At 36.8% G+C, this 213,437-nt stretch overlaps 1 protein-coding gene and 1 long non-coding RNA gene across 3 annotated transcripts; one reads left to right on the forward strand and one right to left on the reverse strand.

The window, feature by feature from the left end:
• Window positions 1-514: 514 nt before the first annotated feature.
• UNC13C (unc-13 homolog C) lies at window positions 515-121,956 on the forward strand. 2 transcript variants are annotated; one of them, XM_059482281.1, is made up of 32 exons: window positions 515-3,488; window positions 16,144-16,166; window positions 16,693-16,757; window positions 20,252-20,324; window positions 21,569-21,574; window positions 27,494-27,565; window positions 32,142-32,361; window positions 34,901-35,128; window positions 37,037-37,178; window positions 43,919-44,088; window positions 44,925-45,040; window positions 46,436-46,599; window positions 52,395-52,545; window positions 54,903-54,971; window positions 56,247-56,336; window positions 57,128-57,256; window positions 66,006-66,139; window positions 72,266-72,351; window positions 86,417-86,543; window positions 87,433-87,529; window positions 87,968-88,111; window positions 89,087-89,164; window positions 92,575-92,652; window positions 99,366-99,454; window positions 101,654-101,803; window positions 103,062-103,185; window positions 105,652-105,708; window positions 106,775-106,855; window positions 110,386-110,533; window positions 118,656-118,748; window positions 119,469-119,628; window positions 120,511-121,956. In XM_059482281.1, exons 1-32 carry the CDS (start codon window positions 518-520, stop codon window positions 120,794-120,796), a joined length of 6,621 nt encoding a protein of 2,206 aa, XP_059338264.1. In that variant the 5' UTR covers window positions 515-517; the 3' UTR covers window positions 120,797-121,956. The 2 variants fall into 2 exon arrangements, with proteins under 2 accessions (XP_059338264.1, XP_059338262.1); XM_059482279.1 differs by lacking the exon at window positions 21,569-21,574 and having other exon boundaries at window positions 518-3,488.
• Window positions 121,957-144,877: 22,921 nt separating this feature from the next.
• Window positions 144,878-163,009, reverse strand: LOC132079310 (uncharacterized). Its single transcript, XR_009419386.1, has 4 exons — window positions 162,855-163,009; window positions 161,813-161,899; window positions 146,551-146,642; window positions 144,878-145,036 (listed from the first exon to the last, which is right to left on the reverse strand). It is a non-coding gene; the product is annotated as an uncharacterized LOC132079310 (long non-coding RNA).
• Window positions 163,010-213,437: the final 50,428 nt, after the last annotated feature.

Below are 213,437 nucleotides of genomic sequence, written 5' to 3' on the forward strand. Positions count from 1 at the left end.
AAAGAAGGCAGAGAGCATTTTAAACTGAATATCTCTGTTAAAGTCAGAGAATTAAACTGGGTGAAGAAGCCTGGAAATAAGTATAGCTTATTAATTGTTGTTAACAATATTGCCTGTTTTCAGCTTCAATTATTCATGAAAAAATCTATTCAGACAATTATGGGGAATCATCTGTGTTTTCATTGTAACCTAGTTAAAACATCATCAGTATTATTGAATGATAAGTTTGCTTGACAGCCATTGTAATGCCATTCCCTCCTTTTTAGACACTTCAAGAAGCCATGTGCAACACAGTGAGATTTTGCAAGACATACAAAACCTCTTCAGGATTTTATTTTGAACAAGCAGATGTGTGATTCTTTTTTTAATTTTTCTGTCACATTCTTCCAGAGCATCAGTAGTTTTTATGGCTATAGTGTCCATTGAAACATTTGCCAATGATCCTCTTGGAGATACAAATACTTCTCTGGATCAAAAAATGTGTTTTATGGAAACATCTTAATGTAAATTGCGCTCCATGGTTTCTGCTCTCTTCAAGGGCCTGATCTCATCTTACATATATAAGATTTGCAAAGGAATGTTTACAAAGAAATCGGGAAATAGTACAAAAAGGAAAGAGAGTTGTCAGAGCAAAAAGGAACAAGACTTAAGTCAGATTGGACAAACAAAAAATCCAAAATTTTCCAATACTTTAAAAAGCACCGTTAAAAAGATTGCCAAGTGCCCATCTGCCCGCAACTTATCAACTGAAGAAGAGGAAAGCAATAGAGAATTTTCACTTTCTCCAACATTCAGTTACAGAGTTGCTATTGCCAATGGACTGCAAAGGCATATTTTTGTAGCAAACACTAATAATGAAGATATAGTTCAAGACCTGTCTTCAAATGATAGCTCTTGTTCTGAGTCATTAAGTGAAATAAAATCCAATAGCAAGAAAAGCGAATACTTATCCCACACAATGCCTGTGCGACGCAACAGGAAAAGCTTGAGCAGCCTTGCAGCCTCTGATGGAAGTTCGGATGGAGAGCGCACTTTACACACACTGAAGCTGGGAGCCTTACGAAAACTAAGGAAATGGAAGAAGAGCCAAGAATGTGTCTCATCAGACTCAGAGCTAAGTTCCTGGAAGAAAACATGGGGGTTAAGAAGTAAATCTCTGGACAGAACTGGCCGTCACCAGAAATCAAACACTCTTGAACCTGGCTTTAGTTCAACAGGTTGTATTAGCCAAACCCACGATGTTATGGAAATGATCTTTAAAGAGCTTCAGGGAATAAGTCAAATTGAAACAGAACTCTCTGAATTAAGAGGGCATGTTAATGCTCTGAAACAATCAATTGATGAAATTTCTAGTAGTGTAGAAGTTGTGCAAAATGAAATTGAACAATTGCGAACTGGATTCGTACAGTCCAGAAGAGAAACTCGGGACATACATGACTACATTAAGCAGATAGGCCACCCAGGAAACAAAGCAAGTCTTAGGTTTCTAAATGTGCCTGAAGAGCGGCTTGAAAAAGCTGAAAGCATAGTTTACAAAATATTAATAGAAAAAATGGGATTCTCAGAGGCACAAAGCACCATTAAAATTGAGTTTGCCCAAAGGCTTGGGCAGCAAAGAGACTGTCCAAATGCAAAGCCAAGACCCATTCTTGTTTACTTTGAGTCATCGCAACAGAGAGATTTGATTTTGAAAAAGTCTTATAAACTTAAGGGAACTGGCATTGGAATTTCTACAGATATATTTTCCCATGAAATAAAAGATAAGAAAGAAAGAGGACTTCCTTCCTCTCAGACATATGAAAGCATGGATATGAAACATTTAACCGTGGAGACAAAATCTAAAATGCATGACTGGGAGTCACCTGACAGTGATAAAGACTTGGAATCAGATATAAATAAGAACAGTTATGCAAAAATATCTAAATCAGCAATTCACATAAAAACAAGCACTACAAAGGGGACTACTGAGTCCCCAAACACTAAAGACCTTGACAGAACTGCTGACAATAGCACCTTTTCACACAGAAGTTATGACAATCAGTCACCAGAATTTGACACTATGGAAAAACAATCAAAGGCCTATTATTCAGATGTGACTCCTTTATGGCATTTACAGAATGACTTTGCAACACCAAAGCTTAGCCGTTCAGAATCAGATTTCTCAAAATTGTGTCAGTCTTACTCTGAGGATTTTTCAGAAAATCAGTATTTTAGCAGAACAAATGGCAGTTCATTGTTGTCTTCCTCTGATCGAGAACTTTGGCAGCGAAGGCAAGATGATTCTCTGAACTGGTATGGCAGTTCCCAGGAACAGACTTTTGCCCAAGACATGCAGCAGTATCCAGAGCAAAATGAAACAGGGAACGTAGAAACTGTTGATAGTGGAGTAAGCAATGGAATAATCCATGTATCTGGAGATATAAACCATTATGATGATAGTCAGCTTTCTTTACAGGACGATCTTTCCCCATGGCAAAACTGGAATCAGTTGGAACAAGGGGCAGATTTGGGCCTAGACTCATCCACGCAGGAGGTTTTTGTGTATGATATGAGCAGCCCTTCAGACCAACAGACAGATTTTGGAAAGGGCCAAAGTTCTGACCTCCAGTATGATACTGAAAGCTATGATTTCACTCTGGATGGTACTTCTCCATCTTGTCCGGGCCTTGACAGCGAAACACAGAGTCAGTGGACTGGTCAATACGATGATTATCAGGAAACAAATTCTATCTCCTCTTATCAGAATCAAAACAAATTGCCTATGATGTATCGAAGTCAAAGTGAACTACCAAGTGACGACTCAGAGGAAACTGCCCCTAAATCATGGCACAGCCGATTAAGCATAGATCTTTCTGATAAGACTTTCAGCTTTCCTAAATTTGGATCTACGCTTCAGCGTGCTAAGTCAGCTTTAGAAGTAGTCTGGAATAAAAGTACACAAAGCTTAAGTGGGTATGAAGACAGTGGATCATCTTTTATGGGAAGGTTTAGAACACTGTCTCAGTCTACTGCAAATGAATCAAGTACAACGCTCGATTCTGATGTTTATGCTGAGCCTTATTGCTACAAAGCAGAGTATGAGGAAGAATTGATTGAACCATCTGGTGAGAATGAAACGGACTATGTAGAAGTAATGGAACAAGTCCTTGCTAAACTAGAAAATAGAACTAATAGTAGTGAAACTAGTGAGCAGGTCCAAGAGTATGAACTGGACCAGTCTTTGTATGAAACTCCATATGCAATGCTACCAGAGGAACAATATGACACACAGTTTGACAGTGTGATCAGTGAAGAGATATTAGAAGTTGAAAGTGACGTGGTTCCTGAAGTAGAAATAAGGGAGGATGAAAATCAGAATGTCCCAGAGGTGATTACTGAAGTCACTGAAATTCCAAAGAAAAAAAGAATACGACCATCATTTAAAGAAGCTGCTTTAAAAGCATATAAGAAACAAATGAATGACTTGGAGGAGAAGATCCTTGCTGGAGGTAACAGTGTTTTAATACTGTCTTTTAAGTAAAACATTGTTCTCATTAGAATTGGACATTGATTTTTGTATGGTACCTTTTCATGCTCCCATTGAATTCAGCAGAAAAAAAATCTGCTTATGTCTGGTTTTGTTTAGAGGGTAAAATAGTTCCATAGAAATCAAAAGATTAAATTTCCAACATCTTTCTGAATATGTTTAGTCAGACATGTTTGTAAGTTACTATATTTCTTTGAATTTCAGTAACTTTAAAATTAAATTTCACAAGGTTTAAGTCTTAAAAAGAACTAAATAGTATACTGTTCTTGGTTTCCTCATAGTTTTATAAATGTGTTTATAGGAGTAATACAGAGCGTTCAGATGCTACACTCTTGCTTTCTTCTATAGTTTTCAAGGCATCGTTGGTTCTGTATTCATCCTGATGGGCAGTGTTCTCTATCCAATATGCAACCCATAACTGGTTACATACTTACAAGAGTAAAAGTTTAAACTGATTCTATGTCTGTTCTTACTTTGATTCTGTCCTTATTTGTACTCCCAACAAGCTCTCAAGAGTAGTCAGTCCCCAAAATGAGGTAAGAAGAGTGTGGAAGAAAGACAAGAGTGTAAATAGTAGCACCCGTGTATGAAGAAGTTACTTTAGGAAGGAACTAAATTCACAGGAGGGTTTCACACTGATTTTTTCATTATTTCTATCTTCCATAATATCAGACTTCAAAGCAGACAGTCATATATGTTACTTTAATAATATACAAAGTAATTATTAGTAATAGACAAAGTAATATACTAATAATATACAAATATGGTGATATTCAATGTAAACATTGACTGTAACTCTAATAACATTTCAGTATAATATTGCATGTGCATTTAATTGGGAGCATCACAATGACTGTAGCTAGCCAGATGGTAATTGTCACCTTGACTGAATCTTTCCTTTATCTGCCTGGGAAAAAGATGAAAAACTGTGCCTTTAGCCAAAGATTGTATTTAGTAGTAATGAACTTGAGCTACTATGGTGTTTCTTTTTGTACATGAACTACTTTTACAATAAATCTATAGTCAACTTGGAAGTCAATTACAAATGCATATAAATTTTGATAGTAGTAGAGATTACTTTAAAGTCTATTTTACATTTAAATAATGACACTCAATTTTATACTTGTGTTTTGCGGCCGTTTTTCTACAGTACTCTGTTAGATACTAGGTGGTGTGTATATGAATGAACAGCTATCAATAACTAGGATTTTCATTACTTTTTCCTGATTTTGTGAGGCAGGGAGAAGGGAACAACATTCATTTTACCCAGTCACAGTACTATAGGAATATACTGGTCTCAGGACTTAATTACAGGAACCACACAAGGAAGACCCCAAATTCTGACACTCAAATTGGTTCTACTATTTAAAGTCTGTATGTTTGTGTGTATTGGTAGATAATAGTTGTTAAAAAATGAGAACTAACTTTGATACATCCCATGCTATCCTTTCTAGGAATTAAATGTATGTTCCTCTTTTAACCCAGCAAAACGCCTTCAATTTCTGTTTATTACTTGAATGGCACAGTCTAGGAAAAGACATTTTATAAATAAGTTCTTAAAGGACTTCTTCAAAACTCCCAAAGCATATTTTTTAACTCCTCATTTTTGACAACCTGCCTTGTCTTCTTTATGTATGTAATTAGGCATGTCCAGAGAATACTTAGTTTGTCATTTAAGCAAATAGTTGTTTGAGGTATTCAATCTTCATTTTAATATTTGCTGGAGCAATAACAACTTTTTTTAAAAGTGACTAATAGCTGTTCTAGGGTTTACATTACTTTTACTTGGGTCTTATTACTCTCTTACCCCTGTAACTGATTCACAGTCAGCTTCAGATTTCTTACTTTTAGATGGAAAAGCACTAGAAAGAGAAAAAATTCCTTGAATTAATCTTCATTATATAACCAAACACAACCTATTCTTCAATGAATTGTTTCATCCCTCCATGTAAGCAAGAGTTGTTAGACAACAATCTGTCCAAGCAGAGGTAGAACTGTATAATATTGTAGTTTTAGTTCTCCAATTTAATACAAAAGAAAGTTTTAGAATTATATGATTTTCATTCTAGTAATGCATAAGGTAAGGTAAATAAATCTTTGGTACATAAATAATTTGTTAGTGTACAAGAACCCCATAAGATATTCCTACTCTCTGTCACTGTCTGGAGGAAAAACACACTCTGGGCTGATTGCTTATGTATTATTTATTTAAAAATGTTTTTGGAGTCATACTGGGATGACTAGGTTATACGAATGAGAAGACACATGAGCAGTACATGAGCAATCCTCAGATTTAAAGTTCTGTAAGGATATAGAGACATTGCTTGGATGGATGTGTATCAGTGGAGGGATCGGTGGCTTGAAAAAATTAAAGAAATGCTATCTAGTTGTTTGTTTCTTTGTACACTGTAACTGAGAATGACTAACACTTTTATTCATTGTTCTAGTCCTCGTATTTTATTTTCTAGCTTTCTTTTTCCCTAATGGTTTCTTCCATTCTGTCCCTGTCTTATCTTTTACAGTCCTTTTTAATCAGTTTGCTTTTGTTACCGTGAAAGTACAGTTTTTCATGTTTTGGGAATTCTTTGAAATCTAAGCACATTCTGTTCTCATTACACCTTATTTCTTCAAGTATTTTGTTGCTAAAAATTGAATATAAATTTTATAAAATAAATAAAAATTCAATCTAAACTGTCTTGAACTAATGCAGCTTTCAGTTGATACTGTATGGACTTACTTTATACCATTGAGGTGTGTGCTAATGTAAACCCAGAATCCCCTAAAGAGGCTTGAAGCTGAGTTATGGCCACAGTCTAAGTTGCCTGGAAGTTTAGCCTCACCTTGTTCAAAGTAATGAATGAAACACTATTTTATGTGATCTTTTTGAGAAGCTTTTCCTGCACTCAGCCCAGTGGCATTTTGCATCTTTCTAATGTCAGGCACAGTCTGAGGGGGGGAAAAAGTGATGGAACAAACGCAATTGATCTTTGCTTCATTGGGAAAGAATAGTCCAGACAGAAACACTGAGAGTTAATAAAAAGTAGCAGCAGTATCAAGCCTCAAGATTTTTTATTTTGCTTCAAAACATTGGAGCCACAGTATTTATTCATACAAGGTTTTGTTTGATTTCCCACATCTTGTTTATTTATGATTTGTTTGGGGTTTTTTTCATGAGAGTGATAAATTACTTCATTAATATAAGGACTGATTGTGCATTCCATGTGGCTGATGTAGTTCATCTGCATTGTTTAAGGAAAATTAATATATATTCACCTAATGTATCATCTGTAAAGAGATGGATTTGGGGACAGAATACTTTTCAACAGAAGGTTATTTAATCTATTGCTCTTCTCTTCATGTGTAAATAATGTAAAAAGGCAGAGAGTTTTCATCTGTGTAACTTCCCTTCTCTGTTTACATCAGAAGATGGTCACAATAGAACAAATGTATTGTGTAAGCAGGCTGGAGGAGAAATGGTTACTCTTACCATACATTTTAATAGATGTGTACTGAGGAAACAAGATTACTGCAAGTTAAGGAATCTATTTTGGTGCTGTACTGGGAATGATAATGAACCACAGAAATGTAATAATCCAGTTTTTTCAACTGTTTTGGTTTTCTTTTTCAACACCATGTTTGTGTCTGTCTTTTCGTCAGGTAAACAAAATGATGTATGTCTTTAACCCTTTTTTGGGGGGGAGGGGGAGGTGGTGCAATAAGAAGCTGTAGTTGTGCAGGATGGGAGGACACAAGATACATTTTCAGATTATGTGGGTAGAAACTGATAAATACAATATTCATGCACCCAGACTGGTTAGCCACATTTCCTTTTTCACATGTGTATGTGTGCACTCTGAAAATCCTCTACTAATATTACAGGAGGTAAAATAGTGTTCTAAAGACTTATTAACCACTCCATTAATTCAATCAGGATGGTGCTGATGAACCAAGGTAGATTGATTTGACTCAGTTTCCTGTGCTTGTTTTGTTCACAGGAAAGTGAATGCATTATTTTCTTGCTACTGGTTTCACTGGAGTCAGGCATAAGTCTTTATACCCTTCCCTTCCTATTTCTCTACTGTCCTTTGATGGAGAAAAGAGATATCAGAGACTTAAAACAGAAAATGGCAGTCTGTCCAGCTTGAGATTAATAGATCTGTAGAAAGGTTGCTTTTGAAAAATTATGGCAGGAAATATAATCATTTAGTCATGAAGATGATACATCCATCTTTTTGTCTGTGAAGAAAAAGCAAGTAGTTACATTCACCAGCAAATCTAAAGTTGGTGCTTCATGAAAGGATGCTCTGCATCAGTTGCTTGCTACACAGTCTGTACTTTTTCCCCACTAGTTAAGTGAGTGAAAGGATTAAAAAACCTGTTTAATATCTCTTCCAGGAGACATAATAGTGTTCTTCTGGCTTATTGTGTTTTAATTCTGGGGTTACAGCATTTGTTCTTATCAGGAAAACTTAGATTATAATACTGGGTCTCTTTGTAAACAGGATAGTAACCAAATAGATTGAAGAGCAACAGTTTAATTTAGCATAGTAACTCCTGCTAAATCAGTGTGCACTACATCAGGGAAATGTATGTCACAACAACGTTTGTGTAACAGTCTCAGATTCAAAAAATTCTGCTGTTACCAGATCCCTTTTCCTAGAATAGCTCCACCTATTTTTTAAGCATAAAAAACAAATAAACCAACCGGGTAAACAAACCCAGACAACACCCCAAACAAAGTCAAAAAACCCAACCAAACAACAACAAACCCAAAAAAACCACAACAAACCACACCCCTCCCCCCACTCCCCACCTCCCCAACATCCTTAATCAGTAATGTTTGGCAGAAATCCGTATTTTAGCTGTTTAATAAAAGCAAGTAGACAAACCAAAAAAAAAAAAAACCCAACAAAGCAGAGCACCCCAAGCCTCTTCTGTTTGAGAATGACTTCTGTTTTTAAGTAAAGTGATTTGCTAAAACTGCTGGTCTCCTCCATAAATGAAGAAAGTCTCTGCTACTCTCCTCCTGATGAAAACAGGAGGCCATTTAACACTATTTTAACTGACTTTGGAATTCATGTCGATTGATAAATATTCATGCACTTTGTGTGCTCTTTTTGAGCTTAAACAGATTTAAAGCTGCTAGAGCTGAGAGGAAAGCTGACCATGAATGTCAGTTCCAAGGAGTTTTTATACTGGTTTTGCTGGGAAAATGAACACAATATTGCATCATCAAGAATGAAAAATATTTTTATTTCCAAAATATTTAAGCATTTTCTTTAGATTGTTGTGCTTTAGAAGTGGAAATAACACTGCATAATTTTTGAATGCAGCTTTGGGATAAAGGAATCTTGTTAAAGCATCAGGCTGAAAAAATATCTAGACATGCATTTAAAAAATGTAATGACTTGGAAAATGTGAATTTACAAATAGGCTCAAGTCTTCCTCTCATGTATTAGTGAAGTAGAGTATTACAACTGAGTGTATAAGAGATTCTCTGTTTTGCTGTCAAAGGGAAATTCTGATTACTCCCATAGGACAGGTACCAGGTTTTTTTCTTTGTGCACATTTTCTAGGTGATCAGTGGAACACCTGCACAGTTGTCTCTCAGGAACTCAAAATAGAAGGAAATATCCAAAACCTCTCTAGTTAATGCTGATGCAAAATTATTGTTGATACTGACAGAATTTTGCTAATCATGAGGATTGTTTCCTTGAGGACCTGGGAGTATTCTTCAGATGGCTTGCAAGATAAGTTTTAGTAAATCTGAAAATCAAGACCTATGGTTGTGTTGATGACAGAGCCATTTAAAAATGTCTTGGATGCTATGATAAAGAATATGGTGTGCAACAGATACAAGGATACAAGTTAGCTAGAAAAAATACCACAGAAAATACCACTGTAATCTCTTTTTGCTAAATTAGTAGTGGCAAAGAGCAATCTGCTGACTGACACTCAAGTAGCTTCTCTGGAGTAGATTATTGGAGCAGCAGCAAGTGATTTGTCAATGCTGTCACAGGCCCATAAACTATGGATAGCTCTGGATATCACCAGCGCAGCTGCAGCATCACCAAAGGAATTCTTGTTCTTCAGCTGCATATATACTAAGATGGAATAAGGAAAGTCAGATGTGATGGATGTACTATTATTGAATGTAAAAATGAACTAGGAGAGACGAATATTTATAAAATGCACTTTTAAATCTTATCCTGTAGCTCTTCCTGTTTCATTTTGTAAAAACAGAGTGGAGCTGGTGCTCCTCTGAATACATAAGGCAAGGAGGGTACTGCAAACATAAAGTAGGGGAATTTTCCTTAGGAACTGTTAAAGGCAGGTTGGGTGAAATTTTCTTTTTCTAAAAAACCGTGAAAGTAAAGGACAAGGAAACATGTCTTTTTCTATTAACTATAAAAAGGGATTGAGGATTTCAGAAGGATTTATGAGTGTCCTATCAAGCAAAGTCATCCTTTCAATTCCAGTGTACCAGTCTAGAGTTCCTAATATCTGTGTCTCTCTTTGGTGTTTAGGCATAATTATTTCAACTTGTTATTTCAAGCAGAGCCAAAACTGTAATTTGATTTTGAGTTTACCTATAACATAAAAGATGACAGTAAATAACCATTTTTAAGGGTTCAATGCTAATCATATTATTTCAAATATTGTTCTTTTCTTGTATCTGTTAAGATAGTTTCTTATCAACAGAAGAAAATCTGATAACTTTGTCTTATCTTAGTAGTGTTATTAGCTTGATGTCATCTTTTTATTTTGTATGTGATTATACTTTGACTCATTTTTTTTTCATTGCTGTAAGTCTTGAAATTAGCTTAGCTAATCTAAATTTTTTAGCCTTCTACTTTGGGGGTTCTGAATATTATAATGTTTAAACGTGTTTGAGATTGTTTTAAATAGTTCCTAAACCTATCTCGGAAGTGGAAACAACTCCACAGAAGAAACAACTTCATGCCAACAGCAGCTATGAATATTATATCCTGTGAAATATATGTCTGTTTCTCAGACACTGCATTCTGATCCTAGCTGTACGTGTTATTCTTGCTCTTTAAGAGTACTATATTTATATGACTTATGAGTGTGTCTCCATTATCATTTTATTTTACAACAGGGATATACTTTTGAAGCAAATCTTTGTCTTCCCAATTCGCCACATTTGCTTTGATCGCTGGAATGGCTGAGTGGGATCTATGTGTTTTACTGATGCAACCAAGCCAGATGTTGCTCTTCAAGATCACATCTGATGTGCTCAGCAGCTCAGCAGCTAATGGGCTTTCAGTCATTAGGGCCAAAAATAGAAGCAGTATGAAGTAAATGCCCCAAAACATTTTTGCTGTGAGCACTTGTGTCTTTGTCACCAACTGCTTTGACCTTCCGCTCTTATGGCACTCAGCCCTTTGCTACTGCCCTCGTGTTCTCTGTGGCCCAGGGTGGACAGCAGCTCACCCCTCTGTCCCAGGCTGCCACTGAACATCCCAACCCTGCTGTCACTTGTGTCTGTGCTGTCAGGATAAACTAGATTGCATGTCTCAGTGCAATCCTCGTGTTCAATGCAAGAAGAACCGAGGAACATGGTTTTTGTTTGTTAGAGTCCAGAGGAACTGCTCTCACATTTGTTGTCCAACCAAGGGACTGTTTGCTTGGATTTCTTTGGAAGTATTCCAATTGGACTTCAGCTTGCAGCTGAGACCATGATATAGTGATTCATTTGTGGCATTGTTAACTTTGTGATGCAGAAAGTTTTGCAATAATCAATTATCTATTTGTTTTCACAGCAAATAATTAATTACTTGGTTGCATATACTGTTACCACATGTATTGAGGGGGATAAAATATGCCTTTTCATCCCTTTTGAATAATCTATGTCTTATCATTTTAATGCTTTCTGGTGTGAGAAGAGAGTGCTTAAAATGCCTGCTGACTTTTACTTCCTACCATCACTCTAACAAGCCAGAGATTGTCAAGAGAGCCCTTTCTTTAAGAGAATGGTAGATTTTTGAGCTCACCGCATTCTGTAATAAAACAGTTCTCACAACAGTCTTTAACTTACTGTTTTAGAGATAAGTTCTAGAATTTGGTAGAAGTGTCTACTAGCTGTTGAAAAACAATGGAAAACAAAGCCATTAGAAGTCTACTAGGACTCAATTTCTAAACACCAGCAATGTTTTTAAAGCATGTCCTTTTGTTTCAGATTTGCAGACCACTTTATTATTAGAGACACAAATGCAGTTTTCATCTTCACCAAACTGACCTCCTGTTTTGACTCTCCATGTATCCGCTAGTAATTTTTCTACATCACTGCTAGTAAAGTGCTAGCAGCAATTCTTGTATTTCTCCTGTCAACCAAGCTTTATTCAAGTTTGACCTTCTCTTTGTCAGACAAGCATCACTCATCTCTTATGATGTGCTAGCTTTAATATTATCTTTCAAGCGTTATACGCAATCTCCATAGAATAAGCTTCAGCAATACAACATCCTCTGGGCTTACACAGTGTAATGTTCTGTTCTCTAGTGGCAACAATAGCTTCTGGGTGCAGCATTTATTATTTTAGCATGACTTAATTTGTGTCATTGTTTTGGCCAATCTACTTCTTTAATTTATTCAAACCTGGTTTTCATCTTTTATTTCCCTTTCTTGGCAATAGATGCTAATTTAAATTGTCCATCTCAGACTTAAAACTACTTCTGACTGTGGGTACTTTACACATGTTATTTTCATGGAACAGCTGTATTGTTATCTAATTCCAGCAAGTATTTTGTCTGAAGGCTTTGCTTCCAGGAACAACGTAATTATCAGTCAGTTTGACGTTCTTGCAGCCATTTTTCAGAATTAAATATTGAAATGGTACTTTGAGAGAATAATGAACTTTAATTATTTTTCCTATTTGGTGTTGTGCAATAATGCACTCTTACAAGAGTGGAAAATCAATGTTTTGATTAATTTTGATCCTAGGATTTCCTAACAGTTTAGATTTTTAGAACCTTGTTACAGTTCTTGTGCTATGGTGCGGAGTGGAGAACTGAATATTTGCAGTCATTAAAGAAAGGGGAGTGTATTGGGACATTGTTCTGCTGCTCAGAAAAGTGCAGAAGTGAAACAATGACACGAGACTTCTGAAGGAAGGTTATGACTGGGGAGCAGAATCACCTGAACCTCTTTGATGGAAATACCTCTGCTGACTGATAGAGCCAGTTGTATTTCTGATGGTGTCACAAGCTACGAAAGCAAAGTCTGTCCTGACTTCCATATCTTCATTACTAATGTACCTTTCATGCTCAGAAACTCTGGCTTTTCAACATCCTTTATAGATTTGTTTTTTCCTCAGAAAATTGGGTATAGAAACTGGTTGTCTTGCATGATTAATTTCTATTTTGTTTAAGAAGTTATAGGTGACAACATTGCTAATAGAATGAATAAACTGGACTATGACTGTTGATAAAAATGTAAAGTTAAACTTTTCTCAGGTCTGTTAATTTTAATTCCAAGATTGAATAGCAATTATGCAGTATTAATAAACACTTGTTGGAAATTTCACTTAGCCTACATTTAAACTGGTAGGTGGATAGAAAATAACCAGGGGGCTTATTTGAGGGTACTGAAAAAATGACAAGCCCCTCTCACTTCATTCCCCAGCCATACACATGTGCAAACTATTTTCAACAGAAGGCAAGATTTAGGGGCTATGCTGAGAATTATACAGCTTTTTAATAATTGGAACTTATTAAAGGAAACTTAAAGACTAATTTTATCTAATTTCCTGCTTAGTTATCTAATTAAATGTAATTGACTGCCTTAAAAAATAAAAAGGGCTTGTGCGCACTTTCCTTTTGCCTTCAATATTTGACATTAGTAAAAATAATTTTCAGTAGTATGTAGATAGATGACCACCCTGCACTTCATCATTCTGCTACACAGGTTTGTAAATATCAATGGGGACTGCACTGAGCTGAAATAGCAACAATTAAGGAGCAAAAGGATTTTTCCTATAATCCTAGTAAAAAATACCTTTCTCTTATCTACACTGGCCTTTGGTATAAAGGCACAATCTGAAGGCTATTACTGGTATTTCATAATGTAATGGATTTTCAATTAAAATGTAAGGAGAAACAACTAATTAAAGTAAGAAGGGTTAGCTATAGGAACTGGTGTTTCCATTGCTCCTAGGTGCACTCATTACCTTTTTAGGTTACTGTTTTGACTGTGTGGATGACAGAAGTGAGTTACATGAAGATAAGCTCTTTTAAGTAAATCATTGTCATTCAGCAGTATAATCTGAGATGTCTAGCCTTGAGTCCCTGATTTGAAAATACATTCAGTGGTCTCTTACATAATCACAGTTCATTTCTTATCTACATCAAGGAATGTTGCTGTCTGTTCTGGTAGCCTAACGACTACTAAAGTGAATTGCTTGGTGACTCTGTACGCTTCCCAATTTGGTGCTCTCATACATGCAAAGAACACTTCCACAGTTCAGATTATTTCACTCATGGTGAGTTCAGAAGAAGCAGTAAACAATGAAGTTTTCAAACTAATTTTGTCTCTGAAGATGCATTCATTTGTTACAAAGAAGAGATGTTCTTAAGATCTCTTTTTTGGGAAATTTGCGTTACTTGTCCACTTTATGCAATTTCTATTGAGAAAAGAGACCATTAGATGGGTGCATTTTTCTTTGTATGTAGTCACTACCAAGAAAAGCAAGGTCAACCAAAAACATACTTTTCCTCCTTCCTAATTTTGATTGTCACTCTCCTCACTAAATTTAGGTAAAATTAGGTTCCAGTAAAGGAAATGTAGTGAAATTAGATTAAGTTGGCTGAAACCAAGACAGGTAAAAAAAATTTTATATATCTATCTATCTCTCATGCTCTGAAAAAAAAAATCCATTTTATGTAGAAGACAAGTCTCAACAATTTTTAATATAATTTTTTAAAGTGAATTAAACATATAATTCGTGTGATTCTTTAGGCATCTGATATCAAAGTATCTGCCAACTTTTTAAGAATTGCATTCCACATAAATAATACTGAGATTTGTTCTGTGCCTTTGTATGTCAGTATTACCAATTTTGCTATGATGAGGTAGTCTAAAAGAAGGTGCAGGTTGCATGAAAATACTGTGGTGAGGCTTCTTAAATTGCAAGTAGTGCTTTGCTTAAAACTTCCCCCAGTCCCCAGATTTTTCTTTGCCTTTCGGATTCTTCCTTTTTTACAAGTTGGAGAATGGATGCCTCTGTCTCTCCTACCCTAAATGCTAAGTGCTGTCATGACTTTCCTCTCATTGATGTCCAGATGCTGCTCCAGCCCTCTGGGTTTAACTCCTCTTTAGGTCTCAGAAAAGCACACCCCACCCTATTGCCATGGCCAGCCCAGTTTACAGTCACCTATTTCCTCCTGGTTTTGCTTTCACCCTGCTTATGAAGTGCTATAATAATTTTGGGGTGGGGAGGTTAGATCTTATGGTTGTCCAAATATTCTTTATATGCTTGAAAGAGAAGCCAGTACTATCTGATATTGTGAAACAAATCCATTTCACAAATAATTATTTTAAAAAATAGAATATTTAAAGAGTAAGCTCATTTTCATAAATCCAGTCAGTCAAATGCTTTGATCCTGTAAACTGCCTCTAAAATTAGTGGCAGAATAGAGCATTTTAGTTCCCTGATTGTCACTACTCTTCACTATGCAATTTACAGTTGCCAGTATATTTTGCATTTATGTGTTTGAATGTCATTTTTCCTGTATATAAACTGGTTTAAAAATTAAATGTGGCACATGTTTAAGGTGTAAATTGTTATTCTGTGATGTACATAACCTGAGATATCTCTGAACATCTCGAGAATATCCACACGATTTAAAGGGTCCTTGAGCACTCCCTTTGGGGAGGTGGGAAGATCAGTAAGGTGACAATTAAAATAATGTTGTTTCATGTATGCACTGTACTCTAAATTACAAATGTGACAAGACAATCAAATGAGGGTAGTTTTTTCTGTCAGCAAATATTTTCTGTCTGATTGTAAATTTTCACAATGTGCTCTTGCATTAAGCAATTTATAATTATATATATATATATATATATATATATATATATGAAATAACTTATACTTTCACAATTGTAGTTCTCTTAGTATCTTGGGAGTAATTTCTGTCATTTTATGAGTAGCTGTGATAGAATAGTTACAGTCCAGGAGTTGAGCTGGGAGGTGTGGTCTTTATATCCTTAGAAACACTTGCCTTTTCCTTGAAAATAGAGCATTATTTGTTTGAACACTGAAAATATATTAAATATATATTAATTATTATTTAAAATACATTTATTAAAAAGCAATAAAATTAAAAATCCCATGGAGATGGGGTATAGTAGGTGAAATGTGTACTGTCCACACTGTCTTTCATAAGTGGCAGGTCTTCTTATCTACCAAGAACATCTTTTTGTTTGTTTAAAATGTAGTGACAGTGATCTCACCCCAATTGTATGGCTAAGCACAGGTGTTATTTGGATTCTGGTCTACATTAACAGATTAAAACACGGACAGATTTTATAGCATGAGATTTTTTTCATAGACTGGTTTTTCTAACCTATATTCCCCTTCTTCCCAATTCTCTTTCAGATAGCGGTTCTGTGGATGAAAAGGTTTAAAATCACCTATTTGCTATAGGGATCATGTATTTTGTTGATGTTTGTTTGTGACTTATTTGACCTGTTTTGTTCCGTCATTTTAGTTGTGAAATCTGCATGGTTTTTCCCAGCTTTCCACTCTTTTGTTCTCCTTTGATTGTATTGCAAATGTGTTGCATTTATATACAGGGTAAACCTCACTGTTGTGCTTACCATAACTGCCAACACAGGGGTCTGCTTCTGTCAAACATGATTCTGATTTTTGCCTCTAATTATCACCTACCCTGCATTCTCTATAGGATTTAAAGGGCAAGGGTGTTTGGGAAGCAATACCTTACCTTCCCATGGGTTCTTCCACTGTGTGTCACTAAATGCTGAATGCTATCAAAATGTTTCCCAAAGGAACAGTTAGTCTAGCTTTGGCCTGGAGCTGACCCTGCTAAACATTTTCATATGTCTTACATGTTTGATGCAGTTAAATTGTGTCCAAAACCTACTAAAAGCAACCAAGTAACCGTACTTTTTTTGATCTCTGTTAAAGGCTCGGTTGGTAAGTGCAGGTTCCTTGGATGCTTCCAAGCTTTATGCAGTCCAGGCATTTGCTGGGTAAGTAAAAGTATAATTGATAATTTTTTTATTTGTATCTGCAAATTATTCTTACAGCATTATAGCATTTTTCCTAAGCTTTCTGTTTTAAGAAATTGTATTATTTTAAAAGGAAGATAGTTTTATTATGTCATCCCCTTTTAATTTTTTTAAATTCGTTATTTTCTGAGAAATTAATACAGCAGTTCCAATGGTGAGGTCAGTTAGGTAACAGATTTTACCTCTTTGCAAATGAAATAAGTATCCTTTAAAGCTGTAGCCCAATTTTGTCTTTGTTCTGGTAAATGTACAGTACTGCAATTCTAGCAATATAATATCTCTCTAGTACTTGAAATTAAAAAGTCAAGGGAAAAGATCTTGCAGTGGCTGAGAGTGTATATGGAAGAAACCTGTACATTTTTTTTTGTCTCCAAATGAAGTTATTGTGCATCCAGTTCAAGGGATTCCTTCCTATTCTGAATACTTTCTTATTATTTAATCTGGAAAGGTAAAGAAATAAAAGCCTTTGGTAAAATTTATCAGTTTTATTAGTTGCCTAATTAAAAGGGGTATTATCCTCTTGCTGGTGCACTCTGTAAGTACTTTTTTTACTGTAATTACAATTTATTACAACGACAAGGTGATGAGATTAAATTAATCATTCATCTTCAGCTTTTATATCTGAAATTCTATCCAGTTGACACTGTGAAGTTTTTCCTGTTTAGATTCCTATTTTGAGCAGAGGTGGGTGTCACTAAAAGGTAGTTATGGCATTAATTTGCTTAATATTATGCACTACGTCATATGGCTGGCAGCAGCTCAATATTAGCTCATGTTTTTAGATGAAACCTTGCTTATTTTGCTGACAAAGTTTAGACCTGTCCTTGCCTTGCTTTGCTGTCCACAGTATCTTTAGTCAAGCCTCTGTTTTACTAGGCCTCCTTAAAAACAGTTATGCAATTTTCATTTCACTTCTCATTCAGGCAAAGAATGCTATCATTCCAAAGACATTTGTAGCTCTGTTTTAATCACACTTCCCACTCTACTCCTTCGTGCAAAAACTAATGCTAATTTCTAGGATCCCTCAGTCTTTTTACTGCCAGCACAACTGAGTGCAGTTAGCTCTGACTCCTTCTCCCTCTTAGTCTCTCCAAAAGGTTTTTCTATTTGAAGTGAGGGAGGAGATTTCTTCCCTCATAACCATTGTTACCACGCTTTATCTATGCAAAAATACCCCAGCTGACTCTGTTCTGTCTCACTCTTCCCACTCTGCCCTAGCGCAATGCTGGGACCCCACCTCATGCACCAGCACCCCCAAGTCCATGGCAGGGACTGCAGCTCTCCATTGTCTGCAATGAGCTTCACTTCGTTGCATGAAATGAGAGAACAGCCCATGACAAGAAAATAAAGGCAAAGACCAAAGACAGAATTTCTGGGGCTTCTCATGCAACTTCTCTGTTAAAAGGCAGAAACACCACTTTAACTGGTTTTTTCATAGCAGTATCACGTAATAACATCTTCATTTTATTTTTCTTCACTTAAAGATGAGGCACTTTAGAGCTCATTATTTCCATATTTTTATAAAGTGAAAGTAGGTCAGCTGGAGTTCTCATCATGTATATGGATCCTGGGTAGTACTGTTTTACTTTTTCCAGAGACTTGCTCTTGTATTCATTTACTGCTTCCTAATGAGTAGTCAGAGACTGATAATTTTACCACATGGCCTAATCCATTCTGAAATTCACTAACGATACACAGATGGTGCTGCATGCAGATGATTACTCCTTTCCTTCAGTGGCATTTTCTCTATGGTAATCAAATTTATTTTTCTTGAATTCTCTGACAAATTCAAATAGATGACTGTTGGGCAGAATATTTCCAGAAGCACCAAAAAACAGTTAATATGACAGGGATTTTTTCTGTGCCTTTAATGATAACTTTTATCAAATTATTATCATTACACTTCATCATCTTCTGTGTCAAGTTATTGTTGAGTTATAATTGGAAGTAGGGAGGAGAGTAGACAATTCAATGTATAACCTACATTAACATGAAAATTTTTCCCTTGCTATGTTATTTCTTAATGATGACTAAAAGGAGTTTAGTAAGAACTTCTCTTTTAGTCATACTTTTATGTTATAGAGCAGAATAATAGATGGAAATCCTTTTACAGATATTGCCTCTATGTGAGCACAAGAATGCCTTGTACACTATAAGTTTTATTTGCTGCTGATGGAACTGCTCCTGAGTAGCAAAAAGCCCTGAGTTTATTTCTTGGTCTCTGTACATTTACTTTTCACAACCTCAGAAATATTATTTTATTTCTATCACACTTTTGCTGGGTTTGTAAGTATGTCTGGAAGCTGCAGTTTGGGTCTACTTTGATCTTTATGTTATTGAAAAGTATTGTAGTATCACAACCCGGCACGGAAAAATGGTTGTGGGAAAATATAAAGGAATTGCATAAACAGACTATGAATTCTTTCCTTTTGTTAGAGAATGGTGTGAGTGGATCAGAAGGAACTGAAAAATTCTTCACTAATTTTAGTTATATCTCTTTTCACATAATAATTGTAACAGGTGTAAATAAACTTAGGGCTTTCAGATGAAAAACTCTTTGTAGTGAACTCAGTTTTTATATACACAGAGACAGAAATATAAGAACTGAAAAAGTATCTGAGGCAGTGCCAACAAAGGACCTTGCAGAGGAATATGTTAAGTCTTGAAAAGTCCAATATCCCAGCTTCTCTGAGAATTTCCAAGTGTCTGTAAATTAGAACTGACAAGGTAGATGGAGATCTTCCAAACCTTCTGTGGAAAAAGTTCAGGGAGATACCTGTGTTAATTGTTTGGAATAGTCAGAGAGAATGAAGCTAATTTTTTATCCAGATCAATATGTATTCTTTTAAATTCTGTTGGTGTGTCAGCCTTTTATTCTTTGAAGTGACTCCAAGTTGTTCTTTATTGTTGTTTCCAGGTTCTGTGTGAGATCTAACTGGGGTTTAATTCTGTGCTCAGTTAAAAAGCTCAAACCAGGCAAGAGTAAAATAATGATGGTCACCATGGAATTATTTTAAAATGTGACAAGTTCTGTTTTCCACAGTTGCATGGAGTTGAGATGTGATTATGTATTTAGCTAGATATTTTAAACTTTGTATCAAATTTAATACAACAATATTCATTGACATCAATGATGTTCAATATGTAATGTTGTGCTGCAGCTACCAGATATACAAGACCTTATGATGGAAAGCTTTTCTCATAATTTCTAACTCAATGGTAAAAAAGTTTTAGGAGATGTTAAGCAACCTTTTAGCTACTCTGCTTTGGGTGAATGCCAGAAGAAAAAGCACCAAGAACACTCGCACTGGTTTTTCAATTGGAGCACATGCCTTTGGCTGAGAACTGCTAATTTTGATTTTTAACTGTAAATAGAAATACTATAAGCAGTTCTTAAGGATGTAGTCTTATAAGCTCCATGTTTTTATCTTCTTCTTTGCCTTTTTATTTTTCAGTCGTGGACTGTATGGAATTGACAGCATGCCAGACCTACGAAGGAAGAAATCTTTTCCCATTGTTCGAGATGTGGTGAGTAACTTCTGAAACTGTTGATTCATTTGCCAGTTGTGCAGGTCTTTCTTGTAATTACTATTGTGCATCAGAATGACAGTTTGCAACAATTGTTTTATGGAAAAAGAAGTCTTGAGAGAATAGATTGAGGGCAGTAAAAGTCAATGAGGCAGTTGTTATAATGTACTAGATAAGTCTGAATATCTCACTGGATATTTAGGTATTACTGGTGTAATCAAATAATGCGCATTTCATTCAATAAAAAGCCACTCATTTTCACAAAGATGTTGTTTGGGATATTGTTTCACTTGATATATTTTGATACTGAAAGAGAGAGGAAGTTCCTTTTAAAAAGCAGCCCTTTTCACTATTAATATTTTAAAGATTTATGCATACTTAAGGTACAAGGTGAGGTAATCAGGATTTCTAAGAGTCATTGTAAACAAGAATAATTTAAGAAAAGAAATTTCAGTGGAAAAGAATGGCAGTTCCTTTGGGATTTACTCTGACTTCCAGTCTAAACAAGATTAAGAAGAGTCTCTCTGCCTCGAAGAATTTCAAGTGTTATTCACATTTCTCTTTTTCGGTAGTATAGAATTCATAATTCAATAAAATACATATTTAGTCTCCGATGATGATGAGCTCCCAAACCAATCTCTCACTACAAAGAAGTGATTGGGTGTTAGGTTAAGTAAATGATTGCTATTATTGTCATTAAAAGATCAGCTTTTGTCTATTATTGCTCAATGTTTTCTCAGTTTCTGTATTCAGTTACTCTGTGGTGATCTGCCACACTGCCTGAGCAGTCAAAAAGAAAAAGCACAGCAACCATTTTAGAGTAGAATTCCTTCTGAAATTGGTGAAAAATTACACTGCACAGCATAGTAGAGCCTGCATTCATTTAAACCATCTTTTTGACAGCAGCTTCTTTGCTATTAGTTGTGTTAAAGAGTATAGTCTATTGTCCTGCTATGATTCTTTAATGCATGTTAAATGGCACTCTGCTTTGTTCTTAATTGTTGGAAGTGCTTACAGAAAGGTATAGCTCAGAATACATTAAGACATCAAAATAAATGTAAATGATCCTTTCTTATGCTTACTTATGACTGTTTCAGAAAACCAGAAATAATATTGTTAGAAAGGAGTGCTAGACTCTTTTGATGCTGACTAAAATAAATATTATTTATTTTCCTTTTTGTGCAATGAATCTGACAAATTAATACTCTCTATAATTTCTTTCCTATCTTGTCTGGATTTTTAAGGCTATGGTAAGTACTTCTTTCTATATTTATAAGTGCTCTGAAATGATCATAGTAACTGTTACAGATTCCATTAATGTGTTTTATTATGACCTTCTATTGGAAAGTTAAAATTATTTTACAACCAAGAATTTAATCATAAGGAAAGTGATGCTTTATGTGAATGTGTTCTCCTCTGCATCATGTATACCAAAATGGATGGAAGAAGTTTATGTTAAAAAGTTTTCAGTATATTCCAAATATCTTTCCTGATGATACAAGCACAAAGTTTAGGTCTCAAGCATGAAGCTTCCCCTGTGGTATTGGAAAGTCTTAGGCACCTAGAGAAAGAGAAGTTCAAAGTGTTCCCTACTTTTAAGTTCTCTTGTATTAATCAGTTTTAGTTTTTCTTATTTTCCTAGTCCCTCTGCACTTCCAGTTTCACTCCATTATTTTCATGCTTTCAGCATTGTATCTCAATACAATGTTTACCAAAATTCTGTATGTTTTCTTGAGATAATATCTCTAACTCCCATTTGTTTTCATGAATTCACATTTTAAAAAATCCAATTTTCAACACGCAATATGTTGAGGTGAAAAAGACCCACAAGGATTATCAGGCCCAACTCCTGGCCCTGCGCAGGATCATCAGGCTGACACTGTGACCACTGCCCTGGGAACCCAACCACCCTCTGGAGGAAGAACCTTTCCCTGATCCCCAACCTAAACCACCCCTCTGACACAGCTTCAGGCCATTCCTTTGTGTCCTGTCACTGTCACCAGGGATCAGAGATCAGTGCCTGCCCCTCCTCTTCGCCTCACTGTACCTGCAGTGGGCTCTGCCTTCAATCTCCTCCAGTCTGAACAGACCCAGGGCCCTCAGCTGCTCCTCACAGGGCTTCACCTCCAGACCCCTCACCACCTTCACCTCCAGACCCCTCACCACCTTCACCTCCAGACCCCTCACCACCTTCACCTCCAGACCCCTCATCACCTTCACCTCCAGACCCCTCACCACCTTCACCTCCAGATCCCTCACCACCTTCACCTCCAGATCCCTCACCACCTTCACTGCCCTCCTTTGGATGCTCTCCACTTCCTAAACCACTGAAAAGTTTTTGTATGCAATTGCATTGTCAGTCTCTGCTTATTTTAGATACAGTCATTAGAGAGGATAAGGCAGTGAAAATCCACCTGCAGGAGCAGTTCTGTTTGCTGCAGTTGTGGGTCATTATTAGACTTCTGGTAGAGCATATCTGGTACAGGAGAGAGAGAGAGTGCAAGGAGAAGTGATGGTTCAAGTGCAGTAACAATACAGAGAGCTAGGAAAAAGAGTCCAGGGCACTTGCTGATGGAATTGCTGTAACTTCTGCTTTAAAAAAAATATATTATCTTTTGGATTCTTTAGAGCTTGAGTTGAGGTGAGAATCAGGGAGAGAAATAATGATTATAGTGGAGCTTAGAAGTTTATATCTCAGTGGCCAAATAGGTGTGATGATCTGCCCAGCCACAGCCAAAGGTAGATCTATTTTACTGCCTTTGCTTCTGTTAATGAAGATTCTATAAAATTCCTGTATTCAATTTAAATGTGATTTTATACTGTATAATCACTGTAATCAGGCCAGTTTCTTCTTTTGATCAATCTAGACTGTATTGCTCCCTAGCTTTATTATTTGATTATAAGAACATAAAAATAATTTGTGAATCTTTGCTGCTGTTGTAAAGCAGTCTGTCAAAGTGAACACACCAGATGAAGCAACTGCTTGTTTCAGCTAAAATGATAATGCACTGAATTTTTTTTCTGTAAGTGTCTCCTGAATAAAAACATTTATAGAGGCTGGAATTCAAATATGGTAATTTAAGATTCATATAAAGAAGATATTCATTTAAATTGCATATGCCATATTCTCTAGTTTTGTATGTTGTCAGCTAAATACCTGGACTATTATACATTAATTCTGCTATGAGTAGTCCATTAATTCTGCTATCAGTAGTCTTAACTCCTTTAATCATTGATAGGCAAGTTCAGTTACATTCCTAAAAAAATATTCATACATAAAATAGATAAACCATAGCATAATAAGTATTTGTATATTTGTGAGGGCTTTTTTAAGTCTACTAAATGGAAATCATAACAATATAATTATCTTTGAGGCTGGACAGATCATGCTTTTTTGTCTGTGCTACAGATATGAAGAAAAAGCAGATGATGACAGTTATGTCCAGTAATGATTGTGTAGTGGAGCTGAATTGTTGTTTTTTCTAAATCTTCTTTCTGGGCTCAATGCTGCAGTTCTGTTGAACATTTCTGTTGAATATGCTCCTCTGTGCTGTTTCAGCTGTGCAAGACACAGTTTGCCTATTTCATTGTGATAGAAGACCTCTTTTTTTTTCCCCTCAACACAATTGATCATTTAACATGTAATTGTAGCTTGAATCCAATTTGCTTTTACTTACAGTTACCATTTTTCAATGTTTTTGCTACAACGACTTCTAATTATATTAATTAATTTATTTAAACTGCTAAGGCAAATTTGAAGTTAATAAATTAGACAGTGTAGATACAAGTTATTAGGTAGTCTAGAAGGCCTTGGGCATAAAGGAGACTAATTTATTTTAAATCCTGTATTAGAGAGTTTCAAAAAAAATTTAAAATTAAATAGACAATGGTCTGCTTTATAATCTCTTATTGTTTGGGGGTTTTGCTATGATTTTGGTTGTGACAATTTTTTTCATATATTCATAATTCAACAACACTTAAAGTCCTTATGCTCTACAGGTCAAATTTTTACCTAAGGAAAGACATGAGGTACTATCTGGACATCAGTTTGAGAGGGTACACAAGTATAAACTGCTGACAAGTTCTGTGTCCTGTTAAGGGAGAGGTGTGAAACACTGCAGGATCCTGTTGCTCTCCATGTTCTTTTGATGTTCTGATGTTTTGGACTTGCTGGAAGCTCCAGCTGATGAGCTGCACTTCCCTTTCTTTCTTGCTGCTGCTTGAAAAAAGACAGGCAATAGGGGAAGAAGTTTTCTTGTTATGTTCATAACCTGTCACCTTGTTTCCCATAGATAAATCTGCCAGCTTTTTCCCCTTTCTTTTTCCAAATTGCTCACTCCTCCTTGTTCTATTCCATACTTAAGAAGTGATGCTGCCATGTGTTCAGTGCTTCATGCTGTTGAATTATCACCAACTTCATTGTTTTAAAATAGAAGCATTGTATGGGCTTTCTCTTGTAGATGTAGTTTGTTCTGACAGTGATACATAAATGGAAATAATCCTTGTGAGGTTTTTTTTCACTAAAATCCCTGTAAATTTAATCCATATGACTTTTAAATTTACTGGTTTGTCACAAATCCTTCTAGATATCACTGTCTTCCAACATGACAAACACTTTATTGAGAACAGCCTAATTATCTGTTTCCTATTAGGTTTTGTTATTTTATATAGGGCACTGTGCTATAATTTTAGACACATTTCTGATTAAGAAGAAAATAGTAAAGCTTCATGATGCCAAGGGCACCCCTTGGGAGAACTGGGCTTGAAGGACACATGACGGTCAAAATTGCTTCCCCATTTATTTTCTCACAGGAAATAGTATCTGTTTATTGACTTACAGGGATAGCATGAAACTGCAGTTCTGCTGGCTCATGTTCTTTGGTATTGCTGGAGGACAGAACACAGCAGCAGTCATTGCCCTATATTTGAGGTTAATGTTCTTATGCCCTTTGTGCTCCTGTCCTGACAAGTCGTTCACATTGCTCTATTGCTTGGAATGGCTAGGATTATGCTACTGAGACCTAGAAGGGTCAAATCCCTTCCTAAGTGTAGAGGACATGGAAACTATAAACTGGCATAGTGCAGGCAAGTAAATCTACATGGCTACTTGTCAAGACTTTGAGCAAAAACCTGTGCTTCAAGAGGGATCAAAAAGTTGATGCTCTTACAGTACATTGTTTTTAAAACCCAGAACTCTACTGATAATGAAAATTGTTTCTTTTCCTCCTAATGATCCAAAAGCATTTTCACTTGCCATTTTTAACTTTGATATGTGGGTCTTGTAGCGTTGTGTTTCATACAAAAAATGTGAAAAAACAAAGCATGAACACTAATCTTTCCTTGGGCTGTCAATCTCACTGGCACATACCCATAGCATTTCCCACATTAATAGAATTAAAGGACGGTCACAGAGAAGTAAACAGAATTATTTACTTAATAATAACAGATTGGAGAATCTGATAGCAAATTAATGGCATAGAGTTGGTAAATTGCTGAGTTTAAAAGAGAAAAAAAAAGGGAAGGTTCTTTGTAATAGGAGATGAATCAAATACTACTAAGCCAAGGATGATTTCTTACCCTATAATTGGTTTCACAAGATTAATAATTCTGTGTCAGTCTGCAAGTTTAATTATCATCAAGAGAAATGTATTGAAATTTGAATTAGGGAAAGTGAACATTTAATATTAAAATTGAACAATCTTATAAATAAATAAATAGAAATCCATTTCAAATATACCAGTGTTTAAAATTATATAATTGGAAAAAATTGGAATTGTCTCTTCATCCAGAGACTAATGATGCAGTTCCTTTGCTGATGTAAGCCTAAATTGCTTCTGGCCCAGTATGCATTTCACAAAAATAAGAATGTCACATACAAAGTATCATTTGAATTTTTGCTGTGATAGTTCTGTAATATGGACTACAGAGACCCACTTCACAGTTAGTTGAAAATCTGTATCCTCACAACAAAGGCAACAACAGACTTGTGGTTAGTGGGTGGTATAATTGATCCACACGCTGCTAGACTGTGAGGGCAGCAAAGCATGACAAAGCAGATAGTGGATGACAGAAGAACAGAGATAAGGCACAAGTGTACAAACACACTTGGAATGATTTAGAATAAGAGAAAGGATGAATGATAACAAAACTCCAGGTGCAGTCCAGTAATATAACAGTGTTATGGTTGATATTGTGCACAGTGAAATAAATCTTATCTGTCAGGTCAAAAGGATTATTGATAGCAGAAGTGATGTTCAGATTTGAAATATTATTTGTAAAACACACAGAACTCATTCCCCCAGGGTCCTGTCTGGTCATTACACTCACTAGTTAATTCTCTAGGACCCATTTAAATTTCTGGAGTATTGCAATAAAGAATATAAAATTTCTTTGTTTATTGTATATTAAAATTACTTCTTTTTCAGTCCCTTTGTATGTACCATGCTAGCTCAAAGGAGTTCATCTCTACAACCAAGTAAATTGTCTTCAGAAGCAGAAGTTTTCCATATACCAGTAACATCATGTGGCCAAATGAGGACAGATTGACACAGAGTTCTGGTCTCTTTTCCTGTCTCAAATAACCAAAGTATTTCTCTGTATAGCTATCCATAGCACTGAATTAATATTTTCTTTAAGGAAAATAACACTTTAAGATTTCTTGAGGTCTTTTTATTTAAGTAGCATTTTATATACATACACACCATTTAAAAATGCTCAGTGAGTTACAAAAAATTATCCAGACTGACAACTTGAACCATAAGACTACTGCAAAATGATCTCCCATGTTGCTGCAGGCACAGTCAGCTTCCAAATTAGGGCAGGATGCCTATCCTTGTACCACATTAATTTGGTTGGCAAAGCAGAAAAACAGTGACAGCCTGTGGTTTAAAAAAACTGAGTCACAAACCTCTGAATTACAGGTTTTGTATTAGAAATGGCAATTCAGCTGGGCACTGCTGAAAGAAACAGTAATGATGATGGGAAGTGTACCTCCATTATGTACTGAAACCCTAAAAATTGTGAGCTGCAAACATTAACTGAAAGGTTTTGTATCTTCTACAGTTTTGTTTACATCCAGTAGTATAATCAAGTAGTATTTGCCTTCCATTAGATTCAACAGCTGCTGTTACTTGTATAATTGGTGACTCTTTTGCATTTGCCTTAAACAGACCCTTGCAGCTCGGAAATCTGGTATTTCCATGGCCATGCTCATCCGGACCTCCATAAACACTGAAGAAATGGTAAGTGTTTTCACTGACAAGTTTGAGATATTTAGGTAACAGAGAAATTTTTGTTCACAGATCTCTAAAAATTATTTCAGCGTTACACACTCCAAACTGGATGAAATTGAATGTATTCCATTTATTGTATAGGAACTTTCAGGGAACTTGAGCAGAATTTGCTGCCTGATCCACAGTAGCAAGACCAGGTTTGCTTCTGCTGACTCACATCCATGATGGTCAGAGGGGACTAACCAAGAAAACCTTTGATTTACAAAACAGCTATCTGGGGAAGCCTTTTGCTTTAAATTGTCCAATTGTACCATGTTTACCTGCAGTCTTCCATCATCTTTCTATCTTCATCACACTGTGAATGCAATTAGAATGACAGGGCTCTGCAAGATGAATTTTTATGATCATTTTTCCCAGTCCTTGGGATAATACTTGATTAAAAAAAAAATAACTCATGCTAATAATATATGTGATTCTAGAAGAAATATTTAATTCATACAAGAAGTAACCACAAGAGTCTTTCGAAAAAACATGGTGTCATATCTAGTAAAATGCATGAGCTGTGGTTTTCCATTACTGATTTCACTTAGATTTGACAAAAGACATTTTTTTTAACAAAAATGCCCATTTTGTGTTCCTCAAATTGCTAGTGCATACGTAGCTTTCTAAAATACATCCTATTCTGAAGAAAAATGAAGAGTTGGATTTTTCTTACATTGTTGTCAAGGTGCATAGCAGAAGAATGGGAGAACAGAAAATACTGACAGGTGTTCTGGGAACTGGAACATGCAGTACAAATATTGATATCCATCATTCTTACCTGGTTTATTGTGAACTTTCTGTGCTTATATGGTAATAATGAAGTTATGATTTGGTGGTGCTCAGGGATAGATTGCTGAGGTGGAAAACAGATGGTGTTTGAAATGTTCTTCCAGTAGGGGCAGTAGTTATTTTATTTTGCTATCTCAAAATAGCAGCAAAGGTTGATAAAATGGAGAACTATGGGATCTTAACTACTGAATTATGATTCAGGAGAAATGGAAAAGGAAAATTCATTTGAATGTATTTTTATACCTCTGTATTCTTTGTCCTCCATTTGAACCATGTCATTTGAAAAACTGTGTACCAGAAATAGTTGTTTCTTAAGCAATCTTGAAATAAAAATTTAAGTCCGAATGCAGACAGCAAATGTAATTTAGACACATGAAAGTTCATTTGATGAGAAAATATAAAAAGTTAATTCAGAGTAGAGGTGAACAAAAGAAGCCAGTCCTATGCCACCCTCATTACACATACCAAGGGCCGGGGAGTGCTCTTTCCCAGGCAAATCTAAGGGTACAGCCCATAGAGCCTCTTGCAAGATATTTAAAACAAGGGAAAGGCATTACTTTTCTACTTCTCTAAGTAGCCAGCCAAACTTAATAACCTAGGGCATCATTACAGTGGGTAGAGTAAGATTTGAAAACAAAAAGGACATTTTCAGGCATAAAAGAATTCTCCAGATACTCTCCACAAAATGAAGATGTGAAATGCATATCAAGAAATGGAGTCACCAATGAAATTCAAGGAAAAAACTTCCCCTTTGGGCAAGTTATTCCTCTGATTAGGGCTTTTCTAGTTTTTATCTTCCCCCAAGTTTTTTTCTGGAGGGAATATTAATGATTCTGGTGGGTGTGGGTTATTTGGCTGATTAAATTCAGTATGAAAATTCTTTGAACTAATGCCTTTATTAAAACTCAAGCTCCACCTACTCAAAAAATTACACCCTGAGGTTAAGGCTTTGAGCTTTGCCACCTGTCATTGCTATCCTTTTGGTACAACACACTCATGACACACTGAGTTTGTGTGTTCTCAAGCACAGAGCCAAAGACATTTTAAACAGTGTAATACTTAGACATATGCTTTCAGTGGAGCACCCATTTAATTGCTTTGTTGAACAAAGAGCTGCCCAATTTTGAAAATTATACATCAATGACATCATCAAGTAATTCAGGTAGAATATGACAGAAGTAAATTTCCCTTTAGAGGATCAGCAGATAACTAAATAATCCTCCTATATATTAGTAGTGCTAAATGTTACCAAACCAGTTATTAGTTATATAGTTATATTGGAAGTTATTAGTGCCATGTTGTTATGCTCTATAATTCACATAACAAAAACATTTAAACAGAGAAGAGTAATAGGAATGAAAGCCTCTAGACAGTAAGAGAAATAAAATTCTTCTTTGCAATTTGCTTTATTAACAACAGGGGAAAGAACACGTTCAGCAGCAAAACCAATCTACAAATTGTGTCTTTCAGCTGAAAACTTCATTTACCCTCAAAGGTTTATTTTAAGGCCTGTTGAGGGTATATTTCATTACTTACTGACATTTCAGAAAAATGTAAAAGTTACTGGAAAAGTTCTGAAAGTATTTATAATGTGAAAAATACTGAAGCTGAACAGGGTGAAAGGGCAGTATTTGTACTGAGGCTACATGAGCTCAGGAGTGGGAGAGTGTAATCAGTGGTTTCTGAGAAACACTATTCACTCAGCAAGCTGTATAAATCCACTTTAGGTGGTTTCAAAGTTTCCTTTCTGGTCTCTGTAACATGGAAGGCAAAAGTGGAGTAATATACAAAAAATTAGTTCTCCAGAGTTAGGTGGTCATTACTATCACAGTTCTTAGGTTCTGCCAAATCAAACTGGTGCACACCTTTGCTTGCTTTCAGGGAAGTTATTAGGATAGGCTGAGAATTACCCTGGAGGGCAATTCAGTATTTTTTTTTAGTCTTTTCTGCTGTATCAGGTTTTTTTCTTACTTCAGTTCTTCAGGGTTCTCAGTTGTGCTTAGAACAGATATCCATGAAATGTCTCACCATATATCTTTGGCCAGGCTCCACAGGATGGATATTGTTTTCAGCAGTAACTACTAGCTTCAGTAAGTGCTGTTGCAGCCTAAGCTACCTAATATTTGGTTTTATTATTTTTAGTGCTTGATCCTATTAATCAATGGCTACCCTATGGCTACAAGGTACTGGTTTTCCTGTGGTAGCAAAAGTCCTTTGATTGATGACTTTGTGCAAGATTGTGCAGATATGCACACAAAAAGAATATTTGACTTTTATCAGACAATCTATTATTAGCAGAATATCTCACAGTTTGAGTAGAGATGCAGGTACATGAAACCAAGAATATGTCAGCATATTTTTAGACAGGTTAATATCTTCCATTTGGCATACAATTACCACAGCTGAATATGAAAGATAAGGGAGTGCTAACAAATGTTTAACTGAATAAGTTTGCCTTTCTTCCTATATTTTCAGAGCTGTGGCAGTGATGTTAAAAAAAATTAGAAAAACCACACAAATTCCAAAATCTTATTCCCTTGCCACAGCTTTATAGCCAGCATTAGAGCTACCTTGCTTAACATCTACACCAGAGGAGGGCAAGGTAGGACAGGCAGACTTTCAGAAATATCCCACTGTGATATGTTTTATAATAGGGTTTCTTCTTTCTAAAATAAGAATATCATTATATTCTGATGATAGGATTATTATTTTATTGTAAAAAGTTAATATGGTGATATTTTTTGTAATACAATTTCTTCTTTCTAAACGAAACAATTATTCCTTTCTACGGGAATCTAGAACTTCTAATACATTCATGGCAGTCGCATGTGCATTTAGTGAACACCCACCCCCTAAAAAAGGCACAAACAACCTAAGCTTGGTGCCAAGTGCTGCATACAAGCTGCTGAGCTCTTCTTATTCCCAATAAATTGCCTGGACCTAGAAGATCAGGGTGCCTGAAAAAAAGCTCAAATAAACAAACCAGAGCATTGTGCCCATATAAACCAAGGTCTTGTGTGCAAAACTACAGGGATTGCTTTGTTTTCATCTTATTAAGCACTAAGGAGCTGAGATTGAAGTTGTTACAATACTAATCAGTAAATAACCAATAACTGTTCTTGTAGTACAGCTAGTCATGGGTTTTAAGCCAAAACAGTCCAAGAAATGGGTTTGGGTTTTTGGAGAGTATGGATCATTCTTGTCTATAGTAAAAAGCAAGCTGATGCTTAAAAATGAAACAGTAAGTATGCTATTATAGGAGTACAGATAAAATGGAACCCTAAAATTGGCTTGCTTTTATTTGATGAGGTTATATAGACACTTGGTATTAGAGGATAGTGTTGTATATAATCAAAAGGCATTTTGTGCAATATGTCTAAGTCCCTATAGGAAGTATTTAAATTTTCAGAATTAATGTTCGGTCGCTACTTAATATGCCCCAATGAATGTAATGCTGCCTTTTTTTTTTAATTTCTGCCTCAAAATATAAAAATATATTTATATAAGACTTTGTATTAATTGAATAACTTTATTCCAACTTAACACTGCTGTTTGTGTAATCAGACAAAACAGTCAAGCAGAGTTCTTTTCAAATTGTAAAGCAAAATGAGTAAATCAGTATTTTACAAATTATTTTATACTTCTATGTATATTCTGATATTTTCTAACATTTTAGGTGTAAATAGCATATAGTTTGAAACAGTTCACTTGTGATACACAATACAGCTGAAATATTTCTTTTCTTACCCAACAGAAAATCCATGTCTTCAAGAAGACCCTGCAAGCTTTGATCTATCCAATATCATCAACTACACCTCATAACTTTGAAATCTGGACAGCTACAACTCCCACATACTGTTATGAATGTGAAGGCCTTCTTTGGGGCATAGCCAGACAAGGCATGAGATGCACAGAATGTGGTGTCAAATGCCATGAGAAGTGCCAAGACCTCCTAAATGCTGACTGCTTGCAGAGTGAGTATTTCATTATAGCTGAAGTGTTGTATTAATTCACACCTTTTGATTTTGTGTGTATGCTCAACAATACCTTGAAATGAGGGACCAGCTCACCCAAAATCAGTGAAGGTGTGTTGATGCTCCTCAGTTGAGAAGTTAGCCAGAAGCTTAAGAGAAAACCTACTGTCAGAAAACCTACTGTTAGAAAACCTACTCATTTTGCTTTTGTCCTTGAAGTCTGTCAAATGTTGCTGGGCTTTTACAAAGTAATGCTTGCTAACATCAGTGAATTATTTACTTTCCACTGTCTATGGCAATACCTGGAGCAATTTATTACTTGACATAAACCCTCTTTGTTTTAGGTAACTCAAAACACAAAAAATGTCAAAGGAAATATTTTTAAATTATTCCTGCTACTTACTGTAGTCATATTGATGTGCTATAAAGTAGTCAAAAATATGAAACACTAAGTAGGATCTTCAAAATACTAAATACTGTATGTGTAAGGGAAAAAAATTTAGTCAGTAAGCCATTTGGCACTAGAATTAAAGCAAAGCAAGCAAAAAGCTCTGCTTGGTTCCAGCCACCGCACATTGTTCTGTGAAAATATATCAGGTGTATTGAAACGATTTTTAAATTACAACACAATTATTATACAAGATTCTAAGCAATAGAAAATTAAGACCTGGAAGTTTTCTGATTTGGAGTGAAATGGACTTCCATACTCTGGAGTTATTCAACACTGTTTACTGTTGATATGTTCCAGAGCTTCTACATGTAGGAAAAGTACAGAGATATTTCACTCAGTTCTTCCTTCTTTTCACTGTATTCTCTGTGTGAGGAGCTGTCATGCAGGATGGATCCTCAAGGTTTGCACTGCTCAGGAATCAATTAAAATTTCCCAGAGCAACTGACCCCATGGACAATAAATCAGTGATCAATGTCTAAATCAAACTTCCTAACTGTGCTTAATTGTGATTCTGTGCTGTGGTTGAAACTGGACTGCTGTCCCTTGGCCCATATCACCAGCCAAAACAACTGAGTCTTAAAAGAACAAAACCTCTAGAGGGCAAATTGCAGGTAAAATATTTAACAAGCCTAAGGGATCCCACTCTTCTCATTAGTATGCAAATGTTTCTGAGCATCCTGTCATATTTTTTGCAACAGATTAATTGTTCAGCGTTCATAGTATACTACTTTGAAAATTTCATGTTCTTTGTTTTCCATTGAAAAAGTGAATTGACCAATTGGTTAAATCTCTATTTCTGAGAAAGCTGATGCTAGCAGTGTCATAAAGTGAAATGTAGTTATTTTTATCATAGTCATTCTTTTGCCCACCTTGTAATCAGTAGGATGTATTCACCTTCAAACTTCTGTGATTTATTTTTTTAATATATAATCATTGCAGGTGTAGAAATGAATTCACATCTCAAGATCTTTGAGGTCAATATATAAACTTGTTCTCAATTAGATTTAGAAAAAAGCCACTAGCACTTTCATTAGCTCTCTCATCTTCAATAAGATATCCTTTCTAGTACTAGGTGCAATATTAAATTAGAATTGATTTCAATCATGTTGAGTTTGTATCAGTCCCTAGGGTGAAAGGAGCTTGTTAACTTTCTGTACAATGTAAGTTACACTGTTGTTTTAATTAGTTTGATCAATACTGCATGAAAAGAGTTGTTGATAGACAGCAGTGGAGGTTGTTAGCAATAGGGGACGTAAAACTAGTTGCAATAAATGAGTATAAAGAGAAAGATATTTACTCAAAGGAAGTTGTATTTTAACACATATTTCAGTTTTATCTGTACTCTCTCAAAAATCAACAAGGTTTCTCACAGGAATATGTTATTGCCATTCAGATTGTGCCCAGGGTTTATCATTCAGTTGTGTTGTTGCATTTCTACTTTTTAAGGAAGGGCAGAAAATAAGAGAAAATTTTAAAAGTTCCCTCCTGCATCTTCTAAGAATGACCTGTCATGTTTTCCAGACAGCTCAGCAATCATCTCTTTTATAATAAAATCACTAGATAATTTTTTAACTGGTGTTTTGTTTTATTGTAGCACATAATTCTGTTTCTACTAATTCCTAATTTTTCAGTCTCGATAATCTTTAATCACTAGAATTTTGGTCTTTCGTATTCAAAAATATTAGGTACTCTGACCAGGAGATTTCAAGATTTCTCAAGATTTAGTAGCCACAGAAAACTCCTTGAAGAAGCCATGTAATTCAGCCTTTTGGCAGTCTGAGATCACTTGTATCTGGTATTTCAACCCACACTTTTTCCACAGTAGTGATTGGCACTGAATAGTATTGGTTTAATAAATAATTTTATGTATGACACATAACACTGATGGAAGATGACTATTAACCCCTCATGTTAAAATAAATCAACTGATAATTTTAGATATCACAAAGAATATATATGAGGTATTATTCAGGTGACAGGAAGATCTCCTTCAGGTACTGCTGTACCAAGAGTTAACTGGAAACCTTAGAGAGGAAAAATAACAAAGTTAATTTTCAGTAACAATGGTGACCTTTTCTTTCATTTCAGGAGCAGCTGAGAAAAGTTCCAAACATGGTGCAGAAGACAAAACACAGAATATTATTAGTGCTATGAAGGAAAGAATGAAGATTAGAGAGAAAAATAGACCAGAGGTGTTTGAAGTGATCCAGGAAATGTTTAATATTTCTAAAGAAGATTTTGCACAATATACAAAAGCAGCAAAACAAAGTGTTTTGGATGGAACATCCAAATGGTCAGCAAAAATAACTATCACAGGTAATTTTCTTCTGTTCTAAGAGCTCTTTCTTTCCTACTGTCCTAATTCAGGAGCAAGATTTTTTTTATAAGTAGAGCCAGACTGTGTTCAATTGCATACTTGGTGCATATAAAAACATTGGAATTTGTAGGATGCCAACTGCAAGAGTTGAGTTTTAAGTTGCCAAAACCACTTTATATTCTACTGCTATAGGAAGGAAGACAAGGAAAAATAATGTATCTCCTCCACCTCCTACCAATATCTTCTGTGATAAGGATGAGATTTTTGCCACCAACTGCAAGAGTTTAAGTTCACAAAAAAAAAAAGGCTTTGAGTGATTAAGAAAACCTTTGAGCTTGCAATTCCAGATCCCATTGGTTTTGAAACTTATTATCCCTTCACATTGCTTGACTAAGGGTGTGTTCCATTTTAGAGATGCTGATGTTGAATAATTCTGCTCACTCCAAACATATTCCAGATGGCTTCCAATTGCATTAGCCTGGCTGATCATGAAGATTTCCAGGTCCTCTGACTTTGACATTTCAGTTTTTGAACTAAAACCTCAGCATAAATGGAGGTGGTGCATGAAACTCAAAAGAATAATTGTGGAATTTTGGGACTGTCACCAAGCACTAGGGACATATTTAATTCATATGTTTATTTTTAGTTCTACCTCTAAAGGATATTGAAGGCTGTCTAGTGTTCAGGACACTATGCACATACAATTTAATCCTTGAAGACTTTTACTAGGCTGTCCCTTCATTCTAGTACATAAATAGAAGAGTGATACTTCCTTGCCTTCTAAAACTTTCCCTGTGAATTTAGAGTGAATGAGGAGGACAAAATATGCTATTTTATTCCTAAGAGTGTTTTCAGAAATTGGATGTGTTAAAGAATAGCAGAATTTTACTTCTTTCACTAAAGTCAGCACATATGACTGAACCCACACCAAGCTCTGATCTGCTGAGCAAGGTGCCATTTTTAGGTAATCATTTTCTGAGCACGCCAAGGGAGCTTCATTATCCAAGATGATTGACATTAGAGAACGTTAACTCAATGTTACCACTGAGATGACTTAAAAAATGTGTGCAAAATAACAAAGTCGACTGCTGCTGAATGGTAAGAGCCAGAGCAAGTGTTTTAGCTGCAGTTCTCTGGTTTGGTAGGCTGCTCTTTGAGAGTTCTGCTTTCTCCTGAGATTTCCACTTTTATGAATTATGATGGAAAATCAAATTGTATGTATTTATTTTTGCCACTAAATTCATATCTATTAACTATACACCCACACTAACTGTCAGAAAGGATACCAAATACATAAACAGTTGATGATAATTTTTCAGAACTGTCACCCTCTCTGTGATAGCATAGAAAGTATTCTAAAAGTAATGGTTCATCTCTTAAAAGAGCAAATGGCGACCATGTCCCTCATGTTTAGTTCCATAAGCCACAGGGAACTGTGGAATATATATTTTTTATATTATTAGAGGTTTTACTTTGGAAATGTTAGTTTGGCTCTTTGGAGAAATTTTGGAATTTTTTATTTATTTATTTACTGGGGGCAGGGAACTTTAGGGAACTATCAGACTCAAGACAAGTTTTGCAACATTATATTCCTTGCCATTTTGACCAAACCAAAGTTTGATAAAAGTATTTGAATTATGTGTGAAAAGTATTTGTTTGGTGCTCAGTAGTGAATCTTTATATTTATTACTCTATTAAACCATACTTTTAAATATGATACAGTCCAGAAGGGTAATTTAGACAAACCTTGTCAGTCTCCAGAGTTACAGACATTGGGAAATCCAGAAACCTTTTCTTCAGGATCCATCACAGTGAGGCCTTTGTTTCCTGTTGCTGGTGTCATTCTCATTTACTTCTTGGCAATAAAGGCTATGAGGGCTAAAGCACATTTCTCTCCTTTGTTGCAGTTCTTTGTGCTCAGGGCTTGCAGGCTAAGGACAAAACTGGCTCAAGTGACCCATATGTTACTGTGCAAGTTGGCAAAAACAAGCGAAGAACAAAAACTATTTTTGGGAATTTGAATCCAGTATGGGATGAAAAATTCTACTTGTAAGTAGAGAAGATGCTGTTGATATTGCTTTTTTTAGTCTATATTTAGATCATATAACTCTACCAAGTGAAATGTTGGCTTAATATGAAAACATGTTTTGTCTGCACTATACATAGCATTATGAAATTAGCAAGTTCTGAATGGAGAGAGCATCAAAATTTACTGTGTCTTTATCTTATAGTGATCATGCAGCTTATAATTAAGTCTTTTTTGGGATCTGTTGGTGGTGTCTAATTATTCTAGTCTTTAAGGGAACTTAAATAAGTTTTCATACTTCAACCTTACATACCAAGTATTGTCATTAGAAATGCTTTCCTATATGCCAGATACCGACCATGCAAGGTGGATGTGTTTTTATTTGACACTGTGATTCTCTGAGGTGTAACTGGGGAATTTGGCAGTAACTGTTGTGCTCCAGGCTCAGGGTTGGTGTGTTTGTAATGTCCATACTTTTAGAGAGTGTTGTCTGAGTCAAATATGGAGACTACCATATGATGGCATTGTTTAGTTTATTGTAATATTTCTTTCCTCCTATAAAGAGGGAAGGAGTTTTCACTATTCCTATCTACATAAACAGCGCAGGCAGTTTCTGTGAGGGTTCAGGCATTTGAAATAGAGCCGTGCTTTCTTTGAGAAGGTGCAATGTCAAAACATGACAGGTTAACTTCTTACAGTCTGGTACTTCCCTGGTTTTTGGCCAAAATCTGCTACTTTGTTGAGAAGGAGGTTATTGTTTCAGTAGAGTGTGAAAGAGTTTTGGTCCAAGATGCTGCTTCTATTTGTCTGGAAAAGGAACTAAAGAATGCCAGCTGAATTAAACAATGTATGCCATTCCTTTGACAGATTCAAACATTTGTTTAGAAATTAATAGGTACTTCAGAAAAAAGAGACACCCAGAAACTCTTTACAAGCTTCTACTATCCAGAAAGCATTTTCTTTTTGAGTTAACTGTGTTACAGTGGTAACAGTTGAAGTGTCATACCTCACTGAATGGCTTTGAGTGTGCAAAAGCAGGTCATAATTGCGGTCTGGCATTTTAATTGTAGGAATTGCGTAATGTCAAAACTTGGATGAGCAATTCAGAAAATTTTGTGGAAAGTTTGTTGAATGTAGTTTATCAAAGATGTGACTCAAGCTACAATAAAAGCCCTTGAAACTTGCAAATATTTAATTTTTTTCCCTAGCACTATTATTATCATCTGCTGCCCTAGGAATAGTATTTATTACCCCCCCCCGAAACCTTACTATAGCATGTACCTCCTGAGCAACTGCTTTTCACCAAATACATTTTCCAACATTTTTATAGCATATGTGTTTTCTGAAATAATCTCCTTGACTTATTCAATGCGTTAGATTTCAGCTGAAAGTACATGAGAATTTCTAAATTGCATTAAAAAAACTATAAACATTTAACCAGAAGATTAAATCTAAAGTAAATCAATATAACTATTTAATTGACTCAGGAAGTGTTACTTAAATTAGGCTCTATCAGTGGCAATTGATATTTAAATCCTGTTGAAAATCCAACATTAACCATCACTATAACTTTTAAATTATAAAATTTAGAAATAAGATGTCTCAAAAATCTTACAATCTAATGCATACTTACCATACCAAAACATGTTTTCAAGTCCTCCCATCTGTTCCAAAATGAAGACTTGGAAAAAACATTGGCTCCCCACTGTGCATTTGCTCTGTCATAGCACATGGAGTGAGGGCAGTGTTCCTGTTCTTAGAACCACACGTGACCCAGATATGATTGCATGGTAACAGTGAGAGAATGTTTCTGACAAAATGCAGTCTGACCCCCTGCTAAATGACCATGGGACACTGGCATAGGTTTGAACAGGAGACCTCATAAAGGATAACTAAAATAGAGCTTTGTGGTGCACAAGGTAGAGAAGTAAATAGGCCAGCAGATGTTCATTTAATGAATGTAACATAGGTGCTAAGGGCTTTTATCCTTTCTCCTGGCATTATTAGAAATGCGATAACAGAGAAGTTTGGGGGCTTTTTCAATGAAACATCAGTGATAGGAGAGTTTCTTTCGATGCCAGAGCAGAGTCCTGCAGCTGTCACCTTCTCTTTGTGGTTGAGTGTGGCATCTGATACAGGAAAAGAGACTACATTTTCTTTTTTTTTTTTTTTTAATTACAGGAAGATATATTTGGCTGTATAGTTTTCAGCTTTGTAGAAACCTTTTTATTGATACACTATAATAAAAGTCTACTCTCATTCTTTTCTTGACTATTTTTAACAGTTGGTTACTGACATACAGAAATCAGTTTTTTTCTGACAGTGTTGTCTAGGGTAGCACACATCTCCGAATTGCCCTGCTGACTTTGCAGGTACCACATTTCTTCTGAACATTCATAAATACCTCAGATACAATTGTATAATGTAGACATCTTCCAAATAACTGGATGATAATTTACATTCTTTATTTTTCCTATTTTGGCTGTCACTAAGACAGCATAAGGGTTCTAATAAATATCTTCATTGGATTTATATTGCTACCTTCAGTGGATGAAAACATTTGCTCAAACTGATTTCAGTCATCCAGCTGTAGATGTTCTTTCTTTAGAGTTACTTTAAAGCATGGCCCTCACACAATATTGAATCTTAAATAAATTATTAGTGGATTCATTTTAAGCAATATTTACTGTCAGTGGCCAAGAGGACTTCACCAAAGTCCCTTTCAACTGTTATTTTGTGCATTCTTGAGCAGCTGGACTGACTTTTAAAAAATATTATCTTCACTGTACCTGAAGATAACATGGTTTGTTAACTGCCTAAATGATGCTTCAGTTTCCAGTGCTATTTAAGCAGAGTTTTGTGAGAATTGTTGAAATAGCTCAAGGATTGCCTCCTAGGCATGAGTGTATAACAAAGACTTGTATTACATAAAACTATTTGAGTAATAAAACCTACACATTAGTTTACTATACTCATCCATTCCAAAAGTTCTTCAATAATCAGTCTGAGACATTCTGCTAATTAAAATAACTGTATCTCACAGCCTCAGCCCAAATCAAGATAGCAGAACACCTCTAAGAAGCAATTCCAATGATAAATTGTTTGTTCAGTGATGATATTTTTCAGGTTTAGAGTACAGGATGCATGGTCTGAGTCTTCTTTTCAAACTGCCGTCAATCCAGATTAATTATACAACTCTCTTTTTGTTATGACAGAGTAAAATAATGCAAGAAAAAGCATAATTAGTCTCATTCTACTTTATCAGAAAGCATTGCCCGTGACAACACTGCTAAAGAATTGGGACTGTCCAGACTAGAGAAGAGACAAGTAGTGGAGGTAAGGATGTCTTTAAACACATCCTTTCTCCTGCAAAGAGGAAAGGAATAATCTATTTTCCATGCTTACTGTTACAGTAGAACAAGAATAATAGAACAAGTAATAGTATGGTAGAACAAGTAATAGCCACAAATAACACTTAGAGAGTTTTAAATCAGACTTCAGAAAAATTTTGCCAACAGTTGGGCTAATGAAATTCTGGGAGACATATCCTGAGGGACCATGGAACTGTCTCCGAACACCTAAGAACAAAGTGGACATAGCAATGGTGTGGATCTGGTCCTGGATTGCAGTAATGGCAATAATACTACTAATAAAGATGAGGGTAATAATAGCAATAAGTGGCTCCCTGAACTTACTGAGGGTGGCACACTATCACTTAGTTGTCATTTTAACACTGGATGCCGATCTCTCAGGAGGTATGTACAATAACATCATGCCAGTGCAACTAATATTAAATTTACATTGGGGTACTGTTGTAAAGATACTTTTTTATTCCGGTTTTATTACTCTAACCATTAGAATAAGCAGAATTCTATGAGGATTATTTCATGTCTGTGTGGCATTCTGGAAATGCAGAAGTAATGTAGTGTCACCAGATTGTTATTAAATAATTAAAACTGTCTCTTCTGTCTTGCATCTCTGAATAGACTGCAAATTCTCTAGTTTTCAGAAGCATCAGTACCCTCAATTTCTGTGTGCTAGAGAACAATGCATTTTTCATCTTCCTCTATCACACTTCTGTGAATGCTTTTACTGAGCACATAAAGCAGAGTGGTTAGAAGAGGAACACTGAAACTAGCATATGTTGTCTAGCCTTTAATTCCCTGGGCTGATTTTCCTGGAGTAAACAGAAGTAGGAATTCCACGCAGAGCTTCTGGACAGATGTTAGCAGTGACTAAAGCAGAACCTGCATGTCATTCCAGAGGGCTGTTTCTGAGTCTGGGCAGGTGAGCAGGATCATTCAGCTCTGGAACTTTAGCAGTCACTCCCTGCAGTCACACTGCCAGGGGCAGGCCAGGAGGAAATATTTGCTCAGCTACTCTTCAGTTTTTTAACACAAATCCATGCTAATTTTGTGGTCCTGTACAGGAACATTACGAAGGTAGCAGAGCTGACTCTGTTCTGATGCTTTGACACAAAGAAGAGCATGAGTTAACACATTGGTTGGGTCTGGTCTCACTGCGTTTCACTAACCTAAGATTAAAGGAGAAAAGGATGCTGAGGACAACTGAGGTGATCAGGGAATCCTGACCATCTGAATAAATATTTCTTTATCAACTAAGTGTATATCAGAGGGAAATTTATGTTGTCTCAGAAGAATAGAAATATGATGTTTGTGCTGAAATACACAGTGACTTTTTATATGCAGCATCTGTCAGAGAATCAAAGCAGGAATACGATTCTGTGAAAAGCACAGGTATGGTGATGAGGGTCACATAAATACTTCACCAGTGACAGATCTCCCTATGTCACTATAGAAATCCCCTGTCAATTATTTCTGTTGGGTGCACAGCTAAATGCGATGCTGGAACTTTAGCAATGTTAAGTAGTAACTTAGAGCTGCATTTTAGGAGAATTAAATAGCCTAGTTTCTTAAGGCCACAATGCTTATTTGGTTCACCTCTATTTTCCTATATTTTGTATGTTCTTGCCAATAGCCTTTGAATTTTGTGATCAGTCAGAGAAATTCCCCATATTGCCAAATAGTGTGTCTGTAATGTTCTATGAAAATATGTGGTTAGAGAGAGATGAGATACTTACTGTCCTCAGTATGACCTCATCCTATAACAGATACCAGGAGTTCACATAAAGGGGTAATTTATGAAAACCCCAGCTATGGGAGAAGATTCAGCAGGTGATTGTAGTTGGTTGGATATCAGGGAAGCCAGTAATAAGACAAAAGGAAACTGCACTCTATTAGTTTTGCTAATCACAGAACAATGCGCATTTTAATTACCAGAATTATCTGCGAAGTTAAAATCTGGAATATAGACAGACACAAGGATTTCTGTGATACTGAATGATGTCACAGTGTGGCAGAGTAAAAGCTGTGCATGCCATTTTTAGTGTCTGATTGGCCTTGACAATAATAATACCATTTACAGCACTTTATACTTCCAAAGCCCATTACCACCACTAATTAATTCTTAGAATACCCCTGAGGGGTTCTGCTTGGAAGATAAGTTGGAGTATTACTGTTTTAACACTGGAAACAGAGACAGATCACTAAGTAATGATAGTGCTGGGAATGGAATTTGAGTACAGACTCTTAATCAACTGTGAAAGTAATGCCCTGCTGAAGATGAAAATTTGCAGCTATGCTTCAAAATCATATTTAAAGATAAACAGAGGTATGTAATACAAAAAAATATTTCTGTAGCACTAGTGAATGAATATTAAAAGCAATACTTCATATGGATGCATGAGTATGGTATGATTTAACTGATGCCAGCTCTGTACTAGTCAAACTTCAGCAGAAAGTTTTTCACTAACCCAAACCTCTGCAGTCAGTGTTGGGATATTCCAATCAAGTCATCAAAAGCCATCACCAACAAATAGTAAATAGTCCTCACTGTGCCTTGTAGGAATAGCAGCAATAGAGTTTATTTTACATTTCTGTGCAAATAAATGCCAGGTGCAGCTGGGAGTAAAATTTTTTTCCACTGTGTACTCTGTAGATTAAAAGTGATGCCACTTCATTTCCTCATACATCCAGCACTTTCTCAAATCCACTCAACCCAGAAGGGGTTAGTAAGCCACTTAAATTTACAAGAATTTTTTTAGAGCATGGCATGGTCCCTACTTTTTCTCTATACCAGGGAATCAGAGGTCTTGAAGAACATTAATATCTCTTTTTTAAAAAACAGGTACTTATATTCCTGGTTTTTTCTGATTTCCTTTCTTTCCTTGATGAGATGTTTGTGCATACTTTTTGGTTTTTAACAAAAGCTACCTGACACACACTGGAAATATTCTTTAATTTTTTTATTACTTTTTGTATTACTCCAGAGTACTATTATGGTAGTTTACTGTATGTACTACATGGCATTCCTAAACAAATAAACCTGACATAACTGTATCTTTCCTAAGATATTTTTTACATAATAGCATAAAAAGTATGAATTTCAAATAAAAAATTTTAATGAGCAGTTATTGACATTCCTAAATACTATCTTTATGTATATATAATTCAATCCATTTATTCTCTTTATATGTAATAATTCTCATATACAGAGAAAGTTTTTTGTCTCTGGCAGTCTGGGTTGGCCTTTTTTTCCTCTGGATATTGCAGATTGTTTGTGCTTTGACATTTGGTGCAGTTAAGCAAGTGTGTGGAGATTGAGTTTAATGAATTAGACAGCAGTGCAGAGTAATATAGTTTATATACCACTCACATTTTGTGTTTTGTTTTTGTTTTTCCAGTGAATGTCATAACTCTACAGATAGAATAAAAGTAAGAGTATGGGATGAAGATGATGATATCAAATCTAGAGTAAAACAGCATTTCAAAAAGGAATCCGATGATTTCCTTGGGCAAACAATCATTGAAGTAAGAACACTGAGTGGAGAAATGGATGTATGGTATAATTTAGGTATGATTCTTACTGATTTTTTTAAAACAAATTTAGGTAGATTATTACTGTCTTTAACTTTGTGACTTCAAAATTTGTAGCTTTGGTACCAATGTATGACTTTTAAAATATTAAATATAACAGGTTGATTTGAAAATGAGAGATAGAATCCACACTGCTCCATCCCACTGTGCCACTGGCAGGGAGGGGGTAGAGAAAATTAGGAGTCAAGTAAACCTGTGAAGAAGGGATAGGTGAAGGGAAGGTGTGTTTTAAGATCTGGGTTTATTTTTCATTATCCTCCTCTGATTTCACTGGTAACAAATTGATTTTCCCCCAAGTCAAGTCTGGTTTTGGCCATGGAAGTAGTTGGTGAGTGATCTGTTCCCCATCCTTCTCTCGACCCATGGGGCTTTCATTAGATTTTCTATGCCCTGGCCAGCAGAGGAAGGGAGGTGATAGAGCAGCCTTGGTGGGCACCTATCAGAATCAACCCATCACACTCAGAGTAGTCCAGCTTGTTGGTAAAGTCTTCATAATTAAAGGAAAATAATAATAATTGGTACAGATGTCAGGTAGAAAAGTACAGTAATTTCAGTTGAGAAGGGGAAAGTAGTAAATAAATAGCTGTGTAGCCTTGCTTGAATGTGGGAGATAAAATAAGAGATTCTTTACTTCATAGTTAGTTATTCCATTTTGTGGCCTGAACCATGTGTGAGGTATTAAAAGACATTCTTATTTTCAACAGCAGGACTCCCTATCTTTCAAAGATTAAACTAGAATGATTTATGAAAGCTTTTCATATGACATACATGTGTTCTTGGTAGTTACTAATGTATTATTTTTCCACTCTTCAGAAAAGCGAACAGATAAATCGGCTGTCTCTGGGGCCATTAGACTGAAAATCAATGTTGAAATTGAAGGAGAGGAGAAAGTTGCTCCTTATCATGTGCAGTACACCTGTCTACATGAGGTATGTTGGAGAGTTTATAGTATACAGTATAGAAATCACTGTTCAGTTGTTGCATGGATAAAGAAATAAGGCTACAGAATATTAGAGCACTGAAACAAATAGCTGCTGCTGTACTTGAGGACAAGTTTGTTTTATATTTCCCATTCTGTATTGCTCAGGAAGTATCAGGTTCAGAGGCAAGGGTAGAAAACGTAAGACCACCAAACAGATCATTCCTGCCAGGAGGTGTTAGGAAAAGAGGTTGAGTCAGACAGATAAATTCTACCTGTAGTTTTATTTTTATTTAGCCCTTTGATACCTGATTGTTATCATCGGGAATACACAAACATTCTATATATTACAGATGTATACTGTAAAGTATTTCTTTTGTTTTACAGTAACACATATTTTGGAGAGTGAGAAAAAGGAGAAACACAAACTCTATAAAATCTAATTTTCCTTTCATCTAGTTTGCTTTTGTCAACATTGAAAAAAATAATCACTGATAAATAGGTGTGTCTTCTGAAAGATTTTCTTTGTAATTGATTATTCTTCCTTCAAATGGTCGTCCATGTAGAAGTTCTATTCTGGAAATACAAGTAGTTTCTGAAAGCTGATAGCTAATACATGGCAGAAGGTTCACCACTAGCATGTAGCCACAAAATCCCATTGCTCACCATTTGTAAAATCAGATATTTAGGGCATTTGTCCTGATCAATTTTGACCTGAAATTGCAAATGTTGGACTTACGAAGTAAATTACAATATTCAAATGCTTTAAGAGAGTCCAAGAGACAGTTATGGGCTAATTAGCAAAACTGAAAGTATTTCGATGTTTTAGGTTTTTTTTTCCAATCACTGAAAATAGGAAATAAAATCTGTTGGATTTTGTGGATACCTATGAAGTTGTAAAATTTGTGAATGCATATGGAGCTAGGCAATCTGAGAAGAATTCTATGCCATGAATGTCAAATCCTAGCTTTGCTCCCAAGGGTACTAAACCTAAGTTTTGTTGCACACCTTGCACAACGAGAGAGGCACCCGCAGTATTTCTGTTAGCTCCCTGTAACTGAAGGGCTTAAATAATGAATTTGAAATTTATTGGTCACAGATACAATTGAAATTGAAACACTCTGTAATAAGTATTATAACATCATTATTTCATTCATTAACAAGGGCATATAAAAGAGAAGTTTCTTCACTATTTTATGTTGCATTCTGTGCCAATTAACAGGAATGACTTTATATCAAGAAGATACAATGTGCTGAATCACAAGCTTGCTGACTAGTTTGAGCCAGTCTTTGGAAAAACGATTCAAAAATTGACTAGCAACATATTGAAGACTATATGTAGGATATATTTCAGAATGCTTCTTAAAAGACAAACTTTCATTTTTGAAACATTTCTTACTTTTAGAATCTGTTCCATTACCTGACGGAAGTGAAGTCGAATGGTGTGGTGAAAATCCCCGAGGTGAAAGGTGATGAGGCCTGGAAGGTTTACTTTGATGATGCTGCACAGGAAATTGTGGATGAATTTGCAATGCGCTATGGAATTGAATACATTTATCAAGCTATGACGTAAGTATCATCATGGCTGGCTTTCTGCTTTGCTGTGAACAATGTGTTTGAGGGAAGTAACGAGTCTCAAGCCTTTGTGAATTCATTCACTGTTTCTCTTGCATTCCTGACTTTAAATTCTTATCACTTCATCCATCTGATTCTCATTAAAGTGCTTCTCATCTGCAGTGGCTTTAAGATATAAGCATTTTATAAGCTGTTACTGGTATTGCTGCTAATGCATTCCTTAATCCTTATGACACTGATACATAGCACAGTTCAGAAAGACTTCCAGTGTTCCAGATGCAGCTGGAACAGGGTTTCAGAAGCTCTGTACTCTTTTCTACTACTATAGAAGCTCACTAGTGGCTACAGTGAGCTTCCATAATATATGTAAATAATTTGTGCAAACCATTTTTAACAGTACTGAGCCCTATTACTGCATTCTAAAGTAGCTGTCTGAACACCTTAGAACACAGCACCATAGAGCCCAGACATGTGAGATCCATCATGTGTTCTCAGTTTATCCAGCAAAAAGTTTTCTGGTGAAAAGGACTATATTCTGCTAGAGCTGTAGAAAAACAGGAGATTGAAGTGATTCCTATAAATAAAATTACAGGCTTTTCTCTCACAGAAACCTGGTAATGTGGGATTTTTAATCAGAACATCTCTCATTTTTTGCATCTCTTTACCTCCTAAAAAGAAGAGTCTTATAATAAGTAAGAAGGTACCTAAAAATCTCAAGTTTTCTTTCATTTGCAGAATATATTGACACCACCTACTATTGCAATGAGCTTGTCAGTGAATTCTTGTATTGTTCATCTAATAGAAGTTCAGGGAATATATTTTGTAATATACATATTTATAATGATCTTCCTTCAAGGAACTTACTCAGCATTGCAAAGAATAATTAATGATTGTATGTTTAATAATAATTAATTCTAACCAAGCCATTTTAAGTTAATTGACCTATTTTGCCTTGTCCTCTCTTTGTTCTTGCTTTCTTCTGTACCTTTTCCCCCAAATTTCCTTGATGTTGTTGATTGCAAACCAGGTATTTGAGGGCAGATGTAATGAGAAAGTGAATTTAATATTAGATGGTCACAAGAAATAAAAGCTAAGATTTCATTGTCCCCATACCCACATCCTTTTATATTTTAAAATGTTTCATGTCAATAATGAGCACTGCCTTTTTGAGGGAATGGCCCCAGCCTGTTTAAGTTGGGAATAAAATCAGTGATGCATGTAATCTCATGTAATACTTGGAGAAAAATATATATTCATATACGTTGTTTTGCTGAATCATCTGCAGACACATCTCAGAGCATTCAGACTTCAGGAAGAAGAGTAGTGAAGACACTAAGTCTATTTGTCATGAGGAATTTTCTTTTGAACTATTATCTCCTGGTTTTATTCTTTTTATGAGATTACCTTTTTCTTCTGGAACAATTTTAGTGGCTGGAAGAAAATGTGCAGCTTCTTGATTTGGAAAATAGAATTATCAGATTGCATTTTGTAACAAAGATCTTCTACTAAAACAAAAGCAATTTTCCAGTATACAACACAAAGAGAATTTGAATATAATCACTTTGCCCAGAGGAATATTGTGTAAGAATTTTTTGCTTGAGAATCTAGTTGCAGAATACTTCTACTGCATGTCTCATGGTAACATTGGAAATTAAAATGTTTGTATTTGTAAATGCAAAACTGATTAAGCTTTAATACCCTGGGATCCAGACCCCAGAGAGCATCTGCATTTTATCAGGCTACATGAGTTTTGGGATGCTGTATTCATATCTGTTTTAAAGTTAGCTATTATAAAAAGTTCCAGGGCTACTAAATGATAGTCAGTCTTGACCCTTTTAAGTATAGATAGATGCCACATGCTGGAGTAGGAGCATATGCCTTTCTGCATTTCTACACAACATAAACCTGATTAAGTTTCTCTGAAGTACCCCTGTCTAAAGTGATTTGGCATCCTGTTCCACTACAGCAGTAAACAATACCATTTGTCTATTATTTCTGGTTCATTATAGTGGCTTTGTCATCTATGATCTCTTAATAAAATCTGAAGATTTCCTTCTGGCCCTCAACAGTTATTTCTATCTTCTCCTTTAGAGCACAGAAATAATATTTCAAAAATTTAGTCTTGATTTTCTAAACACAGTGAATATATTCATACTGAAATGTGGGAATCAGACCAGGAGATACCACACAGGTTACCTGTCTGCTCTAATCATTGTCCCTACTTAGACCTTTCTCACCAAACTTAGAAAGATAATGAATTCAGGTGTGATTGCACCTCTTGCTGGGGATAGGAGCATCTCCACATTTTTATGAGATAAATGTAGACACTTTTTCTCTAAAGATGCTGACTTAGAAGGGGAGTTTTACTCTCAAGATACAGATTACCACTGTACAGTTCCTGAGCAAGGAAATCTGCTTTAAGGTACAAATGTGTAATTCATGTGAACAGAAAAACAGCCGTTGACCCAAAGTAAAATACAGCAAAAAGACTGATTCTGTTGCAGTAATTGCAGCTCTTTGAAGTCTTGACTGTATAGGTTACATAATCCACTCTTCTTTCTTATGACTATTTTATACTGCCATTCCTCATGGAGTCTGTACTAGAAGAAAAGCGAGACCATTACAGCCATTCTTACATAGTTCAGCAGATGAGAAATTTTTTTTGCTTTTTGATGGGTAACAGGCAGACAGACACTGTTAGCCACACAACTGGTATGTGTAACTCCCAGAAGTACAAGCAGGGATGTGTGTGACAGTAGGGAGGAAAATAAGTATCACAAAAAGCAGGAAGAAAAAGTAGAAAAACAGCACAGTGATCCAGCTGCCCTTTATTTTGATGACTTTTGGGGACTGATGGCAGTTTATGCTGTAAATTCAATGTCTAGAAGGAATCAAACTGAAATTTTATTTACCTACATATATTAAGCCTACATATATTTACCTACATATATTAACACTCTGCAGTGAAGAAAAATAACTTTTTTCCTGTCATTCATCTTTCAATTTAATATACTTCTCTTTAGAAGGCAAAAATCTGAGCACATATTGCAACAGTGTTTGACTAGACGCTGAAATTACACACAATATCAGCAGCCTGAATCTACTGTGTAATAGAGTCAAGTGCAATAAAAGCTCTATTAAGGTCTTTACTTCTTACTGGCAAGAGTCACCACAGGTAGAACCTAATGATTCTCAATCAGCAACATAGCTCTCATTCCAGCAGGTTAATGGGCACTAACTATGTCATCTTGTTCTCCTGCTAGTTTTCAATTAATGTGGCAGCATTACAGAAAGCACACAAATCGCCCATTAAACTAATTTTTTATTGATAGCATTTGCTTACTGATGAGTACAGCACATCAATTAGACTCCTTTCTTCGCTAATTCATGCTAACAGAAATATTGGAAGAATCCCAGGCACTGTCTATTGGTCAGAAAATTGCATAGTAAGAAAGTTGGAGCAAGCAGGCCTGGCTTCAGCTTATGCAGTGCAGCCTTGCTCTAAAATGTGTGAGACTTAGAAATGGTTGCTATGACATCATGTGCCCACTAGAAATTGTTAATAACTCATGCAACTGGCTGCTGTTTTCAAAGACCTGCAAAAACAAGGATAGGTGTTTACTTTGATTTATTCATTTTAGCAAGCAGAAGGAATCCAGGTATCTTGAAGGTAGCTGATAACCTGAGTTATCAGCACTCTGAGTCATGACCTATATTGTGTACTTAATAGGTCCTGTGAACATTAGAGATTTTAATTAAATGATGGAGAGAAACAAAAATCTGTCACACATGCTTTATCATAATTTTCACTAAGCACATTACAGGTGAAACAGTGCAGTGATACAATAAGGACATAAATTACAGCAATTGCTTTAAATTTTCCTTGTGAAAAATTGGTACAATTAGGGTCTAGTCTAAATATAAGAATTCAGTACAGGTAGCTCATTGTGAAATGCTTAGAGTAACCTTTAGAAGACGCCTTAAAATGTTGACCCAAACGATATTTCCATGGTCTGTCATGTTCCCTGAAGGCAATTGAGACAATCTCAGTGATTTCTTTGCTGCTGACAGCTCCTTTTGCCTCCCTTCTCCCTCAGAGGAGCATGTGTTACAGGTATGGCTCTAAGGCCAGTGGGGTTATTAGTGCCTTTTTGTCTCCAAACTGATGTTACTCATGCACTAAGGACCTTTAAGTCCACTAAAAGACTTTTGGAAATTAAAGGTCAACAGTATTAAAAGTATTAATTATTTTGTCAATTTTTTGATAATTCACTCTGATGATCCCTACATATATTTCCCAAACTTACTCAGAGATAAGGAAATATTTCTATTAGCTTTAAAGGTTACCTTTATTGGTGAGAACCACCTGACATCACCATTGTATTTTATTACAAAGGAAAGTATTATTCTTCTGCTTGACAGAAAACATGTGACATATGTTTTGAAAGATTTTTCTGAGGGGTAGAAAACTGTGTTTTTCTTTTGTTGAATTCACATTTCAGTCTTCAGAAGCACTTCTTGAAATTACTGGCTATGAATTAAAGTTTTGCAAACACTATTCCATGAGTACATAGCTGGGAATGCTGGGCTCTAGTCCTGGTTGGTTTCCGAGTACTTTTGAGCTGTTTCTCTCAGTTATGTAAAATGCAGATAATAGTGCTTAATAATTGCCCCCACAGGAAAACAATGTTGAATAATGCCTTAAAAGATGCTTTGGGCAGTCACAACAGTTTAAGGGTATTTGGCTTAAGTTCAGCAGGAAAGTTAATTTTTTTCTTGGAAGGGCATTAGTGCCCAGGTGGTTCAGGCCCAGCACACTGCTCTGCCTTATGCTCCTGAGGAGGAACAGGAGAGAGGAGCCGGAGACTCCAGCTAAGAGGAGCATGTGGCCGAATCAGGACCTTCAGTCATACAGAGCCTGATTGGAATTTCTTAATCCTCTTCTGTTTTTACACCCATTTTTACCACCATCTTTTCCCAGTCTCCTTCATTCTCTTTCCTATTTGTGTACATTTATTCTTTATCCCTCTCTCTCTCCCAGTCCTGCCTAATTATTGATCTTGAAATTAGGAATTTATGTTTAAAATTATAATGTTCACTCTCCTTGTGTGTCAGATCTTTCATTCATTTGTACCTCTCAGGTTTGTTGTGTTATAAGCCTTTTGTATGCTTCCAGCAGGCATCTCTTGTTTCATTAAACAAGTAAAGAGTGCTGCTACATTGCACCTCTGGTTTTGGGTGCTTTGGGTTTAACAGACTTGTTACCTAAATTTTGCTGGCCTGGATCAAAGTAGAAGAGTTTCAGTTATGGCCTAATTCAAATCAAGCTGGACCCAGAAGCTGCTTGAAGCACCTTTCATTAATAATGGAGGGTAAAATAAAAGCCACACTAAAATGCTAGTTTGAGTCTTTTAGTTGACAACAATTAAATCTTTTTCTACTATAGATCTCTGTGACTTTCCATGATGACGAGTTAGAGTTTGCTTTTTAGGTTTTCTTTAATAATTAATGTTTTGTTTAATAGCAATTAAGATAGTTAAGCCATGTTTTTGTATTTGGGATTTACAGAGTGAGAACTGAATGTGAATCTAATGTGGCTAGTTTGAAAATATCGGTGTGCAACAAGTGGCAACTGTGTCAAACATGTCTGGATTTTCCTCATATGCATCTGTACAATTTTCAACGAGGTAGCCTGAAAGTTACATCATTAGAGTTAGAAAGAAATTATAATGGGAGAAGAAGAAGATTCCGTGCCATCTTTAATAACTGTTGGTTTGTTTGAATTTCAGGCACTTTTCCTGTCTCTCTTCTAAATACATGTGCCCTGGTGTTCCAGCAGTTATGAGTACATTGTTGGCCAATATAAATGCTTTCTATGCTCACACAACAGCAGCAACAAATGTTTCTGCCTCAGATCGCTTTGCAGCTACTAACTTTGGGGTAAGTAGATTTTCTTTTTTAATAGAGTTCTAGTCATTTTCTTTTTTTCCCTAGTATATTCCATATTAAGTTCTACACTGATTTTTTTTTAATTGCTGATTTTAAAAAGTGAGGGCTGTTGTTAGCTTTTGAAAATTTTACCCTGACTCTTTAAAATTAATCATCACAAAAATCAGAAGAGATGCTGCTCAGCTCCTTGTGAGGCGTAGAGGCTAGAAAGCACTGGCACACGTTCACAGCGCTAAAATCTCCAACAAAGAGGTTTTTGTTTTATTGCAGTGAGCCTTGCAAACTGCTAACTGCAGTAGACTAAGTATTGGATGCAATTCCTTTCTTGGGCTGTGTCATCAGTGAACTCATGTTAACCTAATGGATGTGGCCATAAATGCTGCTCTTCTCACAATGATCCATAGTAATGGACTCTCTATGTTTTTTGCTGAAATTTTTGCTGGTAAATTGTCCAAGTCCTGGTTTCAGGAATTTTAGGAGAAATAGTAGCATTTCAGGGATGTGGTAATATTTTTATTATTGCTAAATTTTCTTCTGTGGATAAGTATCTCACAGCGTGGACTTCCTAGTCTTTGAACATGATAATAAATAAAGATTATTCACTCCTTATTCTGATTTCTTCACCTACTCTCAGAGGAATTGAGAGCAGTAAGGCAGAGCAATAATTCAAAGAGGTTGCCGTCATAGCTCTGGTATTGCGCATGATACAGAGGGTATAAACACAATCTTATGCTGAAAAATGCGTTTATTCTTTCCTTTTTTATTTTTTTAGTAAGGTTTTTATTTGCAGGGTTGATATCAAAGATAAATTTGATGTAACAGTTTTCATACAATATTATTTATTGACCTGAAATAAAATATTAATTGTAATTAAAATTTATTAAATACACATTAAAATTTCAAATTTAAAATTTTATTTGAAGTAGCTTTAGAGGTACTAGAACTCTTCTCCAGTATTAGAATAATAGAGGAATTATGAATTTCAGATTTTCAAGATAAAATTATGAAATTATACATTTGGATGTGTAAACCAAGAATTACTGACTTGTTGAAACAAGTCTTCTCTTTCAATGTTCAAGCTTTATTAGATCTCTGACTTTGATGCCATTTGTGAAATTTAGAATAGTTTTGCTGGATTTTTATCCTTTTTTCCCATTTTTCTAATGATCAGAACTACATTTGTCCTCAGACTGGGCAGAGATTAGGTCCTTTCTCTGATGGTAATGCCAGTTTGCCTCTGACGCAATTCCAATCCAATTCATAGTTCAACAGATGGATGGGAGAAGAGTAGTAGGAATCACTAAAAGAGATTTGGAGCTCTTTTTCAAACAATTGACTTATAGGCAAAATATGAGATTATTCTTCTCTCCTGGTCAAAAGGCATTTGTTAGTGAATAGCTGCACATCATTCATCAAAAAGAACATCTCAAATTCAAGTCCTCAGGCTACAGCTGGGAATGATTTGGCTGACTGAATATTTCAGTAGGGCTTTATAACATGACAAAAAAGTTCTCTTTTGATTGATCCCTTAAGGGAACTGTGCCAAATTAGTGGGGTTTGGTGTAGGTTAGAACTCCACTGATGAGAGACCATGCACAGACTCTATTTTCAAATTCCTGATCATCACATTTGTATTGTACAGATACAATCAGTGCACTCTGAGAGCTGTCAGCTCCTGCTTCTTCCAGAAGTCTGCTGCTTTCACACAGGGTGAGATTTCAGAGTTTTGTGCAGTAGACTATGGAATATGTTCTAACATGGTAATTAGAAACTCATTAGTATTACTTGAGAATGGCACAACTCAGCTGGAAATCTCACAGCAAAATAATTTCACTGCTCCTTCATCTATCAAGATAACAAGTTAATCTCCATATTAGAAAGGAAAAAATATAATTTCATTGTATTAGTATTACTTACCTTATTCCTACAAAAGCCACTGTTTCAGAAGTATAATTTTCAATCATATTTTTACACCAAATTCTGTAGTAAATGAGCATCATTTCTTACTTATTAAAGGAAGGGAGAGGTGCTTTCTTCAAGAGTTTAATCAGTTGCAAGGCAAGTATAAGACAGGAAAATGTTGCATTGTAAAAATCTTTGTGACCTCCCTAATGTATTGCACAGCTGCACAGTGTTTAATGCATACCAGGTATACAACATAGAAAGGGAAATAAAGTGAATCACTTGGCCTTGAAACACAGGTGTTTCAAACCATCACTTGTATATGAAATAATGGAAAACAAGTTTCTTTTTAAATAAGTTAAAAGTGGAAAGAAGCTTTCTAAAACCCCAACAATTACAGGAACCTGCAAATTCTAGTGCAACATATTTTTCTTTTCTTTTTACAGAGAGAAAAATTCATAAAGCTGCTGGATCAATTGCACAATTCTCTGAGGATTGATTTATCTAAATACAGGGTATGTACAACATATTCTATTTGAGTCAACATGAGACCCCCCCGAACCCTTTGCAACAAAAATTTAGAGAATTTAAGCTGTTTAACACCAATATTATTCCAATTTGACAAAAAGAAAAAACTTGGTATTTTCTTTCCAAAAGCTAGGAATGGGTCAAGAGGTTGTCACATATTCAAGAAAGAGTAGTATTCAACAATTTTGATTAAATTGATCTATAACTAGTCTTAAGTTGATTAAGTTAATTCATCTGGGAATTACCTTTACTGACTCAGGTAGTTCAAAGTGCAGTTACTGCTGTATTTTTTCTGGGAGCCTGACATCTTTGCTACAACTTGCATGCTAAGATCCTGGAAATGTTGAAAAAGTCTTGTCTCCTTGTTTTTCTATTTGGTAGGAATTAGTTTCATTTCTGCCTCATGGAATCTCCTTCCACTGAGCTGTGCTCCAAAGCCAGCCTTTCAGGAGAGCAGACCCTGGGTACCTGCCAGCTACCATTTGGTTCTGAACTCCCTCTCCTTCTCCAGTCCACTGGATTATGAAACTTTTGGACAATACCTAAGTTAGGGCTTCATCACATGTGGCTCTCCTTTCAGCTTCTAGGAGTGGCAGCCTCCAGGTCAAGGATTTGTCTGTTCATGTGGCCTGCTCTCCAAAACTGGAGGAGAAGGGGAATATTTAAAAGAACCCCAAGGCATTAGAGAGAATGGAAATTGTACATAGTTTTTAAGACTATATCCTTACTGAAGGAGATATGTTCGTGCTAAGATCTTTTCATTTTGAAGAATGCTGTCCAGACAGTATTGTAGCATGAGGCTGATATTTCAATAGTAGGAAGTTATTTAAATAATACTGCTTCACATCACTCTGTTAACCCAGAGATCATAGCAAAACTTGAATATATTATTTCTACATTAAGCTTACTACTGCATTTAAGCCTACAAATTATATATGTGCCATGTAAAACCCATAAATTATTTTCATTAGCAGCAGTTTCCAGACATCTTATAACATTTTTTATTCCATCCATGTTTTGGAAATATCACAATATTTTGAATTATTCATGTTACAAGTGCAGGAGCATTATCAAAGGTGTTCCTACTCATGTCCAAGGGATGCTCATCATTAACTACCTCACAGGCAGAATTTGGGTAATATGAACATCTCTAATCCTTCCAAGCAGCACTGTATGTTTTCTTTGAGGGTTTTTAACTGATTGTTCAAGGATTTTACCTGCAACTCAAATTTTGCATGATTCCTCTTTCCCTGATTCACCAGGATAATTTTCCTGCCAGCAATTCCGAAAGACTCCAAGACCTGAAATCAACTGTGGATCTGCTTACCAGCATTACTTTTTTTCGGATGAAGGTATTGTCCTTTACTTGCACAAATAAATTTCCTGACAGAAACAAAAAATTTACCTTTTTAATTAGTTTAAAGTCAAGTCACATAAAACATTCTTAGATGAACTCATTAGAAATAATATATAAAAAGGGGTTTGTACTGATATAATAAAATCACAAGTCAAACAGTAAAATAGATCTGATAACTATTTGCCTTAGTCTCTCTTAAGAATGAGATCTAAGTGGTCAAGCATGGAAATATTTTTGGAATGGAATGGTACACATTAATATTATTGAATGAAAAAAGAAAAACACAAAGCAACCTTTAGCATGTGATTCAATTGCCTTAGGCAACTACATAAACAGAATTAAAATAATCCACTAAGTTAAAGTTTGAATTAATGTATCCTGAAATGGAGTAAAAATATGAAGTCTTTGCTTTAAATAAATAACTGCTATTTGGCTTGATATTCTAATTCAAAGGAAAGCACATATTATACACTTTAGTTATTTCTTAAATAATAAAAAAAACTGATAAAATGTAAAACCTAAGATTTAAAGATGTAAACTATTGAGCACACATGCCTTTTTCATCATATAAGTACTTAATTTAAATAAAACTTAGTGATAAAGTCTAATTGCATGTGTTCTAATGTATCTTTGAGCTAAATCAACCTTAATTCAACACAATTTTAATTGTTTTTATCATTGTTTTATTTGAACACTTTTCATCCTGTATAACAGCTCCATTCAACACTTGGATATTTGTGTTCAATCTAATTCTGACTTTCTCCCATTTATGAAACATTTAATTAGGTCCTGGAATTGCAGAGCCCCCCTCGAGCCAGTACTGTGGTGAAGGACTGTGTAAAAGCCTGCCTGGATTCAACTTACAAATACATTTTTGACAACTGCTATGATCTCTACTCTCAGTTAGTGGATCAGGTAAGGTCAGAATGAACTTGTTCTGTGCTTTTGCTCAATCATTATTGTTAGTTTGCCTTTAATAAACAGAAAGTCTTCTGGTGTTCCTTCATATCAAAGCACTCAGGTTTTCACTTTATTTATGCATGGAGGAGCAACATACCATAAATACACCCACAGACAGCTATGAACTCTAAAATGTTTAACATGAGTTTCAAAATGGACACATTACCTCATAATGTAGTCATCAAGTTGGACATGACTGTGAAATTGTCCAGGAGTTTTGGGGAAGATGGCATCTGATTGATTACTGTTAATTTAAGATCTGTAACAGGAAAATAGTTATTTAAAATCTAACATTTCACTTCCATAACTTTTGAAAACAATTTTTAATTTGCTGCAAATGGTATAGTCTTTCCAGCCTTATATTTTAGTACCCATGATGCATACTTGGATCCAAGCTTTAGTAACTGCTTTAAGAAAGCACAGGATTTCTTAATATTAGTCTGTCAGGTTGAGCTATCAATGCAAAATAATTATAGCACTTGTTGTGTTCCAGATGTCATGCAAAATCCTTGAGAATACTCCTTATTTTTAATATAATATGGCTATTCTATAAGTAATGTTAGAATTAATTACTGTCTTAAAGGAGCATCACTTCTTTATCATATTATCACCTGTACCTTATATTTGCTTTCTGGATGGTACACTGGAAAAATGGTAGTTCTGTGAGTATTCCAGCCTTGAACAGAATTAACTAAGCTCTTTGGCAAATGCACTTTTTTTTGTGTGTGTATAATTAATAAGAACACTCATACTAATGATATAAGACTTCAAATGAAAATTATTTGAATTTATTTATTTATTTCAGTGAAAGATATATCTCTTAAATCCAGAATATGAATTCCTGTGTTTTAGGAATGGTGATATTTGCTGTTCAACATTTCTGAAATGAGAATTTATTTTCTAATGTTGGATTCCTTTTCCTGAGGAAACTTAACTGTAGCTTTGAATATAAGAATTTCTCACCAGCACCAGTAAGCACTCCACACTTAGTGCTGATGTGTTTATCCGACAACAGATCACATTGTAAGCTGAGTAGGAGTATAAATTAGTGGAAGGAGCAGCTTCAGGCATCAGATCTGTTTACGTCATGAACTGTTCTGTTTTCTCACTAACATTTACTCTGCAGCAATTTGATCTTGTCTGGTAAATATAATATGAAGTGCTGCTAGACTGGGTATTACATAAGCCTGCAGTTTATCAGTAGATTCTAGTACTCAGTAAACAGCTAAAAGTGATGAAGTCTTACCTCTGCAAACCATAGTGCCAACTGCAAAAGATTCTCTGTACTCAGAAAATTCACAACTTTTTTATGTGAATCCATACAGTCATTTAGCCTGTCTATTTTAAAATATGGTTTTAAAGTGCAGAGATATTACAGCTTTTCTGCTTGGTAGAGATTGTAAAACTTGCTTAAGTAAAGGTTCTCTCCCTCAAATTATATTTGAGGCAAAACAGGCAATGTTATTATATATTTCTCTCACACAACTCTACTTAATGGTAGAGAAATAAGAAATCTTGAAATAAATTTTAAAAATCCACAAGTGTTCACTCTGTTGGAAAACTGAGTTGACTGCATCTCACTGTATTTCTGCACCTCTTGAGTTCTCGTTCACAAGATTTCCAGCAGGGCCAGTTTTATGTGGAAACTTTAGCAGACAATTTTCTGTACAGTTACAATCACAAAGCAGTGCAAGAAACTTTAGTGAAGAAGTGTAAAATGCAAAATGTAAAATAACTAGATCGCATTCAAAATAATTTATTTCTAACAGCAAATCACATTAAAAAAATTCAGGCAACAGTCACATATAATCTTAATGTCAGACAGTAAAACTTTCTTTCCCAGAAGATGAGAGACAATTCTGAGAAATATAACTGGTCTAACTTTAATAGAGAGATAAGTAAAATTAATTCAAAAGACTACCTGAATTCTGCATCAGCTCTTGAGTTGTACAAGGAGACTTTGTTCAACATGGTCCTCTTACAGTTTCCTATCAGTATATCCAAAAGTGCATTTTGTTTCAGGAACACTCGAATTTGCAGTTTGTTTGAACCTATAGCTCTTGAGGCTTTCCAGTGAGTCCAGGTGACTGGTTTGTGGTACCACTTTTATAATAATGAAGCAGTAACCAATATTGTAATTAACATTTCATTAGCTTTGTTTCCAAGCCCCTTAGATTAGACCAGATTCCACCATTAAGCCTTCCTCAGTACCTTCCCTTATCTCTGCTGTCTCCCCATCAGGTGGGGTCCCCTCCCCTCAGAGGGAGGGAGCTCATCCTAGCCTGGTTCTGCACACAGGAGGTTCATGTTTTAGCTGCACAGCTGAGCTCTGGGCTGTGAGACTGAGAACTGAGCCCCAAAGCAACAAGGAATGGTTCTTATGTAGGTCAGCACCTGCTCTCACTCAGGGGAAGGACTGGCAGATGTTGTCCTGCTGAGGCCTCTGCACGCTCAGGGTGTATCTGTGTCTAACTCAGGGTAACCACCTTCCGCAATTGCTTTTGGCTGCAACCTATAACTCTCAGAGATGCCTGCCACAGTATTTTGAGAAAATATGCTTCAGGTCTGATTGTGTGGGATTGTTTAATTTTGGGGTGAAAATTGAGCAGTGACTGTTAAAATTGAGGGGCTTGAACTGAAGTTTTTGGATATTTGCCACTGTGAACACAAAAATTAAATCACAAAATATGCTCAGCAGTCTCCAATTCCTCTTTTTATTACTCTCTACCTTTCTGTCAGACAGGCAATCACCGTTATAAAGCTAATGTCTTGCAGCAAAATATCACCCCTGAGGATATTTCCTGGGGTGAAGCATTGCAAATGCTAACAGCATGCAAAAATGTCATACTACAGTTCCACACCAGAATACAAAGAACAGCTGATGGCAAAAAACCAATGACTACCAGAGGCAGTAAAACATGATAGCTTGACAGTCTCACTGCCATGTATATTGCTATCCTCATTATTGGAGACAAAGCCCTCTGATGAAGGACTGTCTAGCTCCTTATGCAGCAAATGCAGTATTTTCTCTTTTGAATTAATAGTTATCTGAGTGAAGTGCTTAGCTACCCTATGTTAAAAAGACATATCCTGGAGAAGTAGTTTAGGAAGCACTTTGATAGCTTTCTGACTCAGTTTACAGATATGTCACTCTTTCTGTTTTCTTGAGAAAACAAGTTTTGAAATCCTGGCTGGTGCTCACTGAGACTGAAGTCCCTTCAATAATTCTTTTTGCAGTCTTCTCCATTGAGTGACACCAATGAAATGCAGACCATACCCTTTCATGTTATCTGAAGAGCTCTTGATCAGTACAAATAATTTCATGACTGATAGCACCAATATACTGGAATAAAACACTGGAGTACTTTATATTTGACAGCAGCTCATCAGAACAGGCCTGATATTCTAGCTGATGTTAGGGACCTTTACTTGGGTCTTATCTCAGCTCTGCATGTTGTCGCAGCACAGCTTGGTGCAGACAGGATGTAGGAAAGAGCAATTGACTCCTTCAGGAGCCAGGGGCGGTACAGCTGCAGCAGCACACTACTCTGCCCTTGCCATTCATCTTTCACAGGGGTACAGCACCTTGGGCTGGGTTGATAATGAGCAAAAAACATCCCAGATCTGGAAACTGGAGCTGTGGATGAGCACGTGGGTGGACCTATGCTTTGGGAGCTGGCTCAGTTTTGCTTTACTCAGATGGGAGTCCCTGGTCTTTGGGATTTGGGAATGCAAGCCTCATAGTTGTTTTTGAGCATGTACTTTTTTCTCTTTAGTATAAATGACAAAAAAAAAGGTTAGATTATTAATTTCTTACAGAAATACTGCAAGAATAGAAGCATGACTATGATCTGTAGTTTTCAAACACATTCAGAACTATGAAGTGGGAAATAAAGGGCAGTAGCAAAAGCTGTTTACTACAGAGAGTTCTATTTTTCAGGCATGGAAATTTCAGTGTCAAGTAATAATTCTTGTGAAGCCCTTTGTTATATTTATATATTGCTTTAGATTCACTGAAAAGGTTCTGGCATGCAGAGGGTACTTAGAGATCTCTCTTTGTGTTGCAGCATTGTGTTTGATGGGCAACATGTTAACAACAGTAATAGAAAAACATTTGGTAAATTACCTCAGAACAGAAGGATGCATTTTTGCTATGGCATTTCCAACTCCATTCTGAGAATTCTCTGTCAGAAGAAGACCAGATCTTACAGATATAATTTCTTCTTAGCAGCTTGTCTGACAACACTGGTTAGGAAGTCAAAGAGCTTGCAATAAGTGAGGGGCTCACTTTGATCTTCCTCCACCTACTCCCTGCAGTAGCAGAACTTTTCTGGGTGGGTGGGTCAGGTCAAAACCACAGTATCACTTGGCTGGCCACTGCAGAGAGCTATTCATGTTCACTGCCCTAAACAGATAGACCAGTTAAACCAGCTCCTTTCACCTGCCAGTCCTTGAAGGAAAAGGCTGACAATTCTTGATGAGAATTAATCCAAAAGAATTCTGTTCCACTTCAGATGGAATACATAAAGTTGCTTGGAGAAGGTGTGGGTACCCCATTCCTGGAAGTGTTCAAGGCCAGTTTGAATGGGACTCTGAGCAATGTGGTTTAGTGGAAGGTGTCCCCTGCCCAGAGCAAGAGGAATGAAAAATACAATCTTTGACATCACTTCCAACCCAAACCATTCTGTGATTCTATGGTGATTCTTTAAATAGGGTTTCAGTTTCCAGGAAGTTAACAGTTTAGGAGTTAGTTACAGTGTGACAGCGCTGCGCAGGGAAATCCCTCAGAGGTTTTGAATGCATGTCTGCAAGTGGTTTCTGGCTTTAGGCTCTGTTGAGTAAATTCTGTAAGGCCGAATTTTCAGTTTTTTAGATATTAAAAATATCTTTTAAAATTATATAAAATCCTAAAAATTGGTAGATGTTATATGTGAATGTCTACATATGTGTATATTTTATATATATATATTTTTATATATAGTGCATATTGTACATTTGCTGGTGGTTCTACATCAAGTAATATTATATGTAATGTAAGTAATAAATATGCAGTTTAAAATATGGAAGAATTGTTAAAATTAATATTTCATTGTCCAAGACTGATCTATAAAACTGCCCTCTGCAGCCTTGTGCTGATCAAGGCCACTGTGTTAGTTTCCATTGAATTTCCACTGTATCATTATTTATATAGAAAATTTTGTATTCTGAAACCTAGCTTGGGGCTTGCAGGAAACAGCAATACATGACTTTCTGATATCATAGGATTCAATTTATCAAAGTCACACAGATAATAATGGATATTGATTGCACAGAACATAACAAAATAAAAGCAAAGAAAATTAAACCAGACATTCATCCTACGATCTGGTAAAATCAGTGATGGGAGAAGTTGAAAGCCCTATGTTTCTTAGGCTAGGCTTTACAGATTTGTCTCAGGGTAATAGAGATGTAGATTTTAATCTTGCTTCACACTGGGTCTGAGATTGCTTTCTCCAGTCTCAGCCACTTTTCTAGAGTACAAAATGTTTGTTTGTCAACAGTTTAGCCTTTTTTTTTTCATTAAACTCAGAAAACTCCCTCTACATTTTATTTTTCTCTTTAAGAGAGTATCAAAACACCAGTAATGATTTTGGAGGCTCTGTACTGCATAATCCATTGCTTGAATATGAATTTGGTGACTAGGAAATTGACATTAAAAGGGAATTGAGAAAAACATGATTCCATGCAAATAATTTATTTCAATTCATATCCTATGAAAAACTGTTCTTACACAGTTCCTCTTTCTGATTTTGATGTCTTCTGTCGCAAAAAACAAAGAGTTATCACCTAGTTTGGATGTTGCATTAAAAAACCCACAGAGAATCTCCAGTACTTAGTGTATTCGTGAATCTTAAGTGACTAATATGACTTTTATTGTAAGTTGTTTGCTGCCACTGTAGGGTGATCCTAAAGACAAGAAGCACCCAAGTCAATTAATATGAGAGTATAAAACCTGTCTTTTCTGCTCTTATTGCTTGTTTGATCTGCCAGCAGAAGCCCCTTAGGAATATCATTGTTGTGCCTTTGGCCAGTCACTCATTGAGCTTTTAAGCAAAGAATATCTTGTGGCATTTCGTGGTTCTGTGCATGTGGGCAGCATTACCATCCAAAGTGATGCTACAGGAGGTCAAGGTATTTTAAATAACCTTTCCTATGTGAAAAAGCTCATGGAAAAGAAAGTGATTCTGCTAATTGGCAAACTTTCATTCATATCAGTATTTGGAAAGGTCTCTTGGTTACTGGATGAGCAGTCGGTGATTTGAACTTATTCAGTGCTGTATCAAACAAAAACAGAAGACAGGAAACTTCAGCAACTCATTTATTTTAAAATTAGAGCCATTAATAGCATCAGTTTAATTAATGATTTTGTCATCTTGCTATTTTAAGAATTTATGTTACTCTTGAAATTTTTAGTTGTATTTTTTAAAAATTCTCATTGTTATCATCCTCTACAATAATAAGCAGTATTTAGAATCTCTTGTAACTTTTCACTGTATTTGTTCCAGTGTGGCACTAATTAGGTATATCAGCTATTTAGTTGATGCTTTTACACTGACAGTTTCTTCCAAATGGGTGCAATGAGAGTGAAAAAAAAATCTAAATTGCAATCAAATTTCCACCATTGTTTTACCTCATTCTAATAGCACTGCACCAAGCCAGAGCTGGGGTAGCACTGTCAAACACACAGTGTGGTTTTGGGCATTGCCCTGTGCAGGAATCCAAGGGTTGGACTCTGGTCCTTGTGGGCCCTTTCCAACTCAGAGTATTCCATAATTCTATAATGCTTCTACAAAGGCATCTGCTGTACATAAAGCAAATAATAGTGCTGACAATAATGAGGTAAAAAGAGCTTGAATGATTATGAGCATGTCTAACACACTAAGTAGATTTTAGGATAAAGAATGGAAATAACAACTAGGGATGGGCAGAGTATGCACTTTCTCTTCAGGACATAAAACTACATCTGTAATGTGAGACTATTTTAAAAATACCTTCTCTGGGACTTTTATAAAGGTCATACAGATTTTAAAGAGATTTCTTTTCCAGAGAATTATGGTAGAAAGGACCTCCTTGTGCAACTATTACATTGTAAATGTAATACTTTTTGCTATCTCTGTTAAAGAACTGAATTTTGCATTCTGTGATTCACTTTCACAGCCATGAAAAGCTGTCTCAGCTACATGTCACTTGCTGTGAAATACAGTTCTTGGATAAGATGCTGAGCTACATATGAGGTGGCTTTGTCGTCTACAGCTGCCTTTCAGTTGGTTTGATTTAACAAGCTTCTGAGAAAAAAAAAGGTCTATTAGACCTACATCTTTGATGTAGAAACGAGGCCTTTTTATTAAAAATCTAATGTATACCAGGAAATGCTCTTATGAGTGACATTAATGCTCTAATGTTCATTTCTGTTTTGCAAAGCTCTCTCATTTGCATGCACAGTTGTTAATTGTTGATGACACCAGACCCACCATCCTTTGACCTCCTTCTGAGCTTTATTTCTGTTGCTTTATACACTGAGGTGGTACCCTTTGTAGATCATCTGAGTATGCAGCAGTGTGATTAATGATACATGTCTAAAATATTCCACAGTGGCCACAAAAACAGTTTCAAATAGGTGTTGTTGAAATTCCCTTTCTGCCATTCTAAATGCTATTCATACATAAAAGTCAATTGGGGTTAAATTAACATTTAATTAATTCGCTGTGACACGTATATAGTGTTAGGCATATTCAAAAAGATACCAGGTCCATTGAAGTGGTCATAGTTGGACTAGGAATGAGAAGTACAGGGAATATGTGTTTAAACTTGCAGGAGCACAGGCAGGTTTATTTTCTGACTTACTAGCTGAGACCCCTTTCAATCTCACACAGCAGTAGAAGAGCATGTGTAGATCGAGCATGTGCAGACATAGCTCTGTGTGGCAGAAATTATTCATGTATGTGGCCATACAGAATTAAAATATTTCTTTTCATATTTGGGTCCCTACAATGAAGTTATTTATTGGACATTGATGAGGAATCTGATCCTTCTGCCAAGCAAAGGAATGCAAAATACTTTTTTAGTATTTTAGGACTAAAATTTTAGGAAATTTTAGGTTAAGTATTAATAAATAAAAATTGTAGAGACAAAGTCTGTCTGTAAATGCATATTGTTGTAAAATTAAAAATATAAAATTCTCAATAACATTAAGAGAAATTCAACTGCTTCTTCATTTAGAACATACATCAGAAGCAGCTGCTAGGCTGAATACCTTCAGCATATAATTCAAAACAAAACATTAAATACTCCTCAGCATTGATTTTTTTTGAGTCTTTATTGTGTTGGTTATAAAAGTTCTGCCTCAACAGGCAATTCTACCTGTGCTGAGTCTCAGCACAGCGAAGAATTTAATAATGTATCTAATTACAGCGTGAGCATGCAGTAAAAACCAAGTCTCTATTGATCTCCTTTGTTGACATGACAATCTTTGCACTATGGTTCCTAATATTTGTGCACAGCCAAGTACAGTTTTTCATATGTTCTGCTCTGTTAGTTAGCCAGTCTTGGTCCAAAATTTCTAAAGATTCTTAATATGTCACTCTTCACAACCAAGGAATGATCTATAGGTGGGACTCCCATAGTATTTTCTCTAATAAAAATATATTCAATCTTGTTTTAACAGAGTAAGAAACAAGAAGTTCCTAAAGAAGAACAGGGACCAACAACAAAGAATTTGGATTTCTGGGCACAGCTGATTACTCTGATGGTCACCATTATAGATGAAGATAAAACAGCATATACACCAATCTTGAACCAGTAAGTAATTACTTTCCCAAAAAAATTAAGAATCATGGATTTATTAAAATAAGTATAAGAAATACACCTGAATTAGAAGTTATATTTTAAATAGATTCTAGGTAGAGATTTTTATACAGAATATTGTATTGACATAGATTGATAAAAACTTAGTGCTCTGATAATGGAAAGAAAATCTTTTGGTTTAGGAACATTAAGGACTGGTGATATATGAGTCATCTCAAAACTTTAGGTAGCAAACTATGCTACATGAGATATAAATGGATAGAAGGGAAATGTCAGTGACATTTCAGTGCAAGGCATTTTCAGTATGATGATATTGATGGTATGGGAGCATCATGGCACACATGGTGTTCAAATATTGCTGAAACTCATTTAGGTATGGTTTCTAGGCATGTAATTGTAAAAAAAAAAAAAAATTAACTTCACAGAAAGACCCTATCTGAATTTATAATTGGCTGGCCAGACTGACTTGAAAATGTATGAAGTGGAGAGCAGTATCCCAGAAATGGAATTTCACTCCTCAGAATTGAAGATGTAGCAGATGAGAGAGGTACAATCAATAAGCAAGACAAATTAAATAATTTAAGGTTGATACATGAGTAGAAAACAGAGAAACAATTAATAAACACAGGAAAAGAAGGCAGTGCTGGGCTTTGAACATGAAATATTTAGAAAGAGTGCAAAGGAACATGTTTCACATATTACAGCTGGAGAAATGGGCCTTGCACCAATTGAAATGTGACGTGATGAAGCCCTGGGGAAATTTTTTAGGTCTTTGGAGCCATTTTACAGAGAGATTGCAGAAAATCTGGGCATAGTCTGGCTGTGATGACTTCTGCAAAAGTTAACATTGAAACCTACATCTGTATTATGACTAAACAATTAATAGAGGTTTCTGCAATTGCATTTAATTGAATGCTCTGAAGGGGAGCAGGAACAATCTGTTTTTTTCAGCCAAAAAAGTTAGATACTAAAAGGCACTCTATACATTGATATGTGCTTGTCTGTTGATAAAAGGTACTATTCTATTTATGGTCCCACAGGAAAAGTGACAAAGAAACCTCCTGGTGATAACCAGAAGCTGAAAGACTTTGAAAGTCATTGACTTCTGACTCCTTCCTTTACTTGAAATAAATAGAGTATCACTTCAGTACCGGATCATAAACATTTCTTTGTTAATTATTTGTTGCACTGACCCTATTAAGGAATAAGCTCTTACCCTATAGAGGAAAGAAAACACTTCCTGTTTACTCCATTTTTATGTCATAGTGCCAAGTTTCTCCATAATGAAAGCTCAACCTTTTGTCAGACAGGCTATACAAATAATACAGTAAAATATATAATTGAGACAAAAACATGTATGTGACTCATTTCAGTCTCTTCATTGAAATTATACAAGTGTAATTGGGGGTTAAGTATCCTAAACATTTTTCTAGCTCTATTTTTATACAAATTTGAGGGAGAAAGTAAAGGCATAAAGAACAGAGTTCCTCTAAGGGGATTAGTAGGTTCCCTGAAGTACAGATGAATGATTGTGTAAGATGTGAAGAGAGAATCAGGAGTGGACGGAATTGGGACAGATTAAGGGAGAGAGCTTGTGTCTCTGACTTCTCCCTGGTTTTTGCTGTTGCTTTGTAAGTGAAAGAGTGAACATAGGGAATAACATTTCTTTTAGAAGTAGCGACATCAGAAGTAAAAGATGAAGAGGCTCTAGGTGGAAAAAACTTGAAAAACTGTTCAGAGTTGCTTTGGATATATTTTTATTTAAAGAAAAGCTTCTCCTAACACAAAAGCAGCATGTAAAAACTGTTGAGACAGTAAGGCAGCCTCTTTCCCCCCATTTACCTCAGAAAAGGAAATGGGTTAAAATAGATGAATGGGAAATATAACTTGAATAAACAAGAATCCTGCAAAAATATTACTCCTTATTAGAAATATATGGCCATGCAGTGTCTCAGTGGAGTATTCAGGCCTGCATCCATTTGAATTCTATTTTAGAAATGAGGTAACTGAAGATTCCCAGGAGAGCATTCTGATAAAAGTTTTCACAATTGTATAATATTGCTCAGAATTCTATTCCTCAGCCAGTTTTGGAAACCCTATTTTTATATCCACCTTAGAGGCAAAAATTACACTGTGATGGAGTAGTTTGAACTGTATCAGGTTATGAATCCAGATGAAACATGACATGATGGCCTCAGCAACACTGCAGTCACTGACAGAACACACCAGACCAGCCAGTGGGAGTGTGGGGGCAACATGCAGTTCTTACATGACATGAGAAACTTGACAAGTTTGAGGGAAAAACATGGTCTGGTATTTATTTAAGTTATAAAATCTTCATTCTAATAGTTAAACAATGTAAATTGTGTTAGAAACCTGAATCACAGGCAAATCCAGGGCTTCCTGGCACTTCTAAACATCCAGTGAGGCAGGAGAAATTTCTATCAAAAAAAAATATCTATTCTAATAAAAGGAACATCAAATCAAGGACAAAACCTTCAAGTTAAATATGCTTCTGTGTTTTGAAAGCAAGATCTAAACTTTGAGCCCCTGCCTTTTTTTTTTTGCACATAGAAAAGTCCAGTTGTCATTGTAGTATAAGTTTAAGAAACAAGACAGTTCTAATGGGACTTCTAAATTTTTTCTTTACTGCTCCTCAGATCTTTGCAGTGTTAGGATCTGTTTTCTCTGTGATCACATTGTGTTCCACACAGTATGGAAAGGACTAACACATGAAATCTGCAGGAGCAGATCTCCTCATGCTTCTGGAGCTAGGATGTTTAATACCTCTGAGAAGTTGGAGATAGTAACTTATATTGTAGAAACAGCATAATTGTAACCTGCATGTCAGTGAGTTATGAAATGTAGGCCAGTGGAAAAAAATTATGGAAGTGAAAAAATCAGAGTACATTCTATCATGAATTGGGCTACATCAGGCCAACTTTAGAATGTTTCTTTCATGATAGAAAGTGTATCTGATGTGGTTGTGTCTTGATGCAGTGATATTCCTCATTACGAATTACACTTTATTCTGTGGTAGCATGTGAATATCACTGATTTCATTGAATTTGTGAACATTATCCTGTGAACAAAGCTGTTCTCATTCTTTCCCCATACCCACTGCAGCTTCTCATGTAACAATGCAACACTGACAGACCAGGTTAGTTATATGGACTATATACAGCACCTGTCTTGCCCATTATTTTTCATTCAGGGAAAGGAGTGTTAAAAATAAAGCTTTGGATAGATGGAGGATAAAGCACAAAATGTAAGAATAAATGACCTATTTGCTCACATTTAAACGGAATACATCTTTTCCAAAATCAAATAAAACTTTTGTCTCTAAGAGTTAGTGAAGCAGAGGCCATGGCCAGCCCTCCACAGATGGTGTGATCTATCTTCCTGCTGCGTGCACAGCACAAAACTGAATGTATTCTCCCCCTAGGACTGGTGAGATTTAGCACCTGGAAGAGACTTAGCCATCAAGTATGGAATATGAGCTTTTCTGGGAAAGTGCATCTGAGGTTCAGAGGCCTTGATATTCTCAAGATGTAGCAGACTGGAGATTTGGCAGCACAAATTATGAAAAAGCATTTTTAATTGTCATGATAGAATTTTCTGGCGTTAGGGTTGAACTACAGACATGCAGTACTGTCTGGGATAAATGCTTTGGGGGTTATATATGTTTCACTTATACATTGATTATTTTCATTTTTTTTTAAGCTGAGTTCAATTTCATTCCATTGATCTGTGGTTTTATATATTGCCCTTCATTAGAACTAGGCAATGAGAACTGTTTTCACTAAATTTTTGCTTAATTAAAATCAATAGAGTGAAGATATATGTGGCTGTCTTGTATATGCAATTTAGTATTTTTGGAAATACATAGATATGGTAATGTACAGGCAACATAACTCTTCTGGATAAACTGAGATTTTATATAGTTCCAAGAATGACATAGAAATTGGGAAAACTATGGCCTGTGGGGCAGTTATAACTGTAGCAAGAGCTAAATGACTGACACAACCAGAACTCTGCTGGTTGTCCTTTTGCTTCACTGAAAAATGTGAAAATACATGGTTTTTACAAAGATTAGAAAATGTAATGTGTAGAGACTTGCATGAGAAATTTCTCTGATATTTTGCTCCTTTTGGATCAAACTTTGAAGTAGTTTGAAAAAGTTTTCTTAACTAAAAATAAGGTGATAAAATACAAATAATACAAAATACCATACTTATATAGATGCTTTAGTATTTGACCTTTGATTATCCCTTCCCTTTAATAAGACAGCTGCTTCTGTTACCATTTATCTTTAGCATATGGAATGTCCTGTGTGGTTCTGTTGTGCTTTGGCTTTGTCACTTCTCACATACAGTAAACTGCAAGGACACCCCTGGTAGTTCCCCTGTGCCCATGACTGGCAGCTGTGCAATGCCCACCAGTCTGTTAGAGGCATAAAAACTGGCACCAATTTTAGACCTCACCTAACTGAAGCCAGGTGGGATGTGTTGAACTAATTTAATCAACATTGATAATTGCAGTTTGTGTGTGTGTGTGTGTGTGTGTGCTTTCACAAGTTAAAATGCATGGACAAATCTATTCATCACTAATCAAACAAGTGCATTTTTATCAGGCCCAGCCTTGCCTTATGGCCAGCCTTGCAATATGCTCAAAAGACAGTGTCAATATTAAATCAGCTGTTAAATATTTCCTCAGAGCCACACCATCAAAGTTATGTCTGGTGCTAAGAAAGAACTCAGAGTGGATTGGAGGTAAAGAAGTTAAGACAGTTGAAATTTTTGAACAGAAATTAATTTTGTGGTAATAGAATTAATATGAAGTTCTTTAATTGAGCAGTCATTAGCATAAAGAGGGCTCAGTGAACTGAGCTAGCAACTGCTTCCTATTAAAGTGGCAGAGCTAATGAGCTGTTTAAGTACTTTTTCTTTGCAGATATGATCAGGGTCAAATAGGTCTCTAAAATGAATACATTACTTATATCCTACTGCTACCACTTTAAAGTTGCACATAATTCTCATTCTTTCTATGTCAACAAGACCTTTAAAATTCTTACATTTTTACAGAAATTATTATGGAATATTTTCTGAATTTGATTAGTGCTTTACAAAAAGGTCAAAATACTTTGTATCCAATTCTCTGCTAGTATATAGTGTAATAACCTCCACACAAAAGCCACACAGCTCTGTGTATTTCCTCATTAATACATTCCCTTATTTTATGTTTCCTGGTGAACTGTGGGTGATTTGTGTGGCTCTCACTGCACCCCTGTGCCATAAACAACTGCTTTACCCCAGTGGGAGATTCTGTTTTCTACTTTCTGCTCTTCATCTGCCTGACCTGCCTGGCTCTGCCTCTGTGTCCTGAGAATGGCTCTTATTAATATCAGTTCCACACCTGCATTGGACAGCCCTTTTTTTAAAACCAAAAATGTGACAAAAACACAGTGTTGATCACTAAAATGCCAGCTTTTGCTAGTTGCTAACAGTGAAAATGGTAACTCAAAGATCAAGGCGTTTCTTTTGCACTGAATAAGAAGCAGCTGGGATCTATGAAAAATTTGTGTAAAAGTACTTAACTGATAACAGCAGAAAGTATCTAAAAAGGATTTCCCAAAGATGACATGAAGCATGAGACCAAATCTAAAATTTTGAATCTAAATCTGCATTTCACTACTTGTTATAGTCTTTGTTATTTTATCCGTACATCAAGGTGGAAGTCTTGAGTGAATTGGATTCTGTGAGTATATAAACCAATATAGCTTCACAGACAGCTTCACTCTTTTCCACTGTCAAAAGAGAATTAAGGAAAACCTGTGGCTGCTAAACATCTGAGCCAACTGTTTCATGTTCTTCCTAAGCCATCTGATTTAACTAAAGTTGAGGAATCATCTGCAAGATAGATGAATGTTTCTTGATTTAAAATGTCATATGAAGGAAGTTTTTATTTGAAGGTTGGATGGTTTATATAATTGTTACAGAACATAAGATACAGTAAGTCCATAGTAGGGGAATTATTTTGTGGAAATATTTGCCTTTTTGTTGTGCAGCTGTAACATCATTCCTAGCAGCAGGTGAACTGATGTAATGTGATTGATTGCAGGTTCCCTCAAGAGCTGAACATGGGAAAAATCAGTGCTGAAATCATGTGGACTCTGTTTGCCCAGGACATGAAATATGCTCTGGAAGGTAATTAGAACAAACTATTAATTTCACTAGTGAGTTCAGCAAGACTGATTTCCACTGTAAGTGATACCAGTCATGAGATTTCTTTGTGTGATTAGAGCTTTCTGGTGTACTTGTTTAAGATGTTTGTGAGTTAGTGAAAAAGAAGGGTTATAAGGAATCAAATCATTTCACTGTGAATATATGAAGTTATCTGTGAAAGAAGAACACAAAAGAATTGTGATTTGAAATGCTGCTTCTTAGATCTGATAAAAACCTTCATGTCCAAAGAGACCCACATGTGTTTGCTAGAGAGCACTGTAGATATTCCGATTTTTCTCACTAGCTGAAATTTCCTTACTTGCCCATAAGGAACATTTGTGGAATGAAATTATGGAGGAAGCACACACTTATAATTAAATCTTTTTGTGTTCAAAAGGCAGGATGTATTCATTCTAGTTCCAGCAGAATCAAATACAGTTTCATTTTATCTCTTAAGATATTGTGGTTAACCATTGTTAAAATATATGGGGTTTTGCTATATAGCAGATTGTCTCCAACTAATGGCTTCAAACACACAATAAAATATAGTTATTGCAGCAAACCAAGTAAAAATACCTGCATGAAACTGGCATTGTCTTTAGTCAAGTCTGCTACTAACTACAGAGTAAGTCTAAAAATGGTAAGAAAAAACACATGAGGTTGAATTTTAAAAACAATGCAATTCAGCAGGCATAAAGGATTAAAAAACCCAAATATTTGAAGATACACTTCTATATTATTCTCTCCAGAATGTCTAATGGGATAATATCAGTGCAGTGGTGCTTTTGATAGCATGGCAGATTTTCATGATGATAATTGAAGTGAAAAGATGAGTGGCTAGAATGGCTATTGGTGGAAGAACTGTTTTGTTCCTCTGCTGGTGTGTTACTTTATTTTGTTAATTGTGTTATATGAATGTGGAACTTCCTTACTAAGCAGAGCAGAAAGGAAGGAAGGTAATGAAAATATGTACAAAAACAACAGAAGACATGAGACATCTTAGATGTGGGTAGGAGAAGAGATGTTCAAACTATTGTTTCAAAGTGCTGTTCTGTAGTCATGTCAGAGTGAATCAGAAATGCAAGTTTGAGAAGGGATGTCAGGCAGATCATCCTTTAAGAGTGATCAGTGAAAGCAAAAGCTTCCAAGAGCTGAGAAATGTGAAGACCATGTGAAAGCCACTGGTTTCACTTAAAGCATAATCCTGGTGTCATCAGGGAATCTTCTCTCTGGAGAGGCTGTCAGTCAGGAGCAGCTATCAGAAAACTGCTGTTCAGTAACTCAGTGTTGTGATTCCCTTACAGATAGCACAGATTACTGAGGATTTCTAATAGTCACCAACTGCCACGACTTCATGACCTTGGGTGTGTAGTTCTACTCTGCACATGGACATCCATCCACATGAGCACCCAGGGCTTTAGCCATTGAACTATAAACATTCTACACTGCCAAAGAAATAATCCACAAAACATCACTCACTCTATTTGTTCATTAGAGCACACTGATCACTCAAAAGGCAGCTTCAGAACAAGTCGTGGCTTGTTTATTGGTTGTAAAGAATAGAACAAGAAGCTCATAAGAAAGACTTAATTGTACAATATATAAAATGTGGATGTTAGGACTGAATCAGGATTTTAAAATAAATTTTAATGTTAATATTAATCCTTATTCTGCAGAGAGAAATGTAGAAGGCATTTGACTTTTATGTTCCAGACCAGGCCCTGAATGTGGTCTCATTTCTGTGTTGCTGTGGATACTGACTTTCTGAGGAGAGTAAATGCCATTGTTGTCATTAGGAATTCTAAACTGCTCCCAGAATCATTAGTGAAACAGTTCCTGCGTATAAATAATAATTAAAGGAAAATGAAATTAGTATAAGTTATTATTTTGAAATTAGTATAAATTATTATAAATATACAGAATTTCACCTTCTATGATTTCATTCCTAAGCAGGAACCTCAGTAAATCTAGTAAAAAAATATAGATCAGTATACTGATCCTCTACCCAGCTTTGCTGGGATTTGAATTGTGAATTCTTTCATTAGATATTCTGCAAACGGGGTTTAACTCAGTTGTTGAGGGCAATAATATTTTTTTCTTTAGATTCTATAAGATTAGAAGCAAGCTCTTAAATATGTTCACAGTTGGTCCTCATGGTTTTAATGGAGTTCATTAAAATGCATTGCATTCTGCTATGCCACTCTCGCCTTCCAAGTTATTAACATAGGCTACCATCTGTTCATACCTAGTGTCCAGGGCTGTGATTGAAATCTTTCCCTACTCTAATTTAGTATTAATCTCCTGAAGCAGCATCTTTTGTGCTACGAAGTTGATTCCTTTCTGAATCCAATCAAGAAGCAATGATCTGGTTCAGCATTGTTTGCAAAAGGATTCCTCATGTGATAAAAAAGATTGGATTAGCTCATCCAACATCCTGTTTCTGGTTTTACCCACTTTTTTGTATTCACAAATATATCCAGCCACACACATTAGTTTAAATTCAGGAACAAGCAAGACAGCAAAAATTGGAGCATCCACTTTCCATTGTTTTTCCCTTTTTCCTGAGCATGGTTCAAAATGGCTGTTCAGGCTCTCTCCTCTCCCTGTACAGCTGAATCCCTCCTGGATCTGCTCAGGGGGCGTGCACTGCAGGGCTGCTGCTCTCCAGCAGTGCCCTCTGCCCACATCCTCTTGTAGAACAGCTCAGCAGCCCAGTGAGAGGCACCAGCTGGTACCACACACCCTCTGCCTTCTCTCCTCCCTTGCTCCTTGGAGGACACTCCAGCAAGGAGGCTGCTGCTGTGGCAGGGAGAAGTCGGGGGAGAGCAGCTGCCATGGCAGAGGCCTTTGGCTAGGGACGAGCAAAGCCACATCTCTGAGAGTACCAGGGCACTAAATTGGCACTGGGGGAACTGCTCAGCGTTTTGGTGAGGGATGAAAGGCCATCCCAAAGCACAGTTCAGTCTGCACAGCTGCCAAGATCAGGGCTACGCTGTGCCAAGCTGACATGCCTTGGAAACAAAACTATACTAAAATCTGGTATTGAGTTCATAATTTCATTCTAGATTTTCTTCCAATTGCAGTTAATTAAAATGTTTGGCCTTTGGATAGTGTTAAAAGTTTTATGCAAACTTTAACAAATTGAGTTCACACTAGTTATATTCCTTTTTTCTGGTTTAATGGATTATTTTCATGTGTAGATTTTGCATGAAAAAGGTATCACATGCTTCTGTTTCAGTGTTGTCTTCATTAGATTTTGGACTCTTTGAAGTTTTTTGTCCTTCTTTGCAGGCTGTCCGTGAAGCATCAGTGGTTTGCATGATACATTATAGATTGTTGTTTGGCATTTAGTTTACACAAACATCTGATCTTATAGGAAGGTAATATTTTTGTACTCTCTGATCCCCCAATTATTTCATATTTATGCTGCAAAAAAATGAGAACAGAGAATTTTACCAACAGTGCATATGATGTGTTACTGATTTCATATGGTAAGAAATCTTTTTCTTTACAAGTATGAAGATACAAAGGTTAAAAGATGATGAGAGAGTAGTAAGCTGAAATTAGACATGCAATTGCAAAGTATATTTTTTAATTTTTTGTCCTCAGAAATTTCTTTTCTCATATCTTTCAGATCTCTAACTTTTGAATAGGTCAGATCAAATGTCTGAAACTATCCAGTCTTTTAGAAAGAGAACATCCTAATTGCTGTTATTATGATAATCTAATTCTGGTAGTGGCCAGAAGTCAAGACCAGAATTAGGTGAGAAATTAGATGGCTGCTCTGTAAATAACAGCAACAGACAGTCTCCATCCTGCACAGCTAAGATGCTAAAGGCCTTATAAAAATTGGAAAAGGAGACTGTCATTCCACCATTTTATGCATTTAATGTAAGTTTGCTTTTCAAGTTTGCTGTTGTCTTCAGTGCTTAAGGAAATATTATTTTCCTGATTCTCTGACAGATACTTCATCCATGACAGAAACTGATGAAGTGATTTGAAAGAGAAGAGGCAGGTCCAGGAGTTGATGCTGAGCACAGAGACAACATAGAAAAATCCAAAAAAGGCTAATGCTGCCCAGAGAAAGGTCACGCCATTTGGTGGCACATTTCAAGTCTATTTTCACTCTAAATTTACAATTTACAAAGTTCTCCTTAAGATGGAATATAGTGTTGGTTTAGAGGGAGGCTGCAGAGGTGAGGGAAGGTGAGACTAAGGTTTTGTAAAGGACAAGAAGGCAGCATCCACAAGAATGCAGGATGTCATCACTATCAAAATATAAAACCTTTTTATTTTATTCAGTCTCATTTCTGCATTGGCACTTTTCAACAAATGTATTCCATGCTTATCTTTTCAGACACCTGAGGAATTAAGAGTCCTCTATGACGACTCAGAGAGTCTGTGAAGGCAAAGTCAAGGAGATTACAGCTGGAGTTAAACCTTCCTTTGGCAGATAAGATAGCATGTTGCTGTGATTAGAGGAAGAGGGGAGTTAGAAATGTTCTTTACTCACCATAACAGACAGGGATGTTGTTAACAGCAGGTACACTCTGTACATCCTGAGGGGCTGAGCTTCCTAAGTATGAGAATCCACCTGTCGAGGGCAAAGCAGAGCTCTCCAGGCTTGCCCAAAAAGCACCACAGCCATGCCAAATGACAATATTTTTCTGGCATTTATTAGACCCAGTAATGAAGACAGATGAAATGGACAAAACTGCTCCCAGGGGCTGAGTTAATACTTCTTCATATTGTGCTGTAGCACTGTATCATCTTGCTTGGAACTACCTCAGAGATCTCTGATATGGCACAACCTTGCAGTTGAGACTGTTATATCTATAATTTCCTTGTTCTCTAACCCATTTTCTTGGATTTTACACATTGAACCACCATCAGAACAATGAGTAGTACCACAGTACAAGTCTACAGTAATCTTAGTAAGTTCAAGTTTCTCTGTCTCTGACTGTAGGTGTATTCATGGTGCCAGATTTGCTAGAAAAAACTTATTGCATCAGGGAATGCCTGTCTTCATTGTTCAGTCTTAAACTTGTTGCTCAATACTAGTAGTGTATATTGTCCTATATATTTAATAATGATAGATGTGTCCTTATTTATTCTTTTTCTAACCAATGACTATTACTCTTGTTCTTAAACACTGTTATTAGCTCTTACCCAGGTAATCATTTACTGTAAAAAAAAAATGTATATAAACTTTTCCTGAATATTGCCTAATTGTAACAAAGGCAATTTTTTGTTAGTCAGCTTATACTGGCACCACCATGTTGGATAGGTTATGACTGATTAATAATTACAGGTTATTTATAGCTCACATGGCCCTGCCCTTTCCACAAATGAGTGAGCTGCAGGGAGAAGTGTTTTGGTCAGCTGAATGGGCTGTGTACGACCTGTAGCAGCAGGGGCAGGCAAGACCTCCTCCAGAGTTTGTAGATATCTCAACCCAGAAGAATATGTTGCTGCTTCTTTCTTATTGTCTTTGATTACAATTCATTATCACCAAGATGATACCACTTTATTCCATCTCATGTTTTTACAAAAGCTAGACTTATATCTTTTGTCTTAACTAATTTTATGGCTGGGGAAGAAAAACAAAAACCCCAAACAAGCAAAACCTCTAAGCAAAAATGTGACTTTTTCCTCTCAGACAGTCCCTTAAAGGACAAGCATTGTTTAGTGCTGTGCTGCATCTGCTGGTAGGGGAAAGCTTTTATCCTTTTCTCGAGGGGTTTCTTCCCCTTATCTCTGTCAGAGTGAAGCTGCATAATTCTCACACTGCAGCGGTGGAATGTAGGTGCTGCACCTCTTCCTGCATTCTGTGAGCTAATCACACAATGAATCCCCTTGTATTTTGGACTTTCTTCATTGAGAAACAGTGACTAATAACAGCTTTTTGGAAAAGAAATACCTTTCTTTATCAACTAGAATACAATATTTGAGTTAAAGAAAATCAAAAATAACAAGCAACCTCTGCTATCTTTAATCATGCCGATTTTTACTAAGACACTGCTTTAAAGTTTTCCTCACACAGCAGCTGTTCTTCTCCTAGTTTCTATTTTCTTATATTGAAGACTCAGTATTTTACTTTCAGGACTGTTCCATAGAGTTTTACTTGTGTCTTTTTCTCCTCTAGAATCTGAGGTCAATTTCCTCTTATGGGGAAGTGCATTAGTTCCAAACTAAACATTTGATACTGCTTCACCCCCAGGAGAATAGGATAAATCTGTTAAAACTGCTTGTTTCCACATTATCTTTTAATAAGCCTTAAGTGCAGTTTGCTGGGTGAGAATTAGAAAACACCTCTCTGGTTTTCCCTTTGCAGGCAGAGCCAGATTGAACACAGGTAATTATTTAAGTGCAGCCTGGCATTTATCTTCCTGCTGGATTCTTCCTGGTTTGTACTTCATTTTACTAATTGCCTGTAAAATGCAAGCATGCCTGTTTGATAAGGTTTTATGCTCACTTTGCCTACTAGTGATGAGGCAAAGAGCACAGAATCAGATCTTTATGGAAAAACACATTTTTTTAAAAATTAAGCAATAAGTAGATGGAAGAAACCTATCACAAAAATTACATTGAAGATGCGAAGCTGAGTATTCAATAGTTAAGTTCCAATGCTATTGAAGTGCTCTTTGTTACCTTTATTCAGTTTTCCATCCCAGATTCAAGCATTATGCTATCAAATCATAAAAACATGGAATGGTTTGGGTTCAAGGGGACCTTAAAGATCATCCACTTCCAACCCCCATGCCATGGGCAGGGATGCCACCCACTAGACCAGGTTGCTCAGGGCCCAGTCCAACCTGGCTTGAGCACTTCCAAGGATGGGGCATATATTCTCTGTTTTGCAATTTTTATTCATATTAGAGTTTTATGAGAGCTTAATCAATATAAATTGGATTCCTATATTAGTATTACTTTTCTTCTTTTATTACTTCATTATTTTTGTTACTTTTATTACTTTCTTTTTTTATTACTTTGAATAGATGTTGAAATATCAGTACAAAGTATTTGAAATTTCAATCATATTCTTCAGAACTACCACTTTAATTATCATCATATCAGATAGGATGGACTATTTCTTCTGCTTCATTTATAGCTTCCATTTCCTTATGCATTCCATGGTCAATAAATATACAAAGCAAGAATTCCATCAGCTGTAAAAATCACAGTTCAGATTATTCCACTCACTGGAAGTAAGTGCTTATTTCTTTTTGTATTCAATACAGAATTTTGTCTCCAAATGTTTATTCTTTGAATATTTTCTATTTAGTATCATGGTATGTAAATTTCAATCTGATAGAATATTGAAGGGTGAAATTTATACTGAGGTTCATCTTATTCATTTACTTGTATTCCTGGCATTTTTCTTTTCTTGTCAGCAAGCAAAACAGAGAAAGTTTATGCATTATCAAGCTGCACATCTTGCATTACCCTTTTGGTGATAACCCATCCACTTTTCTGGAACTTTTGTGGAAGTATTTGGCTTTGGAAGTAGTAATTAATTGATGAGACTAATAGAAGTAATAAGGACTAAAAAGAAGCAGTAAAAAATCAACTTATTAATGTTAATAAAATATCAAAGTTAATTTGCCTAAGTAATCTGAAACACTTAGGCAGTATAACACAGTAGGTTAAAAATGTCAAATGCAACATTTAGAGTAGAAGATAGGGTAGTTTGTAGCAGGTTCATACATCGTTCGTGATATTACGTGTTGCATCTCTTAAGTAGTATATGACATTGGTGTTTGATGCCCTTGAAGTTCCCATGAGACATTTATCTCTCCCAAGGAACCATGTACATCTCTGCCTTTTCTGACACCGAGCTCTGCTGCACCTGCTGTGAAATGTCAGGCAAAGCAGAGCACTGAGCACACGGCCTCCTGCGTGGAGAGCTTCTCCTTGAATGTAAAGGGCAATGTCACATCAGCTTTTACAGTGCACTGCAGCAACGCAGGGATTGATTAGCAGCTTCCACTGCAGGCAAAAAGACAAAAAAGGAACAGTGAGCATTCTTCCTCACCTTTCAGAATATGACAGCCTGTCTTCTTTCCCTGATCTCTGTCACAGAATCACAGAATTTCCAGGGTTGGCCAGCATCTGTGGAGATCATCCAGTCTAACCCCTCTGTCAAGGCAGGGTCACCTGGAGCAGGAATGTTTCCAGGAGGGTTTGGAATGTCTCCAGAGAGGGAGACTCCATGACCTGCCTGGGAGCTGTTCCAGTGCTCTGCTGCCCTTAATGGAAAGTTCTTCCTCACACTGAGATGGAACTTCTTGTGTTTTATTGCCATTGCTTCTTGTCCTGTTGCTGGGCACCACCACAAAGAGTCTAGCACCCTTCTCTTGGTGCCCTCATTGAGACATTTATATGCATTAATGAGATCCCCCCTGAGTCCTTCCTTCTCCAGACTAAACAGGCCCAGCTCCTGTCCTAAATCTCTCTTCATAAGAGAGATGTTCCAGACCTCTCATCATCTTTGTGGCCTCCACTGGACCCTCTCCAGTAGCTCCTCTGTCCAGGGAGGAAATATGACTCCATAGTAAGAAATCTTTGAAGAAGATCTACAATGCCTTTCTTGATTTATGCATCTTGCCTTAATAAGTGTACTTGGTCTCTTTTTCTTCATTTTCCCAGTTGCACAGCTTCATTACCCCCCAGATAAGTTCCAGGTACAGTCCATTATGTTTGTGAACTGTCCAAAGAAATTTTGATAAAAATTTTCAAGTAAATACAGAGAAAAGATTGTCTGTTGTGAAAGATACAATATATTTTTTAAAGGAGCATTAGAGGGGGGTTAGAGATAAATGTAATCGAAAAAGGAGGGAATGAAAGAAGTTTTTCAAGTTTTGGTTTATTATATTCAACTTGACACAAAGAGCCCTTTCAGAAAGGTCAGTAGTATTTCACATTATAAAAATTAATGTAAATTATACATTATTATCAATTAGTGTTCTACTGTGTATTTCAGTTAATACCCAGTGACTTCCATTGCCTTTAGCAAAGTACAAGAATCCTAGGATGAGATTCTAGTGGAATGTAATGTTTTCTTCTAAATCGGTGACAAACTATGAGTTAAATTTTTTCTTCATTTGTGGCCTGCATGCTGTTGCATTCATACAACCAGAGGCTTCAGGTTTCTTTCAGCAGTATAGAGATTAAATCTAGAGCACTATAAGCATAAAAGAGGCTGTGGCATAGCAACTGCTCCTGTATTGTGGGGAAATGGCACTGGGATCAGGTGCATTGAACATTAACTTCTGATTTTATCCAAAACAGAGGTGCATCATTCGGTGTAACATTTCCACAGTGATTCAGAGGGAGGAATGCCAATGCATACCCCATCCATATCATTCCTTACTGGAGCTTTGCTTCCTCTAGCTGTACTCAGTTTTATGTTCCCAATTACCCTTCCCAATTATATGACTGCAAGTTTGGAAATAGGAGGTTTTCTGAAACAGCAGTTCTGGAAGAAATAGATAGCAGCTGGCAGTCTCTAGAAAGATTGGTAGGTAATTATTGCAAATAATATGGAATTATGTCACAATGCTTGAGAATAACAGCTGAGTTTTGATGGGAAAATTTGCAGCTAATCCAAACACAAATCCCATATACTCAGTCTCAACCATTTCTGTTTAATAAACTTTAGAGCAGTAGAATGCATGTCAGTTAAACAAGCTGGTTGTGATGAAATTAATTTACTACACCTAGATATTCTTTATAGTAGTTATTAATCCCTGAAACATTATTTATAAAGCCTGAAAATTGTACACGTTTGTTTTTTTTAGAAAAATCTATTTATGTGTATGTAGTCAATTTGTTAAATTTTACAGATTAATTTCCTTGAAGTTATTGTTCATAAAGATTTGAAATATACTTTAAAACCATATTATTAGAATCTTTCAGGCATCTTAACTATGTTTTTACAAAAATATTGGCTTAGAAACTGCTGTAGAAAAAAAATTGCTCTGAGTTTTTGTACCCAAATAAGGAAAATCAGAGTTGAACAAAATATCAATTTGATTATCTGAATATTTAACATGTTCATCTTTTATGAAGGTTTTTAGATTACTCTTTTTTCCTTTTTTAGCAACTAATACATATCAAAAATTACGTGGAAACTCAGAGTGATGTTATTACCTCAAGGTTAAAAAGAAAAAAGGATTCTGCAGTGAACAAGATTCTATTCCAGTTTGTTAAATGATAATGTCCTTAGTGTCATGTAGATATTTCTGCTTAGTGAGTCATCATTATGACTTTTATTTGTTGTTTTAAGAAAATCTTCCCAGCTTCCTTCAGCAATTGCTGGAAAAATGAACAAAAACCCAAGCATGATTCCAAAGTACTGTTGTTTGGTTAGGCCTGTGAGGAAAGTACCTTGGATTATAATCCTTCCTATTATGTTTCTTTATAAATTTTTCTCTAAAAGAACTGCTGCCTGCAATTAAATTACATGCCTGATACAGCATCACCAGGGCTGTGCTGATTGCATCACACACCAAGTTCTTTTCCATATATTAATGCACTCCCTGTAATAGCTTTTAAAAACAATCTCTGTTCATTCTTGAGAATACAAATAACATTGGAGCAGATTTTATCTCTTTTCCTTCAGTGCTGTTGCTTACTGGAGGTCTCCTGAAGGGGATTCCCATCTCTGTGATTGGTAGCAGTGAGATGGAACAATTCCATTCAGTTTTCAGTGTGGTTGCAGTGACAGTTCCTGTTGTAAAAGCACATGTGCATTACAGCATCACCCCTAAGGAGATATTCCCCCCCTTCCCCAAGTGGCATCAACAATGTAAAAAAGTTACACTTGCTGGATCTGCAATTCCCAAAAGTAGCTGAAGTGCCCCATACACACAACTAAATTTACAGATGTTACAGTTTACAAGAATCTTATCAATATTTTCTCATTGATGCATGACACAGTGATATGCATATGCCAGCATGGGAACTGAACATGACCTCTTTATGAAACTTATTAGATGAGTAGATGCTATTAAAAATATGCTGCACTATAAGGAATGTGTCAGAAAAGGAGCAGCACAAAATAAAAAACATTATCAGCATTAGGTTTGCTATACTGGAGATTTCCTTACCTAGAATCAGTTATGAGAATGGTCAGGTATTTCTGTTATCATCTCTCCTGAGAGCACATTTGCACACAACTGGCAGGTTTAGTGCCAGACTGACTCTGTAGGATAATAATTTTGCAAAACAAGAGTAGAGTTTTTCAAAAAAAGTTATATTGTGCAGCTACTACATCTGTCTTCCAGAAAGCTCAAAATGGATATGTCTGTATAGGGAAAAATGGCACTAGCTTTCTCTCCAGGAAAATAGACACAGATTTCCAAAATGCATCCAGCTATCCTGTGCTCACATTTATATCAGCTTGTGCAAGATGTTCAGAAATTAAGGAAGCAATCTATTGGTCCTGATCTAAATTCAGAACACCTACAGTGATGTTGCTGCACTTTGCAACCAAAATCCATGGTTGCCATGGATAAACCCATCTATTATCCAGTTAAAACTGTCACTGCTGACTCATCTGGGCACCTGTTTGCTCCCTCCTTTGGTTTATATGAACTGAAGAGGTAAAATGCATGGATACACAGGACCTCATATGTCCTGTGAAGTCTTTGCTGATTATGGAAAATAGATTTGTAGAAAATTTTCAAAACTTGACAGAAGGCTCACATACTATATATTTGTGCGTAAATTTTGAGATACATCTGTTCTCTTTCAACAATGTCTGACCTATATGGTAGTATTTCTAAGAAATGTTGACTTAGAAATACTACCATATAGGTCAGACATTGTTGAAAGAGAACAGATGATGTTCTCATACATTCATGTCAGGGATTCTGGATGTATTTTTCACTTATATGTATTCTCCAAGTAATATCCTTGAAGACTTCAAATATTCTCTACAAGGCATAAAAGCCTGCAGAAAAAAGTTCAGTTATTCCTGCATCACTTTTGTGCTCATTTTTAATGTATTATAAATCTTAACCTTAAAAAGAAAATATTAGTGATTGGTATGTGTAAGTTGCACCCTCCTGGACAAGCTTGCCAATTAGTGGCAGTAGCTCATTTCTAAAATTGAAATAAGCATTTCTTTGGTTTGTGATACTATAACAAACATTCTCAAGTTACATTGTATGATTTAGCAACCCATTTATTGAAAGCTTGAATGAAAAAAAGTGCTATTCATTTCAGAAATTCCATTCTTTTGGGATGCAATCTAGGACAGATTTATAACAATGACTTAAGCAGCAGATGTGCAGTGGATTTCATACAAATAACATCGTTTTTGTCAGTGAAAGGCTGGTCTACCTTGTAAGAATACCTTTTATAGAGCAAATGTCTAGCTTTCTGTACTAGTTTATGAAAAACCTTCTACCTAAAAAAAATGATTCCTCAGAACCATGATAGAAGGCAACATCTTTCTCTCTGTGGTCCTGTTTAATGCTAGTAACAGTGATACTGTTCTGGGGAGAGTTTGTAGTACTCTCAAGTAGCATGAACATGAATAAATGCAATATTTAGACAGAAACTGATTTAGTGATTTTTCTTGAGTGTGATGGAAAGGCAGTGAAGGTGAAAATGCTACTGCAATGCTAAAAAGGCAATAAAAGCCCACAGGGGCACTTTATAAGTCGATTTGCACAAAACTTAGTAACTCACTGAATAATAAAATACATCTGAAACACTTGTTGGATGGCATGGTGTGCTACTGGAGTGCTGATTTGGCATAATAATAAAACTAAACATTTCCTTCTAATGTAACTGGCTAGATCTGAAAACACAGAATGTGTCATTCACGGTGCATTTTCACTGACAGACAATCCAATGCTACATTCAAGTGTATGACAGAGGATGAGATGCTCCTGCTGTTACAGAAAATTAGGTTCCCATCCAAATATATGAGATTTGTACAATGCTGTGTTGCAAAGCAAGCAGAAGTAAGGAGCAAAAAGGAGGTTTGAAACTGGTAACTTCTTAATACCCAATATTTACACAAGAGCATAATTCCTGCTGAGTGCCTGTATTAGGCCATTTTTTAAGGGAACTGGGAAAAGAAATTACTCTTTTGCTTAGGGAAGGAAGAATGTGCAAGTGACATGACATCTCAGACAGATGAGATCTGTGGAGATTTTAGGAAGCTGTGAGCAGTAAACAAAGGTATGATTATTCTGCCCAAAACTTGTGGATCCCTGGTTTCATGCTGAGGGAGAAGGAAATGAAAGATTTGAGCAAGGATAAAGAGAGAAGGAATGGAGCTGTCCAAGTCTGCGGTGGCTGGGTGAAGAATGCAGAGCATAGGGTACAAGCTAAAACAAGATCAAAATCCTGGAAGAAAGATGGACATTTGTTCAAAAAAATTAAATCAGACTTTAAAAATGCAGAAAGTGGTTACAGGTGGCTGCATGATTTCTGCCACCCACCTCCATCTGCATATTCAGTATGTGGAAAACACAAGGACACTGAGAAGGTGAAGTCCATTTGAAAAATTTCAAAAACGCTGTTAAACCATCTTCTCAACTTGTGCCATAAATCAGATGCCTGTAAATCTGTGGAGTTTTCTCCTCTTTCTTTTTCTTAACTCTGGTAAATGCAGCTTTCACAGATTCCTGTAGGACTGGCATTTATAGCTGTTACTTCCTCTGGCTACTACGCAGCTATGGTTGTCTTTTCTAGCTTGACACACAAAAGCTTCCTAACCATTTTGTAACAGCCTAAGAAGGATCTAAAGAAGGGGAAGTCATCAAATTTGTGGGGTTTTTCTCACTGCAGTGAAGAGATGGGAGAAGCTTCATTTGTGGACTGGTCTTTAGTTTGTTTTGTTTTTCCTAAGGGTACTCAGATCCTGAAAATTGAAATGCTGGGTCTTACTATATCGACAAAAATCAAACCAATTATGCTTTAAAATGCGAGTCCTGTGTTATTGTGTCAGCAGTGCACTGAGGCTCAAGAATGTTATTTACTGTTAGAATGCAATTAAGTGCTTTTATTTCCACTCCTTCTATTACAGAACATGAAAAGCAGCGATTATGCAAAAGCACAGATTATATGAATTTGCACTTCAAAGTGAAATGGTTTTATAATGAATATGTGCGAGAGCTCTCTGCTTTCAAGGATGCAGTGCCTGAATACTCTCTGTAAGTGCTGTTTTGGGGAGGCTTCTATGAGGCTGGGCTTCATGCAGGGTTTATTTTGGTCAAATATTTATGCTCAGGTTTGTGCAAGATCTCAGGGCTTCATGCAGCGTTTATTTTGGTCAAATATTTATGCTCAGGTTTGTGCAAGATACGTTTTGCACTTCCTTCTCTTTAATTCTTCATTCTATCAAGTGAAAGGGTCCAGGTGTTAAATGTGCAATTAGCTATTTCATAGGTTTCTACAGTTGTTGTAACTCCAGGTCTTTAGAGATGACAAAAAGACAAAATGCTTTGGTGGGAAAATGTCTGAGGAAAGTGATTTTGCATTTGTTTTATAACCAAATTTGGATAAAGCTGTAATGCTAACAGGATACTCTACTGAAGTAATTCTTAATGGGTCAGGTTATACTCAGCTACTGGTTTTGTTTTCACCTGTCTCCCTGCAATAAATATATTCAGTCCTGTCCTTGTATCCGAGCTATCCTTAATCTTCTGCAAGTCTGCTGGTTTACTGAGATGGTTTAAATACCTGACTTTTACTAAAACAAAGTTATATACAAGTTATTTTATATGCAAATAAAAATAAATGTTACCAAAGAGCCAATATTGATAGAAGGTGCATACCTACCATGCTTCACTGGTAGAGAATTGGCTACTCCTAATTTTATATCACCAGGGTACACCAGTGAGAGTATTGTGAAACTTAAGCCTGAAAAGCCTTTTGGTAGCTGCAACATTTTGGTGACAAAAATTTTTCCAGAGTTGTTGAAGTCTTTAGCAATTACAGCATACCTGAAAACACAAGGTGCTGAACTGCTGGGTATTATAAGATTTCTCCTCTTTATGAAATCTACCTACTTTACTTTACAAAATTGCTTTTAATTTTCAGGTGGTTTGAACCATTTGTCATACAGTGGCTGGATGAAAATGAGGATGTCTCAATGGAATTTCTCCATGGAGCACTAGAAAGAGACAAAAAGGATGGGGTGAGCCCTTACTTTTTAAAGAAATGAATAAATAAAATATCAATACATATATTATTACAAAACCAGAAGTACATTTGGTCCCACAACATTTTTCTTAGACTTCAAGAGATAACAACTTTTGGAAGATCCCTTGTAGAGAAATTCCTGTTCTAGTTCCCTCTAATTCCCTCTGCCTAAATCCCTACAGAATTCATTCCATGGTATCATTTCATTAACCTATGATGTGATAATGATGTCATGAAAGAAAATTCTCGTTTTATTTTTAAAAGATTCAAAAGTATCAGAAAAGAAAAAAAAACACATTTCTTAGTATCACCAGGGAGACTTCTTTTTTCCTTTATTACTTTTTATGACTCTAGGATGAATTTCAAGTATAAGAATCAATGAATGCATTTTTGATCTCTGAACAAATATTAACATTTGAATGTTCCTCTCTAGTTTCAGCAAACATCAGATCATGCCCTTTTCTCCTGCTCTGTGGTTGATGTCTTCACACAACTCAATCAAAGCTTTGAGATTATTAGGAAATTGGAGTGTCCTAATCCAGAAGCACTATCTCATTTAATGAGAAGATTTGCAAAGGTACATTAAAGTCAATGCATCTCAACTAAGCTTCAGAGAGAATGACACTGAGTTGCCATGTACCTAAAAGCTAAGGGATTCCAATGCTTTTTAGAATCAGTGTTTTCTGCCTGATTGGGATCCTAAGAAAGACATGCTGTCTGTGGCTTAAGGTTGGGTTTTGTCTACTTTGTCAAAATGGTTTACCAGTTTGAGAAGTTCTATCCTCTCTGAGATTTCACGTTTATGTATTTTATACACATACGTATGCATTGTTATCTTGCTAAGAACCAATTGCAGTTCCATTCAGTGAAATGCAATTAGCTAATTATGCAGTGCAAGTGAAGGAAAAAGTCAAGGTATGGCAATAAAATATTTTTGTTTGAAGTCTTGATGTGGTAGTTATTCACCTGCCGCTTGATAAACTCAACTCTGCCAGCTTTCTATTTGGATAGTTACATTTCCTCACAAGCTCTGAATTTCCATTATAGTCCTGCTGGCTTCAGAAAAGTTCACATTTACATTTAATTCTGTTCTTTCATTGCAGCAATTCTCCATTTGCAGGGTTCTTATTTACATGATTATTGTAAGGTAACTCATATTGCCAGGCTTTGAACAGTGCTCCTTTTGTCTTACATTTCCATTATATTTCTAGTCTACGTATTGTCACCCTGGAGGAGTTTTTGATCTTGCTACTGTTCCATTAATTATGTAGTACATTGCAAGGAGAGGAGTTCTCAGTGCTTCTCAAAAACAGTAGTGCTAAAATTAAACTATCTCTGCTATTGAAGATTGCTTTACAATTAGATCTACGCACCATCTGCTGTGCAGGGATTGAAAATGTGCTCACAGGATTGTTTATATTATATCTAAAAAATATAATACACTATGTGTGCAAGCACCTGTAAAACCTATCATTTCTACAAACCTTTTTTTTTATTATTTTCGGTTTACATTATGAAATTCACGATTTAAAAGACTCTTCTCCTCTTCTAGACTATCAACAAAGTACTTGTTCAGTATGCTGCAATTATTTCAAGTTACTTCAGCTCCTATTGTGATAAAGAAAATGTGGTGAGTAAGAAGCTGTGGCTTTTTTCTGCCTCAGAAATTGCCTTTAAATGACTTACTGTACTTTTTGAAAATTAAGTCACTTCTTTATATGAAAAAACATGAATGGAGGGAGGTCAGCATGTTTTCCTAGCTGCTTACTGTGAGGTGTAAAAAGCTGCAATAAGTGAAATTAGTTAAGAATCCTAGTTAATAATTTCAGTATTAAAGTTATAAAACAACTACAACGTGGCTACAGACGTGCAGTGGATAACACCCTAATACTGTGGTGAACATGGTGAATGTATCTTCATCTTGTTTCTCAGATAGAAGTCAAGGTCTTTGTTTAGGGTTTTCACTTGGCATTGCCTCTCTGTATCAGTTTGTGCACAGGAGAATTTCTAAGCTCCCTATTCCCTGTGTGCAGGGGTTTCTGCTGCTGCTGCTGCTCACTGTACATTAGCCCTGCAGAGGGGAGGAGAAAATTTGTGCTGTTTGTTGCCTCACTGCTTACAAGGGAGTCCCTAATGAAGGACCAGATTGCCATGGACTCAGAAATAAATGAGAAATGGACACTAAAGATGTAGTTGAGCAAATGGAAACATTTTCAATACTTTAACAAAACCAAGGAAAAGTATTCTTGGGAACTGGCTTTTCAATGTTATTGATATTCAATCAAAGCTAGTTCTCCCATGGCAGGCAGCTTTTAGCAGTATGTCTGTTGTATTTGGTAGTGTTTTGTTCAGCTGTACCAATCTGCAGCTGGATCAATAAGTGCAGCCCCATCCTCACACTGTTCACCTCCAATGGTACAGCCCTCAGCCCGTCTCAGATCTCCTGGTCCTTGTGTCACATCCTGGCCATGACATCTGCCAGTGCTCTGTATAGTTAGGGCCAGTGTCATGGTCTACAGGTCACCAACATACACACAATAATAGGATTTAGAAAGACATCTACTGCAGCTAAATATCAAATATTGAGAGTTCCTATGAATTTAATGGTAATATTAAGTAAAGCTCATTGCTTTCATGAAGAAATGAGTTCGAATAAAGCACTGAATAGTCAAGTCTGTTTGAGCAGTCTTTTGGCCTACCTAGTGGGAGGTTTTAATTATTAGAGTGAATAATTTCTGAAGTCATTCTCAAATACCTATCTTTATTAAGGCTTTAGATGAAATTAATCTCATTATGAATTAAATAGTGTCTTGGGTTGGAAGGGACCTTAAAGATCATCTCCTTCCACCCCTCTATTGTGAGCAGAGACACTTTCCACTAGAACAGGTATAAAGTATTGTATCAAAGGCCTTTGATGGACATAACTTTTTTTAACAGAATTTGCCTTACATACTTTTATCTTAATAAAAATCCATTTGTTCTAGTAATTCCAGCTACAATAAATGTTCCTCTGCAATAAAGTTAATAGAAGAGATTAAAATGAATACTTTTTATTATTCAAATTAGATTTGGCATTCTTTTTCAAGTTAATACTTGTAGTAATCTAACTAAACACTACAAAATGTGCATATAAACTGTTCAAATAAAAGCATATCAAAGATGCTTTTCATAAAGGTATTTATCTAATGTATAAACAGCCTCTTATCTTCCACCTCCTGTCAGCATTTACAAACAAATATGGGTTATGCTATTGTACCTGCCATCCTTTTTTTCCTGTTGTTGCATCTGTCCGATTCCTGTAAACTGCTGCACAGGCTATTCTGAAGGGTAGGAGATAATGAAATACAATGAGAATGTTTTTAAGTAATGTTCTTTACCTGACAACAATAGCAAATTTTTCACTGAGCCAAGGTAGGATTAGGCTCTGAAAGAGCCACCTGAGCCAGCCTCAAAGCAAACTTTGAAACTGCTTTTCTGTCAAGTGTTTCTCTCATAGCTCCAGTGTATTGCCAAAGGTAGTTGCATTTGTTTGGAACAAAAGGAACAAGATGTTATATTCAGCTACTTATACCCCCATCACAAATCATATTTCTCATAATTACTGATTTGTGATATTGCAGATAATTTCCAAAATAATTCCTTTGTTAGAAGTCAGGAGATAGTACAGGAAAGGAGGATACAATCTTAGTGATTGTAAATTAATGGAAGGTAGACAAACAAGTAGAACGGGGGTTTGTGGATTTTTCAAGAGCTGAGCAAAGAGGTGACATTTCAGCTACACAAAGCCAGCTGCATTCTGTAGGAGGAGGAGCAGCACGCTTCACTGGGAAGGAATAATCTAAGTAGTAAGAAGTTAGACCAAATCTCTTTTTTTCTTTTTCTTCTTCAGTTGAGAAGGACTCTGACACCAAATTCCTATGACAGTAATGTATTAATAATTAAAGCTAAATCATGTTATTGAGCCCATCATGCTTCAGCTCTACATTGGAACATGCTATTAACTAGAAAGGTACAAATGAGTATCAATCATTGTAATAATTCCATCACCATCTTGTTGACTGAAAAAAAAGTATACATGTCTTATTGAAATGCATTTCCTTAGTGTCTAAATTAGTCCAGTCACACACTAGAACACATTGGCCTTGGCCAGCTACAATTCTTTTGGTAAGTATTGTCTGATTGCTTCATCTGCACCATAGCAAACCATCATATAAAGTTATGTAAGTACACAAGAGTCTAGTAATAGATTCTTTCTTCCATTATTTTTATAACTAGCTCCTTATTTTTACTGATGTCTTACTTTTAACCTTATATGAACACAGAAATTGCTGTCTTTTGCACAGTGGCCATCTTGCACAGTGTTCTGCCTTCAAAAATTTAGCTTAAACAGCAACACTTCTAGACTAAAATAATATGATTACAGAGTTCTATTACCTAGTTTATTCATCAGCTTTTCAAGTAATGCAAAAATGCAGATTTCTAAAATATCATTCTGTTATTAACAGAACTGCCTCTTGATTTATTCAAATACTTAAGCATCAGCCATTAGCTGGGTTACAGTGTTGTCACAGTTTTCTGCAGAGACTGGGGCTAGCAAGCAGTGTGGCAACGCCTTTCCTGCAGTCCCTGCCAAAGCACTTAGATCGTTGTTGCCTCTGCTCTCCATGGGATGATGATGTTCTACTTGCATTAATCCATCAGATGTAACTGTACTAGGTATGACTAGAAATTACCTGGGATTGTGCAGGATGTGAAATTCTGGGATCTGGAACCTGTCCAGGTGACAGGGAGATGGAATCCAGTTCCCTGTGGGGCAGCAGTGCCCTTAGTGGGCAGTGACAGGCTGAGCAGGCAAAGAGAAGGGTCAGTGAAAGGGGAAGGAGAGGCAGCAGTGGACAGAAGTTCCTCTGAAAAACACAGCTGTATCAGTGAAAGTGGGCTTAGAAATCTTTTCCAACCTTAATGTTTCTATAATTCTATGAACGTAGGGCTGCTGAAGAATTGGTTGTGCACAGTCTCACATTTGATCTCTCTCTGTAGGCCTGTATCTTGATGAACAACATTCAGCAATTAAGAGTCCAGCTTGAGAAAATGTTTGAGTCCATGGGAGGGAAGGAGGTGAGTCATACCTGTTTCCTGGTTCTTTCAAAGCTCCTAAGAGATCATTAGCACCATGTTTGCAACCCAGTCAAAGCTTTCACTTCTACTTGCAAAGAAAATCAAAATGCTTTAAAAAAAGTCTACAAGACCTATTTACTGTCCTGACAATACTGGAATGACATAACTATTTCACAGACACATGCTAATGATCCGTAATGTTTTATCAGCACTGGGTGTTTTGTGTTGCAATCTGTAGTGCCAGCTTTATTTCAATGTTTGTATTGGACTATACTTTGCTTTTTATGTTTTGGTACGTTTTGTCTGTAATGTGTCATTGTCTTTGTCTAATGCCTTTGACTTGCAATCCACTGAGCAGAAGAAAGAAGGAGAGAGATTCTCTTATGAGGTTTGTGATAGTAAGCATCTTTTATTATTCCTGACCATATTTTCTAAGGCTAACAACAGTCACATTTTCTACTTATTTCCATTGATGCATCTGTGTAATTCCCTATGATCTAAAATCAAAAAGAGCTATGCTTGGGCATTTAGTTGACACTAAACTGAAGTTTTACTATGCAGCCACTTTCAGAGTTTTAAAAAATCTATAAAACATTTTAAGTGCACTTTTCAGTACCTGAGGGCCTGCTTGTATTCAAGATACCATTTCACCAAAATCTGTTACTCAACAGTTCAAAACATCCACAGCTTTACCCCCTTTTTCATTTCAGAAGATTTAAAAGAGCCTGAAGTCCTTTTCCAACAGCAAAAGGACATAGACAGTGCTTCAGTACCTTCCAGGCTGTAGTCTTTTGCTGTTCTGAAACATGATGAAGAAATTAACATATCTTCATAGGCATAGAAAAAGTCCTGTCTACTTGTTGAGAAGCATTGTTTAGAACATGAATATCCTACCCATTTTATCAGTAGCTGACTTTAAAAAATAAGTTATGCATATATCATCCTTTTTCTTCTTGAGGCTGTAGCTTGATAGATTCCCAAAACTTTGATCTAACGTGGCCACACTATATGGAGAAAACTGGAAAACACAGCATTTCATATTTCCACATCCACAGTGGGACCCTGCAGAGGTGAGATGGGTCCCCTATGCCACACAAGGAACTGAAGTCTCCAGATGCACCCACAGAGTCATTCCAGGCTGTGGAGGGTCTGCTGAGCCAGGACCAGCTCCTTGAAGCTGCTCCAGATAACAGGGAAGAAACTTCTGCAGCCTTGTCAGTGCAAATTTCCTACCAAACTTTGAAAAGAGATATTCATCATCCAGAAGTGGCTGTTTTTGTGATTCCTATTATACCCTTTTCCCTCTCTGAATATTACAAGTAATCATGTCCTCCAAGCTTTTATATTCTGTGCAAAGTACTTTTGTATTAGGTCTTGGATCCAAACTTAATTTTTAATGTCATGATTCATGAAAACACGTAAATGACTATAAATCAGGATAATGACAAGGGCAGAGGAAAGCTGAGTCACATTTTATATCTATTTCTATAAAATTATTTTCAACCAGAATATTTGCTTGAAATATTCCCATTTTCCCCAAGAAATGTCCCATTTTCCCCAAGAAAATATTAGTTTTTCATTTGCTCCTAATGCCTTATATAATAATATTTTTAAAAATAGGAATTTTTCATAGCAACTTTCTTTCAAAAGTTCTTATGACTTCTCATCCTTTTTGGTTTCCTTTTGATGTTAATGAGGATGAATTATTAAGGTTGTTACAGTATCAAAGCAGAATTTCCTACAAATATGGTGCGACATGCAACCCACGGAGACAATTTGGATATATTTTCTATAATCCTTTCACTAGGTGTCTTAAGTGCATCTCTGATTCACAATCTAAGACAAAAGATCTTAAAAATACATTCAGACTTCTAAGGCAATTTCTTGAAGAAAGCACATTCATATTCAATTTTTTTTCATCCATATCAAGATGCCACTAAAATGTTTGTCCTCCAGTTTGAATACTTATTCCCCTCACTATTCCAAAGGCACAACTGCTAATGGCCAATTTGGCTTATTGAACTGGTACTTAAAGAAACAAAGCCAGCAGTAAAATCTGTAAGCAGTTTCCTTGAAGGGAAAAAACAGTTTAATATTTCACTTGTGGAGGGCATAAAAGTCGGATGATTTTCAGCAAAATAATGAGACCTATTTCAGTAGAAGCAAAACTAATTCTAAGAAAAATTAAATGCTGTTAATCTCCTCAGTGTCACACTGTGAGCAGTATGTCTTTCAAACTGCGCAGTCAAAATAACCACAATCAAGCAACAGTCCCTCTGTTCAGAGAAGGCTTATTGCACATTGCAGGCAGGGAACTCTATAAATAGAGAAAAAACTGGTTTCTCAGATCCCCCATCATTAAAATAAAATAGTCTGAACAAGATGAGCTTCTTTATTAACTGTCCTTCTCTGCTGCAGCAAAGCAGGAGGGTACTTACAAATCATATCAATGAGAACAGTCTGCCATAAGAAAGAGTAGTGAAGCGCATCCAATCCACTGTTTGTTTGGTTTTTTGTAAATCAGGTCCAAAAACAGGGTAACAGATCATCATCATAGAATTTTGGTTTAGCTCCTCTTTGTTTCATCCAAAAGAAATGCATATATTTGCACTAAATATTTTTTCATGTCTGACAAGCTGGAAGCTGATAAAAGAGAAAGAAGAGAAGCCAATGCTTGTGTTGCTTTACACCAGATGACAGAACATGGCAGAAATGAGTTACAGTAATTAGGATCAAAAAAAAATGGTGTAAAGCAAAAGGAGGTTGTTTATGTATGACAGTATTATATTAACTGTAGATAAATCATATTCCCACTCCCAGTAAATTCAGTTCCAGCTTTACATATAAACCTTAGGAATCCCTGTGGGAATCTATATGTGGCCTTAAAGACTCTGATGGGGTGGCAGAGGACCAGACTTCAGCAGAATTGTTCTGAAGTGTCCACCTTTACATCTTGTACAGAGGCCCAAGTGCTCTCCAGTGCACTCAGAGCAGTGGCAGCCAAACATCTCACATCTCACTGTCCCTAGGCTGTGGGAATGTCTGTCAGAGACAGAAAGAAGACCTAAAGTGATGGAGCTGTTAAATACCTTTGCTGTATCTTCACCAGATATACAGAAATATGTAAAACTATTTTCTGAACAGAAGTAACCAGGTGGTCCCATTAGGAAACTATAAGTCATTAGACATGTGAATTTGCAGATAAATGGGATTCAGATTAGAGAGATTCCATTTAACTCATGCAAAAGTAATTTACATCTCTGTAGTTTGCTGCAGAAACACCACCAAATTTGCAGTTAACAAGATTATGTCCATCATAGCACACATTAAATTACAGCAGGAAATACCTCAATCTAACACATTGAAAGCAGCCAAATTCATCAGATTTTTAACTGTTTTCCAAGGCTTGTCTGTATAAAGAATTTCACAGTTTTAGACAGGCAGAATTTGGAAATCATGATGTTCAACTATTTCTTCTTGTTTCAGCTGTTCAGCAAATGTGTTGTCAGTTTTTGTGTAGCATTCAGAAAAAGTCAAATTTCTAATTATCTCTTGATAATGCATAATCAACAGATGTGCCAACAAAATAATGAGTATATTTCCTTGTGGGTAAAACTTAATTCTGCTATTTAAGAACATGTTAAAATAACAGAAATATGAGCCTCAAAAAGCCAAGAATATTAAGAATTTATTAAAAAGAATGATTTACACATTATTAATTAAATAAGCATGCTCCTTTAAAAAATCCAATTTTGAAACCTGACCAACCTACCCCAACGTATTTTAAAGCTACTCCACACATGCTGGGAACTGTAAATGGAATCCAGAATACAATTGTCCAAGGGATAAATGTGTTGTCTTTTCTCTTTTGTTTTTAAATTGGATATGGTACACTAATGACACTCATAGCTGAGATTTACTGTTGGTTTGTTGTTTTTTCTTCCACAAATAATCAGGCTCAAGTAAAGCCTTTTCTTTTTATTTTCCTGAAATGCGTTCAGGGAAGTTTGTTAGATTTCATTCCTTCTTCACCAAACTCTGTGAAGTAAATGAGACCTGAAGAGAAAAAGAGATGTCACCAATACCATAAATACTTCATTTTCATGTCTGTATCTCCCTCTCAGACATCATCTCAGATGCTGATCAGCATTGCCTCTCACTTCCATGCTTCCATCTTAGCTCTGCCATATCAGGAAACAGAAGAGGTCATGCTCTGGCACATTTGGATGATGCCTGAGGACAATCATTAGCACACAGAAGGCACATGATTAAGAAAATGAAAAGTGCACATTTTAGTTCTGGTGAGACACCCAAATCACCGTATTTTCCAGTACCTAGAGAGAAGCAGCAATTCAAACTCTTGCTGGCATCTTGTCAGTGATGCCAGCATGGCCAGGTGTGGCACACCTGCCCGGGCAGCCCGCATACCTCTTTGTGTCACAACACTCCTCCCCGTGCCACCTCATCCACGGGCATGAGCATGTGGGCACACAGGCCTGGGGGCCTGCCAGATGCCTCCAGCTGTGCACACACAAACTTGTTCATGCAATTTGTGAGCACAAAGCCTCTAAAATCTTTAACAGTTGCATGCACCCTTCTATAATGTGTGTAATAACCACAATCTGGCATTAGCATTCAGTCCAATTTTGGCTGGACTAAGTTCAATTCCAGGTGAATTTAGCAGATACATTGTGTTTTCTGGTTATGACCACAACCTCTGATAGAAAGTAACTACATTGACCTCTATAGGCCTGGTAACAAGGTGATTCTCTGGTTTGTGCATGATCTGCTAAGAAATTTTGAGTCTTCTGCTTGCCTGGTATTTTGTTTTCCTTGACATGTATCATGTTTAATGTGAATGCTTGTATGTTCAGTGTTTGTTAAATGTCTATATTCTAGTGGTCTTAAATTTGGGGTTTGTGTGTATACCTCCAAAGCAAACAGTATGATTCCCTAGTGAAATCCATTTCCTGGAAAAATTGTTGCCTTTGATAGCAAAGTCTTAATTTGTTTACTGGTATAGACATTGCAGTAAAATTAGCTTTTTAATTCCTGCTCTTCATATGAAGGAAAGCAATCATTTAAGTGTATGAATTGTCAAAGTGTATCTGCCAGGGACTCTACTAAGATACACAGAAGCTACAGAAGTTCTCTCAATGCAAAGTAATTCAAAACTAAATCAGTAAGTAGTCGCAGTAAGTACTTACAGTAACAAGTAAAGTATGAGCTTCTCAGATTAGAAGAGAACTACATGACACCAACTATCTTCTAAAGGATGTGTGGTAATTCCCCCTTGCCACCTATTTCAGGTTCTTGTCAAAACCTGTAGTGAAAATCTCAGATTTTCTTTTATTTTAACCCACACATAACCTCTGAGGAGATAAAGGATGGTCTGAGATTAAAATGCCATAGATCATTGGATCTATTTCTGTTTGGTTTGCTGTAGAATTCCTGTGTAGTCTCAAGTAAATTACCCAGTGTGCTGCAACAACTTCCCCTTTTCTCTGAAGTGTGATTGGAAGAACTGACCTGCTGTACCACAGTACTCTGAAGCACCAGAGGAAAAATAAGCACCAAACACTACTCATGCAGTTGAAAGACAGAAAATAGAATCAGCCCTGATTATGTATTCTAAATGTGCAATGTCCTTTGAAATTGCAAGAAGGTCTGTACCTGACCTTGCTGCAGAACAGAGTCCACAAATTAAGGGATATCATTGGAAATCATTCCTGAACACTGTGATGTATGCAGCTGAAAGACCTGGAACATCAGCTATTAATTCAAATTCAGCTGTTGATCCTGATGATCATCTATCATATCCCAGAATGGGCTGTAATTATTTTTTTCTGAGTGCTAAAGATCAGGGAGATAAAAAAAATATTATTTCTTACTTGAAAAAGAATCCATAGCAAATAAAAAAGTTTGCTGATCAATATCAATAGGGTACCTTTTTGATTAAATATCTATGCATGTATTCTCATCCCTGTAAATGTAAAAATATATTTCTCCCCTGCATTAACTTCTTCCCTATGTTTAGAAACCCTGTATCAGAGTATCAGAATGTGTTGCTCTGTGCTTGAATTTTGTTTGCCCTAATGGCTTTTAGAAACAGCAGTACTGAAATTTGGTAGAGTCCCTTCTCACATCCTCTGTCAGTAGAATTGGCATGGATATTCTTCAAGCCATCTTTTTCAGTGCTGGCAGTTCTAATTTTACACTGCATTATGGAAACATATGAAATATGGAAACAACTTCAATGCAAATCACCAGACAAAATACCAACAATAGTGAAATGTACAAAAATAATAAAAATATGAAGGCATCTGCATTACTATTAACACAAGCACTGTCTTTTCCTGCATCCTTCTCTCGGTATGCCTTGTTGAATACCACTGGCCAGGAAATGGTAGTTCTCTTCTATGTGACTGCCAACACAGTTTCCACAGTCCCACAGAAAGTCCTTTTTCAGTGGCACAGTTTTGATTTCTAATATAAATATTCCCTGCTGTAATCAAAGGTTTTTTTCATTTTTTTAATGGCAATTGTATTTCAAAATTATTACTAAAGCAATTCAGTGTCACAACAGCTGTTTCCACATTTGGTTTTCTGTAGTGCGGTGTATTTTTGCACATAATTCCTAATTCATGGATTGTAATGGAAACCCCAGAAACCTAGTGTATAAATGAAATATAATGTTATTTATCTCTTTGCAGCTGGATCCTGAAGCTAGTGTTGTTCTCAAAGAACTTCAGGTGAAACTTAGCAATGTATTGGATGAACTCAGTGTAACGTATGCTGCAAGGTAACAAACCCATTTTACTGCAAACCTTAGAGGAATAGTCCTGCTCAAAAATCTCTCTCGTTGATGAAGTCTGGGTGGTTATTTGAATGTCCTGAGGCATGGCCTGCTTCTGCCCTGATGGAGTGGTGTGAATTTGTGTGTGTATGTGTTTCGACTCTGAAACAAATAAAAGCAACCTCACTGTAAAGACAACTGAACATCATCTGTGAGCATGAATGTGTTACAGAGGTGAGGCGGAAGGCTTTTGTTCTGCTTTTTGGGAAGCAAAGTCACTGGGGTTTTTTGCCTGATGCTATGTTAAACTTTCCTCTCTGACCATGTTAATGTTACTTCCTGAGACTGACAACTTTTTCCAAGTGGCCTGCTTCAACCGGGGATGTCTGCCTGTGTTTAGCCTGCTTCAAGTGGTCATTGTGTATGGCCTTCTTGGGTCATTTGCTTGCCTGTGGCTTTTCAAAAATTGTCTACTGAGCCTTACTCTCAAAACCTTTCATTAATCAGAGTGCACACTGCAGTCCTGAATGTGTATGGTGCTGTGCCAGCAGTGCTTGTGGTATAAGAAGTAGCAAGTAACTTTTGCTTCAAATTAGAAAGAAATCTAAGAAAGAGGGATTAGGGCTGTAGTGGTGCTCATAAAGGAAAGTCTGTAGTTGCTTATTTAATCCATTGATGGGCAGTCTGGGTGGACAGTCAGCTTTTTTTCTGTGTGCTTACTTTGCTGTATTGTTTTGCTGTACTTTTGCTCCCAGGCTCTGCTTCTCGGATCATTGACAGTGCATGAATATTATTTCTTTCCAGGGCTTCTTTCTGAATGAGCCAACTAGATTTCTGCAACAGCAAACCCAGAATAGCTCAGTGTAGGATATGCTCCAGATAGCTAGAACATTCCTCATGGGTCAATTTACTGCTTGGGTCTGTGAGGTTAACAATGTTGGAAAGATGTCTAATGTCAAGAAAGGCAATGCATTATTTTGGCTTTTGTTGGAAGGACTGGTCCCAAGAATTTCCATGAGCAGTTCCTCTAGCTGCCTGGGGTTGATTTTATCTAGGGCTTTAAAGTAGGTAAGTGTACTTCAAATGCATTTGGAAAAGTTTCTGATTTTTCCAGTGATTTCACATGGAGGTTTGTGTTCTCTTTTTACAGTTAGCTATGTCACTGAACAACCAATTGTTTCTTTTCTCTCACAGTAAATTCTCTTCCACTTTCCTCAGGTTAATCTTTGCCATTTATCTTTTCAGCTTAACAGGCCCATATATTTTTGGCCTCTGCTTTGCATTTCTGTTCATAAACTAATCCTAAACCATTTCAATCTGTCACAAATCAACCCATAAACCAAATTACTGTGTGTGCAGAGACTCTTCCTGCCTCTGAGCTGGTGACTGATTAAGTGCTGTTCTGCTTTCTGTCAATATGTTGTCCAAAGATTATCACATCAAGAGCACTTTAAGACTGTCAGACACTCAACCAGATCAGTTAGGAAACAACAGTTTTCAGAAAAGCTGAGCAGATACAAACTTGAGGAGGAAGAATGTGTTCACAGTCACCTTGAAGTGAAAAAGATTCCTCCCAGGAGGAAGAGTCTGAGTGCTTCAAAGCAAGGGGGTTCTTTGCAAAAGGATATTTTAAACAGTCAAAGTGTTTTAATGCTGTGTAGTTGCAAAGAAGTAACAATCCTTCTGAAGGCACTGACTGTGTGAAATCTGGAAAAAGTCAAATTGAGCCAAATAGGGCAGAATCAGTAGGAGTTTTTGATTTTACCTCAAGAAGATTATCCAAGCTTGGTTGCTATTAACCATCAAGAGAAAAATTACTTATCATCACCTGTTTGTATCATCCTTTCACACCAAAGTTAAAATCTTGAGAAGTTGTTCCTAGCTGGCAGTCAATTACATCTAACCTATAGATTCTGATACATCTGTTGCTTTCAGAAAATAAATATTTGGCACATCTACAAGGCTATGAAAATTGTGGCTGAATTGAAGGCAGGGAAAAGATCAAAACATGGCATGAATTATTTATATGAGCTATGATCCTCAATAGAACTTATTTTCTGATGGTAACACAACAGTATCTTCAATTTTGAACATTGCATCATTGCAGAAAATATTTAAGTCTTGTTGAGGAACCTGATGCAAAATCATCATTATTGTTTTCTTTCCCAGAATTCTTTCATTCTCCTTTTTATTCTCATCCTGTAGTTTCCAATTTGTTATTGAAGATTGTGTAAGACAAATGAGCAATGAACTGAATCAAATGAGAGGAAATGGGAATGCAGCAGCCAATAAGAACAGTGCAGCCATTGATGCTGAGATTGTGCTTCGGCCTCTCATGGATTCCCTGGACACAACGTGAGTGTGCCATTGTGTGGCAGGTTGGGAACTGGATGCTGCAGTCAGGCACATTTGGTATTACTCTGAAACACTGTTGGTACCTGGAAGCACTCTGTAGTATTTTTAATATTTCTAGTATTCACTGTGTGCAGAATCCCATGCCTAACCTGTTTACTTACACTGAGCAATTTTTACATAAGCTCCAGGCTTGTCTTTCCACATCTTGTCATGTTTTGAGTCATTGAAAATGAGACAATGCACGGTCTCTCCTCCACAGGCTGTGTTATGAAGACTGTGCTGAAAAAAAGAACAAAAGTAATTCCTACCCTGAATTGTCTGGCATTTGATTTAGACTTGTGCCCAGTGTCACACTGCTTATTGATATGCACTTCTGTGTCACCAAAACCAGGTCATCATCTAAACAGCAACTTGATTTTTTTTTCATTTGGTAAAATGCTAAGTTTTGAGAGGATCCTGCAAACTCATTCTTGCTTCTGTAAGTAAGCATAACTTATGCTGTCATCATTCAGCAATGACACATTCTGAAAGGCCATGTGCAGCACAGGCACATCTGTAAGCACATTGGTGTCCTTGGTGCTTGTCAAACACCAGTGGCCTTTTGATGGAAGTGGCTGTGAGGACAAGCAGCCTGGAACTGACCCTGTACTCAAGGTCTCCAGTCACAAGTTACACACCCCTTTGTTTCCTTAGGCAGGTTTTCCCCAGCCAGAAATTTTCAAAGTAAAGATGCAAAAGGTGCCCTAAAAATTTAATTTTACTGTAAGTAATAGATAGCAAGATTGCTCAGACATGTCGGTATATAGAAATAAATGTTTCCAAACAGTAGCTGCAAATTTGCATTAGCTGTCAGCAACCAGTTCTACATCCCAGTAGAAATGCAAAGTAAGAGAGACAGTTGCTCTTTATTTTTAAGACATAAACAAATTATATACTAAAACTTTAATTTAGGGGCGTGGGAGTGCTAAATTGTATCATCCATCAAACTTTTAACTCATCATGATTTTGCATTTTCAATAAATACGCATCAGTGATATACTAAGCATTAAATTAGAGAAGATTTATTTAAGTTTGTAATCTGCAAGTCTTTTTGCCAAAAATATTTACTGATGAAATAGAAAAATAATTTAGCTACTAAGAAATTTTTATTACTAGAGAAAATATAAACCTTAATGGCTATTAATCTTAGCATGATAGAACACCTCTGAAGCCATAATGCTGGTTTTGGTGACTGTTTTGTGGTTCTGTTTTATTCCAGTTTAAGTGTCTCTGCAAAAATCTGTGAGAAGACTGTTCTGAAACGGGTTTTGAAAGAGCTCTGGAAGTTAGTCTTAAACAAAATAGAGAAACAGATTGTGCTTCCACCACTGACAGACCAAACCGTAAGTGTTCCAGAGCAATTCTCAGTTGATACAAAGGACTGTAATAATGTGCCTGAGCAGGTGGTGCCAAGGGTCTGACACTGTCCTGGTCTGTACCCTGTCCACAGGGAGTAGCACCCGCACTGCAGGCAGTGTTCCTCTCTGGTGTCTCAGTCATGCAGCCAGCTTGCTCTAAGCTGGTGAGGAAGACTTCACTCCTTCATTTACTGCCTCATCCAAATCAGAGCAGTTTTTATGAATGCAGTCATGTGCTCTCATAAAGGGGTTTGATTTAAATCTGATTTTTCTCTTGGCTTCACTATGCACAGGAACATGAAGGGTGTTCCTTGCCCTTCCTAGTCACATCACAAATTCAATCACTTCCATTTTTGTAGGTTTGAGAAAGCCAGGGATGCCCCATCCCATCCTCCAGCCCTGCCTGCTGTGCCATTCCTCATCTTGAGGCAGCACTTAATTAACATCAGGAAGCTTCAGCCAAATATAGCACTAAAGATGTGGGGGATTTTAATAACAGCCTTGACAGGAGGTCCTCTTTGGGCAGAGCTGCATTTCCAGCCTGCTGAGAAGAGGGAAGGGAGCTGTCCTCACAGAAAGCGGTGCTGCACAGGAGCCTCTTGTGGGGCATGGCCTGATGTGAAATCACGTCAGGGCAACAGTGAAATCCTCCTGGCAAAGGATCACCAAAGAGGGCCTGGCTTGGGGGCCTTTTCATAATTGCTTTTTTTTATTTGAGAGAGATTGGGATAACATAACTGTTAATTCTTCTTTTATTCAATCTTGTTTAAAATAAATTGACTATCTTATGACAAGCTAATTGTGATGTTGCCACAGTGTGCCTTTGGCAACTTCGCTGTTGCACATCCTATGGTACCACTTCAGCTGCTAAAAACCTGTTGGTCAGCATCCATAAGTTAAAGGCATACCATTAAATCTTACTATAATATATTGAAGATGCATGAAACAATATTGCTGGACAGACAGGAAAAAGCTCTAATAGAAAATGTATAAATGGTGCAGAGATAAAAATGAAATTACCTGAACTATTAAAAATGCTAGAGTAGAGCTGATCATGGCCAGGACTCCAGTCACTGAATTTGTTCATATGTACTGTACTTGTTAACTATGCATAATTAAAAACAACCTCTCTTTCAATAAGTTTCAAATTTACATTTGTGACATCTTTCATTTGCTTTTCAGATTTTTTGTTGCAAATATCTGTCAATATGTGGGTTGCATTTCAGTTGGGTAACTGCATTTTCCATCATGTGTTAGGAGCATTTATTAGCTTTATGCAGGATCAATTATTCATAGCACAATACGTTCAGAGGGGACTTTCCTTAGTGGTACCCTCTATATAGAGTGTTTCTGGTAGGCATTGTGAACTATTCAATTTATTTTGATACTTTTGTTTACTACTAAATACATAATTAAAGAAAATCACTGAAAAGTAGGATACTGTGAGAGATTTTCTAGCTCTGAATATTTCCTTCTGTTTGAGGTTGAGAGGAACAGGCATTCAGAAACAGGGTTTAATTTTTCACAAATGTATATATATATATATATATATATACACACGTATTTATCTTACCTTTCTTGCTACTAAAAAATAATGAAGATTTAAACTGTAGTTCTATATTACATTTTCTTCAATTGAAGCATATAGAAAGCAAAATTATTTTTGGAAAATGAAACTCTTTGGAACAGAAAGTCTAACGAAAAATTAGTCCAGGGTAAGTTGGATGAACCTGTTTTTATGAAATCCACATCATCAGAACTATGGCTTCCTGAGCTGCTATGTAACTGCACTGGTACTTATGTTGCCTGGAGTAATTGTGATAAAGGATGTGAGCATGGAATTAAAGTAGGATTCTGTTTCTCTGAGACAAATATGTAGGCATTGGCCTTTGGTGTCATGCCAGGATTTGGCTATTGTAAAATATTGCTGTAAGTTAATAACTTTTCAATATCTTTTCTTTAAAAAAGGGCTCTGGCTCACAGTACACCATTGTGCTGTGGTTTACTCAGCTGAGGATTCCCCCTACACAGGCTTTTGCAGGTTCCTCAGGGCTGCTCACTTCCCAGCATGATTGTTGATGTTAGCCCAGCACCTGAGAGCTGCAGTTATGGACAAATATCTCACTGACACACACTGAGAACAATCACAGCCTTAGCTTTCAGTATTAAACACAAAATGAGACAGCAGAAAGGAGAACACAAAACCACTCTCAGCAGAAAGTGCAATATTTGTATCAGCTATAGAATACTAGAGGGAATCTTGCTGCAGGCACTCAAGCACTTGGCCTTATGAACTGAATGAAAATGTGTCTCCTGTGCAACTGAAACTTTTATTTAGCTTTGCAAAACGATGACTTTGGCCAATGTCCTAGCAGAAAATAAGATTGTGTTGACATAAAAACCAAACATGCTGTCGTGAGCCTGTTTCCTTAATTTTCAATGTGATTACAGGGGCCCCAGATGATATTCAGTGCAGCCAAAGATCTTGGACAACTGTCAAAACTCAAGGTAATGGAGCCAGATGAAGTTGTGACTGGCTTGCACTAACAGAAAAAGGAGGAAATATTGATGACTGTGAGGCCAAACCTCATGCTCCTTCTTGTTCTTATGTAGTATAATGAGATTAAATATGACAGTAACTACTCAGAGGTGAATAATTATTGTACAGTTTCATCAAAACCAAGTTATGATTAGAAGACTCTATGCTTATATGGTAAGTGATCACTACATGTGTCAAGAAGCCATCAGTCCCATATTGCACAACCAAGACTTACAAGCATTGCACATTAAAAAAAAAAAAAAAAAAAAAAAAAAAGAGGGGTACCTTTGTTTCTGTAACCAGTTCTGGAAAAGCCCTTAAGGTGAGAATACCAGCAATTTTCTTTCTGTGGACTATTTACGTGCATTGAAACATAGTATGTACCTCTGCAGTAAAGTCTTCAGCACTGGAGTCCACTTGATGGACAGCAGAGGTGTTTGAGAGTGATGTCAGTTGTTTGCCAGTCAGTTCTGAATTAGGATTTCAGATTTATACAGAAATGTGATATTTGGCGTCTCTATGAATGATTGCTCAGTTTGCTAGAGGACTTAAAATATTACCTAAATAAATCACTCACTGCTTATTTAGGCAGATTTAACAGGAGTGTAGTCACTCTACATCTAACATGTTGTAATAGGAATTCTTCTTTTTTTTAAACATAGGGCATTGACAAACATCCGTTTGTTAATAAACCGTCATGTTTATTATTAAAATTAATTACTTCTATATCATCTGATTTCATTATTTTAAGTTAAATTTTAACCTTTCCCTCATCCCCCAAAACAGAGAAATAATGCATCCTAGTAAAAGAAGTAATGCTCAGTATTAACCAGTGAATCTGGTTCTCTGCAGTCTATGATTTCAGGAAACAACACAATTGCTCTAGGTTATAATTTGTTGCAAAAGGATTCTGAATTAATCCCTGTTAATCATAGTCCTTGGGGGGCATTTGGTGGATGTTTGTTTGTTTTGCAAAGAACAGATACTCACAATATTGTCTCTCTAAAACCAAGTGCACTCTTGTCTCGCTGGCAGGACCACGTGATCCGCGAGGAAGCCAAAAGCCTGACCCTGAGGCAGTGTGCAATAATGGACGTGGCCCTCGTTACCATCAAGGTACAGCTTCAGGTCTTTCCTGCTCTGTGCTGCAATGCCCAGCAATCACTGATTCGTTTTTTGATAAAAGGCTGGAGACTTCCACACAGTCTTCATGGTGTTGGTTTCTGAAGTCAGAAGAAATCGTTAGGAATATTTATTATATTATTAATTAATGTATTATTTAATTTGCTTATCAGTCTTTTTCATATTTGCCTGGATCAGTAGTTGGTGTAAATAACTCTAAAGCAATCAGTTTCTAGAATAAGAGCATATTTTCCTGTCTGCTGGGAAGGGACAGCACATCAGGAAAGTAAGAAGGCAGCTACTGAAGTTTAACATTGAAGATATAAGTAAGAGGAAATACTTATGATCAAGTGTTTTGCAATAAAACAGTCTCTAAGGCAAGCAAAAAGTAACAGAGGGAGCTCCCAGTTGCCATTTTTTGTATTTGTAGTGGAGACAATTAATTACAAATGTAATTTGACATTTCTTGCAGAAATAAAAATAATTGGGAATTAGTAATGTTGTGGAAGCAAATTGAACAAATTGAAAAATGGAACAAATTGAAGTATGTTCCCAAAGTAAGCTGCATGAAGTAAAGTATGTGAATCTAATGATTTTCTAAACTTATAAAAGCTGGGGAAAATGTAAACTCTAACAGTGCCTAAATTTCCAGTGCTTAAACTCTTACGGATGGAGAGAAAGGTGTTGACCATTTTACTAAAAATGTCTAGATTTGGAGGGAAAAGATTAAATAGGGAAAATCCCTTTGTTAATTCAGGATCCTTATATCTGTGTGCTAAGTTATAATAGTTAATTCATAGCATTCATTAAGTGAGCTAAAGAAAGCTTCCTGAGAAACCATTTTCAAATTGTAAGGCAATGACTGTGTGCATTATAACTGCCTGATGTATTTACGAGCTGATATGGCAAAATCATTTCCAAAATACTTAACAAATAACCTTGATAATGCAGAAATTTGGCTTATACTGGTAGAAAGTAAAAAAAGGCAAACTTATGGGTTAACTCAAGAAAAAAAGGCTGCTAAGTTTATTTAGGAATGTAGTTGCTATGTTAATGATCAAAATATTGATTTTTTTTTTGTAATGCTTAGTAAACACAGCTTATTTAAAAGCAAAAATATCATGGATGTCCAGACAAGAATAGGAGAATGGTAAAAATGGCTTGTGGTGTGTGTTCAGAAACTGGGTAGGTGATTAGGTAACAAAGGGTTTTGCAGGGAGGAGTATCTCCACTTACAGTCTTTTTTACTTCTCCTTTCATTTAATTCACTGAGAATCAATCATAAGTTAATAGTGGATGGTGTTATTAGTCCTTTGACAAATATAAATTAAAGTAATATTTATTAATCTAGAATATATATAGCATATCATCAATCTTTGTATTATGTAAAAAGAACAATAGCAATTTATATAACTATTTAATACTTTTCATCTTAATTTGCAATTTACAGTTAGGAGAAGTGGCTTTCTGGCCTCAGTTAGCTCAGACTGAGTTCTCTGTTACCTCATTATGTCAGCCCAGAGACAATGTCCATTGATAATGCTGTCCCAGTTCTCTGTACACCCAGAGACCCTCTACAAAGAGAAAGCAGCACCCAAAGGGGCTTGGGTGGCATTTGGCAGCTTTGGGCTGACACTACAGTGGCTCCAGCACTTGACATCTGCCCCTTTCATTTGTCAGTGTGACTTTGAAATCTCTTGTGCCACCTACAAACCTACAGAGAGGAGCAAGAGCAGCAGGGGAATTATTTTAAGTTTTCCATCTCTAAGGAACAGGGCAATCACTGATCCAGCTGAATCTGTAAAACCCGGTTTACTCATTATTTTTCTATATTCAGTTCCATACATTAATGATAGGTTCACATTGCTGGCTTGCTTGCAAAATTTACCATTTAAAAAGTTTAAAACTCAGGAAAACAAGGGTCAGGTGTCTTCATTTCTTTCTGTGACTATTAGCTTTCATGGAACTTTCAGCCATGTGCAGCTGCTGCTGCAGATAACATTTTACTGGGAGAGACAACTTCAAAAAAAATCACAGTAATTGTCACAATAGCAGGAAATATTAAAAAAAAATTAACAATTGCTTATAAATTGATTCACTAATTCTTAGTGAAATCATTACAAAACTCTTGAGCAATTAAGATGAGAGTTTTTTGGAACATATTGTATGAAATACTTTGCTTGGAAAGATAGATTTATTCAGAACCTTTTAAACTGACCCTAACTGTCCCCATAGTATTAAAACAATATAAAATGTTGCTGCCTGATAACTTCAAATCTCCTGTTTTGCTCCTACAGATGTTTTTTTCCCTTTAACAGTCAGTAGACAGCAATACAGAAATGTAAATAATCATTATGAAAAATTTATGTTGCATCTCCTGCAGAATCTTGAGAACTGGAAGATGAAATGTGTGCACTAAATGCAAAGGGCATATGTGGACTGTAGGTCTGAGCTGTCCAGACAAGCTGGGATACAGCACTTACTGGAGATGTGTGTATGTGAACTGGAATGTAGATTTTACATTTATTCCTTTGGCATCACTGCAAAAAGGCAGGGAGAATAAATTCTGCTTACAGTCCCCAAGATTCCCTGTACACAGTGGACCAATATTGCACCTCATCAAGTAGTCATTCTGTTCCTGAAAAACACTGTTTATTTTTACTAATTAGCCATTAATGGGAGCTTTATTGATCTTGAGACCTAGAACTGTAATGGAGGTTGCAAAATGCTTTGCAAGGGGTTTGAACAGAATGAAGGTATGTAGCACATTTATCTTTTCATTGTGGCTAACATGTATTCATTCATCAAACACTGTCCTGTACAAAACTTGAGGAAAAATTCTTCTTTGTGGGAGGAAAAAGGGAAGAATCTGTCCCCTGATTTTTCTGAACTCAGCTTTGGGATTGAACACATAATATAATACATTTATATAGATTGTTTTTATCTATATAGTTCACATAGTCAGCATGGCATCAAAGTCATAAGCATATTTGTTTTTCCAAATCTAGCTGTGCCCATAGAACCAGAAGTCCTCTTCTCACACTGCTACTCTAAAACTTCACTCTCTGGAGTATTCTCTCTGAAATTTTTTACAAAGTTCCCATTTCCCTAAAAAGTAATATATCCTGTATATTTTACAAGCACTGGCTTGTAAACCATGCCTTCATTTGAGAGGGATTTGTGATGTTTTCGGGTTTTTTAGCTAAAGAATTAAAATTCATTCTACTCTTTGCAACCTAAAAGAATGCTTCAAATATTTTCCAGTTTTGGCAAATCAATGCTTCATATCATGAAGACCAAAGTCAAAATTTTGTATATTTCTTCCCTATATGCTTAATTTTTTTTACCCTTGGAAAGAAGCTTTGTACTAGAGATTATGACAGTTATCTCAGAAGCTATAATGAATGTAGACATGCCTATTGCTACTTCCAAACATTCATTTAAGAATTTTACTTGGAGTTGTATGTCTGTAACTGAGGCCTTTTTTTTCCCCTGTGAACAACCATATTTGTTTTTCATTTTAGCAATACTTCCATGCTGGAGGAAGTGGGCTGAAAAAGAATTTCCTGGAGAAGAGCCCAGACCTGCAGTCCCTCAAATATGCTCTCAGCCTTTACACACAGACTACTGATGCCCTGATAAAGAAGTTTATAGCCACACAAACTTCCCAGAGTAAGTGATCAGTAAGGGACACAAATGTTATTACATTTTAAATGTTCTAAATTATTGATTGCAGATTACATTCTCTACCCCCTGTGGTATTTTAGAGTTTATTGACACAAATTTGTCCATGTGATGTTATCCCTTCTCTAATGCTGATTTTGGGGCTTACCTGAGGGCAGTTCCTTTGGGGACTTGTGACTGCACAGGAAGAAGAATCCCTGAGCTCTAGGGGCACACTGAGCACCAGGGTTATTTGTAGGAGCACTGCACACATCATATTCCAAGCTGAATGTTTTCTTCATTCTGAAAACTGAACATTTTTGCATCATAGTAATCTTTACTAGATTTCTTCTGAATGTAATGAGCATTTGTAAAAAATGACCTGCCTGCCACTTCATGTCTTTGGGAAAGAATACAATTTACTGATATAATGAATTACCCTGCTCCAGCTCATAAGAATCAAAGTTTTAATTGGACAGTAAAGCTGGAAATAAATTGCTTTTACTTCTGAAGTACAATATGTTACTCACAGTATAAAAAGTATGAAACATGAGTTTTGCAGCTTGTCCCAAGATTATTTCTGAGGAATGATTTCCTAAGCTGTTTCCATATTAAAACTGAGATCTCTCTTAGTAACTCATATATTAAAAATGCAAAAATAGCTATAAAACTCTTATATGTAGGCAGTAGAGTCCTTTTTTCCTCCCTCTCAAAAAGAAGAATTAACAATATGGATCCAAGCAGAAAATTGTTACTTCTAAGATTATTTTGCTTTTCTTTAACACATACCTTTATTGTAGCTTCAGGTGGAAAAAAATAGTTAAGTTGTAGCCATCAGTGATCTTTTATAAATCCTGAGCCACAAAATTGCATTTTCTTATTTTCATCATGATTTCAGCCTGAGGTCTGTGCTCATTTCTGTGCACACATTACTATTCCTATATTTGCACACCAGTATTGTTAGAAATGTAGCCACTGGGAATGAAACTTAAGGAAAAGTGACTCAAAACTTTTCATTATCTTTTAATGCCTCATTTAAAATAACTAAATCCTCATCTATTATGATTTCCAGCCTCACAGCTATAACTGTATTATTAGCTTTTAGTTAAAATGACTCTGTTTGCAAATCAGAAATCTTCTCTGTAATATAATTAGATATTTGGCCTATCTTTTCCACATTGCCAATCCATTATCAATAGACAGTTGGATATAATTTTAAGCTCAAAGCAATGGAAAGAAGAATTTTGTAAATGTAAAGAAAGTATCTATTGTATAATAGCTATGACTGTAGATAGAATTGGATGCTTGTTTTTCCTGTAATGACCACAAGAATCAGACAACTACCAGGTTACTTTTATCCCCAGGTTAAGATAATTTCTCACTCACCATGACTAAGCTAAAGTTACTCTAAGAAACTGAAGAGCAAAAATTTGTCTGATTGGCATGAGAAGGGGGAGTTAACTCTACACACACAGAAAGCCCAAGGTTGGACTTCATGATCTTGGAGGTCTCTTCCCACTTCAATGATTCTCTGATTATGTGATAATGGCTCTGTTAAAGTGTGTTATGCTCCTTGATACTCCCTGTGTTCATGCAGGATCACATTCAGTAGGAATAACCAAATTATCCAGCACTATGATCCACACTGTTCCTAAAGAAGGATGTTTGCTTGAACCAGAGTTTTGTTTCCCAGCCTTTGTTCCCGCACATTCCTACAGATCTTGGCAACATAGATATTTTCATAAGATAATAATAATAAAACAATTCCTAACTTTGAAAATGGTGGCTCAGAGATTCATAGTTTGCCCTGTGGTGGTTTCACCACATTAAATAGTTGAAAGCACAATTCCAACTGCCTTTTTCAAATGCACCATGAGACTACATTGTTATATGCGCTAAAAGCAAATTATCACACAACAGGAATAATGAAATTAACTTCTGTAATCTTACTCTGATGATGTTTCTTTTCAAAACACCACTATAGATTCTCAAGACTTTTCAAAACAGACAAGTGTTGGAATAAGTAAATGACAATGAGGAGCATAATCTGGCAGTAACCTTTTCAGTAACTGAGGTTTTTTATTTTATTTTTCTCCATATAATGATTTGTCATGGTTGAAGTTCTTTTCCAGCTGTAATGATTCTATGCTGATGAAAGTTGTAAATTTAATGCTCACTCAGTGTTGTGAACACAAATCTCTAACCAACACTATGAAAATTAAGGATAAAAGAAAAATGTTGTCTAATAAGTAGAGATACAGGCATACAGGTACTAGATTAGCTTTATCAGTGACATGGCTTATTAAATACCTGCCTTTCTGCTTGGCAGAGGAGGAGGGAGAGGCTTCTCTTCAGCTGTTATCCCAGATCTGCCACACAATTCCAATGTGTTTGTTTGGAGATCAAATCCTGTTGAAACTCTGACCATTACAGATTTTAACATTGGTATCAATAGGATAGTGAGGGGGATATAATCTCTGACTGCCCCTTTGTAGAAACATTTCCAGAAAATTGCTAAGCACTTGTCCTGTTCTATTCCCAACCCACCACTGTGTAAAACATGCAGAGCAGCATTTTCTTTTGCAAATAAATTATCAGTATTGTTTGTTGGGTAAATTTTTTATAATAACACATAGAATGATTTATAAACTAGTAATGAAATTAAGTTCCACCTATCTGAACTTCACATTTAATATTATCTAGGCAGGATTCAGCTGATTCTGCAGTGCCTGTTGTAAGCACATTCATCTGGATCAGTTTTCTTATTCAATCATACGCAAGTGCTGCCTCTGCCAAGGACCATTCCATGGAGCAGGCCACTGCTGGAGTCTCTAAAAAGGACATGGATACTTACTTAAAGGATTTTGCAAAATCTGAAGGCAGTTTAGTGAGCAGAACTGCATTCCAAAGCCTGAGTGACCAATATTTAACACTCCAGGTGATCACTGATACCTCTGCAAAGAGCACATAAAACACAGCCAGATGAGAATAGTGTGCCATTAGTGCACCATTAGCTAGCAGATCACTGAAATCCAGATCTCAGATTGATTTTATTTACTCTGGACTAAATTGTCACTTTATTTGTGCAATAATAATAATAATAATAATAATAATAATAATAATAATAATAATAATAATAATAATAATAATAATAATAATAATAATAATAAACATTAGCTCATGCTATAAAAGGGTTTCCTCTCAATTCAGTTACAGGATAACATTCTTGAATACATTCAGATTATTATATGGATTGCTTTCAAAAGCTTTTGTAACTAAACCATTCTTTGTGTGCTTGAGCCAAGCATGAATCGGTTGTAAAACAGCAGCAAAGGGCCAAGCCTGACCTGCAAAACCCAGCTCAGTTGCAGGAACTTTTTGGGGGTTCAGTTCTGTAGGGCTGAGACCCCATGGCTGGTTCACAGCTGAAGGCAGGCAGCAGCCATCCCAGAATTTCAGAGAACACTCCAAGGCTTCTGCAAAAGACCACATATTTTGTACATTGACAAGAGCTCTAGACAAATTGGACAAATTTCAGGTCAGGCAGGGTAAGATCATTTTAACCTGAGCTAAATTCAACCACATTTTCCCAATCAAGACAGAGCCCCAAAAGGCAAAGGATAAACTCTCACTATACTTCTGCTGGCCTATTGCATGAACTCTCCCACTCATGGTACACTTGACTTACCCTTAGTCTGTGCTGAGACCAGTACCGGTGAAGCTTCTCTTAAGTCACTCCTGAAAACAGAAGAGAGAAGCAGACACCTTTTTGAGTTGTACCTTCCCCTTTTAAATGACTTAAAGCATATCAAAATTAAATGGCTATGGTTTAGTTTAGCAAATGCCATGAATCTTCAGTCATTTTATAAACTATAGCCAGTGCTGTGACTATTTACACTTGTTTAGCATTAACACTAATAACATTTGAACAAATATTATTTTAATTTTAGCAAACTGCATAAAAAGACAGTCTCAAATAGAGTTTCCTGAATTAGCTCTCATTTATTGCCACTAATTTCTCCAAAGTAAACACCAGTCTTGCATGTAAAATGGTTATTTATTGGACATAGGGAAATATTTTTTCTTACAAATTTTACAGCAGCTCCAGTTCACAAATGTTTTTAGAGAATAATAAATACATAATGGCAGGATTCTGCACTATATTTTTTGTCTTGACTTAAAGTAGTTTGTATCACTTAAGCAGAAAAATCAATACTCATCTCACAACACAGAGCTCATACTGCAACCCCTACCTGTGTTTTTATAAGAAAAGGCTCTGCAGAAAAGGCTTTGCTTCAGCTGGTCTGATTCAGATTTCTTCATTCTTATGCCAGAGAATTGCAAGCTAAAAAGGCAAGACGTACCTGAAAACAAGAAAATATAGTACTCACTTTCATTAGGTAAATATGCTTATCTCTAAAAGTAACTCCATCCTTTTCTTGTGAAATCACCAACACAGGGAGAGACGTTACACATTCAGAAATGAAGACAAATTATTTTCAATTGCCAAGCCAAATTCAGTTCTGTCTTCCATTGCAACTTGTAATTGTACAAAGAAAAGCATAACCTCAATATTTCATAAATAAATGGAATCGCATTAAAACAATAATCTGATAGTAACTATAGTTTAAACAAGCAGATAGATGACATCATACTATAGAAAATAAAAATTGCTTAAATTGTTTAGCAGCTCTTATAAGTGAAAAAGAAAGACCTTTTCTTCTTTTGCTTGTCAAAACCATTATATTATTAACTGTCATATTTTGAAAGTTATACCTGTATTCTAACAGGAAATTTAAGTCCTACAGAGCATTTCCAGAGTTCTCTCATAACCCATACTTCAGACAGAATTTAACTCAAGAAATAATCCCTGCTTCATCCACTGTAGTTTCAAATTGAGGTCAGAACCATGTGTTACACAACCTTATTTCATGCAAAAAAAAAAAAAAAAAAACCTGCATTGCAAGCTAAAGCAATCAGCACACTATTGCAAGCAACAAACAGGAAAGATAAGAGGAACTTGCTGAATTACATCTAATAAAAGTACTCCAGCATGTGCTGATAGCAAAGCAAATGCACTCAGAATAGTGGCAGAAAAATAATTGTTTTTAAAGTACACATAGTTAAAACCAGACCACTGGTAAAGCAAAAGGTCTTTACAAAAATACTCACTTAAGAGGCTTTCACATTTGAAAATTTCTGGTTGTTCTTTAAATGAAATAGTAAAGCACCTAAATTAGAAAAAGTTGTGTATCAGTTTCCTCTAGGTCTTCAAGAAAATAAACACAAACTACAGGTATCCATCAGTTATATGATATTCCAGGTGCTGAATAAGGAGGGATAAAAGCCTGACTTCTAGGCCTTTCTAGTCCCTGAGGAGCAAGCATCTTTAAGGAGATATTTTTATTCTTTACCATTTATTTGCTGCAAAAGAATGACTGCACTTTAAATGCATGTGATCGCTTAACCACCCACCAGTAAGAGGATGCTGTATTTTGAATAGTATAAATATACCAACAAATAAAATATAAAGCAGATATTAGAGAGCAAGCAATAATAATTAAACATCCATAAGGTTTTCAAACATGAGGCAGAATCATTTATGAGTTTGTTAGCCTTCAAATGAGTTATATTACAGTACTAAAGGAAGAAAAGTGCAATCATCCTCTGCAATGCATGAAGAGATTTATTGTCAGCTAAATTGGCTTATTAAATGTAGTAGGATAAATGGACCTTTCTATAGTGCAGTCAGAATCACTAATTCCTGCGGTGACTGTTCAAGAAGTGGTAGCATAATAGAAAAACAAAACAGCAGAACTAGACAGATCAGAGGCTTCAAAATTAAGTACCCTAGCTTTGAATGTCAGCAAGAGATGCTATAAGCAAATACTAAATGTCCTTGGATTGTATCTCTAGTTTGTTGAGCAGGTTAGAAAGAGAAAGATGGATGGGGTGATTACTGAAAGAAACCAAGTTTATGTTCTAGACTCCACTAGAAATTGTCTATGCTCACTGGATGTTCTGCAAAGTAGGTTTTCTCAGCAATACTGGATGTAGGGTCATTTCAATGTCAACTGCTTTTAGTATAAAACTGGATGATGTTTTGCACAGATTTCTTTATAACCATACCCAGCAGCAGCACTGTACATACAAGACTATTCATATATTTGCAGTACTGCTTAGAGCACTGTTGTCAATTATGGACTACCAGGAGAAGGAAAGAGATACTTATTAGGAGGCTTTTGCAAGAATATATTTTGCATAAGTTAATAAAAAAGTTGAAGAAAGAGAACAGGTCTAATCTTACATATTTGTAGATTCTTGTCCTGATGAAATCCTACCTGACATTATTAGAGGTTAACACTAAACACTTCACTACTACCACTATCCACAAGCTGCTCTTAAGGCTATCAAATAAAAATGATAATTGTCTTCTTCTAAAACTTTCCTGGGGTTTTGGGTTGGGTTTTTTTTTTTTAAGCTAGAGGCTAAAATACGTCATTTACACCAGCTGATCATTTCAGGGATATTCAGGATCAGCTTAACTCATCCTCCACTGCAATCAGGGGTATATTATTAAATTCTTTAAAAAATTATGTGATATGTATTGTGAGCAAGCCATAGAATGATTCACCAACTCAGAGCTTCCATATAGTAAAGTTTTAAGTAATTATCCAAATACAAGAAACTTAATTACTGCCACTGAAGCTAAACCTCTTGTCATTAAAAACCTAATAAGTTTCTTATTTACATGTTAGTGGTGGTCCAGACCCTCTGACTGATAATGAAATACATATGACAGCAAAATTTGTACAAGTACCCTGCGATTGCTATGTTAGAAAAATAGGTTTACAACAATTCCAAGCCAAACTCTCCTGAAAGTTTGGAAATGCACAAAAATGTTTAAATATTCTGAGCCTATTAAATAATCACTGAATCTCCACATTTTGATAGATCAGGGAACAAAAGGCTTGTTCTCTGAAGCAGTAACACTTGGGGTAAGAGTATTTGACCTTGCAATGCTCATGCCATGTAGAGAACATAATTACAGATCAGGCCAAAGCAGTGAATAAACATCACTGTAGAGCTCATTTCTAGAAAGCCACTGGTGAGGAAATCCAGGAAAGAAAACACTGCATGGTAAGAGAAAAAACTACTTATAAACTAATTTAAGGAGGAAAATCACTTTCCCTATTATTATTACACAAGACACCCCTCTCCCTTCTCTGTACCCCTTCCCTAATTCCTATATGAAGTGCTGGAAAAATTCTAAAGGAATGCTTGCTTCTCCTCTTGTATAGAGGGATAAGGAACCAATGGGTAAGGAATTTTTGTATAAATAAGAGGAATATAAAATCTTTTCTCTGCTACCCACAGAAATAGCAGCCAGTTTAAAGGGGTAGAAATTTATTGTGTGGTTCACAGGAGATTACACTGGGGAGCAAGTGCAGTTCACAGAATTCAACACTTGCAGACATCCAATCAAAGAACAAGTAAACATACTCAGTTTTATTTATCTTCTACTGTTACAATCTGATATATTGTGGTACATTTCAAGACAATATTTAAAGTCCTTTTAAAGATTCATTCTGTACAAACTGACTTGCAACCTCCCCTGGTTCTCAAAAGCAAACACTTTAAAAAATAAGCTCCTGGTTCTCCTGCCATCCCTCAACCTTCTTTCATTTTTAAGCCCCTCTGTCTGTGCCAGTGCAGAACTGCAGTAATTTGTTGAGACAAAACCTTCAGCAAAAGATTCATCAATAGAGATATAGAAGTAACTTTCCAAAGCTACATTTAGCAGTAAGATTTGTGGAAGGTACATGAAAAGCTTGACAAACCCACCAACTTTGGCATTTCGAGATGCAAACACATCTAATGATAACCAGAATGGAAAGTTCCAGATGAACACAATTTTTTTATTTCACTGAGGCACTTTCCACAGATATTTGCAATTATCCAATTTTTTGTGGCAAAATCATTTATGAATCTGTAACTGATTCTCACTGAAATGTGAAACACATCAGAAATTTTGAAGTGTTTCTAAAGGAAAGTACCACTCACCTTTGGGTGTCTATTTCTCTGGATGCATTGAGAAGCCAGGTGTGCTAACCAGTGATTCTTGTTTCAGGTCAAACTGCTAATAATTCAGTGGGTGAGATATCTGTGCAGGTGGATGTCTCTACTCATCCTGGAACTGGTGAGCATAAAGTCACTGTGAAAGGTAAGTTTCAAACAGCCAACTTTAAAAAGAAAGCAACAACAAAGACCAAACCTCCAAGCCCTACATGCTAAGTGAAACATACCAGTACTAAAATAAAAAATGACAGGTATTATAGTACTTGAGAAACTCTGAGTACACTTCAGGTGATTAGGAGTGCACTTTTTCCTTGCTCAACATCAGCAGAAACCCAGATTATGCAGGCAAGTACTGTCTATGCTTCTCTGTCTAGATAATTTAAAGTTATTATACTAAGTTATAGACTTATAAATTAAAATGTGCCAAATTATACTTCTCAATTGCTTGTACATAATTCAGCTTTTAAAAACTATAGCAAAGCTGAGTGGTGAATGACTACACCAAGTCTTGTGAAGCTGCATTTTTTATAAAATGCCTTTATTCTGCGCAACCTGAATTTCAGAAACACAGGATCATTCAGATTAGTATAAGCTGATTTTTTTTTTAATTGCAGTGAAGGTAGCAGGTAAAAAGAAGCTGCAAATGTAAAGGATTTATAAAATACAAATTTACATTTGATACTTTTGAACCTAAAAGTAATCAGACATCTTCACTTGGGAGGGAAGGGACAAAACATCTCCTTTCCAGGTATTCATATTCCATAGGAAGGCTCTCAGGTCACCTTTCACTGGCTATACCAAGTCATACAGGGTAATTAATTGGAACACCTCCAGTGGAATTGCATCTAACTTCATTTCTTTATAGTTGTAGCAATCAATAACCTAAACTGGCAAACAACAGCTATGTTCAGGCCGTTTGTGGAAGTTTGCATACTGGGTCCCAAATTAAGTGACAAGAAAAGAAAACATGGAACCAAGACAAAGAGCAACACCTGGTCACCAAAGTACAATGAAACTTTCCAATTGTAAGTCTTTTATCTCTAGGAGTTGCATATTTTTTGAAAAATTCGCTAAAATACTTTTGCCTTTAAACCATTAATAACAAAAAACCATCCTAATATAGATATATAGACTCCATTTCAAAATTATTTACTAATTTGTATCTTTGTTGTATATTAAAATGAATGGCAATCACTAAGATTTCTGTCCTACAAAACCTGGTTAAAAAGTATAATTAATTTCCCTACAGAGGAATAATTATTTCTATCCCTAGGAATCTATTGGCCTAGGTATTTTTTTGGACAGACGCATTAGTTATTATTTCTAGATAATGCCTGTAGAGATATCAAAATGTTTATTGGGTTATGCATGTGTTAATAGTATTGTTTAATTTAATCCTTAAATCAGTAAGAAGCTTCCACCTAACCTAGAGTTTTAAATTTAGTACTTCTCTGTCCTTTCCTGAGACCAACTTATTTTCCTCTCCTTACCCTCCAACCCTGACTAAAATGAGTTCATTGTGTCTCACCACAAAGCCCCTTTTGATGCCTGCTACCAGGGATTTTCTGTGAATTTTGAAGCTGATTTAAATTAATGGTGCTGACAGCTGGGGAACCAGCTGAACATTTTTTGTCCTTTCCAGGGAAAGGTAACTGTCTGTTCCAGCTATTAAAAGAATTCTGTTTCTATTCAGGCTGCTGAGAACAGAGGCTCCATCACCAATCCATCTGAAGGGGTTACCTGTGTAGAAAGTTTAAAAGTAGATAACCTGTTGTAACAAAATGGAACCACAAAACTTAAAATACCACTCTCGCTTTAATTTGCCCAAGATTTCTAGAGCAAATTAATTCCTTAGGGGAAATTAAACTGAAGTCCTTGTTCTAAATTCCTATTGTTAATCCTCCCAGCCTGCTGGGTAACGAAGATAAGCCAGGAGCCTACGAGGTGCACCTGTCAGTGAAGGATTACTGCTTTGCGCGGGAGGACCGCGTTATCGGCATGGCCGTCATCCAGCTGCAGGCCATCGCCGACAGGGCCGGCTGTGCCGCCTGGTACCCCCTGCTCAGGAGCATCTCCGTGGATGAGACTGGCCTGACAATCCTTAGAATACTCTCTCAGAGGAACAATGATGAAGTTGCTAAAGAATTTGTAAGACTTAAAACAGAAACGAGATCTCCTGAAGAAACGGCCTAAGATACCCAAGTACTGCAAGATTGTCACCGCCAAGAACATAAATACAACGCTGTTGTCTGACTAGTGCATGCATGTGCAAATCTGTGGGAATGTTTAACTATGTTTTCAGTGTTTGCCAGTACTTATGTACTATATTTGCAAGGTATGTCAAGGAGCTGTATATCTTTTATACTTATTTTGGTCTTTGGTAAAGTAATTGTTCCAATGAAGTGCCAAAACTAAGATTAAGAGTAAATGTTTCATCATATCTTTTTAAATGTTGATTTCACCTCATCACAATTTGATTATTTTTTACCATTTATTAATAAGTAAGTAGCTTTTTTAATTGATAATAGGTTATCGCGGTTAAACTGTGTTGCTTATTCTAAATTAAGTTACATCCCTTACTCTTCTTTTAAAAATGAGGTGTACCTAGTTTTCTTCAAACTCTCATGTTATGCAGGCCTCATTTTAGGTGTCTTACTGATGACTTTTTCTATCATTACTACAGATGCAGTTACTTATAGAAAGTGTTTGTAATTTTATAATTACCAATATAAAGTAATGATTTTTGCATAAAAACTGAAAAGGATGGAAATATTTTATGCTAATCTCTTTTTCCAACCTTTCATAAATATCACTGTGAAGAAATGCTGTTAAAGCAGGTTCTCAAGAAGCTGTGCTTATCAGAGTTTGTTACTGATGTTTGATATCTTGCGATAACTTTGTTCTTCAAAACTGCCACGGTAATATCATATTTGTATTAAAAGAGTAAGTCAGTATCTGTAGAAACAGGTTGCTGTACAGTACAGTATATGTGCTTTCAAAAAGTGATTTTTTAAATGATATGGTACTGTACAAGGGGTAGTAGTTTGGAATATGTAATGCCGGTTTGTGGTTTGTTTCTAGAAACTGTTTATGAGAAGAAAAGATGCTATTAGCATTTTCACTCAGAGTTATTAACGTTGCTTTACATACTTAGCTGTAACATCAGTTAAGTGCTTTATTTCTTTAATTTTTTTTTAGAAAAGTTCAACAGTTTGTACTTATGCAACATTAATATGTATTGCACTAAAGCAAACTCTGTGTCCTGTAAATATATTTAGTGAGGAATTGTAAAATAAAGTATGCAGAAACTGCTTTCCAGTTTTGTCCTTTGATATTATTTATGTAACTCTTGGTTTTATGTGCATGTGAAGCCCATGGAGTGGGCTTACTATATAGCTTTATAATATATTAAAGTATGATTTGCACTGTCTGGAATCTGGCTGTTTTATAAGTGTTAAATTTGATATATCAGTGTCCTAAAAAATATAATGAATTAGGTAGGTGTATATATATATACACACACATATTAAAAAATGGTGTGTAATGCCATACATTTGTCACTGGTTTTGCTCACAAGTGTTTCTCATTACACAGTTTGGAGTTTTCAGCTTTGCTTAGGGAAAAAGTAGCTAAGGGAAGGGAGAACACATAGTTTGTATGCTGATGTCAACTTAATACATGACTCCATGCATATAAACCAGATTCCTTCCAGGAGATATTGGTTAGATGTTTAGGTGAGATTTTAAGGTGTTTAAATATCCTCAGATTTCTTCCTTGAATACTAAGAATTAGATTTATCATAAGTCTATTTAGACATTTAGAGAAGTTATGCAGCATCTTTAGAGAGTTAAGAACACTCCCCTAAGATCATAGATTCCAAATTGTGTTTCTGCCAGGTATAGCCCAAAGTTTCAACAGTAGGCACAGACTCTGTTTACAGTTAAAAAGATTTGATGTAAGAAAACATCAGCAGACTCAGTTTCAAATTCAAAAGGAAAATAATCAAGAGATGAGGTTGTTCCTGGTACAGAACACTGTTGTGGACAAAATGCAAAAAGAATTCCAGAATATGTCATTTTTAGCCCTGTGAATTAAACCAGAAAGGCTAGAGTAAACAGCTTCTGGTTTTTTTACCTGGAGCACTTTCATCATATTTTTCTGTGGTTGTTTATTCTACTGTAGAATGGCACACATTTTAGTGCATAATGTAATCACCACCACTTAACTGTTTATCCCCAGGACTGGGGATGAAGGAATAACAATGAAATCAGTCAAGGCAGGCAATTACTGCTTGTAGCGGTCTCCCTCAGCTGCACACAGCAGAAGCAATCAGGCAAGCTGGTAAAACCATCCCTTATAATCCACAGCTTTATGCAGTACTTCAGTGTTTCACTGTTTCTGACGGAGAAATATTTATAGATCAAAAGTTGCCATGTGGAAGATAAGAGGAAAAAGTATTAACTCTACAGCACAGGACTGCTTTAAACCTTGTTATGAATCAAAATACAAGTACATGCAACAGTGTAGCACAAACATTGGACCTCACACATTTCATGAAGTCAAAATGATTGACATGGAAGAGTTTTCAGTGCTGTTTTAAAAGCTCTTATAATCTATTCTAGGAACGTAAATATCCCATTTTAAAAAATCAACATATGAGAATTTTCTTAATTCAGCTGAGCTAACCTAAGCAAACTGACAGCTGTTCCTGCAGCTTCACTTCTCAGCAACAACTGATGCAACCAAAATCCTACTTGGAATTCCATTTGCATTGGTTAGTTAAGATAGCAAATAAACATATATGCTCTTAGAGAAATAAAGGACAAAAAGGACAGCAGAGAACAGCAAGATTAATTTGAGAATAAATTTTCCATTCTCCAAGGACCATTTACTACATGGAAACCATTTGATGTGCACCTGAAAAGATACATTCAGTGAAGTCTGTCATATGACAGCTCTTCAAGTCAACTGACAGTTTTACATAAAACTGTTCAATAAAGACTGAGAAATATTTTTCCCTTTTTATTTTGTTTGCTAGGATGAAAATGTAATAGCCAAATATAGAAACTGAATTAAATTTTCCTTAAAGAAATTTTAAGCTAATATCTGACAAAATAAGCAAAGATGTAATGTATTATTTAAAATAATATAAGAAACTAAAACTAGCAGCCATTCTGAATCTCAAACACCTTACTTAAAATAGGTTTTTTTTTTCCTAATGCCAATTGAGATGACACCTGAATTAAGAACACAGTGCTGGAACTGGCTTTTCCTTTGCATATGGACACTGAACCCAGGAAACTGCTAAAATATCAAAGGAAAAATCTGCGAGATTGGACTGGATGTGCATAGTTCTTCATACCTTTTATGTCTTCTGGAGACTTAAATTTGCATCAAAATAATCAATTCATGGGTGTTGGGCTATCATCAGGAGGCTCAGCCAGTCCCAGCAGCAAAATATGAAACATTTTTTTAAATCATTTTGTCTGTATCCTGAAAGAATCAGGATTCTTTCATAAAGAATTCCTGACATGTGCAAACACCACCATTTGGCTTAGGTAGACATGACTCTCGTGATTTACTTGAGAAGCTTACAGAAAAAAATAATAATAATAGACCAATCATTTCCATTGTATTTCTTCCATTTGTTTTATCAGTTTTCATTTATATTCTCATGCTAGTGACTGTAGAAATCAAATTTGTAGATAAATACTGTAAACAGAATCATAATTTACCATTACTATATTACTCTGAATTAAATACACATTTCTCACAAATCCCTTGAAATCTAAAGACCTGAACAAATATGAGGAGAATATTAAGTTATTGTATTAAATTAAATTCAGCTAGCAGACATAAAATCAACATAAATGGATTCAATGTTATTTGTAAAATGCAGCTGGGCAAGTGTTGGAAAGCATTCAGCTGTTTACACATGCTTATTTTGATGGTATTCTCATATTATTTTGCATTTTGGCACCAGATTTGTGTGATTGACTTGTACTATGAAAAATTCATAGAAATAAATCTTCAGGAGGTAAATTCTAAATTTTTTAAAAGAAATTATAATCAAGACCTGATACAAACACACGACTGAGACTAATACGCAAAACTGGGATATTCTAAAAACGTGTCACTGTAAGTATTGGTTAAAAGAAAGAAAAATTACAGTTTGTGTCTGGAAAATATCTGTTTCTCCTGGGTGTTCCATGCTGAATGAATGCACACACACACTGCAAAGTATAAATGCATTTCTAAATGTGAATCTATAAAAGCTAAATTGAAGATAAACCCAATAGGCAACCAAGTGAACAAAAGTATCTTTTCAAACAGAGTCTGTAGCTGACAGCTTACCTAAACAAACTTCCTAAGTGACTCAGCCTATGACCATTTCATTGTAAGAATTCAGTTTCATATTTCAAAGACTCCAGCAATTACAGCTGAAAGCCTTCACTATCAGTTTAGCACAATGAATTATTCACTGCAGAAGATGAAATAAGAAGTGGGCATATTGTATACTTTGTAGTGAAAGCCATTAAAACATCATAGATGAATTTTCAACTAAATAAATACAAGATAATCAGAAAAGTTAATCCAAGGAAGTGAAGTCTGCTCTTTAATATTTTTCTGTTTTTTCTACACACTGCAGTCCCAGGGTCCAACCTGCATTGCCTTGGGCTCTCACATAAGTTAACACCCATTTCTCTACGGGGTTTTCTGAGCAGTAGTAGGAGTTCCAGGCAAAGAGGACAAACCAGGGAGCAGCTCAGGCTACAGAACATCTTCTTGAGCTGTTTCCAGCTCTGCTCTGTAAACTGGATACACACTGTTGTCTGACCAAATACACCAAGGAAAAAACAAACCTACACTGGGGTAAGCACAATGGAGCTGTAACAGACCCCACTGAGGCAAAAATCAGAGATCTCCATCTTTACTTGCCCAAGATACACAAGAGCTGCTAACAGTTACTGAGGCAGCTCTAACTTACATTCCATTCAGTTCTAAGAGGGCCTACACATTTTGTTCACTCATGTTTACCCATTTTAGCAAGAGGATTTTTCTTGCCAGTGACAGCACGGACTGCAATGTGAGTTAAGCCTGCAGGCCTGAGGTCATGGCAGTGAGAAAACAAATGTCAATTACTGACTAGCAGAAACAAAAACTGAAAAGAAATTGTGAAAATATGCAGTTTACAGTAGAACACTAATGGAAAACTACAGCAGAGTGAATCCATTCCCCTCCTCTAGATAACAGCCCCTGTATGATGCCTGCTAGATTGACTTGAACTTACAACACGTGGCAGGGCTTTGTCCATAGAAACCACCCAGTGCTTCTGGGCATTACACAGCAGTCAGACATAAAAAACACTTCACAAGCAAATTGGATGCCCAGAATGGCTGGACTGTATGGAATATATTCAGAGGAAAAGATGGAGAGGAAAAAAAAAGAGGAATGGATGTGGAAAAGGGCTGACAGGGAGTGTGGATTCCAACTGCATTCCTTTACTCCTGGCAGAACCAGAAAAGGCTCTGTGATACCAATATGACACAGAAAGGTAGATTTGTCTGTATTTTTGTCATGTTCTAGTCTAGGTCAAGAGTTACTTCTGTTGATTTTAATTTCAGTAGAGGTACAAGACAGAATTTGATCCCTGAGAGGGTCTCCCCCGTCTTTTTGTACTAAGCGGAGTCTGAGTAAATGTGCTCTGCATGTCACTACCCTCTGTTACAAGAAGATAAACGTATTCCCAGCCCAGAAGCCACCATAAACAAGTTCAAGCTACAGAGCCTGCAGATATTATTTCCCTGAATAATAAATATCCAAGATACAACAACATCAATGAGGTGGAATATTCTCTTGAGGAGCTTGAGAAACAACAGCAATTTGGATCTAATGATGCACCAATGTATCAACATGTGAATTTGTACCCAGGAGACAAAAATAAATCAATATGCCCTTAAAACACTCTCTGCATTTCCTGTGTAATTTGCAGAGGAACTCCTGTGCCAGACAGGTTCCCCAGCACAGTGTCCACTCTGAAATCAGGTCAAGTCCTTCGTTCTCCCCTGCTCAGCAGTAAAGACAAAGCATTGCAGGAACTACTGAAGTGAGCTGGAGTCAGTAGCAGCAGTGAACTTAACTCCTACCAAATATGCTCTGTGATGTCCAACAGTCCATATAAAAACAGCACATCTTCCCTTTCCTATAGAGAACTTCATTTCTGATCAGGGAGAAATTTCATAGCAGAAAAAATAGAACCAAAGAATGCTGTTTTACACTTCACAATAACTTACTACACTTATTAGATGGAAACAAGGAAGAGTGTAACTCTAAGTACATATCCTCCTCTGTCAGAAGGAAATAAAACTTACACACAAAATTCATTGCATGAATTGAAGCTCTTTAAAAGAATAGAAATAATAAATACATAGAAAAATACTCATAAACAGCTTTGAATTTTGGCAAACGTTGTTATTTAGACTGGCTGGCTAAATAATCTGTGAGAAGGGGTTAAATCTTTGTCAAACACTCCAAGTGAGCTATTGAGGCTAGTGCCAGCTAAGAGAGTCCTGTCTGGCTGGATGCAATGCCTAGAATCAGCTTATTGAAACACAGACCAGGTTTAAAATCCAGCATGTCAAACATTGCTAATGGAAACAAACACAGTCAACTGCAGTATTTGGAGAATAGCATCTGCTTTTGTGCAGAGAGCAAAGTGAACACAGAGGAGAAGACAATTTTCTCTAGACAGAGGAGAAAAGCCTGGAACAGTATCATTACTTAACAGCAGCAGCTTGTGGATGGCAGTGTTAAATAAAATATTGCTGAAAAACAGATACCTAAAAACCAAAACAAGAGACATTGCAGTAGGAAGGGCAGAGTTGAAAGAAAAGGGCCCATGTAACAAAGACTGTGCTATTCTAAATCAGACCTGCCACCTAGAGAGTCCTTTGAGTCCTTTCAACTGTAAATTATTGAAACAGACTGATAGAGGATAATTAGCACACATCTATATACCAAGGTGACTGTGAATAAGAAAGAAACAAAGGAAAAAACCCAAAAACCTCTTCAGACCATCCTGGAAAGGAGTTATAGTAGGAGGAATAAAGTTCTAGATTCATTCTGAAATTCCATTATAAGAACACTTTCAGTATCTCTTTAGCCAATAAATAATAAGCAAGCAGTGCAAGAGACTTTTCCCATTCTTTCTGCTCACCCTCCAAGCTCATAAAAGGTTTGTTATCAGAACACTTTTGTAGAAATTAAAAATGGCTTCTGAACTCAGCAGTAACAAACACAACACAGCAACTTCTACTATGTAAAACTATAATCATACAACATTATAATACCAAATCAAATTACCAAATCAAAATACCAAATCAAAACCAAAATAAAATTACAGGGACATACACAGGTCCCCCAAAACCACTGATATGAGTTGACTTTGTCCAGTCAGAGGTAAGAGCAGAGTGAGTGAAGGGGCTGCAGGGACACCAGGTCACAGCTTCCATAGTGCTTTGATCTTATGTGATTTACCCACAACCATAATCTTCTGAGGCAAGCAATATCCCATCATTCACACACAGAAAGACTGAGGGAATAAGATTAAATTTTTTGTTTAAATTATAAAGGGCAGGCAACAACATCAGAATTTAAACTCAGGCAACCTTAGATTCCAAATTTATGCTCTAAGCATTGCACCTTGTTTTTCACTCAAGGAAAGAGAAAAAATTCTATTACCCCAAAAGGCTGAATACTCTCCAAAATTCACAGAACTAAATTCACAGAACTATTTAAATTCATTAAGCTAGAAGTGCAAATTGGCATCCAAATTTAAAATTAAAAACTGCCAAGATTTTAATTCAGATTTAACATGCTGTCTGAGCTGTGATTATACTGAATTTTAAATTAAGTTGCAAAGAGCTGCGTATAATATTTTCCTCCAAAAAAAAAAAAAAAACAAGGAAGAAAGAATTATGTGCTTGTGGTTTAGTGGAGGGGGGGTTGTTTATTTATCTTAGCATTTAACATATAGAACAACAAGCAGCATATCTGGTACAGCTATCCTTTGCATAGGTCAGCTATGATTTGTAGAAATGCAATCAGAGGTAGATATTTTGTTGAAAAGGGATTCCCAAAGTAGATAAGGCATCAGCCCTGGCTGCCACCATCAGCTCTGCTGGGTCATTCTCACAGACCAGCCCAGAAACTGAGGGGGCTTCTCTTCACTTCTCATCAATGCAAACTAGAACTAGGATGCTGCTAAAAATTATTTGAGAACATAAAACCCAGAGAACTCAGGGCCACTTGGAAATATCACTGAGTATTTTCACAAGCCCACACACACAATAATAAGGATTTAATAAGTCTGTGTCAGTGTTCAAACAGGAATAAGAGAGCCTGCAAGTCTTATTAGTCTGAGCTCTTCCCAAAGCAATTTTCTGTTTCTTAATGTAAGAGAATCAACTGGAAACCAGTCTTCCCTACAAATCTAAAAGCCCCTAAGTCCAACTGAGACAATTTTTATTGTTAATCTTGAATTTTTCCAGTAATTAAATTGTAATGAAATATTAAACATGATATGGTAAAGATGATCTATGAGTTTTGGAGAGCAGGAGGCAAGTCTGCTGGACAGTGAGGACTCAAGGCAATTCTTTTCATTAAAAATATATAATTTTTAGTTATTACCCAGGAGGTGCTCTTATGTTATGAATTAAACTTCACAGAAAATTACTTAGATTAAAAATAAGATTTCTTCAATCATTGCTGAAGTAATGAATTCCCATTGGATGATCCTGGGATAGCAGAATAAATATGTATGAAAAAGAAGCAAAGGCTGCACTCTGGCAAGGTTATTCTGTCAGCTGGCAAGAATTACACAGCAGAAAAAAACCTTTTCCAAAATGTGGTGCATTTGAAGGCTAGCTTTAACTATCAAAGTAGTCAACTCCTACACTTGAAAAACTGACATCAGTACTATTTAAGTAGTTTGGCTTTTTTCACAAAATATATCTGAAGCATAACTTGTATTTACACAAAGTGGGTTAAGTCCATTTGGAGAAGGCTGCATCATGTGGTGTCTGGGTACAGATATTTTAGATTAAAAACTTGGAGAAGAAATAAACAAATTTCAAGTAGTGTTTAATCCAAGGACTTGAGAAAGAAAAAAGACCAAGGAAGAAAGTTCAGTTTGAAGCTTGTCAGCAAAGTTATATACAAAATACATTCATTAAAGATTATTATTAACATAGGATTACATAGCATTATTTCCAACTGTATTTACTTAGTATAAAGCTAGCTTTAAAGTCTTGACTACCCCTCAATTTCTTTTCTAAATAATAACTCAAAGTACTCAGGGATACTGTTCTACTGTTCCAAAATATGCTCAAGGATGACCCTGAAAAAATTCTGCATCTGCCTTTAAAGAAGTATATATGACCAAAAAAAAAAAAAACCACACCTGTTTTGAATGTGTTTGTATTATATTGAATTGTTTGTATTACATTATATCTCTCCTTCATTAATTATGAAGAGTCAGAAACGCACTGAGATGGCTCCTACCAGACACATAAATCTGACAGATCTCATTTGATGGTGATGAAGGTGACAAGTGCCAGCCTCCGGTCCTGGCTGAGCCTCTCCTGCACTCCCAGCTGCTCGTGCAGTTTGGCCAGCACAGGGGAGCCCCAAGAGCTGAGCCTGCAGCACTGCCACAGATAACCCCAGAGCAATTAAAAGGGGGGTACTGGATACATTCCTGAACACCCTTTGGATTTGGAAAATCAAACTCACCATCACCTGGACACAGAAAAATACATTCTGAAAACCAAAGGGAAATTCATACAATGTTCTAGGAAACAAAGAGAAAAAACAACAAAATTATCAGAAACACATTAAAAAAGTTAAAAGGGAAAAAACCCAGCACTCTCATTGCCTTGAATGACATTTAATAATTCTGATTATTTTAATATATTTTAACATAACTTACTTGTTCATTTATAGATATTTGCTAATTTTGCTAGTAGATTCAAAGAATATTAACTCAAAAGGGAAAAAAATTATCAACCTATAATTTTCAAATGGACAACTCTTACTTCAAATTAGACGTGAAATAACACAGGCTCTACATATAGAGCAATTTTTTCTTCAGTAAATACTATGTTTAATTAATATTACTATAGAAAATCATGTTATAATTTCCCTGACCCTCTCTAAATATGCAGCAGCACAAACACTTTCTTTCTAATTGTTTAGAGAATACCTAATCCACACATCAACCACTATAGCCTCCAGCCACAAGGCCCTCCTTTTGTTGGATTTTAAAAAAACCAGTTCATCATTTCTTCTTCTCAGCTCAGCTGCCATTAAGTCACGCATCAGTTTCCTTTAATCACAACAACACAGCATTCCCATGTCTTCACAAGGGTTTTAAATTCTGGCTCAGCTGTGCTACAGCACTTTACATACTCTTAAAAACTATAAATGAGGCAATACAGACTGTCAGTCTCACAAGTAATTGCAGATGCCATCCTGCTAACAGCTGGAATCAAGAGTTCAGCAGTGCTACCCGAGCCCCTGCCTACACCAGGAAACACATTCAACAATCATCTCACTACTGCTGACACCATTTCCCCCCAATGAGCCTGAGATCAGTGCCTAGGTCTGCATTTCCAAGTATGAAGCAGGCATATATGAAGTGTTATTTTGCAGGCATGCTCTGAATTCCTGCTTCCCAGAACAGATTTCACTGAGAAACATTCATACAAAACACAAACGTAGCAGAACCAAGACACTCATCTTGGAATTTTTGCACCTCTAACAGGCAAATGTGAAAAGGGAGGGATCTTCACATTTATAGGCAAAGTTTACAGGCTATACAACCAAGCTGAAAAAACACCACATGAGGAACTTTTTGGTTTTTTAACACCACTGAGAGGTTGCTCTGAAACTGCATGGCAAATCTCTGAGGAGCACAGAGAAGCTCCTGTGCTCAGATACTCAATGTTCATAGCAATTTCTTAGTGAAGGTTGAGTGGACACCACTATTTCCATCTGGTAAGGGAAAACATCATACAGATAAAATTTCTTTTTTATATACAAGGCCTGACCTATTGTTAGTGATGCTTAATTGAATCTTTTTTCAATAAGCCTTTTTTCACTTGTCACTTTCACCTGACTTTAAACTCTTCACTCCAAGGAAAACCTTTGCCAAAATAAGCATTTTCAAAATAAAGAAACAAAACATTTAGGAAATATTTCAGGCAATTTTTTTTTAAACCAAAGACACTGATTTGTTCATCAAGTGGAAGACAGAAAGGTGATACTGGAAAGAAAAGACTGTCACCTTTCCTTTCTTTTGTTTACTGGCTGAGGGTACAATGAATAGTGTTCAATTAAAACCACAGAATGAAGGATGCCTTTCTGGAAGTGCTAAAAGCATTGAGGAGAAGTTCTGCAAAGTCAAATCCTCCATAGTGGAAGCTTTAGAAAGAACAATAGTTATTTATAGACAAAAATTGATCCAAAAAGGTGGATCAGCATCTGGCACAGAGCTTGGGGTCATGTAAGAAACCAACTCTTTCATTCAGGCTCCCTATAACAAAACTACAACCCTGCCATCACAAACTTCTTTCCTGGTTGCTGGACCCACTCTCAGGCTATTTCTAGACATCCAACACTTATCAAGACCTGATTCTTCCCTATTCTGAACTCTAAGAGCAGCATATAAAAAGGTGCAAGAGAATCACTTAAATTTCTACACCTCTTTTGTACTCTTCTGTGCTGGTATAGATAACTGTTTTGGTTCAAAGCAGCAGGGAATTATATCCTCCTCACACTGATGGCAAAAGGCAAAGGTGACTTTCCAACCTGGACTTCAGCAGCCACCTGTCAGCAAACCTGTCAGAGGCGTGTCCTGTTAATTGCATTTTGTACAATTACTCTTACCCTGCCCTGTGCAAATGGAACTTTATCATTCCACAGACTCAAGGGATGTTGCCTTCTTTTTGAATGTGCCAAAGACACTCACTCCCCATGAGCCTGTGAGGCAAATGCCTTCACCAGGGAGCATGTTCACAGCCCTGATGTCAGCAGGTAAAACTTCAGGTGAAAACAATGGGGGACTCCAATTGCTGCCAGAGGCCAAGGTCACTCTCTGCCCACAACAATATTCTTTAAAAACAATAGAAACCTGAGTTCAAATAATTAAAGCACCTGAAGATTAAAGGATCTCCTATAGGTTTCAAAGCAGTGATCTTTGTCTGACTGAACCAAATCCAAGACATTTTTCAGCTGCCTCTCCTTGATTGTCTCACTATGTGTGGCTGAAATTTCCCATCAGAAAACAGAATGAATTTCAGCCCTAAGGTTAAAACACATTTTGAGACGGGGATTTCACATTATAAATGCTTCACTCTGAATGCTGTTGTGGAGTTCCCAGCTGGGAAAAGAAGGGGCTGTGTGACTGAGGAGAGAAAGTGTGGGCATCTTGTTTTCAAGGAGTCACTCAGATCCATTTTGAGTTCATACAATTCAGTCTTATCTTTTCATAACCAGGCCCATACCACTTCAGAACAGCCCTGAAATGTGGCACTAAGCTTCTAGATTCAATCAACCACCAGAAACTGAATGTGCAGTCACTGCCTTAACTTCCTATCCTCAAGCAGCCACTATTTCAGGAAAATTAGGACACCCTCCTCTGCAGCACAGTAGAAACACTGTGCAGTTATAAACAAGGTAATAATGCAGAGATGATGGAGTTGGACACCATTGAGGAGATTAGTTCTAGTGCTGGTGACAAAAGTAATATGCAGAAAATATTGCTGTGTTGCAACACAAAATCCCTGCAAAAACAAGTTATATTCTGGCACACCAATGAAAAAGCACTCACAAACAGCACTTAGGTTTGGGTTTTTATGATGTGGAAAAATAACATAATTTGATTTCATTACCATTCATTGCTGTGTAATTGCCCTAATTTTCACAGAAGGTCTGGGGATGAACAGAAGACATTCTCATATTATCTGACTCAGTTCCCCTTTACTTTCTGATACTTTTCTCTCTTTTGAGCCCTAAAAACCAGCTCCAGTCATTTACTGCACAGACAATTTGTCACTGCTGTGACAATAAACAATTCTTATCCTCCACAGACCCAGTTTGCTGTGGTAACATTCATTTGCAGAAGGAGGATTTCTGAACTGCATCAATCTGAAAATCTCCCAAGAAAAGACAACTGCAAATCTTCCAAGGTTTATGATTCTCCTTGATGAAACAGTGGCTCAGGAACACAGCAGGATGAGCCATCCTGTGCCTTTTGAGATATCTCATTACAATGTTATAGATCTCAAGGACAAGCAAAACTTATGCAAGAAGTTTTATTGTGCGTTTTCCAAGTCTAAATAAGAGAGACCACACACAGGGGAGGAAAAAGAAAAAAGAAAGAAAGGAAGAAGAAGAAGAAGATCAAGAACCGAATTGTGGTAGACACAGTTCCAAGGCCTGAACCTCTGAGTCAAGGCAAATAAAAGCTGGATTCAGCTGGATGCAGGAATCTATTATTGAAGATACCATCAACAAATTTGCTTTACAATTAGACCCCAGAGTGAAGTCGAAGACTGGGAGTTTAGGACTGTTTGTGCTTTATATAATTCAATTTATGATGTAACCAATCCTGGCAAATATTTGCCATTAGAGATTATATTAGCTGTTCTAGAAGTCACATAAATAGAATCAGTTCTTAATTAGGCTCACTACAACTTACAAATTTCACCATCATTTGATATTCTTGAAGCATGCCCACAAAGAATTTAAGCATCAGGAAATGCCACCTGCTTGGAAAGACCCAGAATACACAGCATCACTTTTTTTTTCTCTTCTCCTTTCTTTCAATTTAATTTTACATGATTAATCAGATGCATGATTCCCAGCTTTCTACAAACTGCAAAGCAAAGGCATTGCTATCATAAAAAGCTACTTTTGCATAATCAGATAAGATTTAGCATGCCATTCATCTTCATTATACAGCTGATAAGCAATTCCCAAGTTGCATGGTTTACTTCTCCAGCATGCTGATTGGCTATTATAAAAATAAACATGTTTTGGAGCATCCCAATATGTCCATATAAATAAACAAGAGCTGAAATATAAAAAGGCTGGTAAATAACTATTTAAGTACAGTATGTACCCTGGAAGGATATATGTGTCAGAAGCAACAGAAGTTTTCCTTTTTTTCCCAAGTATACCATTATTTGAACTTCCCCTCGCTTATACACAGAGCAGCTCATCTGGCTAATGTGCATTTCAGAAGATGAAATGTGCAGACAGACTTCACATACTTCCTGGAAAGATGTGGGGGGAAAAGTGCAAAATTCACCATAAATATCTACAGAAAAGAAGAGGCAACCTCAATATCCTGAAACCTCTTGACCCAAACTCCTCTCCAAAGTCTTAGTGTGCAGAGGGAAGAATAAAACTAAATATTTCTGATAAACAGATAAATAAAACTAAATATTTCTGATAAACAGAACCTAACATATTAATGATTATGGAATCTATTCAATTTAATGTTATAACATCTGCTCCAGATACAGCCAATATAAAGCTGGATATTGAAAACTCAAGGAAAACCAGAGCAATATTCAGCATAGCAGCACAGCAGAGGCAGAGTTAACCATTGCTATACATGTAACTTTGGGTAAACTACCACAAAATTATTTCATTTGTTCATACACCTAAACTGTATAACAAGATAATTTATACTCAAACAAACAACAAAAATTCCAAGAGTATAGTTAAAAAAAAAAAAGGAAAAAAAAATCCAAAGTATCACTAAGAAGCAATTACCTCTATCAATTTCAGTAAATACTCCTTTATCAGATTGTAAAATATTTACTACTGATGGCTGCCTGTCCTGGGGCTCTCTCTAATCATCACCAAAAAGGTTGCTTAGGTGAAAGGAACAGTGCTATGTTTATTTAAAAAAAAGCCACAGTTTATTCATATTGATGAATTAATATTTTTCTCTCAACTGACACAATACTGAATTACAAGATGCTCCTGCTCAAAACTCTTTCCTCACAGCACCTGTGAACATTTCATCTCTCCAGAGACCTGTTACAACCTCCCCAAGCTTTCCTTCCTGAGCTTTATCCTTCTGCAAACTTTGGAATTTAGCCTGAGGAGCTAGACAAATTTGGATGCTCTCACTCTTTTCTCAGTGGCTTTGTGCCTGTAAGTATGTGCTCCAGATAGAGGTTATTTTTAACCTTGATTAGTTTGCTGTATTAGCACAAACAAGGATGTGACATAAGGTTGGATAAGCAGACAAGTGCAGGGAAAATTCATAAACTAGTATTGCTCAAAATAAATGAAGAAAAAAGAAAAGATGAGGGGGATGGGGTGGTTACACACACGCTTCATCCACTTATCCTGTCATTCTCCTGCCATACCTTTCTTCCTTCCCAGGGTAATTTTCTGATCCAGTCCCTGGCTCAGGGATTAACAAAAGGATCTTTAGGCTGCACAAGGACAGGTGAACACAGAGCAGGATTTCCATGCACTTTAAACATCAGAACAGGTTTTCATCCTTCACTGATATCTCTACCTCTTCACCAAGGGCTGTATTTATCTGTGTTGTCAAGCTGTAGTGTATCTATGGCCAATGAGGAAATTAGATTTGCTTGCTAGAGCACACATATATTCAGTTGTTTATTTTGCCTTTGTTTTCTTCCTTAATAGAAGTAGAGCCTGTCAAATTTGCCAGACAGATCATTAGAATGAAATAACATGCATGAGATTACTGCAAAATATTTTTTCCTGTTTTCCCTTTCTTCCCACAGCAGCATTTATTCTAACACTGCTCTTCTGAATGATGGCAGATGTCTGGGGCCATGCAGGTCAGCTTCCTAAAGGAAGAGAAACCAGTGACGTCAAGTCCAGGTATAATTTAAGTGTAACTTGTTCTATTTATGCAGGGTCTCAGTTCTAGATTTGACAAAGAATTTATCAAATTGCCTCTGGGTGATCTCCTCCTTCAATAACAAGGCCAACAGCAGTGGGCTGTGCTCAAAGAGCAGCTCTGCCTCAAGAATTGAATTTAATCAGAACCCTGGGCAGAGAGTGAGCTCTCCTGCTGCTCTCACAGTCCCTCTCCAGCAGCCTTGTCACTCCAGTGAGCCTTGCATAACCAAGGCTCAGTGCAGCTCAGCACGCCCTCCCAGCACTGAACATATGGGCTAAGGAAAATCCTCCTTCAGGACTGCCTGTATCTCCCATCTGCTGACACCTACACAGCCCTGCTCCTCAGCACTGACACAGACAGCCCCTACAGCTCAAGTCAGAGGCTTTGTTGTGCTAGACTTGCTGCAAACACAACCCACACATGACAGCCAACCTCTCTAAACATTCACCCAGAGCACAGAAGCACCAGCAGTTACTCACCAACTTGCAGAATGAGGGCACTTTTACAGGGTTTGCATGGAGCAGCTCTTCAGATGCATATTTTTTCAAAGGGGACTTAAAAGTTTTAGATCTCTAACACAAAACATCCATGCTAAAGTTTCTGATTTGTGTGAAGTAACAATTTCCCTCATTTATTATGAGTTTGTCTGAAAAGGGGGAATATATTTATAGCCAAGATTACCAGCCTGTAGCTGAGCTGAAACCTTGGCAGGCATCCACTAAAGATGACAGTGATCCACTGAGCTATGTTAACAAGGACAGGCCACAGGGAAAAGTGACCACAGAGGCAAAAATACAGTTGAGGAACAAAGCTACTGGATTTTGCTAACCCAATTATAGAAAACAGCTCATTATAATGGTCTCTATTAAAAAATTTAAAAAGCACAAACCTATTTCTTCATGATTTGCCAATTTTAGTCAACTCTAGATCAAGTCCAGGTGGAAAAATCCAAAGTATTTCTATCTCTCTTCAAGTTTATGAATAGGATTTCAGAATTAAAAACAATTCTTTTTAGTACCCTAAAATAATCTGTAGACTAAATTGGTCCCTGAAATGTGATCAGTGAATATGTTCATGTTTTTTGACTTTCCACACGTGTTAAACAATGTTTAACATCGTGCAGTATTATGGAACTAGCAGAGAAGGAGGACAGCACTGGAAGGTGTAGCAGCCTGCTAACATATACAGCCTTAAAAACATGAGAGGCAGGGAAAATCATCTTCCCAGACATTCCACCAACAATTAGAACTGTGCACTAAAAACAGTAATGCTACACAGAGTCAAGAAAATTCAGCATCTGAATTTCTAAATTAATTCATTGTCATGTTCACTTCCATAAACATTTTTTATTATTTTATCACTTATTAACTTGAGTGTTACATGAGTCTCCAGTTACCACTGTATTTCAGTGGAAATATACAAATAACAAGGTCAAATAAGGAGAAGGGCCAGAATCATGAGCAGAATTCCTCCTGAACAAGTGACCCCAAGGTTTGAAGTTTTTCTAGACACATCTGTATTAGAGTTCCCTTCATGGATAAAAATCCCATATCTACAGAAAAACCAGGTTAAAGTAAAACAATTATTACATCTTAAACTGTTATTTGTCATACTTTGCTGTAGAACACATGATCCCCATTATTGTTAAACTTATTAACTGGTATTCCCAGCTGATTAAGATTCAAAGCATTCAAACATGTGACACATGATCCATTGTCTTTTTACAGATTATTAAATGAAAAATGTTTTAAGAGCCCTGGAAAAAAATCCAAACTCAAACAATTAAAATCTCATCTAGTGCTAAAATTCACTAGTGCTAAAATTTGGAACATTAAAATAACAGCAATATGGTTAAACATTTCACTCAGTTGTGTTCACTCAGTTTCTGTTTGAGACTCTTCCAAAGAAAACAACCATAGGTTTTACTGAACCAACCATATGATAGGAACAGGGACAGATGGAGAACGAGGCTGTGGCAGTGCACTCACAGATGGAAGAGGTTGTAGACGATATAATAAAGATATTTTACACCTCTCTGTATTTTCAGTAAACAGTGAAAAAAGATACCAAAAGGCTATCACTGTTGGTGGTAGAAGTGACAGCTCCTATTTGCAAAACCATACTAAAATCTATACTTGAACCACTTCACATTAAAGCAGTTTTGATTTCTGAAACTCCCCCATTCCTGAGAATTCCCCATTTCCAAGAGAAGAGTTTTAATAAACACTGGAAACAGTGGCTTAATCGAAACAAATACTAGATTAATTAGGGACAGATTCCCAGAAATTCTTTAATCTGATTTCTCTCAAAGGCAGGAATGTCAAAAGTACTGGCCAAAAAGTTAGACACTCTTAAAATGTTACACAAACAAAGAATTATTTCTTTGAATGAAGAGATCACATGATCCCACATGAGATGAAACAAAATGCTAAACTAGTTTATCTCAGGTATACAACAAAATTAAACATTTGCATTGCACCAGGTTTACATCCTAGTGTAATATTTTTTTTCTATGTCATTTTCCTAACCATACCCAAGATATTACTGGGAAAGGGTATGAACAAGTTCTCACAAAACATAATGGAGAAAAAAAGTGGATGTGGCTCAAATTATGTTTACTGTAATGATTCTTTCCAGAAAAAAAAAAAAAAGTAATTATTAATTTATTTTTTCATAAGAGAAAGCAGAGCATTCATACAAATATGAACACTTAACAGTCTGAATACAGTGAAGCATTAACCCAAAAAATTTTCGTTAGTATTCATTGTAGGCACCTCAGCGATCTTTAGATTATGCAGTATCTTTGTTTGAAGGAAAAAAAAATGTATTTGGTTTCCTAACTAAAAATACAAAAATTCTGTGACTTTGAACTAAGAGTCACTAAGCTTAATTAAAGAAAGAGTTGCAATTTATAAGATATATTTCATTTTAAACTCATGCTACTCAGGTTAATGACATAAATATATTATACAAATCAATAGTACAAATTCTGGGGTGCTCTAAATTTTTTCTCTAAAAGAACAGAACCTACCACCTGCTTATACATTTACCACAGAACAGTACCTGCTGCAATAGCACCAGCTTTTATGCTTCACCTTCCTGTAGAAGGGAATTGTTATTTGCTGCAGTCTCTTGGCCCGCTTTTACCTTTACCCAGCTGCATTATTTAGTATTTAGTCTAATCCCTGTCCTTGATTGCATTGTCCTTTATCCATCAGGGATGAATGTCAGGTTTTGAATATTTACAGATGTTTACACCAAGTATCCAGAGAAAAGTGAATCCTATCAACTCTGAACCACTTTGGATTACAGGAGGGATCTCATATATTGAGCAAAACTCTGTAGGCTATAACACAAGAAAGAAATTATAGCATCTCAGGTGGCTTCCAATGGAGTTTCTGAGAGCCACATATGATATATATGTGCTACATGAAAAACACAAAGGCGCCCAAAGACTGCTCTTTCTCCTACATTGTCAAACACCCTTCGCCTACTATGCCTACCTCATAAAATCTCACAACTGTCAATAGGTATCTACTCCTACTCCTGTGAAATATGTTATCTTAATAACGTTCCCCATTAATACAAGTTCTTCTGTGGAAGAGCATCTCTGGATGGCAAAGCGCTCATGGTGTGTCATGATTTCAGTTTGATATCAGATTTGATGAAACTTTAGCCCCAACTTTGGCTATGCCTACATGACCAAGCAGCAAAGACTGAAAGCAGCAAATTTGCAGAGCCAACCCAAAGCCACTAAGGTCCAAACATCCCCAAAACACACACTTCCTAGAACTTTACTTTGTATTTGTGCTGGTTTTGACTGGAATATAGTTCACTCTCTTCACAGTGGCTGGTGTGGGGCTGTGCTCTGGGTTGGTGCTGAACACAGGGCTGATAACACAGGGATGTTTTTGTTATTGCTCAGCAGGGCTCACTCAGAGCCAAGGCCCTTCCTGCTTTTCACAGGGCCACAGGAGGCTGTGAGGAGACACAGCCGGGACAGGTGACCCCCAATGAGCACAGGGATGTTCCAGGCAGGTCACGTCATGCCCAGTACATAACATGGGAGGAAGAAGGATGGACGGACGACAACGGACAGAGGACAGACGGCAGGTGGGGCGGACATTTGGAGCAATGCCACTTGTCTTCCCAAGCCACCACTGCAGAGAACAGAACCCTCCCCTCCTTGGTAGGGCTGAGCACCTGCCTGCCCCTGAAAAGCAGTGAATTAATTCCCTGTTTTGCTCTTCTTGTGCGCACAGCTTTGCCACTCCCTGCTAAACTTTTCCATTCCCATTCCTTTACCTGAAGCCATGAATTTTCTAACACTCACTCCAGAGTTGTCTCTCCCAATCCCACTGGTGGGAGAGTGAGTGATCAGCTCCCTGGGGCTTAGCCACAACAGTAGTTTAGTCCCATGGAACATCATACAAAATTATGAAAGTTTCATGTTCCATTTCATGATGTGCAGCAAAGAACTGCAGTTTGGAATGATCAGGAGATTAATTTCAAAAGTATAACCCATCCAAATTTAAACTCTACCACAGGCATAGCCTTTGAATTCTCATTCAAAAAAATCTAGATTTCCCATTCTTTACACTCTTAAGATTTGCTTCCTGTAGAACTTGCATAATTAATAAAATTTCAGATTGCCTTTCCTCTTCTCAAAACTTCTTGGCTAGCCAGAGGTGCTCAATATCTGCTATAATAAATAAAGTGGAATATTTATTTCATTCATTTCAGACATGTTTTAAATCTCATTTGCTTCGTTTTTTGGAATGAAATACAAATAAAAGCCACTCATGTTTTAGTGCAATTGAGTAGTGGCAGTTAATTTTTGTTTCATGTATTCAGATGCTTAAAGTTATCCAAAATCGCCCAGCTTTTCATGAATTGAAATTGCAATTCATTCAATTTTAATTTATTTTATGCTGCAGAGTTATACAGAGTTATACAGAATCATCTTCAGTCAAGATTAGAAATAAAATAAACATTAAACAAATAACTGCAGTGACCCTACCACTCTGACAACTGCTACAATATCAAGGGGGTTTGCTAAATGAGATTAATAACTACCCTATCCCTGTTAGTAGTACAGTAGATCCATCTTTTTGGAAATATGAATATAACAAACTGAAAAATGCACCACTGTGTGGGGAGGTGCAGAACATGGAAAGACGTGTTACTTCTTATTAGATATTGAACAACTTATAACATAGAAAGCAATATGAACAAGCAATATGGATAAATATGTCTTTGTTTTGTCCTTTAACTCTAGCCTCAGATAAAGTTGACTCATTTACAGACCTCCTTTCAGTATCATTTGTTCCAGAATTGTCTCCTCTGCCAGGCACTCTCACTACAATAATCTCTTTTGATCAACTTGTGTAGCAAGTTTTCCTACAATTGCAAATTATGTCTGTGCAAAGCAAATTAATTTTTGTTATTCCTTATTCAAAAGACATAATTCCAGGAGACAGACAGATACTCATTGCTTTGATCACCAATAGAAATGGCAAGGATTAAGCATTTCATTTGTCCTTTAAAAATATTTATCTTAGAAATCTTTAAAAGTCAATATTTATTTTATTATGTAATGTACAATTTGGATCATAAAAAGCAGCAAATAAAAATTCAAAAATATTCATGAACCAAGTGAAATACTGAAACCTTGATCAACTACTCTGCTGAAACCTACACACAGTAATTCTTAAATCTAAACAGGTCATTTTGCCAATAAGTAGCGTTGATGTCTATATGCTTTATAGAGCCTCCACAGCTTTCAAACATTCTGTAATCACATTTTCTGCAACAGAATTTGACTGTTCAGTCCTAGACATCATGAACTATAATTACTCAGCAGTTAATACTATGTAAAATTATATGTCATTTATTAAAGCTTCACATCAGAGAAAGAACCAATTCTGATAATAAAAGATGAATGTAATAAACATAATATTAACGTTTATTAGCAATTAGCAAATGAAAGCAATAGACCATTCAAGATCAGAGGTACTCCAAGTTCTCCAGCTGAAGTGATGGAGCTTAAATACAGGTAATAAAGGTTAAAAGTAAAACCATCCCAATTGACATTTTACCTTATACACTTGTTTTTATTACTGTGGAATAATCAAATAGCAGTGTCTGAGCAGTCATGTTTCTATGTGACAAGTAAAGAGCTTACTCCCATCTTCATTTTATTCCCCTTGTATAAAACAGCAGCTGTCTCCCCAGACTGAACTCAGAGCAGAAGCTTTTGCAAGCACTTGGAAGCTAAAACTAATAACTTCACATCCATGTAATTGTTTAAGGGAACCAAATGTATTTCTCATGTTGCTACATGTCAAATGGATCAATTACCTCACCTCATGTGCCCTGTGAAACTGAAAACTGATCTTGCATCCTTCCAGGTCACACATCTCTCTATTTATGTCATATAATGTTCAGTACTTTGAATTATTTATAGTTAACAAGAGGGAAGCTGCACTATGTTTTGCCACTAAAAGGAGTTCAGAAAGCAGCAGTTCCTAAGCATTTTCCCATCCCTCTTATTGATGCACAGTAAATAAATTTTATCAAGGCTTTAACATAAAACTTCCAAATTAAACCAATTATTGAGTTCTACACACTTTGAGTTCCCAAACTAAAAAGTCAAGAAAAAATGTCTTCTAAATATTAGCTTTTGGGGCCACATAGTTTTTCTGCCAACAATATTTCTTATGGTACCATTCCCTCCTAGTGTGAGGTGATTAACTGCAGCTCAAATGTATTAACTAGGCATCAGGAGTTAGCTACAGCATTCATCTTATAATGCCATTTTGTTGATAGAACAACTTTTCCCATTACACTAAAAATTCCAATACTGCAATTAATGAACCTAGGTAATGTTTAAAGTAAATAAGCCCTTTTACTATAATAGGAGGGAAAGTATTTACATGTGGATGAGGTACAATAAAGCAACCTGTTCATAGGCTTTTGTGCAATTCCTCCATACAATTACTTCAGCCTGAGAACTACAATGTGAAACCCCCAAATTAAATACAATTAGTTCTGTGGATTAACTTCACACCAAAGACACTTTAATACTACTCCCAGAAGACTACAATCCCCTCTCCTACTAGTGTTCACACATTCTTATAAATCCTTTGAAATAGATCATTCTGTCTTCCTCTCCTGTGCTATACACATTTATTCCTGGCACTAGAATATCTCTATTTCTCTTTGAATTCTGGGAGTCATCTGAGTAGTGCTGTGGCTGTAAATCAGTTACTGTTGGGTGCACGTAGGGAAGGACAAGGAGTAAATCAGTTCAGGGCCAGACACTCAACGGATGTAAGGAGCTCAGCTCCTGCTAGGATACTCATATCCCACAGACAGATGAGAACTCCAAGGGTTAACCTTAAGTATTCAAGTCCCTTACTTCATCCAGAGCATAATCTCCTCACCAGTATGGGCACACAAAGAGAGGGATATTATAAAACCACTACCATATGCTTCTGATTCAGGATGTTAAACACTCCAGGGCATGTCTGAAAGCAGATGGACCTCTGCAGAGATCATCTAAAGCCATGGCACCCCGGGCACACTCCAAGGATGGTACTGTACCACAAGACTCTACCTCCTTGAAAATGCATGGAGCGAGAGAAGAGATCCAACAAAGAACTCACCATGGCAGATCAGGCTACAATCAAATAACATTCCATCATACAAATAGGATTGGTCACTTATATGTGTGATAAGCTCAGATGGATTTCAGATCTGGGGCTATATATATTTCATGAAGCCATCAGATTACTATGCAATGGCAGTGAAAAAAAAAAAAGTAAATTGAATCTTAGGCAATGTTAAGAAAGAAACAAAGACCAAAACACCATTATGCATTTCATGGAAAACATCTTAGACACCAACTTGGGTCTTCTTGCCCTCAAAAAGAATAGAATAGAAAATAGAAAGTACAGAGCAAGCTGACAAAAATGAGTAAAAATACTAAATAGTTTGTATTAGACTCAAAGGCTCCTCAGCCACGATTAAGAAAGAATTTTGATAGAAGTCTATAAAATTCAAGGGTATCATGGAAAATAAAGCATATTAAATAACAGGTAGATGGCAGATAACAAACAAAAAAAACGTGGTCCTTCACAGTATTTAGGAATTACACTTAGTATTAAAAAAGCAATGGACACTTTCTTCATTTATAGGAATTCCTTTTTGCCCAACATCTTGAATAAATCTCAGAGAAAACCAAATCAAGCAAAGCATGAGTGAGTTCAACAGGGAATCATAAATCAGTAACATGAGGACTCCTTTAAAAATAGGTCAGGATACATTGCAATATTAATCCTTCTCTAAATACAGTTTGCTTCATCTACATCCCTTTTTCTTATATTGCAAATGCTTTCAAGCAGCATATTAGTGTCGAAGCAGCTCAAACAGCACAGAGCTCTCAATCAGCACTGGAAGGTTTTCTCATTTTCCTAAACAATGGGGAAGGAGATGTACAAACACTCTACATCAGGAGTTACCAATGAAGCAGAATAAATGGGACACACAGTGTTTTTTAAAGTCTGTTACTGTGAAAATACATGCCCACTAAATGGGATGTAAAACCAGGTTCTCAGTAAGTAGGTCATGCAGCATTTTTATAGACTATTAGAACATACACATGCATACTAATGGAATACAAAACTGGATTCTGTTAAAGTAAGAAGATTAGAGAGACGAAAAAAATCCTGTGACATGGATGGGTCTGAGGAGGTTGCTCTATTAGACAGCTGTATATATTTGTCAGGGATAATCTGTTTCCTGAAATATTTCTGTCTCTTTTCTTACAGTTGTTTGGAACAGCCTCTAGGGGAATTGTGCTTCTCTGTTAGCTCAGAGCAATAAAAATATAGCTCACTTCTAAAACTGGATGTTAAAAAGTAATTCTGCCTCTAGAGAGCACTACTGTAAGCAGTCCAAAGTTGGAGGAAAGGAAGCTAGAAGATGACAGAAACAAAACCAAGCATAGATATGTTTAAAGTCATCATTCATTCGCCTATAATTTTGTTGACAGACTAAACTTACATACAAAAATAAAAAAACACATTGAACTGGCATAATGTATAGCTATAATAAAACTAAAGCAGCATAATATAAAGGATGTAGAGCAACGTGACTTAAATATAAACACCTATCTTCTTTTATTTAGGAATACAAAATACTTATACTTAATGCTTATTTATTTGAGACCTACCAGACAAGTTCATCATTTCTATTCCTAAGACTGATTTGTCACAACAAACTCAAGATAGTTGAAGCAAAAGATTTCTGACAAATGAAAATACAACATCAATTTAAGCAGCACATTATACATCTCAAAAGTGAAAATGCATTGATCTGACTAGTTACAACTTTATGTACCAGATAAAGTCTGCACTGGGCTTTAACTACTCCAGAACCCAAACACATTCACAGTTTAAGTGTGGATTCAACTGTTGAGTATCGTGGCTTTGTAGAAGGAATTGCTTTTTTGTGAAAGTAGACTGCCCTGAAAGCAAGAATTCATCCTGCACATTCTTCATCCTTCAGCATGGGGGGCTCGCTGAGGCCTCCAGCACTCCCTAATCTGAGAAGGCATTTTTTGGAGTTGCCACTTAGAAAATATAAAAAGCAACCAAATCAGAGCAGCTGAATTTCCCATCACTGTTATTTTCGGGTTTGGTTGTTTTCCTGGGTTATTCTCTCATCCTGACACTCTTAGATTGCCACTAACCAAACAGCACAGCCAATGCAATCACAACCTAATGGAGGAATTAGAATTGCTATTCCAGTTACAAATCAGAGTGATGCCAACAAAGGGGACCATCTTAGAAGCAGCAGGAGTAGAAGATAATTAATATTTTTAAGTCCCAGAAGCCACTGTGAATTTCCAGGGGAAAAAATAACTTTTTAAAAATTAAAGGTCAGTTAAAAGCTTTGGCACAGAGAAAGCTGATTTTGTACTAACCTTCACTCCTTCAGTATCCTTTCACTTCTTCCCTTGGCTGATGGAAACTAGAGCCAGGATGCAGCACAAAGCTGACATGAATCCAGCAAAAACTGTAATAAAGAAATCCAATTAAGACCCTCACAGTAAGAATTCAGATGAGACAGGTTTAGAGGACAGAATCTACATTATACATCTTTCAGAGAAAGCTGGAAAGTGCTGATATATCCAATTTATTTTATTAATATTTAATGTTTACCAATAAACATAGCCTTAGGCTGAGAAGTGGCAGTTTTAGTTTTCTATTGAAACTAATAAAATAGCATTCTCTCTGAAATTAGGCTGGCAGTTAAATTTTTACAGTTAGCTGTTTCAGCTTACAAAATTACCTCATATTTTTAGGTTATAGTGCCACATTTTCAAATATTTGCAAGAAATTTCAAGATAATTGCTGATTCAATGAACAGATATCAAAACAAATTTAACAACAGTAATATTTTGTAAATGCTTGTCCCAGATTAAGTACAACATTTAAACCTTATCATTAAATGAAGATTTATTACTATATTTGCCAAATTTATTTCTAGATCAAAACTTAGACTAAAAAAGTTACTCTGATGAGTCTGAGACTTCTGTTCCTGCTATCCCCCAGTTCACAAGGGATTGTGGTATTTTATATCACAAACTAAGATACAACTGGAAAATGTAGCTCTCTAAATAAATAATTCCATCAGTAAACTACCAAACTCAAACAATTCCTTCAATAGGTTTGATTTGCACAGAAACACAAAGGTTTTGGTGGATATGGGATTGGTTTTGCTTTGTGCCACCCTCTGTGTCTCTGGGGACCAAGAGTTCACTCTCACCAGATTACCCCAGGCAGAGGATGACTCCTACCACAAACCAATTTCACTTATCTCCTAGAACTCTCCGCTCCCACATGGAAAACAGGAGTGAGGAAATCCTGGCTCAGCAGAGCCCATGAGGTACAGAGAGGGCAGCTGCTTCTTCCCCCTCTGCCACCTCCCCCAGCTCCTCCCCAAAAGTGCCCTTTCAAGGCACACCCCAATTCTATCCCAAATCTACTGAACACATTCCTGGTTTTAGGGGACACCCCAAACCAGACCAGGTTTGGTGATGGGCATGGCAACACCTTCTCCTACAGCAAGTCTGTCTTCCTGCTCTGATTTATAGTTTCTCCCTTGTCACATGAAAATCAGAATTTCTAATTAGCAACATCAACCAGGCAGGTTGTCTTTTTTTTAAGTCTAGCAACAAAAGCAAAGAAAGATAACACACTGAAATTATACAAGCTCAGTATGTGAAGACAAGGAGAAATCATTGAAAAAAAAGCAAAGAGAAAATAGAAATACAAAGAATATACATGCATACTATCAAAGCTCATTTTGTGATGTAACTTGCAAGATTATAGTCGATATCTAATATTCTATAATTAGAAAGCATAGATTTTAAAAACAAAACCTTTTTAAGCACCTAGAAACTCTAAAATAAAAACCCAATGGATCATTCAGGCACCTGGATGGTGCCTGAATCACTATAAGTAATTTCCTGTCATTTAATTCTTTTCTACCAGCAAATAACCCTTTAACAATCAAAGGCCCAACAGTGTTCAGGGAGCAAAAGGAAATGAAGTAAGAAAATTTATAGACTACATCCAAAATGCAACTGGTATTACCAGAATTTACAGATCTGCACCCAGGTCTAAGTTAATTTTCAGCTCTTCTCAGCACCCATAGGGAAGAATTGTAACATGCCACCTTGTTAAAAGTAAGAAAAACGCATTCGGTTCTGCATGTGGATGTTCAGGAGTTGGTTTCACTTCCTTCTTGTCAGCTTATGAGCCTTAGGTTTTCCCTGCAGGTTTGATTTCAATTGAATTCCCAAAGTAAACCACTTCACAAGGTTTCTTGACTTTCAAGAGCCAAAAAAAAATAACTCCTAGTGCTTACAGCAACAGAACATCTTCATTTAAAATGACCTTCTCGTTTCTGATGCTTTCACCCTGAGCAGATTGCCTTAGGAATTAAAGGATACAAATGTCCATTCAAATATCTCTTTTTATTTTATATTTTGGGTTTGGTCTGACACAAAGTTTTTGACATGCCAAGAAACACAAATTTTCATATTATTTCTAGCTTTAAGAAAATGCAAAAATAACAAGAAAAGAAAAGATATTCAAAATTCACTGTAAGCCCTCTGCATGGAACATTTCCATGCCACAGCTAAGGCAACAGTGCGCAGCATGTCAAACAAAGTTAACATTGTAGCAGCTGATCACAAATAAAATTAAGGTGGTCTGAAACCACCACCAAAGGTTTTGCACAGTATTCTGCAGTAACACATGGGTTCCCATTCACTCTGCACCACTATCTTCCAGTGTGAGTGGGGCTGTGAAAGAACAGGAAGTGTTCCAGATCCTGGATGTACAAATTCTTTTTCATGCTGAAGAATTGGAGAAAATTTCTCTAAGAAATAATTTTTATTAAAATCCCACTATGTAACTTTTATAGAGTCACTTTAGTCATTAGTTTAACATTTAGAATGTTATGGGAACATTCTAGAAGTGTTCCTATAACATCTGACAATTTAAAGTAGATTATTATAAGGGGTTTTGTTTTTCTTTCTGAATTGCAGAGTTTCTATCCTGCCTTACACATGCACGGCCTGAAGGTGACCCTGAGGATCATTGGCAACAAATGAATGGCTCTTAATTCTCATGGGTGCATTTCAGAAACACAGCATGTGTGGAAAACCTCTGTCAGACTCATTAAGCAATTACAATGACTTCTCAGGGGAAAACAGCAACCACTCTTGTAGTAGCACCCTTAAAAAACAAACACTATTCTTATAGATGCACTGCACTGCTCTGAAATTCCCCATTTCCTAGGCTGCCTCATGGGAAGAGTTCACTTTCCACTATGCATTCACTCCTGATCAGGTTCTCTCAGTGCCAATGAGCATTTCCAAGATCTCACTGGGATTTACCCTCTCTCAAAGATTGTTTCATTGAAGACATTTTCATTTTAGTTTTATTTTGCTTTTTTTGGTCTGTCCTAAAAATCATATTGTTTGGGCAAATACCCTTAAGTAATCATATATAATGCTAAAAATCTTGCTAAGAGTGAGATACAATGTATAAACACAAAATCAAATTTGGGCCGCAAGGAAAAATAAAATACACCATAGAAATGGAAAGAGAAATGAAAGGAACCCTTCTCACCCCACACATTTTCCAAACTGGCATTCACTGAATAATACTCAGCAAACTTATAAGTAACCCACAGCAGCTTTGGGTACTGAATAGGGGGTTAGGGGGGAAACAGGAACTGGGTTGCGCTTTGAAGAAAGGAGTTGGACTATTTGTCTACTTTGTAATCCTCATGTGGTATTCAATAAAAGTCAATTTGCCGGAAATACCTAGTTAATCTGCTAACATAAATTACTGATCTTGAGTTTTTGCAAAAACTGAATTCCAGAAAGTCTCACTTTATCTGCAAAAATATTCATTTCAACATTAAATCTCTGATGTTCTTGGCCAAGAACAATTAGATTGCTCTTCAGTTCAGAATAATTGGTTATAAGAATGTGAAATCATGCAAAGGACAGTTACTCTTTATGGAAAAATCTCACTGACCTCACTAATTCAACTACCAAGAAATAGTCTCCTAGCTATGTTATTTTAGACAAAGAAATATATTCTACTCTGGTGCCCACCCATCTGGTTCCTCAGCATGAGAACCCTTCCAAAGAGCCCAGTTCACCACAGCCACTCTGTCACAGGAAAATTCCACCCACATTTTGTGAAATAGAAAGACAACAGGTTTGGAATATGACAACTCACACTCACTTTAATAAATGCAGGGCACAAAACCACTGTACAAAGCAGATTTCACTCTTTGTGCAGAATCCAGAGAACATTCAGATTTTACACAGACCACTAAGAAACAAATGAAAAGGCAAAGCTATAGGCTGACTGCAAAGGAATTTGGTCACAATGGGAGTCCTAATGCAGAACTGCATCACTCTTACTCAAATGAAGAATGGAAGCATTTTCAAACTAACTTGCCTATAATGAAAAAGAATTTTAGGGATAAATTAGTAGGGATAATTGCTCAACACTTCCAGCTCCTTTTAGCTGAAATGTTTACAAGTGTGTGTGATTAATGGCAATCTGTCACTATCATTGCCTCTCAGAAGACAAGGCCAATGTGCAGCACTTCTGCCAGCACATATTAGCTTGCCAGAAGAAAACAGAAAATCTAAAGCCAGCCTTACACCTTACAGAGCCACAAGTGCCAAAGACTTGAGCAACTGTCAGAGAGATCTCAGAAGAAAAGCTGGCTGGCCAAGTGGAAAATATTAGCCAAAAGCAAAACACTTCCAGCAAAATGCATCTAAACAAGAATTTCCCTCATTTCTCTTATCGAGAATTTTCATAAAAGCTCATTAAAAGAGGGATAAAAGAATTGCAAATAGCTCACTGTAAATAGATTCTCTATAAACTGCAAGGTACACTCTTGTTTTCACCCTTTTTAGCTCAATTCCATCTCTCACCTTTCACTTAATATAGTCCTTCAGCTGTGCTAACATGATGAGATTCTGCTGGGATGCAGTTAGAAAATCACAGGGACATCCAATTGACAATAAGAAGCATCAGCAGGAGCTGAGAACATGCTTATTTGTACCACCTGCTGTTTTGTCTTTTCAGACCCTTCAGACATTGGCTCCTCCTCTTTTCTTCTTCATATTATACACACACACACCTTAAAAATGTGACTTGTCTATATTCCCCTTTCTGTCTCACCCTGAAGCATTACAATTAATTTCCAATTCATCTTCCCCTTTCCTGTGAAAAGGTGGAATCCTCATGTAAAAGGACACTTTTACATAAAAACAAGATTCAGCTTTAGTTGATACTTTGATTTATTATTTTAGGAGTCAGCGAATTTACTCATCTTTAGCTAAAGATTCCTGCATCTGTCCTTATTATGAATTTGGATGCTTCATTTCACTTCTCTCCCAGTTCATTTTAATGTAAAAATCTTAACACACCTGCAATGTTGTTCATTACAAGAAGAAATATTTCCACTTCTTAACAGAGAGCAATCAAAAAAAAACAAAGAAAGAAAGAAAAAAAAGGCAAAGCAGAAAGATAAAGAGAAAATGTTATCTAATAGCTGTATTATCAGAAACCCAGCTACATTTCCAGAAGGTAGCCAGCCAGCTTAACAAACATCACAAATCAACCCCTGTTCCCCATAAGGAGGTTTAGGACTACTGACATCTCTGCATTCATTCAAAAAGACAAATCTAAGAGTTCAAAGGTGACTTCAGCTCCCTTTTGTGATGTCTTGAAATGAAAATTATTCAGATCCTACTGACTTGAACATTTAGCCCTGAAGTATCCCAAAACACTTGCTTAAATGCTCAAATCAATTTAAATATTTCCTTGTTAGCATCAGTCTTCATAAATACTGAGACATTAAAAATTTTTGCAGAAAAATATATTGGACACTCTTCTCTGAGTCAGAGAATTCATGCTTTTTCTGTTTAGCAGTGGAAATATACTTCCTTTCTTTCCTCCTAGTTCTAGCCCTGTTGTCTGTTACCTTGTGTATCCCTTCTTAATAGAAATTCCTAGCCAATTTTATCCATACAGATCCATTCTATTCCTTTGCATTCATCCTTAACTACACATTTTCTCCCCCATTTTGTATGATTTCTATTTGATCTTCAAGTCATTGACAAGCTCCTGATACAGCCATTATGGTCTGTTTCTATCATTTCTATTTCACCTCCACATTGTACAGCATGTACAAAAAGCTGACTCCCTCAGAAGCTGCAGTCTTTTATGCCTTAGCTGATCTTCCCAAGAAATCCTATTTAGCAATTCCCTGAATTTGTGGAAGTCTGTTTCTCTGAAATGTGTTATTCTGTTTCTCCAATACATTCTTTTCCTTTTAAAAATGAATTCTATCTTTTGGCTTTTTTTTTTTAAATCTTGTGTTTTCGGTTTCCTTTCTTAGTTCCCCCATTAACCAGAAGCCAATCTAAACCATCTGCTATAATAACATTTCACAGCTTCTGAAACCAATTGCCCAGCCCATTTCAGAAATTCTTTGTACTGGTAGCTGTGGCATAATCTTACTATCATGGCCATTTTTTGCACTTATTATTAATAATTAATATATAATTATAAAAATCATTGCAATGAAATATAAAACATAATTATTTTAGTTTAATATATAACATGCATAATTTTATTATGTGATTTGTAATATACTTCACATTACTATTCAAAAAATATGATAGCAGTATGAGTGAATTCATACAAGTGGTTATTAAAGCTCCACAGAAAACATTATTTAGAGTGTCTTCCTAGATTACCCACACACACAGTGCTCTCTCCTCTAGGGCCAAGACCTCAGAAAAAGTATATCCAGAATACCAGAACTCTGCCAAATTTCTATAAAATCAACCTTTCCTCAGAGAAAGAATGAAAATATTCCATCAAGACTCTAGGATAAAATCATTCCTCTCTAAAAATTGATGAATGGTAAAAGTAAGAATTTATACTTCACAACAAAATCTTTGCATCTTTGGAAATGTTTCAAGTACTGTTCTATATAATAATTTTATCAATTATTGTTATTTAAAACATCTCTTTTCCTCTGTAATCTTTTTCTAGAGTTACTACTTGCAGATTATAACCAAAACCTGCTGTAATAAATAATGGAGTTTATATTTTACTTCTTTCCAGACAGGGAATTCTAGGAGACAAATTATTTATGCATTATTTTAGATTCAGAACAACTCTATGGCTTCTCTTTATGCAGCTTCAAATACACCAGCTAGAGATTAACAGAAATGAGATGGATCTTGTGAAGTCAGTACAAGCTCTAATGCCACTGGTCATGATGTGAAACATAAGATGTTCTTTTTACTTGCTACAGAAAATAAGTTGTGCTGATAATCTAGTAGAAGCTTCCCATAATGCTTGTGGAAAAAAAAAAATCAAAGTAACTTAAAGATAATTTTAAAACACTGCATCAGGTCTCCTGCCCAGGGAAACCCTTAAAATTCTGCTGATTTGGCATAAAGATGCATCTATTGCTCTTGTCACTCCCAGAAGTAATGAGAACAGAATCCCAAAAAATCCAGAGATTTCTGCCAGCAATAACCACTTTCCTAGTGAAAAAAAAAAATCTCTGTAATACAAGTAGCACGTCAATTAACAAAAAGCAGTCTGGCAGCAGCCTTAGCAATACTGCTCAAGATTAATGCTGACATGCAGTTTACAGCGCTTTAACTATTACTCAAAATCGGTCCTGCTCTGTAGGTGGGAGATTGCTTTTCCTAAAAACACTATTTTTCATGACTTGAAACATTGCAGGGGAGTGGAAATCGTGGTTCAAAAATCCGGAGCTTTTAAAATTGTAGCAAAAATTGATATTACATATCAATATAGCCTCTAGTGATAGTCATTCTCTGCAGAGGCTCACCTGGAGCCTTTGGAGCCCTGAATTAAGCTAGCAGTGCAGCAAGAATACTTTTCTAGAAAAACTTAATCTCTTTAAAATCCACTACTTTAAAACTTGGAGTTGATCTATTTCTCATTATTTAATAGTACCATGAATTATTTCTTGGTAACTAATTGCAGTTTATGAGCCATTTGAGAAGAGATCATTCTGCATGTGATTTGCTGCTTAGTCATATAAATGGCAAATTTTATTTTCCAATTGAAAAGTGTTGGCTTAAAATTAGGAATTCTAGACAGCAAAAATATGAAGTTAATATTTATTTACTATTTCAAAATAATTTTCTCTCTCCTCATATACCTAGCTGTGCACATTGATTTAATAAATAAGTACCATTATTTAATAAAAAGGCAATACTTTCATTAAAGGAATTACAACACAAATATGTAGCAAAATATATAGAGTGGCACAGGAAAGGAAGGAGTTCTCAGTGTGGAAGGGTGTGCTTAAAGAGTACTTAATAAACATCCAAATATTGAGTTTTCCTGGAGAAAACTTGAAGGAAGATAATGTTACAGCTGTTGAATCTGCTCTACCTTGCTGAAAATGGAAGTTTTCTCTGCTGCCAATGAGAAAAGTAGAGGACAGTAGAATCAATGATCCACATAAAGCAGAGTCCTCTGGACATGCCTGTTCAGAACCTCAAAACAGTAAATCTTCATTCAGATTCAAGCTTTCACTCTGCAGTGAAAATGCCCTCAGGAGAGCTGTAAAACATTTGTTGCAGCCATTCCCGTCAGCTGAGAAAACACTCCTCAAACCCTCCCACAGAAACATCCTCAGTGAGACAAGTAAAACAAACAACAAATAAAGAGTGATGATGTTAATTTGGGTGAAAACTCGTACTTGGACAAGATCGTTACGACAAAGTATTTGGTTTGTATGTTCAAAAGCAACACAGAACTTTTTCCTCTTCCCTGAGGAGCAGAAACACAAACCCTAGAATCAAATGGAATACAAACCTACCTGGACATCCCTCTTTCTCCAAGTACAGCAATCTCAGCAGAAGTGAGCCAGGCTTGAAGGCAGCCATGGAGGAAACCACGGAGGATCAGAGACAAGTTCAGCAAACAGTGGAGCCAGGTTAGCTGGACTGTCTAAATTAACTCCCTTGAGCAGAGCTTCTGCTTCAGACTTCTACTGATCTGACCCAGGGATATTTCCTTACACAGCAAAGAAATTCTGCCCTCAGAGCAAAAATTGTTGTTTTCTGGAATGGGCTCATGGTGAACAGCTGCAGAGTGAGTAAATGCTTGTGCAGAGAATACTGTTCTTGGAAAACATTTGGCTCAACATTTCACGGGCAGAATGAGCACAATCTCACAGGATGAGCCTATATTTTTGGGATATTCAGAGATACAGGAAAATTCTATCACATTGCTGTACTGTTCACAACATTAACTGTAAGCAAAACAAGTTAATCCAAATATTGTGGTGACCAATCATCCTCTTTGACCTTTTAAATAAGTCACACTGAGGTTGACTTTTGACAATTGATCCCAAAGCTTCTATTTTTCCAACATTAGAAAAAAAATCTACCAAAAGTTGTCTGGAGCAGGGATGCAGAGCTTGGAGCTCCCCTCCATGAGCAATAAAAACACTGCAGAGTCAGGTACAATGCCACTGCTATTCATGCACTCCAGAAAAGCCATGTAAAAGAAAAGAATATGCAGAACTTGATAAAAGCACAATTATTTCAGCTGTTACTAAAACCAGTGACTCTGAGGTGCTCAGGGCTTTGCAGGGCACCTGTAGCAAGCTCCAGAAGAACACTAGTAGGATTTTAAACTCCAAGAAGACAAGTTTCATTGGAATTAAACTAAAAGAGTTGCTATCTTCAACAGAAAAGGCAAAAAAGAAAATTATAACAGAACACAATAATAATGAAGTATAAACAATTCTTCCCAGTCCACTGTCCATATTGGCACATCTTTAATTCTAGAATCAATTTTCCTAATCTTATGCATTTTCTGAGCTGCAGAGAAGTCTGCCCAGCCTCAGGATAGGTCCTTCAGGTGCCTCTAAGGCCAGGGTGGCTGGTCCCAATTTGGGGCTTCTCACTTGGTGCCACTACAGCCTTCATAACCTCCTCTCCAGGCAAGCTCAGTTCCACCCAGTTATCTTAGACTTGATGTCATAGTAAGCAGAAAAAAAATGAAAACATCAAATGCTGCCCATAAGAGAGAAACAGAAAAAGGAAAAGATGAAATGGAAGAAACTACTTGGTGAGTTCTTATTTATTTTCACAAATTCAGAATAAACTGCTTTGCCTTCAGAATATTGCATAATTCAAGCACACATTCCCACATGGGAATTCTTAGTTGGTAGAGAAAGCAAAAAATTGTGCTTTTCAAAGAGAAGATACATCATCTTAGTTTCTAGAAGAATTCCATAAAAGAATAAACAACGATTTTTAAGTCCTTATAGAGATTTTTTTAAAGAAAAGGTATTTCAAGTATGATTTTTTAGAGAAAATATCTCAACCTCCTCCTTTCTAAAAGGCTCATTTAAATATTAGTAAACACTAGAACATCTAAATACCAGTAAAGGATAGAGAAAAAAAACCTGAAGCAGCCCACCTGATGACATCTCAAAGGAAAACTTATAAGGAAACAGACCATGAAAAAAATCCATTTTCTTTCTTTCAATTCCTTTCTAAAAGGAGGAGAGAGAGTAAATGGGGGAGCGAGGGGATACAGGACAAAACTAAAATGGCTTTTGCAATCTTAAAAGTAAAATAAATGATTACATACACTGGAATAAATGTAAATGTGCAAAGTTGAAGAATCTGGCTCACTACAGTTTGTGATTTCTGCTACAGCTTTACAAAGCATTAAATATTTCCAGGAAGATACTGAAAAGCTTTTGGATCGAGCTGTAAGTGTAAAAAGCAAATCACCAGAAAGTTTCTCATGTACAATCCTGCATTCTGACTCAGAGGCTCACCTCACTTGTCACCCCTACCACGTGAAGTGCCACTGTCCAAGAACTGTAAAATCTCTTCCGACACTGGTTATAACAATTTGAGAGCTGGCGATTTAAATCTGGCACATAATATCTTCTGTCAAAATAATTACACTCTTTTGGGAAAGCTTTTCCTGTACTGTCTGGATTTCTTTGTGCAAGGTTGTCCCCTTGTCATTTGCAACCACATCCATAACATTTTAATGGCAACTGCTGGACCTTCCACGCTGCTACTGAGCTGTCTTGAGTAATTTTGACATATTTTATTCCCGAGACTAAGCCTGATGAGCAGTTTGGGCTGATAAACCATACCAAACAGCCATATCTGTAACTACCAAAAGCCACTCAGTCTTAACTATTGAAGCCAGTGAAACGTTTCAAATTCAAAAGCTTATATAATAAGCTTCAGGACTCCCACTATATCTCTGAACAAAAATAACATTTTTTAAAAAACCACAAAACCATAAACAGGTATTCTCTGGCAGTGAATTTTTAAGTACTTTCCAGTTCCTTCCATACTGTTTTTATATTGTTCTCTTCCTGTTATATCTTTGAGTTTTAGACTAAAAATGAGGTACAATAATCTAATGCATTATGAGAACAGACATCAGTCTTTGCTTGCATTTATAGATCATCTTAAGACTACTAAACAAGAATAGAGAAAAATCACTAAAGTAGCTCACCTGGTGATATCTCTATCAAATAAAACCTATCTAGTAAGGAATACATACAATGACCAAAAATAAAATCTGTTTTCCTTTTTACTGTACTTCAGACTACAAATATGGTATAAGTGTATTACAAGATACCAGGAGCTGGGTCTTCCCTGTGGCCAGTAAAACTGACTTGAGAGATTGGATAGATTTTCATAAAAAGACAATTTAATTCTGATTTAGCATCAGTCTCTCTCAAGTTTCAATTCAAGAAACCAGAAAATCTGAGAAAATTTTGCTCTAAAATCACTGAAGTGCACTATTCCTGAAACAGAAGGTCCTGGGGTGATGTGACAGTAAAGACAATTTGCTTGTAGGGCCAGTGAAGCACCGCAGACCCCAGGAGGGGCTGGCAGGGCTCCTTCCACACTGCTCCCTGGGCAGAGGGCCAGGCATGACCCAGGCTGAGCCCTGAGGCCACCAGGAGCCAGGGAGCTCAAACCCCGACCTCAGCACAGCCTCACTGGGAGGTGAAGCAGGGTTCAGGACAGGCTGGGGCACTTCATGCCTTAAGGATTGAATTCAACACACTGTGGGGCAAAAGTTGTTTATGGGAACCCCTTATGAGCTGTGACCCATAGTTCCTGTTGTGCACAAACAGAACTGGCCCAGTACTGTCACCCAGCAATGGAAACAGCTGAACTTTTATCATCTTCTGGGGATTTTATTTCAGAAGAAAATGTTCGACCAGCTCCTGTGACCAATTCCTTCCCAAGCAATAGGAACCCAAAGAAAAAAAGCTCTGAGCGCAAGCAGCTGCAGCTCTGCTGGTTTCTGCAGAGCCTGTCCCAGGCAGGCACCAGCCACCAGCTGTGGCTGGGTGCAGCACAAGGGCTGACGCAGCTGAACCGTCCTGAGCCTGCCCCAGGCAAACACCAAGCCATTTCCCTGAGCACAGGATGGCTCTGATCAGCTTTTGGTCAGCAATCCGTGGTGCATCAATATCAATATCAGCTTCCTCTGTTGCCCACGTCTTTACTACATTAGTATTTTAAATTAAATTATTATTATTATTATTATTACAAATTTTAAATTAAATAGAGCTTTATCTAAACTGCTGTCTGTGACTGTTTTGGTATGCACCACATCACAGCATTTGAGGATCCATCTCTTGCATTTCTGTGGGGTGACATATATACCTCTACATCCTAAATGTTTTGGTTATGAAAGGGCAGAGGGGAAAGACCGAACATAAAAGTTTCCAGTAATTAAACAATTATTTGCATTTTTTTCTTTTCAGTGAAGAACAAGTTGAACTTAATTTTCCGTTTCCAAAGGGAGTCTTCAAATGATTTTAATTAATTGGGATCAGTTTACCAAGATCTTTGCTTGGCTTTCTGCTTCTTGGAGTCTGAATACAGAACAGAGGAAGGCAACTGGAATGTCACCAGGAAGAATTACTGAGCCCACTCCTCTTGGCCATTACACTGAGCTGGCAGAATAAAAAGGTTCTCTCTTCCTATCCTCTCATTGCAGTAGGGACCAATTTGCGTTTCGTTCATAAGTCTATGAAAGGCAGATTGTACAAGAGACTGCCTAAGAATAAAAGCCTCCAAAGCATTTTTAAATTTAAAACTACACCAAAAAAAAAAAAAGTATTTATCTTAAGCTCAAAGACATGTAATCTCTCTTTCTGTTAATCAATCCCATGAAAACACTGGATTTTTTATTTCTCTGGTCTGTGACCATTTCCAGCTAGCAGATTTCAGTTAAAATGGAAAAGGAGTCTCTCACCAGATTATTTTCTTAGAAACTACTGAAGTGTATCTTCCACAGGTCAAGTTTCAAAGGCCTGAACATTGACCCAAGAGACAGAGAGCAATACAAAGATTAATCTGAAGCACACACAGCTCCAGAAGATGTCTTTTTGGTCCAGCATTTTAAAAATTACCAGGAATCAATCACTAGCAAAAAGGCATTTCTAACAATTAACTGTAACTAGAAGAGGAATAGGTCTTTTGTGTAAGATAAACAGGATACTCCCACAAAATGCATGCCCTCTATGTCTGGATAGCATCATCTTTATACACTAAACAAAATTAACAGCAAGTCTCTCTGTACATTCCATTCACTTTACCTTATTTGTACATATACTTAAATATGAAAGCCAATGGAATATCTGCAGCAAATAATCCCTTATTGGTTTGAGGTCTTATCCACCAGATTAACATCCACTCACAAAAGTTTTACATATGCATTATAAAAATATTTTGAATTCTCAACCTCCATACATACATCAAAAATAATGACAGCAATTTGTAGTGTCTAACACATACAAACACTCATTCATTTTATTCTATATTTTATCGGAAATGCATGTTTCAATATAATGCTTTCAACATCTTAATAGACTAACACTGATAGCCTATAGAAAGCTGGAATAAAGCAATAAGTGCTCTACAGACTCTCACCAAAAGGATACAGATCATCAACATTTATGAAACAGGGACACAGGAGGGTAGAGGACTGAAAGTTGAAATATCTGAGGAAATTAAACTGATATATAGAGGTAGGGTTTAGATAAGACAATATTCAGGTGAAAGAATGATGAGAATTTTTGAGTGTATTTTGTATAATAAAGCCTCTTGGACAATGAGATCATATCACCATCCTTCCCATTTGAACACTGACATATTGAATACCTCCCACTGCAATGCATTAAAAATGTCTGATTGGGAACATTTTTGTGCCAGAGGGAGAAGAGATGAGAATTTTCCGGCTTGAATCCATACTTTCAAAATTATGGATGTACTCTTAGCTTAATGTTGAAGACCAGAATTACCCAAAATTCCTCTTCAATTTTCTATATGTGAAGTATTTAGGTGGATCAGCTGAGAAAATGCTGTTGTTGCTTTATAAAACACTGAGCTCTGTATGTACCCTCCCCAGGCAGGATTACAGCGGATTTAACATATGTGCCCAGTGCTTTTTAAAGTTTAGATATTATTTCCCAGTTTAGGGCTTCATTATAGCAGTTATAGACATTTGCAAAACTTCACACACAATTTTTCTAATAAAACTTGATAGCTGTGTCCCTGTCCTACTGAGATGTGCAACACAATTAGGAATCTATCTATTGCCCATGCAATGGATAAAGAAAGATCTAAACTTTTCACAAGAATGAGATTAAAAAGAGCTCCACGTCCTTCAATTTTACATTGTGTCATAAAATTCCAGTGCATTTTCTGATATATGAAGTGGATATAAACTAGTCTTGCAGTCTCCCATGACATTCATTATAGAGCTATAAATATCATTCCCTTTCATTTACAGAGCTTGAATGAAAGCATAAAGTTTCTGCAGCTACAGAAAATATATGTATTTTAACATCTCCTGGTTAACATTACAGAATTATATCTGAGCAACTACTAAATATTTCAAGTAAATCCTAAAAAAAGCCTGAAATGCTTTCCAAAGGAAGAAACATTCAGTAAGTTAGATTTTATTAAATCTCAATGTCCTCTTTATTACAGACCAGATTGTAAAATTATTAGAATACAGCTGGCATATTCTCAACTGTGTGATATCCAGGAGAAAGGTATTTATTGTTATTTTTTTCAGTCACTGACACAGCAAAATATTTTGAGTTATTTATAAAGAGACTTTTTAAAAGCACTTTAAGCATATTTGAGTCTTTTAATAAAAGAAATATACTTAAATATTTTGAAATAAAATCCAAAGAATATCAGGTAATATTGGCAGAATTTTGAACAACTGTTTCATCTACCACCTCACATATCCAAACAGTTGTAGCCCTGATGCCATATCCGCCACTAACATTTGATGTCCAGATTGATTTGTATCTGGTAATTGTTTATTAGACATAATTACCATTGCTACTCCATCTTTTATATAGATAAAATCTGGTTGGAAAGATGGTGTTTTAAATGTCTGACAGCTAGGATATGCTAACATTGAATAAATAGAATAATGACGTAAGAAAAATTATTTTAAACCAAACAGGTGTCAGTAATTCTATTGTTACCTTGTCATGCAACCATCCTCAGAAAATCACATCAAATTTAGTCTTCGGTTAAAGTCACTCACCTGCCATGAGCTATATTGCTCAACTGACACCTGAGTGCAGAAGCTGACCCCAACAGAATATTTGATTCTTTCTGAAAGGACAAGTCTCTGAAAGCAAAGGATATAAAACAAGAAAGAAAATAAAGTCATTGGAATGTGACACCATGTGGAGCTACCCAGGTGAGGTTTGAACCAAGAATAATTTCAAGTATATCTGTGTAGTAAATACAAGATAGTGCATCTAACCCAGACCTACTTCTCATAGAGGAGAAAGCTACTCTGCATAAAACAGGCTTAATATATTTATGGATATCACAAACATTCCTCCATATGAGAAAGAACCTCAGGACATACACCTTAATTTTCCTTTTCAAATAGGTTTTTTTTCCAAACAAACTGAACATCAATAATATTGTGCTTAAAGGCCATTATTAAATTTTCAGTTCACAATCACTAGAGAAATGCTGAATCTATAATAAAATTCATCCATTTTGATCAGTGTAATTACCAACTATTAAAATAATAATGAGTCAGATTTTAAGATGTAACCTTACACGTCCCATCACATTAGGTTTTAAAGCTGAGTTAAACACCATCACAGTTTCCATTATATTTACTATAAATCACTCATATTATGAAAGCACATTTAATTTAGAGTGGGATAAGTAATTAATAAACTATTTCAATTAGTTAAAATACTCTGTAGGCAGATAGCAAATTACTGATTACATTGCAACTCAAAATATTAAAAAACATTTTTCAAGGAACTAAATTTGAATATTTTAAACATGATCTGTTGTTACTGGGCAGAGAAAAATACAATCATCAAGGGGCTTCATTTACAAAATGTTTAAGTTTATCTATTGATAACATTCATATGTTTAAAAATTAAATCACTCAATTACACATCTACTGTATAATCAAATATTACAGTGATTTTTTTTCTGGTGAAATTTGGTACTTTGTTACCAAATTTGAGCATGCAAACATTTGCAAAGTGAACACAAAAGAAGTTCTAGCAAGGCCTAGAAGTCCCAGCAGCAGTGCAGAGTGGTGTTTTTACCCTGTCCAGCAGGACTGAGTGGTGCAGAGCAAATACCAGCTCCTGTCCCAAACGCTGCCAAAGCCACGCTGACACATCCACAGCCCTTCACACTCATTGGGGTTTAACATCACTTAAAACAGATTGTTTTCACCTGTGCCTCTTTGTGTTTGCACCTGCAGGGGAGAAAACAGGTGAAACCTATTAACAAAGAGAAAAAGTGAAATCCTGACTGAACAAAAGGATCTCAATCGCTGGTAAGACACAGGGTAGAAATACACACCCACACCTATCCAACCCCTCCAGTTTTGTTGTATCCTGAGTTTTAGTTGCCACATTATTCCTTAACCTGTGACTTTAATACCAGTATTGCTATCATCCTGAATATGACTCTATAAGTGACCATTCATTCACTACTAGAATACATCTTTATGTAAAAAAACACAGATGTCAGATGAAAGTTCCATATACAGCAACAGTTGATGGAAATTAATTACTGATATTTGAAGCAAAAATCCACCTGCTGCAGATGCCAAACAGAGATTTCTAGAAGTAGCCATATTATATGTGACACTCAAATCACAAAATCATACTGTTTCCCATTTCAAGTTTTCTGTCACAGGATATCATTTGGGAGGACGTATAAATTTGGCAAGCTTCAGCTCTAATAAAAATATGCAAATAATAGACCCAGCATTTTGTCACTGTCTGCAGATTCAGAGTCCTAGCTCAGACAGGTGAACTTCTCTGAAATACAATCTTCCTCTGCCACACTGATGGATTTTCATCAGATTTCATCTCCAAGAGCATCTTTGTCATTTCCAGTTAAGTTTCAATTTCATTTCTCATCCTGATGGACTGTGGAAAAAACATTCTGGGGGAAGGCGTGGGGGGTTGTTATGATGAAGACCAAACTACAATTGGTTATTCTTCTGCTTTGTCTGTTAAGCTAAATAAACATATAAGTATTCTCAAATATCAATTTGAAATACTAGTTAAATCTCTTCAAAATTTTTTATACTAAATCTATTCATACAGACAGTGAAGCCATTTTGTAACAATGAGAGTCAGAGAGACTTATCAATTGATTATTATCTTGTTTAGACAAATACATATAAAATAAAGAGGCTTTAAAGGAAACAGAGTGAATTTGCATCCAAAAGGCAACAGAAACAAAACCTGAAATACTCAGGTACCTTCAGAAGTACCTGAAGTTCATACATGAGTAACTTTTCAATGTGGAAATTCTGCATTACACAATTCTGCAGGGCAGAGTGATGCAGACCTTTGCACAACCCAGTCTCAGCCACCCTGAGTGAGTGGAATTGTGTCTCTCTTACTGTGCCAACCCACAGGCAATCCAGAGGAGCTGGCTATTTCAGGGCCAATAATTAGAAAACATGTTCAGAAAAGTAATGGGCTGGTACCAGTGTCAGGACCCTTCTCTCCCAAAAACTAAGTAATTTACCCCAGTCCTGCTGGGTGTGGAATTGCTCCCCAAGCCTTATGGATCAGGCAGTCTTTCCTGCACCCTAACAAACATTCTTAAACTCCCTCTCCTCTCACTATCACAGAAGGTTGCTGACATGCTGTTTTACCCTCTGTTCAGCTACAAATGATCTCTCTCCACTTTCAAACCTGAGTTCTATAACCCACTGGAACTTGTGGTGCCTGTAATCAGCAGTGTGAGCATACAGGGTTTACATTAGATAGCAATGATGCTTAATACTGACTCCAGAAAAACACTGATATTCTCTATTCCAAGGGGTTTAGGTAATTCTCTATTATCTCTATAATCAGTCTAGTCCCTGAAATTATAGGTGATACATTATAAACTATACACTCAGTAAACTACTCAGAAAACATATTTCCCAATTCTTAAGCTTAATCCTCAGAAGACAAATGTGTTAATGGACCTGGTAAATAACTAATATGAATGAGCCACATGAAAGACATTGTAATGGGCCAAGTAAATAAAAGGCTAGTTACTCTATTCTTCAATAAGCCTGAAAAATGCATCCTACATCATACAGAGCAAATCACAAGGGATTTGACTTGAAGATTCATAGAGAGAGGTAGGAAGTGAATTAAATGGGTAATATCCATCAGTAATGATAATAATAAAGCCTCATAAATATGTAAGCTATTGAGTTTTTAGACTAGTAAAGTTCATAGTTCATTTTGCTTATTCACAGCCTGCGAGTTCCTAGTTGGGTACACTGTGTCTGTATGGAAATTAAAACTAAATATTAAATAATTGTCATATTCATTCAAAAACTATTTTTCCAAGTAAAAACCAAACACAATAAGAACTATGAGGTTTCAATTGTTGTTCATTAATTGAGTCTGACTCTCCTCAGGTCTCAGTGGAGCACTTGAATTATTTGCATAATTAACTTTTGCTATCCATATTGTTTAAGGATTTTCTATGTAACTTGAGCTCTATTAGAAAGTAAAACTTTGTTTCATTAAGAGTGTGGGTAAAATAAAATAACAACCTAAAAAATTTAATAAGACAGTCCTAGAATATTTGAGTTGAGGAGTTACAAGTCTGGCACAAAACAAAGTTAAGAACAATCTCTAATTTGTGAATACAGAAGATGACTCTCAAAACAAGGAAAGCTTTCTTCTCCCATTCCAGAGCATGGGCAACTTGCATCTTTTGCAATTATGCAAAATCCTATAAATCTGCTCACTGACAACAAATTAAGCTACCATTATCCTAATTTACCCACCAGAAAAAGCAAAGTTATGCATTATTAACATCTTGAAACACAAGTGCAAGCTAATGAAGTTTGGTCACTGAGTTAATGGCAGAGCCACCTGGAAAGCCCAAGCACCACAACACCCAAGGGAAGCCAGGTACCCTGGAGCAGGGAATTCTGTGGGAGGTATGCCTTACAAAATCTGTTCTTTATAGTTCATGTCTCAGAAGAGAAACAAATTGACCAGCTGTACATGAAGTTTTTCCATATTCATAGAGATGTAATTGTCATTTTCTTTTGCTCTTTCCAGAATGCATTTTAACCTGCAGCTCTTCCTTGCAGACACAAACTCACACAAAACAACCTTACACAGAGAGCAGCCTCTTTCTAAGAATGATTCCAATACTTGTAGCTTTAAGACTTTAGGCAAGGGCTTCCATGTGTCTAGTTAATAAGAAACACTGCTTTTAATATGATAGGAACTGTATATGTTGCAGAAACTGAGCCATATAAGTCATATTCACAAGACCAAGTAACAGATGGTAAAACCAGATTGTCCTCTTCCTTCACATTTCCGTCATATCTAATATAGTGAAGCTTTTACTCCAAGCAAGGTATTTAGGAGGGAATGGAATACAAATTAAGTAAATGTTTAAACCAACATAAGGTAAATGCTAAATTTCATAAAGGACATACATAACACTTCATAAAAACTAAAAAAAAAAAAATCTGATATATTTTTCCATTGATTTTCATTTTAATAAAAGCCAGTAAATTTCTTGAGCCAAAACAAAATAATAGAACAAGTGAAACCTCTCCTAGTTGCACACATAGATTTTAGTAGAGGAAAATGCAGCATAATAACTAGATATACCCCTTATGTTATATTAGCCCTACAGGCTTTAAAAACTTGGTACTGAAATCCCAAATGTTTGTACTAAAGTAGGTGATTTATGACCCTTGTTTTCAGACATGCTTAAACATTGATCTGCTCAGCACAAGCCTCACAGTGAAAAAAAGAAATCAATTCTGGGTTTCAGTGAATGAAGTAGTTTGGTAAAGATTCATAAGCTTCACATATAATGATCTAAAAATCAAAGTTGTATGAATGAAGATCCACTTCCTTAGGCATCCTTCATACAGTGAACAATGCCATTTGATAGTTATTTAGCGGTTTTAGGAGAAAACAGAATTTACTTCAAAAGGATGCACTTGTGGGAGCAGTGCCCCATAAACCAGCACAGGCAGCTGCATTTCCATCCTGCGATGGACTGATCCAAGTTGGAGGGTTTCATTTAAGGTCCCAGTGCCTCTCTGCACCTTCAGAGTGGGAAAGGTGTGCGGGTCAGCCAGGGACCTGACCTGCCTTCCCTGCACCAGGGTTTTTGTGCTGTACAAGATGCAAAACGTGGTTTCCCAATAGCAGTGAGTGTGAGTGCAATGAGACAGGTGATGCAATTTTGAATGATCTCATTTGTAAGGGCATTGCAGCTCCGGGACTGGACTAACCCATGAGTTGTCATGTGTAGGGAAACCTCTGCATGCAGAATGTTTTGTAGGTGTGCAAGACACTGCCCTGCTTTGAAGGACCCTCTTATGTAAAATATTCCCATTTGGAAATGTGAAAAATTTTTGTGTCCCAAGAGCAGGACTTTCATAGTTAAAAGGAAGTTAAAAGAAAAACTTAAAATCCGAAACTATAAATTCAGTGTAACTGCTTTTAGATATTCAGTGATTCCGCAGTATTGCTGAAGAGTAGGGTTTTTATTTTTACTGGCTCACAGATGTAGACTGGAAGCCCATTTCTACCCTGCTTGTCACAAACAATCAGTGCCCAGGTTGAGTTTCCAGCACCTTTCAGTTATAATTTTCAGGCAAAATCTCAAGGCAATGAGGCTACACAGATGAAGTGCAAACTCTGCACCAAGACAGTGGAGTCAAGGGCCATAACATGGACTTAAAGAGCATCCAGAGTGATTTAAGCCAGGAAAAAAGAAAAACAGATTTTAACCATATGACTGGCTTGTCATTTTGAAAAATTACTAGTTTTGTCCAAATGACAATAAAATATAGAGTGGGACTCCAGATCTATATAAATTATTCATACAATAACAGATACACCACAGACAACACACTAATTATAAAAGAAAATCTTTGAGATTTTTCTAGACCTGGATATTCTAGGCAAACAAATCCAGTTAATTTTGTCTGTAAAACAGAGACAAGATTTATCTTCCTATAAAAATTAATCTTCTGTAAACAGACTTCAGTCTACCTTTCCTCTGACATATAAATGTCTCTTTCACATAAATATGTAGAGATTCATTCCAGCCAGGAATGAAGAAAAAAATCTTGAAAATGTCTTTTTTTGACTGAGGTTTTGGATGAGAAAGATGTGTAAAAGAAGAAAATACAACTCTAAAGTATAAAAATAGCCTGCAAGTATTCACTTTTTTGGTTCTTATCACCCTGTTTCAGCTAAAGTAATTGACTACTGCAATTGCTTTGCTGAAGCCTCCTTTAAATTCAGGCCTTTGTTCTCCCATTTTTCCGACCATTAGAAAAGGCTGACTGGCAGCCTAACCAGAAGGTCCTGTTTCATGGATTCTGTCATTTGTAATATTCCCTCAATGAGTACTTGTGTTGCAACTGATGTCATCTTTTCCCCATTTTACCTGGTAACAGGGAGATCTCCTCAGAATAGATTTCTTTCATGAGGCTCTTACTCTGCACTTGCTTTTACTTAGTTTTTTCTCTACTTATAAAACACAAAGCACAGTGGAGATTTCACTGCCTGAATTTCCTGCCTAAACTCAGAATGAACCTGTTACACACTGATACTAATGGATGGAATAAAGCAAATACTGATCTATCATAACCTTTTATATAAACTTTAACTTTGAACTACAGTCCTAAATTAAAAATAAAAACTAAAAACTTCTTTTGATCATCCAAATCAGGAGTAATCCTTAAAAAATGGTGGAGTTATTATTCATTCACACCTTAGATAGGGAGAGGAGCAATTCAGAACAATCTTCCTGTGCTACTCTCCTGTAGCTCTTCCTGTGTTACAAAAATACTGTGTGAATACATCACTATGCTTTGCCTAGAAATGCATTTCCAGAACAACCATGCTTTCCCATGTTTTCTGAAAGTCCACAGGTTATTAAAAAGAGAATTGTATTCATGAGGGAAGCTGTTTGGGAGCATTTTCAACTGCCTATAAAATGCAATATTAAAAAAAAATTCTATCTGCTTTTCCTAACTGGCACTACCATGATGACCTCAGGTCACTTACAGTGCCTCTCTTTTCACATTTTATTATCCCTGAGATTACTCTGAAATCGTGCAAATATAAAAAATCAGTAACTGCTGTAATATCAGTAGATTTGCTGCTGCTCTGGTTATGTATCTAATCAGGCTTTGAAATGGAAATAGATGGTGCTAGATTTTGATCCAAATATGGATCTAAAATTCAGCATTGTTTTCAGAATATGAATTATAACATTCTATTCCCTGATGGACAAATGGCTTTTTTTAATGAAATCTGATGGTATTTAAATACAGTTTTCTTTCCACAAGCAGATTCCAAAGACACAACCACTTAAACGTGTCCCTCTGCTAGAGAGGTTTTCACATCTCCAATTACCATGTCTCTAATTACCTGGTTTATATCACCAATCGTAGTCAGACTGGGTGGGTTCAGCTCCACCACCCACTGGAGCTCATTTACCCCACCACACAATAGCAGGGCCAAGCATGTAATCTTTCCTTTTGTACCCCAGTTGCAGCACATCTGTTCTCAACAGAGATGGGTTCATGAAATTTAGTCAGAAATTAATAAACACTGTTTAGATATTGATTATGAAGAACTATCACAGTCACCTACAAACATATGGGGGGTGGAATTATTTTGTATAAATCCAGGAAATCAATACCCTAAACATAAATGTACTTGCCATTCTACATAAGAGGGTAAATGTGTGTAAAGTTGTCCTTGATATTGCCCCATTATTGCTGATTTTCCAGGCAATAATATAATGAGTCAAACAGGTAATAAAAAGAAGACAACTGTTTCTACTGCTATTTTTTTAAATTTTATTTATCAAAGTACTGTACTCTGCCTTCAAATAAAACAAGTGAAATAAACGAATTTGTCAGAACCTTACTTAGAAGAAAATCAATTTGTTTTAGGTTTGTTTTACCTCCTCTGTCTCTAGTCCTATCTTAGAACTGGAAATTTTTCTCCATGCAATTTCCTACTCTGGCTTGTAAAGCTCAGAAATCTGAAATTCAGGCTATTTCAGGCTCAAGAAATTCAGAGCTGTCAATCAGAAACTATTAATGACCAAAAACCTATATTATTGTGATTTTGAGCAGACACATCGCAAGAGTGCAATACTTTTGAGAGACCTGAGACTGATCAATCAAGAGTGCGAAAACCTAATCTTTTGTAAATGGAGTTCCATATAAATTAGCTCCATGTCAAATAGGCAAAGAATGGGTCACTGTACCTGGAGCACAGGTGCACAGAAGGAAATGCCTTGGAAGCTGTCCAGCATTGTACAATCTGCCTCTGTCTGCAGTTCCCAGCAAAGCACGGTGAGCTGCCCTGGTGCGTGGACAAGGTGCCTTTCACTTGTATCATCAAAATATCCACAAAACTTCAGTTGCTGAAGAGAGTTTTATTCAAAAACAGGCCTGCACAGGCTGGTCAGCTAAACAATTTCACCTTTTTTGCAAGCTCACTACTTCATCAAAACTCACAGAGAAAATTATGTAAGATCCAAAGGCTATTTGAGGTTCAAATTATCTAAATTTCAACACACAAAAAATAATTTTTAAAATGAGACTCCCAGAATTTAACAGAGAATGAAGAAATTGGTTCATAGCTCCTACAAACCTGAAGCCTGAAGGACCAACCTCACAGAGATTTAATTAGACACTGCAAAGGTAAATACAGGCCCAAGAATTTACTATTCAATGCCAGTATTCCAATTAGACGAGTTCAATGTATTTGACAGCCAGCCCAGCAAGTTCACAGTGGGATATTTTTGGACACACAGTAGATTCTACATGACCAACATCCCAACCATTTTGTAGGGGACAAATATGGGCCTGGAAAAGCTCCCCACAGAGAGCCCCAGTTCTGTGTAATTGATAGAGGCCACTGCTATCACGTATTCCTTTTTTCCTGCACACATGCTGATGGATTGACCTGAAAGGATGGAGATGTGCAGTGTGAGCAGACATCCATCATTTCCACTGGATCCTTTAGTGGACAGTACAGATCCCTTAAGGCTGTGCTGACAAATATTACAGTCACCAGAGGCACTTAGCTGCCATGGAGATTGAGTTTCTGCACAGCACCCAATATCTGTGAGATTTAGAGGCAAGCCCATTGAAGGGGTACAGAAATTCAGTCTTTCCCTTGACAGGGCAGCAGGAACAGAGCTCCATGGGGTAATGGAATTACCATGGACTTTTACTCTCTGAGTTTTCATAGTGCAATCTGAGAACAGTATTAATGACTTCCTTCCAGTTTATTACTAAGCTGACAAGCCTTCTCAACATCCAGCTGTGATGGCCATTGTACAGATGGGGACATTGAAGTGCAGGAAATTAAAAGTCATATTTCAAAAATGTCTCAAATTTCATTACTTGGTTTCCAGAGGGGTTCTTTTTTGAGACAAATCTAGACTTTATTTTCAGTAGTAATTGGTAGAAAAAGCAGGTGTCCAATTCCCTTGAAACCAGAAAAAGCAAATGGCTAATATTAGATAGCTGTAAAGCACGAGCAACTTAAAAATGAAGGTCACACTTGAAAACTTTGCTCATTTCCCAGAGTCCAGTGTTAAATTAATGAAAACAGTTTTTTTTACTTCCCATATTTTCTGTATTTACAGCTAAAATGGCTATCAGGAGGGTAAATAACAGAGAAGGATTCAGTAACACCCTCTCCTGGGCACAGATGCATCACCCAGGTAGGACAAGCAGAATCAGTTTGTTCTCTTTGGTTAAAGTTTGTCATCATCTCAGAGAGAAGCAGACACACATTCACCAGGCTAAGTTAAAAGACTTGCACTCTAAAATGATAATTATTTTCTAATAATTTCCAAACCATCTGGGCATTCCTTGTTCTCAGCAGAGCAGAAAAGCTTTCCCACAGCTGGGAATGCTCAGTATGGTTATCAGGCTCTGTATCACCTCTCTCAGGTGATGTGACACAAATTCAGTTTGTACAGCTTGTGGTATATGTATTGCTGTCACAGTCAATATTTTGATATCTCCAGAGAAGAATACAGGGTTCTTTAAGTGCCAAGAGAAACCCCAGCTATCTAAGGAACAGATCACTGAAAGTCTGTGGGAGGTTTTACATTTGCACCTGTCAACACAAAATTCCATCACTGGGGAGGCTGGGATGGTAACTCAGCACCAGCTTTGCATTGCTAGGATTTTTACACCAGATGAAGACCAGGAGCCATTAATAAAACAGGAGAGTTTTGTTCCTCTCAATGGAGAATTTTCTTGCTCTCAAAACCCCTTGGGTTTGCCACCCTGTTTGATGGGATATCAATGATACTCATTACACTGCTAAAGGTTAGTAGGTTGTTTTCTTTGATACTGTAATCATTTTAATGGCTGATTTCCATAGCCCAGATGGCATTCCTCATGCTCTTATTTCTCAGAAATAATATCTACTCCAAACAAGGAGACCTAGCTCTCCTTATTTCAGCCATCCCATAATATCTTTAATTTCTTTTCTTGTCCTGAGTGTATTGCAAACACATCATTCTATTTCTGAACTGCATGAAGTTATTGAGAAATATTACATTCGGAAAAATTCTAGAAAATTGAATAGTTTTCCTTTGTGTGTTTCTAAAAGTATTTTGAAATGGAAACTTTCAGCACTGAAACACAAGAACTGCTATTTGCAATAGCAGAACGAGCAGTGTTTCTGTCACTCTGCAAACCTTTATGCAACTTAGTAACTGCTGGTTTGCATGTGATTTGTTTCCAAAATCAAGTGGAAAAAAATAACCAAGCAAAAGAACCAAGTATCCAGCCTTTCATACTTCAAGAGTGAAGACAGAGAATTTTATTAACAGTTATATTTTTCTTTTTTACAGGACTATTCATAGCATCTCCTGGGGTACAATTCATTATTGGAAGACTGTGCCTCCACGTATTTTATAACTAAATATTTCATTTCCTTTGCATTAATTGATCCTGAGGCTTTTTATACTATTTAGATGTGGGTCTAGTGGCCTTCTAGACCAAAACCAGATGGATGAACTCCGGGTAGAGAAACTAAGTGCATCATCCATGTTGCTTTTCATTGGAGTGACCACATGGAGGGTTCCTATAACATATCAATTCTTTGAAAGGGAAGAATGTGAGAAATTGCATCAAAATTAATGCACAGGAACAGGAAAGAAATGATAAAAAGTAGGAAGGAAATCACTTGGATCAGAAAATTTTCCTATAAAAGATGAAAAAAACGCAAGATGAAACTTATCATGAGGATTTTAACGTGTTTCCTGTCAGAACAGTAAAAAGGAGAATGCCCTGTGTGTTAAAATCCAGAGAACACAATTTCAGTTCTAGAAAGAGGCAACTGAAGGGGAAAATGGGGCAGAAGATGAGGAAAAACACAGGAGGGTTTCAGGGAGTGCCTTGCCAAGGGAAGCCAAGTACCTTTTTTTCCTGGTGCACAGCTAAACTGTAATCAAGTTTAAGTATGGTCAGACACATTTTAGAGACATAACACCAAAAGGAATAATTAAATCAATGTAGAGGATATGGGTCCATTAGTTGCTTTTACACATACCAGTCCCTCTACATCTGTCAGCTCAGGAAGACCAAGTTGTTTTCCAGAAGAGTGGTTTAAAGTTGGGAACAAAGTGAGCCTCCAGTGTGAATAATAGATTGCTGCTGTTCCTCACATTGATAAGTGCCTGGCCTTGCCATATGGGCCACATATGCACAATGAAAGATTGCTGATAGCACAGAATGTCACTCTAAATCTGCTTTTTGTAAAACTTCTTCTGGTATTTCTGACTAAAGTATTACTAAATATTTCTTTCAATCTAAGTTAAGATATATAATTAGCAAGTCTGGCTCTCCACAGATCCTGAAACACAAGACAACAACCCACATAATAAATCAATTCTGGTCAGCTCCCAATCAGATGACCTTGCCTTAAATGCCTCCAAGCTGAAGCACAATGCCTTAAGAAGAGCAGGTAGTTGTAACATCAGCTAGAACTCTTTCCAGTGCAAGTTCCAAAACTCAAAAATCCTATTTAATAAACTTGAAAGAGAATCTAAATCAAATAGTTCCTTGGATTTTGAAAGAGAGTCTAAATCAAATAGTTCCTTGAATTCCCTCCTGATTCCAAGATGAGACACAATGTTTCACTTTCAAATTATTCAATTGCTTCACCTTTCCCTCATTTGCATGAATTCTGTGCTTAGTTAGGAAGCTGAAACTTAAAACTAAAAATAGAGAAAAATTTTGACTTTACTCTTTTCCCCCTGAATAAAACCTCTCTTGTATAATCAGCCTATTTTTCAGATATTTATTTTAATAGAGAAATTGCTGCTTCTTGGGTTTGTGTTATTTTTTGTATTATTATGATTTAATACAATATTTATTTAATTCAATGTACTTTGCAACTTCTTTCTTCTGAAATTTAAAAAAAAATAAAACTATTAAGAAAAAAATCACAAGAATTTTTAAGTAGCCATCCCCCAAAACCTTTTCCTTCTTTCCCTTCCTATGTATGTATAATAGTAAAAACATCCCTGCCAAGAATACTACATTTCAAATTGAAAGCACTGGAAAAAAAATCTTACTGGAAGCCAGCAATGCAGTAGATTTGAAAACAAAGGAAACAAAACAGGCAGTTATTAATTATTAATCATCAATAAAATGTACTAGCATTAAAAAAAGGTACAAAGCAAAATTTATATTACACGTTACAATATCTATAATGCCTGTGGCTGATAATAGACATTGAAGGAATCAATCAAATAGGCAATGGGGTCAGACAACAACAGCATGCTCTTAAAAACAAATTCTGAAAGCAAGGCATATGCCAGGTGCCTTACACAGGTAGTACAAATACCAATTCATAAAATTAATGTCTGCTTCTAAATTTTTTATGCTACATTTAAAAGAGAACAGAATTGCATAGCCTGTAATGAAAGAAGATGCATGGCAACATCTAGTTTCAGGTCAACAGGCACAGAAAATTAGCTGAGAAGCTCTCTGAACTACTATAAATTTCTTTACAATCTCAACAATCTAAGGAAACTCCAAGTACAAAATGTTCTCAGTGTTACCACAGTGTTGTAAGCAATAAAAGTTGTGGCTGGGGAATTGGAAACTGGTCAGACTTCTGCAAAGCCTGGAACAGATAACTTGTACTGGGCAATAGAGATTCAAATATCGTTAATGCCAGTCAGCAGTCAAAAATAATAATGGATGTTTTCCTAGCAAGTCAGCCCTGTTAAAAGTCTGCTCTCTTTTCCACAAGTTGCACAGCAGTTTGATAAACACAGATGTGTCAGCGCAGTCCACCTGGACTCCTCCAAGCTACCTGGCTTAAAAGAAAAACCTTGTTTGGAGGATTGAAAATAGAGTATTTATTAATTTTTAAACTTTCTGCAGCAATCTCAGAGATCAAACACAAATGTCAAGCCACAAACATTAGGAGACACTCATTCCAAGAGAAATCATCACACAAAGAGAGTTTGGAAATACACTGCACAAAATGGAGTTATGGAAAGAAAAGGCAATAGCAGGAGCTGCCTACACACCTAGGAAATTACTTGTTTTTCAGAAAAAAGTGTTGTTTTTCTATTTAACTTTGTCCTGTTTCATTAATAAAGACATTCCTGAATATTCATTTTCATGGGAACAATCTGCCTGCTGTTGAATATGCAACACATCATTCTGCCTTTCTAGCTGGAACTGTCTCTATAAACCTCAACTTTCATCTGTTTTATTGACCTCCTTCTGTTATTCAAACACCAAGAGTAAAGATAGTTTAATACTGCCACATAATTTGTGGTGTCAGTCTGCAAAACCTGTGTTACTATTCTAGAACAGCCCAGGAACACAGCTATAATGGGAAAATAATAACCCACCAGGCTCAAGATACAGACACATACAGCAGATGCAATATCATCAGCTTCTAAAAGCCAGCATCTGAACAGAAGCAGCAAAAGATCCATGTCCTCTTTTCAATTCCTCAGAATAATATTTTAGGTGGCAGTGATTTATTTCCTTTCACATATTCCAGCTTTTTGCACTCTCTCATTATATATTAACATTTCAATAAAAATACAATAAAAACTCAGAGGGTCTGAACTTGATGGATGAGGATGCAAAGAAGGGTGAAAACGTGAATGTAAATGTGCTTTGTGCTAAACTGCCCCTGAACAACCAATTTAAAGGGGTATGGTTCAAAATTGTGAAAAGAATTGAATTTCAATAGAACTAAATATCTCTGACACTTAAGAAAATATATTCTTTAATGTCAGTGGGAAAAGTAGCTATTTCCTGTGCAATGTAGCTGTCCAGAAGATACCATTCATTAATACCAACAGAATGTGACAATGACAAACTGAATATTTATTCAAATAAGATTTGGACCCTTGTCTTTTTAAAAGTAAATATGTATTTTGGTGCTCTTAAAATCAGAATTTATTCCCAGACCACCAGTATGTTGGAAAACGTATTTTCTTTCAGAAATATCTATCATTATTTTAACAGCTTTCAAAAACACTGAATCCATCCCAGACCTGCAGCCTTTTATTTTGAATGCATTGAAATTGCAGTAATAATCATGCTATTGCTAAATGAAAAAATAGGGTCACATTATATTAATGCTTTAGTGTTCAGACTTTTTGTACTATTTAACACTACTAACTTTATACTTACAATTAAGTAATTTTCATCAAATTACTCCATCACACAAAAGCATAGTAACACAAAAACTGATACAAATATATTTAGCCTGAATAGGCAGTTATTGCACGACATCAAAAAACTGGTATCTTCAGATTACTGAAAATTATTGTAACATATATACAAAAAGAATAAATACATTTTTAACATAACCCTGTTGTTTTCTTCTGATCTCTCAAGATACAAATAAGCAATTAACCTGCACTTCATTTTTTAAAGAAAGAAGACAGCTTCTGTTGGATAAGAGGGCATTTGGGGTCGTGCTGGCAACCAGAAAGTGGAATGCAAGGTCTGGAATTCTGCTGCAGGCACAAAGGTGATGCAGAAGAAATTGTCAATAACTCTGAGCGCTGACTGTGCATGTTCAGATTTATATTTATAGTATATGCACTGTTAAAGGAAAAAAATACACCTTGATTCCTAATATACTTTGTTACCCCCCAGATTTGGTCTTTATATATGTCTATGATTTAAGTCTTTCAAATTCTTTAAATGGGATTTATATTGATTGAAATCTACCAAACTGAAAGTAGACTGTGCAGAACCCAAAAGAGTTTACATAAAGCTTGAGAAACCAAAGAAATCCACAAATGATAGAATTAAGAAACAATGGTTGAACATAGAATGAGATCTGAAACAGCAATAATAAGATTATATCAGTTTACAATGCATATTATCAAATGCAAGTAATGTTAGAACTAATGTGGTATTTTTCTTCAAATTAGATTTGCTTTGATGATTTTCTCAGGAGCCAGTTAAGTCTGAAGAAAATCAGTTTGCTAAATTTAAGTTAAAAACCTTTAAAGCAGCAAATCCTGGGTCTAATACATGTCAGAGTGGATAAATTCAAAGCTAGAGGCTACCAATCTTCCAGCATGGCTTTAGCTTGACTGATTCTAACAAAACACAAACAGGGTGAAAGGGATCCAGCCTGAATACACTGGGTCATTTCTACTGTTTGGATATCTATTTTTCAAAGTACAATAGGTGTCAAAAGCAAAGTTAATCTTTCAGATAGACAGCTGTTACTTCTTTAAATGTGTATGTATTTAAAACTATCAAAAAAGTAAAAGGACAGACAGTAAAACTATATGGTTAAAAAAATAAGTGCCTCATACACGCATGATATTATCTAACTCTCATTAAAATTAAATTAAAACAGAACTTTTTTTCTTGGTATAAGCAATACTAATAGTCCTCAGCCTGTCTATTTTTACATTACTTTTTCCCAGAAGAAAATTGGTTGGGTTGGGGTTTTTTCTAATGAGAATTACATTATTTCACCTCAAATTAATTTAGAATTGATTGATGGGAAAATTAAACGTTGGACAGAAAGCAATTGTGGAGGGGTTTTTAGCCAATAGGGAAACGCTGTACAAAATTATGGTGTGCGGAGACAGCTGTTGCTATGGAAACTGTTTTGCAACCTTAAATGTAACAGCAAGTACCAGGTGTCTGCTGTAATGAGGCTGTAAGGTAATTACAAATTGTAAATAAAGTTTGCTGCCAAACTGGTGTAGCAATAAGGGTGGATTTAAACCAGGTGTCAAGACCTAAAGGACAAACTGTCTCTGGATGACATGCTGGGAGAAGGTGCAATTTGGTGGTGTCCAACACAAAGCTCACAAGCACTTGGCACTGCTGGGCAGGTGCTCCCAGCCCCAGAGGAAGGATCCAAGCTGGGCTGTGCAGGAGTTACAGAGCAGAGGGCATGGCCAGCAAAGGACACATCTCTGGGACAAACAAGACACAGCAGAGCCACCAGACTCGCCTTGGGTCACTCCCCAGGCTGGAGAAACCACAGCTCCACAGCAAAGCTAGGGGGAAAGGGAAGTGCCCACATTCGAAGGAGCCCAGCTCCAAGGGCCATTCCCCTGCTACAAACACACATCTTCCTGCTCTGACTCAGCTTCTTCAGAATGCTCAGAAATAGTAACAGATCGTCTCCCCCTCTGTCCTGACAGTATTATATATCAAAATTACCACCTGCTTTTCTGGGTCGTTTTAGAAGACTACGATACATTTATTCCTGCATTAAAACAATGGGTTTCTATTTCCAAAGCACCAGTTCTCAAAATGCACTTTAGTAACTGGCACTGCGGAAGTTACTCTCATCACCATTGCTGAGTCAGAGCCCAAATATGGTGTTGTTGAGAAGTCAATTGAATTTTCTCTAGCTTAGGTCATTTTTGGTAGATAAATCTCTACAAACTTTGCATCAAAGAAGATTCTAAAAAGTTCATCTTCTGAAATTTATCTGTGTTTCTTCCATACACTTTTGGATTTCTTAGGTCTTTGGGTTTCTTTCAGTGATTAGAAATTCTAACCAGGTACATGGTAACAAACCCATCTCAGAGCCACCTCCAGGGGAAGAAAACTGTTGCTTGGGGTTCAGTTGCTGGCTGGGCTTAAACCATGACACTGCAATACTGACTTTATCTCTGCCAAGGGCATCCCACTCCAGAAATGAGAATGAAGGGAAGCGCAGTCCCACCTGTCTGCACACACAGCGGCACAACTGCCCCTGGAACCAGTTTGGGGGTGACTCCTCACATGCCAGCAGTAACAATCTCCTGGGCTTCCTCAGGCATTTTTAAGTCAATATAAAATTAATAATTTGACCTGGAAAGATTCTTTGTAAAAAACAAAACCACTTAAAACTTATGCAAGAGAAAATTGTGTTCTTCAACACAGACTGTCGCAGCATTCCCACTTGCTATAGGGAGTCTCTGGTTGCTCCCTGATGAGCTCTGGTTACTTCTCATTATAACCACATGAGCTCCAAACCCCTTAAATTTGCATTTATTGCAATGCACATGACTATTTTTGGTCAGTTAGTGCATGTTGCTAAGAGAAGCTCTGGAAGTCATGCCTTGTATTCCAGACATGACATCAATGAATTTGACTGGAACTTTACAACACAGTATCAGAAAGTCAAGGAATGGTAACCTTGACAAAGAGCCAACCCAAAAAAAACCAAAAGCACATTCATATGTCCCTGTAGTGCTGGGGGGCTGGAAGGAAGGGAGGAAGAGGTGCAGTGGAGCATAGTCATTTATCTCAATTATTGTCTGCTTTTCCTAAATCAGTTTTGACAAGAATTGCATTTCATAATATCCATTATTCTCTCACCCTTGTTGGGTTTGGCTCTCTCTCTCCATATTAACAAGTTCATTGATGTCTCCCTAAACCACATCTCCTGCTACCACTGCTGAGGAACAAACCCTGGGCTGGGTGGACCATCAACACCGACACACCGTGTTCTCCCAAAGAGCCATAAGAGATGCCTTTGCCCTTAGCACCCCTGAGGGAAGGTGCTTGTTCCTCTGGGCCCCAGGCCCAGCCAGAAGACCTTATCTGCAAATGATTCATATGATTTTAACAGTGCATAAACATCCAGCAATTGAAAAAAAAAAAAAAAAAGCAGGAACAGAACAGAGGTGACTTCTTCCTAGGGAATTTTCTTGAATGATGAAAAAATGGTTTTCAAATTGTGCTGTAAGTTGTTAAAAATTGTATCTTCAAATACATGATGACCCTTTATTGCTATCTCTGCTCTTAGTGGAGTTATAAGATTGATAAACTAATGCATATCTGATTTCTTTCACACGTGAAAAAAATAAAACATTTTAGGTTTTCAATATTGGTAATTGACACAAGTCTAACCTAAAGAGAATTACATTAATGAGGCTACTTTGCTACATGAGACAACATACCTTTCTACTGTAATGCTATCAGGAACACAGCAGCAGAGAAACTTTGATCTCACAATGGGGAAAATAACATTTAAAAAAAAGGCTTTGATTACTTTTTTTTTCTTTTGCAAAAAAGAAAGATTTCCCAGCACAGTGCATATTACAGTACCACCATGAATATTAAACCTTGGTTCAATGCAGCTATTACATTTGTTATCTTTCTCTGTCTTTCAATCTCTTCCCTTGTGGAGGTCCCTCCTGAAATAAAAATACTAACAACAATTCCACAAATTGCTTTGCCTTTAACCTGATATTTTTGAAGAGAGAAAAGCTATATCCTTGTCCTAACCTTGCTATAATTTAATTATTCAAGCATTACCATGATCAGAACATCTTTGACGACAAATCATTTCTTTATTTATTTAACCTCTACAGGGAAGAGCCTTTTTCCTGCCATTTGGTTTTTCATATTGAGAGGCTAGAACAGGAGAATATGCATAGCTTTATGTCCAGCTGGTAGGAACAACAATTTTTCCTTTTAACTACATCAGGTATCATGCTCCAATGAATGAGAGTGAAAAGACTTTTCATTTATTGGACAGTTTTCCATTTGTTTTGTTATCTATTGACATTTCAATAGGTCTCCAATGTTTTACTTCCAAAATATTGTCACTAAAGAAAACAAATTATGGCTGGTCTTGTCTTTGTTTCAGTGCCTTTCAGAGGGAGAAAGATTTTTAAATGTTATTCAGTGCATCAAGAGTTTTGGGACAGAATGATATTGATCAAAATTATTTATATGGAATAATTAAGTTCAGCAATTTATCAAGGATGCAGATGCTCTAGAATAACTGTAATAAAAAGTGAGATGGCCACCTGAGAGACCAAAACTGATAGCAAGTAGCATATTGGAAGCACCAAACATCATGATGTTCAAATACATCAGGAAGATTAAAAGGGACTTATAGAAGGAAGACCTAATTTCTTTTTCTCTTCACTAGTGAAGTGGTAAATATAACAATGAACTGCAACAGAGAAGTACCAGAACCTCTGGAAAGAATCTGATGCTGCTCTATGCAAAAAAAAAAAAAAAAAAAAAAAAAAGTCACTTACAAGGACAGAGGTCATCAGCCAGAAAAAGAAACTTGGAGGAGCATTAAGGACAGAAATTTTCCTGGAGCAGAAAACAAACAAAACCACGAACTGTATCTGTGTTGAACATGGCTAATGTGACAGTAGTTCTGCAAAAGAAACAGCTTTGTTATTTAGAAGATATGTTCTGTATAGTTCATAGGCCAGGTTTCAACATTTTTGTAGTGCAAATTATAGATTCAAAATGATCAAGATTATTATGAACGGAGAGGACAAATTTCTCAGCTGCTGGCAATGATGTTTTCCTGTGTCTTCATTAGCTCTTGTGAGCCTATGCAAGATACTTTTGGAAAGATCACATGATTCAATATCTGGTCTTTCCTTTGGGACATTTCTGTCACTTAGTTATGAGGCAATTCTCATCATTCACCAGAAGACATTCAGATTTGTGTGTCTCAACACATATAAATTTTATATATATATATATACATAAACATTGCAGCATTCTGTGTGTCCTCCAGCTTCTTATTCCTCTGTTCCTCCTATTCTGTAATTCAGAGTTCTGTGCTACTCTTAAAGGTTCCCACATGGATGTCAGTTTTCCTCCTAAACAATCTAGCACCAACATGTCCTAGACATTCACTGGTTCATCAGCTGCAGCTTGATTTATATTTCATCTTAGTACTATATTTTTAAAACTATTTCCTCAATGGGAACAATTTTTTCCTATCGTTTCCAACAGAGAATGAAAAGCCAGTACAAGGGAAAACTTGCAAAATACAGTAAGCAAAATGTTTTCAAAGTCAAAGTCAGAGCATCAGAAGGAAGATTATGATTTTGTAGACAATAAAACTCTAAAATGTAAACCTAAATAAATCTATTTCCATAGTACTGCACTCTCAAGAAGAAACTATAAAGCAGCACATTTCACAGCCTTGACCTTGCCCTATTTCCTACCTTATTATGTCACACTACTTAGACTTGATGAGTTGTATTACAGAAGAATAATACACAAAAAACATATGCATACAGAACCATGAATTTCCCTCTCATGAATGATGGTTCTCATGATTGTTATTCATGATTCCAGGCAGTTGAACACCAAGATGTGTCTAAAAATCCATATCCATATTCACCAATTACAGCAAAAAGACCTCAGAAATTACCCTGAAATGATTTTGATGAGTCAATGAGTTCATAGCATTTCATGCAGCAGAAAATTCTGGTTCACTGGTTATTGGCACAAGGTTCTTGAACTATGAAGCTGGAAAGAGAATTAAGGGTAATCTGAAACTCCAGATAAACCAGACGAATACTTTCAGTTATATGTCTGACTTCCAGTGTGCTTACTTGTATGCAGAACTGGAAGTTAATGGCAATGGCATAGACAAAAAAAATAGTGCTCTGTATTATTTTACCTGCTAATCTAAACTCTATTGAAACCAATTAGTTAAAATAATATTACTTTGCTCCAAGGCTTTTATCACTTCACCCTTGTCTTTCCTAATAAATCAAACATTATTAAAAAGAGAATTCAATAAAGTTACAGTTATATTTTTTGGGGAAATTAAAAATAAATTAATGTGATACCAACAGATAAGTTGGTTTTTTCACTTATAAAATGCCTGACACCATCACAACCAATGAAATGAAGCAAAATAAAATTCAAGGAACGACATTTGAATTTATAAATTAGGCAAGTCTACAAAAGATATTTCATGTACATAATGGTACACAGACTGAAAATTCTTGCACTACTTCAATTAATTAACACAAAAAATGTATAAGATTATGACTGAAAAACTGTAAAGTATAACTGAAACACTATTAGCAAATTTTTTGTTCAGTGATTATAAAGGTACAAACTAATCTATTATTCTCCCATGAAATAGAGAGAAAAAAATGTTCATCTGGAAAAAAAAAATCATTAAAAAGACACAGACATTCAGAGAATGCTGCAATTATAACTATCTCAGACCATTGGCTGCTGGGCAGAGGTGGCTCCCCTGCAATTACTAATGATCATGAAAAGATTAAATGCCTTCAACTGCTATTTCTAAGTTTTAGTGATACTTTCCAGTTCAGCTCTTTTTACCATTCTTAAACTCCAGGAGATCAATGGAAAAGGGAAAACTCAAACATTAGGTCTTTGACCCAACCTGCTGGCAGGTAGTCAGGATATCAGAAGCCTGCCATGGTGGGTACAGTACTATTCCTTTCAAAGAGTAGCTGACAATGAAAGTTTGATGGCATTCAGAGCTCTCACAAGAAAGTTCTGTGTGAGGAGTTCAACTCTGCTGTTAGAAGTGCCACAGTCAGCACTGCCCCGGGGGCAGGCAGGGAGGGAGAGCTTCAGGAGGATTCGTGCTGCGATGAACAGTGAGGAGTGTGGTACCTCCCCCAGACACAGCAGCTCATCAGCCAGACAGTCGGCAAAGCAGCGCTGTTTTAAAGTTCAGTGAGTCTGAGCAATGGCCAAAACAGTGTGGAATCATCACAATGAGAATGAAAGATGAGCAGATTCAACCATGCCCAGACAACCTCTCCAGGTTCAGAACCCCAGTGCCTCAGCCCCTGGACAAGGTAATTGCTCTGCCAAGTGGCTGAACTTGCAGCCTGTCCTGCACAGGGGCTCACTGGATCTCTGCTGCTCTGGGCATGTTCACCCAAGCTCTCCTGACAGCTGTCAACTGCCTTTCTTACCTTTTGGGAAGAACTGAAAGCTGGATTTGCTTTGCTCTTTTAATGTGTAACTTCTAGCAATGCTTTCATTGAAGATCTTTCAATAATAATCATTGTAGGTTTCATTCCCTTAGCCCAGAGCATAAACCTGAGACTTCTTCAGTCATTTTCGTCTCTGTATTTTCATTAACAACCTCCACTGGGAACATAAGGTTTTCAGTAATTCTGCTCTGCAAAGAGGATATGGACCTGCAACACTTTCCTCCTACATATCCAAAACATTTTCATGCAAGACACAAAAAAATATTATTAGAAGTATAGTAATGTATTTATCTGAATACTTTCTATGTTTCCTACAGCTATTTCTTTGCACTTACAAAATGTTTTTTCCACTCTAACAATTCCACAAAGATCCAATTAACTCCACTTAGCAATTACTACTTCCTACACCTTTCTGACTTGCATTAACTTCTCCTGGTTTAGTTTGCATTTTCATATGCTAAAACACCTAGGAGGTATGCAGTAGTGGCTATAAATAGTCATTTCCAATTATTGTTTCTCTGACCTTTTTGTCTCATACTCTTGCCAGTGTTGCCTCTCAGGGGAGCCAAATGACAATTTTGTCAGTAGTTTTTGGATACACTCTCTTCTCTCCCTTACACTCTTCTGTTTTTCATATACAAAAAACTTCAGTGAGCTTTTCCAGTTAAATTATACATCTTCCTTTTGTTAAGAACAAGTTCTTCCATACAGCTACCAAATTATAGCTTAAATATATTTTATTGTACACAACCTCACACTTTGCTATATTCCCCCTTCTGCTGTCTTTCTAGCCTTTTCGATCCTGTTTTTTTAATGTCCAGAAAGAAGTAATAGACTCACCTGCATTATTTTAGTTTCTATTTATAAAGACTTTTAGTGTATGCTGATTTTTTTTTAATGTTCCTTCCTTTGTTTTCTAAGAAAAAACAATTCCAATTTTAACATACAAGTGCCTTGGGCCTGAAGTGCACAGAGAAATGGGTGAATATTGCTGTCCCTCCAACTCCTGCAAGATCTTGTGTGAGAAAAAGACCTGAAAGCCATACCTTGCAATTGCAAGTTCACTGCTTTAAAACTATATAATACATCTAAAACCTTGAAATAAACCAGTTTTCAGCTGTACGCACTCACTAATTCTTCTGACTTCAGCACAATAAAATGTTACAATGCAATATTCTTGAATAAGAGCTTAAAAACAAAGGAGTAACATTATTTGCAACTGTTTATACGCAGAGTAATAGAGCGGAACTCCTGCAAACTTAAGCATCAAAACACATCCCTACTATAAAGCTCCACTACACACAGTCATCTGGTTTAGTGGGAAGCTTATTCAACACTTGAGGCATAAAAGAGTCATCAGTTTTGAGTTGTTTGGAACAGTCTGTGGAAGCAGCAGTCAGAAATAAACACTGTAGGTGGAATGGAGAGAACTGAGGTGAGAATGAGAATGCTTGCAGGTTTAGCCTGAAAAAGTTGAGTGAGGATTTACTTACCTATTCCATTGTTCTTTTAGGACTCCATTAATGCAGGAACACTCACACAAAAGCTGTAAAAAAGTTCAGCCCAACCAAGGATGGCATCCATCCAACACAGGTTTGTGTGTGAACCTGAGGGTTTAGTCTGGTGATCTGTGGACCCCTGGCAGGGGCCCTGCAATATTTATAAAAGGTCTGCAATATGTAAATAAGAGCAGAAAACCCATTATCAGTAGGTTTAAACTTGCAATACAAGAAACTAAATTCAACCTATAGTGGCCCGTAAGTGAAAAAACATTGAAAGTTACATATACATCAGGCAAGGCTCTGCTATCCCTTACAATCAATCAAAAATAACCCTTCTTCCATTAATATCATGGCTGTAGTCTATGAGGAGATGATAGATCAGAATTTTCCTACAAAACTGTCCTGATTTTTGTCAATATGTACTGAGCAGTTCAAGTGACATCAAATGTGTATTACATTTATATAAATTTATAAGTGCTCTGCAGGATGAACACATGATGAAATTGCCATATTTGCCATGCTGCTTAGGGGAAAAAAAGAGGTTACAGAAATAAGATCTATAATATTTTCTTTTAAAGCTCTACCACTGACAGTCTAATCTGGAAAAAGTCAGAACAAATGTTTAAGATGTTCTGCAGTTTTATTTTATGTCTTTAAACCTCTGATCTAAGTAAAAATCTACACAATTTGGAATTCTTTTAAAATTCCTTCCAGCACTCTTCAGAGAGCAAGTTTTCCCATAAAACCATACAGACTAATGGATAATGGCCTTTGTTCAGTAAGACAGCACATCAAGTCTATTAGTAGAAGATACTACAAGAAATTCAGATTTGACTTCCCACCTCAGCTGATCAACAAATATAGCAGGATGACAGTTTACTGATCCACATTCACTCTAGAGAATACCAGAAAGGATTTAAACTTTCTGCAAAATCAGTTTAAGAATACTTTATATGAAGGCAACTTCCATATTTCTTCAATTGTGCAAGGCTTTTTAATTCACATGTTTATTGGTCAATTTTTTTTTTTTTACGATTTCTGATCTCAAATCCTATAGTAGTGAAATAATCTGAATGGGAACCTCCCACAAAACCAGAGGTGTTAAATGGGTTTATGCTAGTGATTCATAGCAATGTTCCTTTTATTGAGGGAGCAAATAACCAACAAGATCTCCTGGAATACATCAAGAGATGACATTCTGCCTAAGGAGTAAAGCCTGAGTCTATGGCATTTTCTCATCATTAAGATTTCATGGAGCCATTTGTAAAAGTCAGGGATACCAGCCCTTGCATGCTGGCACAACTCCAATTTTTGCAATTACTGCCTGACAGCTAAATTCCTCTATGACTTTGAAATACCTTCCTGTTCCTTGTCTAAAATCCCTACCACATTTTTATTTGAGAATATATCTGCTTTTTGCGGTTCAGACTTGCATACCGTGACTTCTAGATCAAAATTAACTTTGCTGTTCTATACCCATCTCACTACTGGAAAGGCCACAGTGTCTCTTGATGCATAACATGCTCTGATTTCTCTCTAAACTGAGGCCCATGAAGCGCCAGCAAAACCAGAAGGTGCTCTCAGTCACACTCAAATAATTTCCATTAAAGAAATGGGTTAAATTTACTCCTAATGGTTCAGTACAGGGAAGCAGGACTCTAAAGTTCTGGTCAAAGAAACCATAAAGAAAGCAAAGACTCTGAAGTCTGTGAAGTTTAATTCCTAGAATGGGAGGGCATAGAGAAAAGTCCTGGTTATAGGATGTGAACTGCAAGTACAGTTGTTATAGAACAATTTTTTCCTTTGGTTTTTTCCTTCAAGCCTTATGAGTTCCTGTTGTTTTGAGATTTGTGTTTCCTCAGTCTATCCTTCCAGTTTCCTTCATACAGTTGCTTTAAAAATCCATGTACAGGGGCAGGCCTTGCTATAATTATATTTATCAGACTTGTGGGTTTTGGGGGGTTTTAATATTATATTTAATGAAAATAACACCTGTCACACAGAATTCTACAAAAGCAAGACTGCCCAGGAAACACCATGAAATTCTACATTACCCTTTGACCCCAGCACAGACAAGGACTGGATAATCCCCACATGCTGTTGAATTTCACTGCAAGGTTTTAATTTGCAGACAGTGAAATTGGACTTGCTTAGATTTGATGCAAAGCACTCTACTGAAACACTTCTGCTTAGATCTCAAATTCACTTTCTCCACACAGCAATAACCCTGCAAGAGCAAGAGCCCTTTCATTCATGAATGTGAAATGGTCAGCTAATCTCTAGCACCTCTGTGAAGGAAATAAATGATTTGCAGACAAAAGTAAAAATATTAAACATTACACTCAACTGCTTTGAAGAGTTTCTCACAGCATCCTTCTGTGTTTTCTCTGCAGTCAACAGAACTAATCCTAGCACAAGAAAGGGTCTGAGCTTGAGGTAATTCTACACGGCTGGCCAAGGTCATACAGCACATCTGTGACCAAAATGGGCAGACAGCCCAAACCTCCTCTGACTCCTGCCTCCTCTCACAATGACATTCAAAATCTTCAGAGCTCTTTAAAATATTGATACAGTACATTAATTTCTAAAATATTTGGGATAATGGATATTGTCCAGTGGTATGCATACAAAATAGAAGTCACAGCAAGGAGAAAGGGCACTCATAGGGGGCACTGGAGTTAGAAGCTGTACCACTGCTTAGCTACAGATGGCTCTGTGTCAGTTATCCTAATACCAGAGAGCTTGGCAAGGCCATTTGAGCAAAGGAAGTGAACTCAAGGCAGACAGCATGTTCATGGCAGGGCCCATGCAGCCCTCCCAGGAGCCAGGGAAACACAGCCACAGACAGAATGTTTGTAGGACACCACTCAGGAGCCTCTCTTCAGCCACATATAAAAGTGTTCTCCTTGACTCACTATTTCCTCAGATGTATACAGCTACAAAGAGTTATAAAGAAAAATTCTTATATACTTCTTTAAGTGCTCCTTCTTGAATGTACACTTTGGAGCTGTCTAATGCTAGAGCCATAATAACTTGTTCACCTTGAAATGTCACTTTGTATCTATTGCAGTCTGATCCTTTGGCTGATGACCAGATTATTCTTGCCAGCTGCATCCACTGTTTGCCTCTTAGTTTTCACCTTTTAACTTGAGCCTTCCTCTGCAACAATAACCTCAAACAATGTTTTTCTCTGACATCCAGTGCTGAAATAATATTGGGATTTCTTGCAAATTTCTCCCTGGTATAAATATGTCCCACAGCCCTCTGCCTTTGGTGCTTTTAGACAGCAAGACCAAGTGAAGAACACTGCAGGCAGAATCACACCAGCCCAGGCACCTCCCTGTGCTAACTGCAGGCAAGAGGGAAAGAGCCCATAAACAATGAGTGCCTGCTAAGCCAGAGTTATTGTGAAAAGCTTTTTATTCCCACTGCTGAAAGATAAGCAATTCTGACATTCTCTTGAGAATATTAACAGCTAAAGAACACCACCAAGAAACTTGCCAAAACAGCTGATTTAAACAATTTCTGCAAAACAAGTCCCCTCTCTCCACAGTTCCTTGTGCTGGTAGCAAGTGCAAAGAAGTTTTCCCATTTTTGACCGCTAAAGTTGCTACAAAGTAAAACACAAGGAACGTTACTCAACATATCTCTAAAGGCTGCCATATGGAAAGGCACTGAGCTGTTATCTTCCATGGACTTTCTAGGATCTCCCATCTTTTGGAAGAGATTTGTGGGAGAGGGCATCTCCAGAAAGGATCACTGAGAGAACTCATTAGCTTAGCTGCTCTGAGCATGCTGCTCATGGGATTGTGCATCCTGTTCTCCCTGCCAGCTCCACAAGCTGAAGACAGTACCATCCACCCCATGCCCCCACACCAGCACTTATGAATTTTTCCTATTCTACGACAGTCTCTCTCAAGAACATCGTTGCCAGAAGATATTTTCTTCTGCAGTTTTACACAGGTGATGAGTTCTGAAACTCCCTTATAAGGTAAAGTCTGCCTCAGTCATGATTTTGTTTCTGTTTCTAATGCTGTATTCTGACATATAAACCAGAAAAAAAGACAGTATTTCCATGGCATTAACCAGACAGAATGATGAGTAACTTAAAGAACATTGGTATAGTCTTGTTAACATGATTTATAAAGGTAATTGCTGCTAATCAATTATGTAGTGAATTAGATACCCCCACAACCAGGCTCAGTGAAGGCCCCTTTATTATCTTTGGCATTTGCAGCAAACGGCACCAGCACTACGTGTTCCCCCTTCCCATCAGTACAACTTTACATCCTCTTGGCTTTCATAAAACAAAAGCTATCTTGTCAGCACCTCTGTGAACAGCAAAGTGAGTGAGCTTGCAGTGCCAGGAGTTAAGAGAAAATCTTCACAAAGACAGTGCAGGCAGAGCTCACTTCAGCCACACTGCAGCTCACCAGGTGTCTCCCTTGGTTACAATGGTTTATTTCAGAAATTGTCAATGGAGATAATCCAGATAACCCTACCTTATGTGTCAAAAGCAAGGGTATCTAAAAAAATCCAACATAATACTCTTATCTAAGTATGAAACTAAAATAATTATACCCATCTCTGCATTATTCAGAACACAAAAGAATCAAAGGTTCGCAAAACTAAAATTGACTCTGATTTAATTCTTTCCTGCAGAATAACACAACTTAGCTATGATGAGCATCATAATTCAATACATTAATTATTAATTTAAGAAATTCAGATTATAAGTCCCAGAGCAGATAAAGGTCAGTAATTTAGCAACTAAATCCGAGCAAAAATTAAGCAAAGCAGTAAAATGCCACAGTTCAGACAAAAACTCAGTGTCACTGAAGTGAGCTGTGCTCCCCAGGCTGTGCCAGGCACTGCACTCTGGAAACGTCATTATGTAACAATGCAGCTCCTCACCTGCCAGGCAAAAATACTCCAGAGGGACCCTTTGGGGAAAATTCCGTCATGATGAATATCCGCTGTCATTAATTACATCTTTCTTCTGTTGCATATTTCTAGACCTTTGGAACACAGCCACAGACTCTGAACAGTCTGCAGTACACCACAGCATATAGAAGTGTCAGAGGTTGAAACTATTGCTCTCAGAAAATAGGGCTGTTTATATTACTTTCATTTTCTTTTTGAATATTTATAACTATGCCACAAGTGCACTGTAGTGTGGATGAATGGTCTGTATTTCATATTGATCTTAGGCAACTCAGCAAAGGCTTTCTTTAATCTATAATTAAAAATTAAAACCTTTAGGGGAGCTATTCATCTGACAGTCAGTTTTCTTCTTGCTGCCCTCTGCCAGTAATTAAGTTTTGCTGGCACTTTCAATTTTTTTAAGGACTTGGTTTATTACAATTTTCTCCATATTTGTAGCCACAAAACACCAGAGGCTGATGTGACGCCAACAACTTCCATTTAAAAAAACCCCACAGAGTAATATGAAAAATGCATTTGAAGTACTTGTATTACTGAGCTGCATTCTGTGAAAAACTGCACTGCATATCCCCCTTCATTACACTGTACCTATGACAAGTAGCAGCTACAGTTTGCAGAATTATGAATGTGGATTTCACCATTCTGAATTCTATTTTGTTTGTTTAAAACTGCCTGGTCTTACCTAGGAAATTCAATCCACCTGGTGGATAATCGGAAAGGATTGATACCACAAAACACCACCAAGCTGTCACTTAGTAGTCAGAGACACCTGCAGATCAAGTCTTGGTACATTTTGCACAAGAGTATTCCTTCTGTGCTGCCCCAAAGGGAGGAATGCTGACACATGTATTAACCACAGCACTTCTGCCCAAAAAGGTTTCTAGGGTTGAGCACCATTTCCACTTCCCATATGGGCCAAGCACTCCCATGACTAGCCTGAGACCTGATTCTAAAGAAAGAAATGTTCCTGTAGATTTTCACCAAGCCTTTTCACATTAGACCCGTTAATATGCAGAAATGCCATAAGCAAAATGCCTCAGCAGTGTCAAACAAGCAGAGTACTGAACTCCCTTGCTGCCTAAAAAATATTTGACTTTCATCTCTGCTTGTCAAATCAGAAATCATTTGTTTACAATAGAGAAATCTGGCACTTGGCACTTTCCTTATTAGAAGTGAGGCTTGGGAGGAAAACATGATAAGAACAGCTCTGCAGCAGCACGCCCCTGTGATTAGCAGAGAGGCATGTGGTGCTTGACACTGCGGGTCTTGCTGGAAGGAAAAACTACAAAGCAGCCACCAGTCTTCCCTAAGCCTGTCTGCAATCGTAACCATAGGACTTAAAAATCCAGTAGTAAAGATAGGATCTGAATAACCTCCTGCTGGGTCACACAGTTACTCCAAAAGGTTCTCAATCACTACACTGAAAAATGCTATAGGAAAAACAAAAATTAATTTAGTAAAACAGCCAGGGATTGTAACTTAAAGCAAGCAAATCACTGTGCTGCTGCAGTTCAGGGAGTATTTAGAATTTCAGCCCACACTACTATTTTTTTTTGTCAGTACAGATAAAGAAACATTAAAGAGTCTTGATTTTAACCAGATTTAGAGTGTCAAACCCTCAAGCTAAACTGTTCAATGTCATCAACATTCTTCCCACTTTTATAACATTTATTCAAATGCAAAGCTAAAGCAAAGCTACACTAGAGTAAAATAAAGTAGTTATTTATAAAAAGTAATTGACATCCTTTTCATGCCATACCAAGAGGTTAAATATATCTGCATGTGCAATATAATTAGTCAAAACAATTCTGATATGAAGGAGATAAATATATCTTTGGTATTAATCAGAAGAACATAGAAAATAAAGTGTATTATCCATGAGGAAATGCTGCAATTTTAGAACATGAGTGCATAGAGGTAAAATTGAAATATGTGATGAATCTGATGTCAGCCTAATCCCCAACAGCTACTTGGCTTATCAGCTCCAATTTAAAAACACAGAGCTGTGGAAATAACTATTTTGAAAGATATTTTAATTTCTTATGAAATGGAATGAGAACATGAAAACAAAGGAGCCAAGTAATCTCAGCACAAACCCAAATCCTGTGACATAGACAAAGCCCTGAGGATCATAGCCATAGCTCAAAAATAAAGTAGCATATTTTTTGCAGAGACTGTTTCTGTTTCAATTCACACCCTTGCATATTTATGAAGCCCAAGAAGGAAGTGAGGAATCTACTTTGTAGGAGGGGAAACAGGATGCTGGGCCTGCTTGTTTTACCCAGGACAGGAGGATTACAGGAGGATTTCTGTAATCTGACAGTCTGTGCTCACTGACTCTCTCAGTTACAGTGGTTAGATGTATTTAACCTTCAAAATAGAAAAGTACATATGCCAAAGGTCTGTTTCAGTGACTTTTCCATCTGAGATCTCTTGCATTGTGCTAGTAACTATTTTTCTGAGCTGAAACAATACATTGCCCTAGACCCTTCCACCAGCCTATGCCAGAAAAACAAAATTAGAACGGTATTAAATATTTTGGCTGCTTTGACATTTCACCAAAGGCAGTTCTCTTCCATTTCCTTGCTTTTTCAAGAGTGAGTTTCTAAATTGCTAGACATGTTAGGATACATATTCTTCTCCTCAGACTGCCATATATTACAAGACCTGGCTTGGTCAGTATCTCAGGGCAGAACTGCTTCACCACTTCAAAAGGCACCAAAGATTTCCACTTTACAAAGCCAAATTTCATTAAAATTAAACATATGGAAAACAAGACCAAGGTAACCTTTCAAGGCACAAAGGTGTAGACCTGCTGCAATGGAGACCAGAATTAAGTGACCTGCTTGCCTGACTGCCCTGCTGGAGCACAGCCTGCTCACCCTCAGCACGTGGCCACAAGGGAGCTGGCAGGTTGCCTTCCACCTCCACCCAGCCAAAACCCTCTCTCCCTGCTCAGATCCAGCAGAATCATGACTGACTCTCTGGAGCTCCCACAGCAGCAGCCCAGGGGATGGACTAGAGCTGCATGGCCTCATGAAAATATGTCACACTGAAAAAGAAAGAATGCAACACCCATTTCTGTACAGGCCACATGTTCACAGAGCAATTAACACAAGTTGAATAAAAGGCATTGTTGCATGGAAAGCAGTACAGCACCCAGCCTCAATCGCAACAAGGATCGTTCTACTATGCTATTTTACATTTTATTTACTCACGAAAAATGCATGTTTCCATAAGCAAAAATATTTTCATAGCACTGCTCTTAATGCTGCTTTGTTTCACTGAACCTGACCAAACAGTTCTCATGGAAAAATTACACAGAAGCAGGATGTGCAATTCTGAGAATGTCTGTGTTGACCTTGTCAGAGAGGGAAAATAAATCTCTGTGGCTTTATTTTTCTTCTAGAGAACTTCCACATTCTGCTGTTTCAATGCCTCTTTGTATGACTCAACGATCCTTGATCCCAAAGGAATATAAAGTTTGGCAATTTTATTTTCTTTTCCTTCCTTGTTTTCTATTAGCTGTTACTATGAAGATATTGGATTTTTTTCTTTGATCGATCAGAAGAAAATCAATCTTTCTGCAGAAAAACAAGGAGAGAATTGTCTACTGACAATCACTGTTCATTTGACTTTTCCTATTATTTGAAAGACTGAAAATGCCTCACTCTACTGTAACAGTATTTGTACTAACCCCAAGTAGTCTCCAAGGTTTTCTATTCTACTATTTAATCTAGAAAATTCCCTTTTCTGTTAGTTCAGGGTCTGTAGCAGTCACACCATATGTTAAAGCAAACACTGCAGATTTCCTGTTCAGTGATTAAGACATGACTAAGTTATAAATCAAACCTCAGGTGGAACAGAGCAGAAAATCTGCACTAGGGAAAAGGCTTTTGAAAAATATCAATCTCAGAGCTGCCTCACATGACCAAAGCAGCCAATTGCACATTCCCAGAAGGGACCTGCCCCAGGAGCTTGCTGAGGGTGTGGCACAGGTGACCTGGACAGGGGCAGAGCAGGGTCACTGGTGCTCACTGTGCCTGCTGGCCCACATGGATGAGCAGCCCCCTCATTTTCAATAAGTTTCTTCACACAAATACACAACAATCTTATTAAATTAAGGAGGGAGAGAAAAAATCAACAAGAAAGTATATGAAGATTGATTATATTCAACCATCATGGTATATATTGTTCTTTTATCCCCTGAGGTCAAACATAAAAACTGATTTTAAAATTCTGTTCGTCTGCCTCTATTAAAAGTGATCATCAGAAAATCTTGATCTCTCTCAAATACAATCCCCTTTGGTAGCGTCTCTGAGGAGCAGAAGGGAAGACATTATAACTGACATGTCAACAATACTGTAAATGGCTTTTCATACTTCAGAGAAGACAAGGGTGTAATCAAAATTCCATGCTTAAAAAGCAAAGCAATGGAAGCAAGACAGCTGCTATAACTAGGTCTGTCAAAAATAAATACACAAAGAGACAATTTGTATGATAAACAGGGTATAAGCAAACCCCACCCCTTGGAGGGCAAAAGGTGGCTTCATTAATGGGTCGGTGCCACAGAGAGGAACAATAGATACCATTCCTCTTGAGTATCTGCAAAACAAAAGACAAGATGGGTGTTTTTAGGGACCTTTCAGTGTGCAAACTGCAGAAATCTACAGGGTTCTGATAGATTGCAGCATTTCTTTTTTGTTCCTTAAAATATGCTCATAATTCCAGCATTTTCAGAGTGGAATTGGAAAATATGAGCTCAACTAGTCTCTCTTTAGCCTAGTCTAGCTAAGAACTGAGTGGGCACACTTGCAGATTTTATAGTCAGGAAATGCTGTGACTACCTCAGTCTTCTGGAGTGGATTCCCAGGGCCCCGGTGGAGGGTACACCAGGTGCCCTTTGCTGAGAAGTTCTTGTCAGACCCCATGGTGCTGCCCCACCTGGAACCTGTCCTTGCCCTGCAGCCCAATCCAGGAAGAAGAGCAAATGAGGTGACAAATCCAGCCTGGCAGGGAAGGTGCTTGTTGTTTAAAAGCTGTGCAGTTCCTCAACAGACACAGACAAAAAAATTCCATCCGAAAATGCCAACCTAGCAAACTTTTTCAAGGGCAAGTCAGTTTAGTCAACTCTAATGACCAAACCTTCTTGGCTCCCAGCCCACTTGCCTGCCTCCTTGCCATCCCATCTGTCCCAGCTCTTGATGGCATTTCCTGGTTTCCTGCAATAAACCTGGAGCCAGGATGTGCCACCCTGAGCGGAGATTCCCAGGGCGACGTCCCTGCACAGAGAGCAGACATCTCTCGTTATCACTGATGCTGTTACTATTTTGACAGAAACACACTTTCAGAAGAGCCAATGAAAACATGCTGAGCATCCAGGTGCCTTCAGTAATCCTTTTTATCATATTAAAGCCCAGAGCTCCAATATAAGCCTCAAGGGAAGGGCTCCTCTCAAAGGTATCACTCCTTTCCTCACCAGACATGTTAGAAGACATGTTTGTGGCCTAATTAGATGCTGTCAGGACTTCATTACTACTGTCAAAAGCAACCAGACAAAATTAGAAGCCCTGATGCTTTGTATGGAGATTTATAAATATTTGTCTTTCATGGAAAAGAGATCTTTTACCAGTAAGATGAGAGGGAGAAAGACAAAGGAAAGAAGAGGAAGGGAAAGGAGAGGTTTTCATTCAAAGAAAGAAATTACAGCTTGCCCCCCATAATAAACATGTTTTATTGTTGTCACAGGACTAAATATATGGTTTACTGCACATACAATGTGTGGTAACTTCAGTCTACTTCATGTCAGTTTTGACTATAGGGAATCAAGAGCACAGTGCCTGCTAAAGAGCAGGGAATAGGGATGCAATGCAACCAGAAAAGAACATACAGGAAGGCTGTGGCAGTGTACAGAACTCCTAAATCACTTTCAGATGTGTTGCATGATTGAAGAGTATTTTAAATGGGTAACGGAAAAGATTTCTACATGAATTTACTATTAGATAAGGTGCTGGATTGACAGTGAGTCTCTACTTTTCTGTTTTCATTGCTCCTCAGTACCTCACAGGCACAGACATTTGCTTCCATGTTTCCCAGGCTCAGCATATGCCTTTCTGCACTGATGAGTTACCTTGAGAGCCAATATTTTGGCACCCTATATATCTTGAAAAAAAATCAAAACTGCAGAAGATATTAATACCTCCCTAAAAAATGTAAGACTTAATAATATTTAATTTCTGTTAAATTCCAGCAAGGAAAACCTTTGGGAATCCATGCTTTTTTGTTCTGGAAAAATGTTTTTGGGAAGGAAACTCTGTAGGCCTAGGTCAATTTCTTGTTAGAGCAGGGCTAACATGAATGTTTTTCCTTTTTTCTGAGATACTAGCTTCCATTAAATCCAACTGCCACATATAACAAAGTCCTAAAAATGTCAGAAACTCAGAGGAAAATCAAACAGAACCCACTCCAACATCAGTTATTCCAGCATGAACATCCATACTTTTATGCAAATGAAATTGTCCCAGTCTGCATAACTTGCCCTTTGAATACTAAGTTTGTTCCCCACCCACACAGCTATGAATTGTTGCTTTCCCAAGAAAGATTTTTGCAGGAAAACAGCATCTTACATCAGCATAAAAAAAAATCTCCATTTTATTAACTGTTCATTTTCCAGTAGGTAGATAATTAGGGAGATTAAAGCATGCCTTCATATCCAACCTAATTAGAGAACTACATTAACTGAGCCACTCATATCTGAAGCTGCTAATGTTTATAGCACTTCAGTGATTGCAGAAAATGACAATAGTGCAACTATTTATTTGCCTTGCTACAGCTTTCCACAGCTTTGGGATATTGATTTATGCTGCTAGAACTTCTCCCCTTGTAAGAACTTCAAACCCCTTGAGAGCAGCCAGGTTGTGTTCTGTGAAGGAGGTGCTGACAGCCTGTCCAAGATGCGACCAAGAGCTCTCTTGGCTCTCTAGGCATAAAAGCAAAGCCCACATGATTTAATCAAGAACAGAACTGTTATAATAATGTGATACAAACATTAATTTCAGTGATTTATGGAGCACCTATGCTGTCATCTTAGCCCTCATGAAAGAGCCATCAATTACACAATAGCAGTTTCATGAAAATAACTCCTGGCTTAATTGCAAATACAAGTTAAACATTCTCTCTGAACCCAGCAACTTGAAGTCTTATGCCATAAATTTTCCCTTAGTTTTCATCTGATATGAAACCAGTTTGCAAGGCTTACTGTTTTTCCAATGCTCCTGTAAGTTGAGTTTCCTGATCAACCAAGACACAAATGCTATAAATTTCTAAAAAATATCAGAAGTAGCAACAGAATGTACTGAGATCCAACAGACATCACATGAGTAGACAGCTTTTGGAGCCCTCTGGAGATGCACGGTCATGTGGGGGGTGGGGGAAGGAGGCAAAGGCCCAAGCAGAAATACAGAAAGAAACAGGGAAGAAAGAGCTGATCAGGGCAAAACTTCCCAGGAACTACTGGGAACTGAGCAGAGTTTGCTGGTGCCAAAATTTACTGAGTTAGACAATACAAAGCTTTAGTCTATAGACTCATCTGCAAAGACTAAAGAATTCCATATAAGATCTAATTCAGGCTCCGCCTGCACTGGGATTTTCATATTATTTTTGTTTTAAGCACTAAATCTTTGAGTTTGATTCTAATAAAACATTTTAGAAGTGTATGATTTAAAGCCTTTTGGGCATTCTGGGCACCTCACTCAGAAGACTGTCCAGACATGTCCACTGCAAAGCTCTGTCTGCCCTGGAGCACCATCACACCTAAAAATAAATCAAGAAGTCATCTGTTTTATCATTTGAATGTGCATCTGTTAGTAGAGGTAGGCAAAGACAGTCAATTTTGTAAATATGTTGATTTTTATTTGTTCCTCATAAAGTCCTTTCTTCCTGATCCTCACTTTTCCAAAATATAGCTGTTAGTGCAGCAGTTACACACTGGTGAGAATAGTGTGCAGCCAGAAAAACAGTTCTATAGAAGATAACAGTCAGACCAACAGGGTACATGTGAAGGAATTGGCCTTGGTGCTGTAAGCTGGTATTGATGAAAGTCAAAAAGCAAAGAAAATTATTGAAGGAGAACTCAGTGCTGCAGTAGGTCACAGAAAATATTGGATTTAAGTTAGGCTGGCCCAGAGCCACTCTGCCAATTGTTACCTGCTGTGAGCACCCACCTTTCTCCTATGTCTGTTTGGGGATAGAAAACCAGGGCTGTGTGATTGCAATCACAGCAGCTGCTCTGAGCACACAGAAACGACACTGAAATATTGACCAGGGATCTGTCACAAACACTGACTCTTCCCTAAGTGAGGTTTTATATCAACTTACAATTGTCAGCACTGAATCTTTATGTTTACACAATAATATTGTCAGGTATATAGTATTTTTTAAATTATGGCTTTCTTGAACCTTTCATTCAAAATTACCCCCTGCCAAACCTGAGTTTCACCTTCCTTATATCACGAATCACAGCAGAGTACAGAGCATTAATACAGCCTGTACTATTTATAACTGTCGCCAGCTATATTTTAACCCTACTGGTGACAGCCATAAGCTTGAAAAATGCTCCAGAGCATTGTTTCACAATTTAAATTTGAAGTATTTGGGGCGGGGAAAGCTCTCTCTTGCCTGTCATTCAATTAATCCAAAACTGAAGCATATATCACCTTCTTTTACTGCATTTACTTTTATCTTCTTCAACAGAGGAATAATTTTAAATTCCTTTTTTTTTTTTCTGTTCAGGTTTTGAAGTCCCATGAGATTGCTGAAAATCACATTATTTGCAACTATAGTAATTTGGCAAAAGTGCAAACTAATTGGTGCAATTTGTATTAATACTGAGCATTAGAAGCTCCATGGAGTGCAAATTAAGGGGGTTTTTTTGTGATGCTATGTCACAGTTGAGATAGCCACAATACACAAAGTATCACCATACAGTTTCAGCAGGCTTCAAGCACTCACCCATACACAGTAACACCTCACCTCATCAGAAGGCTTCAGGAGCCTGCCCATACAGAGGAACATCACTGCAGAAGGCTGCAAATACCTGCTTGATTTTTAGCCCAACCTTTTATCCCCTCACGTTGATGCACTGCACCTGTGTGCCCTCTGCTCCCTTTGGTGTTGGTCAGTGCCCCTGGGCACTCCCTGGCTCATTGCTGTCAGTGCTGCTCCCCTGCTGCTCACAGCTGCGTCCATTGGGAATGAGACTGGGCCAGCCCCACTCCCAGTCACCACAAACTGTGTGCCTACAATGCAACACCTTCTACAGAGCAGAAATTTTAACTTCATTGATGCTCACAACAGCTACACAATAAAGGATATCTCACCAAAAAAAAAATTCCATTTTTTGAGGGAATACATAAAACTTGCAGGCTTTGTAACATAAAGCTTCCTCTCTTTTACAAAGGGGAGAGGGATGAAGAGGAAGACAGAAAGAGCTCGAGGTTTAAGACTACAGCATTTAACAAAATGGGAACAAGTGTTTCACACATATCAAAACTATAGAAAGACCAAAGGAAAAATTTTACAAATTGGTTTGAGTGTCTCTGTCTCCCCTCTTTAGTGGCTCTGCTGGAGAACCATAGCCATTACCAGAGAAGAGCACAGTAAATACAAGGTTAATAGCTGCTACTATTATAAAACTACACTGTTACCAACATAAAATGAGTGCAAAATTCTTCATCACTGAGGATATTGATCCAAGCAGACTGATCTCACTTTTATGCATACAATGCCAAGTTGGAGAAAAGCACCTAAGAAAAATGAAGCATTAGTCAAGCCTGAGTTGCAGTGCCCCAGCAGCAGCCCCTGATGAAGTGCCCGCCTGCCTCCCAGGCAGTATAAAACACGTCTGTCTGCAGCCATTGGAGAGCTCGAGGAGCTGCTAAAATTACTGCATCACTGCCCAAATCCTCATTTGTCACAGACCAAATAAATTCCAGCACCAGTCTGGGTTCTCTTCAGCCATGACTCAGTACTTCAATCCATTACAGTAACGGTGGAATGAAGGCATTATTTAAGGAGGCAACTAAAGTTTTATGTAGGAGAATGGAAAAAAATTGAGAGAAAAAAGGCCATTAAAACCAAACTAAATAATAATTTTCTGATTTTCTTTGTTGACATATGCAAATAACTAAACCACTTGAAGCTAGAGTATTTTCTTCCTTCAATCCCTGTTTATAACACATTGTTAATATGTAAGTACCACTCCTAGAGGGGCTTGTTTATATATATAGGCCAAGATATTTAATGCATCATTGATCAGGCTATGTTTCAGTTTAGTTCCTAGAAACAATGTACTCACAATGTAAATGGCTTAAAATAGTTTTATTATTTGAGATGATTTGCAATCTTCAAACTGAGGCACTTCAGTGACTCAAAAAATGAAAAGGAGTAATTGAAATGTCAATTATCACATTTATAACTAAATCTATTCAATTGTCTTGATTTCAAGACACATGACTAGAACAGAAGTCCTTGATAAAATGCTTGTATTAAAAGAGTGACTAAAACCTATGGAAAATTAAGTAGGTTCTATTTTTCTCATGGAAAATTGAGTTACGGTTCCTCCTAGTTTTGTTTCGATGGTCATATCAGCACCATCCATGCCAACATCAGGCTACACACAGATTTTTATAAAACACATTTTCAGATCATAGAATCCACAGAGAGCCTGAAAATTAAGCTGTCAGCATATCAGCTTGAAACTCTGCAATAAAATATATTGTAATATTTTTGTTGAATTGGCCTAAACTGAGCCATATGAAAATACAGTTTGTTTCTATACTGTCCAGGTATGATTATCAAAGCATTTGGAGTGACAGAAAAAGCAAAGACTAAGAGGGAGTCAGAGTCATTCATTTAAAAATAAAGATTTCTAATTTGTAATTACAGCCTCAGACAAGAATAAATGAGCCATACCCCAGGGAGATAAAACAGTATTTAAAACAACATTGTAACAAGCTCAATATTTTTCCTATTCCTAGAAGAAAATATGCTCCCTAGTTAGACTCAGCTGGTTAAGCATAATCTGAGGATCCCAACAGAACACAGAAATCTGTCTTAAAGAATTTGGGTTGCTCTGCATTTCTTTGTGTCAGTTAGCAGAAAAGTAGCTGACAGACTACTGCATACACTTCTCATTTGGTGCCACACTATCGATATTCCCAGCAGGTTTCTGTGCAGTTTGCTATTTCAAAGAGTCACATTTAGATTGTCACTAAGTGCAATTTACTATATTAAAAACCTTTTCAGTGAAATAATAATCACTGTTTGCTGAGACAGTCTCCCACATGAATCAGAACAGAAGAGACAAATATGTTCACCTTCCTCTTATCTTCTTTAAATTGCCATGTAGTCAGCTACAGAAATAAATACACCCAAACAGACAATAACTGATTTTTATTTAAATATATACGTAACAGTGGATGCACAGCAGCCCCATTCCTACTTAACAGGAGCACTATTTGCAGTACTAGAGTTATAAATATGTCAGACAGTTCAGTAGACAAACCCATTTACACAGGTTTACAATTGTCTTCAGGACACAACACAAAAAGTTTCAGATGTATTTTCAAGGGGCTTAACAAAATAAATGAAGAAGAAGCAGAAATAATCATGCTTCATAATTTCCATCTCAGATGCCAAACAGAGGCAGCACAGGAAGAATTCAGAGTATTCTGACTTTACTGAGTCCAGTATCTCTGACAAGATCAGCAATTTAGATTATTTGTGGTCATTAGAGATTCTGCGGCATATTTTGTTATAGTTGAAAGGTGTTCATGACAGTGACATGCCCTAGTTCTGATGAAAGAGATTATATCCTGCTCATACAATCTTTCTGGACAGCTACATTTTGGCAGAAAGCTCTTCCTTGCTGTAATCCAATCTATATTGTAGTAAGTATTGTAGACTTTATTAATAAGCCACTGTGGAGTAGTCCAGAGACAGGTGCTCATTAGCAAGCTAAATTATTTTTCTATGTGATTATTTTTGGAAAGAACTATAGTAAATGGCTCTATCTTTTTCTGTTTCCAGAGTCAGATAAAAACAGAGGCTGTCCATACCACACAGGTACCTGGATAACCACGTCCGGGAAGGGGTGAGCACACAGAGACAGGAGTTCTCAAGTGCTGCTAGATCTGGGCGACTGGTATAGGCTATCTATATCCCTTTTCATTTGGTGTAGGAAAGTTTAACTGGAAATTTAGTAGGATAAGTTTTAGAAGAAATGCCAGTACTTTCTTTTCAAATTAGTCTGATGCTCTTAAAACTGCATATCTATCTCCACTTTACAGTTTGTATCCAGAATTCCCAGTTCAAGAAGAAGAATGTTTAAAAATATGCTTAAATCTTTACTTGAGAGGTCCATGATCAGTACAGTGTCCAGTTAATTTAATCTTTAATGCCTGTGCTACCTTTGTCAGCCAGCATAGCAAACCATATCTACTGTCTGATACATATTTTTTCCCATTCACCCCAAAATGAGGGTTGATGTGCTCTCCACACTTTGCACAAAGCAAAACCAAATACACATCACTGCCACTCAGTTCTCACAGAATAATTACTTTCAGTCAGTAGTCAGCAGGGGTTTTCAAGAAAAGGGTACTGAAAGCTCTGGGTCATCTTCTGAGTGATCTGAACAAATCTACCTTCTCCAAGTGCTTTAGGATTGCTTTGCTTTCTATGGGATGTGAGTTAAATGTGCTCTTTTGCAGAGGAAATAAAAAGCTCTGCAGGTCTCAGCCACCACTCTGCAGAGCTGCTGACACCTCTCCCTTTCATGATGACTAGCAGGAACCCAGAGACAAGGCAGGAATCAAGGAGACAGGTTCCACAGCAGGAACAAAGACAGGGCATTTTGCCTTTTCTTTGCTGTCATACCTGGTACTTCTAAAGTGTCAAAAGAACTTTTGGTACTGTCAAGAATTTTAGTCTTTTCCATTACTTTACAGCTCACCGTGCTCCAACTTAATTCTACAAGTCAAGATAAACAGATAGTTAACATTTTGACTCATAGGCAAAAATTGATTTTTCATTTTTGAAATTTTGATTTTTTGTGAAAATTAGCCCCTGTTCTGAGAGGTCTGTCTATGTGGTACTAAGGAAACCATAAAGTCCCCATACAAGTCCCAGTGGGCATGGAATCAGAGAATCAAACTACAGACTTGGTGCTGAGTCTCCTTTTTGTTCAGCAAAAGCATTCCAGTACAGGTGGCTGCCATCTCTCTGCCATACAATGATTAACATGTTTTCTAATACAATTTTCAGGTGTCAGCTTGCAGGTCCAGCCAGAAAGCAAAATCCCCTTCATCAGGACATGCTAGCCCAATGAACCTTAGAAGACTTGAACAGGAACTATCCTCTGCCAAATAAATTTCCTTGACAGCTGAATAATTCTCCTGGAAGAGAAGGGGAGAGAAGAGGAGTCTGTCCACCTGACTTGAGTCCCCTTGACAGAAATGCATAAAGGACAATAGCGTTTTTTAAATGCTGAGTTGCAGGAAGGTCTGATCATGTGCACACCAGGAGGGGTTGTCAGCTTGGGGCTAAGAAGCAAAGGATGAAAGTTTGGCCACAAGTCTGAAGGGTGAAGATCATTCCTAACCCCTTCTAAAGCAAAATCAGATCAATACTTCTTAGCTGTTCTAGTTCTGCTATTCTTTGTTTCCCTTGGGTACTACCTCTGCACAATTTCACAGGAAGAATAAACTGCAGCACTGCAGTGGAAGTACGAGGTGACCAGACACAGAGCTTCTGAAACATCTGTCATTATCACACAATATCCCCCCGATTAAAGAACTAGAAGAGAGATTGTTCAAAATACAAAAGAACTAGAGGACCCAAGATAAAAATCAAGGTACATTATTCTCTGTATTTTTTAGCTGAGCACTTCACCACCTGTAGAAGTCCTTGGCACTGCTCACTGCTCTCTGTAAAGCATCACTCTGTAACAGGGACAGATCTTGAGGCCTGTTTTGTAAATGTTGCATAAGAAGGAACCACAACTAGATTGAGCATGCAATAATAACTTAAAGACATAACTGTACTTCAGACACAAATCTACACTTCAGTGAAAACAGAACTAGAAAGCAAATTCTACTATAATCATCTGCAGAAAAAAATAAGGCAGACTGTAGCAATTCTGGGGCACCAGCTAGGTCAGGGAAACCCTTAGTCTACACAAAGATGTCAAGAAGACTTGAAGAAATACACAATAACTTGTGGGCTGCATTTTAAAATCTCTAAAGCTTAATTTAAATCCACAGCGAGCACACAGTGGAACACAACCTTTTCATCACTTTTCTATGAAACCACGAAAAATGCTTTGTATTTTTCAAATACAAACAAAACAGAGTTGAGCAAATTTTTATCTCTGGAAGACCACAAACAGAAATTTCCATTTGTGAATCCCTTTCTGCAGAAGAGCTGTATTGTACTCTCCTCCTGATAAGGCTCAGACCTGAAATCTGAGCCCTGCTTTAGATGGACGGCAGTAAATTTTGCACACTTTGTATCAGTGCTTTTCAAATTGCCTGTTCTGACACATGGCAGGTTTAGAATTTACCCTATTAAGTTACGACATTCATTTCCGAGTGCTTGCACAGCTGAAATGTTCAGACAAGTATGAGTGAAGGAAGGAAGGTGAGGACAAGGATTGCATTGAAAACATGGCATGATAGTTCTGGATTATACCTTTTCATCTCAAAGATATAAGAAACAGAGATTGTCAATCTTATGTCCAATCTGTAATTCTGCTTATCGTTATATACATGAAAAAAAATATTTTCTGACTGCAATTTTACGAAAATGCAGAAACCTAAAAAATCCTACATCCTCCTTGATTGTGGAGGATGTCTCATCTGAGACAATACAGTGCCCTCTGCGGGTTCTCCTCTCCTATTACAATCACAGAAGTAGATGCCTTGGAGTATCGTGAAATTCTGTCTGCTAATCTTTGTAATTACACTGTTAAATACTGTGAGATGAAAGGTAGACATAAACTAAATAGAAATCGTCTTTTTTTAAAAGTAATAATAATGCTAATAATAATAATAATAATAAAAATTAATTTATCTAAAGACCTCGGAATTACAATAGATGTGCAGTTTATTAAGTCTCCTATGAAGATCGGCTGACAGAGCTGGGGTTGTTCAGCCTGGAGAAGAGAAGCTCCAGGGAGATTTTAGAGCCCCTTCCAGGGCCTAAAGCGGCTCTGAGAGAGCTGGAGAGGGGCTCTTAATCAGAGTGTAGTGACAGGATGAGGGATAACAACTTAAAACTGGAAGAAGGTTCAGATATTAGTAAGAAATTCTTTGCTGGGAGGGCGCCTGGGCACTGGCACAGGTCACCCAGAGAAGCTGTGGCTGCCCCACCCCTGGAGCTGTGCAAAGCCAGGCTGGATTGGGCTCTGAGCAACCTGATCTGGTGAAAGGTGTCCCTGCCCATGGCAGAGAGCTGGAACAGGATGATACTTGTGTCCCTCCTAACCTAAACCATTCTGCCATTCTGTGAAATGATTCACTGCTTAGGTGATGGAATTACACAAAAGCACAGAAAACATAACTACTACCTAAGCAGAGTTCTCCAGAAGAGTCTGCTAACAGTTTTTACAGGAATTTCACTTGGTTTAATTATTAACTCTAGCAGGAGCAAGTACCATTGCAAACTTGATTAGCACTTACAAAATCAGAAAGGAGATTAAATCCCATCATACCCAATACCAAGCTGTTGCTTCCCTAGCACCTGGACACATACAAGCTCAACACTTTAAACCATAACTGCTTTGGGCAGAGCACCTCAACACACAGCCATAAACTTGGAGCTGGTAACATGTGAAGCATGACAAAACTTGTTCCTTGGCCTAATTTTTTGACAGAGATATACATTATTTCAAATTAGCTTCATTTTAAAAAATTAAGTATTCATTATAAACTACCTCAGGATTTTTAAGGGGTTTTCCAAAGTACACAAAATTCTATTCAGGGCATGGTAACACTTACTGAACTTCAGAACTTGCACGTAATTGAGCTGTACTGCATTAATACATCACAGCAAGTTTTGCCAGCAAGCAGATTGATGAGGAGTTAGTTTCTTTTTGTATGTGTAAAATCCAGACAGAAAAAAAAACAATTTTTTTCCTGAGGAAGCAAAGAAAAAGATTCATAATGTTGTCATTTTCCTTCCTTTTTATACAAAATGATTCAGTGGTATGAAAACCCCTTTTAAATATATCACTGAGCAAGGGGAAATGTCATAGTAATAAAAGTCAGTTTCCAGACTGCAAAAAGCATTTTTTATTGAGATACTTCCACCCTGTATCAGAAGCATGGCAAATAGATACATGGATTTTATACACGTGTGCATACATGTCTCATAAACAAACATGATGGCCAGTTTGCTTTATGGTAACTCTTTCTAAGGTACTGAAAGGAAAGTTCTGGAAAGATCAACAAGACATTTCAGTAGAATTTCACAGGCCAGGAAGAGCACAACAAACATCTGCTAGTTCATCAGATGTAACCACGAACAAAACAAAGACACTGACAAGTCACAGAGTAAAATGGAGTTAATAACCAAAGTGGCAGGGCTCCAAAAGCAAACCTGGTGAATCTGTTTAGAACCACCCAGGAAAACCAGCAGAATCTGACTTTGCAGACAAGATTAAAGGAAATACTGTCCCTATGAATATGCAGGCTTTCAACAATTTCAACATTAATAGGAGCAACATTCCATTAATATTTTAGCCACCTAGACTTTTTTCCTACTATGCAACAGTATTTCCTCCCAAGAGAAAATACCTGATTTTGCTGCCTTTACACAAAATGCTTAATGCTTCCAGCAATCCTAGGTTTCTAGCAATCCATTTTTTCTCCACAATATCTTTGCTAATGTGATGGGAAGAACAAACCACGAATTTTAAAAGCAAGAGACTGGATACATGGTGTTATCCCAGCAGGTCTCATCACCAGCTGGGTGCTGCAAACTGCTCTGAGCATAGAAGTCAATGCAGATGTCAATGACCCAAGATTCCAGGATACTCCAGAAGGTTATTACTAACCCCTAGTTGGGAAGCTGCAATCTGACTGTTGGTGGTCTTTTAAGAGACAGTCAAACACGCAAAACTAGGTCATAACACCGGTAACACTGTTGTGATAGCTGTCCTCAGTCAGTGTAGGCTGAAGGACTAAAAATTAAATCAGAGAGGCAATGGCATTCTGCTGAGCAAAGCTAGGGGGGAAAAAAAAGGTTTGTTGGGAAAAAAAAATTGTTGGGGGGGAAAAAATGAAATCAGCCTCCTTGTCCCACTGGATAAAATTATTTCAAGAAGTGAGGAATGAGAAGCAAATCGTTAGTTCATGTGAGAGAATACACTGGTCTCGTGGTGTGTCCCCTTGAGAATGGGCTGCAGCACAGAGTGGCTCCTTGACTGCAGCTCTAAGAGGATTTATAAAGAGTAAAATAAACACAGGTTACAGTGCCATGCCTGCAGTGCTGCTGCTGAGGGGCAGCTTGCACACTGCCCTGTGGTAGAAGAGTGAGAGGTGTTTCACTCAAACCCCAGTATAAAATGGTGCTCTCTGATTTCAGCTGTTGGTTAAGCAGGAGGTCACCCCTTACAGACATGAAACTCTGGCACACCTCAGCCTTCCCTCTGTGCTGCCATTGCTGCTGCCTGGCCTCAGAGCCTTCGCCAGGTTATTGCAGGGTAGTGGCTGTCTTCTGTGATTACAGTTTACTGCAGGGCTGACATCCTCCAGGGGCTCCTGCCCTGTGACAAGGAGTAAGGATTCAAGAATTAAACAGCTGCTCTGATGGTCAGGTTGATATTTATAGGGAAGGCAGATTTTCCTGTGTTTCTTCAAAGCAAGCTTTCATTACTTTGCTAGCACAGCATGAATTGATCTGTGTGACCTCAGGCCCCTAGCTTTCACTTTATAATTTAATGTTAAAGAAAACCCAGTATCTTGCCCTCTAGCTTTCAAAATCTGGATGCAGCAATCCAGATATACCTCAGGGAATTGTATGATTATGTTCCCACAAGTGTGTGTTTATAATTAGGAGCACAGCCTGTAATTTACCAAGTGAACCGCTCAAAGTCGATTTCTCCATTGCAGCCAACAAATATTCCCAGCCAAGTCCCCTGTCACAGGAGGAATTCCAAAATGGGTGATCAGGCAGCGGCCAAAAAATTGCAATTAGTTGGGTTCCAAGTAAATAAGTTCATCAGGAATTAGCCATGTGTTAGAAAACAGACACAAATCCATATGGAAACTAAATGCATACTTTCACTCTCAATAATCAGTGAAATATCCAGCATTCTGGAATTGCAAATTTGGATTTCTTTTGTATGCATCTTTGAGGATCTCTGCATTGTTACTTGAGCACAGAGATGCACAACCTCAGTGCAGCTGCTACAGATACAGCAGAGATGTGGCATTACCTGTGCCCACACTCTCCACAGCCCCTGGGTGAAGCCAGGTGAGCTGCAGAGCACCTTGGGCTGCTCAGTTTGTCTCAGCACTGACTTTGAGGGCCTCCCCCAGAATGGTCCTTCTCCTTTTTCCTCCCACAACAGGCAATTCCCAAAACAAGGAGGCCCTGAGAGAGAGGAACAGAGCAGCCAGTGTTCACACAGCAATGTCACACATTTAACAGAAACTCTCACCACAGTAAGGCCAGCTTGCCTGAGGCATCCTGACATGCCCAAAAACAAAACCAAAAATACTTTCATCTCCTTGAGAGCAAGATGAGTGCTTCATTCCCATTTTACCTACAGGTAAAGAGAAGATGACTTCCCACCAGCACTGAGAGCTCAGTGCAAGGCAGCATACCAGGAAGAGATCCCAAGCCTTGCTCTACAGTTGCTGAAAACCTGCTGGGCAGAGAGACAATGGTGCTGTCCCTAATTCAGTCTGTTCACCACTCACAACACCACAGTTCTGCTCAAAGCCTCCCTAATGCTCTGCTTACTTTTTTTCTTTGTTCTATTTTCAAGTTTTGTCTGTTCCTTTTACCTCCCCAATGCCCCCATGACTCAGCCAAACACACCAAATGTAAGCACCCAAATGACATTGATTTCACAGAATTTAGGATGAAAGAAGTGTTCTTAGAAAAGCCATATGGCCTGTTGCTATGATTCTGCAGTGCCCCACAGCATTAAGTATATAATAAGTCATGCCAAGGATGGGATTGCAAATTTAAGACCAGTTTTCAGAGATAATATAATGAGCTGATCTCTTGTTCTCTGTGGATATACCTGTAAATTTTTTTAAGGAATGTAAATGTAATGTAAATTTTTTTAAGGAAAATTAAGGAGGAAGATTAAAAAATGCTACAGATACAGCTGTTGTATTCTCCTTACTGTGTTTGTAATTTAAGCCAATTACACACCAGCAAGTTGCTGGAAGTCTTTTGTTTAGGGCACCATCCTTTGACTTTACAGGCACACAGACATGATCCAGCTGTGCACCAAGCAAAACTTGTTGCACCATAAACTAGATAAAGACTTTAATGAACATATTATATAGGACTGGAGAAGCCAGTCATTAAATCTTGATGATTATGAGACCTGCATATCTGAATCATAATCAAGTTATTTTTTGCTCCAGTTTTGCTGTAACTCAATGAGATGTAACTCATCCCAAAGTGTTAAAAGAAAAAAATTCTCCACATTTTCACTTGGAAGTTTTGTGCAATCACAAGTATTTTTATAAAGCTTATTTTATCTTTTCCATGGCATATTTAGTTATTTTCAGAGATACTCTCCCTCAGCACTACAAACAAATTTCAAATAAAAAATATATATATTGTAAATAATGAGTCACAGAACTAGAAAATATGCAAAGTACCTGGAAATAAAAGACAATGCTACATGGAAATTTGTGGCTAATTTTAAACCATTTCCTGATTCATTAACCATACTCTGTGTACACATAAGGTCTCAGTGAAGTCATCAGGACTCCACTAGAGCTCAGATGTTTGTTCAAATGGCCCTGGGAAGAGTGAAGACAGCAGGCTTTAAACCTCACCTAATCATAATGGCAAGGCTGCTTCAATAGATAGTCTGAAGCTTTCACAGCTATAAACATATTTTAACTCAGGAAAAAATCTGATTTCAAACACACACACACATATAGATACATAAAGCACAGAGATATTGGAAGTATAACTGACATAATTACAAATCCAAGTATATTTGAGAGATGCTTCTTGCCTAAGCAATACTGGTATTATGACAATGCCATGTACATAAATACCAGCATGGTTTACACTAAAAAGAGAGGGGAGAAGAGGATTCTTGTAGTAATTCATCTGATAAGTGAAATCAGTACAATGCTGAAAGGAGCAAATATGGCGAGATTGACTGACTAGAGTGAGGGGCATGCCTGGAATGAGTAGTTACTACAAGGAGATGAAACCAAGAAGGGAAAAGGAAATTATGGCTTCAGAGGAAAGGGCAGTATGGACACTCATCTGCAGTTTGTTAGAAATGTAGGTAAGGAGAGGGAGAAGCTTCCTGCAATATGCTTGAGCACAGTGAGCTTTGCTGAGCAGCCTCTCCAAGGAATACCACAGGCATGCACAAACTACACCACAGTTAGTGGAAAAAAGCAAACTAATGAGCACAAAGCCATATAGCAGCAAAGGATGTTCATTGCCTCTGACTCACTAGTGCATATGGGCATTATGGAATATTAGTTAAGCTCAATATTTACAGGAATAACGACCCTAAAATCTGCAGTACTCTAAGGCAGAGCTGGAACTCAATTCTACAATCTCCTGAGTGAATGAAAAGCCACACTGAAGTCTGGAACTTTTGAAATCTTGCTGATATGCAGATCTGCTACCTCACATGTGCTTGTGGAATCTGGATGTGGGTAGGGACAGCCATAAGCAGCTGGTCTCTGAAATTACACTTTTGGTAACTGAATCACAGTTTCTTCTCCATATCAGAATGCAACAGGCAGTCAGACAGCAGCTGACATGCAAATACCAAAAGCAAATCACAGCAGCTGAGAAAACTAAGATGAAATAAAAGACAGCTTGCTTGTGTCTATGGCTCTAAGGAGACAGAAAATACATAACTCTGCCAGAAACCTATCCTGCCATTCTGGGCTCTCATATGCCACAATTATTCAGAACACTTCTGTGCCTCAGTACTTGAAATACAGGAATCCCACAAATCCCAGCTCAAAGCAACTGCTGCAATATCCAGCCAAACCAGTGGAATCCCCCTCAGTCTATGTTTATGCTTTCCTTTGGGTCCTCTAAACACCAGATTTTAAAACCTGACTTTTTAGTTGGATGCTGATGGCATCCACTGACTGGAAAGCAAATCCAAGTGCCCTCTTGAGAAGAACCATTTTTGTAGTTATTGATGAGAATCTGTTTTGCCCTGGCACAGAGTGGTATTTTGCATGTACTCTTTACCAGAAACTATCTCTGAGCCTAATTATTGAGGCCAATGCCTTGTCCACAAAATGAATCAAATTATTCTAAAGAAAGTGTAATTATTTTAAATCAAGCTAGTTACTTCTGTATGGAAAGCTACAAGGAGTTGAGTTTAACTCACATGCAATTTGATTTTAGAAGTCAGTCAGGAATAAGCTGATACTAAACTGAAAATGAGACTACTGAACAATGAAGTTCCCACCAAATGAAATATAGCAAGTTTATATACAGGTAGGTCTATGAATTCCACGCTTTGAGCAATAATTTACTCCAATTATTTTAGTAAATGCAGCAATTTCACACTAACTATAGATTTAGAGATGCTTTAGAGGATCAAGAAGGGTTTATATTCAAATCTTATCCTACCTGAGGACATAAGGTCCATAGAGTGACTCACGAGAAGCTTATTTAAATATCTTTTCTTCAGAAACTCATAATATTTTTTTTTCACACATAAAAACCTTCATTTGATCTGAAAAACCAGATTTCTTCCTACAGCTTTAATTGCAAATGAAACCCAAGCTGTAAGTAAAGGCAATTCTATTTCTAAGGCTGAGATCAATAGCACGTAGAAGAGCCACTCACTTTTCTTCCCCAGGCAGTTGAATATAATTTATATTCTGCTTGCAAACAGTTATTTCAGAAACCCTCAATTTTTGGTGTAATGTGTATCAATTAACATAGAATCCTCTTTTAATGAGAACAGCATTTAGAAATTAAATAAATCACTCTTTAGAGTATCATGGACAAAACTCTGCTGCAACACCAAAGAGAAAAAATTAACAGAACCAGACCTCAGCCAGTGTGTAGACTCCCAGGTCTTTGAATGAGAAGACAGACCCCAAATCCAATATCTAGGTCTAGATCAAGACTTTACATCTACATAAATGAATTTCAATTTTTTCATTTAATTTTAATGCCACTGCCTATCCTCAAGAATTTACAACAGATTAATAAGTTGGTATCTCACCAGTCAGTGGAAAAGGGCTAATAAAAATCACACATTCCTCTTCCAAAATAAAAGAAAAAAAAAAAAGAAAGAAAAAGAGAGAGAGCAAGGTATTTTATTCAGGCAAATAATTTCCTCTGCAGAGTTCTAGTGTACTGCCCAGCAAGAAGGGATAGACATATATTAATTGCTATGGCTTCCATACAACAATAACCTCAGCATTTCCATTTCACAAAATAGGAGATCTTAAATCTTGAAAAGCCTAAGTCTTGCAAGATAATGTTGCAATGGCCCCTGGAGCCACTTGCCCTCAGGCAGGGTGAGAGGAGCAGCAGCAGGGCGGTGCAGCCTGCAGGCACTGGGCAGCACACAGTGTCCCACACCAGGGAGCCCAGAGCTCTGCACCCCCAGCAGGGCACAGCCCCAGGGCTCCCCTCAGCACTAACAGGGCCCTGCTGGCTCCCAGCGCTGTCAGAGCATCCCAGCCACACAAACCCTCCAGCAGCAGCTGG

The sequence above is a fragment of the Ammospiza nelsoni genome, chromosome 14 (assembly GCF_027579445.1).
Source record: "Ammospiza nelsoni isolate bAmmNel1 chromosome 14, bAmmNel1.pri, whole genome shotgun sequence".
Taxonomy (NCBI): Eukaryota; Metazoa; Chordata; class Aves; order Passeriformes; family Passerellidae; genus Ammospiza; species Ammospiza nelsoni.

Coding starts and splice junctions, on each gene's coding strand:
- UNC13C (XM_059482281.1), top strand. CDS start 518: ATGGTTTCTGCTCTCTTCAAGGGCCTGATCTCATCTTACATATATAAG. Junction 46,600..52,394: donor TACATTTATCAAGCTATGAC/GTAAGTATCATC, acceptor TTTGAATTTCAG/GCACTTTTCCTGTCTCTCTT. Junction 87,530..87,967: donor AAAGAGACAAAAAGGATGGG/GTGAGCCCTTAC, acceptor GTTCCTCTCTAG/TTTCAGCAAACATCAGATCA.